General features: G+C 56.5%; 21 protein-coding genes and 1 long non-coding RNA gene across 28 annotated transcripts; 13 read left to right on the top strand and 9 right to left on the bottom strand.

The window, feature by feature from the left end:
- Positions 1-5065: 5065 nt before the first annotated feature.
- On the top strand, positions 5066-19023 carry LOC143692155 (uncharacterized). The gene is made up of 6 exons (XM_077171723.1): positions 5066-5196; positions 15313-15495; positions 16053-16265; positions 16698-16940; positions 17784-18023; positions 18459-19023. Exons 1-6 carry the CDS (start codon positions 5136-5138, stop codon positions 18464-18466), a joined length of 948 nt encoding a protein of 315 aa, XP_077027838.1. The 5' UTR covers positions 5066-5135; the 3' UTR covers positions 18467-19023.
- A 384-nt stretch (positions 19024-19407) lies between these two features.
- LOC143692271 (receptor-type tyrosine-protein phosphatase mu-like) lies at positions 19408-26662 on the bottom strand. The gene is made up of 11 exons (XM_077172197.1): positions 26654-26662; positions 25469-25626; positions 25255-25390; positions 23854-24003; positions 23584-23683; positions 22996-23075; positions 22447-22581; positions 21880-22005; positions 21157-21314; positions 20744-20879; positions 19408-20232 (listed from the first exon to the last, which is right to left on the bottom strand). Exons 1-11 carry the CDS (start codon positions 26660-26662, stop codon positions 20158-20160), a joined length of 1263 nt encoding a protein of 420 aa, XP_077028312.1. The 3' UTR covers positions 19408-20157.
- Positions 26663-27017: 355 nt separating this feature from the next.
- On the top strand, positions 27018-54943 carry LOC129132742 (receptor-type tyrosine-protein phosphatase T-like). The gene is made up of 31 exons (XM_054652154.2): positions 27018-27148; positions 34837-35019; positions 35577-35789; positions 36222-36464; positions 37308-37547; positions 39018-39257; positions 40728-40967; positions 41535-41825; positions 42211-42308; positions 42826-43021; positions 43154-43265; positions 43386-43620; positions 43854-43893; positions 44419-44524; positions 44693-44760; positions 45054-45196; positions 45336-45423; positions 45983-46053; positions 46449-46485; positions 47210-47307; positions 47489-47605; positions 48716-48873; positions 48952-49087; positions 50349-50498; positions 50669-50768; positions 51277-51356; positions 51771-51905; positions 52346-52471; positions 53037-53194; positions 53472-53607; positions 54119-54943. Exons 1-31 carry the CDS (start codon positions 27088-27090, stop codon positions 54191-54193), a joined length of 4374 nt encoding a protein of 1457 aa, XP_054508129.2. The 5' UTR covers positions 27018-27087; the 3' UTR covers positions 54194-54943.
- Positions 54944-55327: 384 nt separating this feature from the next.
- On the bottom strand, positions 55328-62699 carry LOC129133091 (uncharacterized). Its single transcript, XM_054652701.2, has 11 exons — positions 62533-62699; positions 60816-61058; positions 59800-60090; positions 59311-59408; positions 57791-57986; positions 57547-57658; positions 57192-57426; positions 56919-56958; positions 56535-56634; positions 56392-56438; positions 55328-55900 (listed from the first exon to the last, which is right to left on the bottom strand). The coding sequence occupies exons 1-10, from the start codon at positions 62639-62641 to the stop codon at positions 56396-56398; spliced, it is 1467 nt and encodes a 488-aa protein (XP_054508676.1). The 5' UTR covers positions 62642-62699; the 3' UTR covers positions 55328-55900; positions 56392-56395.
- A 2221-nt stretch (positions 62700-64920) lies between these two features.
- LOC143692154 (uncharacterized) lies at positions 64921-68734 on the bottom strand. The gene is made up of 8 exons (XM_077171722.1): positions 68485-68734; positions 67869-68159; positions 67521-67618; positions 67080-67272; positions 66360-66468; positions 65927-65973; positions 65444-65515; positions 64921-65305 (listed from the first exon to the last, which is right to left on the bottom strand). The coding sequence occupies exons 1-8, from the start codon at positions 68603-68605 to the stop codon at positions 65241-65243; spliced, it is 996 nt and encodes a 331-aa protein (XP_077027837.1). The 5' UTR covers positions 68606-68734; the 3' UTR covers positions 64921-65240.
- Positions 68735-86332: 17598 nt separating this feature from the next.
- Positions 86333-98711, top strand: TESK1 (testis associated actin remodelling kinase 1). Its single transcript, XM_054652383.2, has 10 exons — positions 86333-86813; positions 93574-93695; positions 93827-93875; positions 94099-94245; positions 94427-94509; positions 95201-95291; positions 95510-95593; positions 96049-96138; positions 96304-96454; positions 96693-98711. Exons 1-10 carry the CDS (start codon positions 86595-86597, stop codon positions 97730-97732), a joined length of 2076 nt encoding a protein of 691 aa, XP_054508358.2. The 5' UTR covers positions 86333-86594; the 3' UTR covers positions 97733-98711.
- A 277-nt stretch (positions 98712-98988) lies between these two features.
- On the bottom strand, positions 98989-103702 carry LOC129133055 (B-cell differentiation antigen CD72-like). The gene is made up of 8 exons (XM_054652652.2): positions 103551-103702; positions 103377-103466; positions 103087-103173; positions 102247-102561; positions 101859-102007; positions 101351-101502; positions 100284-100451; positions 98989-99942 (listed from the first exon to the last, which is right to left on the bottom strand). The coding sequence occupies exons 1-7, from the start codon at positions 103627-103629 to the stop codon at positions 100313-100315; spliced, it is 1011 nt and encodes a 336-aa protein (XP_054508627.1). The 5' UTR covers positions 103630-103702; the 3' UTR covers positions 98989-99942; positions 100284-100312.
- Positions 103703-105232: 1530 nt separating this feature from the next.
- Positions 105233-111515, top strand: LOC129132875 (B-cell differentiation antigen CD72-like). The gene is given in 7 exon segments (XM_054652367.2): positions 105233-105314; positions 105317-105487; positions 105639-105740; positions 106667-106981; positions 107117-107265; positions 107507-107601; positions 107922-111515. Coding segments are annotated over 7 exon segments (1062 nt in total). The 3' UTR covers positions 108070-111515.
- Positions 111516-112604: 1089 nt separating this feature from the next.
- LOC129133234 (killer cell lectin-like receptor subfamily G member 1) lies at positions 112605-115761 on the bottom strand. The gene is made up of 6 exons (XM_054652883.2): positions 115713-115761; positions 115149-115259; positions 114572-114655; positions 113807-113955; positions 113479-113582; positions 112605-112999 (listed from the first exon to the last, which is right to left on the bottom strand). Exons 1-6 carry the CDS (start codon positions 115759-115761, stop codon positions 112804-112806), a joined length of 693 nt encoding a protein of 230 aa, XP_054508858.2. The 3' UTR covers positions 112605-112803.
- Positions 115762-117368: 1607 nt separating this feature from the next.
- Positions 117369-120397, top strand: LOC129132744 (uncharacterized). Its single transcript, XM_077171711.1, has 8 exons — positions 117369-117846; positions 117984-118058; positions 118174-118251; positions 119207-119260; positions 119340-119375; positions 119463-119507; positions 119691-119834; positions 119921-120397. Exons 1-8 carry the CDS (start codon positions 117510-117512, stop codon positions 120256-120258), a joined length of 1107 nt encoding a protein of 368 aa, XP_077027826.1. The 5' UTR covers positions 117369-117509; the 3' UTR covers positions 120259-120397.
- An 11339-nt stretch (positions 120398-131736) lies between these two features.
- TMEM8B (transmembrane protein 8B) lies at positions 131737-141514 on the bottom strand. Of its 2 annotated transcripts, none has more exons than XM_054652399.2 (13): positions 141355-141514; positions 137896-138085; positions 136637-136844; positions 136367-136500; positions 135973-136232; positions 135367-135722; positions 134971-135067; positions 134646-134769; positions 133182-133324; positions 132820-132998; positions 132589-132735; positions 132398-132514; positions 131737-132236 (listed from the first exon to the last, which is right to left on the bottom strand). In XM_054652399.2, exons 1-13 carry the CDS (start codon positions 141443-141445, stop codon positions 131901-131903), a joined length of 2382 nt encoding a protein of 793 aa, XP_054508374.2. In that variant the 5' UTR covers positions 141446-141514; the 3' UTR covers positions 131737-131900. The 2 variants fall into 2 exon arrangements, with proteins under 2 accessions (XP_054508374.2, XP_077027466.1); XM_077171351.1 differs by lacking the exon at positions 141355-141514 and adding an exon at positions 141140-141259.
- An 85-nt stretch (positions 141515-141599) lies between these two features.
- On the top strand, positions 141600-148302 carry TAF1C (TATA-box binding protein associated factor, RNA polymerase I subunit C). The gene is made up of 14 exons (XM_054652120.2): positions 141600-144041; positions 144130-144223; positions 144363-144469; positions 144561-144656; positions 144739-144809; positions 144895-145142; positions 145217-145327; positions 145440-145563; positions 145673-145744; positions 145863-145998; positions 146092-146220; positions 146368-146542; positions 146676-146813; positions 147105-148302. Exons 1-14 carry the CDS (start codon positions 142572-142574, stop codon positions 148274-148276), a joined length of 4143 nt encoding a protein of 1380 aa, XP_054508095.2. The 5' UTR covers positions 141600-142571; the 3' UTR covers positions 148277-148302.
- A 223-nt stretch (positions 148303-148525) lies between these two features.
- Positions 148526-150142, top strand: HINT2 (histidine triad nucleotide binding protein 2). Its single transcript, XM_054652428.2, has 5 exons — positions 148526-148607; positions 149400-149558; positions 149645-149749; positions 149826-149898; positions 150002-150142. Exons 1-5 carry the CDS (start codon positions 148554-148556, stop codon positions 150091-150093), a joined length of 483 nt encoding a protein of 160 aa, XP_054508403.2. The 5' UTR covers positions 148526-148553; the 3' UTR covers positions 150094-150142.
- Positions 150143-153747: 3605 nt separating this feature from the next.
- On the top strand, positions 153748-156289 carry SPAG8 (sperm associated antigen 8). Of its 4 annotated transcripts, none has more exons than XM_077171483.1 (7): positions 153748-153846; positions 154265-154685; positions 155312-155474; positions 155564-155609; positions 155722-155836; positions 155952-156014; positions 156097-156289. In XM_077171483.1, the coding sequence occupies exons 1-7, from the start codon at positions 153818-153820 to the stop codon at positions 156244-156246; spliced, it is 987 nt and encodes a 328-aa protein (XP_077027598.1). In that variant the 5' UTR covers positions 153748-153817; the 3' UTR covers positions 156247-156289. The 4 variants fall into 4 exon arrangements, with proteins under 4 accessions (XP_077027598.1, XP_077027597.1, XP_077027599.1 ...); XM_077171482.1 differs by having other exon boundaries at positions 153756-153882; XM_077171484.1 differs by lacking the exon at positions 153748-153846 and adding an exon at positions 153847-153950.
- Positions 156290-156863: 574 nt separating this feature from the next.
- On the bottom strand, positions 156864-168391 carry NPR2 (natriuretic peptide receptor 2). The gene is made up of 22 exons (XM_054652107.2): positions 167604-168391; positions 162600-162799; positions 162402-162515; positions 161996-162131; positions 161810-161904; positions 161593-161725; positions 161392-161476; positions 161185-161305; positions 160593-160667; positions 160364-160441; positions 160136-160240; positions 159797-159868; positions 159560-159719; positions 159331-159486; positions 159083-159251; positions 158824-158970; positions 158530-158653; positions 158333-158401; positions 158070-158244; positions 157886-157984; positions 157704-157795; positions 156864-157535 (listed from the first exon to the last, which is right to left on the bottom strand). The coding sequence occupies exons 1-22, from the start codon at positions 168325-168327 to the stop codon at positions 157482-157484; spliced, it is 3183 nt and encodes a 1060-aa protein (XP_054508082.2). The 5' UTR covers positions 168328-168391; the 3' UTR covers positions 156864-157481.
- An 11040-nt stretch (positions 168392-179431) lies between these two features.
- Positions 179432-180941, top strand: MSMP (microseminoprotein, prostate associated). Its single transcript, XM_054652308.2, has 3 exons — positions 179432-179543; positions 180185-180293; positions 180694-180941. Exons 1-3 carry the CDS (start codon positions 179432-179434, stop codon positions 180881-180883), a joined length of 411 nt encoding a protein of 136 aa, XP_054508283.2. The 3' UTR covers positions 180884-180941.
- An 806-nt stretch (positions 180942-181747) lies between these two features.
- RGP1 (RGP1 partner of RAB6A GEF complex) lies at positions 181748-192914 on the bottom strand. 3 transcript variants are annotated; one of them, XM_054652307.2, is made up of 9 exons: positions 192521-192912; positions 191749-191888; positions 188307-188443; positions 187883-187966; positions 184234-184383; positions 184008-184154; positions 183505-183632; positions 183085-183262; positions 181748-182861 (listed from the first exon to the last, which is right to left on the bottom strand). In XM_054652307.2, the coding sequence occupies exons 2-9, from the start codon at positions 191862-191864 to the stop codon at positions 182638-182640; spliced, it is 1164 nt and encodes a 387-aa protein (XP_054508282.2). In that variant the 5' UTR covers positions 191865-191888; positions 192521-192912; the 3' UTR covers positions 181748-182637. The 3 variants fall into 3 exon arrangements, with proteins under 3 accessions (XP_054508282.2, XP_077028453.1, XP_077028452.1); XM_077172338.1 differs by lacking the exon at positions 184008-184154 and having other exon boundaries at positions 192521-192914; XM_077172337.1 differs by lacking the exon at positions 191749-191888 and having other exon boundaries at positions 192521-192914.
- Positions 192915-192965: 51 nt separating this feature from the next.
- GBA2 (glucosylceramidase beta 2) lies at positions 192966-208252 on the top strand. The gene is made up of 17 exons (XM_054652134.2): positions 192966-193186; positions 197040-197131; positions 197339-197454; positions 197559-197777; positions 198488-198727; positions 199072-199174; positions 200438-200591; positions 200873-200998; positions 201101-201285; positions 201625-201729; positions 202379-202486; positions 202957-203108; positions 203260-203366; positions 203510-203652; positions 203981-204096; positions 205901-206092; positions 206177-208252. The coding sequence occupies exons 1-17, from the start codon at positions 192996-192998 to the stop codon at positions 206402-206404; spliced, it is 2577 nt and encodes an 858-aa protein (XP_054508109.1). The 5' UTR covers positions 192966-192995; the 3' UTR covers positions 206405-208252.
- A 1982-nt stretch (positions 208253-210234) lies between these two features.
- Positions 210235-212519, top strand: LOC129132646 (avidin-related protein 7-like). Its single transcript, XM_054652023.2, has 4 exons — positions 210235-210500; positions 210596-210803; positions 211185-211305; positions 212336-212519. The coding sequence occupies exons 1-4, from the start codon at positions 210426-210428 to the stop codon at positions 212379-212381; spliced, it is 450 nt and encodes a 149-aa protein (XP_054507998.2). The 5' UTR covers positions 210235-210425; the 3' UTR covers positions 212382-212519.
- Positions 212520-213043: 524 nt separating this feature from the next.
- On the bottom strand, positions 213044-213845 carry LOC143692013 (uncharacterized). The gene is made up of 3 exons (XR_013179864.1): positions 213778-213845; positions 213491-213675; positions 213044-213151 (listed from the first exon to the last, which is right to left on the bottom strand). It is a non-coding gene; the product is annotated as an uncharacterized LOC143692013 (long non-coding RNA).
- An 11054-nt stretch (positions 213846-224899) lies between these two features.
- Positions 224900-226349, top strand: LOC129132645 (avidin-like). Its single transcript, XM_054652022.2, has 4 exons — positions 224900-225057; positions 225141-225354; positions 225760-225880; positions 226207-226349. Exons 1-4 carry the CDS (start codon positions 224986-224988, stop codon positions 226247-226249), a joined length of 450 nt encoding a protein of 149 aa, XP_054507997.1. The 5' UTR covers positions 224900-224985; the 3' UTR covers positions 226250-226349.
- A 5229-nt stretch (positions 226350-231578) lies between these two features.
- LOC129132948 (avidin-like) lies at positions 231579-234052 on the top strand. The gene is made up of 5 exons (XM_054652493.2): positions 231579-231975; positions 232861-232950; positions 233051-233264; positions 233659-233779; positions 233870-234052. Exons 1-5 carry the CDS (start codon positions 231901-231903, stop codon positions 233901-233903), a joined length of 534 nt encoding a protein of 177 aa, XP_054508468.1. The 5' UTR covers positions 231579-231900; the 3' UTR covers positions 233904-234052.
- The last annotated feature ends 4155 nt before the right edge of the window (positions 234053-238207 follow it).

Below are 238207 nucleotides of genomic sequence, written 5' to 3'. Positions count from 1 at the left end.
CTGCAAGGCTGAAAGTACACAGCAATGTGTGTGGGACATTGGGACAGTATGGGACAACACTGGAGCTGTGACCGGGTGGCCCTGCTGGTGGCCTGGTCCTGGAGGGTCACCTGTAGGATCCTGATGGGGACATGGGCCTATGAGCTCTGTCAGGGTCATGCTAAGCAGGAAGAAGACACAGTGGGTGTCCATAGATACTCATCATGGGTGCTCCTGCTCTCTGGGGACACTGCTGGTCCAGGCCCTCATATGTCTTGAGGCACAGAGCCAGGCCAGGGCAGCTCTGGACCAGCACCAAGATGCAGTTAGTCCTGCCAGTCTCATGACACCTGAGCAGCAGCAGTGTCCTCCTCCTCCTTGCAGGTATCAGTGAGCCGCTACTCAGCAAAGTTGCTCCTGTCTTCCTTTCAGATATCAAAGCACATCTCAGCAATGTGCTGGGCTCTGTGGATGAACCCTGGGAGCAGAGATTCATCATGTGGAAAGCAAAAAGGAGCCCAGTTTCATGGTACAGGAATCTGATCTGCATGCTACAGAAGCTGGGGGCATGACCTACCTCACTGTGGGACCCAGTGCTGGCAGGAGTAAAGCTGTGGGATGACAGCAGGGCTGAGGCAGATTTAGGGAGTCCAGATGGGAGCCCAGTTGTGCATGACAATCTAAGGGAGGACATGTGCCAGCTGAAGCGGGGGGGACCTACTGGTGTCAAGTGCTAGGGGTTCCTGACAGGTCCCCTTGGACCTTCTCTGCCCAGGTCATAAGGACCTGGCTCATCCTCAGGTCAAAGGCAGTGACCATAGACCCTGGGTGTCAGTGCTGAAGGAACTCTGGAATGCATGTGTCTGATGGAAAGGCCTGATACATACTGGAAGAGAGAAGGGAATGCCTTTCCTTCCTATGTCCTTCCTGGCAGCCAGATCCCATGCTCAGACTATAAGTGTGCAGAGGGCAGTGACACACACACACACACACACACACACAAAATATTAATAGAATCAAAGAATGGTTTGGGTTTGAAGGGACATTAAAGATCATCTAGTTCCACCCATGCTACTGTGGACAGGAATGCCACTCACCAGACCAAGTTGCTCTGAGGCCCATCCAGTCTAGCCCCATCCCTGAACATTTAAAATCCCACAAATTTCCATTCAGCAGCTGCACCATGATGGGCAGGGGCTGCCACACTGGGAATGGGCTTGCAGGTGACTCTGTCATATTTGTGGCCACTTGTTTGGGGTCATAATACAAAGTACAAGTTCGTATTAACCCCTGAGAGCTGTATGTGAGCTGAAAACAGCTGAACATCCAGCTTTTGGGTCAGCCCAACTGCAGCCTAGCCTGGGGTCAGGCCAGCTCCCTGCATTGCCTCTGTCCCAGCCCGAAATCCCAGGAGCCACTTCCCAGCTCCCTGGTCGGTGCGACCGGACTTGCAGCAGCAGGCCAGGATGGCTGAGGCCTTGTCCAGCCAGAGGAAGGACAGTGCTGCTTTTGCAGCCCCATCCCGGGGCTCAGCACTGAAATTGGCTCCTGCTGTACTGACTTCCTCCCCTGAGCCCTTCTATGACTCCCTCTCTGCCTCAGTGCCTCCAGCTGTACAGTGAAACCCACAAGGCCTCCTCTGAGTGAACCGCAGCGGCGCCATTGCCCATGAGCGGCCTTCATGGCCCAGGCCCTTTTCCCTGGCAGGGACGTTTATGGGGTGAGCGCCAGTCTGGCACCAGCAGCTCTACATCTTCCAGGGGAGGGCTGACAAACCAGATGCCACTCCTGGAGAGCCTCATGCAGGGGAGGATCATGTATGCGTGCAAGCTGACTTCCAGCTGCAGGCCGAGACCTTTCAGACACTGCTTTCTTCTCTGTAGTGACCAGTGACAGGGCCTGAGGGAACAGTCTGCGGTTGGGTCAGGGGAGATTTAGGTTCAGTTCCTTTTCATTAGGAAAAGGTTCTTCACCCAGAGGGTGGTTGGACACTGGAACAGGCTCCCCAGAGAAGTGAGCACACCACTGAACCTGACAGAGCTCAAGAAGTTTGGACAGTGCCCTCAGGCACATGTTCTGACTCTTGAAGAAGTTGTGTGCACAGCAAAAATTTGGCCCTGATAATCCATGTGGGTCCTTTCCAGCTCAGCTCATTCTGTGATTCAGTGATTCTCCAAGGCATGGCCAGTGATGGGGCCCCTGCTTCAGAGGAGAGATGCAGACCTCTTTGCACCATGGATACACCTTTGGGAACAGAAATGTGAAATGAAAAAAAGGAGCAAGGTGTAGTGCTACTGCTGGTGATCTTCAAGGCGTCTTATGACTGGTTTGTAACACCAGGCAGGGGCAAGCAAGGTGTCAGTGTGTGGCTTTCCACATAAACCACAAGGCTGAGATGAAGATGGGGAACTGAGCTCTGTGCAGGAAATATGGGCCAAACATGCTCCCGGGAAAGGGCTGCCTGCTTGCGACAGCCGGAACATGCTTTGTTTCTATGATACTGCATAATTACCAAAGACTGAAAAGTTCAGGCGTATCTTAATCAGCATCAAAAAGGGGAATTATGTGGAAATGAGAAAACAGATAAAGCAGCACGGTCACAGTGTCCAGCAATCTTGCAAAGAGTTAAGGCAGAGCTTTCAGAGCTCCTGGTATCAAAAGGTAAAGATGAAGCAGCAGGAATAATGACCAGGGCCAGAGGTTATTCAAAACAGACATGCTCCTTCAAAGAGAAGAAGTCATGTCTAGAAGACAAAAATAGTATCAGAGAGACAAAACGTAAATTCTCGATAAGGCAAACAAAAAAGTGAGCAAAGAACAGCCTGTAGAAGCAGCCAGCAGCCCTTTCTGCAAACACTTCAAGAACTCCAGATCTGCTACAGTGTCTGTAGGGTAGACAGGAGAGCGTGTCTTTGCAGCAGAGTGGTGTCCCTGGGGTGACACAATTGCTGCAAAAATGGCTCCAGAGCGCTGCAGGGTTGGTAGTGAAACAGGGCACACTCCTGGCAGCATGCCTGGACCCTGGCATTGCAGCAGGACACAGCTCCTTACCTACTCCTGCTGAGACCCAGCCTGCCCATCCTTCCAGCTGAGCCAGACCTGCTGGATGCAGGTGTCTGTGTGGCTTTCAGTTTGCCTGGTGTGACCAGAAGACGTTGGACCCCCCAGAGAAAGCAGAACTGATTTGCAACACCCGTCCATCCTCCCTGCCAGAGCCTGCGTGACACTCAAGGCTGAATTTTTATGATGTGGAGCAAGGGGAAGTGTGAAGAATTAGAAAGTTTCCTGACAACTTGCTTTGTCCGTGGCTTTTGAGGTTTCATGTGGGCCATGAAAGATTTTCAGAGACGCCAGATACTGGTAATCTAGAAGCTGAGAGCCATTGTTTTGCTGGGAATGTTGCAGAGTGGGACCAGGAATGTGATTTTCTTAGACTTTTTTAATTTATGGAATTCTTCTACTCCTTTTGCAAAGATCTTCCAAGCTGAAGAACCTATTCCTACTGACACCGTTTGCTTTTGTAGCTCTTTAATTTTTTTCTTGAAAGGCCCAGACGCACAAAGGGGCAGGGAGAGGTAACCTCTGAGTTGCTGCTGTTGCTAACGCAGAGCAGCAGTTGCTTCCCTCCACTCCCCAAACCTCCTAGCTACCTGAGACAGAGCACACCTACCTCCCAGGTACCTCCCAGGCTGTGCCCTGCTGCCATGCCAGGGTTCTGTCTGTGCACCTGCAACCCCAGGACACCTGTTCCAGGACAGATATGTTTGAGTACAGTGAACTCCCTATGGGTGAGCTTCATATTTGAGCAAAGGAAATAAAAAGGCAGGCTCATAGAGGTGGGGACTCCTGCCACTGCAAGCTCTGTTTGCAGGAAGAGGTGAAGCATAGACAAAGGAGACTGGTTTTCTGAGCCTTGGAGGGAATGTGGATGGGCAGTCTCCTGCTCTGTTCCTGAGACATAAAACACTGCAGGAGTATCTGCCCCCAGTCAGCTCGTACGTTGGCAGAAAAAGAAGAAAACAAGAATTCTACCATTATTTGCTCAGGGTTAGTTTTTGGGTGTGCCTGGGGGGAAGATATTTGGAGAGGGCCACCCTGCACTGGCCTGTTCAGTGCTGCTGAATAAAGGTGTTGCAGGGTGTGCAAATCAGCAGAAAGCAGAGCCTGATCCCCGGTGTGCGAACACATGTCCTTGCTGAGGAGCACAACAGAGGAGAACCATCACAGGGGAATGCAGCTTAGCTGTGAAGCCTCAGAGAAGACTTGAAGGCTTGTTTTTCTCCTGCTTCTGTGTTTCAGTTGGGATGCAGGCCAGGCACATCCAGCAAGGTGGCTGAGGAAACACAAATTCATCATCTCCTGCCCTGGACTTCCTCTGATGGTTGGGTCTGCTGCTGTGGCCAGTGCTATCAGCCTCCAGCTGCACAGACAGCCTCATCAGCAGCCCCTTTTCTGCCCTGCTGCCTGTGCTGGCCTCCTACCCTTCATGGTCCTTCCTGCTCCCATCAAGTTTTGACAACAAAATGTGCCACAGCAGTTGAGTTTGAGGCCTCCAGGGCTCATGTCCCCTTCTGCCCAAACATCTGCTCTCAGTCCAATCCTAAACAACAACCACTCCTACCAAAACCTTGGCTTTCCATCCATGTCACACACTGCCAGGTAATTAAGAGTATCTGTGCCCTTCAGATCTGTGCCCTTTTATCACAATCCTTATCACAGCAGTAAAAAGGTGAGGATTCTCCTGGTGTAGTCACTGCTTGAATATCTGGGTGAGTATGGAAGACACATCTTCCAGCTAAAACCCAGCCACGAACCAGAGCACCTCACAAGTCCTTCTGAAATCTGTACTGGGAGAGGAGGCAGCCTAGCTGCCCAGGGTCGTTAATAGCGGGTCCTGACAGAAGACCTAAAAACTGGGTTTTAGACAAGAAATTAGAGACAGCAAGATTGCAAAAGGGTCATGGAGCTGAAAGAGAAAGAAGGCAGCGCTATACTGGCAGAGTTTCCCTATCCAGTAAGGAAGCTTCTTGCACCATATGTGATTTCTCTGCGTGCCTGTTTCCTTTCCATGTTCGCACCACTCACAATCAGATGGGTGTGCAGTGAGGCAGCCAGGGTAGCTGAGACCTCAGTCCTGCCCTGGAGCATAGGCAAACATGGCCCTGCAATGGATGCTTCTCCTGCTCCTCACACCTCTGCTGGCAGCACAAAATCATGGTAAGCCCTATCCCAACAATTATGGAAAACCCCAGGGAAGAGGTAAGCAGTGCTCCCTCCTCTGCCCGCAAGAGAAGGTTTTACTGTGCTCCTTCTGCAGAGCCCCTGTGCAGCCTTATGGTGTGCAGGATACAGCAGCTGTATCAGGGCAGTCTGATGTCCACGCTGGGGCCCAAGTCCACCAGCTGGGTTGTGCTTAGGCAGAGCTCTGTTTGGGGATGGAGGGCAGCAAAGCCTGGGCTGCTGGGAAAGCCTCTATGTGTTCCTCCATGGAGCTGGAAATACAAGGTGTCCATCTGTCCTGGCACAGTGTCAGGGTGCCATGTCCTCACCACAGAGGAGATGGCTGCTGGTGCCCCACCAGGACCTGGGGAGCCATGAGCTGAGCCCCTGGGTGTCCAGGAGAGCCTGGGGACAGGACTTACCATATTCTGGAATTGCTTTCTAATGCACTTCCTTGGTGCTGGAAGGATCAGGGCACCCCCAGGGTTCTGCTGGGCTCTTCCTTCCCTGACTGCACACTTTGATGCCAGCAGAGTCACTGGGAATTTGCAGGCTCACATGTTGTCTGTGCTCCCAGGAGGCAGCACTGTCTGGCAATTGAGCTGTGGGTGCAGGAACTGTGACCTTGCATTGTTCGGTACCTGTCTTGGAGTATTTGTCTAAACTAATTTTCTTGGAGCTAGGTGATAAAAATCATTAAACTTGGAGCTAGATGATAAAAATCATTAAAGTAGCATCTAATCCTGTCATCCTGGTTTGCTGTGGGGTTGTATCTGGGTGGATGCAGGCTAGAGAAAACAGCTGATCTAGTGGCTGTGACAGAGTACAGGGAATGGGATCAGAAACTTTAATTGCTGATGTGAAGTGACATCAGGGGCTGTACTGTGTGAGAGGTGTCACAGGAGCCTGTTTCCAGGGAAAATGTGTCTGGTTGCAGAGAATGTAAGCACAGCACACTGTCACGCAAAAAACAAGGGCTAAACCTGCAACAGAGGATATGCTCCTGTCCAGTGTCTTGCCAGTGCCCAGATCCCTGCTGAAGCTGTTCTCCCAGGCCAGCATGTGCAACCATGGCTTTCCTGTTTGTTTTCAAGGTGCACACCAAGACCAGGATCTGTGTCGTGTACAGAGGGACGCAGCAGGGTCCTGTAGGCCTGCAGGCTCTTGTCACACTCTGCAGATCTCAGTCACCCAGCCTTCCCCAGAGGAGTCTGGCACTGCCTGTGACACAGATGATATTGCTGAGTTTGCACCTTGGTGCTTGTGAGAAGAGGAACCAAGACAAAAACATGTGCTGGCCACACCCAGCAGTGTGAGCAGCCCTGCCCGCATCCTCAGCACGTGGGCTCATCCCATCCTGGCACCTCTGCTGAGCTCCAATCTGAGGGATCAGGGGCCTCCTCTTGCAGAGGGACAGGGCAAGGAAAATGGCTCCAGTGAGGCAGGAGGGTCTGCTAGGGTGGAATGGACTGACAGTGGCAGTGGGGCAGGGTAAAGCCATTGGACAGAGAGAGGGAACAATTGGGTGGGATCCCTGAGCACATCCCCTGGCAGATGCAGGGTAAAACCTGTTGTGCATAGTGCCACAGAGAGCAGTGCAGGGAACAGCAGTGCAGCCACAGGCACACACAGGATGTGGTTTGCACGTGCGGTTGGCCCTGCTGCTCAGCTCCCCCTATCCTGGGGACACTGTGCACTGGGCAGGGTGCATTGTGTCATTGTCCTATTATCACCTTATTGTCTTGCTGTGCCGCTCTCACAGGGAGTTTTTCCTCCCTGAAATGCCATACCTGTACAAAACTCTCCTCCCCTTACAGCTCCAGGGCCCCTGGAAGGCAGGTGGGGAAGCTTCTAGGGCTCGTTTTCTGTGCATAGGGTCTGACATACAAGCTGGCTTGGATGCCTTTTTCATCAACCTTGCTTGACACTGTGTGTGATCTAGTGGCAGCTGACAAGAGGTTCTAACCAGGAGCACAGCTGCAATAACCAGGAGGTGGGAGGATGGTAGCTGAAAGTAAGCCATAGCCAATCTGAGAGGGTTTGTGCCAGCCGGATCCCAAACTGTGCCTAGAGTACATCCTATGGGGAACATGAGTGCTAAGAGGTACTGCAGTGAAGTGCCTGAGGCTTGGCACCTCAGGGGTGGTGAACTGTGTGCTCCAACATGCTTCCACTTCCCATCACCAGAGCACAGATTCAGGAAACACAAATTTTGCCTCCTGTTCTTAGACACGTGTCAGATGTCCTTTAGCATCTGGTGCACCAGTACAGGTTAAAGTGCCACCATTTCCCGGCTCTTCTCACAATGCCTTGTTCAGTGACTTGCTTTGCCATCCCCTTTCCCTGCCATGACTCCCAAGCAGAGCATCCCCAGGGTCTCTCTGCTCCATCCTTCTTACAGTCCTGCTCAGCAGCTTTGGTTGCTAGTCAGGAGCACAGAGATGCTCTCAGACCCGTGTTTGTGTTTGCAGTGCCTTGCAAAACAACTCTCCACTGGTGGAAAGAGGGATTGCTTTTCTTAGCTCCTCTCAGCAAGCACATGGCATCAAGCACAGCAAGACTGCAGTGCACTTTGCTGTCACCTCTCTCAGCTGCTGAGCTGCCCTGCCAAAAGGGGTGAACTTCGTCCTACTGCTTCTTAGATTTCACCTTGTCCTTTCTTCTTTGTGTGTGAGATAGTACAGTGTAAGAAAGGACACCTTCTGCTGTTAAGCAAAGGGCTGAACCCGGGAGCCTGACCTGAATTATCAGCAAAGCTGTTTCTCCTGACCCTCCCCTTCTGGCCCTTGCTGGGCCTTTGTTTAGCCTGCCAGGCTCATAACTCCTTGCAGCAGGGACAGGCAGTCCAGACATTTCTGGAAAAGGCTTTCTATATTCATGGGTAATAAACAATATCAGAGAGGAGAGTATTCATTTAATAGCTTCAACTAGGAAAAAAACCAAAACAGTAAATATCTGCCTTTGGAGGTAAATAGACCAACCTTTTGTTACCACTCCTGTCTCAGGCATTCAGCATTTTCCATTTCACAGTGAGCACACATTGCATGTTACAAAAGGTACCTATTTGGTCACATCTACTCTATATTTTCCTTGCTGAAATTTCATTTGACTCAGCCTCCTTCCTCTAGCTGGTGCATTCCCCTGTAGTGGTACTCTCCAGTCACTGGATTCTTTGAGTATTGGAATGAGCTGTGGGCTCTGCCTGCCATTTCTGATCTCTCCCACCCAGCCCTTGGGCTCTGCTCAGCATGGTCCATGTCCAGCTTGGATGTGGGTGCTGTTTCAGCCTCTGTCTGCCCCTGAGCACAACAGGGGCACATCTGGCAGGTCCAAGGGCACAGGGGAGCCTGGGAGGAATTTAAAAAGTGGGGCCAAATGATCACCTCCCTTCCCAAATTCAGAGAGATGCTGTAAGACCCATGTTTTGTTCTCAGTGTCTACAATACAACTCTCCAGTGCAACTGGAAAAACAGTGGTTTTCTCTGTGGAAACAGTGGTTGCTTTTCTTAGCTCCCCTCAGCAAGCACATGGCATCAAACTCAGCTCAGAGAGCTTGGGAAGGAAAGGATGAGTCACAGAGGATAGGAATCCCCCTGCTGCTTGCAAGGGGCCCTGTGGGCAGAGAAGAAGCAAGGAGGGAGCATGAGGGTTTTCCTGCAGGGCTGCTCTCCTGTGTAGTCTTTGTGTCTGAAGGGCAGACACACTGCTGGCACACTTGTGTGTAGTGGTGAGGCGAGGTGGTCAGTGCCACTACCTTCCCTGCAAGTGTCCTCGGAGGGAGAACATTTGGGCAGGCACAGGACATTCACACACTCAGCACTCAAGCACACCACAGCTAGCAGGCAGGTGAGATACAGGAGGATCTTCTGTATGGAGTTCCAGCAAGGGTTTATTAAGGTCTGGTGCTGAAGGAGTTCAGGGACAGAAGACAATGGACAGTAGAGGGTCCAGGGTATAAATATGCAAAAAGAGGGTGGAGCAAAGCATCAGGGCCAATCAACTGAGGACATAGGTGCAGTACAAAGGCCAGGAGCCAATAGGGAGTGCCGGGGTGGACAGGCAGCATTGCATTAACCAATGGGGAAACAGGGAGTGGATATTCTAGAAAAAGATCATATAGGCGTAAAAGGGGTAGGGACGGCCAACGGGCCAGTGGGGAATACAGAACTGGGGTAAATTAGCATAGTGCTGCAGAGCACCATGGGGGAAGCTTTCTGACCCCTAACCTATGGGGGATGCCTCCAGGGCATTGCCACTCGCCTTCTCCCAATGGGCTCACAGGCCTCCACAACTCCCCCTTCTTGTTCAATTAAAAAGGCTTCTCCCATGGACCTCTGCAGACACTTAATGAAACACAGGGACCTAACTAGCACAATGACAATCATAATTAAAACCCAAAACAGTCCCTTGACAAAGGATGAAACCCATCCTGTGAGTCCCATCTTTCAAAGAGTTCAGTAAGTTCATCAGCACTTTTCTCAGTCTTGATATTTTCTGTGAGCTCTTCCAGCCCCTGGATACTTGGATTGACCTTGAATGTGAGGATAAGTTAAAACAGCACATCCTGACGAAGCCTTGACAGCCATGTCCATGGGCCAGCAGTAGAAAATCTATGGCTGCTTAGGTATGTTGACAGTGCATTTTCTACGCTGTCCATGGACAGACACAAACTGTCGTGTTGGAGGGTTGCTGCCAGGGGGACCCAGATGTTTTGGGCTGACTGCGGGACAATCCACATGGTCACTGGTGGTAGGGTGAGGAACATCCAGAGTGTGGTGGTGAGTAGTTGGTAACTCATGGTCGTGTCCTAGGAAAGATGAGTTCTTCCTGGGAGTCTTAAAAGGAAACTTGTAACTGGGGAAATAAGTAACTTCATAACTTCTATTGTCTTCTTCCCACAACACTCCACCCTTTTTTCTGTTTTTATCTTAGAGGGATGTGAGGGAAGCAAAACCAATGTAACAACTTAGAGGATAGCATAAAATAGCGATATTATGAAAGAAAAGGAAGTTAAAAAGTAACAAGGTGTTAAGATGGGATATAACTTATCCCACATGAAAAATCCAGTAGGCAGTTTCATGGGCCAGGAGAGGCAGAGCTGATTTCGGAAGTTGGATCTGTGCAGCATGCGGTTCTTTTCTTTCTTCTCTTTCTCCTTCTCCAGGCTGTATGTGTATGGTCTGGATCTTCTTTTTCTGGGTCTTCAGGAGTTCTTCTGGGTGCTGTGTCTGGTGGCTCTAGATACAGCTTTATGTTTTGCCGGTGTCTTGGTTTGAAAAGACAGGTGGCTGCTAAGGAAGGCAGGAGCCTCTCCTAAAATGGAAAATGTGAACCCCCTCCCTCCAAATTGTTATAATTTTGAAATTAAAGGGCTCTGAGGCAAAGATATGGGAGCAGGAATAACAGTTCTTTATTAGGGAAGAAAATTTAAAAAATAAAATAAACAATGCAGTAATAAAAAACAACACTGACAGAGTCAGAATATGACCTGACACCCTCTGGGTCAGGATGTTGGTAGCAGTCCCATGAAATGGTGGCTGCAGTCCTCCTGGAGTGACAGATGTAGTTCTGCTGAAGCAGTGATCCTGTAGAAAGGGTGTAGTCTTCCTCTGAAGATCCAGTGGTGGTGTAGATGGACCTGGCCTTCCTCTGGGAAACCAGTGGGAAAGGGCTGCTCCTCTGGGAATCCAATGGAAAATGCTGCCTGTGGTCTTCCAAATCTCTGATTATACCCAGATAGGAATGCTTGGCTCCTCCTTCTGAGCTTCTCGCAATGGGATGATGTAATTTTTATCATTCATGCAGTGACACTCAATGGCCCATTAATAGAAGATATCTCCCTGGAGGGAGGATTGGTTGTGGAAGAGATAAAGAAAACTGCCTAATTAAAAGAAGATAACTGCTTCACAGCCAGGAATAGAATACACACCCATTTCCAACCTAAAATAGCCGAGGATCCACTTTGGGCCTGATCCTGTGGACACACAGGCATACCCTCTCCCCCAAGCTATTAATTGGAAAGGGCCCATTATCCATTTGGTTTTGGGGTCCTCGATTAGCACAGGCGGATTCTCTATGAGCTGAGCTCTGGTACTATTTGAGAAGCACCTGACAATGGGGGGATTTAGCCCTGCAAATGAATTATTAAGAAAATTGATAACATAAAGAGCCTCGCACAATCTTTCAATGCTTGATAAGGTTTCAACCTCCCCCATGCTGGTGATCAATGACCCGCTTGATGGCCCTCTCTACAATGGATTGTCCTGTTGGGGAGTGGGGTATGCCAGGGGTGTGCTTCACCCCTCACTGGCTAAAAACTGTTAGAATTTGTGGGAAGTATAAGCAGGACTGTTGTCAGTTTTTATTTTCCAGCCCAAGGTGGAAAATGCAAGGAGGAAGTGTTTGATGACATCTTTTAGCTTCTCTCCTGCATGAGCCAAGGTGAACACAGCCCCAGAGAATGTGTCAATGGACACATGAATGTAGTTGAGTCTCCCGAAGGGACCATAGTGGGTGACATCAGTCTGCCACAACTGCAGATTTCCAAGGCTGCAGGGGTTAACTCTGGCTCCCATAGAAGGCAGGTTAAAGTCTTGGCAACTGGGGCACAAGCCATCAATTGCCCTGGCTTGATCTTGTGAAATTTTAAACATTTGGGTAAGGGCTGGAACATTCTGATGAAAAAATTGATGGCTCAGCTTCTCTTGGTTGAATATATAAGGCAAAGTAGTTTGTACAACCATGGCCAGAGCATCAGCCCTCTGATTACCCTCAGCAATTGGTCCTGGGAGGCCAGTGTATGATCTCACATGCATAATATATTATGGTTGCTCTCAGTGGGAGAGTAGATAAACTAGTTTCAAGAGCAAATTGTGTAAATTTGGATTGCAGACCTCCTCTAACAATGAATGTTCAGCTCTCTCAGCTACCCCATCAACATAGGCTGAATCTGTGACCAGATTTAGAGGCTGCTTGAACTTCTCAAAGGCCCTGACAATGGCTGCTAATTCTGTAATCTGCGGGGATCCCTGAACAATTTGGACATCAGACTCCCACTCCTAAGTGTTTAGGTTCTTACAAGTCATAACTGACTTGTGGGATCTTCCTGAGCCATGAGTAAAAACTCTCAGTGCCTTCAGAGGAGTTCTACTTTTTAATGATTTTGAAACCAGATTAAAGGTTGAATTAAAAAGTTTGCATTTTGGGAAATGAGTTGAAATTTGACCTGGGTAGCTGTCAAGAGTGAACTGGAGGTTCTTGTTTGTCTGGAACAAAGTATCCAGATCTTTTAATGTCAATAGTAGGTATATGCATGTGAAATCGCACCTTGCCAAGGTCCGGAGGCATGCTCTGGCTTTTGTGATGAGCTGAGCCATCAGGTCTTGGGGTCTTGTAATGGTTTCAATTGGTTGGTGGGACTGGAACACGCACTCTACAATTAAAAGTTGGTCCTTCAAAGTGGGGTTGAAGGACCATTGGACCATTCTTCCATTGAAGAATTAATCCATGGAATTTGGGTGACTTACCCAAAACTGCAAAATAAAAAGGCAGGCTAGGGTCTGCATGGTGGGCCTGTCTCGTGGTCAGTGCTTTGGATCTCATTGGTCAATACCTTTTGGATTGCTACCTTGGCCTCTGGAGTGAGGGTGCACCGTGAGTTGAGGTCCTTGCAGCTTTGCAGAAGGTTGAAAAGCATTGCAAGGTCCTCTCTCGTAATCCCTAGCAGTGGACGGACCCAACTGATGCTCCTATGGAGCTGGTGAAGATCCCTCAGGGTCCTTGTGTCATCTTTGATGGTGAGCTGCTGGGGTACGATGGTCCGTTCGCTGATTTGGAGTCCAAGGTAGGTGCACAGGCAGGTGTGCTGAATCTTTTCTGTTGCAATTTCAAATCCTGCCTCCTTGATGGCATGGATGGTCCTTTTCAGCACAATGTCCAAATATGTGTCTGTCTGGGTAAAAATCAGAATGTTGTCCATTTAGTGGAGGACAATGGTGTCTGGAAACTTTGTTCTGAGAGGTGAGAGAATGTGGGTGACAAACCACTGGCACAAAGATGGAGAGCTCTTCATGCCTTGAGGGAGTACCCTCCCGTGGTATCTTTTCAGGGGGCTTGCCTATTCAAGGATGGGAATGAGAAGGCAAACCGTGGGGCACCTCTGGGATGGAGTGGAATGTTAAAAAAGCAGTCTTTAATGTCAGTGACTGCCAATGTTCTATCCCTGGGGAGCATTGAGGGTGAGGGCAGGCCAGGCTGCAGGGGACCCATATTTCAATGACCTCATTGATCTTTCTGAGGTCGTGCAGGAGCCACCTGTCCTTGCCAGGGTTTTTGATAACAAAGACAGGGATGTTCTAAGGGCTGTTGGTTGGTACGATGTGGCCTTTGGACAACTCCTCCTGCATAAGGGACTTGAATGCTTTCAGCTTTTCAGCTGGTAGGGGCCACTGGTGCTCCCACATGGGTTCATAGGTCTTCCAGGTGAGTGATGGAGTGGCACACTCCACAGTGGCCCCAATTAGAAATCCTGTGGTCTTGAAGGGGTCTCTCGCCTTGCCCCCCATTGAGATAATAGGTCCCTGTCCCATAAGGTAATGGGAGCCCTTACCATGAACGGTTCTACGGTGGCCACCCCACTCTCAGGTCCCGCATTTAGGATGGTCCTTTTGCTCCTCATGGAGGTGGCAGCTCTTCCAGTCCCAGAGATGACCCTATTCACAGGTACCAATTTCCAGTCCAGTAGCCACTGGGAGTGGGCGATGATGGTGACATCAGCTCCAGTGCCCACCATCCCTGGAAGGTAGCTCTTGTCTCCCTTATTGAATAGTTTTGAGTGTTGTGGGAGGTCTCACAGCTACCAGGAGGTGTAGAACAGTTACAAAAGGAAAAATGAGGAGGCTCCCTTGCACTGAAGTCCAGAGTGGGGCCATGTGGGAGAGGCCAGCCATGCTTGTGAGCATTCACAACCCACTCAGCTCCTAAGGCTGCCTCAACTGCAGAATTTCCATCCCCTCAAACTGCTTCTTGCTTCAGGCCATGCCTCACATGACTCTTTTCAAGCAACTTTGTTCACATTTCTATGGTACCTCTAGGATCAAAGAATAGCCATCAGTGAATAATCTTCCTAGGGGCACAATTCAGTGCCCTGAAATGCAAATTAAAATATGGGAAATGCTTTCATGAGTAGCTCTCACCTGACTGAAATACTTGATGCTCAGTTTGCCAGCCTGGGGCTATTTTTTTTCCACTTATTTGTCAGGGGTTTCATTCTGTCTGAGGAGGTGCAGCTGGTGTGGTCCCCTACTGCATGAGGTCTGCAGAGCACTCCTGCTTTCCTGGGAGTCCTGGTGCCACTTGGGTGTTGTAGGAAGCAGTGCAAACTCTCTGTGCCTGCCTGACTGCACCCTGGTAACACTGGACAAAGTTTGGACAGCTACAGCTAAATTTGTATGGTGGAGGAACACTCACAGAGAGTTACAGTTGTTCTGTGAAAAGTGGGGTCTGGTCAGAGGGTAGAGACCCAAATTCAAATCCATGCAGAGAGGCAGTAGCACTCCTGTCTAGAATTTAATGAAAATGAATATGAAGATTTCCTTCAATCAATTGCCCAAGCTACATGCTGCAAAACACAACCAAATGTGCAGCTGGTGATAGAGCAGAGGAAATAACAAGTGTAACATCCAGAAAGAAAGCAAAGTGGCAACTCTATTGGGATTTTGCTGCAAACAAATGTGCCTGTGGGTGTGACTAGATCGTGTCCAGCAGAATGACAGGAATGCCAATGAGTGGTGCCAGCAGAGTCTGGTGCACTCCCACAGCCCCTGGATTTGTGGGAGAGAGCAGCATCCCCCAGGCTGCTGGACCCCTCTGGCTGGGGTGTCTCCTCAGCAGCAAGTGGGCAGGATAACCCTGTGGATAACCCTCCTGCACTGCCCTGAGGGTGTGGGGAGGGATAAAGCATCTGGGGGATGGGGCTCATCCTGGGAGGTGCCATCTCTGCCACCCCTCTGAAGAGAGAGGGATTGGCACCCCTCTGCATGGAACTCCCTCATCCTCATGGATGCTGCTGCAGCCCAGTGACCTCAGGCTCTGACTCCTGGCCTTTGCACACAGGAAAATGCAAAATTCCCTCCAACTGGGATCCCAAACTGCGGTTTACTCCGAGCAAGAGCTACTATGCCTTGTACGAAGTGGTGCGGCTCAGCTGTGCTGGGAAGATTGTGCCGTCTGTCCCACAGATTGAGTGCATTTCCAGAGGGGCCCAGATCCTGTGGAATGAGATTCCCACCTGCAAGGGTAAGCACAGCCCTGCACCACCCTGACCCAGGGCCCTGAGCTGCTGGCAGACCCTCTGTGACCAGGTTGTGCAGATGACAGTGCAGGAATGGCAGACCCGGATGCCTTGGCTTTCCCCATGTCCTGGCACTGACAAGGCTCTTTTGGTCTCAGCACCTTGCTGTAGGCACCTGCAGGGCTCTGTGCTCCTGGGAGGAGTTCAAAGGCAGGAACAAAGCTCCCTGCACTGGGGGCTACTGTAAGCCCTGTGCCTTCCAACAATGAGTGCATGGTGGGAGGGGATGGAACTCTGTGTGAAGACTGGGAAGGAATTCAGTCCCTGCCCAGCTTTTCCCAAATGGAGCCTGAGTTGAGAAGCCTGCAAGACTGTAGCAGGCATGGATGGGATGGCTCTTGGGGCGGTCTGCTGCCACCAATAACTCTGTCCTAGGCTGCAAGAGAGGGATCAGCAGTTGAATGTGGTGACCAAAGGAGATGAGACCTGTCCAAATCAGAGCAAGAGATATCCCAGCAGACCATTTCCCATCCTGCTTACATGAGCTCCTTCTCCTCCCCAGTGGGATGCCAGCAGCCCCAGTGGGACTCACAGCTCCAGTTGAGGCCAAACAAGAGATTTTACACGGTCAGTGAAGAGGTGACACTGAGCTGCTTTGAGAATGACGCTCCTCCCGTCGCTAAGATCAGATGTACAAACAGGAAGAATCCTTGGGAGGTGTTGGACATTTCAGGAAAACGGCACAGGTTGGCTCAGACCCTGAGCTGCACCAAGGGTAAGTTGGGAAGCAGTAGTTCTCCCCTGCTACGTGCACTTCCCACTGTGGAGGGGACCTGGACATCCTGCTGTATCTGTGAGACACCTTGGGCACAGCTCAGAGTCAGGTCCCAGCTGGGAGCAGTCTCCAAGGTGGGGAGGGTTAGAAGCATTCAGTGTGGGACAGGTTTTCTCTATCTCTGCATCTCCCACTCTATTCCTGAGTTGTACGTCACGGGAAGTCAGAGGGGATCCGTCCCCTCTCTGTCCCAGTGTCCTGTATCACCTCCTTGCCCTGGCACATGCTCTTCTTCTGCTCTTGGGGGCCCTTGGCTTTCCTCATGGTGTGGAATGCAGACATTAAGCATAGTTCATGATGGAAAAGCCTTGGTCCCTCTCCTGCCGAAGCATTCCCTCGCTGAGAAGGACTCTCACACCTTCTCCCTGACAGCAAAATGCCCAAAACCTGAATGGGATGCAAGACTTCAGTTTTTGGAGAATGAAACTGAATACCCACAGAATAGAGAACTGACCCTGACCTGTCCCAAAGGCCTTGAGCCCTCCTTCCCCGAGGTCAAATGTACAAGAGCAATTCTGGAAGTGAATTCGGGAGAACCAGTCTATGTGGATGCCTGGTGGGGCAGGAACAGCACAGGTGCCTGGACACACATTGAGGGGGATGTCCTGTGTATGGGTAAGTGAGGCTGCAGCAGCTGCCCATGTCTCCCCTCTACCCTCACCCTCCCAGGGCTCTGTTGCCTGTGCAAACTGCTGAAGAGAACAACGCAGCCAGGAGACAACAGAGCAGGCAGAACCAGCTGGGCAAGCTGAAATCTCCTGCAGTGGTTCCTGAGCAGGCCAAGTCTGGGGCTCCCAGCCCAGTGCCCAGGCCAGGGGCAGGATCCAAGGCTGCCAGCCAGGTGCCCATGGAGGTTCCATTATCTTTGCTGTGCCTCCAGGTGCCACCCTGGAATGCACCCAAGGTCTGCTTGTTCTCCTGCTGGCACATGGATAAGGGACCTGGGGGACATCTCCTGCACCTGCAGGGGTTGGAGCAGAGGGGAATGAATGGAGCCCTGATGATGTAGGGCTTGGCACTGGGAAGGGAGGCTGTATGGGATGGACCTGGGGAGGAGCAATGCCACCCATCAGGGGAGGGAGAAGCAGAGCTGTCCCTGCCAGAGACACAGCTGTGCCCAGTGTGGGCATGGCAGTACATGGCAGTGCTCAGGAGAGAGGGAGAGACAGGACGGGAGTCTCCCTGTTTTGGGCTGTGGGATGTGGATAGGAGCATCCAGAGAGAGAAGTGGGTGGATAGAGGCAGACTGATCAAGCAGTGATTCTTCATACTTTACAAGCTCAAGGAAAGCCCCTTACCAACAAGTCTTGCCCTTAGGTCACACCCCAGCAGATGGATGTGTCACCTTCCCCCTCCCTACATTGTCTGGAGGGATGGCTGGTGATTTCTCTCCCACCACTCCCCCATACCCATTTCATCATCTCCTGCCCATCTAACACCCACTCTCACCTCTGACAGAAGCGTGCAAAAGGCCCCAGTGGGACTCCAGACTCAAGCTGACACCAGACCAGGAGAACTATGAGAAGGATGAGAAAGTGATGCTGAGCTGCCCTGAGGGTTTCCAGCCACCCTTCACTGAAATCCAATGTCAGACTCAACTCCAGTATGATTATGGGACACGTGTGTATGAAGAATTTTGGCATGGAAGAGACTCCAGAGGTGCCTGGGCCCCCATTCAATCCCGTGTGGAGTGCATTGGTAAGGGAGGGATCAGGAGCAGGACAATCCTTTGCAGTGGGAGATCCTGCAAACATCACTGAGGGGAAACAGCATGGGAAGGTCAGGGTTTTTCCTTGAGGACAGCACTGTGAGGATGGAGGCTGTGGAAGCAGCTCCTGCTTCCAGGCCAGGAGGAAATGTCTCCTCTTGTGCTCTCCCATGGCACCAAAGGATCACTGCAGCCACACAGCTCAGAGGGTTTGAGGCAGGCAGGATCCCTTTGCTGCTCCCTGGGAGCTGGGATGTAGCCCAGCTGGAGACACACCCTCCTGGCTTTCCTCTGTTCTCCCCAAGGTGTCCTGATGTTTGACTGAACAGGAGCGGTTGTGCCACTGGAGAAATTCACCCAATGGTTGACATTCAGTTTCCTGTGCTGTCTCTGATACTGGGTGCTCTTTTTCTCCACACGTAAAGGTGGCTAGGCTGGAGATCAGGCACTTCAGCCCCAGCCAGGACCATGGAGACATCCAGAGCAGTGGGGACATGGAGAAAATGGGAAGGATAACCCCAGCCCAGCGCTGATGGCTGCCAAGTCCCCTGGCTCTCCTGTGACTGTGACCAGCACGGGGCTCCCAGGAAATTCATCCAATTCAGCAGGGCAAGAGGAAAACAGAAGGCCCACGAGAGCTGAGCTTTTTCATTCCTCAACCCCTTCAACTCCCAGGGATTGCTTACTGCTTTTGCAAGGCCTTTGAATCGGTCTTTCTGTAATCCTTTTATTTAGGCTTTGCTTTCATTTTTGCACTCCTGGAAGCAGGACTTGTATGCCAGATTTCCCAGTCCCAGACACACAGGCCCAGGTTGATGGCATTCTCCTGCTGTCCTCTGGGTTCCCAACCCTTCTGCCCTCTCTGCTGGTATTCAGCCAAACCCAGGGCTTTGCTTGGCCTGGCTGGACTGCTTTGTGACTCTACCTGTTCTGTCTGGACAAGAAATAAAGGCTTATGGATTGGAGGGGCTGCCTGTCCCACACAGCTTCTGCCTGCTCCCCTCATTGCCCCTGTGGGGTGATATTCCCCTGCAGGGAGCTGACTGTGCCTTGTTGAGGGGAGCCACCAGCAGGGCTGCTGTGATCCTCTATTCCCCTGGTGCTGCCTGACAGCTTTTCTGACCTACTGAGCTGAGCTGGACAGCTCTAATGTGAATTTGGAGCACATGTGTGGTGGCAATCCATCAAGGGTGATGGCTCTCCACACACATTTTGGCCAAGAGTGTATTCTGTGCCCATGCTGTGGTATCTCTGTGCCTTCAGCTCCCTTGTTGCCCCTGTGCCAGGTCAAACCTGGAAGAAAAGCAAAGATCAGGGGTCACCACCACCATGGCCTTTATTGGTGAGACACAGGACACAAAGCCATGGGGTCACTCTTGCTTCTGAAGTCTCCTGCCTTTCTTTCTGTGGTGCTGCTTGAACCACATCCAGGATATTGACGTTGAGACACCAGAGCCTGGGATTGCCATGGTGCAGCCACAGGCTGATGGCAGAGCCTCTGTGGAGCTGGTAGGGCAGTGGCACTTGGAGCAGCACCAGGAAGATGCAGCCCCAGGAGGAGATTGTGTGGAGTTTGAAGGAGCAGTTCAGCCCTGCAGGACCATGGGTGTCCCACTCTTGGCTCTTGCTGACTTTGGGCTTCCTGCTTCTCCCACAGTTGGACAGATATTCTGTGCTCCTGAGCACCATGGATCTTAAAGTGGTTGGAGACTTCTCTGAGCAAACACAATGTGGGTGTTGGTGCTACCCCACTTTCCTTGGGGCTACCTGAGGGGACAAGGAACCTCAATGGGACAGCTGTTCTCCTCATCCTTGGCAAGGAAGCATAGGTGAAATCCTGGTGCCTCTGCTCTGGTCTTCATGCTCAGGCTGTGATTCCAGATAAGTTCCTGCACAAATGCTGGGCAGAGGGTCAGGTTCCCATTTCAACACCTGGCCAAAATTTGGAGACAGTCTAGCCTGTGTTCTCCAGCCACGGAGGACCCTTGGGGTGGTTTTTCAGGAGAGTGAAGCATCTTGAGGTCATGCACATCCCTTTTTTTCCCCTCTTGATTCCACTGTTACTGATGAAGGGCTGTTCCAGGGAGTCAAAGTCCCATGCAGAGACAGGCTGTGGTCATGCCCCTACTTGAAATTCCCATAGGTTTCAAATGAATTCAAATAACTGAGGGCTAGTTCATAGCAGAGCCCATACTGTTCCTGTGGATAAAAGGATGCACATGAGGCTCTGGTGGACCAACACCTGCAGTGGCATGTCAGCATTGGTCTCCAACAGCTTCCTGACAGAGAGCATGCCACACACAGGTGCAGTCCACCCTCCCCATCCCAGCTGGAGTCCGCCATCCCCAGCTGAGGAATCCAGGCATGTGCTCCGGGAGCTGGAAGGATGGGCTACACCAGCACTGGAGCCAGCTGGATTTGGCAGGAGAGCCAACATCCATGACACAAAGTGTTCAGCAGCCAGGTGGACCAGAAAGGGGCCACTCATCATGCAGGATGCTTTGGTGCCCGCTCAGTTCTGCAGAACCTGCCACTGAGCGAGTGGGTGTGTCCCAGCAGCAGCAACTGCTGGGAGCTCACAAAGATCTCATTGGCACCTGGCCTCAGGATGATCTGAGCACAGAGGGGCTGGGGCAGCTACTTGGACAATGCAAGATATGGCCCTTGTTGGGCTGCTGCCATCCCAGCTGGGTTGGAAGTCAGCACCTACCACGTTTTTAATGAACTGTCTGCGCCTCCTCTTCAGCATCCTCACAGCCTGGGACACATCCACCATGCCCTCACTTTGGATCTGCTCACACAGGAAACCAGCAGCACAGAAGATCCCACTCCGGCTGGCTCCATCCCTGTGGAGGAGGGCAAGGGGAGCTTCATTTGCTCTGGGATGGCAGGTGGCAGGGCTGAGCCTCAGAGGTGTCCCCCTAGACCCCCACACTCTCAGGATGATCTTGGCCACACATCCCCCACCCAACCAACCTCCAACAGGGGAGCCTTCCTCCCTCAACCGCGCTGAATTCATATGCACACATCCACCCGAGATGGAGCTGTCCCCAATGTCACTGACACAGCCTGAGCTGTGTCCAGCTCTGTGCCATGGCTGCTCCTCCAGGAGACATCACTCACCAGCAGGTGACAAGGATGTGTCCATCCTGGCTCTGCCGATGGTGTGTCTCCACCTTCCCTAGCAGGCTGATGATGGTGTCAGGGTGTGGCGGAAGGCGATGCTGCATGGGCCAGTCTGTCAGTTGATGCAACCGGATTTCCACTGCAGATTTCTTGGGCTAGTGGGGAAGAAAGACAGAGGGCTGGGCAGAGCAGAGACCTATTGGCTTCATGGAGGGAAGGGGAGGGACAGCACATGCCAGTCCTGCCTCAGCCACGCACACTGGATCAAGGGAGCAGCCCCACATTAGGAATGCCACTCCAGACATTGCTCTTCTCCAACAAGTGCTCTGAGAGCAACAGACAGAGCATAAGAGAAGAGCTGAGCTCCAGGTGCAGCTCAGACTGACACCGGTCCTGTGTCCAGCTGCCTGCAGCAGTTCCCCTTCCATGAACCACTGAGATGTACAAACTCCAACCACAGCTGCTGTCCTCCAGTTGGAGGGCACACAAAACCACCTCTGAATTCTACCTGTGCCTGCAGCCTCACTTCCTTGGGATTAACCTCTCTGCCAAGGCAAAAGACTCTGCTGTGGCCAGTGCCCTGCCAGGACCCCACCAGATCCCTGTGCCATCTCTGTCTGGGACTTTGAGCCCAAATTAAAGCCTCTTGACAGCTGCTCTTCCCAGCTCATGCAAAGATTCTTCTCAAAGGAGTTTGCCAGCTCTGAGCAAAGGGCCCACCTGCTGCCTGTTGCTGAGGACAAGTGTCCAGGTTGTGAAGCCAGCCCCAGGCTCCTCTGAGATCAGCTGCACGTGGAAGCGGCCATAGTCATCTTCGCCCTGGCTGGGCCAGAACTGCACGTACGTCTGGGGGAGGGCGAGAGGTGCCTGATCACACATGGCCCCGCCTGCAGGCAGGGCAGGGCTCGGCCCCGCACATGGGGGGGCTCACACCAGCCCCTCGCCCATAAGCCACATGCACATGGCTCTGCCAGCCACTTGCTGGGCACCAGCCCAGTGCTGCAGCCAGAGAATAACACTCCATCACACAGGACACCTGGGTAGGGCTCAACAAAACCCGAGGGATGCTCATTTGCAGCGACACCAAGGACAGCCCCCTGCTGTGGACCTGTGGAGCTGGGACTGTCCTCAGGGCTCTCCCAGGTGGAGCCCCCAGGCTTGCAGTGGGTCCTGCTGCAAGCTGGGCTCTCATGGTAAGATCCATGCAGGGCCAAAGGCAGAAACCACACTGCTCGGCCCCACAGGGAACCAGGAGAGGGGAGAGCTGACAGAGCTTGGGCTGCTGACCTTGTCCAGCTCCTGGAGTTCATTCAGCACAACTAGCGATGTGCAAGTGTAATCCCAGACCAGAGCCCAGAAATCCACCAGCGTGGTGGGGAAAGGCAGCTGCGTGATGATGATTCTCTCCTCCTCGGTGTACGTCTGCAAGACAGGACGATGTGTGTGGGGAGAGTGCCAGCATCCCCGAGAGCCCTTCCCACAGCGGCCACGGCTCCCTACCGCCCTGCTGAGATGGAGAAGGCCCAGGCAGCCCAGCCCTGCTCAGAGCTGCTCATGTTAGCGCCCCGCTGCCCTCTCAGCTCATCGCAGCCGGGCTCAGCTCGCAGCAGGCTGTGGCTGGCGCACGCCGCTGCGCTGCCCGCGCAGGCAGGGCTCCGCCGATCGCGGTCGCGGGGGCCATCTCCTGGCAGCAGGGCCAGCAGTCACCGTGCAGCAGCCCGAGGGCGGGGACACCTCCCCCGGGCTGGGGGCTCTACCCTGGCCTGGAGCTGGGCTGCGCAGGAGGGGCCCGGCTGCCCCGAGCAGCTCCCGCTCCCGCGGCGGCCGGAGCCTTACGCTGGCAAAGACGGCGTTGATGTAAGCTGGCGAGCCGTCTGCGTTCACCGAGGACATCAGGATGGGCCGGCAGGAGTCCGCTGCGGAGGCAAGGAGCAGAGAGGGGGAAATCATCGCTTGTTGCCTCCCTACGGAGAGGCAGGGGGCTTTCCCTGCAACAGGTACAGCCAACATAGCTCCCTGCACCATGGGTTGGACAGGATGGAACGGACAGGCACCACCACACCCACGGCTGTGACAGCTCAGGGCACCCTGATGGGGGGTGCCCAAAACCCTGTGGTTGGCTCCACAGCAGATCCACCCTCCTCACTGCTCCCTGATGTGCCTCATCTGAGCTTCTCCACTGGGAAAGTTTAGACCAGGGACATATTTATCCCAGGTGTACCCCCTGTACCTCCAACAGGCTCAGAAGGAATCAGCCTCATCTGCATTTATTATCTACTCACCAGAATACAACAACTGCACCCTGAGCCCAACCTGTCAGTGACATGTGCCGGGGAGGGAAGCAGCAGCAAAGCATCGTTGCCCCCATGCTGCTGTCAGGCTCTGGCTTTAGAGCAAGAGGCTGCCCAGCCCTGCCAGTGTTACCTGGCAAGATCCCTGGCTTGCGGTTCTTGGCTTGGTTTCTGGGCTTCTCTGCTTCTCTGCATGGCAGGAGCTGGAACAACTCAGAAAATCTCTGCAGGGCCTGTAGAGATGATTCACCCCAGTCAGTCCTGCCTGTCAGCAACTCACCTTCTTGGGCCACTGCAGAGAAATGATCCCCCATCTCCATCCCACTGCTGGGGAGGGGAGCAGGAGGGGGCTGGCATCACAGAGGAGCCCTCACAGCACCAGTGCACCGTCTCCTGGTGGTACCTTGAACTCCTTCTCCAGGGCGCTGTTGCAGCCTGAGGTCTCATCGTCTCGCAGGGAGTGCACGCGGCTGGCGATGCTCTCCACGGGCACCCCGGTGCTGCCGCAGAGCAAACCTTCCAGAAGCGCCTCGTACAGGAAGCTGTACTGCTCCTGCGGGAGGACACGGCTCAGCTGCACAGGCTGGAGCCAGTCCAGGAGGAACCCTGGAGCTCCAGATCACCAGCTGTCCTCAAACTGTGCCAGAAGTGAGCCAGGTTCATCCTTCACCTTCCTGCCACGCATCCCTGAGGCCAGACACTTCTCATTGCAGGCAGCCCTGCTTTGGGACACAGCCAGCAACTCCAGCAACCCAGACAAGATCATCTTCCTCAGGTTTAGTGCTCCCTCTCAGACCAGACCCCTGCTCTGGGGAAGGCAGCCTGGAAAACCTGCAGACTAGTTAGACCTTGTACAAGAGGCTGGTTGGTGCAGCCCAACCTGGTTTTTCTCTGAAGGAGCCCAGCACTAAGCAGATCATGGGGACATAGTCCCTAAGCCAGGACACTGCTGCCCAGGAGCTCCGGAAGGACAGACATCCTGAAAGCCAGAGGCACAGGTGGACTCTCGTTCATCATCCTTGCCTACAAGACAGCCCTTCTGTGGCAGGGTGACTGATACATACAAATGCTGCTGATACCTCAGAGAGTCTCGGGGAATGAAGATTCCAGCTGCTTTGGACACAGCATTGAAAAGATCCTTCAGTCTCCATCACCTGGTAGCCCTAGTCCCTGTGGCTAGATCAGGAACAGCATGGCTAATGTGGCTTTGCATGCCACATCTCTGGGAAGGGTGGTGTTGACAGCAAAGGGTTAAAAGCAGAAGAATGGCTTTCATTCAGAAGGAGCTTGCTGGATTGTCTCAAGCGGCCTTACAGCTGGGCATACCAAGGTCTGGAAAAGGACAGTGTGAGAAATCCTAGATATTGTCTATAAACAGTCTACTGCTGTTTATCCTCTCTCTGCTTTGGGGAGTAGAATCCATGTAGAGGGAACACTGGTGTTTACAGAGACCTGGAGCCCATTGCCATGAACGTGGTTGAGCTCCCTGTTTTGGGAGACATCAAAGACCAGAGATCACAAAGACACAGAGGAGATCACTGGTAAACTACACATGCACAGGCCTTTGTTAAATGGGTGAAAAGAGCAGCCCCACTGTCCCCCAGGATGGACTGGGCCTGATGGTGCCGGTGTTCCCACTTATGTGTTACCTCCTGGCATCCTCCAGCTAGCGAGGTAATGAAATAAATTTACTCTTGGCATTTCAGCCATGGTTTTGCGGTTGTTCTGGCCACTCGCCTGTGTCGACTCCCACAGGTGGGCATTGGATCTGCAGCCCGAGGCGTGGAGGGAGCAAATTCCTCACCTTGGTCTGCACCATGCTGACCCGCTGCTCCCGCAGCTGCTGCACACAGCGAAACACATCCACCTTGCCCTCAGCCTTGCCCATCTTCAAGAGGAAGTCCAGGGCGATGAAGGTGCCTGTGCGCCCGATGCCTGCGCTGGGGACACGGAGCAGCGCGGGTCAGCGCTGCCCCCGCTGGCCGTGCCCCAGCAGCCAGACAGCCCCAGCGCGGTACCTGCAGTGCACCAGCACGGGGCCTGCAGGCGCTTCCAGCACCCTCTTGTTCACCACCTCCACCAAGCACAGCAGCTGCGACGGGTTTCTGGGCACCCCGTGGTCCGGCCACAGCAGGTAGTGAAACTGCTCCACTGCTCTCGGCAGAGCACAGCCTGCCTGCAGAAAGGGAGACACAGCTGGCAACAGGCAGCTGCAAGCGACCAGGAAACTTGGGTCAAGTCATTGCCTGCCGACAAGGAGGCAGCAGTGGAGAAAACCGCTTGAGAGGGGCACCAGCACAGCTCCCTGCAGCAGCGCACCATAAGGCCTGCTCCACTGCAGCTCCTCGGACACTAAAGGGCACAGTCACCCATCCCACAGCCACGCAATTCATTTTGTCCTCTGCTTCACCGTGAGCAGTGAACGCAAAGCAGGAAAAGCAGCTCGTGCCCCAGAGGGGAATGATACAAATCACAGCTTAGAGTATTTCCACAGTCATCAAAAAGCCCTGGCTTGCCCAGAAAAGATCTACCCTAAGGCTGTTACTACACTGATGTGAATGTAGTCCCTTGTTACCAGCCATTGTGATTTTCCCTAAGCATCACTTTCACTTGGCATGAACTAATGCTACATCTTACCATCAGGTGCTCTTGGAGCTTTATGTTTCAGCTACATATCGCTCTGGGCAAGACAAGAAAGGACAGAAATATGCATCACTGCAATTCCTTCCTATTGTGCCTGTTTTCCCTCCTTGCAACTCCTTCAGTCTCTGCCCTTTATCTGAGGTGTAACTTCAGCACGAGCACACATCTTGGCAAATGACCTTTTGTAGGTTATCTTAAACCATAAACTATGTGTCCAGGTTTAGGGCTGTAAGTGACCAAGGAGCTTCAGTGTGGACCTTCTGCAGATTGATTCAGGTGTCACGCAGGCACCTGTCCCATCATCCTGCATGTGCAGAGAATCCATTCCATAGCCTTTATCTGCTTTTATACCCTTTGTAGTCACTTCACCCAAGCCCTCAAGAATCTACAATATCCCCATGTGCAACGTCAGTTCAGACTGCTCTGGGGTGACCACTGGAGCTGACTGACTGCCTTTGCCTGGCACAGAAACCTGGGACTCATAGCCTGGCATGGATTCCATTTATAGCAACCTGCTGACTATAAACTGCACCTTTTGTGCTGGAGACCAGGCTCCCCACAGGGTCCATGTCTGACAGCTCCCACCAGCTGCTGAAACCCAAACACATCCTGCATACCCACCTCAGCTCCGTGCCAGACTAAAACCCAGGCACGAACCTGAACACCTCACAAGTCCTACTAAAATCTGTACTGGGAGAGGAGGCAGCCCAGCTGTCATTAATAGCGGGTCCTGACAGAAGACCTAAAAACTGTGGTTTTAGATAAGAAATTAGAGACAGCAAGATTCCAAAAGGGTCATGGAGCTGAAAGAGAAAGAAGGCAGTGCTGACACTGGCAGAGTTTCCCTCTCCAATGAGGAAGCTTCTTGCACCATATGTGATTTCTCTGTGTGCCTGTTTCCTTTCCGTGTTTGCACCACTCACAATCAGATGGGTGTGCAGTGAGGCAGCCAGGGTAGCTGAGACCTCAGTCCTGCCCTGGAGCATAGGCAAACATGGCCCTGCAATGGATGCTTCTCCTGCTCCTCACACCTCTGCTGGCAGCACAAAATCATGGTAAGCCCTATCCCAACAATTATGGAAAACCCCAGGGAAGAGGTAAGCAGTGCTCCCTCCTCTGCCCGCAAGAGAAGGTTTTACTGTGCTCCTTCTGCAGAGCCCCTGTGCAGCCTTATGGTGTGCAGGATACAGCAGCTGTATCAGGGCAGTCTGATGTCCACGCTGGGGCCCAAGTCCACCAGCTGGGTTGTGTTTAGGCAGAGCTCTGTTTGGGGATGGAGGGCAGCAAAGCCTGGGCTGCTGGGAAAGCCTCTATGTGTTCCTCCATGGAGCTGGAAATACAAGGTGTCCATCTGTCCTGGCACAGTGTCAGGGTGCCATGTCCTCACCACAGAGGAGATGGCTGCTGGTGCCCCACCAGGACCTGGGGAGCCATGAGCTGAGCCCCTGGGTGTCCAGGAGAGCCTGGGGACAGGACTTATCATATTCTGGAATTGCTTTCTAATGCACTTCCTTGGTGCTGGAAGGATCAGGGCACCCCCAGGGTTCTGCTGGGATCTTCCTTCCCTGACTGCACACTTTGATGCCAGCAGAGTCACTGGGAATTTGCAGGCTCACATGTTGTCTGTGCTCCCAGGAGGCAGCACTGTCTGGCAATTGAGCTGTGGGTGCAGGAACTGTGACCTTGCATTGTTCTGTATCTGTCTTGGAGTATTTGTCTAAACTAATTTTCTTGGAGCTAGGTGATAAAAATCATTAAACTTGGAGCTAGGTGATAAAAATCATTAAAGTAGCATCTAATCCTGTCATCCTGGTTTGCTGGGGTGTTGTATCTGGGTGGATGCAGGCTAGAGAAAACAGCTGATCTAGTGGCTGTGACAGAGTACAGGGAATGGGATCAGAAACTTTAATTGCTGATGTGAAGTGACATCAGGGGCTGTACTATGTGAGAGGTGTCACAGGAGCCTGTTTCCAGGGAAAATGTGTCTGGTTGCAGAGAGTGTAAGCACAGCACACTGTCACGCAAAAAACAAGGGCTAAACCTGCAACAGAGGATATGCTCCTGTCCAGTGTCTTGCCAGTGCCCAGATCCCTGCTGAAGCTGTTCTCCCAGGCCAGCATGTGCAACCATGGCTTTCCTGTTTGTTTTCAAGGTGCACACCAAGACCAGGATCTGTGTCGTGTACAGAGGGACGCAGCAGGGTCCTGTAGGCCTGCAGGCTCTTGTCACACTCTGCAGATCTCAGTCACCCAGCCTTCCCCAGAGGAGTCTGGCACTGCCTGTGACACAGATGATATTGCTGAGTTTGCACCTTGGTGCTTGTGAGAAGAGGAACCAAGACAAAAACATGTGCTGGCCACACCCAGCAGTGTGAGCAGCCCTGCCCGCATCCCTCAGCACGTGGGCTCATCCCATCCTGGCACCTCTGCTGAGCTCCAACCTGAGGGATCAGGGGCCTCCTCTTGCAGAGGGACAGGGCAAGGAAAATGGCCCCAGTGAGGCAGGAGGGTCTGCTAGGGTGGAATGGGCTGACAGTGGCAGTGGGGCAGGGTAAAGCCGTTGGACAGAGAGAGGGAACAATTGGGTGGGATCCCTGAGCACATCCCCTGGCAGATGCAGGGTAAAACCTGTTGTGCATAGTGCCACAGAGAGCAGTGCAGGGAACAGCAGTGCAGCCACAGGCACACACAGGATGTGGTTTGCACGTGCGGTTGGCCCTGCTGCTCAGCTCCCCCTATCATGGGGACACTGTGCACTGGGCAGGGTGCATTGTGTCATTGTCCTATTATCACCTTATTGTCTTGCTGTGCCGCTCTCACAGGGAGTTTTTCCTCCCTGAAATGCCATACCTGTACAAAACTCTCCTCCCCTTACAGCTCCAGTGCCCCTGGAAGGCAGGTGGGGAAGCTTCTAGGGCTCGTTTTCTGTGCATAGGGTCTGGCATACAAGCTGGCTTGGATGCCTTTTTCATCAAACTTGCTTGACACTGTGTGTGATCTAGTGGCAGCTGACAAGAGGTTCTAACCAGGAGCACAGCTGCAATAACCAGGAGGTGGGAGGATGGTAGCTGAAAGTAAGCCATAGCCAATCTGAGAGGGTTTGTGCCAGCCGGATCCCAAACTGTGCCTAGAGTACATCCTATGGGGAACATGAGTGCTAAGAGGTACTGCAGTGAAGTGCCTGAGGCTTGGCACCTCAGGGGTGGTGAACTGTGTGCTCCAACATGCTTCCACTTCCCATCACCAGAGCACAGATTCAGGAAACACAAATTTTGCCTCCTGTTCTTAGACACGTGTCAGATGTCCTTTAGCATCTGGTGCACCAGTACAGGTTAAAGTGCCACCATTTCCCGGCTTTTCTCACAATGCCTTGTTCAGTGACTTGCTTTGCCATCCCCTTTCCCTGCCATGACTCCCAAGCAGAGCATCCCCAGGGTCTCTCTGCTCCATCATTCTTACAGTCCTGCTCAGCAGCTTTGGTTGCTAGTCAGGAGCACAGAGATGCTCTCAGACCCGTGTTTGTGTTTGCAGTGCCTTGCAAAACAACTCTCCACTGGTGGAAAGAGGGATTGCTTTTCTTAGCTCCTCTCAGCAAGCACATGGCATCAAGCACAGCAAGACTGCAGTGCACTTTGCTGTCACCTCTCTCAGCTGCTGAGCTGCCCTGCCAAAAGGGGTGAACTTCGTCCTACTGCTTCTTAGATTTCACCTTGTCCTTTCTTCTTTGTGTGTGAGATAGTACAGTGTAAGAAAGGACACTTTCTGCTGTTAAGCAAAGGGCTGAACCCGGGAGCCTGACCTGAATTATCAGCAAAGCTGTTTCTCCTGACCCTCCCCTTCTGGCCCTTGCTGGGCCTTTGTTTAGCCTGCCAGGCTCATAACTCCTTGCAGCAGGGACAGGCAGTCCAGACATTTCTGGAAAAGGCTTTCTGTATTCATGGGTAATAAACAATATCAGAGAGGAGAGTATTCATTTAATAGCTTCAACTAGGAAAAAAACCAAAACAGTAAATATCTGCCTTTGGAGGTAAATAGACCAACCTTTTGTTACCACTCCTGTCTCAGGCATTCAGCATTTTCCATTTCACAGTGAGCACACATTGCATGTTACAAAAGGTACCTATTTGGTCACATCTACTCTATATTTTCCTTGCTGAAATTTCATTTGACTCAGCCTCCTTCCTCTAGCTGGGGCAGAGAGCCTGTGGGCGGCTCTCTGCGTACCACTGTGCAGGGTAACAGTGTCTGAGAACTGTTCCATTACTCTCCCGGTTGCTGTTAACCCCTACAAGGTTGGAAGCTGAGAGTTTCTTTCCCCTTGCTGTCCAAGCAATCTCCTTTTTCCTTTAGTGTGTCGGCTCCACAAATACATCCAACTGCTTTGCACTAGTGGGGAGTTCCATCTCTCCAGTGGAGGTCCCTTGACAGCTTCCCATGGACACCTCCAAAGCACACAAGAAGCCACCCTGGGTTAAAGCACAGGCTCCTTTGCTCCAAGGTGTCCTTTTCCCACAGCAATTTCTATGGAATGACTTGGAAAGGGGAGTAAGGAGCGTGAGGACAAAGGTGTCCCTCCCAGCCTGTGCATCCTGACTGCACCCAGCAGCCATGGATTGGTTTCTCCCAATGAGCCTCAGGTGATAATCACATGCCTGACAGGCTTGGATTTATTGGAGATGTGAGGCCAAGCTGGATTGTAATCAACAATGTTCTTGAGACTAAAGCAGGCATGGACTGAAAGTGCCTTCTCTTCCCCATTCTGCAGGGAAGCAGAGCTTTCTAGGCCTTACCCTCAAACAATCATCAGAAATGCCACAAGAAGGGACTCTGAGCAGCTGTAGATGCCTGGATGCAGATGGTGTCAGTGCGGTGACAGGGGGTTCAGCTCCTCTGCAGCAGTAGGAATGTGGGCAAGAGGCAAGCCCTGGAGGGGCTGTCATGTTTGGGCACTGCACTGTATGCACAAGGTGAACAGGCTTTGGCAGTCCCTCAGGGTGCCCTGCTGGTGTACACTGCCCCTCTGCAAGGCAAGCAAGCATTTTTGCCATACCCATCCCTCTGTCAGACACTGTTAACTCCCAGGATAATTTCTGAGGCTGGTGCATTTCCCTGTAGTGGTACTCTCCAGTCACTGGATTCTTTGAGTATGGGAATGAGCTGTGGGCTCTGCCTGCCATTTCTGATCTCTCCCACCCAGCCCTTGGGCTCTGCTCAGCATGGTCCATGTCCAGCTTGGATGTGGGTGCTGTTTCAGCCTCTGTCTGCCCCTGAGCACAACAGGGCACATCTGGCAGGTCCAAGGGCACAGGGGAGCCTGGGAGGAATTTAAAAAGTGGGGCCAAATGATCACCTCCCTTCCCAAATTCAGAGAGATGCTGTAAGACCCATGTTTTGTTCTCAGTGTCTACAATACAACTCTCCAGTGCAACTGGAAAAACAGTGGTTTTCTCTGTGGAAACAGTGGTTGTTTTTCTTAGCTCCTCTCAGCAAGCATGTGGCATCAAACTCAGCTCAGAGAGCTTGGGAAGGAAAGGATGAGTCACAGAGGATAGGAATCCCCCTGGTGCTTGCAAGGGGCCCTGTGGGCAGAGAAGAAGGAAGGAAGAAGCACAAGGGTTTGCCTGCAGGGCTGCTCTCCTGTGTAGTCTTTGTGTCTGAAGGGCAGACACACTGCTGGCACACTTGTGGTCTTTGCAGAAGCACACATTTCACCTACCCATGCCTACCTTTGCCTGAGGCTGTGCTGGAATCCATGCAGTATCCCAGCAGTATCCCACATTCAGCTCAGCAGACACTGATAGGAACACTGAGGAAACCCTGGATCAAGTCTGCACATCTGTGAAGGCCTTTTTATCTGAAACAAAGACAACAGAGAAGAGGCTGATGTTCCTGCAAAGGACTAAGTCTAATAAGTGCCCAGATCTAAGAGAAATGGTTGGCTGGAGGCCTGGTGAAGGTGGACACCTTGTCAGAAATGTGTGGCTGTTATGCCAGCTCAGTTCATTCAATCCCTTCACACCCACTTCCAGGAGTCTTACACAGCACGTATTTTCTTGTGCCCATAATCAAGAAAAAGTAACCCGTGTTGCAGGGGACAAAAGAGGGGGCTGGCATAATGAAGACCATCCTGCTGTAGAAAAGATCAGGTTTGAGACCCTCTGAGGCACCTAAAGGTGCACTAATCCATGGGACCTGATCAGAGCATGTGTGGGTTCTGAGGGTGGAGGAGGTAGCAAAGACACTATCGATCATAGCTGAGAAATTGTCACCAGCAACTTCCAGTAAAGTTCCCACTGACTGTAAAAGGAGAAGCACAACCCCCTTTTTAGAAAGGGGAAATGAGGGAGACCCAGAGAACTACAGGCCAGTCAGTCTCCCTTTGGTGCCAGGCAAGATAACGGAGCAGTTCCTGCTGGAAATTATTCTGAGGCATATGGAAATTATTTGTGATGGCTTCAAAAAATCAAATAATTTCTGAGTAATTTGTTGCCCTTCTATGGAGGAGTGACAGCATTTGTGAATAAGGGAGGAGTGACCGACATCATCCACCTGGACTTGTGCAAGGCATTTGACACTGTCCTGTGTGACATCTTTGTCTCCAAACTGGGAACGTGTGTATCTGATGGATGACCACTCCAAGGGGGAGGAGTTAGCTGCAACACTCAGTGTTGCAGTCAGTATTTTGATGTCCACCGGCACAGGATGCCCAGTGAAGCTGTGCATGCCCCATCCCTGAAAGTGTTCCAGGCCAGACTGTGGATGGCTTTGGACAACCTAATGTAGTGGAAGATGTCCCTGTGCATGACAGGAGGGCAGGAACTAAGTGATCTTCCCTGGGAACCTTCCAGCCCAAGCCCTTCTTTGCTTTTATGAAAAACTGAATGAGTCCTAAGTGCCTGTAAACAATAATTAGCATAATGCTAAATATGCCTCATTTCAGTTGCACAGAAGTAGCACCTTTTAGTAAAACGAAAAGTTACAAACTTTAACAAAGACTAGCTCTCACTTTTGCTACAGTAAGTCTGCTTTATATTGCACCTCTAAAGCAGCAAACAAGAGGTGTGGCATTTTCACCTTACCCTCAGCCCCTGCAAGGAAGCCTGGCAAGTCTAGAGAGGTTCATTTGCAGTTATTTCAGCAGGAAGAGCGTTGCTCTATGAAAAGATTCAGGGAGAGCTGCAAGCAAGGCAGAGCTCTGTTGTGAAGCTGCAATCACCCTTGCCAGCAGAGCATCCCTGTTTGTGGAAAGACACTCTCCCAGATACCTCCAGAAATCTGCACCTGTGTCAGCAGAGTGCCTGCAAAGGAGAATTTCTCCTTTCCTCCTCGTTTCCTGCCCAGCAGCTTGCCATGTGTGGTGCTGCCAGTGGGTTTTGAGTGCTGTGGAGGTCTCACAGCTACCAGGAGGTGTAGAACAGTTACAAAAGGAAAAATGAGGAGGTGAGGCCCCCTTGCACTGAAGTCCAGAGTGGGGCCATGTGGGAGAGGCCAGCCATGCTCGTGAGCATTCACAACCCACTCAGCTCCTAAGGCTGCCTCAACTGCAGAATTTCCATCCCCTCAAACTGCTTCTTGCTTCAGGCCAAGCCTCACATGACTCTTTTCAAGCAACTTTGTTCACAATTCTGTGGTACCTCTAGGATCAAAGAATAGCCATCAGTGAATAATCTTCCTAGGGGCACAATTCAGTGCCCTGAAATGCAAATTAAAATATGGGAAATGCTTTCATGAGTAGCTCTCACCTGACTGAAATACTTGATGCTCAGTTTGCCAGCCTGGGGCTATTTTTTTTCCACTTATTTGTCAGGGGTTTCATTCTGTCTGAGGAGGTGCAGCTGGTGTGGTCCCCTACTGCATGAGGTCTGCAGAGCACTCCTGCTTTCCTGGGAGTCCTGGTGCCACTTGGGTGTTGTAGGAAGCAGTGCAAACTCTCTGTGCCTGCCTGACTGCACCCTGGTAACACTGGACAAAGTTTGGACAGCTACAGCTAAATTTGTATGGTGGAGGAACACTCACAGAGAGTTACAGTTGTTCTGTGAAAAGTGGGGTCTGGTCAGAGGGTAGAGACCCAAATTCAAATCCATGCAGAGAGGCAGTAGCACTCCTGTCTAGAATTTAATGAAAATGAATATGAAGATTTCCTTCAATCAATTGCCCAAGCTACATGCTGCAAAACACAACCAAATGTGCAGCTGGTGAAATACCAACCTGCTCTAAGCCCCTTCAGCCCACTCAGATGAGGGGGTGTCTCTTGGGTGAGGATGGCAGAGAAATGGGATGGGAGGTAGCTGCTGCTAGGAGCCAGCAGATAATTGTGAGAGGGATAGAGCAGAGGAAATAACAAGTGTAACATCCAGAAAGAAAGCAAAGTGGCAACTCTACTGGGATTTTGCTGCAAACAAGTGTCCCTGTGGGTGTGAGTAGATCGTGTCCAGCAGAACGACAGGAATGCCAATGAGTGGTGCCAGCAGAGTCTGGTGCACTCCCACAGCCCCTGGATTTGTGGGAGAGAGCAGCGTCCCCCAGGCTGCTGGACCCCTCTGGCTGGGGTGTCTCCTCAGCAGCAGGTGGGCAGGATAACCCTGTGGATAACCCTCCTGCACTGCCCTGAGGGTGTGGGGAGGGATAAAGCATCTCTCTGAAGAGAGAGGGATTGGCACCCCTCTGCATGGAACTCCCTCATCCTCATGGATGCTGCTGCAGCCCAGTGACCTCAGGCTCTGACTCCTGGCCTTTGCACACAGGAAAATGCAAAATTCCCTCCAACTGGGATCCCAAACTGCGGTTTACTCCGAGCAAGAGCTACTATGCCTTGTACGAAGTGGTGCGGCTCAGCTGTGCTGGGAAGATTGTGCCGTCTGTCCCACAGATTGAGTGCATTTCCAGAGGGGCCCAGATCCTGTGGAATGAGATTCCCACCTGCAAGGGTAAGCACAGCCCTGCACCACCCTGGCCCAGGGCCCTGAGCTGCTGGCAGACCCTCTGTGACCGGGTCGTGCAGATGACAGTGCAGGAATGGCAGACCCGGATGCCTTGGCTTTCCCCATGTCCTGGCACTGACAAGGCTCTTTTGGTCTCAGCACCTTGCTGTAGGCACCTGCAGGGCTCTGTGCTCCTGGGAGGAGTTCAAAGGCAGGAACAAAGCTCCCTGCACTGGGGGCTACTGTAAGCCCTGTGCCTTCCAACAATGAGTGCATGGTGGGAGGGGATGGAACTCTATGTGAAGACTGGGAAGGAATTCAGTCCCTGCCCAGCTTTTCCCAAATGGAGCCTGAGTTGAGAAGCCTGCAAGACTGTAGCAGGCATGGATGGGATGGCTCTTGGGGCGGTCTGCTGCCACCAATAACTCTGTCCTAGGCTGCAAGAGAGGGATCAGCAGTTGAATGTGGTGACCAAAGGAGATGAGACCTGTCCAAATCAGAGCAAGAGATATCCCAGCAGACCACTTCCCATCCTGCTTACATGAGCTCCTTCTCCTCCCCAGTGGGATGCCAGCAGCCCCAGTGGGACTCACAGCTCCAGTTGAGGCCAAACAAGAGATTTTACACGGTCAGTGAAGAGGTGACACTGAGCTGCTTTGAGGATGACGCTCCTCCCATTGCTAAGATCAGATGTACAAACAGGAAGAATCCTTGGGAGGTGTTGGACATTTCAGGAAAATGGCACAGGTTGGCTCAGACCCTGAGCTGCACCAAGGGTAAGTTGGGAAGCAGTAGGTCTCCCCTGCTACGTGCACTTCCCACTGTGGAGGGGACCTGGACATCCTGCTGTATCTGTGAGACACCTTGGGCACAGCTCAGAGTCAGGTCCCAGCTGGGAGCAGTCTCCAAGGTGGGGAGGGTTAGAAGCATTCAGTGTGGGACAGGTTTTCTCTATCCCTGCATCTCCCAGGCTATTCCTGAGTTGTACGTCACGGGAAGTCAGAGGGGATCCGTCCCCTCTCTGTCCCACTGTCCTGTATCACCTCCTTGCCCTGGCACATGCTCTTCTTCTGCTCTTGGGGGCCCTTGGCTTTCCTCATGGTGTGGAATGCAGACATTAAGCACAGTTCATGATGGAAAAGCCTTGGTCCCTCTCCTGCCGAAGCATTCCCTCGCTGAGAAGGACTCTCACACCTTCTCCCTGACAGCAAAATGCCCAAAACCTGAATGGGATGCAAGACTTCAGTTTTTGGAGAATGAAACTGAATACCCACAGAATAGAGAACTGACCCTGACCTGTCCCAAAGGCCTTGAGCCCTCCTTCCCCGAGGTCAAATGTACAAGAGCAATTCTGGAAGTGAATTCGGGAAAACCAGTCTATGTGGATGCCTGGTGGGGCAGGAACAGCACAGGTGCCTGGACACACATTGAGGGGGATGTCCTGTGTATGGGTAAGTGAGGCTGCAGCAGCTGCCCATGTCTCCCCTCTACCCTCACCCTCCCAGGGCTCTGTTGCCTGTGCAAACTGCTGAAGAGAACAACGCAGCCAGGAGACAACAGAGCAGGCAGAACCAGCTGGGCAAGCTGAAATCTCCTGCAGTGGTTCCTGAGCAGGCCAAGTCTGGGGCTCCCAGCCCAGTGCCCAGGCCAGGGGCAGGATCCAAGGCTGCCAGCCAGGTGCCCATGGAGGTTCCATTATCTTTGCTGTGCCTCCAGGTGCCACCCTGGAATGCACCCAAGGTCTGCTTGTTCTCCTGCTGGCACATGGATAAGGGACCTGGGGGACATCTCCTGCACCTGCAGGGGTTGGAGCAGAGGGGAATGAATGGAGCCCTGATGATGTAGGGCTTGGCACTGGGAAGGGAGGCTGTATGGGATGGACCTGGGGAGGAGCAATGCCACCCATCAGGGGAGGGAGAAGCAGAGCTGTCCCTGCCAGAGACACAGCCGTGCCCAGTGTGGGCATGGCAGTACATGGCAGTGCTCAGGAGAGAGGGAGAGACAGGATGGGAATCTCCCTGTTTTGGGCTGTGGGATGTGGATAGGAGCATCCAGAGAGAGAAGTGGGTGGATAGAGGCAGACTGATCAAGCAGTGATTCTTCATACTTTACAAGCTCAAGGAAAGCCCCTTACCAACAAGTCTTGCCCTTAGGTCACACCCCAGCATTTGGATGTGTCACCTTCCCCCTCCCTACATTGTCTGGAGGGATGGCTGGTGATTTCTCTCCCACCACTCCCCCATACCCATTTCATCATCTCCTGCCCATCTAACACCCACTTTCACCTCTGACAGAAGCGTGCAAAAGGCCCCAGTGGGACTCCAGACTCAAGCTGACACCAGACCAGGAGAACTATGAGAAGGATGAGAAAGTGATGCTGAGCTGCCCTGAGGGTTTCCAGCCACCCTTCACTGAAATCCAATGTCAGACTCAACTCCAGTATGATTATGGGACACATGTGTATGAAGAATTTTGGCATGGAAGAGACTCCAGAGGTGCCTGGGCCCCCATTCAGTCCCGTGTGGAGTGCATTGGTAAGGGAGGGATCAGGAGCAGGACAATCCTTTGCAGTGGGAGATCCTGCGAACATCACTGAGGGGAAACAGCATGGGAAGGTCAGGGTTTTTCCTTGGGGACAGCACTGTGAGGATGGAGGCTGTGGAAGCAGCTCCTGCTTCCAGGCCAGGAGGAAATATCTCCTCTTGTGCTCTCCCATGGCACCAAAGGATCACTGCAGCCACACAGCTCAGAGGGTTTGAGGCAGGCAGGATCCCTTTGCTGCTCCCTGGGAGCTGGGATGTAGCCCAGCTGGAGACACACCCTCCTGGCTTCCCTCTGTTCTCCCCAAGGTGTCCTGATGTTTGACTGAACAGGAGCGGTTGTGCCACTGGAGAAATTCACCCAATGGTTGACATTCAGTTTCCTAGAGCACCATGACCCCAAACTCCTCCTGCTCCCCTTTCAGAGGGCTGCAGTGATCACCTCCAGTCCCTCCTTTTCTCTCCAACCAGGCTTGGGTGGCAGGGGGACAAAGCTGCTGGTTGTGGTGCTCAGCTGGGCATCTCTGGTCTTCTGCCATCAGCGCTGTTTGAGAGCAAAGCCTCTGCACAAGGGGCTTGGCACAGCATTTACCTTTGTGCCAAAGTCGCTCTGCACCTTGTGAGATCCCACAGGTGCCCCTTTGGGAGAAGGCAGATTGTATTTTAAACGCCTTCAGGCCTCACAAACCTTCTTGCAGAGGCTTGAACAGGCAAGGGCTCCTTCCAGAAGCCAGCATCCTTCTCTGTAGGAATCATTGCCACAAAGCCTCCCCCTGCAGAAACTGCTGGCACCAGCTGCTCAGCTACTGCCCACTGAGCCTGGGGCATGGGGAATTTGGTGAGGAGGTGATGAGAAGAAGGAAGGGCTGTGTCAGGAGAAAGGGGCAGGGGCATTGTTAAAGCAGGAGATGTGAATGCAGAAGGCACTGCTCAGCCCTGTCCCCCTGCCCAGCAGTGTGGGGCAGGAGGAGAGCAGCCAAGGCACAGAGGGAGAACAGGGAGCCCCCGAGGGTTACAGGGGCGTGGCTGATGCCTGTGGGAGGGATGAGCCCTGGCTGAAGGGCCCTGCATGCCAGCAGGAGTGCTGCTGCCATGGCCCAGCAAGTGCCCCCTGGGCTGGCCTGGGTGACAGGCCTGGATGAGAGGCTGCAGGGAGTCCCCTGGTGCAGGGGGATTGTGCTGGGAATGTCCCTGCTCTGGGCTTTGGAGCAGGCAATATGGTGCCCATGGACACAAGTGGGAATGGGCCAGGTTCATGGATGAGTGATCCTTCACAATTTCCATGCATCAGGAAAGCCCCTTCCCAACAAGGCTTGCCCTCAGGTCACACCCCAGCATATGGATGTGTCACCTTCCCTCTCCCTACATTGTCTGGAGGGATGGCTGGTGATTTCTCTCCCACCACTCCCCCATACCCATTTCATCATCTCCTGCCCATCTAACACCCACTTTCACCTCTGACAGAAGCGTGCAAAAGGCCCCAGTGGGACTCCAGACTCAAGCTGACACCAGACCAGGAGAACTATGAGAAGGATGAGAAAGTGATGCTGAGCTGCCCTGAGGGTTTCCAGCCACCCTTCACTGAAATCCAATGTCAGACTCAACTCCAGTATGATTATGGGACACGTGTGTATGAAGAATTTTGGCATGGAAGAGACTCCAGAGGTGCCTGGGCCCCCATTCAGTCCCGTGTGGAGTGCATTGGTAAGGGAGGGATCAGGAGCAGGACAATCCTTTGCAGTGGGAGATCCTGCGAACATCACTGAGGGGAAACAGCATGGGAAGGTCAGGGTTTTTCCTTGGGGACAGCACTGTGAGGATGGAGGCTGTGGAAGCAGCTCCTGCTTCCAGGCCAGGAGGAAATGTCTCCTCTTGTGCTCTCCCATGGCACCAAAGGATCACTGCAGCCACACAGCTCAGAGGGTTTGAGGCAGGCAGGATCCCTTTGCTGCTCCCTGGGAGCTGGGATGTAGCCCAGCTGGAGACACACCCTCCTGGCTTCCCTCTGTTCTCCCCAAGGTGTCCTGATGTTTGACTGAACAGGAGCGGTTGTGCCACTGGAGAAATTCACCCAATGGTTGACATTCAGTTTCCTAGAGCACCATGACCCCAAACTCCTCCTGCTCCCCTTTCAGAGGGCTGCAGTGATCACCTCCAGTCCCTCCTTTTCTCTCCAACCAGGCTGGGGTGGCAGGGGGACAAAGCTGCTGGTTGTGGTGCTCAGCTGGGCATCTCTGGTCTTCTGCCATCAGCGCTGTTTGAGAGCAAAGCCTCTGCACAAGGGGCTTGGCACAGCATTTACCTTTGTGCCAAAGTTGCTCTGTACCTTTTGAGATCCCACAGGTGCCCCTTTGGGAGAAGGCAGATTGTATTTTAAACGCCTTCAAGCCTCACAAACCTTCTTGCAGAGGCTTGAACAGGCAAGGGCTCCTTCCAGAAGGCAGCATCCTTCTCTGTAGGAATCATTGCCACAAAGCCTCCCCCTGCAGAAACTGCTGGCACCAGCTGCTCAGCTACTGCCCACTGAGCCTGGGGCATGGGGAATTTGGTGAGGAGGTGATGAGAAGAAGGAAGGGCTGTGTCAGGAGAAAGGGGCAGGGGCATTGTTAAAGCAGGAGATGTGAGTGCAGAAGGCACTGCTCAGCCCTGTCCCCCTGCCCAGCAGTGTGGGGCAGGAGGAGAGCAGCCAAGGCACAGAGGGAGAACAGGGAGCCCCCGAGGGTTACAGGGGCGTGGCTGATGCCTGTGGGAGGGATGAGCCCTGGCTGAAGGGCCCTGCATGCCAGCAGGAGTGCTGCTGCCATGGCCCAGCAAGTGCCCCCTGGGCTGGCCTGGGTGACAGGCCTGGATGAGAGGCTGCAGGGAGTCCCCTGGTGCAGGGGGATTGTGCTGGGAATGTCCCTGCTCTGGGCTTTGGAGCAGGTAATATGGTGCCCATGGACACAAGTGGGAATGGGCCAGGTTCATGGATGAGTGATCCTTCACAATTTCCATGCATCAGGAAAGCCCCTTCCCAACAAGGCTTGCCCTCAGGTCACACCCCAGCAGATGGATGTGTCACCTTCCCTCTCCCTACTTTGTCTGGAGGGATGGCTGGTGATTTCTCTCCCACCACTCCCCCATACCCATTTCATCATCTCCTGCCCATCTAACACCCACTTTCACCTCTGACAGAAGCGTGCAAAAGGCCCCAGTGGGACTCCAGACTCAAGCTGACACCAGACCAGGAGAACTATGAGAAGGATGAGAAAGTGATGCTGAGCTGCCCTGAGGGTTTCCAGCCACCCTTCACTGAAATCCAATGTCAGACTCAACTCCAGTATGATTATGGGACACGTGTGTATGAAGAATTTTGGCATGGAAGAGACTCCAGAGGTGCCTGGGCCCCCATTCAATCCCGTGTGGAGTGCATTGGTAAGGGAGGGATCAGGAGCAGGACAATCCTTTGCAGTGGGAGATCCTGAGAACATCACTGAGGGGAAACAGCATGGGAAGGTCAGGGTTTTTCCTTGGGGACAGCACTGTGAGGATGGAGGCTGTGGAAGCAGCTCCTGCTTCCAGGCCAGGAGGAAATATCTCCTCTTGTGCTCTCCCATGGCACCAAAGGATCACTGCAGCCACACAGCTCAGAGGGTTTGAGGCAGGCAGGATCCCTTTGCTGCTCCCTGGGAGCTGGGATGTAGCCCAGCTGGAGACACACCCTCCTGGCTTCCCTCTGTTCTCCCCAAGGTGTCCTGATGTTTGACTGAACAGGAGCGGTTGTGCCACTGGAGAAATTCACCCAATGGTTGACATTCAGTTTCCTAGAGCACCATGACCCCAAACTCCTCCTGCTCCCCTTTCAGAGGGCTGCAGTGATCACCTCCAGTCCCTCCTTTTCTATCCCACCATGCAGGGTGATGAGCAAAGTTGTCTGACTTGCAGCATCCTTGCATGGTGGGAAGGGAATCAAGTGACCTTCTGGCAAACTTTCCTTCACAGAAGTGCTCCAGGTTGACAATGAGACCTTTGAGATTTCCAGCACCAGCATCAAACTGAAATGGACCTGCAGGTTCCCTGATGCCTGCCAGGGCATGAGGGCCATGTGCCAGCTGGGAGCACCTTCCTCCCCTCCCTGTGAGGCTGAGGAGGTGAATGCAGAGCAGACACTACATGGCCAGGAGGGAACATTCACCTGCTCCCCTTTGCAGCCCTTCACTGAATACAGTGTCACCATTGACTTGCCCCCCAACACAACCCTGTTCTCATGGTTGTTCACGACACAGGAAACAGGTAAGTGCACAGAAATACCAGAGACAAGGACAAAGACAGTCCAGAGCTGTGTCACAGGGAGGACAGATGTTCCCCTCACGCTCAGCCTGATCATTTGCTCCGTGCAGGGATGTGCCTGCCATCAGAGCTGCTTGGGTCCTGTGGAGAGCCCTGTGGGGAAGGGGCTGGGAGAGCCCTGAGCAGGGCACAGCCCGTTCTCATTGTCCCACCCCACCCCACACTGTTGCGCTTCCCACTGCTGCAGCACACGCAGCCTTTGCAGGGGACAAACCCCTCGTAGGGAGTCCCTTTGCAGCCTGTCCCTTGGCCAGGAGCTGCTGCAGCCTCCCGTGGCCTCAGCCCCTGCCCATGGCCCTGTGTGTGACCCCATGGTCTGTGCTTGCAGTGCCGGACAAACCGGAGCAGCTGTGGCTGGATCCCGACAGGGGCTCTCTCAGGTGGAGCGCGCTGCCCTCCTGCAACGGGGAGATCATCGGATACCAGGTACCCAGGGAGCAGGGCAGACCCTCACCTCCCGGCCTGGAGCTCTGTGCAGGCACACTGGCAAGTGTCGGCAAGGGACAGACCTGAAGAAATACGGGAGGATTGAGAAGCTCAGTGCTCCTTTTATGGAGCACCTCATCACAGTGCCTGTGATACTGTAAGGCCTGTCCTCAGGCTCAGTACAGCTATCTACAGCCCTTCAAGCTACAGCCTCCCTTCTCAGAGGGCCATCCCTGCGCTCACAGAGGTTGCTGCTCACACATCCTCAGTGTTGGCTTCAAATTCCTTCTCTCCTCTCCCTCTCCCTCTCCCTCTCCCTCTCTCGTCCTGTCCTGCCCTGTTTTGAGCTCCCCCCGTGGCGCTGAGGTTCCTGCCCGTTCCTGTCCAGAGCCTTGCCCAGGCACAGGGAAGGGCAGGCACAGGGAAGGGCAGGCTGGCAGGGACGTTGCCAGCTGCGGGCACCTTCCCAGCGGGCAGCCGGGAGCTGCTGCGTCCCAGCTGCGTCTCCTGTTCGCAGCTGAGCATCACAGCCAGGAACGCAGGGGACAGCAGCGTGCTGGAGACCGAGCGGCTGCGCCTCGATGGCTCGGTCACCGAGCACCGGCTGCCGGGCCACAGCCCTGGCAGCAGCTACGCCGTGATGATCCAGGGCCTGACGGCTGCTGGAGCCGGGGCTGCGCTGACGAGGGAGTTTCACAGCAACAGCAGCTCCGGTGAGCTCTGCTGTGGGGCCGGGCCGGGAGCCCGCGCACAGCCGAGCCCTGCTCGCCGGCCTGCGCTGCCCGAGGCCGTCGCTGCTGCTCGCCCGGCCCTGCCGATGCTCATTCCCCGCTGTTGCCCTGCAGACACCCCGCAGCCCCAGACCATCAGCTGCCGCGGCGCCCGCGACATCGCCCCCTCGCAAGGCACGGCCGTGCTCCCCCTGCGCCCCATCGCCCGCGGCTCTGAGGCTGCCAGGTGAGCGCAGCCCCGCGGGCTCCGCAGCCCCGCCGGGGCTCTCGCCACGCCGGCGCTGGCCTGCAGCCGCCTCCCTTCCCGTGGCCCCCGTGCCCTTTGCCACTGCCTTTGGGCCCGCAGGGAGCACCAGCTGATCGTGGCCGCCACGCACAACGCCTCGCTGATCGAGAGCATCTGCTCGGGCCAGGCACGGCTCTCCAATGCCAGCGCGTACCTGGCCGCTCTGCTCAACCTCAGCGCCGCCACGGACTTCGTGCTGGGCGACGGCAGCCGCGGGCAGGGCCTGCACAACGCTGCCCTCAGCCCGGGCCGGGACTACACGGCCCTGCTGCGCCTCGTCCGCCTCGGGCCGCAGGTACCATCGGGGGGCTCCTGCTCCCTGCGGCTGCTGCCGCCCGGGGCTGGGCCCCTCGCTGCCTCTGCGCTGCCTCTGAGCCCACGCTCCTGTGCCGTGCCTCGGCACCGTGCTGTCCCTGGGCTCCCGGGCCACGGCCGCCTCACTCGGTGGCCCTGCCTGGGCACCTTGGCCTCCAGCTAGGCCAGGGCTGCCACACTGGGCTGAGCTCTCCCTCCTGTCTCCTCCAACAGGCAGAGAAGTTCACCTGTGTCTGCTACAGCTTCTCTCTTGGTAAGTGTCTCCTTGCTCCTGGTGCCCAGGTCTCTCTCCTGCCTGCTCCCTTTTGCCAGCTTCCCTGGCAGCTTCCCTGGAAACAAGCTGGCCCAGGGCAGATGTAGTGGAATATTGCCATACTTTGGTCTTCATAGATGTTCTCTATATTTTGAGGCTATCTATGGTGGTTGGGGTTTGGACATCCTCAGGACTCTTGGATAGGTTGGGGCCCAGTGGCCACTGGCAATTGCACATCATCCCTGCCATCACCACAGGTTTAGTCTTAGTCCCAGTAATCCCCTGGTGTATTCGCAACCCCTCCTCCCTTGGCAGTGTCTGGGGCCTTCAGGGACACATGTTCCACAATGGAGGGTATCACACCAAGGAAGCACCTGCTTCTTCTGCCCCAGCTCAGTCTTTCTCTAATGCAAAGCCTTTGGTGGAAGACAAGGGAAGTTGCTTTTCTCTCCATGTCCCTATGGGATGTCCCAATGCTTGGTTCAGGCTGTGCAGGAGCCTGAGCCTGGGCTGTGCTGCTTGCAGGGCAGGAGCCATCGTCTCTGCTCTACAGCAAGCCCGTGGTTATGGCAGTAGCACTGATTGTTGCATTCCTGGCACTGGGGATTTTGCTGCTTTTTGTCGTCTTCAGGTCAGTATGTGGCTCACCTCTCCTGCCCTCTGTGAGGCATTCAGCAGCTTGCAGTGGCAGGGAGTGTCCAAGTGAAACCTGAGATGAGGCAGGGTGGTGAGATGGGCAACAGCTTCTGCTCTGTCTCTCTCTTCTGCTGGTCTGTGCACCTGCCTTGCTGTTTTTCAGGTTAAAGCGCAACAGTTCAAGAGGCTCGGAAAACAACAGCACTATACCCCTGAGAGGATGTCAAAAAGGTTCAGTATGAGCTAGGGCCCTGTGTGCCTTGTCTGGACAGGCTGTCTGTTAAAAGCACAGGCAGGATGATTGTAAATTCCACAAGTTCCTTGCAGGAACAAGGTGGTCAGAGCTAGCTGGCACAGGGAAAGGGACTACTCTTAGGAGAAGGGACCTGTGTGGGGAGGGACAGTCTAAGGTTTGGAGAAGTTCTGGCTGCCACAATGCCATCTCAGTCCCAGCTGCAGAGTTCCAGAACTGGCCAGTTTAGCACCAGTTCGATGCTGAAGTCCTGTCCTTATGGTCTCTGCAGATGTACGCAAGCCAAACACACAGATCCCGGTGGAGGAACTGCTGGAGGCGCTGAAGATGTTTAAGAGGGAAGAAATAGAGGCAGAACAGACAGATGATGAATCAGTCAACAGGCATGGTGCGGGGCTTCTTAGAGAATATCAGGTCTGGTTTAGCTTTGCTTTCCTACCTGGCTGCACTGCCCAGTCCTCAGCCCTTCTTCCCTGGATGTGTGATGCAGTTGGCCTTGGCCAGCCCCAGGATATATCCCAGTGCTGAGTGGGCTTGTTTTCTTCCTCTGCAGCAATTGTCCTCCACTTTGTTGCACCCCTGCAATGCTGGCAAGGAACTCTGTAATCAAAACAAGAACCGCTACAAGAGCATCATCCCATGTAAGCAGAGCTCTCCAGGGACTGGCTCAGGCTCTTGGAGCTGGCTGGGGTAGCACAGGATGCTGGGCTGGTGTAGGTGCCCCTCCAGCACTCCATGGCCACTGAAACCCAGAGACATTGCTGGCCCCACTCTTTTATATCCTGTTGGAGTGTCCTTGTTCTGCTCTTCAAATATTCCTGCAAACTTAATCAAACATCAGATTCCTGTTCCTGATGTAGTCAGTGCTGAACACTGTCATGTACCATCCAGAGGCAGGTATTTGTGGGAAAGTGGAAGGAGCGACCCAATTTCTTCCAAACTTTAAAGCTCCTCTGGGCCCCACATGATGTGTACATTTGGCCATTTCGTAATCTTCCTTAAAACTCCATTGCACTTCCTACTGTGCCATGTCACCCTTTGTCTCATCAGTTGTTCTTTAACCCTGAACATGTCCTGAGGCCTCAAGTGCTGCTAGGGAGACAACAGACAATCACAGACTTTAATAAATTACACCTTTCCCCCTTAATCAGTCTCTTTGTTGCTACCCTAAAGCATCAGCCTACCTCCCTTCTCTTTCAGATGATCACTGCCGTGTGGTGCTGCAGCCCTCTGACACCGGGAATGGCTACATCAATGCCAGCTATGTGGATGTAGGTAGTGAGGAATTGTTACCCTGGGAAGGGTAGAAAAGGTGGCTGGCAGGAGGACAGTCCTGCTCACACGGGGGGCCCTGAGGTCTGGCCCTTTTTGCCCTTAAGCTGGCAGGTCCTGGGATGTTGCTTGCCCTGAATCCTCTCCGACCTGCCAGGAGTACTCTGGGTTTGTGTGCAGTTCTCACCTCTAACAAAAAGGGACCCATGTGAGGGGACAGGAACTGAGATGCAGCCCCTGGGTACCCACTGTCTGTGCTGGCCAGGAAAGGTGCTGTGGGACACACTGTGCTGAGAGTTCTGGGCTTTGGTGCCTGGGGGATGGATCCTTTATTTCATTCCCTGTTAAACATTTAACTCATGTGATGAGAGCTGTTTGAATCTCTCCCCTGCAGACCTACCGAAATCCACGCTTCTTCATTGCAGCTCAAGGTAGGTGCTCCCAGCCTTCATCCTCAGGAGATGCCATTCACTACCCTGAGCAATCTGGGAAATGGGGAACTGGGATAGCAGCCAGGGAGCTGTGAATGGCTCACTCCAAGTCCCTGTATCTCTGAGGTTGTTCGGTTCTCCCTGAACAGTTGTTACAGGTGCTACAGGGCATGGAAGGTCTCAGTGGTAGCTTTGCAGCAGCTGGAACTAGTATCTGCACTGCCCACTATGAGGACATGGTCCTTCCACTCACAAGCCTAGTTTGTTCCCTTTGGCAGCTGGCATGACAGGGACAATCTTCCAAATGCCTGGCATGTCTGCAACCAGTGCACTCGGATTCAGTCTCTCCCCAGTAGTGCAAAGCCTGGATGGGTTTGTCAACTCTGTGCAGTGTGCAATGAGGAGGTCTTGGCTTCCTGCAGAGCTGCAGAAATGCTCCTTGGAAAATAGGGCCCCAAATGTGGGAGCAGCTGACAGTCATCTCAAGGGTCTGCAAGCAGGAGCCCCCAAAGCAGCAGTGAATACCTGACATGGGCTCATCTTCCCTCCCTTCTCCTTGTCCTAATTTCTAACATGGTGATGAAGCTGATGTGGCCAGCACCCCCTTCAGTTGCTGGTGTCCCCTGGCTGTAGCTCTGTGTCTAGGCAGAGGAAAGCCTGGGAATGTCCAAAAATGTGCCCATGGCTTGGACACTTGCATAGGGGTCTTCTCTTCCTTCCCAAGGCCCCTTGGCTGGGACAGTGGTGGATTTCTGGCACATGATCTGGCAGGAGAAGACCTCAGTCATTGTGATGCTGACGGGCTTAGTGGAACAGAACAAGGTAGAGAAAACCTCTCAGCCCATGAAACCTCTCAGCCTGGGCATTGCCAGAGCCCAGGCTTCCACACCTGCTGTGCTTGCTCCCAGTGCAGCTGTCAGCAGGGACAGGGAGCAGCACTGCACCCCTGCAGTGCTCTCCTTGTGAGGTTTCCTGTGCCCAGAGGTCTCACTGCTGTTGACAGATCAAGTGTGAGCAGTATTGGCCAGAGCAGGAGCAGGTCTACGGTGACATCACCGTGACACTCAACAACACCTGGACCACCACAGGCCTTGTCAAACGCATCTTCTGCCTGCAGAAGGTAAGCCTGCCATGGAGCTGAGGTGGGTATGCAGGATGTGTTTGGTTTTCAGCAGCTGGTGGGAGCTGTCAGACATGGACCCTGTGGGGAGCCTGGTCTCCAGCACAAAAGGTGCAGTTTATAGTCGGCAGGTTGCTATAAATGGAATCCATGCCAGGCTATGAGTCCCAGGTTTCTGTGCCAGGCAAAGGCAGTCAGTCAGCTCCAGTGGTCACCCCAGAGCAGTCTGAACTGACGTTGCACATGGGGATATTGTAGATTCTTGAGGGCTTGGGTGAAGTGACTACAAAGGGTATAAAAGCAGATAAAGGCTATGGAATGGATTCTCTGCACATGCAGGATGATGGGACAGGTGCCTGCGTGACACCTGAATCAATCTGCAGAAGGTCCACACTGAAGCTCCTTGGTCACTTACAGCCCTAAACCTGGACACATAGTTTATGGTTTAAGATAACCTACAAAAGGTCATTTGCCAAGATGTGTGCTCGTGCTGAAGCTACACCTCAGATAAAGGGCAGAGACTGAAGGAGTTGCAAGGAGGGAAAACAGGCACAATAGGAAGGAATTGCAGTGATGCATATTTCTGTCCTTTCTTGTCTTGCCCAGAGCGATATGTAGCTGAAACATAAAGCTCCAAGAGCACCTGATGGTAAGATGTAGCATTAGTTCATGCCAAGTGAAAGTGATGCTTAGGGAAAATCACAATGGCTGGTAACAAGGGACTACATTCACATCAGTGTAGTAACAGCCTTAGGGTAGATCTTTTCTGGGCAAGCCAGGGCTTTTTGATGACTGTGGAAATACTCTAAGCTGTGATTTGTATCATTCCCCTCTGGGGCACGAGCTGCTTTTCCTGCTTTGCGTTCACTGCTCACGGTGAAGCAGAGGACAAAATGAATTGCGTGGCTGTGGGATGGGTGACTGTGCCCTTTAGTGTCCGAGGAGCTGCAGTGGAGCAGGCCTTATGGTGCGCTGCTGCAGGGAGCTGTGCTGGTGCCCCTCTCAAGCGGTTTTCTCCACTGCTGCCTCCTTGTCGGCAGGCAATGACTTGACCCAAGTTTCCTGGTCGCTTGCAGCTGCCTGTTGCCAGCTGTGTCTCCCTTTCTGCAGGCAGGCTGTGCTCTGCCGAGAGCAGTGGAGCAGTTTCACTACCTGCTGTGGCCGGACCACGGGGTGCCCAGAAACCCGTCGCAGCTGCTGTGCTTGGTGGAGGTGGTGAACAAGAGGGTGCTGGAAGCGCCTGCAGGCCCCGTGCTGGTGCACTGCAGGTACCGCGCTGGGGCTGTCTGGCTGCTGGGGCACGGCCAGCGGGGGCAGCGCTGACCCGCGCTGCTCCGTGTCCCCAGCGCAGGCATCGGGCGCACAGGCACCTTCATCGCCCTGGACTTCCTCTTGAAGATGGGCAAGGCTGAGGGCAAGGTGGATGTGTTTCGCTGTGTGCAGCAGCTGCGGGAGCAGCGGGTCAGCATGGTGCAGACCAAGGTGAGGAATTTGCTCCCTCCACGCCTCGGGCTGCAGATCCAATGCCCACCTGTGGGAGTCGACACAGGCGAGTGGCCAGAACAACCGCAAAACCATGGCTGAAATGCCAAGAGTAAATTTATTTCATTACCTCGCTAGCTGGAGGATGCCAGGAGGTAACACATAAGTGGGAACACCGGCACCATCAGGCCCAGTCCATCCTGGGGGACAGTGGGGCTGCTCTTTTCACCCATTTAACAAAGGCCTGTGCATGTGTAGTTTACCAGCTGGGCTGTGATCTCCTCTGTGTCCTTGTGATCTCTGGTCTTTGATGTCTCCCAAAACAGGGAGCTCAACCACGTTCATGGCAATGGGCTCCAGGTCTCTGTAAACACCAGTGTTCCCTCTACATGGATTCTACTCCCCAAAGCAGAGAGAGGATAAACAGCAGTAGGCTGTTTATAGACAATATCTAGGATTTCTCACACTGTCCTTTTCCAGACCTTGGTATGCCCAGCTGTAAGGCCGCTTGAGACAATCCACCAAGCTCCTTCTGAATGAAAGCCATTCTTCTGCTTTTAACCCTTTGCTGTCAACACCACCCTTCCCAGAGATGTGGCATGCAAAGCCACATTAGCCATGCTGTTCCTGATCTAGCCAGAGGGACTACCAGGGCTACCAGGTGACAGAGACTGAAGGATCTTTTCAATGCTGTGTCCAAAGCAGCTGGAATCTTCATTCCCTGAGACTCTCTGAGGTATCAGCAGCATTTGTATGTATCAGTCACCCTGCCACAGAAGGGCTGTCTTGTAGGCAAGGATGATGAACAAGAGTCCACCTGTGCCTCTGGCTTTCAGGATGTCTGTCCTTCCGGAGCTCCTGGGCAGCAGTGTCCTGGCTTAGGGACTATGTCCCCATGATCTGCTTAGTGCTGGGCTCCTTCAGAGAAAACCAGGTTGGGCTGCACCAACCAGCCTCTTGTACAAGGTCTAACTAGTCTGCAGGTTTTCCAGGCTGCCTTCCCCAGAGCAGGGGTCTGGTCTGAGAGGGAGCACTAAACCTGAGGAAGATGATCTTGTCTGGGTTGCTGGAGTTGCTGGCTGTGTCCCAAAGCAGGGCTGCCTGCAATGAGAAGTGTCTGGCCTCAGGGATGCGCGGCAGGAAGGTGAAGGATGAACCTGGCTCACTTCTGGCACAGTTTGAGGACAGCTGGTGATCTGGAGCTCCAGGGTTCCTCCTGGACTGGCTCCAGCCTGTGCAGCTGAGCCGTGTCCTCCCGCAGGAGCAGTACAGCTTCCTGTACGAGGCGCTTCTGGAAGGTTTGCTCTGCGGCAGCACCGGGGTGCCCGTGGAGAGCATCGCCAGCCGCGTGCACTCCCTGCGAGACGATGAGACCTCAGGCTGCAACAGCGCCCTGGAGAAGGAGTTCAAGGTACCACCAGGAGACGGTGCACTGGTGCTGTGAGGGCTCCTCTGTGATGCCAGCCCCCTCCTGCTCCCCTCCCCAGCAGTGGGATGGAGATGGGGGATCATTTCTCTGCAGTGGCCCAAGAAGGTGAGTTGCTGACAGGCAGGACTGACTTGGGTGAATCATCTCTACAGGCCCTGCAGAGATTTTCTGAGTTGTTCCAGCTCCTGCCATGCAGAGAAGCAGAGAAGCCCAGAAACCAAGCCAAGAACCGCAAGCCAGGGATCTTGCCAGGTAACACTGGCAGGGCTGGGCAGCCTCTTGCTCTAAAGCCAGAGCCTGACAGCAGCATGGGGGCAACGATGCTTTGCTGCTGCTTCCCTCCCCGGCACATGTCACTGACAGGTTGGGCTCAGGGTGCAGTTGTTGTATTCTGGTGAGTAGATAATAAATGCAGATGAGGCTGATTCCTTCTGAGCCTGTTGGAGGTACAGGGGGTACACCTGGGATAAATGTGTCCCTGGTCTAAACTTTCCCAGTGGAGAAGCTCAGATGAGGCACATCAGGGAGCAGTGAGGAGGGTGGATCTGCTGTGCAGCCAACCACAGGGTTTTGGGCACCCCCCATCAGGGTGCCCTGAGCTGTCGCAGCCATGGGTGTGGTGGTGCCTGTCCGTTCCATCCTGTCCAACCCATGGTGCAGGGAGCTATGTTGGCTGTACCTGTTGCAGGGAAAGCCCCCTGCCTCTCCGTAGGGAGGCAACAAGCGATGATTTCCCCCTCTCTGCTCCTTGCCTCCGCAGCGGACTCCTGCCGGCCCATCCTGATGTCCTCGGTGAACGCAGACGGCTCGCCAGCTTACATCAACGCCGTCTTTGCCAGCGTAAGGCTCCGGCCGCCGCGGGAGCGGGAGCTGCTCGGGGCAGCCGGGCCCCTCCTGCGCAGCCCAGCTCCAGGCCAGGGTAGAGCCCCCAGCCCGGGGGAGGTGTCCCCGCCCTCGGGCTGCTGCACGGTGACTGCTGGCCCTGCTGCCAGGAGATGGCCCCCGCGACCGCGATCGGCGGAGCCCTGCCTGCGCGGGCAGCGCAGCGGCGTGCGCCAGCCACAGCCTGCTGCGAGCTGAGCCCGGCTGCGATGAGCTGAGAGGGCAGCGGGGCGCTAACATGAGCAGCTCTGAGCAGGGCTGGGCTGCCTGGGCCTTCTCCATCTCAGCAGGGCGGTAGGGAGCCGTGGCCGCTGTGGGAAGGGCTCTCGGGGATGCTGGCACTCTCCCCACACACATCGTCCTGTCTTGCAGACGTACACCGAGGAGGAGAGAATCATCATCACGCAGCTGCCTTTCCCCACCACGCTGGTGGATTTCTGGGCTCTGGTCTGGGATTACACTTGCACATCGCTAGTTGTGCTGAATGAACTCCAGGAGCTGGACAAGGTCAGCAGCCCAAGCTCTGACAGCTCTCCCCTCTCCTGGTTCCCTGTGGGGCCGAGCAGTGTGGTTTCTGCCTTTGGCCCTGCATGGATCTTACCATGAGAGCCCAGCTTGCAGCAGGACCCACTGCAAGCCTGGGGGCTCCACCTGGGAGAGCCCTGAGGACAGTCCCAGCTCCACAGCTCCACAGCAGGGGGCTGTCCTTGGTGTCGCTGCAAATGAGCATCCCTCGGGTTTTGTTGAGCCCTGCCCAGGTGTCCTGTGTGATGGAGTGTTATTCTCTGGCTGCGCACTGGGCTGCTGCCCAGCAAGTGGCTGGCAGAGCCATGTGCATGTGGCTTATGGGCGAGGGGCTGGTGTGAGCCCCCCCATGTGCGGGGCCGAGCCCTGCCCTGCCTGCAGGCGGGGCCATGTGTGATCAGGCACCTCTCGCCCTCCCCCAGACGTACGTGCAGTTCTGGCCCAGCCAGGGCGAAGATGACTATGGCCGCTTCCACGTGCAGCTGATCTCAGAGGAGCCTGGGGCTGGCTTCACAACCTGGACACTTGTCCTCAGCAACAGGCAGCAGGTGGGCCCTTTGCTCAGAGCTGGCAAACTCCTTTGAGAAGAGTCTTTGCATGAGCTGGGAAGAGCAGCTGTCAAGAGGCTTTAATTTGGGCTCAAAGTCCCAGACAGAGATGGCACAGGGATCTGGTGGGGTCCTGGCAGGGCACTGGCCACAGCAGAGTCTTTTGCCTTGGCAGAGAGGTTAATCCCAAGGAAGTGAGGCTGCAGGCACAGGTAGAATTCAGAGGTGGTTTTGTGTGCCCTCCAACTGGAGGACAGCAGCTGTGGTTGGAGTTTGTACATCTCAGTGGTTCATGGAAGGGGAACTGCTGCAGGCAGCTGGACACAGGACCGGTGTCAGTCTGAGCTGCACCTGGAGCTCAGCTCTTCTCTTATGCTCTGTCTGTTGCTCTCAGAGCACTTGTTGGAGAAGAGCAACGTCTGGAGTGGCATTCCCAATGTGGGGCTGCTCCCTTGATCCAGTGTGCGTGGCTGAGGCAGGACTGGCATGCGCTGTCCCTCCCCTTCCCTCCATGAAGCCAATAGGTCTCTGCTCTGCCCAGCCCTCTGTCTTTCTTCCCCACTAGCCCAAGAAATCTGCAGTGGAAATCCGGTTGCATCAACTGACAGACTGGCCCATGCAGCATCGCCTTCCGCCACACCCTGACACCATCATCAGCCTGCTAGGGAAGGTGGAGACACACCATCGGCAGAGCCAGGATGGACACATCCTTGTCACCTGCTGGTGAGTGATGTCTCCTGGAGGAGCAGCCATGGCACAGAGCTGGACACAGCTCAGGCTGTGTCAGTGACATTGGGGACAGCTCCATCTCGGGTGGATGTGTGCATATGAATTCAGCGCGGTTGAGGGAGGAAGGCTCCCCTGTTGGAGGTTGGTTGGGTGGGGGATGTGTGGCCAAGATCATCCTGAGAGTGTGGGGGTCTAGGGGGACACCTCTGAGTCTCAGCCCTGCCACCTGCCATCCCAGAGCAAATGAAGCTCCCCTTGCCCTCCTCCACAGGGATGGAGCCAGCCGGAGTGGGATCTTCTGTGCTGCTGGTTTCCTGTGTGAGCAGATCCAAAGTGAGGGCATGGTGGATGTGTCCCAGGCTGTGAGGATGCTGAAGAGGAGGCGCAGACAGTTCATTAAAAATGTGGTAGGTGCTGACTTCCAACCCAGCTGGGATGGCAGCAGGCCAACAAGAGCCATATTTTGCATTGTCCCAGTAGCTGCCCCAGCCCCTCTGTGCTCAGATCATCCTGAGGCCAGGTGCCAGTGAGATCTTTGTGAGCTCCCAGCAGTTGCTGCTGCTGGGACACACCCACTCGCTCAGTGGCAGGTTCTGCAGAACTGAGCGGGCACCAAAGCATCCTGCATGATGAGTGGCCCCTTACTGGTCCACCTGGCTGCTGAACACTTTGTGTCATGGATGTTGGCTCTCCTGCCAAATCCAGCTGGCTCCAGTGCTGGTGTAGCCCATCCTTCCAGCTCCCGGAGCACATGCCTGGATTCCTCAGCTGGGGATGGCGGACTCCAGCTGGGATGGGGAGGGTGGACTGCACCTGTGTGTGGCATGCTCTCTGTCAGGAAACTGTTGGAGACCAGTGCTGACATGCCACTGCAGGTGTTGGTCCACCAGAGCCTCATGTGCATCCTTTTATCCACAGGAACAGTATGGGCTCTGCTATGAACTAGCCCTCAGTTATTTGAATTCATTTGAAACCTATGGGAATTTCAAGTAGGGGCATGACCACAGCCTGTCTCTGGATGGGACTTTGACTCCCTGGAACAGCCCTTCATCAGTAACAGTGGAGGCAAGAGGGGGAAAAAAAGGGATGTGCATGACCTCAAGATGCTTCACTCTCCTGAAAAACCACCCCAAGGGTCCTCCGTGGCTGGAGAACACAGGCTAGACTGTCTCCAAATTTTGGCCAGGTGTTGAAATGGGAACCTGACCCTGCCCAGCATTTGTGCAGGAACTTATCTGGAATCACAGCCTGAGCATGAAGACCAGAGCAGAGGCACCAGGATTTCACCTATGCTTCCTTGCCAAGGATGAGGAGAACAGCTGTCCCATTGAGGTTCCTTGTCCCCTCAGGTAGCCCCAAGGAAAGTGGGGTAGCACCAACACCCACATTGTGTTTGCTCAGAGAAGTCTCCAACCGCTTTAAGATCCATGGTGCTCAGGAGCACAGAATATCTGTCCAACTGTGGGAGAAGCAGGAAGCCCAAAGTCAGCAAGAGCCAAGAGTGGGACAACCCATGGTCCTGCAGGGCTGAACTGCTCCTTCAAACTCCACACAACCTCCTCCTGGGGCTGCATCTTCCTGGTGCTGCTCCAAGTGCCACTGCCCTACCAGCTCCACAGAGGCTCTGCCATCAGCCTGTGGCTGCACCATGGCAATCCCAGGCTCTGGTGTCTCAACGTCAATATCCTGGATGTGGTTCAAGCAGCACCACAGAAAGAAAGGCAGGAGACTTCAGAAGCAAGAGTGACCCCATGGCTTTGTGTCCTGTGTCTCACCAATAAAGGCCATGGTGGTGGTGACCCCTGATCTTTGCTTTTCTTCCAGGTTTGACCTGGCACAGGGGCAACAAGGGAGCTGAAGGCACAGAGATACCACAGCATGGGCACAGAATACACTCTTGGCCAAAATGTGTGTGGAGAGCCATCACCCTTGATGGATTGCCACCACACATCTGCTCCAAATTCACATTAGAGCTGTCCAGCTCAGCTCAGTAGGTCAGAAAAGCTGTCAGGCAGCACCAGGGGAATAGAGGATCACAGCAGCCCTGCTGGTGGCTCCCCTCAACAAGGCACAGTCAGCTCCCTGCAGGGGAATATCACCCCACAGGGGCAATGAGGGGAGCAGGCAGAAGCTGTGTGGGACAGGCAGCCCCTCCAATCCATAAGCCTTTATTTCTTGTCCAGACAGAACAGGTAGAGTCACAAAGCAGTCCAGCCAGGCCAAGCAAAGCCCTGGGTTTGGCTGAATACCAGCAGAGAGGGCAGAAGGGTTGGGAACCCAGAGGACAGCAGGAGAATGCCATCAACCTGGGCCTGTGTGTCTGGGACTGGGAAATCTGGCATACAAGTCCTGCTTCCAGGAGTGCAAAAATGAAAGCAAAGCCTAAATAAAAGGATTACAGAAAGACCAATTCAAAGGCCTTGCAAAAGCAGTAAGCAATCCCTGGGAGTTGAAGGGGTTGAGGAATGAAAAAGCTCAGCTCTCGTGGGCCTTCTGTTTTCCTCTTGCCCTGCTGAATTGGATGAATTTCCTGGGAGCCCCGTGCTGGTCACAGTCACAGGAGAGCCAGGGGACTTGGCAGCCATCAGCGCTGGGCTGGGGTTATCCTTCCCATTTTCTCCACGTCCCCACTGCTCTGGATGTCTCCATGGTCCTGGCTGGGGCTGAAGTGCCTGATCTCCAGCCTAGCCACCTTTACCTCTGGAGAAAAAGAGCACCCAGTGTCAGAGACAGGCTGGAGCACACAGCAGTGCCTGCCACGGCCCAACTCTTCCATCCCAGCTATGCCCAACGAAAGGGCCCTGGAGCTGCTGTCAGTGCTGAGGTGAGAGCAGCAGCCCCTCAGCCTGGCTCTCCTGAGACCCCTCCCTGCAGATCCCCGGCAGGGATGGCACAGACATGGGTCACTCAAAGCCCTGAACCTTCGGGATGCTGTCTTTGCTCACCCTGTCCCTGCTGCAGGCACGGAGCATTGCCTGGGACCAGGCTCTGCCTCCATGTGGGGCTCAGTAGGCAGAACCATCGTGATCATCCCCAGCTAAGGCAAATCAGGAGATGTATCAGTGCAGTGTACAAACTGCTGCTTCTGCTGAAACTCAGGTTCTCCTGGGAGATTGCTGCTCTCATCCCATCTGCCCCACAGCCTGATAGTCCCCTCTGTGATGGTTGTCTGCAGAATTGCATTTTCCTACCTTTTTAATTATCCTTCTGAGTTTCGTTGGGGACGTACTTCCTTTTCCTAGAAAGGCAAAGGGGAGTATGAAACTGGCATTGTTTATGTACCTGCTGACCCTGTCCCCTTGGTACCTGCTGAACCTGTCCCCTCCCCACTCACCTAGAGTGCACAAGCCACAGGATAACTGCAGCCAAAAGGATGACTGCCAGCAGCACAACCAGTCCAGTCACAATCCAATGCCACTGGCCCCCAGTCTGCCCTGCAACAAACACAGAGGCAGGGGTGAGTGCCACAGCCCGGCCTCCTGCTGGCAATGGCCCCACGAATGGCAAAGGATATGTGCAAGTGTGTACGCCTGTGTCCTGGCTGAGGTTTCTTCTGGGAGAGAGGATCACCCCGTGTGTGGGGATCTTCCTCTCTTCCACGTGAGACCCAACAGCTCTTGTGTTGGGCCAGCTCATTTCCAGGGAAGCTGCCAGGGAAGCTGGCAAAAGGGAGCAGGCAGGAGAGAGACCTGGGCACCAGGAGCAAGGAGACACTTACCAAGAGAGAAGCTGTAGCAGACACAGGTGAACTTCTCTGCCTGTTGGAGGAGACAGGAGGGAGAGCTCAGCCCAGTGTGGCAGCCCTGGCCTAGCTGGAGGCCAAGGTGCCCAGGCAGGGCCACCGAGTGAGGCGGCCGTGGCCCGGGAGCCCAGGGACAGCACGGTGCCGAGGCACGGCACAGGAGCGTGGGCTCAGAGGCAGCGCAGAGGCAGCGAGGGGCCCAGCCCCGGGCGGCAGCAGCCGCAGGGAGCAGGAGCCCCCCGATGGTACCTGCGGCCCGAGGCGGACGAGGCGCAGCAGGGCCGTGTAGTCCCGGCCCGGGCTGAGGGCAGCGTTGTGCAGGCCCTGCCCGCGGCTGCCGTCGCCCAGCACGAAGTCCGTGGCGGCGCTGAGGTTGAGCAGAGCGGCCAGGTACGCGCTGGCATTGGAGAGCCGTGCCTGGCCCGAGCAGATGCTCTCGATCAGCGAGGCGTTGTGCGTGGCGGCCACGATCAGCTGGTGCTCCCTGCGGGCCCAAAGGCAGTGGCAAAGGGCACGGGGGCCACGGGAAGGGAGGCGGCTGCAGGCCAGCGCCGGCGTGGCGAGAGCCCCGGCGGGGCTGCGGAGCCCGCGGGGCTGCGCTCACCTGGCAGCCTCAGAGCCGCGGGCGATGGGGCGCAGGGGGAGCACGGCCGTGCCTTGCGAGGGGGCGATGTCGCGGGCGCCGCGGCAGCTGATGGTCTGGGGCTGCGGGGTGTCTGCAGGGCAACAGCGGGGAATGAGCATCGGCAGGGCCGGGCGAGCAGCAGCGACGGCCTCGGGCAGCGCAGGCCGGCGAGCAGGGCTCGGCTGTGCGCGGGCTCCCGGCCCGGCCCCACAGCAGAGCTCACCGGAGCTGCTGTTGCTGTGAAACTCCCTCGTCAGCGCAGCCCCGGCTCCAGCAGCCGTCAGGCCCTGGATCATCACGGCGTAGCTGCTGCCAGGGCTGTGGCCCGGCAGCCGGTGCTCGGTGACCGAGCCATCGAGGCGCAGCCGCTCGGTCTCCAGCACGCTGCTGTCCCCTGCGTTCCTGGCTGTGATGCTCAGCTGCGAACAGGAGACGCAGCTGGGACGCAGCAGCTCCCGGCTGCCCGCTGGGAAGGTGCCCGCAGCTGGCAACGTCCCTGCCAGCCTGCCCTTCCCTGTGCCTGCCCTTCCCTGTGCCTGGGCAAGGCTCTGGACAGGAACGGGCAGGAACCTCAGCGCCACGGGGGGAGCTCAAAACAGAGGAGAGGAGAGAAGGAATTTAGAGCCAACCCTGAGGATGTGTGAACAGCAAACTCTGTGAGCAAAGGGCTGGGCCTCTGAGAAGGGAAGAGGGAGGCTGCTCGTTTGAAAGGCGGTAGATATATGTACTTAGCCCAAGGATAGGTCACCCCAGGTGTGTTGCAACACCAGAGTCGCTGTGGCGACATTCTCCACCAGAGTTATCTGAGCTTCTCTTTTCTGTTGTGTAAAGCTGGACTCTGAAGGCTTTCTCTAAGAGAAAAGGAGAACGACTAAAATTTTCTTGAGTAATAGAGATGAAGGGTCCCCATTTGCCCATGCATCATTTGAATTTGTCATGAGATCCCTGTCCATTCTCACTTGCTGTCTTTATAGAAATATATTCTGGGTTTATGCAAAAGTGTAGACAAATTAAAGTGGAATAAAAGGATTCTTTCATGAACACTAGTGTCTGGGAGCAAGAAGCCAGCTAAACAGGCTCACAGGTTGTCAAGAGCTTGTCTGACAGTTTCTCCAGGACAGAACTAAGAAAAAGCTTGCAAGGTCCCTGTCATGCTATGGAGACCTCTGTCCTCAGAGAGGACCTAGAGCATTCTGAGAGCAATGTCACCACCACACACACACCCCCTCCCCCTATTGGAGAGCAGGGTTTTGCTGTGGAATGTGTCCCAAATCCAGAGACAGAGGAGATGCTTTTAGCCATGCATTGAGGAAAACTCAACAGAACAGTGCAGGTCTCTGGAGAAGGGGCTTTCAGGAGGGACTTTCAGAGGATTACTCAAACCACAAGTTTTTCTGTGGCAGGAATGAGAAACAAGTATGCAAGAGGAACAGGAAACCCTAGGATGCCACCCCAGAAGACGTCACCATGTGTTGCACACCAACGTCCAAAAGTTTGCCAAACCCAGAGCAGAGCAGACCCAGGAAGTAAGCCCAGAGGACATGGAGCACTCACACCTCTCTGGGAATCTCCACAGCATGAAGAATGTTGAGAATGACACAGAAAATGCTTGTCTTCATCAAGGCCAGATATTTACTGGCTGGGAACTCTGGATCATGCCAGCTGTCCCTTGCCAACACTTGCCAGTGTGCCTGCACAGAGCTCCAGGCCGGGAGGTGAGGGTCTGCCCTGCTCCCTGGGTACCTGGTATCCGATGATCTCCCCGTTGCAGGAGGGCAGCGCGCTCCACCTGAGAGAGCCCCTGTCGGGATCCAGCCACAGCTGCTCCGGTTTGTCCGGCACTGCAAGCACAGACCATGGGGTCACACACAGGGCCATGGGCAGGGGCTGAGGCCACGGGAGGCTGCAGCAGCTCCTGGCCAAGGGACAGGCTGCAAAGGGACTCCCTACGAGGGGTTTGTCCCCTGCAAAGGCTGCGTGTGCTGCAGCAGTGGGAAGCGCAACAGTGTGGGGTGGGGTGGGACAATGAGAACGGGCTGTGCCCTGCTCAGGGCTCTCCCAGCCCCTTCCCCACAGGGCTCTCCACAGGACCCAAGCAGCTCTGATGGCAGGCACATCCCTGCACGGAGCAAATGATCAGGCTGAGCTGAGGGGTGAGGGGAACATCTGTCCTCCCTGTGACACAGCTCTGGACTGTCTTTGTCCTTGTCTCTGGTATTTCTGTGCACTTACCTGTTTCCTGTGTCATGAACAACCATGAGAACAGGGTTGTGTTGGGGGGCAAGTCAATGGTGACACTGTATTCAGTGAAGGGCTGCAAAGCGGAGCAGGTGAATGTTCCCTCCTGGCCATGTAGTGTCTGCTCTGCATTCACCTCCTCAGCCTCACAGGGAGGGGAGGAAGGTGCTCCCAGCCGGCACATGGCCCTCATGCCCTGGCAGGCATCAGGGAACCTGCAGGTCCATTTCAGTTTGATGCTGGTGCTGGAAATCTCAAAGGTCTCATGGTCAACCTGGAGCACTTCTGTGAAGGAAAGTTTGCCAGAAGGTCACTTGATTCCCTTCCCACCCTAGCCATGCAAGGATGCTGCAAGTCAGACAACTTTGCTCATCACCCTGCATGGTTGGATAGAAAAGGAGAGACTGGAGGTGGTCACTGCAGCCCTCTGAAAGGGGAGCAGGAGGAGTTGAACAGGAATGAATGTGGGCGAATGACTGGACTGCTTCCACTCAAGCAATTTCCCCCATTCATTCAAAACTGAGGTTTCTCTGTGTCCCAGAATCTCTACAGTCCATCAGGAACAGCTCTGTTCTTCCTTGGAGGGAAGATGAATGCCCTAAGCTATGAGAAAAGAGTGCTAAGCCTGCACCCACCATGCTGCAGAACCTGGAGGGCCCCAGCCCACATGGAACAAGCTGTGGTACTCACAGCCACACTGGCAGTAAAGCTCTCTGATCCTGCTCCAACAGTGGTGCTATGTGCTGGCCACAAACTCCACCACAAATCCCTCTCCCATGCTTTTTTGCTTTGTGCACATCCTCTTGCCAGAAGCCCTCATGGAGACCCTTATCACCAACACCCCCAGTGGTGACTTTACACCTGCCATTTGACACCCCCCAGGCTGGACTTGACACCTGCCATTTCCCTGGGCAGCACAGAGTCCAAAACCTCCTGTACCCCACGCCCTGGTTTCCCTGCTCAGGAAGGGCAGAGCAAGGCAGCCAAGAAGGCTCCTGATCCCTCCTTACCAATGCACTCCACACTGGAGCGAATGCGGACCCAGGCACCTTGGGAGTTTCTTCCAGTCCAGAGCTCTCTGTATATAGGTTTCCCACCAGTGAAGGACTGGACTTCACTTGAACATTTGAGACGGGTGAAGGGTGGCTGGAAACCTTCAGGGCAGCTCAGCATCACTTCTTCATTCTTCTTATAATTCACCTGGTCTGGTGTCAGCTGGAGTCTGGAGTCCCACTGGGGCCTTTTGCACTCTTCTGTCAGAGGTGAAAGTGGGTGTTAGATGGGCAGGAGATGATGAAATGGGTATGAGGGAGTGGTGGGAGAGAAATCACCAGCCATCCCTCCAGACAATGTAGGGAGGGGGAAGGTGACACATCCATCTGCTGGGGTGTGACCTGAGGGCAAGCCTTGTTGGGAAAGGGCTTTCCTGATGCATGGAAATTGTGAAGGATCACTCATCCATGAACCTGGCCCATTCCCACTTGTGTCCATGGGCACCATATTGCCTGCTCCAAAGCCCAGAGCAGGGACATTCCCAGCACAATCCCCCTGCACCAGGGGACTCCCTGCAGCCTCTCATCCAGGCCTGTCACCCAGGCCAGCCCAGGGGGCACTTGCTGGGCCATGGCAGCAGCACTCCTGCTGGCATGCAGGGCCCTTCAGCCAGGGCTCATCCCTCCCACAGGCATCAGCCACGCCCCTGTAACCCTCGGGGGCTCCCTGTTCTCCCTCTGTGCCTTGGCTGCTCTCCTCCTGCCCCACACTGCTGGGCAGGGGGACAGGGCTGAGCAGTGCCTTCTGCATTCACATCTCCTGCTTTAACAATGCCCCTGCCCCTTTCTCCTGACACAGCCCTTCCTTCTTCTCATCACCTCCTCACCAAATTCCCCATGCTCCAGGCTCAGTGGGCAGTAGCTGAGCAGCTGGTGCCAGCAGTTTCTGCAGGGGGAGGCTTTGTGGCAATGATTCCTACAGAGAAGGATGCTGGCTTCTGGAAGGAGCCCTTGCCTGTTCAAGCCTCTGCAAGAAGGTTTGTGCTGCTTGAAGGCGTTTAAAATACAATCTGCCTTCTCCCAAAGGGGCATCTGTGGGATCTCACAAGGTGCAGAGCGACTTTGGCACAAAGGTAAATGCTGTGCCAAACCCCTTGTGCAGAGGCTTTGCTCTCAAACAGCGCTGATGGCAGAAGACCAGAGATGCCCAGCTGAGGACCACAACCAGCAGCTTTGTCCCCCTGGCACACAGCCACAACCCCCCCCCCATGCTCAGGCACCCAGCCACTGATCCTGCCCTGATCCATCTGTGTGGCAAAGCAGCAGCAAGCTCCCTCTTACACTGCCCTCAGCAGGCACAGTGTCCCTCAGGCACACCTGGGGATAGGATGTGTACAGAAAGTGACAGCTCCCTGAAGACCCTTCCCCTGATTCACAGTGCAGGAATTGATGCCCAATTCATGCCCACTCTCTCCAGGGAATGATTGGCAAACTGCTTTTCTGGAGGCCATGACCCTTCACTGTACATCCAACCCAGTCCTGTCTGTCCCACAGAATGCCAGTGTACACTGCATTGTAGCTCCTGTCCCTGGGGGGCAGACAGAGGCTGCTCCAGCTGACACAGCCCTCAGGGGTCCCTCTGGGCTCCAGCCCAGGGCTGCAGGCAGTGAAGATGAATATCCAACATAGAGGAGGAAAGGCAGCAGAAGCTTCCAAGAGCAAAACCACTTCTTACCTGTTCTCTGAGGCACTATCTGGATGTTGAAAAATTCTTCCTGGCCATGTGCTGACAGTAGAGATGCAAGGGCCAGGAGAAACCTCAGAGGCAGTGACTGCAGGGCCATCCTAGCATGAAGTCCTCAGGCAGGACTGTAATCTCAGCCCCACTTGGTGCCTCTGAGCCCAGCCATCCGTATCTGACTGCAGGGCTTGCAACCACAGGAAGGAAACAGACACATCTCCTCATGAGATTGAGGAGGCTTCCTCTTTGGGCAGAGATCCTCCCATCCCTGTCCACACTTCTGCCTTTTGATATCTTTTTGCCCCAGGAGCATCGAGGCTCTGGGACTCAACAGAAGGAACTTTGTCACAAGATCCCAGAGTTCACTCCCAAAACCCTCCTAGTTACCAGGGCATTCAAGTGTTACTCCTGTTACTGAGGTAATATCCAAGTGCTTCCTGACACTGCGTGGGTTTTAGAGTGGTGATGAGTCACTTCCCTTCAATGATCACAGGAGATGGAGGACCTTTGAGAAACTACATATAGACCTGGTCAGAAGCACAGATAGGAATGAGGACATGAACTGCAAGGAGTACTTCAATGCCTGAAACAGTCTATAGCTCTTCTGAAAGAAACACTCAACCCACACCCTCTCTCATCCTTCCCCGCTTCTCTATCCTCAGCTGCCTCCTCCTCCTGCTCCCTCTCCGCCTGGCAGCACTCTCCTCTGTCCCCAAGTGTGCAGGGCATGCTGCCCTACAATGCCAGCTGTGTGCTTGAGAAAACACTCACAGTACTAAACCATGCCTCTTGCTCATCAACAGCCACCGCTTTTCTCTTCCCCCAGAACCTCCCATCTACTTTGGATGCCTTGGATTTTAGAAGCCTGGGTGATCAGACATGGGGGGGGCTGCAGAGTCACAGAGACCATACTTGTCCCTCAGCTTTGCTTGTGGCACATGCACAGACACACTCCTGCCTGGGGTAAAGAGTGCCCTGCTCATGGCTCCCCTCAACAAGGTGCAGTTAGCTCAGGGAACAGCACCTCACAAGGGCAATGAGGTGACTAGGCAGGAGCTGGGGGCAGCAGGTGGTCCCTGGGGACAGCAGGTAGCCCTGTCCACACCACAACACTTTACTGACACTCTGGACAGAGCAAGTGGAGTCATGAGGCTGACAGCCCAGGGCATGACTAGGGATGGGGGGGATGGAGTGGGAAGCAGGGTAGCCAAGGAGGTTGCAACTGTTCTCCCCTATCCTGAGCCTGCTCATTCCCCTTTTTCAACCAGCAGCACCCACACAGAATTGAATTTCTCTTCTCCTCTCTGCCCAATACCCACAAAGAGTTGCTCCATCAGGCACACATGTCACACCAGCAACAGTTCACAGGAAGGAGATATTTTGGTCCCAGGGGCCAGCTAGAGGTACTGAGCTGATGGGCAGACAGCTCGTATGAAGAACTGTCAAAACATGCCTTTACCAGAACATACAAGTCATTCCAGGCTGAAAAGAAGCTGGAGAAGAGAGAGGTCAATTGCTCTATGTTTTGACAGCGTACTCCTCCACAAGGAGAGCCTTCAGGCTGCCCCTCAGCCTCCAGGCTGCACTGGGTATTGGCAGGTTTGACAGGGGAGAGAGATAACACTGAAGCAAAAAACCATGACAGCTCTGTCTTCAGGACTGTAAAAAGCACAACCAGAACCAGCTTGTCAAACCCAAGTCCAGGGACTTCAGGAGAGTCTCTGTGCCCAAGGGCAGGAGAAGGAGATGGAATCATCACAGGCAACACACAGAGCTGGAGAAAAGAGAGGTTGATTGCCCCATTTGCCACCAGTGCAGCCCTCACCAAGGAGAGCCTTTGGACTCAGCATCCAGGCTGCACTGGGCACTGGCACCCCACAGACAGTGCCTGTTGGAGGGGATGGGACAGCAGCAGCAGCAGCCAAGAGCCAGTAGACCCCAAAGGCTGCAAGACACAGATGTCCCAAGAGGGCTAGTGCCAGCTGCACCTCACAAAATGGGAGATGAGCACCAACAGCCACAGAGGAGGACACAGACCAACACAGAGGTCCAGCTATGCAAGTGGAGATAGTGTTACCTATAGAATGGGGAGAAGGGAAAGCAGTCACCCAAAGCATTGCACTGGGAACATGCAGCACCTCAGGTGTGCTTCCTTGGTGCTGCCAGGGGCTGGAAAAGCCTACTCCAAGCTCCTCCATGAAGATTCATGGGGTCAAGGCTTTCACATACAAAACAAGGAGGACCCATGACAAGGTGGGAGCTTTTGTGGGCCAGGCAGCCTCTGCAAACCAGAACAATTTATTGGTTTTTTCAGACACAGCAGCACAGTGGCCACGGCAGCACAGCTAGGCCAAACTCAAGCAGAGGACAGGGTCTAGATGGATACAGGGACACAGGTTGGAAAGAGGAGTTGTGAGCTCCTCCATTCTCAGGGAACATTTGCAGGCACCAAGATGCTGGGGACATGGCTATGCCAGAGCACTGGAGAACTACCAGGACATATCCTTGCTGTCACAAGGAGGTCAACCCATGCCTTAAGCTGCTCCTGTGGTGTGGCAGAGGATTCTGGAGCTTGATGAAGAAGAAAATTTTGGGGGAAAGCAATAACTCATGAGATAATTCATTGTCATGCTTCCGGTGGTGGAGGACCAAGCCTTGAGAAGGGAAGTGCCTCAGATGTCCACTCCAGCTGCTCTTCTTCCTCACTGCTGACTCTCGTGAACAGGCAGGGGCGGGGGAAATGGCTCTCCAGCCTGGTCACACTTACCTGAGGAGAACAAGAGAACCTAGGGCAGAGGCTGCTGCATGCCCTTGGCAACACAAGGAGCTCAGACACCATCAGAGCTGGCAGTCCCTGCTCTCTCTGGGCCATGTGGGGTCACATGCAGGACAACCCATTTCCTACCTGCATCCTTCTCAAGAAAAGTCTCGATCACGCAGTAATTATCCCCCTGTACATTCTCATAGGGCTGGAGCTCTAGGGGGGACAAGAGGACAGAAACAGCCTGAGGGACCTGGGGGCTGTGAGAGAAGGAGCAGGGCAGCCTCAGGCAGGCAGCATCACCAAGGGCAGCAGATCATCCTGGGATGCACACCATCAGGACAGCAGGGCTGGGAAGAGCTGCTGCCTACCCCAGAGAGAGTGAGAAGGAAGAGTGGTTCCCAACCCTCAGTGCCACCTCAGGGACACCCCAGCCAGGAGCCGCTGGAAGAGGCTACTGAGCAGGGTCTCAGCTGGGAATAGATGTGGGACACATTGGTGTGACAGGTCAGCCAAAGCCAGCTGGGCTGCCTGGAGCTACCTCAGAATGCCACTGGGCTCTCCTGAAATACACCTGCTCCCCTCGCAGCTCCAGCCCTACAGTCACCTCTCTGCTGGGGATCTTACCTGTGTACTGATCCTCCTCGGCTTTGCTGGGCAAGGCCTTCTTTTTTCTGGGAAGAAGAAGGGCAGTCCTGAGTCAGGGAGAGACTGACCTGGGCCAGACCCTGCTGAACCCAGCAGCAGTGGCACGGAGGGTTCTGCACACCCTCCCTCTGCCCTGGCAGTCATAGCCCACCTACATCCCAGGGGACAGCAGTGGTGCTGCACCAGCAATAAGGGGACATGGTCTCTCAGCACACATGGCCCCTTCCCAGCCCTGAAAACACTTAGAGTCCCCCCTAGGAGCCCTAGAGCAAATCTGTGTTAGGACCAGCCAGCTGCACCCTCTGTACCCAGAGAAGGGTGGGAACAGCAGGGGAACCTCTCTATCCCCACCCACCCCACAGCACAGCATGGCCTGAGACAGAACCGAGACTCCAGATCTCCTGCAACTCACCTGAACAGCACGAACCAGATGATCCCAGCAGACAAGGGGATCAACAGCAGCACCACCACCACCACAGTGACTGCTGACCCAGGCCAAGGGCCCATAGGCTGCCCTGAAACTGACACACAGAGAGCAGTGGGTGCCACAACCAGGGCCGTGCACCAGTAGTGGCCCCAGCCTTGCTGCTGGGTGTCTGCACATGTAGAACAGACCCTGCTGCCCTGGCTGCTGCAGGGACAGGCAGCAAGCCTTCCCCTGCCTGCACATCTGCTTGGGCAGGGCAGAGGGGGACTCGGGGGCACCAGGCCTTGTCCCATGGCCCCAGCAGGAGAGCCTGGCAGCCTGCTCTGCCATCCTGCACACAGCAGGAGGACACAGACCCAGGCTCAGCAGCCCTAGTGCTCTCTGACCTTGAGCCCACCTGTGCACCCAAATGCAGGGATGGGTGTCACCTTCTTCAGTGGAAGAGTAGAGGGGGCAGGTCTGGTATCAAAGGCACAAAGAGTGGCTGAAGTGGTGCAGGCCCTCTGCAGACCTGCCAGTGATGGCCCTCAAGGAAGGGCTCCCCCAGCTTCATGCCCACTGCTGAGCCAGTTGGTGCCCACACTCCCTGCCCCTGTCTGAGCTGGGACAGGGTGGGTGCACACACAGCTCTGGAAGCTGCTCCAGACTCAGCACTCACCCCCTGAGAGGCCACCCCAACCAGACATAGGGCAGAACAACCATTACCCAGGACGTAGGTTTGGAATTCCACTTGTGATGCAGGCCCAGCCCCAGCGACCGTCAGGCCCTGCACTGTCACCAGGTATTTGTTGCCAGCTGTCTGATGAGGTGGCACATACTCAGAGACAGACTGGTTCACCAACACCTGGCTGAATTCAACCAAGCTGCCGTCCTCTGCTCTCATGGTGGTGATGTTCAGCTGGAGGAAGGACAGGGAGCTGCTAGACAGTAGCACCAACATCCTGCTTCTGCACTGGGCAGCTCTGTGGAGAGGAGCTGCTGCTGCTGCTGGCTGGGCACAAGAGGGGAGCTGGCCCTACCAGGAACACCAGCAGGGTTTAGCCTGTGGGCCCTGGCAAAGGAGGGTTCCCAGCTCTCCTCAGGCTGCCTGCACAGAGCTCCAGGCAAGGTGAGGGGCACCAGGGGCACTCCATGGACTCCTGGTACCTGGTATCCAATTATCTTCCCTTTGCAGGAGGGCAGCGCCTTCCACGTGAGGGACCCCGTTTTGGAATCCACCTCCAGCTTCTCTGGCTTGTCTGGCACTGGAAGCACAGGAGAAGAGGATCATACCTGGATAGCAATTACTTGCCCCCCACAAAGGCTGCTTGTGCCTCTGCAGCCAAAATGGTGTGGTGAGGAGGGGGAAGGCCCTGCTGTAGGGCCCTGCACAGCACCTTCCCCAGATCCCCACAGGCTGCAAGCAGCTCTGATCCCAGGACCATCACAGCAGGGGGCAGATGCTCTGGTTGAGCTTCAGGGTGAAGGGCATCCTGACATTTCATGTAAACATACCCATTTCCTTTGTCGTGATGAGCCGTGTGTACAGGATTGTGCTAGGCAGCAGGAAGATGGTGACACTGTAGACAGTGAAGGGCTGCAGAGGGGAGCAGGTGAAAGTTCCCTCCCAGCCTTGCAGTATCTCCTCTACCTTCACCTCCTCAGCCTCACAGTTTGAGGAGGAATGCTGCTCCAGCTGGCACCTGGCCCGAATATTCTGGCACATACGAGGGAACCTGCAGGTCCAGTTCAGTTTGATGCTGGTGCTGGAAACCTCTAGGGTCTCAGGGACAACCTGGAGGACATCTGTGAACATTCCAAGAGGATCACTCCCTCCCTTCCCCTCCAAGCTTTGACATCAAACTCCATCAACGCCACCATTCCCTCACTAGCCTGTCCCCAGCACAGGGTAGGCAAGGGCATTCTGCCTTCTCCCAGACTACACAAGCCAGAGTTGCCAACAGCACAGACATAAACCTGGGATGCGTCCAGAATTTTCTCTGGATTTCTGTGCCATGCCCTGACCACCCCGAGCACAGGGCACTGACACTGTGCCACACGTGCAGAATTGCTCTCCATGCCTGGGGAGCACAGACTGAGAGCACTGGGAGTGTGTGGCTTGCTCACTTACCCACACAGGTCAAGTTCCCTTCCACAGGGTGCCAGATGTCTGTGCTATTCCTCACTATCCAGCGACTACAAGGAATCATGGAACCGTCCCTTGGCTTCAATGCCACACATTTGATCTCCATGGGTGGAGGCCAGTATCCCTCAGGACACCGTATCTTCACCACTTCATTTGGGTTGAAGATCCCCTGTTCTTGGTCAAAGATAATCCTGGAGTCCCACTGGGGCTTCTGGCATTTCTCTGCACCAACAGGATGGGAAGGTGTTAGCTGAGCAGTGTTGCTCTGCAGGGCATGGAGCAGGGCATCCTCTTCCCTGGCCCATCAGAGCAAGAGGTGAGCTCCAGGCCACTGCACAGAGCAGCCCTTCCACATCAATTCTTGGCAAGAGGATGAGGACAAGCAGGACTCCAAACTTCTCCCCCCAGGTCTCCCAGGCAGGGCTAGGAGGAGCTGGAGTCAGGGACTCAGGGGAAACCATGAGGGGTCTGTACTGTGCACAAAGCCTGCCCAGAGACTCTGGTGCTCTGTTTGTCCCTCAGGCAGGATGTCGACACCTTGATTCCTCCTGAGAAGGCATAAAGTCTGAGACCCAAAGCTGGCTCTGCAGTGACAGCATGCAGCAGGGACAGGGAGGGGGAACCAGCGCACAAAGAGGGGGACATGCCTTTACCCTTGTCCCCTGTGCCACAAACACCTGTCAGACCTACAGCACTGTTGCCCTGACTTTTCAGCACATGCTTTTGCCAGAAGCCCTTAGGGAGACCTGTGTCTCCCACACACCACCCAGCCCCCTGTGAGCACAGCCTGAAGCCCTGCATGGTCCCTGACCTCCTGTGCCTTGAGAAGTGCTGCTTACCACCAAAATGGCTACTTTGGTATCAAGATGGAAACCCTTGTACCAAAACTCCCTCCTGACAGGACCCTCAGGGACTAAAGCTAGCATCAGCCATCTCCCCACCAGGGCACCCCTGGACCCCAGGGCAGACATAGAGCAGACTCAGGAGCTGCTTCAACACTGTCTTCAGCAGCACCTGCCATTTCCCCAGGCAGCACAGAGCCAGAAGCTTCCTGTGCCCCCACAGGCTGTCTTCCCTGCTCAGGGAGGGCAGAGCAGGGCAGTCAGGAATGCTCCTGATGCCTCCTTACCAAGGCACTGTACCCTGAACCTGGGCTGAATGTTGATCACATTGCCTCTGCTGTCCTTTCCTGTCCAAGCTTCTCTGTGTATAGGTTTTCCATTGATAACAGACAGAACTTTTCCTGTACATTTGACACGGGTGAAGGGTGGCTGGAAACCCTTGGGACAGCTCAGAATCACTTCTTCATTCTTCCTGTAACTCTCCTGGTCTGGTGCCAGCCGGAGTCTGGAGTCCCAGTGGGGTTTTTGGCATGTTTCTGGCAGAGGTGAAAGTGCATGTTAGTTGGGCTGGGAGGTTTCAAGGAGGAGCAGGGTATGTGGTGGGGCCTCAGCAATCCCCAGCAGTCCCCCTAGCCAACGAAAGGAGAGGGAAGGTGGCACATCCATCTGCTATGATGGGACACCTTGGCAAGGCTGGTTGGGATGGGGCTTTCCTTGTGGGTGAGTGTCAGCTGGGGCTGGGGCCTGTCCAGGCAGGTGGTGGACAAGGATGTGCCAGAATTCACTAAGGGAATGGTCTCAGGTATCCAGTGCCTGAGATCCAAGCGGCCCTGATATGGCATCAGAATTGCATTCCTGGCCACAGTGATGGTGGAAGCTCAGAGATGGATGAACGGGGCAGAAATTGACCAAGAGTTTGGTAGGAAGCACTTCCTGACACCCTGCTTACCAATGCACACGATGTTCCCCTGAACGTGAATCCACACACCACTTTGGTTTCTCCCCAGCCACACGTCTTCCTTTAGAGATACAGAATAATTCAATGGCTGAACCCTGCTAGCACATTTGACATGGGTGTAGGACGGCTGGAAACCATTGTTGCAGCTCAGAGTCACTTCTTCATTCTCTGTGTAACTGTCACGGGCTGGTGCCAGCTGGAGTCTGGGGTCCCACCAAGCAGGCCTTTGGCATGTTTCTGTCAGAGGTAAAATTGGGTGAGGAGTACTTTTGGGAGGTTATGAGCGGAGGCTTGGGACAGGTCTCTCATGACTCTGACTATTCACCCCAACACATACGAGTGTCATGTGCCTAGGCACTCTCCAAGCACACAGGGCTCCTCATCACCCCATCCCCAGGACTCACAAGCCTCCCTTGGATTCTGGCCCCTCCATGGAGTGTTTGAGCCCCCATTTTCTTGTCTCCCTCATGTGCAGGTGAGCCATGCTGCAGTAACAGCCTCCCACACCAGAGACATCCCAAACCCTAGAGAAGCTTTCCAGGGGAAAAGCAGAACCCCCTGCAGCTATTCCTACTTCATGCTGAGGCAGGAGATGCTGGCTGGGAAGGATTCCTCTCCACAGGAGCACAGAGCCCTGCAGGTGCCTACAGCAAGGGGCTGAGACCAAAAGAGCCTTGTCAGTGCCAGGACATGGGGAAAGCCAAGGCATCCGGGTCTGCCATTCCTGCACTGTCATCTGCACGACCCGGTCACAGAGGGTCTGCCAGCAGCTCAGGGACCTGGGTCAGGGTGGTGCAGGGCTGTGCTTACCCTTGCAGGTGGGAATCTCATTCCACAGGATCTGGGCCCCTCTGGAAATGCACTCAATCTGTGGGACAGACGGCACAAACTCCCCAGCACAGCTGAGCCGCACCACTTCATACAAGGCATAGTAGCCCTTGCTCGGAGTAAACCGCAGTTTGGGATCCCAGTTGGAGGGAATTTTGCATTTTCCTGTGTGCAAAGGCCAGGAGTCAGAGCCTGAGGTCACTGGGCTGCAGCAGCATCCATGAGGATGAGGGAGTTCCATGCAGAGGGGTGCCAATCCCTCTCTCTTCAGAGGGGTGGCAGAGATGGCACCTCCCAGGATGAGCCCCATCCCCCAGATGCTTTATCCCTCCCCACACCCTCAGGGCAGTGCAGGAGGGTAATCCACAGGGTTATCCTGCCCACCTGCTGCTGAGGAGACACCCCAGCCAGAGGGGTCCAGCAGCCTGGGGGATGCCGCTCTCTCCCACAAATCCAGGGGCTGTGGGAGTGCACCAGGCCCAGGCAGTCTCTGCTGCCATTCCAGATTCCACAGCTTGGTCCCATGAAGTGACTGCCAGCAGCAATGGTGAGTAATAGGAGTGAAGTTTGCAGATAACAAGAGAAAGAACCAAGCAATTCTGCAGTGGGAGCAGTAACTACAGGAATGAGGCAGGCAGAAAATGAATCGTCTAAGTCCTTGAAAGAGCAAAAACAAAAAAAAAATAACACCCTTCTCATCCAGGATGTTTACCCATGAGCTAGAAAACACCCTGTTTTGACGAGTTTTGTCACATTATTCATCGCCCTAGCGATGAATCCTTGCTCTTAATTGTAGTAAAAATCCCACGTTCTCAGCTCATTTACCTCCTTCTCTCAAAAAGACCACCACTCTCCTAGCCTGTACCATGATTTCTTGGAACGCTGTGCTTTTACAGTGAAGAGGGGAAAGGATGAGTCATAGTAACGCAAGCAAGCAGTGACTTCAGTAAGATTGTGTCTCTGTCAGTATACCTGCTTTTGTCTGCCTCGGTGTGCTGGCTGTATGGATTTGCCACCTAGCACAAAGATTTGCCACCTAGCAAATCTTTTCTGTGCAGAACTGTAAATAAATCAAATCCCTTGACTCTGTGTGCTAATCAGCTTTTTCTGCACTGGGTGAAAGAAGCTTTCAACTAGAGTCTGCCCCTCAGACCACCGAAGTTCACGCCAGTGACCACAAAGCTCACACCCTGCTCAATGAGCTGAGCCTAGCCTCTGCACTTCACCCAAAATGAGTCTGCCTTGTCCTGCCCTGGCAGACATGTCGCCTAGACTTGCTCACCCAGTGCAAAACAAGTCCATGAGGAGGCAGTGGGCATGGAGCTGGCCTTCCCTAAAGGAGGATAAAACACCTCTCTTGAGCTACAGCTGCCCACTTCCCACCAGCACTCACCACTTCCCTTTTCTGGCAGCGGATCTCCACGCCATCATGGCAACACTCTTGCCAGCTCTCCACCCCAAAGGACAGTGGTCACCAGCCCCATCCCTTTAGACCACATAGCGCATACATGAAACTCCTTCCCCCTCAACAGTGTCTCTCCCAGTGCCCCTCAGAGCACACACCTCACTGAGAGAAAACTACCTGACAGACACAAAACCCTTGACTTGGTTCCAGCCTCGTCAGGCATCCCCCTCACACACCTTCCCCCCTCCTGCCATTAAACACCCTGAAGTAACACACACCCTGCCCGAGGGTGACATCCAGGATCCTTTTGGGTCAGTCTCAGACATGAGTACAGACTAGGAGAGAAAGGTTCCATCCTGCCCTGCTGAGAGCTGCCCACTTCTGGAAGGGCAGCATCCTTGAGCCACCAGTGATAGGCAGCATGACTCACAACCCATCTGATGATTTGGCTAGCCACTTCTGCTCCCATTTCCCTACAGAGAGCATACTCACAGCTCAGGTCCCCTAGCCATGCTGTGCCCCATGGGGACCTCAACAGGTACCAGCAAGCACAGGGCACTGCATATAATCACCACAGGAAAGCCCACATTCTTTGCAGGAAGAACCTAGCAGAGACCCAGGAGCTGCCCCTAACCCTGCTGGCATGTAGAAAGAGCAGAACAAGCCTCTTGATATGAACAATCCCATCAAACTACAGCTCCCTGCACCCCAGGGACTATGGGAGAGAGCAGGCATCCCAGCTAACAGAGCTCACAGGTCACACCTTTGATGAACACCATCATCACCTGTGACAGGGGTGCTGCTTGAGCTGCCCAGAAAGGCCATCACTGCTCTGATTGCTCTGGATTCATCTGTCTGCTGCACAACAAGATCCGGCCACCTCCTGCTCCCAGCAACACTACCCACTTCCTAGAGGGACACTGCCAGTCCCACGCTCATGGACGATTCCCAGCACATCGAGGCTTGGTGCCCTCCATCCCAAAGGGCATGTCCTCCCACAACATGAGGGATGCCTGAGTGTCTCAGGCATATGCAGACACCAGCTCCAACCCTCCCACAGCCTCAGCTATGGGCTGAGTAGGGTAAGGCCGTGTAGCAAATATGCAGGTAGAGGAGCAGCAAAACCATTTCCGTAAGAGAGAGGCACAATCCGCTCTTACCTGCTTCCTGACGTTCCCACGGAGTCACAGGGCCGTGGTGCATCTGTCCCCGTGCCAGCAGCAGAGGAGCAAGGGCCAGGAAGAATGTCAGGGCCAGCTCTGGCAGGGCCATGCTGGCATGAAGTCCCCGGGCAGGACTCGGCGAGGGCCACTCAGGAAAGGTGTCTGCGCAGTCCTGCGCAGGAGAGGCGCTCACACAGAAGTGAGACAGCCCCACAGGGGAGTCACATGTGGTGCAAGAGGCTTCCTCTTTGGAATGAGAGCGTCCCACCAGCCTCAGTGTTGATTCTCACACATCCTCCCACAGACAGTGGGTACAGGCTCCATGCAGTCTCCCAGGTGTCTTAGTCCAGCCTCTTTCCTGGCTACCTCAGGCTCCCATTCCCCTGCTCCAAAACAAGCACCTCCAAAACCTTCTCAGGTCTGTCTCTCTCCTTCCAGATCTAGTGGAGGATGTTGAGGAACACACCCCTGATTCATGTGCCCAATGCCACCCTAGGCCACATCATCACTTTCTCTTTCAAATCCTGGAATGATTTAAGTCAGAAAACACTTCTATGGTGATCAAGTCTAACCACTAAGCCAGCACAATAAGCCCACCACTAAAACATGTTCCTATGTTCCTACCATATCTACCTATCTTTTAAATACTTCCAAAAATCTCTCTTCCTATTACCTTGAACAGATCCAGCAGCAAAATTCTTGCTGTTGAATCCCATCAGTAGTGTTTCCAGGTCAGACAAGTTCCTGAACCTGGAAGTGTTCTCTTTTCCTTTCTTCTCCAAACCTTTCCTGCTCTGAGCTACTCTTTGTCAGTGCTTTTAGGATGGGAAGCACTCAACAAGGATAGTGTGGACGATGTGGGGATAAAAGGGTCTCCTTGGAGATGGATGGAGGTGTCTTGTTCCTTTTACTGTTGAGGTCAGGTAGGGTCCTTGGCTATGGGAAAGAATTCCCTAAATGTTCTTCATTTGGGGCACACTCACACTCCCCCAAGTCTCCTGTTCCTGCAGAGGTCACCACCAAGCTCTTCTCTGAGCCCCTTTTCAGCTCACAAACTCTTGCACAACTTCAAGCTTCCATGAGTCCTGACTCCCTGTGCTGTTGCAGCTCTCCTGGGCCATTCCTCTTTCAACTCTGTGCTTTACAGAGTCTCTCTCTCTCTCTGTGTTTTCCTAGATAGACAAGCACAATTGCCCTACAGTGCAACCCTCAGTGTTCCAGGAATGGGTGCTGTCACCCAGGGTGTTTTTCACCACTCAGCAGGAACTCATTGGCCGAGTTCCCTGGCAGATCCTTTCCCAGGAACCACCATCCTCAGGACAGTGCTTGGTATATCTATCTGCAATATCCCAGTAAGCCAGCAACACTGAGGGCTTTCTGTAAACTAGATGTCTCCTAAGATCCATTTGGGAACATCATTGCATCAAGTCCAGCTGTGTCATATGCAGCTGTTGTGAAGTCTTCCAGAAAGCTTTCAGCAGTACTGAAATACATCCTTCTTGTTTCCTTGGTAGATCCCTGTCCTTTGGGAACCAGGTTTTTCTTATTCCTGTGCAGGAGAATGGCCACAGCCAGCACTCACTGGTCTTGTCCTGATAAAATCGCAGAGTTAGACACCGACACTCTCACTGACTCTCTTTGGTATGTGAAGGAAGCAGAACCAATGGAATTAAACAACCAAGCTTCAAAAATTCACAAGTGGTACAACAGGCTTCCTATTACCCCAATGAAATTATTTCTTTTCCCCTGTCCTGAGGCCTGGAAATCTGTGTTTGGCCTGTCCCTCCTTAGAAATTTATCATTGTTTTGAGATTTGCTCTTTTCTTTGTGTATAGCATCCATTAGAAAAATGCTGAAGAAATTCTGATAGCCAACACACTCAGCCATATGCATTGAATTCAATATCATTGCAAATGTGATTGATGGGCTGTTTCATGAAGGTCCATTTGGTTGTCAAAGAACTACCAGGACTCAAACTTTCAGACTGAAGAGAGAAAAACCCAAATCACCTGAAATTTACAATCAGATTTACTTCAGATAGAGAAGAGCACTGGAGGCTCAAAACCATCCACAAAACCACAAAGAAAAGGAGAAGCAGCTGTGGCTTTTGAGAATCAGGCTTCGTGGAAGCACTGCTAACAGAGCCACCATGTTCCCCTATAGTAAAGTCTATTACTGTGTCAGAACTCACAAACAGCAGCACTATGTTAGGGTCTTACTGTCCTCCCGAGCTCACACCTGTCCCAAGGGAGCCCACTGTGGGTTGTACCTATAGATGGTGGTGCCAGATGATGGTCAGGCGATGGGCTGGGCTACAGCCAGGCTGGGATGTCAACCCAAAGCTGCTGGGTCAGGCTCAGGCCTGAGGAGGGTAGCCCAGTCAGATCCATCCATGGGAAAGCCAGGAAGGGCTCTGTTCCCTGCACAGCACAAGCACATGACCCTGTGTGACCTGGTCTGGGTCCCCACGTGGTGCTGGTCCCTCACCAGGACACAGAGTCTGCCTCAGTCAGGGCTGCAGCCTGTGCTGCTGGAACCTAGAGCATGTTCTGGCAGGGAGAACTGGAAAATGCCTACAGGATCCAGCCAGAACCCAGTACTGAACCCCACTGTGGATTCTTCCTCACCACTCCAGCAACTTTCCTGTAGGGGGACACAGTATGGGTAAATGAAGGTAATGTAGAATGTAATCTTATCCCCCAACAAGCTGCAGCTGAAACCAATTACTAAAGACTAGGAGCAGGCCAGATGATAACAGGCAACACCTGTGGCAAATAAGAACAAGAGGTATAAAAGAGTGGATTGGTGGGAACTGGAGTCAGATGGCTGCTACAAGGACCAAGAACAGTCAGCCCTTAGAGGAGCTGTCTGTGAGAAACATTGAGGAGGTATGAAACTCTGGTGCTATGGAATCCTTACACTATAATGATAATAGAACTGTTGTAATATATAAGACAACACTTTCCCAACCCCACCAGACCCAAACCTCCTTCACAGGGATCTTGCAGTGCTATCAAGACAATGGCCCATGTTCCATGCCACCCTGAAATTAGGAACTGTCCAGCCCCTTTCCCAAAATGAGGATAGAACACAGACATCTTAAACCCCTACAGCTCATCTGCAGAGCTGGGAGCAGAACCCCAGACCTATGGGAAGCAGGAGGGTAAGGGGAGCCCCAACAGTGCTGGGGGGCAGAGGGATCAGCCCTGATCCTGACAGGTGAGCCTGGTCATGGTCACTTATCATGGACTGCCTTGGACCCAGTAAAATATCTGGGAGGTCTGCAGGGAGCCTTGTTGGCCTCAGAGAGGGGTGGAACTGGGGCGCCTTTGTTGTCAGCCAGTTGGGGACAGTGGCAGGGGCAGGGATTCTCTCTTGTGAAACTGTTCATCCAAGGCTACAAAGGCCAGCACAAGGCTACCATCTCTGCTCCTATGGAGGCTGGAAGAGCTGCCAGGTCTGATCCAAGATAGGTGTGCTGAGAGCAGAGCTGTGACAGGGGAGAGCCCAGCATGTTGCAGGGTTCCCAGGAGGGCATTCCTGGGTGCTGGGCAGAGCAGGGATAGGCCCTGAGGGTTGGATAATCCCTTTGCTATGACTGCTACATCATCTCTTCTCGGGGAGGGAGCAGAACCTGCTGACTGCTTTCCACAGGGAGTATCTCCCCACCTTTCTGAGTCCACTTGTACATGCCTTCTCCCCACAAGCACACAGTCAAGCTAGGCAAGACTCTGCTTTGGCACTGCCACCCTGATTAAAATCCCTCTGGAAATCTGCAAGCCCACTGCCCAGGCCATCCAGGCCCTCCTGGTCTGGTGCTGCAGCCCACACCAACCCTAAATACACCCCAAATCCTCTTCATGCTCAGACTGCCAACATCTCCCATTTGGCTGTGCATTTGCTGACTGGCCAGAAAGGTATTTTTAGCACATAAAATTGGACATAAGCAGTTCACAGCTGGGAGCAGAGTGGAATAAGGCTGGGGGAGGTGGGGAGGGAATGGGGGGATGGGATGCTGCATTTTGGTTTGAGGACGATGCGCTCAGACATGAGGTGTCCCGCTCTGGCATCCAAGCAGTTCCACATCTGGCCCAGCCATTCCTGTTTCCATTCCCAGAGCCATCTCCAGCACATCCCACCCTGGTTCTTGGACAGGGAACGTGGCTAAGCCCAGGAGGCGGGAATTTTAAGATTTGGGGCAGTATCTCAGGTCAGACTAGCTACCCCCCAAACCCTGCTGCCTACAGACTCTCTGCACCAAGATCAGAGCTCCTGATCTGCTTTTTCTGCCCTCGTGCTTGATACACCCTTTATTCCCCCCATCTGCTCTCCATCATGGGTGGCATATTGTGTCAGTGGTCTCTCCAGCTGCCTGAGCAGCTCTCTGTCACCTTGACAAACCTCTCACCCTGCAGCTCCTTCGCCACTCAAGCCTCTCTGCATTGCTCCCTTTTAAATGTTACACCCCACTCCATGTGCTGACCCCAGCCATCACAGTTCTCTTTCCTGGAGAACTGATGGAGTATTTGGTGGAGCCTGGAGTCTCTCCTTCTATCCCATTAAACAAAAGGCTTGGACTTCCCCATTTTACAGTTCTTAGCCTGTACAGCTTCCAAGGAAAAGCAAATCCTGAGGAACCATATATGCCAACCAGGTATCTGAGAGATGTGACTGCAAAAGGAACCATACAAAAAGGGAAGAAAAAGTCAAACTGTGGTTTCTCCAGTGAAATGAAGCCACTGGTGTGGTGAAGGGGATAAGGTGGCCCACCTGGTGGTGTTATCTGGTATTCTATGGTCTTCACAGTCCCATCATCTTGCCAGGTGCTGCACCCATGGTGCACTGGAGGAGGCATCACTGCTGCCAGTGGGACCCTGAGCTGGCACAGCTCCTGCCTGACCTGTCCTGGGATTCCTGTCCATGTCCTGGCTTTGCAGGTGCCAGCCATAGAATGCTACACCTCCCCAAAGCAGCCTCCTTCACATATGGGATACTGGAATGCCAAGGTCTTGGCTGGGCCCCTGCTCCCTCCTTTCCTCCGAGTGTGGCCCTGCAGAAGCCCTGGGAGCCTGCTGTCTTCCCAGCACCCAGCCCCTGACCAAAGCTTGGCGTGGAATGATCCTCCACAGAGGCTGGGCAGGTGGGGAGAATAGGAGAGAAGAGGGCACTGTGTCCTGGTAAGTCAGTGTGAGTGGTGTGGGTGGCACAGTGCCCAGAGCTTGGAGAGCAGCTGCCCTTTGTTGTATAAATATGTGCATAAAGCCACGTGTGCTCCAGCCCAAGATCAGTCCAAGGTCAAGATACTGAGCAGACCTACAGCAGCATCACAGCAGACATGGGGGAAAAGGGAAGGTTCTGTCTTGTGCCACAACCTCCTGTGGGGAGCCCTATGGCCCTTCAGCCAGCAAAAACATGCATAACGCCTTTTATGATCCCTTTTTGTGAGAATCCAGGCTACAGGGCAGCCACAGAGATGCTCCTGAATGACCCATAAGGAAGGGCCTGCCATGCCTCGTGGTGTCACTTACATGTCAGGCGCTGGGCTGGTGGTGACACACTTGGCTCACCCACAGCCTGCAGCACCGGGTGTCTCTTGTAATTACCCCCAGAGACCAGTCAGTCCAGGGCTGGTGAAATCAGCCACTAGAGAACAAGGGCTCCGCAGGGTGGGGTGGCCAGCCACCCATGACACAGGTGGACAGAAATGAGGTCAGGGCAATCAGAGGCATTAATGGAACCAGGATCTAGCATGCAGGACACAGCAGATCAAAGCCCTGTGCCATTTGTCTCAGCTCTGCCTTGTGCTGGAGCCAGCACATATCCCACTTGCTGCTATTTGTCCTCTGCTTATTGTGCTAGTGACCTGGGACCATCAGCCTCCATTTGACACTAAGAGAGCCAAGCAGGACCCACCCTCTTTCTCCATTTTTGACCCACAGTGGAGTACAAGGCTGCTGTCTGTGGGTAGCCCCGTGCCCTTGCTCTCATGCTGTTGAGATGTCCCCACTTACAAAAACACACACCCCCTACCTTTGCCTTTGTCTTCATGGAAAATCCCAGTACACTTTGTCCGTGCCAGATCCATCTATATATGCTGGGGTGCAGGTTTTTCATCCCAGGCCCCATGGAGTGTGCAGATGCCCTTCCTCAGCAGCCAGGGTGCCTGGACTCATGCAAGAAGACAGGACACAAGGAAGGTTGGCAGGGCTGCTCACGGAGCTCGCTAAACATAATGAGATTTTCAACAGCTGGGGGAAGCAATAAAGAGCTGTGATTGAATTGGCTCCAAGTGGCAGCTTCCATGACAAACACAGCACAGCTGCCTTCCTCCCCCTCATTGGGAGGCCATGTTCCAGCCTCAGCCTGCCCTGTCTGGAAAGGGCACAAGGACATGGGAAAGGGCTAGGAAATGCCTGCAGTCACGGGGAGCTCCCAGTTTTCTAGTGTACAGGGAACTGATCCTTTGCTTTCCAGCTCCTCCAACACCTGGACACGTCATCACTGCCCACACGTGGCTTTGGCAATGGTGACCACCAGCAGAAGGGCTCCCATGGGCATCTAGAGCACAGCATGGTCTCTGCTCCCCTGCACCCAGGCACAGAGAGGGGAAGGCAACAGACACAGGAGGACAGGCACACAGATAAATTCTCTACCTGGAGGCAGCTGTGTCCATATTTTCTCTTGTGAATAATCTGAGCAGTGACCTCCCTTTAACCTGCCCTATTTAGCCCAAGCTGTAGCTGTGTCAGGAAACAAAAATCCATGGTGTGGATGATCACAGGACCATGGGCCAGCGGGGGAGTTACTCAGAGAGCTGTAGCCTGGCTGACCACTGGCTCAAGGGTGGGGAGCTCCGTGCAGCACCCACCTCTTGCTCAGGCATCAGGGAGAATAAGCAGGGCTTCACCATCTCTGCCTAGGGTCAGGAGAGCAGAAGGGACTCGGAGCATCTCTCTCACTCACTCCGATGGGGCTGGGGTGGGATGTGTCCTTCTCAAGCAGAAGCTCAGTGCTCAAGGGGGAATGGTTCTCCAGTGTTGCTTTCCCCCAGAAGGTCTTCTTTTTGTGAGTTCTGGATGGGAAAGGAGGCCAGGGGAAGCAGGAGGATGCTGGTTTGCTAGTGTCAGGATCTCTGGGGTGAATTGTGCATGTGGGTGTGTTCTGTAGGGTCTCTGGCAGGCACTGTGCTGAGCTATGCATGCCCTCACCAGACTCCCCCTACGCATTGCTGTGCTGCTTCTGAGCTCCTCCCTGCAGCAACATCAAGCCATACAGACCAAAGGGCAGTGATGAACCAGGGTGAAGGCTCTGGCTGCCCTGATGTCGCAGTTTAACCACAACTGGCAACTCAGTACCACACAGATCCTCACTCACTCATTTCTCCATGGGGAGAAAATTTGGCGGGGGGGGGGGAAATTGTGGGTAGAGATAAGAGCAATTTAATAATTTAAACAATATTGTTGTTGCTGTTGCTGCTGTTGTTGTTGTTATTAATAATAATAGAAATTAAAAATCATAATTTTCATTAAAAGGAGAAGAATAAAACCAGACTGAATTAAATGAGGCACAAAACACTTGCTCACCACCCACTTATTGGTACGCAGCAGTTATCAGCAACTCCTGGGAATGGTGTTCCATGGCATGGAATATCCCTTTGGGCAGTTTGGGTCAGCTCTCCTGGCCGTGCCCCCTCCTGCTTTCTTGTGCACCTGCTCCCTGCCAGAGCCTGGGAAACTGAGCAGTGCTTGAGCTAGGGTAAACACTGCTGAGCAACAGCTGGAACATCAGTGTGTTATCAGCATTATTCTCAACTGAATCCAAATCACAGCACTGAAACAGCTACTGGGGAGAAAATGAACTCTATCCCAGATGAAACCAGGACACGTGCTCTCCTGTAACTGGTGCTGTGGGTCACAGGCCAGCCCACTCTAGTATGGCCCTGCTTGTCCCAGCACTGCAGCCAGACCAGGTTCTTGGCATCTGTGCTCCTGCCTCACGTCTGGCAGAACCATAAGCCCTTCAGGTGTGCTGCAAAATCCCTGGGGAGTGTTACTAATTGCTTGGCAAGATGCAGGAGTTGAAGAAATGCTGACACAACCTTGTGAGATGAGCGTGGAGCTGTTGAGAGCCACATTTCCTAGGTCCAGGTCAAGAGGACAAGGAAAAGCCCTGTCATCCGCTGGGCAGTGTTGAAGGATGGGAGCATGGCCAGGTATTGTGGGATAAGGTGTTCAGGCTGGTTCAGGAGCAGGGTGGGTAATGCTGGAGATGGTTGCACTGTCCCTGCCTGGCAAGAAGTGACCGGCTCCTGGTGATCTGTGAAGGTCCCATCCCTGTAGTGCTGAATCACTGCAAGGATGTGGACTTGGAACTGTTGGAGCAAGTCAAGAAAAGGGCTTTGGAGCTAATAAGGGGACTAGAACATCTCCCCCATGAAGACAGGCTGAGAAAGCTGGGGATGCTCAAGGTTCAAGAGAAGGTTGTGTGGACACCTCAGAGCAACCTTCCAGTATCTTAAAGGGGGCTACAGGGAAATCAGAGAGGGACAGAGGGACTTCATCAGGAACTGTGAAGTGATAGACAAGGGGCAGTGCCTTCAAACTCAAAAAGAGTAAGTTTAGATTAGATATTAGGAAAACAATTTTCTCTGTGAGGGTGGTGAGGCACTGAAACAGGTTGCCCAGAGCTGTGGATGTTCCAACCCTGGCACTATTCAAGGCCAGGTTGGATGGAGCTTTGAACAACCCGGTTTAGTGCAAGGTGTTCCTGCCCATGGCAGGAACAAGATGATCTTTAAGGTCTTTTCCAATACAAACCATTCTGTGATTCTGTGCAGTTGTGCTCACGTGGCCGCACGTCACATCACCCTGGGTTACACGTGGTGCAGGCACAGCCAGAGCTGCCTGTCCCTCCTTTCAGAGGTGAGGGTTGGCTTTCTTTTATCAGTGCTCTCAGTGTTTTCAATTTCACTGCCCCCATGGGGCTTCCAGCAGACACGCACTCAGCTGGGTTCAGGCATCAGTGCCCCCCAGGCACAGGCACTGGTGTTTGCTTGAGGAGAAGCAGAGCAGGGAGCTGAAATCACTGTCCAGCACTAGGAGACAGGGATGGATGTGGATTCTGTCTCCATGGATGTCACAGCTCTGGCACTCAGACATGAGAAGCATCGACGAGATAACAGGAGGCAGCGAGCAAATGCTGCCAGGTGCTGTGCTGACTATGCTGGGAGAATATTAATGACACTACAAATATTTGCAGCCTTCATGCTGCACACAACCCCTCAATGGCTTTGCAGCTGAAGTGACAAGGAGGCAAAGGGGGCACAGCAATGTGCCTGCACAGCAGGGACCTTGCCAGTCCCTGCTGGCATCTGGAAGAGGGCTGCTGCAGCCTGCAGCCATGGTGCTGGGTGTGGAACATGCACGGCCCTGATGGGCTCAGCAGCACACAGGCACTGGGAAATGTAGTCCGGCTGCATCCACTGTCCCTGGGTGCCACTGGACACCACCAGGCTGGGGCTGAGACCTTCTCCCCTGTACCCTGGGCTCCTCAAACTGGCCAGGCTCCTTTCGCCCTGTGATGGCCCCTGCTGAGCCCTCAGCTCCTATTTCCCACAGGGCAGAAAGCATGAGATGTTTTTCAGGAAACAGCTGTCTCATAAACAGGGAGCTGGGGAACATAGAGGACCTGGGGGTGGAGATCTGCAGGGTGATGTGTGGTAGTGTGGGAAAAGAGCAGAGATCTCCTGGCACAGAAGGAAAGAGGAAACTTGGGACCGAGAGGCTGCACCCACATTCTGGAGACAAGCACCAAAGGGAGTAAGTTGAGTCAGCCAGTGCTCTTTGTCCTGCTCACCCCTGTGTCTGCACAGCCTCTCCAGGCTGGAAAACCCTCGTGCACTTTAGCCTTGTGCCTGCTCTGGCTGCACACCCCTGGCAGCAGCAGCCATTGATTTTCCAGAGCATTTGCAGAGAAGGAGTCTCAGGTAGGGATAGGCTCTTGCACATGGGTGCAGAGGAGGGGACTGCTCACATTCTGGCTCTGGGGCTCTGAGCAGGGCAAGGCTTTGGTCAGGGTGGATTACTGGTGGCTCAGGACCCCAGTGCCACACTGCTGTTGTGGAATAGAGGTGGGAGTGCAGCAAGGACCAGGTTTCCTGTGTGGAGAGCCCCTGCACAGAGCCTGGCCAGCCCACACCTGTAGTGTGCCCTGATCCTTACAGGATAACTCTGCACTTCTACAGCTCCAGCCTCCCTAAGCTGGTTGAAAGCTCCCACCCCTGCTCTGCCTGGGTGATGCACAATTCCCAGCAGGCAGGGTGAAGATGTTTACTAATCCCTGAGCCTTTTCTCTGCAGGAGAGGAGGGGTGTAGAGCCCAGAAAGAGAAGGGCAAGGAGGACAAAGCCCCCCTCCTCTCTCCCCTGCAGATCCACGTGAGCAGAGTACAGCCAGGGAGACCTCCTTCCTGCTTTTCCTCACCAGGGATTGAGGAGCTTAATTCAGGGTTTGCTGCAGGCTCAGCCCAGCCTGACTTTGCACCCAGCTGCTTAGTGTACTTGCCTGCACCATGGGAGGGATTTGGGGCACTGGAGACTTTTAGCCATGTCTCAGCTCAGCCCTGCTGTGCCAGGCAGGAGCAGAGCGTGATGGAAATAGCACAGTAGAGTTACCAGTGCTGATGAGAGAAGGGACTGCAAATCCTGCAGCAGCAATTTCCACAGTCAGAGCCATCTCCAGGGCTTTAATTTATCCATTACAACTTAATTGGATGTAAACCCAGTCACTTGTGAGCAGCAGGAACTCTGATCAGGCAGTGGTCCTGAGTTTCTGTCTTCAAGATGCCTCACCAGGCCTCCCCATCCCTGCTGTGGTGCCTTGACCATCAGGAATCTGCTACACTCAAGTGGAAGGGAGAGGCTCTCCTTGTTGCCCTAGGTGTGCTGTGCTCCTCTGAGCAGTGTCCCACACCACTAAGGAGCTGCTCATGGTTCATCAGCATGCTCACATTTCAGGTGCCAGGGCTGAGCCCGGGTGGGCACCCACTGCCACCCATCTGAGCACTTGGTGTCCACAGCTGGACACCAAGGCAGGAGGGCACAGACTGAAGCCTCCTGACCCCACAGGCAGATGCTGTTCTCTCTTCTCATCCACGGAGCTGCTCCTGTCATTTTGTCAGGCTGTTGTCAGCAGGACTGACATGTGAGGCTGAAGAAATGTAAGAATGTGGCCTATTGCACAGCACTCCACCCCATGGCTGCAAAAGCCTCCCTGGCACATGCTATCCAACACCCTGGCAGGCTGGAGTGGTACTGGTGAGGAAAAGGATGGCTCAGACCCCATGAGAGAGGGACTGGCTGAGCCCTATCCTCAGACTCTGCCTCCCGAGATGTAGGAAACTTGCCCTGCACAAACCCACTCCCTCTGCAGGCCTGGAAGAGCAGGAATACCATGAATTCCTAGGGGGAGGGCAGGGCACTGTTCCCATTATAAATAAATAGGAGGCTCAGTTCCCTGCTCTAGCCCACAGGGTTATTCTCCCTCCTGAGACAAGGAAGAAAACGCAGCTCATGCTCCAAGGTGTTTATGTTGTGCTTGATGGCACCTGGAGCCAAGCGGTGGCAGAAAAAATGCCACACCAAGAGATACTCCAAGTGGCTGCTTTTCCCAGCAGGAAAACCAGCTGGAGTGGTGCAGGGCATGTGCAGCCAGTCCTGCCACACAGGGGAAAAGCTGTTTGAGGGGACCTGCAGAGTCAGGGCTGTGGCAGGACCCAGAGAGGAGGCTGGGGCAGGGCTGGGCCAGCACAGGCAGGTGGATGCCAAGGAGAGCGTCAGCAAAATGTGTGGGACTGAGCAAGGGCAGATCCAGCTGCAGAAAGTCCCTGGGCAGGAAGGACAGGACGGATCAGCCTCAGAGCAGGCAAAAGGCCTGAGGTGGGGGAGCAGCAAGCAGAAGGAAACCAGGGAGAAGTGGAAGAGCTCAGGAAAACAAGGAAGGCAAAAGGGTGCCACAGGCACCGGGCATGCTGTCACTGAGAGGCTGCTCCTGCCTGCTCCTCCGGAGGACAGATCCACTGCCCCTGGGACACCACCCAGGCTGGGTGCATGGACAGAATCTGAGCCCCTGATCCAAGGGCAGAGATCCAAGCCTCTACCAAGGGGGCTCAAACTGCCAACAGCTACTTGTATGGGGGAACTGGTCCCACAACACTGTATAGGGTGGGGCTGGATATATGGGGAGATCTGATCAGATATCCATGCCTTTTGTCCGTCCATCAGGAACTGCGTGCTACAAAGACAAAGAGAGTCCCGTAGCTAAACGGGGAATCCCGGCAGGGCCCCGGGAAGAAAGGAAGTCCCGCACCTACAATGTGCATCCAGGTGGGACCCAGGGGAGGAAGACTCCCACGCCTCTAAGGCGCATCCAGGGGTTGAGAACAGTCAAAGCCCTGTATCCGTGGGGTGTGCCCAAGCTCTGCCCCGGGATCTCAGGGCCTCTGGCGCGTAGGGAGACGCCCTCTCGGCACCCACCGGAGCCCGGTGCGGTGGACGCGGACACCGCGGCGTGCGGGACCGGGCGGGCAGCGCGGGGCGGGGCAGGGCGGTGGCGGGGGGGCTCTCCCGCCGCGCTCGGCGGCGACGCCGGCGGGTCCCAAGGAGTTAAGGGCTGTCCCCGCCCCAGCCCCGCCCCGCCGGTGCCAGCGCTCGGGGCGGCGGAGGCGCAGCGCCGGGCCGCGGCAGGGGTCGGGGGGGCGCCGGCGCCGGGCCATGAGCGCGGAGCGCCCCGGAGCGCCGCCCGCCCCGCGCCGCCGCCGCCGCCGCCGCCGCCGCTAGCATCGCCCCGGGGGCCGGGAGAGCGGCGGCGCCCCGGCCGCGCGGCTGCCCCGGCGGGGATGTGAATGGCGCTGGGGGTGCTCGGCGGGACCGACATGGAGTGGGAGAAGCTGCCGCGACGGCCCGGGGAGGGCGAGGGGGAGGCGGCGGGGCCGTGGCCGGGCTGCGGGCGGCTGCGGCCCTCCTCGTACCGGGCGCTGCGCAGCGCCGTCTCCACCCTGGCGCGCATCGACGACTTCTACTGCGAGAAGATCGGGGCCGGCTTCTTCTCCGAGGTCTTCAAGGTGTGCGGGGCGGGAGCGGGGATGGCGGGCCGCGGGGCATCCCGCCGGGATCGGGCGTCCCCCGGGACCGCGGCAACAGCGCAGCCCCGGCCGCGCCCTCGGCTGGGGACCGCGATCCCCCGGCAGCCGGGCGAGGCTGGGGGCTGCTCCGGGCGGTGCCGTGCGGAGCGGACCTGGGCACGCCGCGCTCGCCCCGTCCCGGCCGGGGCGTTGTGCCTCCATCGCCCCGGGCAGGGGGAGGGGAGCGGCGGCTCTGTTTACAGCCGGGGAGGCTGAGCGCTCCGAGCGCCGCGCCGTGGGGTGCGCCGGGGGTCGGTGCCGGGCAGCCGAGCCCCGGGGACCCCCGGCTGTCACAAGGCTGGACAGCCGAGCCCGCCCGGGGTGTGCCGGTGGCAGGGAATCCAGGTAGCGTTCCTAGCCACTCCAAGGTGATGTCCGGCGTTGCCGGGCCTGCTGAGCAGGTGATGTGCAGGATTCCCCGCGGGACCCCCACGAAGGTGTTTGGCTGTGGGACAGGGGTGTGATGCCGTAGAAGAGCAGGGGGCTGACTCCTGGCTAAGCCCCCGGAGCTGCCTTTGTCCTCTATCCTCTCTGGGACTGTCAGGGTGGGGATGGCTGTGTGTGGCCCCTGCCCAGGATAGAAGTGTGTGAGTGCTGGTGGGGAGCTCGGGCAGTGAGGCAGAGGTGCATGGTGGCAGTATCCTGCCAGGCCAGTGCCCTGCTGCTGGGGACGAAGGGCTGTGCCTCGGTGTCACCACTACCTCTCCCGGCAGAGGGGAGGTGTGTGCATGTGTTGTTTTGAGCCTCGGCATCACTTAAGGTACCATATATACTTATATACCATAAGCCACGGGCTAGCACTGCCCTTAAGTGGTGATCTAGTAGCTTCATATCCCTCAAAGAGCATCTTAGGGCTGGGCACAATCCCCACTACCTGCCACCACAGTCACTGAGGTCACAGGCAGCTCAACCATCAGGACATTCACATCCTGGCAGTACCCTGGGGTCCCTCTCCAGCCCTGACACCATTCCCCACTCAGCAGAGGGACCCCAAGACCTGTTTCCTCTTCAGCCACCAAAGGGGTGTCCTGTGAGGGGCCATGGAGAATGTGCAGAGAGGTCCCTCTCCTCCATGCTTCCCTCTGGAGCTCCCAGTGGAACCATGACCTCCCTGCTGGCTGGGTTTCTGCTATTGATCTCTGGCTTGGAGTGCACAACAGCACCTTGGAGCAGAGGGAGGCATTTAATAATGTCAGGCGTGGATATGGCTCTTTAATAATGGATGCTCCCGTGTCTCAGCGAGGCCACAGTCTCTTCTTGCCTCGCTGTTTGTTTTCCCACTCTCTGCAGGAGCCACAAAATGCTCCTTCTCCCGTACACTCTTCAGGTTCTTGTAGGGCCACTGGCACGTAGGATTTGGGGGACTGGTGAAGGTTGAGGGGTGGGAAGGGATCAGGATCAGTAGTCGACATGTGTGCATGGTGGCAAGGAAGCAGGGATGGGAGGGGGCCAGATGGGGCTTTGTGCTCGTGCGGTGGATTGAGTCCAAGAGCTCAGCAGGATGGTGGGGTAAGCCCGGGATCTGAGCTGGGGTTTGGCCGCCAGAGCTCGCGAGGAGGATAGGGCTTGGCAGGGCAGCCCAGGACCCATTTTCCTCCCACCTCCCTTGCTCCTTCTGTAGCTTTCCAAGGCTGTGGGCACTTGAATCTGCCTGCTCTGTGTGGCTCCTGAGCCGTATGTCATTCCAGCCTTGGTGGGTGAGGGGGACAGGGAGGGGACCTTGACATCTCTGCCCCTGCACAGGTAGCTCGATCCTGGTGTGGAGCTGAGCCAGGGCCAGGCAGGGTGCTGACAAGCATCTGACTGTCTTCTCAGCATTAAAACCAAAGGGCTCAGTGTGTCCTAGCCCTGGTGTCCCAAGCTAGCCCCTCCAGTCAAGCACCTCTCTCAGAAAAGCTGTCCAGAGCAAACAGGAGACACCAGTGACAAGAAGCTGCTCTTTTTCATGGCACTTGTTCATAGCTGATTCCCCACTGTGCTGCAGAGCAGGGCTGTTTTCCCTCTGGAGCAGCTGTTTCTCATTGCCTTTCCCTGTGCAATTTCAGGGGCACTAGCCCCCCCATTTTCTCAGATACACAGACATTGCAGGAAGCCACCTCTCTATTTCCAATTGACTGAGCAGATTGAGCCAGGTCTGTTTGTGCCAGGCATTTTCTCCAGCCCTTAAACCATTGTTGCATCTCTTCCTTAAATCCCTGTCTTACTTTCCCATGTGCTGGCTGCAGCAGACACAGGGGCTGTGGGCAGCATCCTTGGGGCATTTTCCAGAGGCCTTCACTCATCTGAATCTCAGCCTCGTGCCCTGATGTTGCACATCCTCTTGGAAATGCCATCTCCCAGGGTGCAGCTCTATGATGTGCTCTGTCCAGCACCCCATTTCCATGTTGTGTGTGTGTTTGTGTGGTTTAGCAGCTTCCAGCATGGGCATAGCTCAGGAGAGGGTTTTGGCATCACTATCACTTGCCCGTCTCTCTGCTCACTTCCCCACCAACCTTTGGAGTTTTCTATTTATTTCCGATTTTCCGGTGCAACTAATGGAGCAAGTCCCTTCCTCTTATCTGCTGCCCTTCATCAGGAACCTTGCCTCGTTTTACAGAGCAGAATGAAGCAGCGTGACACTGATGGGGAAACTAAGGCAGGCAGGGAGGAAGTGAATTAGCCAAGGTCAGCCAGCCATGGCAAGGCTGGGAGCAGCCCTGGCCCCGCAGCTGCCGCTTGGGAGTCCTGGGCACAGGAAACGTGTTGTGCTGACCAGCTGGAGACCTGCCAGCCCCTCTCCTGCTCTATCACAGGGCATGCTCCAGGCTCGCCAGTCAGGCCAGGCAGTGATCTGCCACCACAGTGTAACACTGGCACTGCCCCGGCCCCTGCTGTGCCCACAGTGCCGCTCCTGGGAGAACAGGAGGTGGGGGTTGCTGGTGCTCAAACACCCTCCAGGAACAGGTGCTTTGTCTCATCCTCAAAGTCTGTCTTGACTGATTCTGCCTTTTCCATTTGATGAGCACGCTTTCCAGCCCCAGCCTGTTGTGTTACTGGGATTCCTGTGAGCTCAGATGCAGTTGTAGGTGGCTGTGGGTTACCTCATGTAGTGGCATTGCTACCTCCCTTGTCCCTCTCCTGTGTTCCCCACAGAACTCTCTGGGGTGACGGGTGCAGGATGGTGTCCCTGTGTGACTGTGCCCTGCCTGTGTGGGGCAGGGGAATAAGCAGAGGGTGGGGCAGTGTGCCAGGCTGTCCCCAGTGCAGGCTGCAGGGGGGGTGGCTGCTGAGACCTCCGGATGGGGAGATGTCAGGGAGCTTTGCCCCGTGTCTAGACGGGAGTGCCGGCTGTGGGGAGGGAGCAGGCCGTCTGCTTGCTCTGATTAGCATGCTCTTTAAATAAGACTCTAATTTCCGCTGTTAAAAGAGCTCAGATCCCTTGTGCCCAGGCTGGGGCTGCCGCCAGCCCGGCCCATCCCCCAGCCCTGTGTGCTGGCGGCAGATGGGATGGGGACCAACATGCCACGGCACCCTGGCTCACCCGCGGTACCCCCTGAATGGACCGGCCATGTGGGATGCCAGGGAGCATCGGTGAGGGGTGAGGGCTTGCCTGTTTCCTGCAGGGTGGGGGACAAGTGGCTTGCCCTCCCCCTGCAGCCCCACATGGCTGCCCGGCTTAGCTCAGCTCCAGGGAATGCGCTGGGATTCCTGGGCACCATGCCAGGGTGCATGAGAGAGGCAAGAGGGGACACCTTCCTGCCCGAGGAGGTTGTGCTGCCTGCTGCCTTCTCTGGATGTCAGTGAGGGAAGAAACCTCCTTAGTGGGGGGCTTCGAGCCCCCTGCAGCCGTGGCTGATGCCCTTTGCTGCTGGGTCTGTGTCAGGGGGTGGCCAGGGTGCTGGGCTGGTGCTGGCACCTGGACAGACTGGGTAAACTGGCCAGTGCCTGTGGGAGTCATGGAAAGGGAGCATAACTCCTTCCCTGCTGTCCCAGGTCTGGGCTGGCCTTGAGCTGTCCCAGGTGTGGGCTCGCCTTGCAGGGGAGTTGGCAGAACAGGGCCTCACAAGTGAGTTCATTGGACAGCCTCAAGGACATCATGCCCCATGGGGATGGAATCACAGAAAACAACGTTGGGGCAGGGCTGTACTGGGCAGGAGCTCCTGGGATCCCTGGGATAATTCCTGAAGAAGCAGCTTTCGCAAGACCTTCCCTCCCCCAGGCTGCCTCTCCTCCAATCTTAAGGTGTCCAACCCCGTGTGACTGCACTCAGCCCCCACTCAGCCTATTCCAATGGCAGGTGGCTTTTTAATGTGGAATTCAGCCACGGGCACCTGTCAACCGTGTGGGGCTGAGCTGGTGCCCACCAGATGCTGCTCCCTGATGCAGGGCTGCCACTGCTGGCAGGGAGCTGGCCAGCCCTGCGGCCGTGGCCACCAAGTGCCAGCCCTGTGCATGCCACACAGCATTCCTGGCGTGGGCGCGTGGCGCCGGAGCCGTGCCGCCTCCAGCCATCCCGGCGGGCATGAGCCTGCCTGCAACACTGAGCCCGGTCCTGCTGTCTGACAGCTGCTGGTGCCAGCCAAACTGACCCAGCCAGTCCTGCCAGCCCCACGTGGCGTGGGAAGGGAAGGAAGCACTGCCACCAGGAGAGCTGGGTCAGGAATGATAGCTTTTGCTGGGCAGCACCCTGTGCCAGACGCTGGGCAAGGCTGTGGATCCTGCTGGCCTTGACCAGGCTCTGCCTTCCTCAACCCCCGGCCCCATGGGGAGCTGGAGGGACCAAGGGAGACTGTGCCCACCCTGCTTTGGCCACCTCCTTAAAGCCTGCACTGAAGCCTGGCTGAGAGCCCAGTTTCTGTTTCTGGTGCTGCCCTCAGCTGCCCCACCGACAGGGATGGGGTGGAGGAAGGACAGCGATGGGTGAGATGGGGTGGGGTTGCCCCTTGCCCTTGGTCCATGTGTGACCAAGGAGTCCTAGGATGTCAGGATGGCGTTGGCAGCAGTTCCAGGTGCTGCTGGGCAGTGGTGTGGTGAGGAGGGTAGTGAGCACAGGGAGGACTTGGAGCCCCATTAGAGGGAGTGCTCTGGGTGCTCCCCACAGCAGGCACTGCAGTTTCACCCTGGGACAGGCTCTCCCTGAACCCAGGAGCTCAGTATGTCCAGTGCTCAGCAAGGAGGAGACATGGGGAAATCCACCCTCCCTTCTCCCTGCAGCATGGTGGGGTGCCAGGATAGGGGCCTGTGGTGGCAGGTGTCTGGGCTGTCCCCTTGCCACTTGTCAGGGTCCATTCTGAGCTCTGCTGTCACGTGGCCCCTGTTGGTGGGTCAGGAGGGCCAGCTGGCTGTCTGGGGCTGGCTGGAGGTGGCACAGGTGTAACTGGAGTGGGGTGCCCACAGGCAGGTGTCTGCTGAATTATTCAAAGCCTCTCCATGAGCTCAGTGAGCTGATGGTGGTACGGCACAGTTATTGCCTCTCACTTCCACTCTGACTGGGACTGGTTTGGCATCAGTGCACACAGACATGTAGAAGGACTTTCATAGAGCACTCATTTTCCCCAGGGCCTTTTGAAGGGATGTGCTGCTGCCCCGTCCCCTGTGTGTTTCCTGCTGGATAGATCCCCATCATGGCATGCATCCCAGGGAGCAGTGCCGGCCATGGGGTGAGAGGAGAGCCCTGGAGGGGCCAGCATGCCAGCCTCCCTCTGTTGTGGTGGGGACAAGGGCCAAGCTGTGAGCAGGACAGGGGTGCTGGACATCCTGCCTCCAGCCAACCCCCTGTGTTTTTCCTGGGAAGGCAATCCCTGACGTGAGGGGTGTTGTGGGGGTGTTGTGGGGCTGGCCAGGGGCTGGCACCAGCTCAGCAGCCTCAACCAGCATTGACTAAAAAGGAGAAGAGCAGGGAGCTGACGGCAGTGCTGAGGAATGCCTGCGCCTCCGTGCACAGCTCCGTGTGTGCTGGGGGGCAGCTGGGATCCACTGGGTTTTCCCCCCGGGCAGCTGCTGCTCCGAGGCGGGGGTGGCATCCCACCCCCAGCACCTGCTCAGGAGGGGACCCTCAACACTGGTTTGGTCCCCCCATAACAGTGTTAGGCCAGGGCATCCCATGCTCTTCCTTTGCCCTGCACATGCCAGGGAGCTGCAGATGGACGGGGTGTCCGTGCTTGGCCATGCTCCAGCTGCTGTTCTTGGCGGGGGACCAGGCCCCCAGATCGCATGACAGTGTCAGGCTGGGGCTGGCTAAATATACAGCTCATCCAGGCTCCATGGCCTGCCAGACTAGGGTCAAGCACTACAGCTGGCCACACCTAGAGCTGGTTCTGAGGGGCATTGTATCCCCTCCACCCCGTGCTGGTACGGTCTGGCTGGGTGGTGCTGACCCAAAACCAGTCGTCCCTGATGCTCCCCAATCGTGTACCTGCCTGTTCTTAGAGTGGAGCTGGGCTCACAGCTTATAGGAGCTGTTGTTGCCTCTCAGAGTTCAGGGCAGTGTGGCATGGTGGAGGGACCATAACAAGCAGAGTGCCCCAGGAAGGATGGGGCTGTGTGTCATCAGTCCTGGGAGTGCTTGGAGATGTGGGGAAAGTGCCCCCTAGCCCTGGTGGTCCCTGGGGTGCTGTGGGATGCTTAGCTCCCCTCTCTGGGCTGGGATGGGAGCCAGGTGAAGCCTGGTGTCCATGGGGGCTGCAGAGGTGGGACTCAGCCTTCCCTGCATCCCCTCCAGGTGCGGCACCGCCAGTCGGGGCAGATCATGGTGCTGAAGATGAACAAGCTGACCAGCAACCGGGGCAACATGCTGCGGGAGGTGCAGCTGATGAACCGCCTCTCGCACCCCAACATCCTCAGGTAGGACCTGCTTCCCCACTGCCAGCCCCCCCTTTTCCCAAGCCTGGGGGTTTGGAGCTACTGCTGCTGCTGGATAAGCTCCTGGGGCTGGGCCCTGCCACAGCCACCCTCAGATCCCCTCTGTCTCACAGGTTCATGGGGGTGTGTGTGCACCAGGGACAGCTGCATGCACTGACAGAGGTAAGAGTGTGGCAACAGCCGTGAGTCTCGGGGTTCCTGCAAGCCTGGGGAAGGGACAGTGACGCCTATGGGGACACATTCTTGGCCTGTGACATGTGCAGACAAGGCCTGCTGGGAGGCTGTGGTGTGGGTTGGTTGGAATATGCATTAGGAGGAGAGATGGGCATGCAGTGTTAGGGAGGGGAGGGATGCTGTGATGCAATGGCCTGGCTCTCTCCATCAGTACATCAACGGTGGGAACCTGGAGCAGCTGCTGGACAGCCCTGTGCCCCTCTCCTGGTCCATGCGTGTCAAGCTGGCCCTCGACATCGCCCATGGCCTACGCTACCTGCACTCCAAGGGCATTTTCCACCGTGACCTCACCTCCAAGGTACGGGATGTCCCAGGGCACCGCATTACCCCTGTTGTCCCATACCCGTGTTGCTGCCTTGCTGCCCCAGGTGTGGCAGGCTGTGGAGCAGGATGCTGTGCTGTGCTGGGGCATCCTGAAACCACTGGCCAGGGAGGTAGGGCTGGTGCACTTGGTGTGACAGGTCCTCCTGTGCCCACAGAACTGCCTGGTGCGCTGCGAGGCCAGTGGCTACACAGCTGTAGTGGGGGACTTCGGCTTGGCAGAAAAGATCCCCACCTACAGGTATGTGGGCAGCATCTGCCTGTCCATCCCCATCCCTGGAGCCCACTCAGAGCAGAAGCTGGAGAGGGATGAATGTTGGGGGTGCAGCTAAAAGGGTAGGAATGGTGTTGGCACAGGGTGTCCCCAAAGGGGACTCCATGACTCTCAGAAGGCTGATCTTTATTATACTACACTTATTAAGAAACCCATCACCCTTATCAGACAGTCATGATACAGGTGAACCCAATTGGTCCTTCAATCCAAACACCACCACCAGTGGTCAGTTAAGAAATCACCCTTTGGTAAACAGATCTCCATAACACATTCCACATGTTCACAACAACAGGTGCAGCAAGTGAAGATAAGAGTTGCTTAGCATTCCTTTCTCTGATCTTCTCACGGCCTTTCCCACGATAATGCCTGGAAAGTTGTGCATTGCTCTCTGTGGCCAGAGAGGTGCTGCCACAGGAGTGAGGGTGGTGAGATAGTCCCAGGACTATCTAGGGGTGACTTCAGGAGCAGTTTGGGAATGGCTAGGAGGGGATGGAGAAGAGGGTGGTGTGACTGGGGAGAGATGAGTTTGTAGAGTGCATGGAAGAGGCTTAGCCCAGGAGGGGAGATGGAGATGGTGATCTGGGCTGCTGCAGCAGGAGGGTGGGAGGTTGGCCATGTGGGGGACTGGGCAGCCTCTGATATTCCCCATGTCTCCTAGTGAGGGCAGCGAGAAGGAGCCACTGGCCGTGGTGGGCTCCCCGTACTGGATGGCACCCGAGGTGCTGCGTGGGGAGATCTACAACGAGAAGGTGAGGCTGCCCTGTGTGGGGCTTTACTCAGGCTTGTGCTGCCAGTGGCTTGCAGTCCTGGAGTGCATCCAGAGGGAAGGAATTGGGCATCCCTCTGGTGACAAGGTGCCAGAGCTCCAGTGTGGCTCTGCAGGGAGGAGAAGGGCTGTGGCCTTGCAGTGTGGTGAGCACATCAGCTCGGGGCTGCAGGGTGCCTGATGAGTCCCTGCTCTTTGCAGGCCGATGTGTTTGCATACGGCATCATCCTGTGTGAGACCATCGCTCGTGTGCCAGCTGACCCCGACTACCTGCCCCGCACTGAGGTGACTCTGGGATGGGAATGGGGATTGTGGGCAGCAGCACTGGGGCAGGGACCACTTCATCAAACGAGGGGCGGGGGGCGTTCTGTGTTGGGCAGAGCCCTATGTGCAGGACTGGTCCCACATCTCAGGGCCGGGGTACTGTGTTCCCCTTGCTGCCCAGGGAGGGATGGTCTCTGCTGGTAACCTCAGAACCCATAGTGAGCTTGGAAAGGAGAACAGGGCAGTTGCATTCAGGCAGAGGGCAGAAGTGGTATCTGTGTCATAATATCCCCCAACCTTAGCCCATCTTGGGGTGACATCAGAGTCCTCCCCTGCCGTGTCCCTGCTGGGGTGCTTCCAGGTCCACGGTCCTGTGTGACAGTGCAGGGGGTAGGGGGCCAGCCCATGTTGGGTCCTGTGGGCCTTGTGGTGCCCCAGGAGACCCAGCCTTATTCTTCTTCCTTTCCCTGGTGCAGGATTTTGGTCTGGACGTCACCACTTTCCGCACCATGGTGGGAATTGACTGCCCAGCGGCCTTCCTCCAGCTGGCTTTTCACTGCTGCAGTGTGAGACTCCCACCTCTGCTGACTGCCCTTCCCAGCCAGGGCAGGCAGGCAGGACAGGCTGCCTTGCCTGCTCACAGGGCGAGCGGGGAGCTGCCTCTGCTCTGCAGGGCTTCCTGGGGTGCTTGAGGAGGCACAGCCCTGACGGGGAATCTCTGCTGCCCACAGATGGAGCCCACCTCCCGCCCCTCATTCCTGGAAATCACGCAGTGCCTGGAGAGCATCCTGCAGCACCAGCTGGGCGCCGAGGGTGCCAGGACCACCCTGTTTGGCATCGGGGAGAGTCTGCCTGCATCTGGAGCTGCAGCCACACTCACTGGTATGTGGGCGTCTCAGGGACAGGCCATAGCTGGGTGTAAAGGTGAGGGAGTGTGGGGTTTCCCATCCCACCCCATCAGCTATAGGGGAGGAGACGGGTGTGTGAGGTCTGTGGGATAGAGCTGGTCCCTGTTCCTCCCTTGGGGTGCACCCCTACTTTGTTGGGTGCCTGACAGCCCATAGCAACCCACATGGGCAGCTGCTGGCTGCTGGTGACACTCTCCTGTGCCCATGCCCAGGGGTGACCAGGAGGTCAGCCAGCCACACCGAGCAGTCGCCCCTGTGTGAGCTGGGGACACAGCACCTGCAGCCAGACCAGCGCCTGTCCCGCAGCCAGTCTGACATGTTCCCTTCCAAGTCACCTGCCCTGCTGTGGCCGCTGGAGCCTTACAGCGGGGCCAGGTCCAAGGAGACGTCCCCCCGTGTCAACCCCTTCTCCCAGCGTGAGGACCTGAAGGGGGGGAAGATCAAGCTCTTTGACACGCCGAGCAAGTCGGTCATCTCGCTCACCTTCGACCTGCCGCCCCCTGCCCCGCTGCAGCTCAGCAACCCCGTGACGCCTGAGCCCGCCGTGGAGGTGCAGTGCGACTTCTCAGCACCCGCCACCAGCCCCCGCAAGTGCCACTCTCTGCCCTCCTCTCCCGAGCTGCCCCACCGGGGGGGCCTGGAGCTGGCTATGGGGTCCTCTCATCCCACTGACCCCCAGCCCCCTGCCCTTCTTCCTCCCCCAGCCTGGGGAGGAGCCCCCAGCCCCAGCTCCAAGGCAGAGGAGCAGATGGACTGCGGCCCAGACAGCTCTGAGCCGCCGCAGCCCACCCCGCTGCCCCTCAACAGCAACTTCATCCGCACCTCATCCTCGGGCACACGGGCCTGGCAGCCAGACGTGCGGGCCCCCAATGGGCTCCTCATCAACAACAACCACATGATGGTCAGCAAACCTCTGGCCTGGGGCAGCGGGCTGGAGCACGGCTTCTCTGAGCTCAGCATCTCCTGTGCAGCAGCGCTGGAGCGGACGGAGCGCTCGGCCATGCTGCCTGGGCACAGCTCTGGTGCCATGCTGGAGCAGGACGAAGTGCTGCCCTGCCCTGGCTGCTGCCTCAGTCCCTTCAGCTTCAGCTTTGCCTCCATCTGCCACCGGCCAGCGCCCAGCCCGCCCCGCTACCAGAACCTCAACTGCGAGGCCAAAAGCCTCATCTGCCATGATCGGGGCCAACACCAGAAAGCCCCGGGGCCAGTGCTGGCTGAGCCCAGCCTGAAGCTGCCGGAGGCACAGTCCTAGTGATGGGGACCCTGGGGAGTGGGGCTGAGTCCAGCTGCCCCTTGCACCCCTCTGCAGCCACAGCACTGGGCAGTGCAGGAGCCACAGTCTGGCACATCCCACGGTCTGTCATCACTCGGCACGTGGTGGTCACCAGTGGCTATGGTGCCAAGTGCTGTGGCTGCCGCGGCGCTGCCCAGGCACTCAGGCACCCACCCCACCAGGATCAGCCTTAGGGATCTGCAGGGAACCCTGGAGGTGGGCTGGGTCTCTGCTGGGGACCAAAGTGCAATAACACTGCTGCCCTGAGCACTGCCCCGAGCGGCAGGGCTGGTCCCCCGCGGGGGCCACGGGGCTCAAGCCCTGGATCCAGGACCCCCTTTCCCCAAGGGCTCACCCCTCTGCAGGCTCTTGCAGAGGGGTTTACAATGGGCTTGCTACCTTGGGAGAACTGGGAGTTCCCTGCACCCAGGCGGGTGAGAGGGACTGGGCGGGGGTAGAGAGGTCAGCGTGTGTATGTGTGTTTTTGGGGATCCTGGGGGGCTGGTGGGTGAACCCATGTATGTCCACAAGCGTGGGGAGCACAGCCAGTCCCTGACATGGGGAGAAGAGGGCAGGGGACCGTAGAGGGGCAATGCCTGTGGGCAGTGCACGGGGAGGATTGCCAGCACTGGGGTTGTCCCTGCCTGACCGATGCTGAGGGTTGGGTGCTGAGTCAGCACAGTGCCTCACATCTCCCTGGCACGCAGGTTTGGGAGCAGGATGCTGGCAGAGGGGCCAGGATGCCATCCTGGCATCATGGGGATGGGGCCAGTGGGCAGCACAGCTAGGCTGCCTGGCCCCCGGCAAGGGTGGGAGCCGGCTTTCCTCCCTCCTGCACAATGCACTGGTGAATGCAGAACTCTTTGTGTTTTTTATTATTATTAATAATAATTGCTAGTAATATATACCCAGCTTATTTAAAGTGTTCATTAAAAACTGAATGTCCCAGCAACTCTGACTGCTGGTTCTGTCTTTTGGATGCACATCAGATATGGGCTCAGAAGGTTGCATGGTCTTGCCTGGGCACTCTCCTGGAGGAGGGGAACTCCTCCAGGACTGCAAACCAGACTGGCTCAGCCCAAGATCTCACCTGCCCTAAAGCACCCATCTCGATTGAGATGCCTTCAGACAAATTCTCTTTCATTATTTAGGTTCTTTGAGTTCATGCCTTTGAATTCACAGTGTTTGCTGTGGTGTACAAGAAAACAAAGAGCAGACAAACCGGGTCTCTTTATTGCTATAAAGTGAGTTTAGCCAGCAGACAAGACAGACGAGTGACACATGACCCCTCCAAAAGGCCTGCCTTTAACACCCTTTTGCTCTTCATGCAAGCTTACTCACACAGCAGTTCATCAACTATATATGGCACACACAACCTTATCATAAACCGAGAGCATTTTCGCCTGGTTGAACATCACTTCCTCTGCTCTCACCTGGTCACAGTGTTACATCAGGGCTGCTTTGCTTAATCTTCACATGTGCACGTGTCTAGCAGCTATTTTAAGTCCTGATGAGTTGTCTTGCAAAGCGTCAGCCTGCTACAAGTGCCTGAGTTAACTTTTGCTTTTGAAAAGCACAATCACACCGTGGGACCCTAAAGGTCGTTGCTCTACTTTCTAATTAGCGCAAAAAAAATCCCCAAACGTCAGCACAGGCACAGGCCGGTTCAGGCTCAGCTTCCCTCCTTGGGTGCTGAGGCTTTGCCGAGGCCTCTGAGTGCTGGGTTGTCTGAAAGCCATGGCCAAGCTGCTCCTGCGATGGGGTCAGGCAGAAAATTCCTGCTGTGGGGAGGGGACTGTGTGGGGATGGGGCTGTGCTGTCCCCAGCTCCTGCTCCTGGCATGCCACAGCACCACAGTTCTCTCAGTGCTGGGGGTGTGGCATGGCTCCAGCACTGAGTACCAGAGCTTGATCCATTCTGCAGCCGGTTCCGAGCTCCCCACTGCCCACAGCCGTTGTGCTCAGGAGGACCCAAAGTGTCCCATGCAGGTGTGGGGTCGGCTGTGGAGCCTCTACCACTCAGCCAGAGCACACCAGCTGGAGGCATCCATGCTGCTGGGCATCACTGGGAAGGCTCTGGGTGGCCCAGGGGCAGTGGGCTGTGGGAGGGAAGGGGTTGGCTGTAATGGATGGGACATCCTGGGCAGGGACACAGCGAGGCTGGAGCAGAGGCGATGCAGGGTGGAGGTGCTGCAGGGGGAAGCAGAGGAGGGTGAGGGTGGAGGTGAAGGTTAGATGCTGCCCAGCCTCCAACACATGCAACGGGGCTGGGAAAGCACCTTGCCAAGGGTTTTCCCCCATCTTGCCCCCTTGCTGAGCCACAGCTTCAGCTCTTGAGCTACCTCAGACCCAGAACACCCACGGCAGCAAAGGGATGGAGGCAAGCTCCATGCAGCACAGGGAGGTGACTGCATTCCTCTCCCTTTCCATGGGAGAAGGGGTCAACATGCTGGAGGCAGAGCTGCAGGCTCCCTGCTTTCCTCCAGGCACACCCCACAGTGCCCGTGTGTCCCTGACTCAGCAGGACTCACCACAGCAGTGCTGGGGCCAGCAGCCATCATCACTTGAAAGGGAGGCTTGGCCCTGCTGCCTTCTCACAGATCCAGAGGTGCAGGTCACTGGGACCAGTGCACTGGGCAGGTTTGATGCTCCCATGGCTTATTATGGCACAGGTTCCATTCGATTTTGACTGCCACGGCCTGAATGGGGAAACAAACAACACATCAGGCACTGACATGTTCTTTCTACAAACCCTGCTGAGGCAGCTGCCACTGCTGACAACTGCCTTTTGTACACTGGCAGAGGAGAGGTTGGATGCTGCAGTCAAAGGGGGATCTCCCAGTCCTCCTCTACTGATTTCACAGGCTGAAGGCTCAGCTGATGCATCCCTGCACTTCCCCAGGCAGGCTGGGAAACACTGTAAAAGGTTAGCAGTGCCTGTGACACCCCTTTAGCCTGCCCCCTCTCAGCTTCGCTACTGGGGGTTGTTCATGCCTGCAGTGGGGAGAGCCAGGTCCTTCCTCAAGACACAAGGACAACCAGAGGAGCTGGCCTGAGCCTGGGTCTGCTCTGGGCACAGCTCCCATGGCGGGGCTGAGGATGGAGGGCCGGCTACCCAGAACCTGGCCAGACAGGCTTGTTCCTCCCCAGTGCTCTCAAACATTGCAAGAGGAAGCGGCAGCGAGCTGAGGAGGTGGTGCACGTGGCAGGGAGGAGCCCAGGATTCTCCACAGAAGGTCGTGATCTCCCTTTGATCTCCCTTTGGAGAGGAATCAAGAAGGTATGTGGGAGATAGACGTGGTGCTCTAACACCTTGCCTAGGCCCCAAATGAAATTTGGGGTTTCTTCTGTCCACACTTGCTGGCTCCTGCTTCTCTTGCCCTGCGTTTTACCCACCCCCAAGTCCTGGCTTTCCATTTGCGTGTCCTCTGAGCACCTCATCACGCCACTGCACCCATCTTCCCTCAGTCCCTGCTGCTCTGATACTCTTTGTTTCCCAGGGCCTGTGCCTGGAACTGGGTACTGGTGGGGTTTAAAACGCTTCCTAGAGCCATGCCAGTGGAGGGGAGTTTTGGGAAGAGGCAGTGCTGCCATGTACCTTTCATAAAGGGAGCCATCCACCCAGAACCAGGCCTTTGAGTCTCCCTCGCTGTCTGGGTCCTCTTCCTCCAGCCCGCCATAGTCATACCAGGGAAAACTGCCCTTCTGCAAGCCAATCCAGTATGGGACATCTGCATTCTTCAGGAAGGTCTGGAGAAGAAGAAAAAGTGCTTTTCCATGTTTTATTCCATGGCACCCATGCACTGTGGTACTATATACTTCACAGAAGGGTGATCGTCTTCCAATGAGTCCCTGGGGCTGGAAGTTCTCAAGCCCTGCTGCCCTGCTCCAGCTTGGGAAACATCCAGCGGTGCCAGAGCCCTTCTATCCCATGTCAACCAACAGCCATGTGCTCCAGAGAACAGCCTTGCACCCTCCAATGTTTTGGCAGGACAGGGGGCTCCCAGAACCACGCTATCTGGGGACTCCCAGAACCATGCTAGCCCATCTGGGGACCTCATGGCTGGACACACCCTCTGCTGCCCTCAGCTCCCCCAGCACCCTACCGGCACGGTCCAGCGACTCCAGGATTTGGTGACCAGGAGCTGAGAATATGTCTTCTCACACTCATCTCTGCTGTCTTCCCATGTCTTCTTCTCCGAGGAGATGAAGAGGCACTTGCCCCTGTACAGCAGCCAGCCCGAAGGGCAGCAATCTGTGGGTAGGGGCACAGCTGAGGGGCTTGCTCAGCCACAGATGCCCTAGGGGGTAACAAGGAACAGCCCCACACCTTCCCAGCAGACATCACAGGCTCAGTGTCTGCTCCAGCACTGCTTCAGCTCTTGGACCACTCTGTCCCCGCCATGTGGTCAAAAAAGCCAGCACTTGGCCCTTGGCACCTGCTGAGCAGTGCCAGTGCTGGAGCAGCCCCTCCCTGCTCCATCACCACCCTACCTATGGCTGTGCAGGAGCGCAGGAGGGCCACGGTGCTCTCGCTGTTGTTGAGCCTCCCCTGCACCTCCTGCATCTCCCTCTCTGTCCTGCCCAGCACCCCCGTGACGCGGCGCAGCTCCAGGCTCAGCCTGTCCAGCTCCAGCCGGCTGATGTTGCCCTCGTGCCACGCTCGCTGCAGCTCCTCTCTGGCCCACGCCAGCTCCAGCTGTGTCTGCTCCAGGCTCTGCTCCTGTGCCCTCAGCTCCTGTGACAGGCGGCCCTGCTCGGCCTTGTGCTCACGGGAGGAGTCCTGCAGGCTGCGGGTGACCTGCCAGTCTGGGGACAGGGGGGTGAGCTGGGACATGAGCATGGGACAGCTCGGATGTGGGACTGACCCTGCTTAAGGCAGGTGGGATGGGCAGGGCAAGGCAGGGGATTATCCACTTTGAATGGGAAAGGTGGGAGGGAAGGACGCAGCAGGGAAGTGTAGGGTTAAGGGTTGGGTAGGATCTGGCAGGGGAGAGCAGGATGAGGCAGGATGGGCATAGGAGCAGACACAGCAGATTAAGGGCAGGGAGGGTGCAGCAATATGAGGCTGGACAGTGCCAGGATGGAAAAGAAAAGGAGCAGAAACGGAAAGTAAGGTGAGGAAGCGGGATGATGGGAGGCAAGGGAGGTGCTTGGATGTGCGAGGGATATAGGCCAGCTCGTGGCAGACAGCACAGGGACTCAGCAGTGAGTGTGCATGAGCATGCCTCCATTCACCCACAGTGCCCACCCCAGCCAGATGCCCCCCAACCCAACCCAGAGAGTGAGATGCTCACACTCCCTGCCCCAGATGCTCACAGTCCCCCAACTCACAGCACGCCCCCAGGGCCACAGTGGCCACCAGCAGCAGGAAAGTTATCAGCAGTCCCACAGAGATGCACCACCGACGGGACCGGCACCCTGCACGACACAACAGACATCACCTGAAGAGCTGGAAAACCCCTGGCAGCCCCCAGACCTCCTTCCTGGATACAGGCAGGAGAGTGGTGGCATGACAGCACAGATGGCATGGTGTGGGTGATGGGAGTGGGAGGACCCCAAAACACCACCCACGACCAGCCCAGAACCACGCTGGGTCTGCTGGAATGCAGCTGGATGCTCACCTGGGCTGGGCTCTGCTCCATCCCCATCCTGCCCTGCCAGTTCTGGCTGGGCACTCTCGTAGGGGCTCTCTGTCTCATTCATGCCGAAGGCTGTGGGAGGAAGGCAGGGAGAGCAGCTGAGGCCGTGGGGTTGGGCACGGCAGGGACAGCGTGGCGGGGCCTGTGGGCTCTCACCTGCCTCCAGTGCCTGGCTGGCCGTGCTCCGGCCTCCCATCACTTTGGCAAACCTCAGGTCAGCATAAAGCTGGGCCATGTGGGGAGCACTGGGTGAACCCTGAGCCTCGCTGGCTCCCGCTCCACCCTGGGGATGCCTCTCTGAGATGTCCCCTTTGCTCCCGGTGACTGTGCAGTGTCTCAGAGGTGCAAAGGAGAAGTGCAGCCAGCATCTGCAGAAGCAGAAGTTTGCTCCGCACTGTAGCAGATGGGACTAGTGAGGCACGGCTGCGGGGACCAGCACCCTCTCATTGGTCCCAGAAACACCAGCCCGTCCCCTCCCACGCCCTAAAAGTGCTCATGGTCTCCCTAGGCACAGGGGCAGGGTGAGGGCAGCACAGCCAGGTGTCACAGCAGGGGCACAGCAAAGGATGGACCCAAATCTGTGCACTGTGGGGCAGAGCAGGGCAATCCTGAAAACAGGAGCAAACTGCCATGTGGACAGCTCCATGGAGTTGGAGGTCTTCACAGATAGAGATTTCCCCTCCCAGCCTCTGAGAATGGGAATTTCCCCATGATGTATTTTGTTCCACTAACTCTTATCCCCTCCCTGGTCCCTTCCAAAGAAGACCCCAGCTTTGGGATTGCTCCAAAATAGCCCCAGAGAGTAACAAAAATCAGTGATGTCCCCTTTGCCTTCCCTTCCCAAGACCACAATCCCAGCATTCACAACACCTTCTTGGTCCCTCCAAACACCTTCTTGGTCCCTCCAGGCCCCCAGTGTCTCAGAGGTCTCTACTGAACTGCATCTGGAGAAGGGCAGGTTTCAGAAGGCATGCCCCCAAACCCTCCCACTGCCTCCCACTGCATTCCACTGCCTCCCACTGCATTCCACTGCCTTGCCATTGCCTCCCACTGCCTTTCAGATGGCCAGATGGGCACATCTGAACAAACCAGCCCCTGGGACAGCACTGGAGGTGCGCAGTGGTGCTGGTGGAGCACAGTGTTACATAGCCAGTGTCCATCATCTCTGCAAGAGCAAGGGAAGTTCTTCCTCAGTGGCGAAAGGCAAAAAATCAAAGCCAGCTTCAAAGGGGACAGGAAGGAGGTTTAGAAAACTAAAAGTTGGGAAGCCTCTACTCAACCTCCTGGAAGAAAATGGAGCATGTTTGCCTAGGCATGCAGGGGCCCAGACCCAGGGAGGACATGCAGGGAAAGGCCAGTGGGATTTACTGGGCCACTGCTCAGTATGCCTTCTACTGCTTGGAAGCACCAGCCTGGGGATGAGGGGAGAGCAACAGGGCCATTTATCATGACCCTTTGGTGTCTGGGATGTGGTTTTCCACAGTGTATTTGGTGGCAGAGTGGAGAGATGTGGCCATGACGAGAGGAGAAGTGAAAGCTCATGCTGCAGTGTGGAAGTCTCTTTTAGGCATTAGGGCAGTGATGCTCAGATCCTGGAGCAGAGCACCAAGAAGAGGGAACCTCCATCCTGGATGGAGTCAGCAGCAGGGCTACGTGTTCCCAGCTGGAAGCCAGACCTGCTCTGCTCTGCCCCAGGAAATTTGATGAATTCTCTGTAGGCTGAGCCCTACAGCTGTGCCCCATGCTCCAGCCCCAGGCTGCACCACCCCAGTGCTGTCCCAGGGGACCCTGAGCCGTTTTGGGGGACGGAGGGGGAGCCAAATGGTGGTGCCTGGCCAATGGCAGGACGCCGCCACCCTGGCGGTACTTTCCCCTCCATCACTCCTTGCCACACTTCTGCTTCTGCAGAAACCAGCTGCGTTTTCATTTGAAGCGGAGCAGAGCCTGCAGGGCTGCCGGGGGCATGGCCCAGAGTGTGGTCTATGCTGACCTGAAGTTCGCGGCACGGCCCCTGTCCACTGCGCCCGACGACGATGACAGTCCCTACGAGAACGTGTCACCGCTGGGGCCAGTGACAGCAGGGCCCAGCCCAGGTGGGGACGGGAGCAGCCACGGGGATGCAGGGCACCAGGGGTGATGCCCAAGGGGTGATGATGCCCACGGGGTGATGATGCCCACAGGGTGATGATGCTCACGGGGTGATGATGCTCCCGGGGTGATGCCGCGGGTGCTCCTCTCTTGCAGGGCGCTGGACCCGGCCATGGCGCGTCCCCACAGCGCTGCTGGTAGCCAGCCTGCTCCTGCTGCTGCTGCTGCTGGTGGCCGTGGTGGCCCTGGGCGCTTGCCGTGAGTCGGTGGCTGCCGGGGGTGGGGGCGGCCGGGAGGGCACTGGGCTGGGTGAGGGACTGGCTGCGGGGGCTGCCAGGGAGGAGGCCTGGGCTGGGCTCCGGGGCTCCTGCATGGCCTCCACGAGCTGCCTCCACTGCCTTTCCCACTGCCTACTACTATCTCCCCTTGTCTCCCCTAGTCTTTTCCACTGCTTTTCCATTGCCTTCCCACTGCCTCCCACCCTTTCCTGTGGTCTTGCCCCTGTCTTCCCACTACCTGCCGATCCCTCCCACTGCCTCCCACGGTCTTCTCACTGCCCAGCCACTGCCTTCTCACTGCCTTCCGCTGCTTCCCAATCCCTCCCACTGCCTCCCACTCTCCATCGCTGCCTCCATTTCCTCCCACTGTCTTCCTGCTGCCTCCCATTGCCTCCTAATCCCTCTGACCACCTTCCCATCACTGCCTCCCATTGCCTCCCACTGACTTCCTACTATCTTACATTGCCCCACACTTCCTTCCACTTCCTCCCACTGCCTCATATTGCCTCCCCATTTTATTTCCACTGCCTCCTGCTGCCTTCCCATTGCTTCCCAATGCCTCCCTTTTCCTTCCCATTTTCTTTCCACTGCTTCCCATTGCCTCCCACTGCCCTCCAAACCCTCCTACTGCTTCCCATTGCCTCCCACTGCCTCCTATGCCTTCCCATTGCCTCCTACTGCCTTCCACAGATTTCTCATTGACTCTCCTTGTCTTCCCACTGTCACTCGCTGCCTTCCAATGTTTCCCCTCCACCTGCCACCACTGGGGCTTCCATTCCCTTCCCACTGGCACCCCCAGGACAATCTCCACCCACAGCCAGATACTCTCATCCCACTCTCCCTCGCCAGAGGCATGCCCCAGGCAGGGTCCCATGCTCATGTCCCAGCTCACCCCCCTGTCCCCAGACTGGCAGGTCACCCGCAGCCTGCAGGACTCCTCCCGTGAGCACAAGGCCGAGCAGGGCCGCCTGTCACAGGAGCTGAGGGCGCAGGAGCAGAGCCTGGAGCAGACACAGCTGGAGCTGGCGTGGGCCAGAGAGGAGCTGCAGCGAGCGTGGCACGAGGGCAACATCAGCCGGCTGGAGCTGAAAACCAGGAATGCCGATCTGGGTCATGCCCAGCAGAAGCTGGCTGTGTTGCAGGAGGAGCTGCGGCTGGTGCAGGGGAAGCTCAACACCAGCGAGAGGGCTGTGAGCAGCCTGCGTGCCTGCGTGAACACAGGTAGAGCGTGACGGGGTTGGGGCACAGGTGATGCTGCTGCCGCTGCTGTGAAGATGCGGGGGCTGAACTCAGCCAGGCTGAGCTCCCCAAGCATCCATAGAAGGATGAGCACCTGAGTTGTGCCCCTGCCCCCAGATTGCTGCCCCTGGGGCTGGGTACTCTTCAAGAGCAAGTGCCTCTACATCTCGGTGACAAACAAGACCTGGGAACAGAGCAACAAAGACTGTGAAGGGAAATATGCTCAGCTGCTGGTCCAAGATGAGTGGTCACCACTGACAGTGCCGGTACAGAGCAGGGGGGCTGTGGTACCCCAGGAGGGTGGTGATGGGCAGTGCCACACGGGGCTAGCTGCAGCAGTATCTGTGGAGGTGCCAGGGTGGCACCATGAGCCCCAGGGTGGCACCATGAGCCCCAGGTTCCCATCCTGGCAGTCTGATGGGAGAAGCACAGCCAGTCCTGGGGCTCCTGGGCACCTGGCAAGTGCTGGTCAAGAAGCAGGTGGCTGACAGCTTCTCTCCCCCCTAGTACTTTGTGCGTGCATCTAAGGCGTACTACTGGATTGGAGGAGAACCTCCTTATGCGGCAAGGAGACCTATGTGGACGGACAGAAAACGTTCCTTGTAAGTGCAAGAGTCCTTGGCACAAGCCCCTGCCTTTTTGCCATACTAGAAAGGTGCTGTTTTGTCCCTGTGACACCCCTCAATAGAAGGGTTGATGGACTCCCCTGAGCAGTGCCCCAAGAGAGGGGGGTGAGGATAGAGCCAAGCTCTGGGGTGCAGTGCCAAATATCCAAGTGGCAGAGAAGAAGAGCAGGAGGAGGAATGTGACACTTCCTCCTCCTGCTCTCTGTGCCAGGTGCCTTGCCTGCCCCAGCAGCACTGGGATCTCTGGGAGGTGGTGTCCATAGTGAGGAGGTTGTCACTGCTGCCCTCTTTCCTAGGAAACGCCATACTCCAGACTGCTGGTCACTAGTCGATGGGGAAATGTGGAATCAGCCATGCGACAAACACTACCCGTGGATCTGCGAGAAATCCCCAAATCTGAGCAGGGCACCTGAGACTCGTCCTCTTTTTCTGGCCAAGGACTGACTGCTGCCACCCCGGCTGCATCCCTGGACTCAGGAACAGGAGCCGGGTGTGCACCTTGGGATCCTGCCCCTGGTGCACGCTTTGCCTCAACTGCATTGCAAAACTGCTGGGGAAAAGTGTCTCTATTTTAAAGCAAGGATTATGAAAAACAGACCTTATTCCCCTCTCCCACACTCAAGCAAACACATATTATACAGCTTTGTACTGTGCCACTGCATGTCCCTGTGTGCCCTGGCCAATGCAGCTCCAGTGCAGAACCCAGCTCTCACCTTCTTTGTTACCCCAAGGCTGCCAGGGGTGCAGGATCTGCCATTTGCATATTTTTGGAGCTGGGAATGACACGCTGATGTCCTCAACCTGTACATTTCGGGGAGACCTGTGGATTTACAGCCTGTCCCTTTTCTCAGCATTGACAGCACTCATCCTGCCCTTTCTTCTGCCTTCATCACCTGCCCAGGGCTGGGTCCTGCCTGGAAAGGGTGCTGACAGTGAGACCATCAGCATGAGAAAATGCTAGAAAGCCAGAGACCATTTAGGAAGTGGGGGAGTGCTGGGGAGCTTTGAGAACGTGGTGGATGAATGAGGAAACTCTGAACCCACGGGAGGAAAATGAGGGCAATGAAGAGCCTGAAGACCATGGGAGGTGAATGTGTGAATCCTGAGATCATGGAAAGAAAGGGAGCGGCGTGGAACTGCAAATGAGGATGGTTCTGAGAAAATGGAGGTGCTGATAAGACAGTGGGAGAGAGGAAGGAGCACTAGGGAGACTTGGGAACATGGGGGAAAAGAGACACCCCTCCCACCAAGCGGGAAAGATCCCTAAGAATGTGGCTGGACCTTATCTACCAAAGGAGGGTGATGAGAGACCCCAGTCCAGGACCCAGGGTGACCCTCCCTGCCTCAGTCAGTGATTCTGCAGAGAGGGGAATGTGTTGGCAACCATTTTGCTAAGCTGGACCTGCAACAGCCAGCACAGCTTCACCACAAGTCCTGCCCAGCCAACCCAGTGCTCTTCTACAATGGAGTGATTGCACCAGTGAACAAGGGAAGGGCTGCACGTGTCACCTGTCAGACTTCTGTAAAGCCTCCAACACAGTCCTCCTCTAAATTGGAGATAAATGGATTCAATCAACGGGTGAACTGGTCAGTGGATAAGGTTGGACAGCTCCATCCAGAAGATAGTGCTCAGTGGCTCCGTGTCCTCATTGGACACTGGTGATGAGGTTGGTCCTCAGGGATTCACCCTGGGACCTATGTTATTCTGTACTTTTGTCAACAATGTGAACAGTGGGATCAAGTGCACCCTCACCAAGTTTGCAGATGACACCAAGCTGAGGTGGTCTGACACACCTGAAGGACAGGATGCCATCCAGAGGGACCAGGACAAGCTTGAGAAATGGACCCATGGGAACATCATAAGGTTTAACAAGGCCAAGTGCAGGTCCTGCCCCTGGGCTGGGACAAGCCCTGGTGCCAGCACAGGCTGGGCATGAACAGCCCCAGAGCAGCCCTGCCCAGAAGGGCTTGGGGGTGCTGTGGGTGAGAGGCTGCACATGGCCCAGCCATGGCACTCACAGCCCAGAGAGCCAAACGTGTCCTGGGCTGCATCCAGAGCCCCGTGGGCAGCAGGGCAGGGAGGGGATTCTGCCCCTCTGCTCTGCTCTGCTGAGACCCACTGGGAGCACTGCATCCAGCCCTGGGCTCCCAGCACAGGAGGGACAGGGACCTGCTGGAGAGAGCCCAGAGGAGCCACCAAGATGATCAGAGGGATGGAGCAGCTCTGCTGTGAGGAAAATTTGGATTGTTCAGCCTGGAGAAGAGAAGGCTTCAGGGAAAACTTACTGTGGCCTTCCACTACCAAAAATGGCTACAAGAAATCTGGAGAGGGACTTTACAGAAGGGCTTGTAGCAAAAGCACAAGAGGAAATGGCTTCAGACTGAGAGGGCAGCTCCTAGGAGAACTTCCATAGAAGGAGGCTGGTGGAGCCAGCCCAATGGCATGGCAAGGCTGGGACAGGATTGCAGGTCCCCTACAGTCTCAGCTATCATGAAAAGCAAAGACTTGCTGTGTCTGGCTTGTCCTGGAGAGTCCAGATGTCCTCCCTGCTCCCAAAGCCCTAAGCTCCAGCCCCCACTGCCCACAGTGTCGCAGTTGCCACTGCAAGGACACACTGCAGATCCCATCCATCCTTGCTTTCCCTAGGCTGAGTCAGCATGGCTGCTTACTTGCCCATCTTGAAATGTGGCTTCTCCTTTCTTCCCAGCTGCAGGATTTGCACTTTTACCCACTCCAGTATCAGCAGGCTCCCATCAAACCATTTCTCCAGGCCTCTCTGTACCCAGTCCTGCCCTCCAGTGTACACATTACTGGTGTGGTATTGCCCCCCAGCTGCCTGAGGCCAGCCCCTACCCACCATCCAGTGCACTGATGAAGGCTCCAAGGAGCACAAACCCCAGGATCAACCCTTCAGTGGCTGCATTCAGGGGAACAAGGGCGTTACTGACACCCACTGCAGCCCTCACATCACTCAGGTTTTCCACCCAAGCTCTCCTCCTCTACTCCTGACCTCATATATCCCCACTTTGCCAGTGAGGAAACCATGGGAAACCAAGTCCCAGACCTGAAAGGTTCATGATAAATGTCCCCCATTGCTCTCCCCTTAGGCACAGCCCATTGCTGCCACAGCAGGTCAGACAGGCACTGCCTGCCCTTGGTAAATCCTGCCTGGCTTTCCCCATCCGCACTGGATGGTCGCATGCCCAGGAGCTGTGCTGCATCATCTTCTTGGCATCAAGGCAGGGCAACAAAGCTCAGCTCAGGACAGGTGATGTAGGAATAAGAAAGGGCAAGACAGGAGCCAGCAGCAAATAGTGGCAGAGGCAAGGGGCAGCCAGGAAAACTAACAGAGTCCTCAAAGGGACTCAATGACAGCATCTTACCCACCTTCACCAAGCCTCCCCCAGTGGAAGGCAGCAGAGGTGGGCTGGAAGGCTGGTACAGATGTCCCATGTTGAGGAACACCTCTGCTCCAGGCAGCTGGGCTTGCAAGGCACAGTTAGAGATGCAGATGGAAAAGCAGATTGAGCTCAGGGTGGGAGCCCGAGGCAAGAGGCTGTGAGCTGCCAGCCTTGGGATAGCAAAGGGCAGGAAGATGAGCGGTGCCAGACAGATACACGGACACTGAGAGACACTGCAGGAGGCAGGAACTGCTGACATTTTGCATAATGAAGGAGAAGGATGATGAAAGCAAGGTGGATGGACACAGGGTGGGGGGCAGGAGAAGAGAGGAAGAGGAGCAAGGCTTGAGCACAAGCAAACATTGAGGGGATAAAAGCCCAGGTGTTCCTTTGTTGGGTATCCCTCAGAGGAACCTGAGAGGAACCTCAGAGGAACCATTTTGAGCTGTTTCTGTGTTACTGTGCTGTGAATAAATGGCTTTGTGGAATGAGACGTCTGAGACTCTTCCATGGGAAGCCTGTGACAAGCTGAGTGCCCATGGGCACCCCCCACGGTCCCACTGCCATCACCCAGTGCTGCCCCTGTGCTGGGGCATCCCTGTGGCAGTGAACACAGCCGAGTTCCACCCAGGCTGGCCACGGTCAGCACCAGCCCAGCAGCAGGATCTTGCAGTGAATGTCACCCTCACTGGGGTGTGCAGGGCACAGGGGGCAGCGAGCAGGGCCTCAGCAAACTGCAGGTCAGTGTGGGCCCCACTCTGCGCCATGCAGGCAGCTCAGCAGCAGCAGCAGTCCAGGAAGGAATCCACTTCTGTCCTTCTCCACTGTGGTCAGCGGGCAGAGTGTGGCTAAGACCATACTGCGTGGAGACACATCTTCATATGCACAAAAGCAGAAGTAGTTGCTTTATTTGCAAAAAGTCCTTTTTTTCCTGCATATGTTCTCATTTTAGGGCGTGGGGGGTGAATGGCCTCCCTCCTGCTCAGCATGCCCTGTGTTGTGAAGAGCCCAAGCCCCTGGGTACAGGGCTACCCTTCCCCATGCATCACCTTGCACCTCCCAGTGCTGCTCAGGCTGACAGGCTGCCCTGGCTGCGGGGTTTGGTCTTTAGCATGTGCTGGGAGGGAGTCCCAGTGAGGTCTGTGCCAGAGCTGCAGGCTGCTGGAAAAACCCAGAGGTTCATAGCAAAACCAGAACAGCCTCTGGGACCAAACAACGTCAAATCGAGCCCTAGCAGGCCTTTTAGGCCCTCACACATCACCCAAAGTGAGGATGTTTGCTGGAACCTCTTCAGACTGGGCAGGCACCAGCAAACAAGTGCTGCCCAGCCCAAGTCCTCCTTGGGATGCAGAGGCAAAGGGTCACCTCTCAGCAGCATGGCCCAGGAAGCAAAAGCCCCAGGAAACCAGCAGGATCAGAAAGCCCAGAGCCTTCATGGGACCTGTGCCAGCCTGCACAGGAGCTGCTGCTGAACGCTGCCTTTGGGCCATGGGGATGCTTGGATTCCTGCTGGCTCAATGCTGGCTCCTGGCCACAGGATGCAATTTCCCACTTGTGAGTGATGCCACCGAGTCTTAGAGCTGGAGGATGCACCTCCATCCTCCCACCCCCACACCCCAAAGCCAGCTGCAGTTATTGGCAGAGTTTATTGGCAAAGTGCAGAGTTCTGGGGGGTAAAGATGTCTGTGCCAGGAGGCAGCAGAGCCTGGGAATGCCCATGCCCTGGAGTCAGGCAGGGAACAGGGTGGTGGCACAGGCTGGGGGTCACCCTGGCCATCAGGGCCTCACACAGCTGTAGGTGGTGTTTCCCCAGAGGAAGGCAGGAGGCGAGGACTGGAGCCACTGCATGGTGGCTGCACTCTGCTTGCAGACCCATCTGAGGGCATCTGTGCACGCACCACCTAAAAGGCCCAAGCCTGACACCCTGCCACAGGCCTGGAAGGACCTGGTGTAGCGCTGCACTGGGAAGATCCTGCAGGGGAGAGAGTGGGCTGAGACAGGATGGGCAGGAAGAACCGAGGCTGTCCCATCAGCAGCTCCTGCAGCCAGGGACCAGCCATGGCACAGGGATGCTGTGGGAGCAAAGTTCACCCTCCCCATGGGGCACAGTCTCCCGCCAGCCTCTTCCCAATTAGGCCACATGCCCTGATGCCCCCAGCCCCATCAGTCACAAAGTACCCCCAGGTCAGGCCTAGCAGGGCTGAGCACTGACCAAACTGGGACTCTGCTCTTGCAGAATCCCCTGCAGTCCCTCACCCAGGCAGAGTGCGGGCACCAGGGTCAGGCCCCTGCTAAAAATGCCCCTTCCCTAAAATGCCCCAGTGCAATCCTGGGAAGAAAAGAGGTGGCCAAAATCTGGATCACATCCCTGCATGCCTGTCCCCAGCACCACCCCAAGCCCTGATGATGGGCCTTCAGCACACCCAGCTGGGAACAAGCTGATAGCCTCACCATTCCAGTGTGGTGCCATCCAGCCACTTCCAGTCAGACCTGAAGCCATCCTGCTTCAGCCCCACATGGAAGGCGTCCATGTTAGCTGTGCGCACCAGGAACGCCTAGCACAGGAGAGGACCCACATGAGCCCCTGGGGACACCCAGCCCAGCCACAGGTTAGTGATGGGGCTGTGCTGTGTGGGGATCGCCAGCTCCCTGCCTGGAGGCTGTCCAGGCTTTGGGCACACGGGCTGGGAAGCTGAGACAACGCTGTGCCTGCTGAGGGACCGTGAGGTGGCCACCAGGACAGCCCAGTGCTCACAGGGAGCTGGCAGGGTGCACTCACCAGGGTGCTGTTGGCTTGGATGGTGACCAGCTGTGCCCCTCTGGAGCAGCAGTCCTCTCTGCTCTGCTCCCAGCTCTTTCTGGCAGAGGAGAAGTAGTAGCACTGCCCTGCATCCCAGAGCCAGCCATCCGGGCAAAACTGGCACTGCCCTGCACACCAGAAACACCCAGGTGGGCTGGGGCAGATGGCCAGGGCTGCCCCCAGCCCCAGGGACCAGGAGAGCGACAGTGGGCAGTCAGGGCACCAACCAGCCCATCGTGTTTGTATGTCTGCCCCATGGACACCACTCTGCATTTGCCCTCATTTGTGAGCCCAGCTCCAACTTTCCAGCCCCAGAGCCCTGGGAAGAGGGGCTAGTTACAGGAACATGCTGGAATTGAGCAGGGGGCTGCAGGTTTGGGGAGGTGATACAAACACTGTTTACAAAGTGCTGGGGACTCAGATAAGGTTTCAGCTGCACCAGAAGCTGATGTCATCTTGCACAGGGATGCTGGTGGCATCCATCAACCTGGTGCTGGTGGTGTGCCCAGGTAACATTGAGCTGTCTGGGGTCATCTCTTCTAAAGGGGTCTGAGCAGTTCAGCCTGTTCAGCAGTGCTGGGGCAGCTCTCCACACCACAAGCTGGGGGACAGGCAGTGAAGGTGAAGGAATATGTTGGGAGAGAGCTCAGGGAAACATCCTCGAGTAGGGACAGATCCTGCTGCTTGAAAGCAGCAGTAAGGCCCTCTCCAAACCTTACCCAGGAGCCCACCAGGCTCTCTTACCTCCCAGTGTCTGTTTCCCATAGCTGGAGCTCTCCTCTATTCTCCAGAGACCGTCTGTGCAGCTTGTTTGTTGTTGCACTAAATCTGCAGCAGGAGAGCACAGCTGTGTCCTAGCAACTCCGGGCTCCTGCTCCCTGCAGCACCCAGTGTCCTCTCCCACAGGACAGCCTCTGGCTGTGGGTGAGGTGTCCCCTGCTTTAGCTACACCAAGCTAAGGTCCTTGCAGATTTTGCTGTGCCTGGGAGCCCTGCATGCAGCAGGCTTTTGGGGAAAGTGCTGCTGTCTTTCAGTATCGGTATCAGTGCCCTCCCTCCCACCCTTCATTGCCACCTGATGCAGTGGCTTTCCCCAAGCCCACGCTGTCGCCCCAGCTTCCTTTTCCAGACACGTAGGTGGTGTCTTGCCTCACCAGTTCTCCTGCTTGCCCAGAGCCCACAATGCCCTCAGCCCAAAGCAGAAGCACCCAGCTCCATGGGGAAGCAACAGCTCAGCCCATTAGAACACAAGGGCTGTGTTGCCAGCCCAGACCCCAGGGCCCTCTCTGCAGAGATCTGGGCACGGCATGGCTGGTACTTACAGTGGAAACTCAGGCTGACAAGGATGATCTGTGCCAGTAGGAGCGTCAGGGAGAGGAGACCCAGGCTGAGGGCTGCCCAGCACCAGGGCAGGCGCACTCGCTGCTGAGGGGCTGAGAAAAGGACTCAATGAAGACCAGGGTAGGGGGGAGGAGGCATAGTTTGGAGGGAGCAGTGAGGAGCCTTGAGCCAGGAAATGTCTGTGAATCCCAGGTGGGATGTCAGGAGGCACTGGGGGAGCCTGGGAAAAGTGGGGGAGAAGAGTCCATTTGCAGCAGCTTGATTGTCCTAGAAATTATCTCCCTGCACGCAACGCTTGGTGGGGAGAGCAGAGGGAAAGTGTCTGTGCTGGGGCATGGGGGTGCAGCGGGCATTCCCTGCCTTTGAGCCCCTCCTGCCCCCCACCCCGAGAGCAGGCACTCTGCAACAGCACTGGGGAGGAGCTGTTTGAGAGAGGACACCCAAAAAGAGGGAGTGGGGGGAGCAGGACTGGGAGGACATTTCTGGGGAAGGCAAGGGGCTGCAGGAGGGCAGGGAACCCACTGAGAGAGCTGGGGGCCCGTTACCTGGTGTGGGGGGAAAGCGCAGGTCGGCATACATGACACCCTCTTCCATCCCCTCAGTGCTCTCCTGCTCTGCAGCCCTCGGGGGCACTGACAGCCCTTTCCCAGCCCGGCCTGTCAGACGGCTGTGATGCAAAATGGAAAGTGTCACTTCCTGGTGGGGTCCCCAGAGGCACCACCTGGCCCAAAACCCGGGGGGCTCGTGGGGCTGCCAGGGACTGGGGGCGAGGGGCAGCCCTGTTGGGGCCAGCGTCCCGGAATCCCGGCAGGAGGGACCGCACACTCCTGGCTTGGGGGCAGCCAGCAGTGGGAATGGCTGCTGGCTCAAACATGCAGCCAGGGCCGGGCTAGGCAGACACATCAGGCATTTGTAAAGGACCTTAAAGTCATGTCCTTCCAAGCCCCCTACCAAGGACAGGGACACCCTCCACTAGACCAGGTGGTTCACAGCCCTTCCAACCTGACTTTGAACACTTCCAGGGATGGGCCATGAACAGCTTCCCTGGACAACCTGCGCCAGTGCCTCACCATCTTCATCATAATTTCTTCCTAAAACAGAAAAAGTCATATGGGAAGGAGCTGAGGTCACTTTATTCAAGCAAGGAGAAAAGGAGACAGGGGCGACCTCATCACAGTCTACAAGAGGAAGCAGAGGGGCAGACACTGATCTCTTCTCTCTGGTGACCAGTGACAGGTGACAGGAAGGGTTTAGGCTGAATATTAGGGAAAGATTTCTCACCCAGAGGGTGGCTGGGCACTGGAACAGGCTCCCAGGGAAGTGATCACAGCACCAAGCCTGACAGAGTTCAGGAAGTATTGGACAACGTTCTCAGGCACATGGGGGGATTGTTGGGGGTGTCCTGTGCAAGGAGTTGGACTTTGATGATTGCAGTGGGTCCCTTCCAACTCAAGAAATTCTGTGATGAATACCTATGCTAAACCTGCCCTCTGACAGGCTGAAGCCATTCCGCCTTCTCCTATCAAGACACACCCTTGCAAAAATTCCCCCTCCATCCCTCTTTAGTCCTTCTGGTACTGGAAAGCTGCTTAAGGTCTCCCCAGAACCTTCTCTTCTCCAGGTTGAACAAGCTTGGCTCTCTCGGTCTGATCTGCCCTAGGGACTGCAAGGGAAGACTGGGTGTCCTCGGGACACAGGACACATCCCCCTGCCCCTCTCTCCAAAGAGCAAGGCCACGGGGTGTTTGCTTACAAGCCCCTTTTTTTGCATGTGGCTGCAGCTGCATCTCAGCCCTGGAAAATGGGGGGGGTTGGGGTGCTCCTTCCCCCGCCTCAGCCTCCAGGGCTGCCGTGATGGCTCCCGGTGCCGTTCCCTCGTTCGGGGCAGCGGCAGAGTCCCCCCGCACCGCGGGAGCCGGCGGGCACACAAGGACCCGGCTCCGAGCTGCGGCTCTCGCTGCGGGAGGATATCCCGTCCAGGACTACGTTTCCCAGCGGCTCCTCCCGGGGCTGCACATGCTCCATGCGGCTCCCGGCGCCTCCCGGCAGCTCCCGGCGCGGCGCCCGGTGCGGCGCAAGGGCGGTCGGTGCCGCTCCCGGTGCCGCTCCCGGTGCCGCTCCCGGTGCCGCTCCCGGTGCCGCTCCCGGTGCCGCTCCCGGTGCGGCGCTGCCCGGCGCGGCTCCCGGGGCAGCCACCGGGGCGGCTCCCGGCCGTTCCCTGCGCAGCTCCCGGCGCGGTTCCCGGAGCGCCTCCCGGTGCCGCCCCCGGCGGGACATCCTCCCGGTGCGCCCCCGGGAGCGCACGGCCGAGCGATCCCGGGCACCCCGCCCCGGGCCGGCAGCATGCCCCGCGGGCGAGCCTGGACGCAGGCGGAGGTCAGCAGCCTGCTGTCGCTGGTGGGGGGCTCGGGGGAGGCCGCGCTGCTCATGGCCTCCACGTCGCGACCCAACGAGGCGCTGTGGCGGGAGATCTCCCGGGGGCTGGCGGCGGCCGGCTACGGGCGCAGCGTGGCCCAGTGCCGCTCCAAGTGGAAGGCGCTCAAGCAGGCTTTCCACTCGGAGCGGGAGACGCGCCGCAGGGCAGGACACCACTCGCCCCGGCTGCCGCCGCACTACCGAGCCATGAAGAGCATCTGGAAGGCGGCGGGGCGGCCCGTGTTTGGCGAACGGAGGATGCCAGGTGGGTGCCTGGTGGATGCCAGGTGGGTGCCGGGGGACGGGCGTGTGGGCTCAGCAGGGTGGCTGGAACGTGGGGTGCTGGTAGAGCGCCGGTGCTGCGTGGACACCCAGGGTCTGTTGATGGTCTTTTTCCCCTAGACGTGGCGAAGCTGCCCTCCAGAAGGCGCAGGTCAGCCCTTGCCACACGCTCTCCATCCTCACCAGAGCCACCAGGTACCCGTGGGCTCAGGCAGCTGGAGTGGGGCTTGTCCTGGCTGCGAGGTGGTGGGCACCCCTGTTCCCCCAGTTACTGAAGCTCTTTTCTGCACCCCTTCCCCTCCTCCTGCAGAGCACGGCGTTGGCGGGGACACCCCCAGCACGCTGCTGTCACCGATGCTGCAGCGTGCGAAGGACGAGCCAGAGAGTCGTAAGTACTGAGCTGCCCTGCTGTGCTGAGCTGCATGGCTCCAGCCGTGGCTCCAGCCAACCCCGTGCCAGCATGGTGGGAATGGGAGGCTAAGAGGATCAGGGGATCCATCACATGTCCCTCAGCAGGGATGGTCAACGATGGGTGTTTGGACTTCTGTCTCCGCAGACTTTGGCTCCAGACCAGCCCCAGAGCATGTGGGGATGGGGATGGCTGGGATAGGGCAGGAGGGAGCACCAGCCTGAGGGCATGGCAAGGCTGCTGGCTGCCCTAGGGCAGATCATGAGGCAAGAGATCTGGAAGGGGCAGTGGCCCTGATACTGCGCAGGGATCTCGTGGCTGGTGGCATTGCAGGGCATGTGACTCCCTTCCCTTCGGCAGTTCCTGGCTCCTCACTGCCCCGGTAACACCATAAAGCTTCAGATGAGTTTGGGCTGTGTGTGAGGGCCAGAGCTGCCTGCAGCTCCCCTGCCCTTCAGCTCCCGGTGCCACTCCCGGTGCATAACCTGCAGGCCCCTCACTGCTCACATTCCTGGGCATCTGGCCCTGAGGTGATGCCGGATACCTCTCTGAGTCTGGTTTGTGTGGGCGCCCCGGCCATCTTCCCACACTGGGTAACTACCTTCTGTCTCCCCAAATTCCCCCTGCAGTTTCAAGTGGATGTGGGATTCTCCTTCTCTTCCAGTCCTAGTGTGTTGTGTAGCGTTGCTGCGCGCTGCTCCGCCGCTGCTGCCTTCCAGCCCAGAGGTGGCTGCATTGCAGTGGTGGGTGAGTGACTCCTGCTTTTGTACCTAGCTCTGAAGTGCTTTGGGGCCCTGCAGGGCGCTCTGGAACTGTGGCTAGGGCATGTCAGGCTGAGGGGCTGGCCGGGGCAAGCCGGGCAGACCCCAGGCTGGTGGTGGTCCACCAGCAGGTCCCTTCAGAAGGCGTATCTCTCCTCTCTGCTTTCTCCCAGCAGCAGGTGGGGAACACATTGCTGGAGTGCCGCCCACACCCCCTGCCATGCCACGTAAGGCTTTCCTTGCCCTGCTCAGCCCAGTAAACCCCCTCAGCCCCACAAGCAGGGTCTGATATGGTTCTCATTGCAGACACCGGTTGCTGCTTCTCTCCCCTCTCCCTCCTGGGTGAGTACCATGCCCCAGCTACCATGCTTGTGTGCCCTGGCACAAGAGGTGGCTGCAGCTCACAGGCTGTGTCTGCTCTCCTTCCAGGCTGTCACACTGACCTGAAGCAGGAAGGAGCTGAGGGAAAGGCCAGTAAGTGTCTGCAGCTTTGAGTGAGTCCTCGTATTCCAGGGCACAGCTCCATCCTGTCCTGCCAGTGAGAAGGGCACGGGCTCCCAAAGGCAGTGCCTTCCCAGGGCTCTGTGTCATAGTCAGGCTAAATTTGGGTGTCTCCATCACTCTTGTTGTTTGCTCCATGCCAAGCTTTCATGACAGGTTTTCCTGGTGAGACATCCCTGGGGATGGGAAGAGGAAACCGAATGCTGCCACTGGCTGCTGCAGCAACAGGCTCCCACGGGACAGCAGCCATGAGTGAGCAGCCAGCAGCAGGTGAAGATGCATCAGACCCAAGCCTGCACGGTGGGTGCTCCCTGCAGCTCCACGGCAGCCTCACAGGGAGCTCTTGGAGCCGTGGTCAGGTGCCACTGACCCCTCTCTCACTGCAGGGTCTGGCGTGGCAGGCTTGCTCCAGAATGTCCAGCAACTGCTGGTGCAGATCCTGCAGACATCACGGCAGCAGCAGGCACTACTGGAGAGCCTGGCCAGCGACACCGTCTCCCACCTCCACCTCCTCTCCCACAGCCTCGTGCAGGTGGGCGAGACCCTGCACCAGCTCCTGCTCCGGCCACAGGCCCACCCTGGCCCCCTTGGCCACTATGTCCCCCACGTGCCCCTTTTTGAGGGTGGCTCCGGAGTGCCCTGCTCCCCCAGTGCTCCCCACACTTCCCCGGATCACAAAGAGGAGCCTCAGCTGTCCCCTGATGCCAGGTGCATCCCCCCCTGAGTGCCACCATCACTGACCCCAGGAGCAACAGCTTTGCTACAGAGCCATGGCACAGATCTTTATATCAGAGGTTCCAGATATTTTGAAAGTTTATACTAGAAAGACATTTAATAAAATTAAAAATAGCTTTTCTACCAGCGATGGCAAATGACCAATTCTTTCCCCTTTTCTGGGGAATGTTCCCCTTCTCACTTTCGAAATGAGCATGAGGGGAACTCAGCTATTTACAGACTCAGAGAAACTCCCAGCGCACACAGCACGGGGCAGATGTACTTTTTTTACCCTTTACAGCAGCACCTGGGGTGGGCATCGCACCTTCCTGGGAGATGTGCTGCTGTCTTTGGAGCAGAGCAGGGCTGCTGCCAGGAGTGGAGGCCAGGAAGCCCAGGCTGCATCCTTCTCCAGGGGAAGAGGCTGGGGTGGGTGATGCTGTGCTGGGGAAGCAGCGTGTGCAGCAGCCACGGTCCCTTAGTGTCCAGGTCCTTGGCAGGTTTTTTCCAGGGAACAGTCTGGGGCTTTCACAGCCTGGGCTTGCCACATGCTGTGGTGAGGCCCTCCTGCTCCAGGAGGGATCCTCCTGCTTCAGCACATGGATCATCATCAAGGTAACAGTAGCTGCAGACATACCATGGTGTGTGCCTGGAGAAGGGACCTCTGACTCACACCTGGACCCCCCACCTTCACCAGTTTGTGCACATCCTCCATGGGGATGGGGCAGTGTAATAAAGCCTCTGATCGGCCTTATCATAAAGCAGAGCAATAGGGCTCAGGAGCTCAGTCCCTGGGTAGGGACCAGGTGCCCAAAGCTGGCTCGCTCATGCCAAGGCCGCAGGGCTGCCATCTAGCAAGCATGGTGATTATCAGCTCTATAGTGATTAGCAAGCTCTCAGGATTTCAGCCCTGCTTGCTAGGTAGCGGTGCCCTGGGCTTGAGGCTGCAGCAGACGGAGAGAGAGGAGAAGGAGAAGGCGCAGGCTGTTCCACGGAGATGGCTTTATTTGGGGAGGTCCGTGAAGGGTCCCTGCTCTTCTTCTTCCAACTAATGGGGTACAGTATGCTTCCTTTATAGGGTTGGAAAGGATCCAAGCTTGACCAATGGTAAGGAGTTAACATGACATTGCCTTATAGGGTTACAGAGGTAGGTTAAGGGCTGAAGACAGGGAAACAGGAATTTTCTTCTGCTGTTTTAGCATTCCTATTGTTCATATTCTCCATGGTGCTTTTCCCAAACTTATGGGGTTTACTACAGCAGTGTGCTGTCTGCCTCCAGAATCTCTGCCACAACCAGGGAGAGGAAGTGTACATCATGATGTAGACATCATGAAAATGGTTGTGCCATGCCAGCTGCCACGTGCTGGAGGGCTGGCAGGTGGCCTGCCACTTCTCCCAGAAGAGGAGGGAGACCATGCAGAGGCCAGTCCATGCCAGATCAAGCCCAGGCAGGAAGGTGGGCAAGCAGTCCATGTTGAAGCAGTTGTCATCCCATCTTGAGGATGTATGGATGATGGATCTACTCATCATTTCCTGGATGCTGTGCATGACCTTCAGGGTGAGGTTGCAGTACATGTCCCTGTAACTCCCCAGCTAGGTGTCCCTGAACTCCTGCCCTTTCCACCCCACACCCTGGCCCATTGCCTGCCCCACCATCTTCCAGGAGCTTGCCAAGGCACCCCACATCTTCCAGGTTCACACACCAGCTGGCTGGAGCACCCCACATGTGGCCAAGCTGTGGAGAAGGACCAGGGGCACAGTCACAGGGTCTGACAGCAAAGTGGCAGGGGGACAGCAGGTGTCACAGCAGCAGTGAGCAACAACATCACAGCCCAGACATCATCTAGCAGGAGAGAAACATGGGCAGGTAGTGCTGGAAAGGCCCATGACCCCCCGGCACTGTGCCTCATCCCATACCAGCTGTGCACCCTGGGTGGGAGAGAAAGGCATGCCACAGAGGCAGAGAGGCCTCGTGATGCAGTGGGCAGGGAGCTGGGGTCTGTGGGGGCTGCTGGCAGCAGGGCCAGCCCTGGTGGGCACGATGCTCCCACCACTGCATACAAAACATCCTCTGTGCTCCCAAGCAGGAGCAGAAACCACCTGGCTGCTGGCCAGCAGCTCTGGCCCCAAGCCTCACAGTGATGGGGCGCTGCTTGCAAACATCTCTGCCCCAGATTTCTCTTCCTGGGACTTATCAGGGCAGGCAAAGAGAAGAGAAAGGTGGGATCTCCCTTCCTGAGCCCTGCTGCTTGCACTGGGGAAGTTGCTGTGGTTGTCCGTCCTCCACACTGACCTTGCTGTGCTCCCCATCATTCCAGTGGTTGTCCTGTCCTGCTCCCAGCCTGCCTGCTGTGATCCCCATCATTCCACTGGTCGTCCTGTCCTGCTCCCAGCCTGCCTGCTGTGATCCCCGTGATCCCACCACACTCCCCAACACCCTGGCCTGATCCCTGCCATTCTGCCATGCTCCTCACTTGAGTCTACACCTACACCCAGTCCTTCCAGGCCTGGGGCACCACAGCACCAATCCTTCAGCTCTGGGGTGCTGGGGCAGTGGGGTGGGCTGCTCACTCTGCATTCAGGAGGTGAAGAGAGTGAGGGGTGCTGGGGGTGCAGTGAAGGGTGCCGGGGGTTGCAGTGAGGTGCAGTGAGCGACCCTGGAGCTGCCGGGGCTGCAGTGGGGGGTGCCGGGGGTGGCAGTGAGCGGCACTGGAGGTGCCGGGGGTGCAGTGAGGGGTGCTGGGGGTGCAGTGAGGTGCAGTGAGCGGCCCTGGAGCTGCCGGGGCTGCAGTGGGGGGTGCCGGGGCCGCAGAGCGGCGCCAAGGGGACGCACAGCGGTGCGGGTCTCCGGGGCGCCGCTCCCCTCCTACCCGTGAGGGGCGTGGCCTGGCTGGAATGACAGCTCAGTGACCAATAGAAACTCAGAAATGAGAGGTGGGCGGGTCCGGTCGGGCACGCCACCCAATCGCAGAGGTTGTGCCGGGTAGAGGGCGGGGTGAGGGCGGGGCCCCGTGACGTCACAGGCGGGGCAGCCCCGGCGGGGCTCCCGCGGAGGGTCCGGAGGCCGGCCCGGCCCGGCGGGGCTGGGGCATCGCCGCCCCCGCGGTGTCCCCACGCCCAGGGGCTGCCCCGCCGCCACCCGCGGGCTGCCGGGCAGCGGGGCTGTCCTGCCGGGCCAGGCTGGGGCACTCGCACGGCTCCCTGTGCTCCAGCCTCTGCCTGCACACATCCCGTGCCCCCGGGGCTCGGGGCGGTGCCGGGGGGCGGTGGGGCAGGGCTGCACCCCAGTCTCTCCCCAGCGAGCCCCGAGTGCTGGGGTGCAGTGCAGGTTCCAGCAGGCGTATGGGGCTGGCACAAGGTGTGGAAGGGTCTGGGATAGACACAGCCCTCGCCTTTCCTGGGGGTCTCCATCACAAGCCCTGCTTGGTGAGAACCCCCCCTCCGGGCACATGCAATGTGTCTGCACTTGAGGGCTGGAGTGACAGCCAGGACAGCAGAGGGAAAAAAGGGTGGGCTTCTTCTGGGGCATGCCAGATCTTCACCAGGCTAGAAACACAAGTGAAAGCACCAGAGCATCTCAGCAGGATTTCAGTGTTGCTGTTTAGTGGCCATGGGGGATGCTGCTCTGGGCAGCCTGGGCATACAAGCCCTTCTGCCTGTGTCACACACAGCAGCTTGGACAGGGCAGCTGAAACAAAACAGCCAGGGCAGCTAGAATGGATCTCTGGGGTAGTGGAGGCTTGCAGGGAGGATTTTTCCTTGTTTTTAATGGAGGATTTTTCCTTGTTTTTAACCCATTCTGCAGCAAGTCAAAGCTGTACCACTCTCCTGATCCTCTCCCTCCTGCTTGGCCTGCCCCATGTCCAGAGCCTATGTTCGATGTCTGGAAGAATTGAAATAATAAAGCTGTGACCTGCCAGTGGCATCAAGCTCTTTGCCCCTGTGCCTCACTCCCAGCCAGCACGCTGTAACCTGGAGGTGATGCTCCGTGCCCTCTTGAGCCCAGCCCCATCTTACAAACCTGGGGTACAGCTAGCGTGACCCAAATGGCTGCTCTGAGAGCAGCGTTGGGCCGTGTCTGTAGTTGCCTGCTAACAGCTGAATGCTCAGTCCTGTGCCTTCCCCACTGCATCAGCCACTTCTCCTTCCTGTCCCAAAGAGTGCCCCAAGGCCTGGGATGACCTGGTGTGAGGTACACAGAACTCCTGGCCACAGCTCACCTGCAGCCCAGCTCCAATGGCCACCCTGATAAAGCCCCTGGCTACAGCAAAAGCACAAGGTATTGGCATTAGGAACAGGACAAAGCTCTGGAGCCTTGTGAAACCCTTCTCATCATCTCCCAATATTGAAGGAGAGGTGTAGCAAGGTGGGTGTGACTCCCCCCAGCACCCTGTGCACACACCACCCCTGCATCCTCACCTCAATCCTCTCTCCCAGGTGCCCGACCTGCTGCCAAGGAAGGGCCTGCAGCCACTCGGGGAGGGTGTCCAGAGGGATGGATGCCACTGGGTTCTCAGGCAACCCAGATGGCCTTTGGTCCCTTCTCTACTGCACTTTCTTTTAAAATCATGTTGTTTTTCAATGGAAATGGAATCACTTTCACCAGCAGATCTTAGTTCTTCATGTGTGGAGCAGAAGGCAGTGACAGAGTGTTTAGGCTCATGGATGTGACCTGAAGGTCTCACACACCACAAAACAGCACCCAGAGTCTCCCCCACCAAACAGCCATCCAGATGAGATGCAGCACAGCATGGATTAGGCAGAGGTATGATCCAAAATCCAGAACTTTAGTGAAGCAGGAGAGGGTGTCTAAGGACAAGGAGAGAAAGCTGCTTTGATGTGTATCAGGATGTTTATCTTGATATCAAAAGCCCTAGTTCTCTTTTTTAATGAAGTGGCTCCTCCCTTTGAAGTGGATCCTCCTGTGTTGTGCATGGCTGCAGCTCAGGGAGATCCTGCACAGACTTCACCCTCCTCAAATGTTAATTTTTCTCTTGTGATTTGCCTGAAAACTGTGAGACCAAAGTGAAAACTCAGGGATGAGAGCAGCCGAGCTGCCTTTGGACCTGCCAGACAGAGGAGGGGGTCAGACAGATTTTTGAAGGCAGGTTGAAGGCAGGGTGCAGGGAGATGCTGTGCCTGGGAGCGCTTGGCACCTCCCTGCAGCACCTACAGCCTCGGGGTGTACAAACGTTTATGAAGTCCCTTGAGAGGGGGTGGGTGTTGCTCCAGGTCCTCCCCCACCACAGGGAGGAAGCCTCCAGCTCAGATTATCCATCTTCCCAACAGGAGACGGCTTCATTAGTTAATTAGAACAACAATCCTCATGGGCTCATCTGGGATTTGTAGTTGTGCTGGCAGGAGATTTGCTGACTGCAGGCAAGCCCTGGGGCAAAGCTGCTCAGGAGGACTTGGCACACGGAGCCCTCAGGGACTTACCTCCCTCCCTTCCTGCTAAGCCAGGAGCCTCTGGATTGCACTTGTTCCAAGCCCATTTAATTTTAGCCAAAAACATTCCTCTTCAAAATGCAGAGCCTTGTGTTTTAGCTGTGGAGGTGATGAAGCATATTTATGTAAAGTAAGAATAATCTGTAATATTCCTCCCATTGTAGGCGCCTCTCTCAGTCCAACAGGAAGCTTCAATATGATTTCTTTAATGCGGGCTCCATTGAGAGTTCTGTTCACACATAACAACATATTGCCTAGCACTTGGGGCTCAAGGGAAATTTTAGTGGTAGTGTTTGAGTGGGGGGAAATGATTTTTAAGGGAAAACTTTAATCTGCAAGCCATAAAGGGAACAGTGGCTTTTCGTCTATGGACAGTGTTCTCAGCCTCTACTAACTTGATTTTATCTTCCTCTGCAGGCTTGCTTCTTAAGATAAATTTATCCAGGATTGCATTTGGTGTAACAGCTTGATTTCTGTTGGTGCAAGGCTGATTTCTCACAAGAGCAACTGCCTTAATTTCCTACCATTTGACAGCAAGTGCAGCTGCATTTTGTACTCGTAGACTTTGTCCTTGCAAGCCCAGCCCTTCCTCTGCTCACCAGCCTGGATGTGCCAAGGCTGCTCCTTCAGCATCACCCCTCTGTGGGCCATAGATGTCTGCTTCAGGGATAGAAACACTTGGCTTCCTTGTCCTAACAGAAAGAGCTGGCAGGACTCACAGATCCTACCCCAAGATTCATCCAAAGGGGTAAATCTAAGCTGCAGCACTCGGATGCACCCCGGACATCCCCAAACTCTCATTGCTATGGCAACAATTTAGCAAATTTAGCACCGCAAAATTATTTGCAATTTTAAACTGTTGCCAAGATCTTCCTCAAAGGCTCTCTGCGGGTTGTTTTGCTCTGGTTTTTCATGTAACCTTCCCCCCCTTTCATGTGCTCTTCATTTTGGCACAGCTCCCTTCCTTGAGGGATGACCTTTCCCACCCATTTACTCACTCTGCTCCTTGGCCATGCTGGCCTCGCAAATCTTGTTAAAGGACGTGTTCATTTACTGGAAGTCTCCAGCATGCGGATCTGAGCAGTTCTCATGCTGTCTGCAGGCAGTCTGCCCCCCTGGCTGCTCTATTAATTTCTCTTAGCAAGCTCCCTGATTTCTATGCAGTTCCCTTGATGAAGTTAAGCACGACTCAAGTGGTTTTTCCGCTCGACAGAGCAGGTCTTCAACAGCCCTCTTCTAAATTGCCAGGGATAAAGTCCCGAGTCCAGCTCCCCCGCAGGTTTCCTCACCAACCTCTCCAAGAAACTCAATTAGCAGCAGCTGAAAATTGTGATGCTTTGCATCACCAGCGTATTTTCCTGATTTCCCATGTCTCAGTGTCCCCCTTTCCTGTCTGCTGCTCCCTTCCAGCCATGTGACCATGGCAGCTGCTGTTTGTCCCTTGACACATTCCCCCTGCAATGCTCTGGTCCCTCTGGGTACAGCCAAGCCTTTTGTCCCTCATACCCACAGCCCCTGCACCCCTACCCTGATGCCAAACTGGGCATGCCCTGCCACTCTTGTGTTCCCTCACTCCCCCAGGTGTTGTGACATGATGTGCTGCTGGGACAATGCTGGCTCTCAGTGCCCCCTGACACCCCCTTGTCCCTGCTCTGGGCTGACTTTGCCATGCTCAGCTCTGTCTCAGTTCTGTGGGACAGGTATCCATGGCAGGGTGTTTCCCAGGAGCAGGGCCCTGGAGAGCTGCCCCACGGCACTGGAGCTGGGCTTTTTCCCGGTGTATCTCCCACTTGTGAGTGCCTGGCTCCCAGCTGATCCTCACCCAGCGTGCAGCAGACTGGGGGTGAAGCTCTGAGGGGTCCCTGATCCCCTCTCCGAAGGGTGGGGATGGCAGCAGGGAGGATGAGACCTGGAGCTAGGGCATGGGGGAGGAGGAGGGGTGAGCAAGCAGGCTGTGCATGGGCTCCCCCAGGGAAAACAGGGTCCCTTTGCATGCACAGAGCTGCTCCCTCGGGCTGGCCATGGCGCAGGCACTGCCTGCAGGGCTGAGGGACAGCCAGGGAGCGAGCAGGACAGGGCCAGTGCCTGTGAGCTGCACGGTGGTGCCAGCCGTGGGTGATGGATGGGGCTGTGTGGGGAGGGCAGTCAAGCCTTGCTACTCTGATGAGAAAATCATCGAGTGGCTGCAGGGTGCTTCAGGCAAGCTGCAAAAATAAGAGAGCAGCCAGGGCATTCTCTGAGCCCTTCATCATCCCCAGAGCAGCACAGTGACAGCCATGTCCAGCCAGGGAGCAAGCTCTGTCTGTATCCACCATGGGATTTACATTGACTGGGGTGGAAAGGCTTTGCCTCCCTGGGTCTGGCAGCACAGTGAGCAGGAGGGCTGAGGACTCCCAGGGCAGCTCCAGGGGCTCTGTGCCTCTTGACCCGGGGTTTCATGAGGATACAGGGAGAAAATGCTGAGGCGGGGACGGCAGGGTTACACGTCCCTCCCTAGACACCTGCCTGGGGACTCACCAACCCCCAGGTGACCGATCTGGTGACACCCCCAGCCACCCTTCCACCCACACCTCCCAGCCACGGCGGTTAGCGAGGGGCACAGCACCCCTGGGCACCCAGACAGACCCCAAAACCTTGGACCTCTCACCAGCCCCCTCCCGCTGCTTCCTGGCCAGGCACACGTGGGCAGGGAGAGGAGGAGGAGGAGGAGGGATGCCGGGTGCTGCCTGCGTGCGCGCAGTCTGCTGCAGGGCTCAATAATTCAGGCCTGACACATTAAAGTTGCATGGCATGCAATTGCCATCTGCAACGACAGACTGCGTCAGGGCTGCTGGGTGATGAGCGCGGGCAGGAGGCGCTGGGCGGGCAGCGGTGGGAGGGTCCGGCAGCCCCCGAGGAGGGCAGGGTGAGGGCAACAGGCGGAGCACCTCTTTAGCGGGGACTGGCGTGGGAGGAGGTTGTGGCATGAAGCACAACACCAGTGTTTGGGATGCACGTTTCCAAGAAACTTGTGTTGGAGCAGGGAGCGCTGGCCCGATGGCACTGACAGCCCAGGCAGGATGGAGCAGGGATGCGGCAATCAGGGTGATACTGCTCCCGGGGCTGCCGCCTTCTTGTGCACCCCCTGTGCCCACTGCATCCTACCCTGTCAGGACGGAGGCTGTAGAGACTTATGCTGCCCCACACACGAGTCAAAAACTCTACCCAGCTGCGTCTGCCCCTGACCTGGCATGGCTCGAAACCCCCCCCTCCCCATCCCTCTCCAGCACTGAGGAAGCAAAGCTCCTCATCGGCTGTTCCGGGAGTTGGTTGCCATGGGGATGTCAGATGTACCTGGCTGTTATAAGGGATACTGTTGCCATGGTTATGTGGTTGCTGTGCCTGGCAGAGGCAGGGATGGAACGTCGGGAAAGCTGTTTACACTGGGAGGGTGGGACTCACAGAGAGCCCAAGTCTCTGAGCAGGAGGAGAAGGGAGGAGAGTCCAGCCTTCAGCCCAAGTGCATCCTCAAGGGGCAGGGGCTGGAGGCCATGGGGAACTGTGACAGAAAAGCTCACTAGACCCACAGGCACGGACACACTGGTGCTCCTGACCTTGCAACAAAGGGGAGGTGACTGAGGGGAACTGGAGTCCCCCACGGTGTGTCCCGGGGAGAGGTGGGAGGCACACACACCCCTTGTGCTGGGTGTGCCACAGGAGAGACCTGCTTCTCCATGCTTGGTGCCTGGAGCAGGGAGCAAAAACCCTTCCTGTCCTGCAGGAAAAAAAAAAAACCCTTCCTGTCCTGTACTGTGTGTTCTGCACTTGCACCGAGCTGCACCCTGAGCTAGGCATGGGTTTCTGCCCACCCTGGGACTGGGAGATGAAGTGAGAATGGGGATTCCCAGCTCTCAGCAGGCAGCCCACGGGCCCCCAGGGACGAGCTGGGCTGGCAGAGAGTGCCTGGATTCCCTCCAGTGCTGCTTGGCTGAGCTCCCTCCTGGGCAGTGCGGTCAGATGCGTGGCCTGTCCTTGAGATGAAAAATGCAGTTGCTGGTTTAATTAAAAGGAGAGGGAGCTCTGAGCTGCACCAGCTGCCCAGAAAAGCGGAGTCTAGCAGAGCTGGTGTGTGGCTCCTCCAGGCTTCCCTGGGCAGCTCTCCTGGCTAAAACCCTTGCCCACCTCTTCCAGGACCCCTCAAGGGCCCAGTCCCATATGTGTCACCCCGTGGTGTCTGCTGTGAGGCAGGCCAGGGGCTGTGCAGCTGCTTGCACAGGCACTGCTCATCCCACCACTGGCTCTGTTATTGTAGAGTCTTCACAAATTTGACAAGCAGCGGGTTTGCACTTCAGCCCTGCAGCAGTGGGACAGGGGGTGAGGGATGGGTAAGGATGCTGCATGCAGCCCTGACACCTCTATGAAACTGGGATGAATTGGTGTAGGACAAGCTTGTGCCCAGTGGGCACTCCACTCGACCCTCTTGCTGATGTGAAAGCTAAAGCTGAGCTCCTCATCCTCTGGGGGCTGCTGCTACCAGTGGGGTGCAATTGGACTTAATTAACAAATTAATCCTTAATCTGTCACCTGGCCAGACAGGACATTCAGTATGGCAGAAAGAGGGCTGAGGATGAGCTCAGGGGGAAGGAAAATGGCAGATGCAGGTTCCCCAGTCCTTGTACAATGACTGGGACTCCTGCCCAGGCTGCCCAGCACACTTCCACACCAGGCTGGCTCCCCATGGGCATAGTCCCCACCAAGGCCCAGAGACAGAGGCAGCAAACCCCTGAACTCACCAGCACTGCCATGGTCCTCACCAGCTCATCCCTCCTCCTGCTCTGCCAATCCCATCCCCACAGTCCCCACAGTCCCCACAAACCCCCACAAACCCCCAAGCCCACCCTGCTCTGGCCAGCTGGGGCCCAGCTCCCAAGAAGCAGTTTTAATTAGATTGCAATCCTATTACATAGCTGCCTGCCTGCCTGCAGTTGCTAATCCTGTTAAGCATCCAGTAAATCTCCCTGTGCCGGGCTCTGTCCCCAGGGGTACAGGGAGGGGGGCTGCTGGCGGGTGGGCTCTGCTCAGCCAGGATGTGGCTGGTAGGATGCAGAGCTTTGCCTCAGGATTCCACCGTGAAGACCCCTGCAGGGCTGAGAAATTCTCAGGAGATTGGGGAAGTCCCCAGAGGGGTGAGAAGTTTCAGTGAATCTTTCCCTGTCCTCCCTGGACCCCTCTGAGCTGCTGTGTCAGTGAAACCCCCCTATCCTTGGGGTACACACACAGCCCGAGAGTGTGTCACCACACCATGGTCACCACTGGCTGCAGTGAGTGCTGAGCCCACAGGTTTGCCCGTGAGCCAGACAAGGAGCAGGGGCTGAGAAAGGGCTGTCCCAGCCGGGTCACAGTGTGCAGCCCATGCAGTGCCCTCCCACTGGAGCCCAGTGCCCTGCAGAGACAGCGCTGGGGGCAACAGCAGGGACACAGGGTCACTAGTCTGGGTGGCAGTGACATGTGGGGTGCTGAGGCAGGCTGTCCCAGGCAGTGGGTGACACCAATAGGCTGTGGGCTCCTAGGGACGTGGCCTTTGAAGGCAGAGGCCTCTCAGAGCTCTGCACTGCTGTGGCAGGCAGCAGCAGCACTCAGTGGCACCTACACCCCCTACAGCTATGGGCTCACCACGGTCCTGCAGGCTTGGAGAGGATCCTAGATGCCCTGGTACAGCATAGGTGCTCCCGGGTCAGACATGACAGCCATCTGTGAGAGCACAGTGCCCCAGCAAAGACATCCCAGCCTTGAAACCTGTCATGACAGGAGCCAAAACACTACGGTCTCTGCTCCCCACCTTCTGCCAGCCACTTTGCTCTGTTGGAGCTGCATCAGCTCTAGAGTAGCCACCACAAAGTGGCAGCTCTGACTGAGAGCCAGAGACTGTTGCCATTCCTCCGCTCCACACCAAACCACATCCCCTCAGCAACTCCATGGCCTGGCAAAGAGAGGAATGTGACCTAGCTCAGCCTTGAGACCCCACAGCTCTGCCCCAGACTGAGCCACAGCAACCCCTGGAGACAAGTTCAATCAGGCTGTAATTGGAAGAACAGGTTGGCACAGGTGGCTGTGTGCCTGTCCAGAGGAGTCCTGGCACCCCCAGAGAGGGGTGGCCAGCAAAGAGAGTGGGTGCCGAGCCCCACAGGACTGCTGTCCAGGACAGAGGAGTCTGAGCTGGTAGCATCAGCTGGTACAAATACTGTTGATGGAGGCCACAGCGGGGTCGACGAGGCCCAGCTCCTCCTGTTCGTTGACGCAGAGCTGGTACCCACACCCCTTGCGCCGGGGCAGCGGCCCCAGGCGCCGGCTGGGCTTGGCGCGGGGCGGCAGCAGGAAGCCGACGCTGCCGGCGATGAGCAGGTGCCAGATGCTGTGGATGTAGAAGTAGTTCTCCTCTGTCTCCACGAAGGCATAGAGCAGCACGGCCGCCGCCGCGATCAGCGCGCCCGGGCACAGGTAGAAAGCCCAGCGCTTCCAGGTGGGAGGGTAGCAGTGGCGGCGACGGATGGTGCGAGCCGTCTGTGGTGGGGAGAGGACAGGCTGGAACAGGGACACACAGCAGGGCCAGGCACGGCCTCTGTGCCATGGTGACACACCCCTCAAGAGCCAGGGAAGAGTGAGGGCAGCAGAGAGGAGATGCTGGCAGGGGCAGGATGGGGACATAAGGGACATCATCTTACCCAGGCGACGGCCATTATCCCCAAAGCGAAAAGGCTGGGCCCCAGAAGGTTCCAGAGCCCGTGACGGTCCATCTGCAGAGCCATGGACAGGAGCATGGCCCCCAGCAGGTAGAGCACCTGTGGAGCAGTGGGGCACCCATCAGGATAAATCTCTCCCATGCCTGCCCTGCATGCTCCCTCCCCACACTTGCCTGCTTGACTATGGGCTGGAGCCGGGCCATGGCGATGACAGTGACCCAGACAGACATGAGAGAGCCCAAGAAGTCACAAAACTGCAGCACATCATACTCCATGATGCAGAACACCACAATGCCCGGCTGGTCGCAGGCATGGTAAAACTGGGGTAGCAGGAAAAGGCTGTGAGAGCTGCCCTGCACAGCCCCAGCCCTTTGCTGCCCCTCAGCTGCCCCACACACACTCACAGTGGAGAAGAACATGGTGAAGATGTAGACAGCAGCTTCTAGGAGGTAGTGGCTGCGGACAGCAATAGCCACGGGAGGCACAAACATGACATTGCTGAGGCACAGCAGCAGCGTGGAGAGGAGCTGGAAGCCGTAGGAGAAAGCCTCAGCATTGTCTGTGCAGCCCCAGCCGTTCCAGCCTGTAACCAGGGAGAGCTGCCATCACCACTGCAGCACTCGCAGGGTCTGGGGGGTGAGCAGGGAACCCCCTTTCCAGCACCCTGCAGAGACCTGGCACGAAAGGACTACTGGGACACAAGTGGTATCCAAAGGGAAGGGAAGGGAAGGATGCAGGGTCCGTGGGTGCCGGGCTCAGCTCTCACCAGCCTTGCACTCGCAGGCAGCGTACAGGTAGTTGTTGGTGCGCAGCAGCTTGCACTGGCCGTAGATGCCGCAGTCGTTGATGCAGGGTGAGAGGTAGGCGCGCAGGTACACCTCAGCTGTCACGTTAGTGCACGGCTCAAACCTGCGGGGTGGGAGAAAGGGGTCAGCCCTCGTCCTGTGCCCTTGAAGAGCTCCTGCCTCTACCAGAGCCACCTGTCTCACCCAGACTTGGCAGGTGATGGGAGACCCAGGGACTGGGCAAGCTTGAGAATGAGATTCTTTGGTGCTGCACAGGTAGCTGAGAGCTGGTCCCCAAGGATCCTGTGTGCTTCAATTGTTTGTGCCAGCCTGAATGAGCAGGAGGAACGTGGCCATGCTTAAAGCCCCTCTGCCTTTAGCAGCACACTCAGCTGGTTCCCATTTCATTTGGCTTTTGCTGTGCAAACACTATGCCCTGCCTTGCAATGGCCATGTGTGAGCCCATCAGGGAAGGACTGACTGTGGCTGGCAACTCAGCGTGAACTAGAAACGCAGCAGAGGAGTCAGAGCAGGCACACCAACCCCACTGCCCTTGGCTGCCCCTGCAAAAGACTCTGGGCACTGCCAGCACTCCTTAGCTTCAGCACACCCCGAGCACAGACAGCCCCACAGGCTGACAGCACGTCCAGCTGCTGGGTGGGCACACACAGGCACCCCAACATGCGCAGGTATGCACACAGTGCCAGCTACATGTGGGTCTGCTGTCCACTGACTGTGTCCTCACACAATCTAATCTGCACATGTGTGTGTGCAGAACATACACAGCCCTGACTGCTTCAGCAAAGCCCTGACTGCTTGTGCAAACCAGAACATGCCCACAGAGCTGGCTGCACATATGCACCCAAACATGCATGCAGCACCATCCGCAGTCATGCATCCTTGCACGTACAGACACACACACACCAGCCTCATTCTTCCACAAGGCTCCAGGCAGACACAGAGACCAGGAACAGAGCCACAGCAGTCCCTGGAGATGCTGAGCAGAGCCCCAGCCTGACCAGAGATGGCCCCTCACTGGCAGAGCAGAGCCCTGTCCTCCCAGCGACAGCCCGCTCCCCTCCCAGGCACGGGTACAGATGGGCCGTGCCGCGGACGGGGGCGGAGAGAGAGGCGCTGACAGATGCCCGGCGTTCGCGGGCTGACAGGCACTTCCTAACTGCGAGACAGAGGGAAGAGCCGCGGGGACCCGCAGATGGCCAGGCAGATGCGAGCCGGAGCCATCCGTGCCCACGCAGCGCTCGCACGGTGACACGCGGTGACACGCAGTGACACGCGGTGACACACGGCCCGCAAAGCCACGTGCACCCAATGAGCAGAGACAGCAGCACAGGGCACAGGTGCACCCACAGACCCACGGCACGCACAGGTCACGGTGAGGACACCCCCCTCGGGGCACAGGGAGGGGATGTGCTGCTGGGGCTTACCCGTGCTCCGTGGCACAGAGCGAGCGCAGGCTCAGGTACCAGCTGCCGGTCTGTGGGTAGGGGATCCGCAGGCGGCTGAGGCTGGCTGTGGCATTAACGGAGAGCAGGAAGCCTGCCAGAGACTCTGTGGGTCAGAAGAGCTCTGGGTGAGCAGAGCAGCCCCCTGCCCTGGACAGAGCTGGAACAGGGACAGGGTACCCTGTGCCAGGCTCCAGGGCCACATGCCCCCGTGGTCTCTGCAGCCTCCCCCCAGCCAGCCTCATGCAAGACACAGGGGTGGTGACCCCATGGACATGGCAGGATGGACATGCACAGCCCAGCCTACCTGTCTCACAGGTGACCGAGGCATTGTCACCAGATGTCAGTGGGACTCCATGGTTCAGACACCCAAACACTGTCACATTCTCACCACACAGGGAGCTCTGATGGCAAAGGAGATGGCCTTAAACCAGTGCCAGGGGTGCCCCCTGCTCTGACAGCACTTGGATCACAGCACACCAACTAGCAGTGCCCTAACCCACTGCCCTTCACACAAGAGCACCCCAAACCTGGGCCTTGGAGCACCCTAATCCATTCTCCATCACCCAAAAACTTCACAACCACTGCCTGTGACCCCAAATCCTGTTCCCTGCCCTGCTGAAGCCTTGACATCACCCATCTCCCATCCTGCCCCCCACCCCAAGCCACCCTGCCCCCCCCAGGGTGTATGTGGCCACCTCACCACGTTGAGCCGCAGCTCCAGGTTGAGCACTCCACCACTGTCCAGCACTGGCAGGAGGTTGATGACGAAGACAGCAGGGCGGTCAGGTGGCACCGACACATTGGGCCCGAAGAAGATGTAGAAGTGAACAGAGAAGGTGTCCAGCTCGTTGCGCAGCGTGGGCCGGACGGGCCAGCACCGCTCTTCGGTGTGCAAGGTGACAGGGATGGGGAGCGGGTGCTTGGTGTCGTTGGGGCTGGTGGGTGGAGGGCTGTCCCCCAGCGCCAGCCCACCCGCCGAGCCGAAGGAGTGGGGCATGTTCATGGAGGCACTGGAGGGCAGGAAGGGAGGCCGGGCCAGGCTGGGTCGGGAACAGTCTGGAGGGACAGAGTCATCAGCCTGGGCACCACACAGCCCCAGCCCACTCTTCATTCCCACCTTTCCTTCTTGCCCGCCGTTCATCCCCATTTGCAACCCAGCCCCAACACCTCACAGCATTCCCATCCCAGCAGAGCTGAGTATAACCCTGTGCCCAGCTGCAGACAGATCCTGAGGGCATCCTTTAGCCCCCACACCAAAGCAGAGTAAAGACCATGCCTCCACCCACACCTCCACATGCACCCTCACCTGTGAGCTGCACGGTGACCTGGAAGGAGACAGTGCCCGGCACCCCAGGGTGTTTCTCCACCAGCACGTAGTACCAGTGCTGCCAGAAGGGCAGGTCCTGTGCCAGCTGGCAGGGAGTGTGTTCCCGGCAGTCCAGGGTTGTGGAGTTGTGCAAGGGAGGAGCCTTGGCCCGCACACGCAGCCAGAGTGGGCAGCCCTCGGCGCCACGGCACCGCAGCACCTCCACGAGCACTCGCGATGTGTAGCTGGGCACAAAGACCCTGTGGGACAGCAGTGCCAGGCTGTGCCCATCACTACGGACTAACAGGGCTGGGGAGGGAAGCCAGAGGGATGGGACACCCCCATCTCCCCACCCTGAGAATGCCCCCTCCGTGGGTGACCTTCTCACACTCACTTGTAGAGGCAGGAGCGGTTGTGGGGGGCCATGCTCTGCTCGGTGACATGACCGGGGTACAGCACAGCGATGTTCACCAGGCGCTGCACGATGAGCTGTGGCTGGAAGAGATACTGGCACTCCTCGTAGAGCCCCTGCAGCAGAGGAGAGTCAGCACAGGGCAAGGGGCACAGGGCACTGCCCCCACTTGGGACACCTGCCCTGGGCACTGCCAGCCCAGAGCAGTCAGACCCCAGCCCTGCCCCACCATGGTCCCTCCAGGCCCTTCACCTTAACAGAGATCTTGCCCTCATCCTTGGGCAGGTGGGCAGCCAGGAACCAGTCCCCGGGCAGTGGGCTGGTGACATTGAAGACGCCTGTGGTGCGGTTGGGCAGGGTCCAGGTGAGGGTCAGTGCGAAGGAGCCAGGGACAGCCGTGTCCCTGGGGAAGTGCGTGTGCAGTGGGTTAATGACAGATGGAGCCCCTGAGCGGAAATACCTGCAGGAGAGACAGCAGTCAGCAGGGTGTAGGCTGGGCAGTGTGTCCTACATGTGAGTGTCTTCCTCTGTGCTTGAAGACATCATGGAAGCTGGGACCTTTCTGGAGACTGAGCCTTCCTGAGTGGGTGTTCAAGCAAAACAGTTCATCTGTGAGATGCACAGAAGAGTGGAGCCTGCATTGGTCCTGGGAAGATGAATCATGGGGAGAGAGCGTACATGTTGTCTAGGTTTTGGCTGGGATAGGGTTCATTTTCTTCTGAGTGGCTGGTACAGTGCTGTGTTTTGGATTTAGTATGAGAACAATGTTGATAACACACTGACGTTTCAGTTGTTGCTCAGCAGCGCTTACCCTAAAGCCCTTTTCAGTGTTTCATGCTCTGCCAGAGAGCGGGTGCACAAGATGTTAGAAGGGAGCATGGCCTGGAGAGCTGACCCAAACTGACCAAAGTAATATTCCATACCATACAGAATACCATTCTGTTCCATATAGAGCCTCCTGGCCGGTGTATAAACTTGGGAGAGTTGGCATGGAGCCACCAATCACTGCTGGGGGACAGGTTGGGCATCAGTCAGCATGTGGTGAGCAATTGTGTGATGAATCACTCATCTTTCTTGGGTTTTACTTCTCTCTCTCCTTTTTGTTACTGTTGTTATTATTATTATTTTTGTAGCTGTTTTATAATTAGTGATATTGGCATATTTATTTTGATTAGTTAACTGTTTTTATCTCAACCCACGAGTTTTACTTTTTTTTCCATGATTCTCCTCCCCACCAGGGGAGCAGGGGGGATGAGCGAGCAGCTTCATGGTACTCAGTTGGCAACCTGGTCTAGTGGAACACGTCCCATGGTAGCAGGTTGGAACAAGATGATCTTTAATGTCCTTTCCAACCCAAAGGATTCTGTGGTTCTATGATTCTTTGACTCTATAGGTACACGTGCTTGTGCAAGCAAAGAAGCAGGCAAGAGCAGGCAAGCTGTGGGGCAAATCCAGGCAGGAGCAGCAGAGGAAGGCAGGAAGGATACAGGCAGGCTAGGCTGCTTACTCACACGGTGATGCTGCGGTCTGGACATTGATCCCCAAAGGTGCCACCTTGCTCCTTGAAGGTGATGAGGTTCCAAACAGCGATGACTGTGTCCTCAGGAATGTGGAAGTGGAAGAGCTCGATGCTGGCAAAGGAGCGGAAGGGGCTGAGCTTGCGTGGTGTGCGGGTGAAGTAGTCGGTCACAAAGAGCCCGTCTGCAAAGGAGACCCAGGCAGCTCTCAGTGGGGCAAAGGGCTGGGGAGGGGGTTGTGGAGCACCCCCCCAGAGCAGGCCAACCACCCAGGCTCTGATTATGTCACAAGCATCCAGCAGCCTGGAGGCAGGAGGGGCTGGGACAGTGCCATTTCAGCGAATGCCCAGGGCTGATGTCAGCTGTCCCCAGCTGTGTCACCCAGCCCTGGCACAGTCTGCATCATTCCTGGTTCAGCACAGCCTCAAGTCTGGTTCATCAAGCTGTGGGCACTGATTTGCAGTAGCCTGAGGATCCCATGGTCCTGGCTGCTCATGCTCTGCTTCCTGCATTTTACCTCTAATAGTAAAGGGATATTTTTCATGGCTTCAGCTATGCCCTAGCAGGTCAGCTCCCACAGGAACACACCTTCCCCCTCATCTGCCTGCTGGGGAGGCTCAGCACCGAGCCCATCATAAAGTGCAGACTTTCATCCTCGAGCTACAAGAAGAAGGAGCAGGCAGAGCACTTCCTGTGCTGCCTTCCAGCTCTCCCATGGTTTGTGGAGGAGGAACGGTGCACATATGTGTGCACATATGCACACGTGGGTGCAGTCTGCGTGCACGGCAGAGTGGAGGCGTGCAAGCCCACGCCCAAGGGGGTGTGTGCCTGTGCACAGCCCCATGTCTGAAAGATGCTTCCTGCAAGCCCACAGCACAGGTGGGGGCCACCTCCCCCTGACAAGCTGCCTGACAGGTCGATTTTCAGGAGCCCCATCAGCAGTGAGACAGCCACTTCTTTGTCACAAGAGAGAGCAGGACCAGAGACAGCAGCCATAACTTCACCTACCATTACCACACTATACCAGTGCCAGCCTGGAAGGCCCATCCATTTTTCTCTAGAGACACAGCAAGAATGAGATACCCCTCTTCACAAGCTGCTGGAAAGGGGGAGGCCAACAGAGGGTGGGCTGGGAGCAGGTCTGTGCCCAGGAGGACTTGTCCAGCACGAAGTGGGACAGCTGAGAAGAGGGTCTGCTTTGCACTACATGTTCTTGGCCGGGAGTGTGCGCATGTGCTTGTATGCACGTGTGTTTGTGCTGCGTGTGTGCAGCCCCAGCAGGCTGTACACTGACATGCATCTGCTCCCTTGTCTGGAACAAAGGCAGCTCCCCCTCCCCTTCACTCCCAGCCGGCACAAGCCAGGCATGAAGCACCTGTCTCCTCAATGCAAGAGCATTCGATCCCAATTTCTCCACCAGGAACCACCTGGTCACTCCACAGCCCCACGTGGGGACAGTGACCTGGCAGGGGACCCCAGGGAGGGTGTTGAACACAACTCCAGAAGGGGAATTGGGGGAAGGACCCAGAGCTATCCAGTCCCAGTGCAGCTCCTCCAAACTCTCTCACCCAGGGCAAGGTGAGGGAACTGGTTGAAGCAGAGGGTCAGTCTGAGGAGGCATGGCAGTGCAGCCAGACAGGGGAAAGGTGCTGGAGGATGGACTGCGATTACTATCCATGGAAGCGCAGTGGATGGAAGGAGAAAAGCCAAAGCCCCCCTGCTTCAGGCCGCCAGCGGCCAGAGCCGCAGGACACCAGCCCCGCGGCTACAGCCTCAGGTCGCGGCCGGCGGTCAGCACCGCGGACAGCTCCGCGGCCGGCGGTCAGCACCGCGCACAGCTCCCGCTGCCGCCCCACCGCGGCACCGGGCACCGGCAGCCCCGGCCAGCTTCCCTCCTTCCCGGGGGACGCCCCTCGAAGCCCCCAAGTATCCTTCCGCATCTCGGTCACTAAGCCAGCTCCCTGCCCCACAGCCTGCTCCTGGTCTCATATTGTCGTTGATGTATCCCCCGCACATCCTGACGCCCCGCTGGACACACACCCCCGTTTCTGCAGGCTGTCCATCTCCGCTGCCCCCTGCATGCACACAGCCTCCTGCCCTGCATCTGCAACCCCCCGAGCCCACTCACTGCCCACGCACACGCCTCCGTCCCAGGGTGTTCCACTGCCCGTGAACTGCCTGCGTCCTCCCCGCACGCACAACTCTGCACCCCACTGCTCATCTGTCTCCATGCCCCACTGCATGGGTACACCGTGCCCCATTGCATGCACATCCACACATCCCATTCCACAGACATCCAGTACCCTGTACACAGGCGTCCCTGTAGCCCATTATGCAAACAGCCCCCTGCACACGCATCTCTGCGTCCATTGCACCCACCTCATGTCCCATTGTAGGTGTACCCTGTGTCCCATGACACCCCACACCCAGGTGGGGACACCTCTGTACTCTGCGGCATATCTGCCCCACACCCCACTGCACGCTGGCCCCATCCCTTGTGCCACACTCACCGTGTCCCATCACATGTGCACCCCACATCCCAGGATGACATCCCCCCAAAACTGTGCCCTTGTGCTCCATTCTCACCCGCACCCTGCCCCACTGCATGCAAACCTCACATCCCATTGCTCTTGTAGCTCATCCCAAGCTACGCATTCCAAGTGCATCCCCTGACCCCCACCACATGGCGCCCCGCACCCGCCACCTGCACCCCTTCTCCTCACTGCATTCACCCACTCCCTGCCCCACTGCACGCACACCCCGCATCCCATTGTTCGTGCACTTCACACCCATCCCAAGCTCATCCCTCTGCCCCGTGACTCACACCTCCAACCCTCCTGCCCACCGCGCACACCCCCGTGCTCCATTACCACCTGGCCCCCGCCCCACTGCGTGCACCCCTCACATCCCATTGCTCTTCTGCCTCACGCCCACTACACGCTCATCCCGCTGCCCCACGGTGCGCTGTCCTGTGCTCCGCCGCACGGACCCCGCGCCCCGTGCCTGCATCCCCCTGCCCACCGCGCACATCCCGGCGCTCCAATCCCACCCCCGCACTGCGCGCACACCCCACATCCCACGGCTCCCGTACCTCACACCCATCCCAAGTTCATCCCCTGCGTCCCGCCGCACGCACCCCGTGCCCCACAGCTCCTGCCCAGCGCACACAGCCCCGCGTTCCGTCCGCAGCCGCCCCCCGCCCCACTGCGCGCACCCCCACACGCCACGGCTCCCGCACCTCGCACCCATCCCGAGCTCATCCCTCGCGTCCCGCCGCACGGAGCCCCGCTCTCCGCTCCGCCGCCTCTCCCACCCCCGGCACACGCGTCCCCCGCGGTACCGCCGAGCCCCCGCCGCGCCGGCACCCTCGACGTGCGCTCCCGCGCCCCGTCCCGCGCTCGCCCCGCCGCCCCACACCCGCGCCCCCCGCCCCGGTCTCCCGGCGGCGCTCACCGGCGGCGGGCGGCGGCAGGAGCAGGAGCGGCAGGAGCAGCAGCGGCAGCGGGAGGCGCTGCCCGCCGCCCCCGCCGCCCCGCCGGGCCATCGCCGCCGCCGCCGCCGCCGCGGCTGCCGTGGGGCGCGCGCCTCCGGCCGCCCCGCCGCGCACCGGCGGCCCTGACGTCACCCGCCCCCGCCCACCGGGACCGCCTCCCGCGCAGCCATTGGCCCCTTGGCACGTCAATCACCGGCGGCCGCGCCACGCCACGACCGCCCCGAGAGACAACTCCCCCCGCCACCGTTCCCCCCGGGATGGACCCGGCGCTGACCGGGGCACGGGGGGGACAGCGACACAGGCAGGAATGGAGATGGGAGGCTGCGGGAAAGGGACACCGGGCGGGAACCCGAGATATGGACCGGGAACTGGGGCACAGGGCTGGGGACAGGGACACGGCGCTAGGGACAGGGACATGGGGCTGGAACGGAGCCGGGAACGGGGGCACGGGGCACAGAGCCACCGTCTGGAGCAGGGACACGGGCTGAGACCGGGAACAAGGCGCTGAGGGCAGGAACATGGGGCTAGAAATGAAAAAAAAATGAAATATGGGTCGGTAATGGGGTCACAGGGCTGGGGGCAGGGACTTGTCTCTGGAACCGAGATATGGGCCAGGAATGCGGTCACAGGGCTTGGGACAGGGACATGGTGCTGGGAACAAGGATATAGGCTGGGAATAGAGATATGGGGCTGAGGGACAGGAACATGGGGCCGCAGACACTGACATAGATTGGGGGAGAGGGACATGGGGCTGGGACAGAAAAATGGCAGAGAACAGTGATGTGGATCTAGGGGATAGGGACATGGACCTGGGGACAGGAATATGCCCTGGGCACAGAAATATATAATGGAGAGGGACATGGAGCTGTTGGCATGCCCTGGAATTAGGGAAAGGGATGGGAGGCAATGAGGGCTACCTATGGAGCTGAAGGTGGTAAGGGCTACCTATCCCAGGTGGATTATGTAAGGGGGTCAGGTGGTTTTCTTACCAGTGGCTACCACCTTCTTAAAGCAAATTGTAACATATATCTTAGAGAGGAGGTGTCCTTCAGAGGGGGTCTGGGCACCGCCTGCAGGGATGAGGGCATCTTGACTGGAAACAATCTCATCACGCTTTCCCAAACTCCCCTGACATCATCCCCAGATTCCCCTGACATCACCATCCTCCTGGGCCATAATGGAGGCAGCAGGGAATGCTACTGCTCATGGGAATGCTCCTCTCCCATCCTGTGGTCCCCACAGGGCATCCTGGGAGCTGCAGCAGGAGCAGCCACCCCAGCCTGACTGCCCAGCAACCCTCCCCGGAGCACAGACCCTCTCCAGGCATGGCTGGGGGTTCCCTCCCCAGTGCAGACAGCATCGGCACAGCTCTGGGGCCAGTGGCCTCTGGCACAGGGATGTACAAGGACCATCAAGGGGAGAGCTGGTCATGCTCTCCTTGGAAAATGGACAGGGGTGCTTGTCCTCCTTCCAGATACTCTCCAAAAGCTCCAGGGTCCCATCAGAGCCCCATGGGACTAACCTGAACTCTGTGTGGGCTCCCATGGGGGCCCGGGGCCAGGTGGGTCCCTCAAGGGGAGGCAGCAATGACCCTGTGGGGAGGAAGGAGCACAGAGCCGGGGTGGGAGTGGGTTCACTGAGGCCAGGCAGGGGTGAGGAAGGGCAGGCTGGGATTGGGGACTGGCACACCCTCAGCCTTCCAGGAGCCGCACTTCAACTCCACAACCTCCAGATATTTGAGACTGTCCCATGGCCCCACACACCCTGCTGGAGTGTGGGGTGCCCCATGGCCACACAACCAGGCCCACTGAATACCAGGTGTGCCCTTAGCAGGACTCACAGGGGCTTTCACTGCCCTCGAGGGGAGCAGAGGGAAGGAAACAATGCCCGTCCTCCTGCCCGTGCCCCGGCGGGGTCCTGTCCTGATGATTCCCCAGTGCCGGTCCTGGTCCGGCCCTATCCCACTGTTCCCTGTGCCAAATTCTGTTCCAGTTCCAACACTTCCCCTGCCCATCCTGGTCCCGTTCCCATCAGGGTCCCACCGTTTTGCCTGCTTGTTCCCGTTCCCGTTCCCATTCCCATCCCATTCCTATCCCGGTCCCACTGTTCCCCTGCTCGTTCCCGTTCCCGTTCCCGTTCCCATCCCACTCCCGTTCCCGGTGCTGGTCCCATCCCGTTCCCGCTCCCGCTCCCGTTCCCGCTCCCGTTCCCGTTCCCGTTCCCCTTCCCCTTCCCCTTCCCCTTCCCCTTCCCCTTCCCCTTCCCCTTCCCCTTCCCCTTCCCCTTCCCCTTCCCCTTCCCATGCCGCTCCCGTCCCTCTCCCCGTGCCGGCCGTGCGTTTTTACCCTCCGGCCGCCAGGGGGAGGTAGCGGCCTGCGTGGCCGTGCCGCCGGCGGCGCTCCGTCCTGCGCTGTTCCCGGGCGCTGATTGGTGGCGGCAGCAGCAGCGCGGCGGTGACGCCATTCGCGGTGGCCGCTCCGTCTCCGCGTGCAGCACCGTGCCCGGTGCCGCGGCCATGGAGTTCCCGGCCGCGCTCTTTCCCTCATACTTCACCGCCGGCCCGCCGCGGGAAGAGGGTGGCCCCGCGCCAGTCGCCGGCTGGGGCGAGCACGGGCAGGTGCTGGAGGCTGGCCCCGGCCGCCGCCAGGTGAGACCCTGCCGCGGGACCGGGCCGGCCGAGGGAACGGGCAGGACGCTCAGGGGCCGCTCTGACTCTCCCCCTTCGCTCCCCACAGGCGCACCCGTCGTTCGTGCCCCGCCGTGGCGCGACGGGCGAAAGGTGGGAAGCCGCCGAGGCTGCGGCCGTGCCGGTGCTGCTGCCCAGCGCGGGTGAGAGCCGCGGGAGCGGGAGGGAGCTCGGGGCCTGGGGGGAACGTGCCTTCCGCCTCTATCGCTGCCGCTGCCCCGCGGTGCTGAGCGGCGTCCCTGTGCTCGTGTGATGCCGAGCGGCTCTGCCTTCTCCCCACAGGCTGCTGGATCCCCTCGCCTGCGCCTCAGGACATCCTGTACCGCAGCAGCCTGTGCAGGAAGCTCCGGGCAGGCAAGTCTGGAGCTACTCTGGACTTCGCCAAGCAGGTGGGATTTGAGGTGTTGCATCCTGGCATGGACCTGGGGGGCAGCGGGGGACCTTTGCATGCACTGACCCTTTCCCTTCCGTCCCGTACAGCTGGGCCATTTCTTTGTGGATCACCCAGAAGATGCTTTTGGCTCCCTGGGGCGTTTGCTACACAAGAACTTCTACCTGGGAAACGCCAAGCTGAAGGTCACTGTCTGTCCAGGGATTAACAGTGCTGTTCCCCACCCTTCCCTTTGCCAGTCTCAAACTCTGCCCCCTACTCCTGTAGAGACCAGCCCGGAACAGCACCATCCGGATGACGGCCCTGGTGGAGGACATCGACCGCCTGGAGGCCCGACGGTGAGTGTCCCTCTGTCCCCTGCCCTGCAGAGGTCTGGGGGGCTCCCGCTCTGTCCCCCCACCTGATGCTGTCCGTGCCCTGCAGTGGCTGCCCCCGGCAGCACTTGGCCTCCCGCCTGCGCTGGTTCTCCCACCTCTGTCGTGACTGGCTCTTCGAGGTGCCGCTGGGGCTGCTGGCAGACTGCCTGCACGAGGAGCTGGCACAGCAGTGGTCCAACCTGCTCTTTGATGACAGCCTCACTGGGGGGGCACTGGCCTGGTTGCCCCCTGAGGACGGGGAGACACCCGTGGGACGCCTGGTGCACCCCGGAGGACAGGCCATGAACCACCTCTGTATCCTTCCCCATGGGGTGTTTCTGGGGCGGGAAGTGGGGGTTGTGTTGCATTGTCCTTAGTCAGCACCTCAGATTTCCAGGATGTGGTGCTGGAGGAGCTGCCCCACGCCCGGGGCTCGCCAGCGGAGTTTGAGCTCAGCGGGCGCATCCGGCAAGTGGCTGCAGCCCGTGTGGATGGGCAAGGTGAGCCATGCCCAGGATCCACATCTCGAGGCAGACAGGATGGAGCGAGGAGGGGCAGCAGGGGCCCCCTGGGATGCTGCCAGATCACGTGCCACCTCCTTCCCTATGGCAGATTTTGTTGGGGTTCGCTCAGACTATCATTGTGGTGTTTGGAGGGTGCCAGGCAAGACAGGAGCAGCTCCCACCCCGCTGCAGGTGATCCGCACTGATGTGCCTGCCTCCTGCCTCACTGTCAGGTAGGTGTTGGAGGAAGGGGTTGTGCAAGGAGGGAGCTCTGTGGCGCAGCTCTGCTCTGTGTGGCAGGTTCTGTCGCCCCAGGATGATGCTGTGCCCCCTGTCTTGCAGCCCTCACCTTCCTGGGGAGCTGTCTGTCTGCACCCAGAGTGGGACCGTCTACCTCTGGAGCGTTGAGACTGGGTGAGAGAGGGCACTCAGGGCTGTCTAGAGACTCTCGCAGACAGTGGAGTCCCAGGGGATGGGAGGCCAAGTGACTGGGGCAGCCCTCCCCCATGCCAATACTGCTATCTCCCCACAGGCTGCAGCAGCTGCGCCATGACCCCCAGACCATGTTTTTTCGGGACCATTCACCCTGGCGGTGGAGTGACTTCACTGCCCACCCACGGGTGCTCAGCTGTGCTGACCGCACGGGCCTGCAGTGCCTGGATGCCCGGGTGAGCTTGGGAGGGTGGGCGTGGGGCTGGGGGAGGCAGGGAAGACGGTTCCACAGCCCAGAGTGCTGACTGTGCCCTGTTCCACTGCTGTAGGCCCCCAAGAGATGCCACTTCGACTTGTTCAAGGTGGGCGAGGAAGCTGGCTGCCAGCAGGGCGAGCGTGTGGTGCTGCCCATGTACCTGGGCAGAGCTCACCCCTCACAGTACCTTGTCACCACCCAGGTGAGTCCCACCACAGCTGGGAGCTGGGGAACACACGCTGCACAGTTGTGTCTCCCAGTGCCCACGGGGCATGAGGATGTTCCATCTGAGGGGAGCTGCCATGGTGCATTGGGGTGTGTCCTGTCTGAGCCAAGACTTCTGTCCTAGTTCTCCATGTATGTGCTGGATGAGCGGTTGCCACTGGTGCCTGTTCTGAAGTGGGCACACATGATGAAGGCACCTCCACTCTTTGCTCACCTGATGCCAGGGAAACCTGGGAGGAGCCACAAGATGCTGCTTGGTGCATCCCGCACGCAGGAGCTGCTGCTTGTGCAATACTGGGGTAAGAGATCAAGCTCCAGGGGTGCTACAAAGCCAGGGCTCCTCTGTGCCCACCTCCTAGCCTCTTTGCTGCTGGGATCAGCTGCTGCTCTGGCATCTGTGCTCACCAGACAGTTTTTGGGGTGTTTCCTCAGGGGGCAGCCAGTCGGCCTGTCAGCTGGCGGGGACTCCACAGAAGCTGCACAGCATCACAGAGTGCCTGCAGCACCTGCCCACCCAGCTCCCGCACCGCCACCACCTGCTCCAGCAGCGCCTCTCAGCCCCTGCAGCAGGTGAGTGTCCCACACCGGCCCAGGCTGCAGCTCCTGGTGGGGGAGAAGGTGGAACAGAGTGGAAGTGTAGCCTTTGTCATGGCCTGGCTGGTGGGTGGTTGAAAAAGCAAGAGCAAAGCCCTGAACAATGCTGCAGAAGTGATTAATGACATAGAAAAGGATGTACAGGGCAGGAGTCAGCAGTGAGGGTGCCTACTGAGGGGTGGAGGCAGTCCCCACTGCTGGCCAGGCCCCTGAAATATTCCTAGGACTGGAACTCTGGTGACAATGCCTTTCTGCCTCTTCCGACAGGGCTGGCTGCCACACTGCAGGAGGATGGACCACGCAAGTCCATGTTGATTTTCCAGCTCTCTGAGGCTGGGGATGTCTTCTGCCAGAGGCTGATCCACAAGGCAGCACAGCCCCCTGCACCCCCATCGAGGGATGAGGCCACAACAGCCCCTGGCTCTTCCCCCCTCTTCGAGGCTCCAGCCAGCAGCCCACATGGCTTGGGCAGTGAGGGAGAAGAGGAGGAAGAGCAAACATTCTACTTGCCCAACCTGGAGGTGATTATCCACGAGGAGGAGGAGGACGTGGGCACGCCAGCACCCCTGGACGAAGCTGAACTACTGCAGGAGACCTTTGCCAGCCCCCAGCCCTCGTCAGCAGTGCCCAGCCCAGCTGCAGCCCTGCAGTACCGCCGCTGGCTGAGGGCCCTTTCCAGGGCCTGGAGGGAGCCTCCCCAGCACACCTGGCCCCCCAGCCTCAGCCAGAGGCGCCTCTTCACCCGCAGAGATCTGGAGGGGCCAGCAGGCCCCAGCAGCTTGCAGAAGCAGATGCGCCAGCGGCTACGCCAAACCATGCAGGAAGGGGGCCGCATCCAGCGCTGGGAGCCTTTGGCCCTCCAGCCCGCTCCCCTGCCACAGACCCTGGAGCTGGCAGGGGGTCCGGACCCCCTGAGTAACCGTCTGACAGCGGCTTGGGCTGGGGACTGGGACCAGTGGTGGGAGGAGAGGACGAGCTTCAATGTGGCACAGAGACAGCGGGCACTGCGGGAGCGGCGGCGGCGGCAGAAGCGAGCCCAGGGCCACCGCAGCCTTTCGGCCAGCTTCACCTCCTCCCTCACCTACCAGTCTGAGCTGTCCGAGCTGAGTGATGTGGGCCCCTCACTGCTCTCCCCCGGCCGTCCACCCGTTCTCTCCCAGGAGAGCTCACCACCAGCAGGCAGCCCCCCAGTTCGCAGCCACCCACCCTCACCAGTGCCCGACGAAGCCCTGCTGTCTTCACAGAGCCTGCGCTGCCGCGGCATCCCCAAGGAGCGGCGGAAAACACTGCGGGACTACTTGTCCGTGTGGGCCGAGGGGCCCCCCGAGCCCCCAGAGCTCCCTGGCAGCCAGGCCAGCCAGCTGTGCTTCCCGTCTTCACAGAGCCAGCTGTCCTCCGCCTCGCAGCCCCGCCGCAAGCGCCCACGAATGGGCTTCTGAGTGCAAATAAACCTACTTGGCACAGCCTTCCTCTCGGGGTCCTCAATTGTTTGGTCAAGGCACCCACCCTTGGGAGGCACCCACGCTTAGGGGCAGGGGAGGTCGGGCCGGACGCCCGTGGTTGGGACTCCCCTCGGGGAGGGAGTGACCATCTTCCCCGGTCGAAAGGTTCCCTCCGGGACGCTCCAACGCGAAGGTTGCCCGCATGCCCGGGGTGGTGGCGCTTTAAGGGGGCGGGAGCGGGGCGGGTGCAGTGCCGGGGGCGGGAGCGGCGGCCATGGCGGCGGTGCTGGCGCGGGGACTGGTGCGGGGCGCGCTGCGCCCGGCGCAGGTGGGCGCGGGGGGACGCGGGGATGGGGGACCCGGGATAAGGGGGGCACACCGGGGTGTGCGGGGTAACAGGGGCAACAGAGCGGGTCCGCACCATGCTCGCCATTACTTACACCTTCGGGCAAAGTTCGCGGCGGGCATGAGCGCCGGCCCGCTCACCCCTAGGCCACGGCCCGGCGCCTCGGAGCAGCCGTGGATATCCACCCGTGGGTATCCACTCCCAGCCCAGCGTGCGCCTCCTTAGGCACAGCCGCACCCCCAGGGCACAGATCTCTGTCAGGCCCGTGGACAGCCGCCTGTTAGCCTAGTGAGCACAGCCCACTGTCCAGGCTGTGGACAGTCCCCGGTCACCCCTGTCAGCACAGCCTGCTACCAGCCCCCTGGGCATGTGCCTCTCTTACCCCTATCACTGTTACCCCCGTGTGTACCTCCCTGTTGCCCCATGTGGTACCCCCGTCACAGCCAAGCATCACTCCCGTGTGCACCCCCAGGACCCCTGTATGAATCCCACCACTTTCCACATGCATTCCGCATCACATCCACCATCACCCAATGCATTAGTCCGATCACCCCCACGTGTACCCTGCATCACCCCACATGCACTGCATGTCAGCCCCCTGTGCATCCCCCCATGTGTCCCCTGCCACCCCCACTTGCATCCCACCATTACACCCATGTGCTCCCCTCCATCACCTTGCACGCGTGTTCCCCCACGTGCCCCCACCCACCCCCACGGCGGTGTCCTTGTCCTTGTCCCCACGGGCACAGGCTGTAAGCCAGGTATGCCCTGCAGCTCCGGTGGTGCGTGTCAGCGCCCGGCAGACAGGACGGGGAGGTGGGCAAGGCACAGCAGGCAGCAGCGGCTGGCGAGGAGGCAGGAGGGCAGCCCACCATCTTCAGCAAGATCATCGACCGCACCATCCCTGCCACCATTCTCTATGAGGATGACAAGGTAGCTGGGACAGCAGGAGCTGTGTCCCCACCGAGGCAGGGGGGCAGAACCCACGGGTGTGGGGCTTACCCTGCTCCCCCTGGTAGTGCCTCGTTTTCCGTGATGTGGCCCCACAAGCACCCGTGCACTTCCTGGTGATCCCCAAGCGTCCCATCCCCCGGATCAGCCGCGTGGGTCCCCAGGACACTGAGGTGAGTCCAGAGAGGTCCCTGGGACATTGGTGGTGGGGGTCATACAGTGCTGACCTGCCACTCCCCCCTCCTTCAGCTGCTGGGTCACCTGATGGTGGTGGCAGCAAGCACGGCACAGGCAGAGGGGCTGGCTGATGGCTACCGCCTTGGTGAGTTGATATCCCCTATCATGCGTGGGGCAGGACCCTCACTGGTACTCCTGGGGGGCTGGGGACAAAGGGGATGGCCTGACCCTTGTACCTCTCCTGACAGTAATCAACGATGGGAAACATGGCGCACAGTCTGTCTACCACCTACACCTCCATGTGCTGGGGGGGCGGCAGATGGGCTGGCCCCCTGGCTAATGCCCACTACCCACTTGCTCTCTAATAAAACATCTTGGTGGCAACTTCAGTGGCTCTGTGTCGGGGTGGCTTTTTTGGGGGTAGAGGTGGCTGGCCTCCATTGTCACAGCCGTAGAGTTGATACCCTGCTTTTTGCAGAGGATCTGAGCTCCCCACATACCAACCCCACAGTTGAAGCAGAAGGGTTTTGTGGGGCTGCTCACAGGCAAAAGACTCACCTTGGTGCTGGGCTAGGGAAGCAGGCTGGGTGCCACAAGGTTGTCCCCAAGGTGGGGAACATCCTAGGGGTGTCAGTAGTGCGCCATGTCCAGGGCTGCCCAGCCAGCCCCATTGCCACCACGCAGCCCCAGCATCCCTGAATGCCCCTGCTCTGCCTCAGGTTGCCCCCCTGCCAGCCCCCCTGTGTTGCCCCAGAGCCCTGCACTGGACACTAATGTTTCCCTGCTTTTCAAAACCAGTTAATTGCACTAGATTGATCTAAATGCCCTCGGAGCAGGCTTGTTGACTGCATGTGTACTTCTTGTCCACCCCAGACGGGCCTCTCTGGGAGCTCCCAGGAGGATCATAACCCTGAGCAGAGCACAGGGCAGGACAGGCTGTGTGGTGGGTGGACCAGCTGCCCCCTCCATGTACACATATCCGTGTACTCTCCCACTATACTGCTTGTGTGTGCACTGCCAGGCAAAACCCAACTGCGCTGCTCACCCCAGAGCCCCCACCTACCCACCTCCGAGGGAAACTCACTGCATTGCTCACCCCAGACCCCCCCCAAGCACACTGAGGAAAACACATTGTACCCTTCGCTGCAGACCCCACAACCGTCAATCACCGATGGAAACTGCACACTCCAGAGCCCTCTGCACACAAAGCCCCGCCGCTCCGAGCACGCACAGCGCTGTTTACAGGCCTTGACCGGGGCTGGGCCCGCACGTGTCGGCGCCGGCCCCGTGAGGGGAGCACACGCGGGGCTCGGCGCATGCGGCCGCTGCTCCCTGCCGCGTGCCTCCTGCGCCCGCTGCTCCGTGGCCGCCTGCCGGGGCTATATTTAGTGGCAGGGGCCGGTGCTGGCGCGGTGCACGGCCCACCTGGCACCGCCGTCGGGACCGCCTGGGCCCCCGCCAGCCGCCGCGCAGGGGACCGCAGCCCGCCGGGGAGAATGGCGGCTCTGTTCATCCCCCGGCTCGGTGGCGCTGGCGGCGGGGGGCCCCCGGGAGCTGTGTGGGGCTGTGGCAGAGCCCAGTCACTTCGCACACATACACACCCAGTATAGTATGGGGAATGTTTTCGGGGTGTAAATGAGCCTTAAAATTGTTGATACTGCTGCTTCCTGCCTCTGAGGCTCAGCGCGGGCTGGGGCCGCTCTTGAACTAAGGACAGCCCTGAGTTCAGCCTCTGGGATATGCACCCCAAAGAAGGTTGGGTGTCCCTGGCGTGGTGGGGACGCTAAAGAGGCGCCAGGGATCCCCAGGACATCATCCCCCAGGGCTCACCCAGACTAGTCCCACAGGGAGTGCTGTATTGGGCACAGGGCACGGGCTGGCACGCGAGGTCAGGGCCAGTCGCCTGCCATCGTGTTTCTTCCTGTGCCAGGTTTATTTTGTCAGTCCCCGAGCAGCAGCAGGGCAGGACAGTGGGCACAGCCCCATGGGGCCGAGGCGGGGGGGGGGGGGGAACGGCGCCCAACGGCTGTTTTGGTTCCTCAGCCGGAGAGGATCACAAATGACGCAAGTTCCCAAAAGAGCCGGGCGGGGGGGCTGCGAGGGATGTGTCAGCCGGCGGCGAGAGGCAGCCAGATGTGCTCCAGCAGCTCCAGGGCTGCTGCCCCGAGCTGATGCTGCCAGAGCACAGCCCCACAGTGATGCCCCACAGACCACCCCAGGATGGTTTGCCCCACAGTGGGTGCGCACACCCGGGGTGATATTGCCAGGCTCCCTGTCCTACGGTGTACTTTGGTGCTGTTGGTGTCCCTTCAGTATCCCTCAGGCACCCCTGCTGCCTAGCCATGAGTAAGCCCACGGGTGTTTGGTGAGGAATCTGAGGATGCTCCTAGGAAGACCTCCAAGGGATACAAGCAGGAGCAGGATCCCCAGGCTGCCACCCCTTCAGCAAGAACTGGCGTAGGGGTGCACCTCAGGGTCCACCACAGGGCCCGTGGGCTGAGCATGGGGTCAAAACCAGCAGCATGGAACCCAGAACCCTCACAGTGAGCTGCCAGTCCTGGGGGCACCCTGGCACCACCTCTCACCAGGGGCAGCAGGGCTTATGTGGCCCCAGCATGGGGAAGCCATGAGATGAGCTTGGGACACATCTCCCATTTCTCCCTCCTCCCTGCAGCTGTGCAGCAGATGGGCTTGGAGGAGCCCCTGCTTGGCATGGGGCCGAGGGCCCACAGGGAGGAGCGGTCCCCAGTGGGGGCCCCCCCGGCCTGCCGAGGCCAGAAGGACCAAGCACATCCCCAGCCAGGAAAAACAGAGGCCCCAGCGCAGAGTGCACGGTGCCCCGTCGGCGCACACCGCAAAGCGCTGGAATAACAGCCCTCGCTCCCGAGCCCGCCGCCTGCTATCAAAGGGCCCTTCTTCTGCTTGGCCTCTGTGGGGATGGGGCCGGGGGCCCATCGAGGGCTGGTGGTGAGAGGAGGCTGCTTCTCCATGCCGGCGGGCAAAGCTGCACCCAGCCAGGCGCCGGGCACGTCCCACCCTATTACCCTAGGGCAGCTGGGGGTCCCTGGGGCAAGTGGGCATATTCCAGTGCCAGGCCCAAACAGTGTGGTGGTCACTTGGGTCAAGCCGTGGGGAGCAGTGTGTCCTCAGGAGCCCTGGGCATGTCCCTTCTGCTGCCCCAGTAGGGCTGTGCTGGCTCTGCCCAGGTACAGTGCATCCCCGAGAGACCCCACAACTAGCTCTGCCCTAAGTGCACTTGGGACAAGATGGCGTGGGGTACGTGGACTCCAGAGGTGGGTATAGCCTTGATCCTGTAGTGCAGTGTGGACACCTCTGTGTCCCTGCAGCCCCATGCACCCATCCCCTGACATTCCCATCTCTCTGCACTCCCGTGCCCTGCACCACCGTTCCTCCATGTCCCTGCTCCCCATGCCCACACAGCCCGTCCCCCCATGTCCCTGCATCCCGTGCCCCACACAGCCCCGTTCGCCCGTGTCCCTGCTCCCTGTGCCCCATGCAGCCCTGTCCCTCCGTGTCTCTGCACCCCGTGCCCCACACACAGCCCCGTTCCCCGTGCCCCACGCAGCCCCATCCCTCCGTGTCTCTGCACCCCGTGCCCCACGCAGCCCCATCCCTCCGTGTCTCTGCACCCCGTGCCCCACACAGCCCCGTGCCCTGTGTCTCTGCTCCCCGTGCCCCACATAGCCCTGTGCCCCACATAGCCCTGTGCCCCGTACCCCACACAGCCCCCTGCCCCACACAGCCCCCTGCCCCACACACCCCCCTGCCCCACACACCCCCCTGCCCCACACACCCCCGTCCGCCCTCACCGTCCCCTCACGCCGACCACGCCCCGCCCCGCCCACTCCTTCTAGACAACGCCCACGACCCGTTTAACTAAGCATCTTGCCCCGCCCAGTTTGGGGGACGGTCACGCCCCCTCCGTGTCTCTCCGCCAATGGGAAGCGCGCACGCGCGCGGCTGCCCCCCCGCCCCCCCCCGGGCGCGCGGCCGCCGGGCACCGTCTCCATGGCGAGAGGCGCGTCCCGCCGCGCGCACGCGCAATGGAGGGAGGAGGCGGCTGCGGCGGGGGGTGCGGCCCAGGCTGCGGGCAGCGAGAGCCCGCGGGGTAACCCCAGGGGGAGAGCCGGGGCAGGGCCTGTGGAGCGCTGGGGGCCAGGGGGGAATGACACGATGGTGGGTCCGAGCTGTGGGGAGGTCGCCAGCAAGAGGGGGCTGAGCCCAGGCAGGGGGGTGGGGAAGCGTGTTGGTGCTGGAGATCAAGGGGACAGAAGGGAATTACGGAGGGGGAGACCCCTCGAGATGACAGGCCCAGCAGCAGGTACCGCTTTTCTCCCCCAAAAGGAGAGGAATCCCTTGTCCCAGTGTGGGGGTGACACTGCAGAGGACCCAGGGTCAGGACGCGGCCTGTGCTGGTGGGGGCTGGGGACGCGGTTGGCAATGGCGGATGCGCCGCGCTGCCTTTCTTCAGGGTCTGTTCCCGTCTGCAGGGACGCTCTGAGGAGCCATGTGGGTCCCAGATGCCATGGGGAGAGGCCACCGGTCAGGGTCCAGGGTAATGAGCCCCTGCCCGAGGAGAGGCTCCCGTGCGGCGGGGAGACGCTTACAACCACCACCAAGAGGCTCCGGGAGATGTCAGAGATAGCCGAGCCGCCCCAGGAGATAGCAGACACAGATGAGCTGCCCACTGTGCCCCTACCAGTCGTGTCCAGCCGGGTGCCATCCCCAGAGATTAGGAAGAATCCCTCTGAGATCAAGCTGCCTCCCTGGCTTGGAAAGTGGGGGACCGGCTCTGAGGAGAAGTCTCCCACCACACTGCCGGCGCTGCCCCCCGCTCCTCCCACGCCAGCAGAGAAGCCCAGCCAGGCGGTGCCCCAGCGGAGCCGTGTGACCCATGGCTGGCAGAAGGAGGTAACTCCATAAGGGAAAATGCCCCTCAAAGTTGGCCCCATCGTGTCCCACATGCTGATATTATGAAGCTCCCTACTCCTGGGCAGACTCATCTCTTTAAATAGCCACCCGGACGACCTTGAGCCCAGCAGGATGGAAAAGGGATGAAACTCAATAGCACAAAAGGCACAGGCAGGCACATGGGGAGTAACAGTAAGGCAGGAGGGGAGCTGGGATCTCGCTGCTGGGAAGCAGGAGCTGTGTGTCACGGCTCATCACAGTTATGTGGGGATGCCTGCTTGGGCAAGCCAAGCTGGGGGGCACCTGATGGACCAAACTGGGGCACACCCTGGGGACTCCATGGGTTGTTCAAGTGCTGTAAGAACACTTGCTCAGGAGCAGTCTGGGCACCCAGGTGCTTGGGACTGCTACACAAGGCTGGCTGACCTCCACCAGACAGCACAGGTCAGCCCTGCCCAAGCTGTGTCCCTGCTCCAGCTTTCCCAGGCTTCTGGCCAGAAAGATGATAACACCTCTTTACAGCTTATGCCTCTAGGGCTATCAAAAGCCTAAAAGCCAGGAGCAGGCATGGGGAAGTGCAGTATGGGCTCCTGCCTCCTTCCACAGCCCCCACTGTCCATCCCTAGGTAGTCGTGGATCCCCTGGACTCTCGGCCAAGGAAGGATTTAGGCAGTGAGGACTTACAGCGTGGCTACGATGGACTGCCAATCCACCAGTTTCTCTCTTCACTCACTGACAGCTCCCCCCCAAAGGACTGCCCACCCCTCAGGGCTGTGCTGCTGGGGCAAGGTGAGGCTGGCCCCCACGAGCCATGTGCACCCCAAAAAGGCAGCAGGGGAATCTTAGCTGGGAGGCTGATGGCACCTTCCCCTCTGCAGGGCAGCGGAAGGCCGCACTGGCATCCATGCTCTACGAGAAATACAGGCAAGCCTACACTCCCTCATGAGACCCACCCTTGGGGCTGTGCCCCAGAGGAGGGGACCTGGGGAGGTGGGGATCCCAGAGCTGAGAGGTGTGGGGTCTGCTCTGACTGCAGCAAGGAGACGGAGGAGGAGATCCAACCCCGCCCGAAGCGCATGGAATCTATCTCCACCACACACCACGACTACCGGGCCATGGGTTTCCAGTCCACACCCCAGCCCATCACCCAGGTACAGGCAGTAGATATTATCCCCAGCAGCTTGCAGCAGCTGCCAGGGAGGCAGCAAGGCTCTTGTCCTGCTGAGCATGCCATCCCCTCCGGCTCACATTTTGCTTCCACTGCAGCGTCATGATTACTTAACAGAGCAGCCAACCAGCTTCTGGATGGAGCAAGCCCGTGGACTGCCGGTAAGGCCCCACCACCCTGTCCTGCCAGTACCCTGAGAGTCTCAGCTGCTGACAGAGATCTCTCCAATTCTCTCCTCTCCAGGGTGTCACTGCCCTCTTCGGCAGAAACATTCCCTTCAAGAGGAATGCAGACTTCTCCACTCCCATTACCATGTACTTAGGGCATCCTGAGCCCTTCAACCTCTGTAACCCCTATGACCCCCTGAGCAGACAGCTCCAGCCCCACAAGTAATAAAAAACAAGGGGACACAGGTGGTCCCAGCATCCTTGCCTACCCCAAGGCTGTCCTCAAGCTGGATGTTTGGAGGGGGAGCACTGCGTTCCTGGGATCTCAAATCCCGTGAGAGCATGAAGCAAAATGGAAAACCCTTCAGCCCTGTTGCAAGTCACTGTTGACCAAAAATACACTGTGGTCCCAAGATTTCCTCCTTAGGCATGGAGGCAGAGCCCCTGGGACACGTCCCCTCCCGGCGCAGGCAGTGGGTGACAGGCAGCCGTTGTTCCAGTCCCCAGGCACAGGTGTGTTCCAGTAAGAGGCGGCAGCGGGGCGGCCAGAGCATGAGCTCAGAGGAACGCACTGCAGCCCTCACGCCAAAGCAAACCCACGGCAGCCCTGCCTTCCCAGCACCGCCCAAGCCCTCAACAGCCGCTGCTGTGACGGCCCAGCACTGGCTCCCCATGCCCACACTCCTGCCCTGCACCGCAGACAGACCCCCTGGGATACGATCTCTTGGGACATTTCAGGCAGCTGTCTCCAGCCCAGGCTGAGTTCCATATTGGCGTTCCCCCGGCCTCCCTCCCCCTTGGCATGCTGGGGCAGAGTGAAGTAGAGGCCACAGGACAGATGGATCTGGGGAAGTTTGTATTTCAACAAAATAGTTGCAGTGAGTCCTATATTTACACCTGGAGGAGGGATGGGTATTTACATGACCCAGTGGGGTTATATACAGGGGAAGGGGAGACTGGGGAGGGGGGGAGCTGCGGCATTGAAGCCTGACCTGGCCAAGGAGTCAGTCTTGGCAGGAATCCCCATTTCCCCCCACCCCAGGGAGGGGTTGACATGGGCACAACTTCTGCTGGGGGCAAGGTACTGAAAAGAGACGGCAAAGTGCCCTGCGGGGCAGCCAGGCCCCGGAGAAGCTCAGAGCCAGCTGAGCCACAGGGGAGAGAGCAGGGGTGGCAGACCTCAGAGTTGCGGGGGAATACAAGGTCTCTTGGGCTGGATGAGGGCTGGTTACCCCACTCCAGCAGAGGCTGTGGGGAAGGTGGGCTTTGCTGGTGCTGATGGAGGGGAGCAGACGGTGCTGTGGCCGCTGCCCCACCTTGCCCAGGCCCTGCTGAAGCAGGGGGGCTGCAGAGTCAGATAGATGCAGTGATGGGGGGGTGCCGGTGCATCCTGGGGCACCGGAAAGCACTGGTGGCCCCATTGAGCTGGGGGCTCTGCCACAGCCACTGGGCTCAAATGAGTTAAGGGTCTTTCCTCTCACCCAGCAGCCAGTATGTCCGCATCTTTCCCTTGCCCTGGAGGCAGAGGTGAGCAGGTTAGACCCTGCCTGCCCCTGGAGCTGCTTCTTGGGTGTCATCCCCAGCACTGAGAGCAACAAGGGGTCCCATCCCCAACCCACCTCCCCATCACATTTCCCTGTGGTTGGAAGGGCTGGCACCCCAGCGGCATCACTGTGCCCTCACCTTCATTTCTACATCACCACGTAGCTCCAGCTCAAAGCAGCCGAACTCATCCAGGACTTCTTTGGTGGCAGATGAGACATGGATCTTCAGGGCTGAGAGCACAGAGGAGCAAGAGAGACATGGCTGGGTGCCACAGGAACAGGACACACCCCGTAGCTCTGGATTCAGCTGCCCTGGCTTACCTTGGCCGTTGGATTCCATGCGGGATGCGGTGTTCACCGTGTCCCCAAAGAGGCAGTACCGTGGCATCTTCAGACCCACCACCCCAGCACACACAGGACCTGCAGGCACAGAGGCACTCGGGGATGCTGCAGGGCGGGCAGGCGGGTGGGCAAGCACCCCCAGCTGGCCGGCACGGGGGCTCACCGGTGTGTATGCCGATGCGCAGGTGGAGCTGGTCGTTGGGACGGTGACGGATCTTGAAGGTTTTGACAGCCTCGAGCAGGGCCAGGGCCATACGGACAATCTCACGAGCATGCAGCTTCCCATTGCGCACCGGCAGCCCCGAGACTACCATGTAGGCATCCCCAATGGTCTCCACCTGTGGAAGCAGGAGGGGGAGGTACAACCTGGGCTCCTTGCTGCCTGCCTCACTCTGGGCGGCTGTGCTTGCTCACCCCACCACTCACCTTGTAGACGTCAAAATTGTCGATAATGGCATCAAAGCAAGTGTAGAGATCGTTCAGCAGCATCACGACCTGGATGGAACAAGGGTGTGTGTGCATCTGGGAGAGAACGTGTCCCCCAAGCCCCAGGGATGGCACTGCCAGGGTGTGAGACCTCCACCAGCCCCACAGAGGTGCTGCCCCCCAAGTCCTGCTCTCACCTGCATGGGAGTGCTCTCTGCCGAGAGCGCAGTGAAACCCACGATGTCACTGAAGTAGATGGTGACACTGTCGAAAGCCTCAGCCCGCACTGTCTCTCCACGCTTCAGCTGCTCTGCCACAGAACTGGCAAGGATAGTGGTGAGCTCCACCCCAAACCTGCTGTTCCCCCTGCAACCCTTGCCTCACACCAGCATGGAGAGCTGGCAAGGGACCCCATACTTGCACAGCAGCAGGTGCATGCGGAACTCATGCCAACCCTCAGACCCACACACCCCCTTGTGTCCCCCTCTCACTGGGGCAGAATCTGGTAGAGGAGGTTCTCTGCCTTGCGCTTCTCCTCCAGGTAGGCCTGTGTCCTCTCTTCCACCAGCTTCTCCAGGTTGTTGGCGTACTGCTCCATGCGTGACAGCAGGTTGTCCAGGATGCTGGTGCTTCCCTCCCTGGTGGGGTGCAGTCAGTTGGCACTGCAGGAAGAGGTGCCTCCCAACCACCACCCCCATGGCTGTCCCCACTTCCACCCAGGGCCACTGTCCCCACGTGCCAACCACCCACTTGTTGAATCTACGGATGAAGATCTTGATCTGACTGAAGTCAGGGCGCTCGGCTGGCTCCTGCGCCCAGCAGCGTTCCATCAGCACTGCCAGCTCCTCGCTGTGCACCCCGATGTCGATGGAGGGCCGGAAGAAGGGCTTCTGGCTGTTACGCACCTTTTGCACGATCTCTGCCGGGGTGCGGCCAACAGTGAGCACCACGCTTCCATGGTGGGGCAGGAGCTCCACACACGTACTCTCCATCCTCACCTTTAGGGCTCAGGTCCATGCCCTCGATGTAGAAGGGGCCGTTGCGCAGAGCAACCTCCTGCACGATGATGCCGAAGCTGTAGACATCAGCTTTCTGCATGCCAGGGGTGGGCAGGTGTCCCTTCTGCAGCAGCTCTGGGGCTGTCCACAGCTTCTCTGGTGGGACAAAGCAATGAAGCAGTGAGACAGGGCCACCCCATCCTCCTGGTCGTCCCAGGTAGGCACTCACTGGCATAGAGTGCATGTGTGTCCTCATTGTCGCTGGGCGAGCGGAAGCTGGCCAGGCCGTAGTCGGTGATCTTCAGCACGAAGCGGCTGTCCACCACGCAGTTGGATGACTTGAGGCTGCCGTGATGGCCAATGATGCTGTTGTGCAGGAAGGCCATTCCCTGGGACAGATGGACACAGTGAAGTTCATATCCCTCAGGCACCTCTCCCCATCCCCTCACACCCCTGAGCTGGATACCTTGACAATGTCATTGATGAGGGAGTAGCGGAACATCCAGTCCAGGTTGATGCTCTCATTCTCCAGGACGTCCTGCGGTAGCACATTGAGGGGACCCCACCAGGCACCCAGGTCATGGTGATGGCAGCCTCACCAAGTGCCCAGCTCGGGGGCCTGCAGCACCCACCCCCTCCCCTCCACTGGCCTCTGACACCTGTTTGGACAGCTCAGCTGTGAGCATTATTGGGAGGGCTCAGGTGGCCACCAGCATCCACAGCCCTGTCCACAACACCCAGCCCAGCTGGGTCACGAGAAATGAAACGTCTCAGTGTCACCTGCAGTGTCCCCAAGCCCCGCTACCTGCAAGCTGCCCCGCGGGCAATACTCGGTGATGATGCAGATGTTGGGGGGGTCGATGCACGCCCCAATAAACCGGGTCAGGTGGTTGAACTGAATGTCTCGCATCTGCAGGTGGAAGTGGACCCTTAATAGTCTTGATCTGTTTCTCCTGCTGCCTTCCCACACGCCCAGAACCAATCCCTGCACTCCCAGGCAGGTTGCCCACCCTAGCCCAGACGCCAAACCTACATGCTTTAGCTCGAAGAGCACCTGCCGCGTCAGTTCGATGCGCTTCTTGTTGATGTGCTTAATGGCCACAACATTGCCCTGGGGTGTTTGGGAAGGGGAAAAGGTCAATGTCCACTGGATGAATTTGCGAAGGGGAGGAAACTGCAGGATGGGGGTGCAGCCAGGTGGGAGCACAACAGAGCTGGGGCATTTCAAGGGGAGGGCTCAGCTCCCTGCCTGCTGCACTGACCTTGAAGTGGCCCGTGTTGGCGAAGATCTGGTACTTGCCATGGGTGGTCATCAGTGAGCCATAGCTGGAGCCACGCTGTGGGAAGGAGGGGATTAGGGAGAGGAACCCTGGGAAGGAGGGATGACCTGCACCAATGGAGCAGGGCAGGGACATCCAAGGTGTGTGGGGGATGGTGCAGGATGGGCTCTAAGGGTCAGGACAAGCTCTGCATGCTCTGTCAGAAAGGAGAAGACTCCAGGATGAGGCACTGGACAGAGTGTAGGACATGGACAAGATATGTCTGTAGGGGATGGACGGCAACATAGGGGCTTGATGAAGTACGGTGCTACATAGAGGATTCAGGGCTGTTTAGAGGAAGGATCTGCTGTGGCTCTGCAGAGGATGGAAAGTCATGCCAGGGATGGATGGAATAAGTTTCTATAGGGAATGGAGAGCTATATAAGGATGAAGGGTTGTATTGAGGAGAGATTCAGTGGGGCTATGGCTCTGTAGGAAACAGAGGGTCATGAAAGGGATCAACAGGGAGGGGTGTCACGCAGGGAGGGAGAGCAGCACAGGGGCAGGGTGGTGCCTCAGGGATGGCTCCTCTCACCAGGGACAAGGTGAGCCGGCTGCCTGCTGTCTTGTGGTACCGCTCAGGACTTCCAAACTGCAGCTCATCCCAGCGGATCCTCCAGAGCATGCTGGCAAGCTCCTTCTCCAGCATCAGCTTCCTGGGGGACACATTGGGGTCAGGCCCCCATCCCCTCTGCCCTGCCTGCCCACCTGCCCATCAGACAGAGGTTCCCCCAGTGCTGACCTGAAGATGAGGAAGCTGGAGATGCCAAACATGACAAAGGTGAGGCCAGTGCCCAAAGCCACGATGGCCAGCATAGAGAGGGGGGCTGCAGGCAGGAGAGTATATGTCAGGGTGGCCCAGCTGGATATGACAGCCAGACTGACATGCACCCGTATGGAAGCTTGCTGGGGTCCAAGGGATGTGGAGACCCAGGACACCCACTTTTATCACAGGAGGGGTCATCCACATCAAAGACACAGGGAGGGTTGTCCAAGGGGGGAGCCCCCTTCACCCAGGGGATGGGTCGTCCCAGCCAGTGGATTTGCTTCTCCACACCCGAGTAGTGTCCCACCACCTAAGGCAGGCAGAGAGAGATGAGGCCACCCCCAGACCCCACCATCCCATCCCCCAACCCCAGCCAGGGGGAACCTCCCCCCACCTCATACTGCCCGGTCTTGGGGTCACTCATGGCCCATAGGTTGAAGTCAGTGTCCCGGTCATTGTTGCTGTCCATGCTCACAAGCCCTGTTACGCCTGTGGGAAAATTAAGACACAGGTGGGATGGGGACTGAGCTCCACCGCCCCCACGGCACCCCCAGCCCCGCTGTCCGCATCCCAATGTTACCCTGGAACTTGCGGTCCCGCATCTTCTCGATGATGTGGGTGGCGTTTTTCTTGGAGCCGCCCTCACGCAGAGTCTCATTCAGCACCATGGCGTACAGCAGCATCCCATCATAGAAACACCCCGCCACCAGGTTCATCTGCCAGGGGGAATCTGAGCACACCCACAGCCACGCACGCAGGAGCATCCCAGAACCTTCACAGCAGCACCACGCACCCACCCACCGCCCCATCACCACTCTGGGGCCAACATGCACCCTGCAGGGATGGCAGTGCCTGTGGCTGTTCCCTCCAGGGATGATCCCTCTGGCACTGTCTGTGGCTGTGTCCCACCCTCTGCATCCTGGTGAGCTGCCTCAGACCCGTGTGAAGGGACCCCACCACCCCAGCATACTGGGGGACTCACTCACCAGGGAGTAGTTGAGCTGCACCCCAAATTTCTGCTTAGCTCGCAGGATGAGCTGGGTTTGGAAGTGCTGGTACTCAGGGTTTTGGGGCTCGTAGTACGTGATCACCAGCACCATCTGCAACCAAGCACAGCACCCTGGTTCACACACTGGAGCCAGGCTGGGGAGGTTTCTGTCCCCAGGCAGGTGGGCATAGCTCACCTGGAAAGCCTCACGCAGTCCTGAGTCCTGGCCAGGGCTCTCCTGCCAGGGCTTGAAGGGGTCACGGGCAGAGTCACCCCGCAGGCTCTCCCCAAACACATCCAGGTAGAAGAAGACGTAGTCGCCGTTGGTGAGGTTCTCCTGTTGCGCCAGCTGCATGATCTGCCGCAGCATCTCTGGCGGCCCACAGAGATACACCACTGCCAGAGAGAGACAGGGGCTTCAGCGGGGCAGGGACACCCCACTGCACCCCAGGCACACGGCCAGGGACGGGGCAGGTGGGGCAGAGCAGCACCGGGAGGCTGCGGGGCGATGGGGCAGGCAGATGGGGCAGGGCTTGGCTCACCCTCTCCCTGTGACCATGGCCAGACCCACAGCCCCTGCTGGCACTGACCCATTCCTGCCTTGTCAATCACCTCAGACTGAAGGGGTACAGGAGAACAGGGAAAAACTTGCTGGAAATCATGAGGTGGATGCCCCAGGCACAGACCCCACACACCCTGATCCAGCAAAAGCCAGCCAGAGGATGTCTCCCCCCTGCATCAGTTTCCGTGCTGCTCCATGCCAGCCCTAGCCACGGAATCAGGGGGGCTGGGAGAGGCACTGGAGCCGTGCACCGGAGGCCCCTGGGGAACCCACGCTGTGGAATGGGACAAACCCATGTTTGGGTTCGTGGCCGGCTGTCTGTGCGGCAGGAATGCGCAGGTTCCCAGATTCCAGCACCTTCGGCGGCCGCTAATTGGAAACAGAGCATCTCGCCGGTGTGACCCACACGGCAAGGGGGTGCCCGGGCCCCGTCAGGACGTCCCACCTGCCCCCAACCTCTGCTGGGGGCTCGACCAGCCCCCATGGGATGCCCACCCAAGGGCTGTGTGGGGCTGGCACGCCGCTGGCACAGGGCATCACAGGCTGCGGGGACGGGTGCCTGAAAGCGTCCGAACCCCCCGAGCAGGGGCCCTCCGTGCCCTTGCTGAGGATCCTCACACTGCCTCCTCCCTCCCCCCGGAAAACCAGGGCCCCCGCTCCAGCCAGTCTGGCTGGGAACCCGGGATTGAGCAACGGAGGAGGCGGCGGCAGCGGGTGCTGGAGGAATGTCACGCTTGGGCGCTGGCCCCGACACACAGCTCCTCTGCATGGGGCCCAGCGCCCCGGCTGGACCCGGGGAGAGGCGGCAATGGGGACAGCGAGGAAGGGCTGCACTCCAGGAAGGGGTCTCTGCTGCTGGAAGGCACCCAGCCACACAGGCACCCAGCCATGGGGGCAGCAGGGTTGGCAGCGTCACCCATGGGGGCAGTGAGGAAGCCCCCGGGTGGGAAAGAGACCCAGCACAGCCACCTTGGGCAAAGGGAATCCACAGCAATGTGGGGAGCTGCTCCTGGGCACGGGGGAGGGAGAAATCGCAGCACCGTGGGCTGTGTGTGAGCAACAGCCTGCTTCAGGGTTTGAAATGGTTCCCTCTGAATGCTGCAATACTTCAAATAAACACTCCTGGCTTCTCCACTTTGCTAGTCCTGCATCAAGAAACGTCCCCAGATTTCTCATCCAGGGTGGGCAGCTCAGCAGCTCCCCAACACGCAGAGCCTGAGGGTTCCCCCCAAGGACATAGACGGAATCCTCCCCATCCCACTGCAGGCACCAAGAAAAGGGAGCCACAGGGGCTAGGGAGCCTCAACAGCTGGTGGCAGATGGTGGGACACTGCAGGCAGCCAGCCCCTGAGGCGGCAGCAAAAGCCTGCCTGGTCAAAGGCCACCAAGCAAGGGGATGGACGGCGCCTAGATGGCTCCCTGGGGACAGGCTGCATGAGCTGTGCAGAAGGAAGGGTCAATGCTTGGGGCTCTCCCTGAGGCAGGCAGCTGCCTCCAGCTGGCAGCTTCCTGCATGGCCAGTGTGGCCTTAGGGGGCTCAGGCACCCCCAGGGGGCCGGCAAATGGCCAAAGGCAGCCTCAGCATCACCCAGGACAAGGGAATGAAGTTCTGCAAGGCTGGAGTGCATCCAGACCCCTGACTGATTTATTTAGGGGGCGTCTCTCCCATAGGTGGCAGAGTGCCAGGTCCCAGGGAAGGGGCAGGACCACGAGCATGCAGATGAGGTGGCAGAACATTGCTTGACCCCTGCATGATGGAAGATAACCCTTAAATGAGGGCAAATCCCAGATTCGGGCAGAAAATTCCAGCTTCAAGCAGTTTCACCAGCACAGGACACTGCAGTGCAGAGACCAGGGCCCTGGCCCAGGGGGAGTGTGGGGGTGAAGACCAAATGCACTCCCCTCCAGCAGCACCACCCAGCCATCTCCCCAGGCAGGGCACCTGGGCTTTTTGCAGGCAGATGCTCCGGTAATTCTCTCAACCACAGCTCTAATTATATCAGTGCTTTTGCAAATGGCAGGAGAGACGTGGGCCCCTGCACGTCTCCCAGGCACCGGTGAGAGGGGCAATCTCACCCCCCCTCGTGCCCGTTCATTAGACCTGTGACTGTCAAGACCAGCAGTGTTAGGGAAGCACAGAGGGCCAGGGAAGCGGCTTTCTCTAGGAAATGTTCACCAAACTCCTGCCCATGACTTAGGAGAAGGCAGGTGATGACAAGAGGGATGATACGTGGTGTTATTGCAGGTCATGGACGTGGATGCAGCTGAAGACCCTGCTTCTATCTCCCTACCATTCAATGCAGGAGTCCCAACCCCTGGGACAGCCCTGCAAGTCTCCATTCCCTGTCCCACACACCTGGCCTAGGATGGGACCTATAACCATCTCTGCAGCCCTGAGCATCCACTTCTGTGCGGCCAAGCACTCAGCCCCACACCCTGGCACCGCCTCTGAGCTGTGGCCAGAGAGGCCCAGACCCTCTCAACATCCCTGCTCATGGCAGGGGAATGGAATGAATGATCTTTAAGGTCCCTTTCAATCCAAGCCTTTCCATGGTCCTGTGATACTATGACCCCAGCTTAGAAAGCCCTCAGGTCCCTGCCCATGCCTGGCCCTCTCCCCCAGCAGCCACAACCCCCTGCCTGCACCAGAGGGATTGATTTCCACTGGAGTGATTTATGGCACCAAGATGGAAACATTGATGGGAATCACTGATTTCAGCCCTTCTCCCTGCAGAGTCCTTTGCCCTCATCCCGTAATAAGCTCCAAACCCCATGGCTGGTGATGGCACAGGCAAGAGCTCCCATCCCAGTGGGGCAGCCATGGGATGCTCACTTCATGGACTCAGCCTCACTGGCCTCAATCCTGACTGGAATCCAGTCCAGCACCCCAAAGCACCTCCCCCTGCAGTCTGGTCCGGCCCAGCCTTGGACACAAGTCCTGCTGGCCCATCTGGCTCCACTTATCCGGGCTAGATGTCCTTCCTAATGACACAGCATCTCAGAATCCATTAAGAAGCACTGCGGAGTGGCTGACTCCAGGATTGATACACCCTGCTCATCAATAATGAAAGAGCATCAGGCTGCCCTTGCTCTCCAGCTGCCTCTGTAAGCCCCTCCATTTCCTCCCGCTCCCAATATAGCTGCTCTCCTGGGGCACTTGCAAGGCACCAAATTGATTTATCCCTCCATCAGCAGGGTGGGGCAATCTCAGCCCCATCCTGGGGGTGCAGCAGGGACAAGGCACAGCCCGGGGTGCCCAGGTGCCACTCTGGGGGCTCTGCCTGAGCACGGCACAGCCACCTAGGTATGTTGGCACCATGGTTCTCTGGGTATGTAACCAGAGCTGATGCTATCCTCCAGAGAGCCACATCCCCTCCATCACCTTCAGCCTCCAAGGACATGCCTGGGTCACCCTGATCCTGCTGACACAGAGGGTGGGGTGCTCCCACAGGCTGCCCCCACAGCACATGTCCCAAGAGCTGGGGGTGTGCCCCAGCTATTGCTGGCAAAGGTTGACTGGAGTGGGGCCTGGGAGGGACACACTGTGCCCCCTCCATCCTGGCTGAGGTTCTGTCTTGTCCCCTGTGAACTCACCTCCTGTGCAGGTCCTGCTGCTCCTCCAGCCCCACTGTGACAAGATGCGCTCACTCCTCACTGCACCCCACACAAAGCCCATTTTGCCCACCCCTCCCTGTGCCCCACATGGGTCCCACTGTGCCTCCAGCCCCTCCTTGTGCCCCACATGGGTCCCACTGTGCCTCCAGCCCCTCCCTGTGCCCCACATGGGTCCCAGTGTGCCTCCAGCCCCTCCTTGTGCCCCACATGGGTCCCACTGTGCCTTCAGCCCCTTGCCATGCCCTACCACAGGTGTCACTCTGTCCACTCCCTACTGCACCCCATGTAAGTCTCACCAGATCCGTGTTCCCTTGCCATGCCTCACACAGGCGCCATTTTGCTCTCGACCCCTCTCAAGTCCCACTGTGTCCTCAGACCCTCATGGTGCCCCACAAAGGTGCCACTGCCAGCTTGGACTGTTGCTGCACCCCACACGATCACACTCTGTTCCCATCCCCTTGCTGCCCCCTACATGTATCTCACTGCCCGCTCTGGCACTTGCTGTGCCCTGTGTGGAAATCCATTGCCCCCCCAATCCTTTGGTGTGCCCCAAACAGGTCCCACTGCCATCCCTGGTCCCTTTTTGTGCCACACATGCATCCCACCATATTCCCAGCCCTTTGCTGTGTCCTGCAGCGGTCCCGCTGTATCCCCAACCCCTCTCTGTGCCCCAAATGTGTCCTGCTGCTCCCTTAACCCCTTGCTGTACCCTACATGTCATCCACGGTACCCCAGTGCCCTCCTGCATCCCATCCTTCCCCCTGCTGAGCCCCAGACGGGTCCAATGCCCCGCACAGTTCCCCCCACAGATCCCATCTCACCCTCAGCCCCTCGCTGTGCCCCGCGGAGCATTTTGCCTCCCCCCCTCCAAGCCCTGCGCAGATCTCCCGAGGGGAGCCCCCTCCGCTCTCCCTTCCTCCTCCCACTCCCACACCGCCGCCCCCGCTCCGCGGGCGCTCGGCCCGATCCCGCCCGTGGTCACGGTGTCCCCCCCCGCACCCCACGCCGCGCCACCCCACGCACCGCGCCCGTTGGCTTTGATGAAGTGGACGGCGGTGTCGGGGCCTCCCTCCTCGGGGGAGTAGATGTGGACGGTGACGGTGAGGTTGTTGCCATCCTGCAGCTCCTGGTAGACACCCTCGACGGTGAAGTAGTAGGGTCGGTCGTCGGTCTTGCGGTCCACGTAGAGGAGCACGGCGCGGGCGCTCCAGTTGAAGTGCGCGTGGAGGTGGGAGACGAAGGCGCCCAGTTTCGGTGCCGAGGGCCCGGTGCGCACCGTCGTGCTGTAGTGCTCCCGTTTGCGGCTGAAACCCGCGGCCACCGCCCCGCCGGTGATGAGGGGCAGCCGCCAGTGAGAGGCGAAGCGCCCCACGGACGCGGCGGGGTACACGCAGCCCGGCCCGAACAGCACGTCGGGGTCGTGGTAGAGCTTCAGGTCCACGGCGTTGAGCGGTGCCACGTACTCGGAGCAGGCGCCCTCCAGCTCCGAGCTCATGAACTCGACGCGCACCGAGAAGGGCCGCGGCAGCAGCGGCGGCTCGCCCCGCTCCAGCGCTTCCAGCGCCAGGCTGAGCGCCGGACCCACGCGCGGCCAAGCCCACGCGTAGCTCACGTTGCGCTCCGGCAGCACCACCGCCACCGTCAAGTTGGCGGGCGCCCCGTCGGGAGTCGCCGCCCGCCGCCCCGCGCCCGTCGGTACCGGCAGCAGCGGCAGCAGCAGCGCCAGCAGCGGCAGCGGCGGAGCCATGGGCCGCGCTGGCTCCTCCGCCGCGGCCGCCGCCCGCCGCTCCGGCGCCCCCGCCGCGCCCCCGCCCCGCCGACCGCCACCGACCGCCCTCCCCCGGGGGGGCGGCGCCGCCGGTCCCCGCCCGGCCGGACGGGCACGGGGATGGGCGGCACCGCGACGGGGCGGGGGGCGGTGTCCCCGGAGAGGGGGGGCCAGGGGTGGGGCTAGCGGGGAGCGGGGCGCTGGTCGGGGTGGTGGGGGGATGGCGGGGCGTTCGGCGTCTCTGCCTTCCAGGCTGGTGAAGTGCTACGCGATCCTCGGGGTGGGGGGTTCAGAGAGCGCGGTGCCCAGGTCCGGCGGCCCCTGGAAGGCAGGGACTGAGAGATGGGGGGCCCGTGTTTTAGGGGGTCCGGGAGGGGAGGTAGGGAGGGGCATCCGCGCTCGGGGTGTCCCCAGTGGGTGGAGGAGCGAGGGAGGTGTGCTTTGGTTCTGGTGAGGCGCAGTGAGGGGGAATCGGACAAGAGGGCATCGGTTTGGGGCAGGGGACTGGGGTGCTCGGCTTCTGGTGGAGGGGTTGGGGATGGGCTTGGGGGTCCCATCGGGGGATTAAGGGAGGGAAGTCCCCAGAGCCGGCGGCTCCCAGTGGGCAAGGATTGAAGAGGGGGTACGTGGGATCTAGGGTCGGTGAGGGGAATTTGGCAGGGAGAATTAGGGTTTGGAGTGTCCCCACTGGGTGCGGGGCTGAGAAAGAGGTACCTGGGTTCGGGGAGCTGCAGTGAGAGAGAGCATCCTAGTTCTAGGGTACCCCAATGACTACAGACCGGGGAGGGGATGTCTCAGGCTGGGGGTCCCCAGGGTTTGTGGAAGTCAGTGGAGTGCAGGGGATGTGCATGATGGGGCAAAGGGGTACCCTGGGGAGGGGTGCAAGGATGTGAAGGGATACACGGCTGTGGGGTACAGCCAGCTGGAAGGGGAGGGAATATCCTGGGTGTGAGAGTCCTCACAAGGGATTTTTGGGAGGTCTTAAGCTGTCGGGTAAAGGAGGAATCAGTCTGAGGAGGAGTTGCCCGGGGTCTGGCTGCCTTCCTTGTGGAGGCGTCCAGTGCTTTGGCCGTGGGTGTCTCCCGTGGGGGAAGGGTAGGAGGTTGGAGATGTCCTCGGGGATTTGGGATGCAGGGAGGCACCTGGGGAGTTGGACCCTGAGAGCTGGGATGCCCTGGGGAACCAGCCGTCCCCGAGACCCGGTGTGTTTGCTCATCAGTGGAGGGTGCCCTGGAACCCGTGCCACAGGGACCTGGCCGACAGGAGCCCTGGCGGGGCAGCGGGAGCTGAGGGCAGGGGATGGCAGGGGGCTGGATGCCACGAGCATGTCACCACACCTGTCACTGCAGCTTTTGGGGCTTCAGCCCCTCTGCCATGGGACACAGGCCTGTGGGGTGGTGGGTAGGAGGGTGGACGCATACGAGTGGAGCACAGGGGAGCGCTCGGGGTGCAATGAGCCTTGCACAAGCCCCCGCGGCGCCCTGGGGCTGGGATAACGCGGGCAGAGCGGGGCTGCCGGACCTCCCGGGGATTTGGGAAGGACCTAAGGGGATGTCATGGGCTGCCATGGGGGGCCGCCAAGCCAAGGGGGACACAGAGGTGTCGTGCGTTTGTTTGCAGGGCGCTTCGGTGGGGCAAGTGGGGCTCGGCGGAGGCAGCATGCCTGCGGTGCATTCCTGGCATTCCCAGCCTGCTGCCTGCTCCCGTCGGGCGGGGGTGGGGGGCGATAGAGACTGGAGGGGGGTGTTGGGGGTGGTGCCAGCCCCTTCCCCACGGCTCAGAGCTGTGTGGGGCGGGATGCTTGTGTGTGGGAGCACGGGGGAGCGCACTGGGTGCACGGTGGCCCCGCAGATCTTGCCGGTGCCATTGGCCTTTCAGGGTCCTGTGTGGTTCAGACGCTGAGGGATGCTGCGCCGAGCGGCGGGCAGGTTGTCGCTGTCCCCTCCGGGATTTTGGGGCAGGCCACCAGAGCAGAGCAGCACCGCGGGCATGGCACCACAGCGTGCCCTGGCATGGGTGCTTTCACCTCTGGGGTTGCCGGGAATCACGGTCCCTCTTGCTGTCCCTACCCTTCACACTGCAGGTGTCGCCACCAGCAGAGATGTTCGTGGGGTCACGGAGCTCGGCTCCTCCGGCTCGGCACAACCCGAGAAGAAGAGATTGCATTGCCGGCTATAAATATCTCGGTCCGGTGTGGTACGGAGCTGGCAGGGGAGCCTGAGCCGAAGGACAGTGAAATCCAACCGACAGCGCTTACATCCACAAAGGAGAGGCTGGAAAGATCTGGAAGAGCTCCCCCATGGAGTGTGGGGCTGGACATGGTGCTGGGGTGGTGCTGGTCTCATGGAGAGCACAGGGTCAGCGAAATCACCCCTGCTCACGGGGCACAGATGGTGGCACAATTTGTACCCTGCTGGTGCCCCCAGAGCAGCCTGTGGCTCCTGTCCTGAGGCTCCGGTGGCACAGGCCGCGGGCGGAGGGGACACAGAGGGGCTGACAACAGACTGAGTGGGAAAAGCCTCCGCAGCGAGCGCTCCGGGAGGTGGGGCTGCTCCCGCAGGACCTGTGGCAGGCGGGATGCCGCCAGCGGAGGAACGACTCTGGTAAAACAAAATAGAGATATGGGGGAGAAAAGCAGAGCGGGTGGAGGGAACCAGGGAGAAGCCGGTGGGAATTCGCTTATGGAGGGGTGGGATGCGGGGAATGCGGGTGCGGCGGGACCCCGGGTGTGCGCGTGTGAGCCACCAGAGGGGGCCCGGCCACCGCCGCGGGGACAGCGCGGGGACAGCGCGGGGACAACGCACCGACACCGCGCCTGCACCGCACGCACCCCATAGACACACCGTACACACCCCATACACACCCCATACACACACCATACACACACCATACACGTAATATACACACACCATACACACACCATACACACCCCTTACACACACCATACACACCCCATACACATCCCATACACACACCATACACGTAATATACACACAACATACACACACCATACACACCCCATACACACACCATACACACACCATACACGTAATATACACACACCATACACACCCCTTACACACACCATACACACCCCTTACACACACCATACACACCCCATACACATCCCATACACACACCATACACACCCCATACACACACCATACACACACAGCATATACACCCCATACACACACCATACACAACCTACACAACCCATACACACCCCATACACACCCCATACACAACCTATACACACACCATACACACACCATACACACCCCAAGCACACACCATACACACCTCATACACATCCCATACACACACCATACACACACCATACACACACCATACACACACCATACCCATAGACTTACCATACCTTAGGTTTTTTTCTAGCTCCATTGCCCATTCCCTGTCCCATGGTCTCACACTAAGTTTTACTGGCATCCCACACCTTGGGATGATAATTTTCCCTTGCTCTGGGCTGCTCCCAGCACCCTGCTCCTGGTGCCTGCAGTGGTGCATGGCTATCTGTGGTGGTCCATGGTGCCCCACTGTGGTGATGCATCCCCCCTTTTCCAGGCTGCACTGAGATCTGAGAAATGCTCCTTAGGCCTGAGCCTTAAAAACAGCACCTGGACTCAGCTCTTCTTCAGCTTATCAGAAATACTCCCTGTTAATAGTTCCTGCTTCCAGGAACTGCTGCTGTCTCACAGAGCTCCTGGGTTTTTCATGAACAGTGCTGGCAACTGTTTTTCTTCTTCCCTGAAGGGCAGAACATGGCTGTTCTCAGATATCCAAAGAAAGTGTGGGCTGAAACTGTGGCAAGGATGAAACTTTGTTCCATCTACTCTCTTGCCGCGGGTAAACAGTGGTCCAAAATGAGACCCCCTGAGCTGCCCTGGACTGCAGCAGGCTGTGGCCAGCACTTCCCTCCGAGTGGAGCCTCCCAGAGCCAGCAAACTCAAGCCTGCTGCACTTGAGGATCACCCAACGACGATGGATCCTGGGCTGATACCCTCGCTCCATGAGGCTCAGCCCTTTGCCTGTTGAGGGGATGCAAAGACACCCAAAGTGAGCATTTCACTGCCCTCTGAGGGGAATTTTTCACAGGTACTTTGCTTGCACTGTCTTTCTGTCTGTGTGCATGCCCCTGTGCACAGGCTGTAGCAAATCTGGGAGAAATGCTGCTCTCTTGGGTGTTTAAGTACCTCAGATCTAAGTAACGTAGGCCTGTAAGCAAGGTTAAGTCATAAGTTATAAGCTAAGTTAAAGGCTGCTAAAGTGTTCTTTTGCTAAGTTGTTAACTTTAAGTTACATAGGTTAGATGCTGTTAAGTGTTAAGTTACAAGTTAAGTAGTGTTAAGCGTGAGTGCTGCTAAGCTTTTAGGACATATTCCTTTTTATCCTTGCCCTCACTGGACTTTTGTCACACACACACACACACCCCCACACACACACCCCTAGATGGCTCTTGGTTCATGCCTTTTTTGATTGCCTGGATTTTGTTTGTTGTTCCTTTTCTTCTCCTCAATGTGCTGTAACTGTGTAGTAAGTGAATCTTGCCAATGAACATTGTTGCGCTGCCACTTAATATTAAATTTGGTTTTTGCTGATACCATTGTCAGTGATTTTTGAAGTGATCTCAAACAGTTGTTGAGTAGTGACACACATGCTGGTCCTAGGACTGCTCCAGATCATGATGGGCACTGAGGGCACAGCTATACTTGTCTGCCCTGGGGGGCTCACACCCCTGAGATTCCAGTCTTCTTTTCCATGTTCCCCTGGCAAGCATAACCAAGCCCCTGGTCCCCAGAGATGACAATTGTTTTTCCACCTCCTGGCGTGCAGCAGCACAAGGCCATGGGCCTTGCCAAGCTCCTTCACCTCCATGCTGAAAGTGGAGCCAGAAACCTGCCAGCCTCAGGAGGTGGCTGTAAAGAGCGTGGCAGGCACCACGAGTGAGTGCCTGCAGCACGGTCCTCACTGCCAGGGCCAGGAGGAGCCGTGCAGACACTGCTGTGCCAGGGCACAAACAGCACTGGGTCACAGCGAGGGCTGGCATGGATGGCATGGATGGCAGCAGCCCCTTCCTGCTGGAGGCTGCATGGAAAGAGGGCAGGGATGGAGAAGGCACCACTGGGGACTCACATTTCTACTCGAGTGTGGGTCAGGCTTCTGCTGGGGTGTCTATTGCCAGTGCTCACGTTGCCACCATCCCAAATGGGAGGGTAACACCTTCAGAAGGTCAGAGAGGCTTTGACCAGGTGGGCACAGAGCACCCAGGACTGGTGCAGATATATGGGGTGACCTTTCCACATATGATCTTCCTGTGCTTCTCCTGTCCAGGGAGTCTGAAGGGCTCCTTGTTCGGATTTGAAGTTTGTGTGCCAGTAATGGAAAAAAAAGAGCAAAGGCAAATATTTTAAAGGGAAAATTGTGGATGAATGTGGCAGCTATGTCACCTCCCTGGTTTAGGACAAGGGGTGTCTGTGAAGGAAGCCCCTGGAAACCACACCTCTCTGTGCCCCAGACCCATAGTAGGACCCTAGGAGTGTCCTTTCAGGGCACTAGGACAGGAAGTGTCATCTATTAACCCCTTCAGGTGGGTGCTGCCTGTGCAAGCCAGAAACAGCTCCTACAGTGCTTTCCCCTCCAACTTCTCTGGGATCCCCAGGCTGAGTATGTGAGTCTCAATCCTATGCCTATGTAATCTCTTCCACCATGAAGCCACCAGCCATTCATGGCTTTTCCTGCAGAGTGTCCCTAGGGTATCACCCCAGCATGGCCCTGCTGGTGCCAGTGCACTGTGCAGGGCGATCCCTCTTTCAGATTACCACAGTGAGCCAGAGATCTGCAGGATCCACCCGGGACACAGAAAGCCTCAGGGTCTCTTAGGGCTCTCCCTGTCCCTGAATCCCAATGAAGCAATATGCTCAGGACCAGGTTGGGAGTCTCCTGTGGATCCTCATCATGTTCCAGGCCATTTATATGCTGAGGTCAGTGCTGGTGGCATGACACTGCCACAGCAAAGTCTCCTCCAAAATGAGGGGCTTGGACCATTGACCTCCCCGGCAAGTCCTCAGGCCAACAAGTGCCTGGCATTTTTTGGCTGGTGTGGTTTCTGCGTGGCCTAGGAATGATCTCCTACGGTTATTTCTGACTCACAGGACAGGAAACATTTCGGGGTTTAAGCCAAGCTGAATAATACGCTCATTTCCTTGTGCCGACTACAAAGCACCTGCTCCAGGGGATTTATGGAGTGCCGGCCTCTCGCAGGCACTGTGCGGCTGCCTGCCCGGATGTTTTTATTTTCCTCGTATGGCCAGCAAGTGCCAAGGCCTGTTTTCCTAAACACCCCGTGACCTCCTGGCACGTTTCTTTGAGGGGAGCCCAGGCAGAGCCATGGGCTGCAGCACACCCGTGCTGGGATACCCAGGGTGCTGGAGGGCCAGGGTGGGTGCCAGCACCCTGCCAGGGCTGAGGGCAGCAGGAATGCGGGGCCAACCCACTGACACCAAAACCTGGCCTGGTGCAGAGCAGCCACAGCTATGATAAATGACCTGGGAAAGTCCCAAGGGAATGGAACATGGGCATGAGCAATGAGCAAGGGAGGATGAGACCATGTGAGAGAGGGCAGGAGAGCACGAGAGCCGCAGTGAGCCCCAGCGTGGGACAGTCCAGGACACAGAGCCCAGACCACGACTGGGGACATGCAGACACCATCCCACAGCAGGTCCTGTCCCATGGCAGGGAACACACACCCCCTCCAGCCAGGGTTGCAGAGCCCCTGTGAAATGCTGTGCCTAGCCTCTAGGGTCAGAACACCTCTTCCTGCAAGGAGGGTTAGGGTGCTGAGGCTAGGGACATCCATGGAAGACACAAGGCATGCCAGCATGCCTTGCAGCCCATGCTTCTCCACCTGCATCCAGCTTCATCCACCAGGCAGACAGTCTGCAGAGTAAGGTGACAGCAATTTTTTCTCACATCTCCTCTATTTTGTCCCCTTTTTGGAGCAACAGTCCCATTGCTGGTGGGGCAGTACTCCAGCCTCTGTGAGCTGTCCCATCTGGCTTGCCAGCTGTGGGATGAAGGATGCTGTGAGCCAGTTGTCATTCCCTGTCTAGCCCTTTGTCTTCCCTTCCCAGCTCCTGACTGCCTATCTCTTCCTCACCCCTCTGCTCACCCATCCCCAGGCTCTGGCCATGCCAGTGAGCAGTGAGCATTCAAGAATGGTCATCACTCAGATCCAGCATCTACCTGCACCTGCCCTGGTGCCCTGGGTACTCTGGTGCTTGAAACATCCTCAAGGTGCTGGGCAAGGAAAGGTGCCCACGCCCCCTGAAGATCTGCTTTAGGGTCCACAGCAGCACCAATGCAGTTTGGTCCAATGATAAACTGGGGATGTGGATTTTTTGTTTGTTTGGGGTTTTTTTGTTGGTTTTTTGGGTTTGTTTTGTTTTTTGGGTTTTGGTTTGGTTTTTTTTGGGGTTTTTTTTTTTTTTTTGTTTTTTTGTTTTTTTTTTTTTTGTTCAGAGAGAAAATAAAATAGCTTTGGGGACCAGGAGCCAAGCTCCCCAGTGCCTAAAACAGCAATCACAGCACTTCCTTGGATTTATGGTGTTTGCTTTCACAATGCCAGCCGGGATCCTGTTTGCTTCCTGCTCTGCAGCTGCAGCTCCAGCTGAAGGCTCAGGAGATTCAGGTTTTATAACCCTCCTGGATTCTGCTGATGGCAACCGGTCCAGCATCAATTATTACCCCCTGAGCCTCTTGTGGTGATGGGGTGGGCTGTTGTCACCTCATCCCAGCACCACTGGCTTGAGTGCTCATCCTTCCCCATCCATGGGGTCCCATTCTTGGCACTGGGCATTCTGTCGCTCGGCAGAGGCATTGCTGGGAGAGGACGCCAGCAAAGCTGTGTCCCTAGTGGGGTGCAGCACCCAGCTTTTCTCAGACACAGCTACAATCTGAGACCCAGGCCAGGCAGGAGAGCTGGGTCCTGCTGGGAGGATGCTGAGACACGGATGTGACCTTCTGCGGGATCCTGGGATACTCAAAGGTGGTGACTGCTCCTCACTGGCCCACTCGTAGACAGGCAGTGATCCCTTCTGTTGGGCTCTGCCTGGTAAATCAAAGGGACTGAACTTCTAGAGAGGCACTTCTTCCAGCCCCTTTATCTTCTCTGTGGTTCTTCCCTGGGTCTCAGCTGTTCCCCAAGATGTGAGACCAAAAGCAGCTGCTTTCTTTCAGTCTCTGCAGCAAAGCCTCCTCCAGGCTGGCACAGCAGGAGAAGGTGTCAGCTCCTCCTGCCACAGTACCCTCAAGAGCCCAGGCAGAAGCTCTGAAACACCAAGCCCAATTGCAATTATTGCTTTCCAAATTACGAGCTCCCTCCTGTACAACCTGGACCAAAATGCTCTGGATCACCCATGGGGTTGTGTGTGCTGGGGACAGATGGGTGCCCAGGAATGCAGAAGTGGGGGAAGGAAAGTGGTCAGGAGGGGGAATAGCAGGATCAACAGGCTATGGGGGACCACCAGCCCCTTTCTTTATGCACAGACACAGTGTGGATGGTGCTCTACTGCCCTGCTCCCTCTGCAGTGTGCCAAGAGATGTCCTGACACTTCTCTATTTCTCTGCATTTTCCCAGAAAAGCACTTTGATAGAAAACCCAATGGCCATGAACGGACTCGTAGCTTTAACTCTCTATTTAATGAACTGTAATGGCTACAGAAATCCTGCGAATGCCTCTCCATGTCCCTGATGGAGCAGGGGCAATGCCCTTCCCCAAGAGATGCTGTTTCCCCTTTGAGCACTCTTCTGGAAGCCTGTCCAAATCCTGTGGGCCTCTGAGTGAAACCCACCACTTCTTTTTTGTAACATTTGCTGTTCTTGTTGATGAAACAATGATGGATTATTTCATTGCAGTTACTAGCGTGCCAGACTTCTTTTTCCAAACACACAATAGGAATATTAATTAACTGCTCTGACGACGAACACTTTTATCCTCCTTATATAGTAACAACTCTGCACCAAAGGGCAAGTTCCATTTGTCACTGATACACTCCACCATCCTGGCTCATGGCCCAGCGGTCAGCAGGGCATGCCCAGCATTTCTCTGATTTGTTATCAGCCTTTCCTAACAGATCCCACACTCACTGCCACCCAGCCACCCCACCGAGAGACACAGCATCACCCATGGCACTACAACAGGGCTGGGGCAATTCTCTAGGGGGAAGAAGGGATGCAAAGCTTCTCCCTCAGCAGTGAGAGCACAAGCTGCAGGAGATGGATGCAATGGGATTGTAAAGGGGCCCAGAGCACCAAAGGGAAGGGACTATGCCTTCAAATCCGAAGGTGGTGAATCCAAAGCGGATAAAGCGGATAAAAGAAAGCATTTTTCTTTCTCACTCTGTGCTTAATTAGACTGCCACAGGAAAATGCTTAGGCCAAAATCTAGCAAGATTCAATGAGGGATTGGGCACTTATAGGGATAAGAAAAATATCCAGCTATAATAGTGAATGCCAATACAAATTCTGGAAGGGATATTAAGCCTCACGCATCAAGGTGTAAATTTATCCCAAACTCTCAGGAACAGGGAGCTTAATGCAGGGGCAGATGACCCACATATGCCACTGCTGCTGATGCTGCCTCACTGCCAGCATGGCCCTGTGCTGGCTGAGCCCCTGGCTGGACCATCCCCAGAGCCCTGTTTCCTGCTGCTGGCAGCACCTCTGACAAGGGCTGCGAATTTCTTTTGGCAAGTCAGCCCTTTGCTGGTAGCTCTCCGGGGCCATGTGGCTCCCAGGGCTCTGACCTCCTCCCTCTTGCACTTCAGCTCACTTTGCCAGCTGATAACAGCCTTATCACTTCTACACAGAGGCATCCCCTCTGGGTGAGGGTCTCTGAGGTCCACAGGCACAACCCTGGGTGATGTGGCATGTTCCCACAGGTCCTTGCTTCCAGCCAAGTCCCTCATTTACCTCTCAGGTTACCTGATACCCAAAAGCACTTCTGCCTCCTAATTTTATCTCTCCTGTTTCCTGCTTCTGTTGGGGCCAGTCTGCAGCCCCTGGAAGAGGATGCTCAGCCCCAGCACCTTGTGGGTACTCCAGGTGCACAGGCACAGTCCCCTTTCATGGGCACTGCTCAGATGAGGCCCGGTTCTGCATCAGTTGTAGCTGCTGTAATGTCTGCTCTGGTCACAGCACCAAATATGTCAGAGTTCAGTTAAGTGTTTGAACAACACTCTCAGACACATTCTAGGATTCTTGGGTTGTCCTGCACAGGGCCAGGAGTTGGACATGGTGATCCTGATGGGCCTCTTCTGACTCAGCATATTCTATGACTCTATGATTCTATGATTCTGTGATTCTATGATTCTGTGATCCTGTGATTTTAAACCTGCTGTCCCCATCCCCAGCCCATGCATGGCTATGAACCTGGCACAGCTGCAGCCCAGGCTGGGGTGAAAGCTCCATGATGTGGTACTCAGGAGTGGGTGCAAGCACCTCCATCCCCAAGTGAGGATGGTGCCCTTTGCATCCCACACTGTTAGCAGAATGCTTGTGCTGCTCTGGTCACTGTGAGATGGGATGCTCCCAAAACCTTGGCTTGCTCTGAAGGAGCAGTGACGACTCAGCATGACCAGAGGGGAGCCTGGAGCTCTTCTGGTCAGGAGCCAGGGTCTCCCGTGCTTGCTGCTTACGTGCTCACCACACTGCAGAGGGCAACGCTGCTGGGGACCTTTGGATCTCCCTTTGCTGTGGAGCCTTGCACCCACAGGGGCTTCCAACTGGAGAAATTTCTGGAGGGCATGAATCAGCTTTTCACAGCTTGTTAAAAATCTTGATCCTACCTCTTGTTTTCATGCCTTTCAAATCAGGAAATGAGTTTTACAACTTTTCCAGTGGGGCACAGCTGGTGGCCAGCGTCGTAAAGCTGAACTTTATAAATATCTCTCATTGGGATCAGGGGAAGAGAGCATTAAAAAGGCAGAGAGGGAGAAAGAGAAAGAGAAGGCAAAGGAGCAAAGGCAATAGAGAAGCAAAGCGAACAAGTCCAGCTCAACCATCTATGGCCATGCAAGCACAGAAGATGAGATGTGCTTGGGGCAGGCTTTGCCTGCTTCTTTCCCTCCTCCTCCATCTGCCGGGCTCCCAGGCCAAATGCTACTTCCAGGCTAAAGGTAAGTGGGTAGGTGAGATGGGAAGCGGCTGATGGGAAGAGGAGGCCTCAGCTTTCCCAGCATGGCAGGGCTCTTCCCTATGCCTGAGAAGTATGGAAGGGACTGTGCTGAGCTAGGAATGGGATCATGGGCCAGTGGTGAGTGGAAGGAGCAGTCTATAAACCACAGAACAGCTCCCCAGGGCTTTGGCTGAGAAACAGCTTTGTGGGCCATGAAGGCTCCTGGTAGGTGCCTGGCTGGGGCTGAATGTGTGGGACTAGCAGCAAAGGGATGAGGGCAGCTCATCATCCCTCTGTTGTCTCCTCCCAGGGCTCCAGAAATGCCCAGACCCTGAGGGGTGTTGGATTTGTCCTCTCCAGGGAAGCAAGAGCCACTTGCTTCTTGCTCTAGACTGTGGGGTAGTGGTGAGAGCCACAAGGCAGGGCCGGGAGAGGATGGATGGGTATATCACCCATAAGAGATGACAGGGCATTCCATACCTGCAGGATGGTGGATAGACCACCATCTATCTTCCATAGCACAAGGTGGGTGAGAGGTTCATGGTACTTCTGTCCCTGTCCAGGGCACAGGGGTGTCCAGGAGGCTTCCACTCGCCCTCAGCACAGGCCCATGTGTTCTCATGACCACTGTTTCCTTTGCAGCTCCCTGTGAGTACGAAGGGAAACAGTTCTCCATTGGGGAATCGTGGCTGAGCACCAACTGTCTGCTCTGCACCTGCCTGCACCCCATTGGCGTGGGCTGCTGTGAGACGTGAGTGAGGGGCTGGGCTGGGCGGGCTGTCACCTCCCACCACAGCACCCTGTCCCTGCAGCAGCAGGTGTCTGGTGGCTGCTAATGCAGCTGATGGCTGCAAATGCAGCTGGTATCAGAGCCTTGGGAGGGCTGCGAGCCCGAGGTCCCGGTGAACAAGAGGCAGAGGTGGGCAGGACCCCACCAGGGCATTGAGGGAGGTGGGGTGAGTTGGGGCAGTTGGAAAGGATGTTTTGGCACAGCAAGATGCCCAGATGGGCCAGGAGCCGTGTCCCAGCCTGCCTGAGCTGGTCTGGAAGACACCCTGTGCAGGGGGCTGGCAACAGGAAGCCACCCAGCGCAGTTAGCAGTCCCCTGGCACTAATCAGGGGTCCTGACGGCACCGTGTCCTCTCCCACAGCACCCAGCACCCGATCGACTTCCCTGACTGGTGCGAGGCCCACTACGACTCACAGACCTGCCAGATCTCGGTAGTGCAGAAAGCCAACCCCAGCCTGCCGTGCGTGAAGAGCGTGGAGCACGAGTGGGGCTCGGCCAGCACCCCCGAGCCGCTGGTGAACAAGGTGCTGGGTGCGGGGCTCAGCAGATAGAGTCTCGGCAGCGCCCCGCATTCCTCAGCGCCGCCCTCCCCTCCAGAGCACACCGCCCGCATGCTCGACCTGCCCCACCCACCCTGTAGAGGCATCACCGCCCGCACCTCCGAAGGAAACCACTATCCACACACCATGGTACCAAGCCTTGCTTCTGCCTTCAGCTTCCTGAACCAGGGCGTCGTCCCTGTGAGGTGTTCTGCACACCGTGGAAATGCAGATTCTACAGGATCTCCTCCAGGTGGGCAGAAAACCTTCAGTGACTAAAATAAGGCTACAGGACTAAATCAGCCCGCTCCATGGCAGTCCTGCATTCCCATACCCAGCCCCAAGCAAAGCAGCTCCCTACTCCCTCCCAGACCTGCACTCCTCTGCACAGCAGCTGTGGGCAGCTCCCTGGGGTCACCACGGCACCTCGTGCAGGATCCCCACACCCTGTCCAGCCCCTTCTCTGCTCCTGGAGTGCAAGGGGCACAACCCACCTCTGGAACCACTAATGCCCCTGCTCCAAAAGCTCCTGGGGTCCCTGGCACTGTAGGCCAGCCCTGGGCAACACTGCAACAGAGCCAGCCCAGGGTGGGTGGCAGAACAGGGTGTCCCCAGGGGAGAGCCCCATCCCCACTGGCAGGGGAGCAGGGTGGGGAGGGTTCAGGAGAAGCAGAAGCAATCCAAGTGCCAGGGTGGAGGCAGCCACCCTGGCAGCTGCCCCAGCTGGTGCCATGCCTGTGTTGTGCAGAGCCTTGTGTAGATGTTTCTGTTCTTGCAATAAAGGTACTGAACAAAGAGGTCTCCAGCCTGTGATTGCTGTAGAAGGTGGGATGTTCAGCACCGGGAACAATGTAGGAATAAGGCTCTTGGGAAAGCTGAGTTTTGCACATTCAGATATTTATTACATTTCCATGCAAAGAGGAAAGTTCATTGGAAAGTTCAGTAAAAATGGGGAGCTGGCTGTTGAGCAGGGAGATCTCTGTGCCAGCTCTTGGATGCACAGCATGCTTTCCTTACAGCACCCCAAGGATCCAAAGACCAGCAGGATGCTGGAGCGCACACCAGTAGCCCAGGCAGACAACAGCCCAGGGACTCAGTGCTGCCCAGTTTTGAATAATCACAATTGTACTGACCAGCACAGGCATGCACACGCCTGCTCACCAGCACACGCCAGGAGCACAGGGCTGGCCTGCCACCACCTGCCTCCTCCAGGTGGGGGTGGCTGGAGCACTGGATTCCATGTGTAGGACAATTCTCCAAGAGGCAGGACACATGCCAGGGCAGAAGAGAAGGGTCTCACCCAGCCCAGGTGGCCACTGTGCTTCACCTGGATGCCAGATCTCTGCTTGTAGGGTCTCTGTAAGGGCACAGCCTTCACCCAAGTGTGGTATGAAGCTTCACTGGAAGAGCTCCCCTCTCCCCTCCCTGGGATGGGCCTTTCCTTCTTGGAAGCCCCATACGAGACCAAGGCACATCAGCGGTTCCCTGGGAAGACAAATTTCTTTTTGCTGAGTGCTGGGACTTGCACCTTCACCCAGGCAGGAAGGGTCCAGCTCCAGCTGGGGGCTGCAGCACAAGACACTGCATCAAGCAGCATTTTTCCAACCATGGACAGGACAGACATGTCTGGTGCCCACCTGGACATCACAGATGGATCCAAGGGAACACTGGGATGCGTGCAGCACAGCACACTGGTGACAGCCCTGCCTGCCATTCCCACTGGTGGCATGCGCTTGCAGCTCTGCCAGCCAACAACCTCTCCTAAGTCAGATGGTGATGGAGTTAGTGCTGGAGAACTGAGATACGTAGGAAGCCAGGATGGGGTTGGTAGGAAGAACTTTGATGGGCAAGTCCCAGCTGAAGGTGTCCACTTCCATCTGCTCCACCCCAGTCCAGGTGACAGCCTCCGATTGGCTCCCACGAACCAAGCAAGTCCCCGCTGACTCCCCAGAAGTCACAAACTCAAAGTGTAGCCTCCACTTCAGGGACACTGTGGGCAAGAGGGCAGTCAGCACATAACACCCACAAGTGCCAGGGACAGCAACTGTCTCAGCACAGTCTGCCCTGGCAAAGGGGACAGCAAATGACCCCACTCACACAGGCCAGCTCCCTCCCAAGGGACACAGCTCTGCTGAGCAAGGCCAGGGCTGGGGACATAGCAGTCCTCCTGTAGAGACAAGCAGGGGTGTGTCCCTTCCCTGGTGGGTACTAACCGATGTTGGTGGTGAATCCTGGGGTTGAGCTGAGGGGGATGGGCAGGCTGAAGCTGCTCTGCGCTGTGTGCAGGCAGGACTCCTGATGGCGGGCGTGCACGGTGAAGGAGACAGGCTGCCCCCGCCGGCGCTGGAACTCCTCCTGGATGCTCTCCTCTGTCTGCAGGCTCACTGAGAACTGCAGGGCAATTGGAAGGGTGCTTGCTCTCACAACCTCATACACACCTCATGCAAAGCCTTGGGGGGGTCCATTTTCCAAATGGAGCTTGGGGTTGGACCACTGTCCTCCTCAGACTACAAGGAGACGCCAGCTGGGTCCCACCAGAAACCCTCACAGCCCAGTGCCACCCCAAACCCTTCTCCACATCCCTCACCCTTAAACCCCTGCCTCTCCCCAGTAATCCCGGACACAGCAATGACCTGTAGACATGGAATATCTCCTTCTGAGAAGTTGAAGGTCCCAATGACATCCTCTCCAATCTTATACACAGTCTTAAAGATGCAGAACGTCCCCACCTTCCCACGAGTGTTGCTGATGTTATACAGGTCTGTGGAGGAAGAAGAGGGAAAAGGGTTGTGGCAGCACAAGGCTCTGCTCTGTGCAGTGCCCCGGGTTAATGACATGACCTCATGCCTCCTGTTCAGGTCCCTAGAGTGGTATACCCTTTGGGAAATTTCTGCAGTGAGCACGGGCAAACCCCACACTGGCTGCCATGTGCCATGGGCAGAGGGTCTCTCGGTCTGAAGTAGGAACAGCCTGAGACTGGCTAGGAGGCTCTCACCCAAGCAGGCCCTGATAGAGCCGCTACACAGCTATAGTTGGAACTTTGTCAGTGAGAAATATTTTGCAGCTGGCCCTGAGATGTTCTCCTTGACCAGCCTCTTAGGAAGGACAGCAGGTTTGAGCAGGGAGTATGACCTACGCAGGCTGCGTCGGGAGGTGGCCACCATGAGCAGCTCTGTCGCTAGGTCTGCCAGGCGAGAGTCTTTCTTCAAGCCCTCCTCCTCCTCCAGGAAGGGGTTTGAGGGTGCAACAGCCTCATCCTGTGGGAACTGGTAATCCTTGAGCCCTGGGAAGGAGGTGAGAGCATCAGCAGGGCAGGGTGCAGCCCGGGCTGCCTGTGCAGGGAGGGCAGTGCGTGGCCTTACCGTGCAGCACAAGGACGCGGAAGGGCACGCGCAGGAGCTTGATGGGGGAGTTGACGCGCTGGCAGCCGATGGTCAGCTTGTACACGTACTTCACCGACTGCCCCCGGAACGAGGGCGGGCCATCCACAGGCAGGGTCTCACAGTATGAATCTGCAATGAGGGCAGAAAATTTGCTTTCCAAAGCCAGAAGGAAGATCCTGCAGCTGTTGTGTGCAGGCTCCCTGCACCAAGTGTTATGAGCAGCAGTGCTGAGCTAGAGACAGAGCCTGGTGCTTTCTGCTGTCTCCTCTTTCCTCCAGCAGCCAAGCACAACCCAGCTCCCCTGCACCAGGCACACTGCTCCCCACATCACATGCACCATCATCCAGATACTGCTTCCAGTACATACAACCACACACACAAACTTTGTCTCCAAAGAATGTGAAAGACGTAAAATCCAGGAATACAACCACGAGAGCTAAACTTACTCATCATGAGTTCAACCCAAATTTGCCTCTGTGCACTCCAGCTCTCTCACAGCACAGCCTCCTCCAGGTCCTGTCCCATGCAGGTATTGATCAGCACTTCATGCCTCTTTTGCTTTACACAAACCCTCAAACTATGCAACAAATAAGTTTCCTCCTGTGTTTTTCTTTGAAGGACTGCAGCTAAATGATCAACGAACAATTCCTGAAACCTTCACATCAACCTGTGGTTTGTCCCCCTTGACAAGCTGATGACTTAGATCACAAAGTCTCTGACTTTGAGGGCTCTGGGTACTTTCACCACATTCAGCCCTCCTAGAGCTCCTTGGCCACCACACAAACCCCAATGCCTCTTGACACAGTGTGAACACTTCTGAAGCTTTCCCAAACCACATGCTGTAAAACAAGAAAGACACAAACAGTGAACTGTGGAAAGTCTCCACCCCTCTGGCTTGCCCACCGTAATGCAGATACGCCCTGCCAGAGGAAGGGCAGCATCCTGCTCTGAAACCACAGATCCTTCCCATGTCTGGCACACACTGAATGTTGAGGCTTAGATTAAAAGTTAGGGTTACATTTTAAATATAACTTCTGGATTTCAAATAACAGGACTGGAAGGAAGAAAAAAGACTGTGCTAGTGTGTAGTGGCGACAGGATGTCACACCTTAAAACACAAGTCTCTCTTTCTGGACAAGGGTGCAGATAAAACAGAGAACTACCCTGCCAGGGAGGAAAATCAGACATTTCCAAGGAAAGAAGCAGACTTCTGTAACCCCCATACCTCAACAAGAGGGCTCACAAAGACCTTCCTGCACAGTGAGGATAATCTGAGCAGAGACCACCACAGTCAGAGAAGGATGGACAGTTTGCTACCTGGCTCAGGAATGTCAAGACTCAGGAAGTCCCAGCTTCCGTGCATATCCCAGAAGGAAGCACATTCCTGCACTACAAATGCCTTCCTTACCCACCTGCTGCGCCCTCTGGCTGGCCTTCTGGCCTGTGTCCAGGCTGCTTCCATTTCCTCCCCTCTCTGTGATCTACCAAATTTTTAAAGGTATTACAAAACCAGAGTGGAGGCAAAACAGCCACAGAAATTATTTGAGGACTTGAGAAAAAGCTTCATGGTGACAAACTTAAAGAGTTCAGCCTGGGCCACGTGTCAAAGGGCTGGGATATGAGTCAACCTCAACATATAGGCACCATAAAAGAGTAAGGTATTGGGGAATAAGTTGGTCAGCAAATGAAAACAAGTCCTTTTATCAAGAGACTGTCTGACACAACCTCAGCTGTATGTGCCAGCTCTGGCTGCAGTTTAATAACACGGTACATTGCTGAAGCAGAATTAAGATTTCTTGGGTTTTCTGGTTTGGTTTTTTTTCCCCTTCCCAAACTGCGTAGCAAAACTCAAAACTTCTGAAAAACAGGAAATGAAGAATTAAGACACACACCCACACAGCCTTAGCTCTCCCTCCATGGAGCTGGCAGGAGACCCCAGGAATGGTCTGCAAGTGTGCCAGCTGCAGTCTCACGTGACAGCAGCAGCACCACAGGCTGATGGGCTCGGTGTTGAACAGCCTGGCAGGAACGAGACCAGGGCTGTGATACAGCCTGGGACTTCAGTGCTAAAAAAGCAGCGCCACATGCAGCCACATCACATGTGATACATGAAACAGACAGGTGAATCACACAGCAAAGGGGAAAGGCTGGACTGTGCAGCCAAGGAACCTCAAAGAATAGGAGAGTTTGTGTCCTTCCAGAGGAGCTGTGTCCAAGCACCAGGCAGATGCAGGCTGCTTGTGCCAGTGCCACCCAGAGGCAAGAGGGCACACACACATCACGACATCATTGGAAAGGGTAGAAAATCCCTAGCTTGGCTGGGGGTTGAACAGCTTCTGTCTGTTAAGCCAGTGCACAGTCAATCCCTCAATCCATCCCAGCCACCTGGAACTTGGGCTGTCGTCACTGATCTGTTATCCCAGAAACTGCCCAACCTGCCTAAAGTGTGCCAGGAAAAGGGACTTCCCTCTGCTCCCAGGGAATGGATGCTCCAGCCCCAAAACTGCAAGCAGCAAGGAACACAGAAGAATCCAGGTGAGCCTCAGGCCAGATAAGGTGTCCGCCTCCTCCTCCTTCCTGCTGGCATGGCACCACCTTTCCCCAACATGCTGCAGTACAACAATAAGTGAATAACTAAACGTCTTCAGACAACAGGCTTTGCAGTTTAGGGGCACAGCCCCACGATGGCACTGCCCCACCCCACTAACCACTAAGGCAAGCCAGCCTGGTTTCACCAGGTCCACCTTTCCCTCCAGTCAGGCCCCTCCAAAGCCAGAAAGGCAGGAGACACAGCTTCAAAACCAGCATGTCTCAACCCTGCGGCTGCTTGGTCTCACTTGCAGGTTCACCTCCAGCTCTGCAGAGCTCAGTGATCCAGCAGAGCCCACCCCAGCACAGGCACTGTCTGTCCTCTCCCTGTGCTCTGCAGTGTGAGAGGTCTCCATCAACCGTTCCCAGCAGACCCTGGGAAAATAGCAAAGCTCTCCATGCACAGCCTGAGAGGCCTAACATCATTGCTGCTAATCACAGGCCACTGGAATGCAAAGGAGATCTGACATGACCTGAACAGGCTGGGTCACACAGCCACCAACCAAGAGAGAGCAGCACATACTCAGCTCTTTCCACAGCTAGCTACTCAAACATGGAGAGCTCTGAGCAGAGAAGATGAGGAGTGCTCACTTTCACAGCAGGAAAACTAGAAGACTCTTATTTCCAGGACAGCCACAACCTGAAGAGGAAGCACAACCCTTTGGAGGACACCAGCCTAAATTCCAAGAATACACCAGTGTGACTGAAGAAATAAAGGCAAGGAAATGCAAGTGTGTGTAGCCATTCCTCCTGCTGCAACTAGGTATTTCAAAAGTTTAATGCCTTGCAGCTACACAGTGGACCTGCAGCAAAGGCCCCAGGCCAGGGGACACACTGCAGTACACAGCCCTAGCACAGCAGAGAACAGACTCTGGATGATGCTGCAGCTCCTCAGCACTCATGCTCCAACCAAAGCACCCCACGTTTTGTGAGCACCAGGACCTCACACTTGCAGCACTCAGGTGTGCAAAGCCAGTTTTGAAAGCAGAGCTCCCCAGAGATGAGCTCTGTGAGCAGGGGAAGAGGAGACAGGACTCACAGGACTTGGACTCCCCAGGATCCAGTCGCAAGTCACAGAAGAGGATCTTCGGTGGTGTGGACAGGATGCACTGACCCCGCTCTCCTGGAAGAGAATAAGAAACACATGAATGCTGCACAGCCTCAGGCTGTGTCCAGGTCAGTCAAGCTTTATCCCCATGAAGAGGAACAGGGAGAAGAGAGCCAGAGAGGAAGCATCTCTTGCTCTGGTCATATTATGAGACGTTGCCACTGCAGCTGGACAAACAACTGTCACTGTGATTTCAGTATTAACAATGTCCCATAACATCTATCACCAAGAAAGCAACACAACTTTGTACTCCTGATGCATGCTGCATCAAGACACACACATAGTGGTCTGCTTGATTCCTGCTCACTGTGCTCTCACTGTCCCTACCCGGGTGACAGGCAGGAGTGGCACTCACCTCTGTTGGGGACAAAGACAGTCTCATTCTCTGCCTGCACATCATGCTTGCTGCCATCAGAGGGAGGGAGTGCCACCCGGTTCTCGCTGGCGTGAAACTGGCAGTGGATCTGGGCGCTGGCCCATGCCAGCATCTCACTGAAAGCAAAGAGCAACACTCATATCTCTGCTTTAAACCTCAGTTACAGCAGGCAGGAACTGGGAGAAGAGCATCTCTGTCAGCTCAGCTCCATGCAGGACTGCTTGTCTGGAAGGAAGAAGGTGTTGCTTCACTGTCACTGAAGCTACTCTCACAGTCCCCTTCCAAACAAGCCTTGGAAGTAAGCTCAAGCTGGGAAGCTGACTCAAAGCCACTTCCACCCCAGCTGCTGACAACAGCTTCACCCAAAGCCTGGCTCTGCAGCCCAAGGACTCTTTTTAAGCAGCAATAATTGCAGTCTGAGCCACAACACCATCAGCACACCACTGACATGGCATGATAAAACATATCTGCTCCAAGAAACGTGCTGTACACTCATGGCAGAGGACAACAGGCAGCAGAGGTCAGGAGCCCCTGTCCCCTTCTATGAGGACCAGAGACCAGGGGGCTTGTGCAAAACTTCACGGGGATCTTTTCACCCAACATGCTGAGATCAACTGTTTCAAGATCCAGTCCAAAGCCTTACTCATTTGTTCATCTTTTGCATCTCCCACAGATTAGAACTGGCCACTCATGCACTCTTGGGAGGACACCTCAAGCTGCTGCACGTGGACCCTGGCACAGGACTCTCAGCCATGAGGAGTTAAATCCCAAGCCACAAATCCCTCTGTGCTCTTGCACAGATCAGCACTCTGGTGACAACACAATCATTAGGGAAGTGGGTAAATTCTAAAGCAACAACTTCATGCAGCCTGGGCTCAGATGTCCCTGCCCACAGCACAGAGATGCCCCAAGCCCAACACTCCTCAGAGCAGGTAGGCACAGACATGCTCTCTCTGGTCCCACAGCACCATCCCCAACAAGAACATCAGCTGCTGTTTGTGCCAGACCAAAGGAGGATGCTCCTGGGTCTTTCATTAGGACCTACTCACACCTCCTTATGCAAGGACTTTGCTGACGGCAATAGGGGAGGCAAAGCTGTCATTTTGACCCCCCTCAGTACAGCCCCAGCAATTAATGTAGGGCCACGCATCCAGCACAAAAAACAGTCTCATGTTTTGGACTCTGCTGTGACATCAGCCATTCCATAGGGCACTTCCCATGGTACTAGTGACACCTTTCAGTTTCCAAATCACTCCTCTATTTATTTTTTCAATAGTGGTCTCTATAGTTTAGCCAGTGAATAGTTCCTCTGGTGTTTTCTAACATCACAATCTGATTAGTAAGCACCAACAACAGAGCTCTAGGCGGCACAGGGATTTTTTGTGGCACACGAATGTCCCTCCATGTGACACATCAGAGCAGTTAAAGGTCTAGATGAACTAGGGAAAAAGGTGTGCTGTATTTGTGTCAGCTGACTAATGATGTGCCATTTGATCTCTTGTATGTGCTGGCTGCCCTTACCCAAGCACACCTCAGTTACTGTACCTAGTTGCTTTGAGCCCTACAGCTGTAGTTCTGCATTTTCAAAAGTACCAGCATGTCTTTTTCTGGTAACAACTGACATAGGGCTGCCATATGTTTTTTTCTTGTAAAGTACCTGTTGTTTGGAAGCAGAGAACTGCTCTTGCTTGAGGCAATGTTTGCTAATTTTATATAAGCTTAGAGCTTAGCTTGATTACAATACCTTCAAACACCATATTTTGAGTATTTTTTCTTTCTATTTCAGTATAGTTTTACAACATGCCACTGGATTGTTTTCATTTTTTCTAGCCAGATGTCCCAATAAAATTTGCATGTCCCTTCCTGCCAGCAGAGCTGGCTTGCTCAGCTAGTGCTTGTTCAGCAGTGGAGGATCCTGCACTGGTGCTGAGGTCACTTCCTTACAGTCTCACCTTCCCCAACAACTCCTGCAGCCTACACGGGACACACTCCATGCAACCTCTGGGTAGAAGAGATTTGTTTCTTGTACTCCACGTCAAATTAATTAAATTTATTTCCTGCCCCTGTTTTCAATAGGAGGCCTTGCTGTCCCTCCACCTGTCAGCCCCAAAACCTCCCAGGCTCTGACAGGTCTCTCTGCCTGTTGCTTTGATCTGGCTTCTGCCTTTACACAACCCACAGCTTCATTTTCCAAACCACCAATCTATTTGCTGCTGCCACTCGTTTGACTTAGCCAGGTCTTGCCCCATTGATCACCTGGGGCTTTTTTATTATTTTAAAAACTTTTCTTTTTCAAGAGGCAGTCTTCTACAGATCACAACACATCTGAAGTTTTAAATGAAGCTCTCATGAGTACACTGAAACCCCCCCCAAACCATGCCACCTGGTACCCTTGCAGTCCCACATGTTTCAGAAGCAGACAAAACACAGGACATCTTGTCATCACAGAGGACAGAACTCTAGCAAGCTGGATGATTCTGCCACAGCTGAATTTGAAACCTGATCTCAGCAGCCAAAAGGAAACAGGAAGAAAAGATGGAAAGTTAAGGAAGGCAATAAATACAGAAGCCCTCTGCTGCTGAGACTGCAGGCACTGTGAGTGGGCCCAGCAAAACAATCACATGTGAACATCATCCTGGTGATGAAAACATGCTGAACCTGACAGGGCTGGAAGCAGGCACTTCCCAGGAAGGACTCAAGATGAGAAAGCACTCTCCACTCCCTAAGGAATCAGACAAGGCCGCACACTCAGCGGACACGAAGGCTTTGGGTGATTACTGGTGACACAGAGTCACCCCCTGTGAGCCAATATGGGAAGCTCCCATCTTCTCACATTTCCTCAGCACTGAGAAGGGGAGATGCAGTGCTCAAGGGCTGGACCACTGCAGAAAATGTGGCTGCAGAAGGTGCCCCTTTCAGACCCGACCCTTTGTCTGCCACCTCTGGAGGCAGGGATCACATTGATCTGTCCAGCACTGCTGGATAAAAGAGAACTCCTTCTACAAATGCAGGAAATAATGACACTGCCTGGATGCTGCTGTGTGGGACTGTCACCCTGGTGTGACCAGATAGCCCACTTTGACAGCCAGTTTGGCTTCATTTTCTGCCAGTCACTGTCACTGAGGGTTCACCTGAGCAACAGAGAATCTCTAACTGCATACCTCCTTCCTTGTCTACTTCTTGGGGGCACAAAACCAGCATAATCACCTCAGCTTCGCCCCCAAAATTGAGAGATGATGCAAGGCTTCCTTAAGGGAGTGCCTTGAGTAGGGAAATCACAAGGGGCTGAGCTGGCACCATTGCCCTACAATGCAGCCATGACTACTACTCCAGAGAGGAGAGGGGGCTGTTCCCTCTGGAGGGACCCAAGCAGCTCCAACACTTGAAGGCTCTGTGCATGCACTGGCACAGGCTCCTGTACCTGCTGGCAGAGGTGGACAAGGCCGACAATGGGTTGGTGAAGGTGATCACACACTCCAGCACCTCCCCTGCCAGGAACACGGGCCCACGGCCCAGCTTGGCCACCACTTCAATCATGGCTTGGACAGTCCTGCTGCACACCTGCCAAAAAAAGCCAACATTGGGCACGTTATCACAGAATCATAGATTCAAGGAATTACCAAATGGTTTGGGGTGGAAGAGTCCTTAAAGACCATCTTGTTCCAGCTCCCCTGCCATGGGCAGAGACACCTCCCACCACTCCCACCAGAACAGACTGCTCAAGACCCCATCCTGCCTGGCATTATTTCGAGGGATAAAACAACCACAGTTTGTCTGGGCAACCTGTGCCAGTGCCTCACCACCGTCACAGAAAAGAATTTCTTAATATTTAATCTAAATATTTAATCTATTTTCAGTTTAAAGCCATTCCCCCTTATGCCGTCACAGAAACACAGAGAGAGGGCTGGGCCATGTAACTGAGGGGGAATGGGCACACAGACACACACACACACACACACAGGAGGTGTGGGGGGAAACACGCACAGCCCCGTCTTTACAAACACACACATCTTCCTCCCAGGCCCACACAGGCAAGGAAGTGCGGTCAGGGCACACCGCGACGGTGAGAAGGACAGCACTGACACCCCAGCCCTGCAGTCCCGAACGTAAACCCATACACGGACAGCTCTACCCGAGGGATCAGGGACACAGTGCCGCAACCTTTCCGCAGCTCCCGCCTCGGGCCCACTCACCACCTGCACAGGCCGCGCTCGCCGTCCGCCACCACTGCAGGCCCGGCTCCCCCCCGCCGCTCGGCGGGGATCGGCAGCGCTCGGGCAGAGTTCGGCAGCGCTCGGGCAGAGTTCGGCAAGACTCGAGTCTAGTTCGGCAAGGCTCGGGCTTAGTTCGGCAAAGCTCGGGCCTAGTTCGGCAAGGCTCGGGCAGCGCTCGGGAACACTCGGCAACACTCGGTCACAACTCGGGCACCCTCGGTCGGCTCACGGGCAGCTCCCGGACTACGCTCGGCAATTCTCGCACGCCCCTCAGCAGCGCTCGCTCAGCGCTCGGCTACTCTCGGAATCTGCTCGGCGGCGCTCGGCCGCGCTCGGCCGGGCAGCCCCGGGGACCGGCGGCGGGGCGGGTCCGTGCTTCCGCCGTGCCCCGGGGGCGCGGGCGGGGCGGGGCGGGGCGGTGAAGAAGAGGGCGCGCGCGGGGCGGGGGGCGGCGATGGCGGCGGCGGAGGAGACGGTGGAGTGGCCGCTGATGCGGCGCTACGAGGGGGCAGCGCAGGGCCGCGGCGTGGCGGCGGACGGCTGGCGCGTCTGCCTGGCACACAGCTTCGAGGAGCTGCGGCAGCCCTACGGCGCCGGGGACGTGCCGCTCCGCGATGTCCTGCGGCACGTCGGCCTCGCCTTGCGGTACGGCGGGGGATGGAGGGGGCCGGGAAGGCACCGGGACGAGGGAGGGCGTCCCGCGGGGGACGCGGCGTTGCGCTGGAGCCGCTCGGTGCCGCGGGGGCCTCGCCCCGGGGAGGCACCGGAGATGTCCCGGTGTACGGAGAGGCAGAGTCCGGCGGATCACGGAAGGCCCCGGGCTTGCGGGAGCCGCCCTCCTCCTGCCCGGAGGCGCCGGCAGTCTCCAGCCTTCCTGGCGCCGGCACCGGGAGCAATTGGTGCTGAAGGGGCAGCACCCGGCGCTTGGGCTCCTCAGCACGGGGGAGTTGGGAGGATTGGGGGCATCGCTTGGGGATGGGGACCCCCGTTTCCCACCCCTGGGGCTCATCGCTGCCGCATCCTCCCCGGCACAGTCCCCAGTGCTGGCAGCTGGAGGTTAAACCGGGGCCAGCTGGGAGGGGTTTGGAACGCTGTGTGCCGTGGCAGGTTCGGGAGCGGGGCACCTCTCTGGGCTTTGCGTCGGGGTGAGCTGGAGGTAACGACGGGGAGCACGCCTGTAAAGCCAGAGTGTCGTTTTAGCCTTTAACGCCGGAGTCTGGGTGCTGGCAGTGTTTGTGCCCCCGCCAGGCTGTACGCGGAGACCTGCCACGGCATCGCTTATTTCCTTGTGCTGGATTTATGACTCCTGCCTCCATTTTCTGCTGGTGTCCTTGGAGGCTGCCACTTGCCAAGCTGGTTCCTGCAAAGCTGGATGAAAGGGCAGATTCTGGATCGCTTCGGGGTGCATGGCATGCTGGTCTGACCTGAGACGCCCCGGTGCGAGCCTGGGCACCGGGAAGGGAGAGCATGGGTCATGCACCGGAGATAAATAAAGGCTGCTGGAAAAGCTGCTGCAGCAGGTTGGGATGAGCTGAGCATGTGGGAAAGCGTGAAGTTCTGGTGGGGTGAGCAGGGAGGAGAGGTGATCCTGGCCTTGTTCTCATTGAAGTCTGGAAGAGCCTTGTATCAGTCCTAGGAAAAGGTCTTTGAAAGCAGGAAGCTTGAAGTCAAACTACTGCCTCTTCTCCTGTTCAAGTTCAGGAAGTAATTTGGTTGTTTTCTCAAAGTACATTTGCCATGGCAAGAGCTTCCTTGCGAGGAGATTCCAGCCTCAAGAGCAGAGGAGACAACGTGCTAGGGTCATGAGAAATACCCGCGTGGTTTTGATTTAAACCCCAAGGCCAACATTGTTGGCTGAAAGGGCAGCCCATTCAGGGATGCGAGGATATATGGAAGGCTGCATGCTCCAGGCATCGGTGGGCATCTCAGCAGCTGCCAGCCTGGGGCAGCCAGCTCATGGAAACCTGGGTGCTGGTGCTGCAAGAGACACCTGGAGTTCATTTCTGTGTCATGGTGCAGGGATCTGTGAAGCCCTGCAGATTGGCCTGCCCTTTCCTGAGTGACCCCTGTGCCAGGGATGTTCTCAAAACTTGGCATGGCTTGGTGCATCAAGTGCAAAGTCACCTGGTGCAGGTGCTTGTAGCCACTGAGAGCACCTTGGGGTCACTGCTTGGGCTCGGGAGGTCCAGAGGAGCTCAGCAGAGGAGCCACAACATCCTGGGTTGACATTGTTGCGTTGAATTAAACATGATGAAGGTGCCCTCTTCTGCAGCACCAGTGCTAGGTGCAGGTGATGTGGCTGGGGGTGTTGACAGCTCTGGTGCAGGATTTTTTTGTTAATCAGGGTAACTGTGGGGGACATGTGTGTCTGGAAAGAAAGGGCTGCGCAGAGTGCTCAGCTGGGGCTGGCAAGGCAGGAGAAGAGGTGCAGGTAAGTTTCTGCAGAGGTGGCTCATGTGTCCTGAGAGGGGTCATGCCATGAATCAGGATCAGCTGAGTAATGTTCAGCTAGGTTTTAACTCCACTGCCAATTTGAAGGAGAAGAAAATGCCCTCCAGCCGTGGCAGGGCTTTTGGTGCTACAGAATGCAAAGTCTTTCTCCTTGTTATTCTTCAGCCCTGGCAGAGCTGTTAATAGCCAGCAATTGGGCATTGACCACTGGGCTTCTCCTCCTGGCTTGCATGATTTTGGGAGAAGCTGGCAGGAGAAGAGTTTGCATATTGAGATGGTAAAATGACTTTGGCAGTGGCAATAAATCCCAAAGTCATTCTACTGTGTTCTCCTGTAAAAACTGCTTCCTGAAACCCATCTCCTGCCTCCTTTCCAAGAAGTGAGGATGCCCTGCTAGGCTGTGCTGCAGCCACTCTGCCTGGGCACCTTATTTCCTGTTGCCAGAAGCCTGCTGGGGAAGCAGCTGGGTTGGTTCCCTGACGCTGGGTTGAAAAAGAATAATAATCATTTCCTTGAGAGAGAGAGAGAGAGCACTGCCAAAACCTCGCCTTGGCGGGGTAAGGCTGGGACTGTCCTGTCTGGAGAAGAGCAGTTGCAGCAGATACAGCTGGAAGATAGTGGCAGGCTCTGGTTCAGGGCAGTCAAGCAGGACAGGCTGGTTCTCATAATGCCCTGAACCCCTGTAAGCAAAACATCCACAGACAGTCAAACACAAAGCTGGGTCTGTAGGAGTGGAAAGCAGGCTGCAGTTAGGTTCTGTGCGATTGCAGCACAGAAAGTCTCACCCTGAGAGGGATTTGGGGACCTTAGATGTTGGTGAATAAAGGTGAATGCCCAATGAGCAGCCAAAAAGTCAACTGTGGGTTGTTTCAGTATGGGAAGAGTAGTAGTAGAGGTGTCATGGGAGAGCCTCTCCCCCTTGCTCCTGGGTGTGCATGTCCCCAGGGAATTATTGCTTGTTGCCCATCACCTGTGCTCTTCATCCTGCGCAACCAGGGCCAGGACAGGCTGAGTGCTCCTGGCTGGGCTGGTTTTCTGCTCAGCAATATGGAATGGATGTCTGCAGATAGCTCAGGGACACTGCTCACTGTGGGGGCTCCTGTGTCCCCCCTGCCCACCTGGCCCAGCTGCCAGCTGGGTCCTACCTGACTGCTTGCTGGGCAAGGTTCAGCAGCTTCTGGTCCGGTAGCTGGTTTCCATGTGCTAATTGTGTCTGTATAGGAGGCTTAACTTGGGGCAGTTTATTAGCCAAAGCCAGTACTTTACAAGCATTGACTCGGAGCCCAGCCCTGCTCCTCTTGCCTGCAGTGGTGCTGGCACACCCAGCTGCAGGTGTGCCCCTGTTTGGGTGTCTTGATTCCCAGACCTCTGGGTGAGAAATTATCTGATGGGCAGTGCTGGTCTCTGCAGTTGGTGTGTGGATGGAGGCAAGTCCCCAGGATCCTGCCAGCTGCAGATAGCAACCATCACCACTTCCAGGGCAGGGCTGCCCCGTGCCCTCTGCCCCTGATGAAGTGGTAGTGTGTGGCAATGGGGAAGTGGAGGTGGAACAGCAAGGCTCGTGTCCCTGGGGCAGTGTGTGTCTCCTCTGGGCTTGCACCTCTGCTTGCAGGCCTTCCTTAGCAGGACACTGTGTACCAGGCATGTGGGTGGTGGTGGCCCTTGTGTGCATTCCCACTTCTCCATGAACGTCTAGGAAAGCCTGTGCTAAATGAGCTGGGAGTCCTGCTCTTGAGTTGCCCTTGCAGTCATTCCTGAGCTGCCTGAACTCTGCCTGCTTGTGCTTGCTGAGTGATGCATGCTCCAGATGGGTATGGTTGAGCTTTCCCTCCTTTTAGAGGTGTACAAGAGGAACCCGTGCCCCATGCCCATGGCACAAGGAGGGATGGAGCCTTATCCCTCCTTGTGCCATGGGCATGGGGCACGGGTTCCTCTTGTACACCTCTAAAAGGAGGGAAAGCTCAACCTGTGCTCATCCTGCCCGGTGACAATGAAAGGATGGTGTTGCCTGCTCCTCACTTCTTCAATACTTCTCTTTCCCTCACAGGTACTTCAGGTGGTGGGTCAAGAAGACCCAGATAGAGAAGAAAAAGGCCTTCATTGACCTCTTGTGTGCGGTTCCTCTGCAGCAGATCTATGGTCAGCCTCCATCCACTCTGGGCACTGGGGTGGGCAGGGGTTCACACGGGGCTGTCGGGGTGCTAGATGGAACGAGTGAGTCAAGGAGCTTTTGTGATTTGGGCGATATTGAGTGACTCTGCCTTGCAGAGATGCAGGGGGAGAGTTCTTGAGCCAGGTGCCACCTGGGGGAGGAATGGGGTTGTTAACTCTTGGTGTCTTTGCCAGGGTGCCCGCTGGGCGGGATCGGGGGAGGCACCATCACCCGCGGCTGGCGGGGAGAGTTCTGCCGCTGGCAGCTGAACCCTGGCCTTTACCACTATGAAACGGTCATCGCCAACCAGGTAGGGTCTGTGAGGGGAGTGACAGTCACTGCAGCAGCCTGGGCGGTTGGGACATCTGCCACAGGGCTCCTCTCATGCCCTGAACATGCTCCTCTCCTCCACAGTTCACAGTGTGCCTGCGGTGCAAGGGGCAGACCATTTACCAGCAGGTCTTGTCCGTGGAGAGACCCAGCAGCCTGCAGGGCTGGAACTGGGGCTACTGCGGCCACTACGCCTTTTACCATGCCCTGTACCCCCGTGCCTGGCTGGTCTACGAGCTGCCGGGGCAGCAGGTGGTGCTCACCTGCCGGCAGGTCTCGCCTGTCATCCCCCATGACTATAAGGTAAGGCAGTGATGGCACCCCCGAGGGCAGAGCTGCTTGTTAGCGCCTTTCCCAGCATTTCCATGCTCCAGAGGGCAGAGCTGCTTCTTAGTGCCTTTTCCAGCGTTTCCCCGCTCCCGAGGGCAGAGATGCTTGTTAGCGCTTTTCCCAGCGTTTCCCCACTCCCAAGGGCAGAGCTCCTCGCTCGCAGTTCCCAGCGTTTCCCCACGGCCGCTCTCAGCAGCGCTGCGGGCGGGGGCAGCCCCGCAGCCGTGCCGGAGCTCGGCACTGCAGCAAGGGATGGCTCAGCGCTGCCCGTGCCGGCTGCCAGCCCCAGGCGAGGGTGGCAGCTGTGCTGGGACACGTCTGACCTTCCTCTTACCCCGGCATTGCAGCAGCCCGTGAGCCTGTATCAGCCTGCCCAGCAGGTGAGTGATGAGACGCCCTTTAGGCTGAGCCCTAAAGGCCTCTTTCTGTCCCTCTGCTGCCCGGCGTGCTGCTTGCCAGCCCAGGGCTGCTCCTCTTTGGAATTTTGTCTTGCCTGCCTCCCAAATTCCTCTGCTCCTGCTGCTGCTCCTCAGCTTGGCAAGAGACTCCAAGTCCAAGTTATCATTGCCGGTGCTCTTGCTGCCGCTGCATCCTGCGCGGTGTCCCGTGCAGGGGGGAAAGGATGCTGGGGCAGCTGCCTGTGGAGCAGCAGCCCTGGAGGCAGCATTGTGCATCTCCGCCAGGACTCCAGCTTGCCAGTGGGAGTGTTCATCTGGGAGGTGGAGAACGGGAGGGATGAGGACGTGGAGGTGTCCATCATGTTCAGCCTGCAGAACGGCCCGGGAGCGGCGGAGGCCGGGAGCGGCGGGCACTGGAACGAGCCCTTCACCTTCCACAAGGATGGCCAGCGGGTTGCTGGGGTCCTGCTGCACCACTGCCCGCCCGTGAACCCCTTCACCCTGGCCATCTCTGCCCGGGAGAAGGTAAAGGGCTGGCCCTGCTGCTGGGGCTCCTGCCGGGGAGGTTGTGCAGCCCTGCTGCATGTGGGGCAGCTGCCTGCAGGCAGCTGGCAAAGGATGGCCGTGCAAGGCCTTGGGGTTAGCAGCGTTCCTCAGCGCTTGCCTGACACCAGGAGAGGGGACACGACGTTCCTGAGGGCACCCTCTTTGGGGATGGTGTCAGGAGAGCGGCTGAGGCAACGAGTTGAGAGTTGCTGGGCAGCCCATGAGAAGCGAGTGTCACGTCCTGCTGGTGGTACTGGGGAGGGGAGAGCATGAATCTTCTCCTCCAAAGGAGCAGCCCCTGATGATGCTCTTCCCTTGTTCAGGCTGGCACGGGAGTCACCCATGTGACGGCATTCAATCCCACGGGATTGGGTAGAGAGGTGTGGCAGGACCTCCTGCAGGATGGCAGGCTGGATTCACCCCCTGGTGAGTGCCTCCATCCTCCGTGGGACGGGTGCAGGGGAGCAGGGCAAGTGGGTGGCCGTGCTGCTTCTGGGCACCCAAGCCAGGGCAGAGCTCTTTCCTCCAGCCTCCTTGGCTGTTCAAAATCTCCCCAGGATGCTGTGGCTTGTTCCCCACTTTAGGCTGTATCCAAACTTCCTACTGCTTGTTCTTGCTGTGGTTCTCCAAAAGCTGTTCATACCACTTTGGGGCTGTTCTTGGATATTGGTTACACGCACCAATATCTCATTATTCTGTGTGTGGTTGCACACTGAATTGAGATTTCTGCTAGGAAGCCAGCGTGCTGCCCAGCCCCTTTCCCATAGCTCCTGTTTCCAGATAAAATGAGCTGTGTCCTGTCGGAATTGTTACCACCAGTTTTAAGAGTGCTTGGGGTTTAGTACTGCCATCACTGTCTGTCCTCTTCCTACTGTAACAGTTCTCTGAACGTCTCTTCTGATCATTCTGCATCCATCCTCAGGTCTCTGCTCACTCCCTTGGGAGGAGCCTTGAAGCAGGGTGGCATCTCCAGCCTTTGGTACTCACCTCCTATTGCCATAAAAGGTGACCATTTCCCTAATGTCTGTCAGTTTTTAAGCAAGGATGATGCTGACAAACTAGTGATGCTGGGTCTTTGCAAGATTTCTTGAGGCTTAAATTACATAAATGAAGTTTTTACTATATAAATTTTTCCAGAAAAATAAGCTTCCTGTCTAGATGCACTCAGAGCTCTCCAGGCTATTGGGATGTGGTTTTTCTTCATGCATGCCAGACATTATCATAGTCTGGATCTGTGCTTATGTTGCTCTAATGAGTTTACCTTGTACACATGTCAGAACCAGCATATAATTATCCAGCCACCTAAGGGCTTTTCTTAAATATCAGAGTGTCTCAAACGCCCTGCGGAAAACTGGAAACGATGACTATCCCTAGAAAGTCACAGTGTCTCTGACTGCAGTGCAGATACAGAGTCATGGGATACTCTGTAGCTTCCATTCATGCCTGGTGGCTTTTCCTGCCTGATCTGTTCCTGTTCTTGGATGACTGAATCCTTTTAACCACTCCTCCCATGGAAGGTTTTTTTCCCCTGCGGTGACATCATCCCTCAAAACCCTGGGCTGTACCTTCCAGGTTGTACAGGAGCTTTGGTATGCCCACTCTCATCTCCCTCAAGGTGTGTGTGAACTTCAGTTACCCTCTCTTTGGTCTTCCTTGGTTGCTTAAGAATATCTTAATTTTTCCTGGCAGGCAAAAGCAGGCCGACAGAGAAGGGGGAGGTGACAGCAGCAGCAGTGTGTGCCAGCTGTAGGGTGCCTGCCCATGGGCACAAAACGCTGGAGTTTGCCCTGGCTTGGGACATGCCCTGTGTTCACTTTGGCTCCAAGGAGAAGCTGCACCTCAGGTAGGTGGATTCTCTCCACTGGTGTTTGGCTCATGCCCCCAGAGCCCTGTTTTCCCTCCTCCCTGACTTGTGTACTATGAGGGGACCTTTTGCCACCCACTCGTGGTGGCTGTGGCCCCGCCACCTCAGGGAGAGGACCCTGTGTCCAGCCCCTGCTCCCCAATGCCCCTGCAGTAGCAGCTGAGTTCTGCTGTTCTCTGCAGTCCAGTGTCCCTCTGTGGTGTCTGTGGGGGTTTCCCAGGTGGAGCCCATGGGGTGCTGACCAAACCCTTCCTTGGCAGGCGGTACACACGGTTTTTTGGCAGCAACGGCGATGCTGCTCCTGCCCTGTCCCACTACGCCCTGACACACTACGAGGAGTGGGAGAGGAAGATCGAAGCGTGGCAGAATCCCATCCTGGAGAACAGGTAGGGCAGATGGGAGCACCTTCCCAGTGGCCTCCTGGGCTTGGCTGCCACAGGTTCATCACCTCCTCAGCCTCCGAGGCTGAGCTTCCCTCTTTCCCGCAGCCAGCTGCCTTCCTGGTACAAGTCAGCCCTGTTCAATGAGCTCTACTTCCTGACGGATGGAGGGACCATCTGGATGGAGGTGCCCCCTGATTGCCGTGCCGAGGAGCTGCAGGGGCCGGCGGGGGCGGGGCTCTCCCACCTCCTCCCTGTCCTGCGGGAGTACGGAAGGTTTGCTTATTTGGAAGGTAACTCACAAGGATGGGAGGCACTCTCCAGCCTCAAGCCCTCCTCCCATAACTGTAGCCATGTGTTTTGAACTCGCGATGGGGGTGTTTTTCACACTCCAGTGGGTAGGGGGCAGTGCTACTCCCAGGAAAAGCCCTTGCAGCCCTGAAGGATAGGGCATGGAGTGTTCTGCACATGCCTGGTGCTCTGGGTAGAGAATGAAACCCTCTTGGAACGGGAGCCCCTGTCCGTGCTGGGAAAGATGCCCCTGTCCAGGGCCCTGTGGAGGGAGGAGCTTTGCCCCTTGTCCCCTGCCCATGGCAGTCTCCTTTGCCTCACCACCTGCCCTGTCCTGCCAGGCCAGGAGTACCGGATGTACAACACCTACGATGTCCATTTCTATGCCTCCTTCGCTCTCATCATGCTGTGGCCCAAGCTGCAGATCAGCCTGCAGTATGACATTGGTGAGTGTTCCCAGAGCCCTGCCTTGCTGCCTGCTCAGGGCTTCACCTGGGGAGGAGACAGAGCCTTGGGCACAGCTGCTGCTGCTGCTGCAGAGATGTGTGCCTTGGAGCCAGCAGCCCCCTCCAGCCGCTCTGCTGTGCCCAGCGCTTGCAGCCCTGGAATGTTGCTGCCCCAGCAGCTCTGTGCCCAGCACTGGGGGCACCTTCTTGCCATGCTGGGGGTGCCCAGCTGGCTCTGCCTGCCCTGGGGGAGCCCCTGGTTTTGGATCAGCTCTGTCCTTGCCCCTTGCAGAGGAGACATGGAGCTGTTTGCAGACTCCCAGTGCTCTGGCTGTGTTTGGTGGCTGCTTGGCGGTGGCCTGAGTAGGGGTGTGGAGCACAGCCCTTTGCTGGGCTCTGGTAGGGCTGAGCCCACTGGGTACCCTTCCCAGCCCTCCCTTAAGGGGGTCGTGACAGTTTCATATCCCCTGCTGAGTGCAGGATGGAGAGCAGCCTGTCCCCTCAGCCCTTTGCAGAGGGCTGTGATCTTGGAGCTCCAAAGGGCAGCCTGATGTGCTGGTGCTGGTGGCTGTGCCTGTGCTTATGCTTCCACCTTTCTGCAGCTGTTTCTGCTCTCATTCTTACTTGTCCTGCTTTGTGTCCTCTGCAGCTGTCACTGTGGTCAACGAGGATGTCCAGCCCCGGCAGTACCTGATGTGTGGTCAGACAGCCCAGGTGAAAATGAAGAATGTGGTGCCACACGACATTGGGGACCCAGGTGAGGGGTCTGTGGGGGAGCAGAGGGGATGCTAAGCTGTTGGAAATGGGTATGGTGCATGAAATACACTGTTTATTGTTGTCAAGCATTGGAACTGGCTGCCTGGGAAGTTGTGGTGCCACCATCTGTGGTGTATTTAAAAGCGTAGATGTGGCACTTAGGGATGTGGTTCAGTGGTGGACTTAGCAGTCCCGAGAGGTCTTTTCCAACTTAAATGATTGTGTGATTCTATATTTTCTGGGAATGGAAAGCTGGATGATGTGGGGTGGTGATGAAGACTGTGCTGCATGAATCTTTTACAAGGGAGACAGAGAGAAGTAGCAGGAAGGCTGTTCTCGCTAGATATGGCACAGGGTACAACAAATATTTCAGTGCTGTTTGATCACAGCACCCTCGGGTCCTCGCTCCTGGGTAGGAAGAGAGATGTTTGTTGCTTGCTGCCCTGCTGCATCTGCTCTGTCCTGGTTTAGGTGATGAGCCATGGCAGCGTGTCAATGCCTACCTGATGCACGACACTGCTGACTGGAAGGACCTCAACCTCAAGTTTGTGCTGCAGGTGTACCGTGACTACTACCTGACCCATGACTCCCTGTACCTGCGGGACATGTGGCCAGTGTGCCAGGTACTGGGAGGTCAGGCTGTGGGCCGTCACCCTTCCCCACTTCCCACTTCAGGAGCCAAGCAGCTTCCTGAGAGGATGGATGCTCCCAAGCAGAGTGTGAGGAGCTTCCAGGATGCGAGGACTGTGTGACCATGTCCTGCCTCTCCCACAGGCTGTGATGGAGTCGGAGCTGAAGTTTGACACAGATAACGATGGGCTCATTGAAAACGGCGGCTTTGCTGACCAGACGTACGACGCGTGGGTGGTGCACGGAGCCAGGTGAGCAAGAGAGGCACATGGGGGTTGGAGAGGGGGTCTGTGGGGAGGGGACATAGCTCAGAGCTGGGCCCTTGTATCCCATTTGTCACTGAACCCTTGAGGTGTCCCACATTGCTGATGCTCCTCTCGTTTGGCTCCGGCAGTGCCTACTGTGGCGGACTGTGGCTGGCTGCAGTCTGCATGATGTGCAAGATGGCAGAGGTGCTTGGGGATACTGAGATCCAGCAGAAATACCTGGGCATCCTGAACAAGGGCAAGGAGGCGTTTGAGAGGATGCTCTGGAATGGTGGGTGCTCAGCAGTGGGGAACCACGCTCAGCTGGCCATGTGTCCCTTGGGAGGGAGTGGCTCCTCCCTGGATCATGGAGCCTTGTGGGGAATGGGGGAAGGAAGGGGCGATACTGTCCCTGCGAGCTGGGGGGAAGGAAGGGAGATGCTGCCCCTCCAAATGGAGGGGAAGGAGCAGGTGTCTAGGAAGGGATAGGTGTGGGAAAGGGAGAAGAGTCTTGTGGAAAAAGCAGCTGTGCTCCTGCCACACAGGGAGGTGTGTAGGGACAGCTCACATGAGCCAGTATCTTAATCTACTGTTTTTAAGCTGTTTCCTGCCTTTTCTAGGAAAATACTACAACTATGATAGCAGTGGAAGTGACACGTCCATCAGCATCATGTCAGACCAGTGTGCTGGGCAGTGGTTTCTTGGAGCTTGTGGTCTGGACCAAGGGGAGTTTGAGGTAAGAGAAGGGGCAGCCTGGTGTGGTTGTGGCGAGATGGGACCTGTGGCATGAGGGAAGCAGCAGCAGGGCTGGCACATGCTGGGGGTTACACTTTAGGGCTAGTGTGGCAGGCACCTGCCTGCTCTCACACTGCACACCATAGTGGAGACTGTTGGATGGGTACAGTGGAATCCATCTTAGACCAGAACCCTCTCAGAGAGAGGCCATGCAAGCAGGGATGTGTAACTGCAGCTAGCTTTGGCCCCAGTGGGGTTTGCTGTGGGCAAGGTGCTATTTGTTTAAAAACGGTAGAAAAAAGTATATGAAACTTTCCACATTATTTGCTGCCCTGAAAAGTCCAAAATTAATATCAGAGGGATCCATGGCTTATTCCAAGTCCTGAAGGCTTGGAATAAGTTGCTCTTCAGTTGCAAGAGAAGAATTGGCTGCAGCCTCCTCATGTCTGCTGGGATGCTCAGAGCAGCCACTGAGCCACAGCTCAGAGCTGCAACACCCTAAAGAGAGAGGGGCAGTGCAGAACCCTTGGGTTATTTATACCCCATGGCTGCTGTCACATCAAAGCTTTCTGGTGGCCATGGGCAGCAGGCCAAGGCCTCAGCTGAGTGAAGGGAGGAGTGGCTTTGTCTTTGGGAGGGTAACAAACCACTTCACTGTGCGTTGGGAAATCAGAGGGGAGCTTCAGGTGACTTTAGCTGCTCATTCCCTCCTGTGTTTAACCCAGTGTGGGGCTGGGGCTGTGCCTGGGGCTCCAGGTAGGGTCTGGCCCAGCCCTCCTGCAGTAAATCCCTCCTGCAGCTCCTTTTGGGGAGGAAACAGTAGATTTGGTGCAGTCCAGAATGTGGCCTGCCTCTCCCCAGCCTCAGCGTGGTGCTGCTGAAGGTGGTGCTTGCCCCTGCTCTCTGGTGAGCTCTGAGCTGACTGCAGGTGGGACTGCTGAATTCCTCTGTTACTAGGACATTTCATTGATTTTTTTCCATGTATTTTGCTCCATTGCCTGGCTGGCATCACTCCTGTCTGTGAGCTCATTGACGTGGCCTTGGTGTGTGGCCTTGTGTGCACAAGTCAGCAGTGAACAAGTCAGAAATGAGATGTAAGAACCGTCTGGGATCCAGTCTTGAAGAGAGTGTGCCCAAAAGCTTCTGCCAGAGAAGGGCACCTCAGCCCTTCACTGATTCCCACAGCATCCCCTGGGCTTATCTCCAGAGCCACAGTGGGGAAAAATATCTGCAGAGATGCTCGGCTTGAGCATAGAGAGAAGGGATTTGCTGCTTTTGCTTCAGACTGCCCAGCCTTCCCTGGCAAGGTTGTGTCTGGTGTCATCCCAGCCTCTGCTTCCCCTGGCTCTGGTGTCACCAGACTGACAATAAGTGTCTGGCATGTCCCTGGGCTGTGCTGATGAGCCCCATGGCTCTTGTCTCTCTTGCAAGTGACAGCCATAAAGTAGATGAGGATGGTGTGGTTGGTGAGGCCCCCAGAGCAAACCCACAAGCGATGGGGAAGGGGCTTGGCCAGTGATTGTGGGTGAGAAGCTGTTTCTGGAGATCAGCTAGTTAGATGAACTGTCAACATCCTCTTGAGCAACGTGGAATGTGGTTCAGCATGTCTCTAAAGTATTTTAGGGGCTTTTTAAACCTTTTGGGGAAAGAGATGTTTCACTTCCTCCTGTTATTTTTTGAGGTGGGCATTTGTGTCTGTTGACCCAGCGAGCTGTGTTGCCCTTTTCCTCACGGAAAATTCAATCCTGCTCCAGCCCCAGCCTGAGGGGTCCACGTGAGCACCCAGCCCGCCTCTGTCCACCCAGGTTTTCCCCAAGAGCCACGTCCTCAGCGCACTCAAGACCATCTTCGAGAAGAACGTGCTGGGCTTTGCGGGCGGCACCATGGGCGCCGTGAACGGCATGAGGCCCGACGGCGTGCCCGACACCTCCAGCGTGCAGTCCAACGAGGTCTGGGTCGGCGTGGTCTACTCCCTGGCTGCCACCATGATCCAGGAGGTGAGCGGGGAGGATGCTGCTGCTGCTGTGCTCACCAGGGTGTGCTCTGTGGGCGTGCTGATGGTGCTGTTCCCTCTCGTGCAGGGCATGGTGGAGGAAGGCTTCCGTACGGCGGAGGGCTGCTACCGGACCGTGTGGGAGCGGCTGGGCATGGCCTTCCAGACGCCGGAGGCCTACCGGGAGAAGAAGGTGTACCGCTCGCTGGCCTACATGCGGCCCCTCAGCATCTGGAGCATGCAGCTGGCCCTGGAGCGCCGGGCTGGCCGGGCACAGGCACTGGCACAGCTCGCCCAGGGCCACAGCCACCCTTGAGCCTCGTGGCACTGGGCAGGGCACCACGGGCTGGGGGGTGCAGATGGCAGGCAGGGACCCTCCCCTCCCTCTCTGTGCTAGTACTCACATTGCTGTTTTCCTTCCCTACCTCCACTACGTGCCCTTGACCTCAGAGGGCTTCCAGCTGCTGGTGCTGAGCACAAGGGGGGACCAGAGGTGTGGGGGATATCTCCTCAGAGTGTGGTGGCTTAAGGAGTTGTGTGTGGCTGCTGGAGCCTGTGCCTCCCCTTCCCTATCGCTCAGGGCTCTGACAGCCTGCAGGCTCCCCAGCCATCCCAAACTGCAGCTGATACCTTGCCCAGAGGCACAGGAGACCTCTCTCCTGCAGGCATTGGGCTGGGTGAGGTGGGCAGCTGTCCTGCAGGGAAAGAAAAGGGTGTGGGTGAATGTGTGTGTGAGATATTGGAGTGGTGCACTCAGGCACACGGATGCTGTAGTTGTCCTGGGGTGACACTGCACATTGTGACTGGCTCTGCCCCAGCAGGGCCTGTGGCAGATACAATCCCCAGGGGAGACCCGGCTCCCTGGACAGTGACAATCTGAGCCCAAGAAGCAGGTCCTGGTCTGGTACCATGGCCCCCTCCCTGCTGGTGCCGGGGGCAGGCAGTGGAGCACATGAAAGGGGATAAATCACTTCAGTTCTTAATAAATCTATCCAGCTGTCTACTCTTGTTCTTCTTTGGTGTCTTCTTTGGCACAGGATCAAACAAGAAGAGGGAACTCTTGCAATTCCCCTTTATCTTCCTGGACTAGGCTGGAGGGCTAGGGGGCAGGGAGGGGACAAGTCCCAGTGCTGTCTGGCTCTTGTAGAGCATTGCTGAAGGGAGCAGGGATGTGCACTTTACCCACTTCTCCAGATGCAATAGCAGCAGGTAAGACCTGCTTCTTGCTTGGCTCCTGGCTCTGCCCTGCCTTGCCAGCAGCAGAGGAGAGAGCATTCCTCCTGGGAAGGCCTCTGTGGGCAGCAACTGAGCCACAGGGCTGCAGGCCCTTGATTACATCGAGTCCCTTCTGCCCAGGGCTGGGCACCCTTCTCCTTCTTTCTCTGCCACTGCAGCATTTGAAGGCTGTGCAATCCTGGTGTGGGAGGGATAGAAAGGAGGGAGCTCTTGTTGTGCCCACAGAAACACAGATCTCCTGGACAGATAGGCACTGCATCCCTAGGACAGAGAGAGGGACACCCCAGTCCCCTTTCTGTATCAGGATGCTGTGCCTGCAGTGGGGGCGAAATAACTTGAACAATTCCCTATTTGCAAATATTTGCAATCCACTATTTGCAGGGGGGAATGGAGAAAGGGGTGTCATGCTGCTTTTAGTAATGAACAATGCTGAAATGAGTCTGACTCATCAGTCCCTGAAGTTCAACATCCTGAACAGCGATGTGTAGGTGTGATAGAACTGGCAAACAACCAAGAAAGGAAACCGGCAAGTGATACTATTGATAATGTATCTAAAGATGCTGAACTGCCACAGCTGACATCCTGATGATAGCCAAGTCACATTATGCTGTAAAAGCTTGCCCCCATTTCTAAGGTCAAGTCTTCTAAAACCCTCCTTCCCAGAGTGTGTGTGGAGATTCCTCCCTTGCATGGGGATACCCCCTTCTTGAGGCTGAACCAGAGTGATTTGCCCACAATTACTGGTATGGGAAACTTCAGGGTCTACTTTGTAATTGTTCTTGCTAGCTAGCTTTAATATAATGAATACTGCTTCAAAATATTGCATCGTACTATAGAAATTGTTATAGCTTCTAATCTGTAGTAAATAATTCTTATAAAGATATTTTTGTCTAATTATCATAATAAATTATTTGTTTTTATATAAATATATCTGATTTGCCATCCTCAGTGCTGTGGTACTGTTGTATAAAATTTCTGTTGCACCTGTATAATCCTTTAGACATAATCCATTGACAAAATCTGGGGCTAAGTTGGATCCAGCTCTGCCCAAACTCTTCAGTAGGCAGGATTCTAGAATGCAAGAGAGTGCTTTCTGAGCCTTGTGATTCAGCAGGAGGGCTTATTTAATAAACAATGTCTGAAGCTCCCACTCTGCCTGTGGCACTGTCCCAGACAGACGCCCCCACAATCCCATGTCCCGCATCCCCTCCATCTCCCCAGGCAGGGGCAGATGTGTGGGCCAGTTCTGTGCCCACAGCCAGGGCTCCTCTGGGTGCACAAGGGACTGGAGTGCCAGCCAGGGGACTCCCAGCATGGGCAGGGGGTGCTCTCACTGCTGTACCTGGGAGCTGCCACTGCACAGTGGAGCCGAAGCTGGGTTAGCTCTTGGCTGCTGGGCTCCTTGCAGGGGTGACAGCAGGGTCTGCTTGTTGGTGGCTGCTGCTGCGCTGTGCCAGGAGCCCAAGGAGGTCCCAGCTGTGTTCAGGGCCAAAAGGGTCATGTAAGAGCCCAGCTCGTTTCTCCACAGGCCCTGCAGGTGACCCTGGGGCTTGTGTGGGTGGCTCAGTCAGTGCCCAGGCTCAGTCCCACGTTCAGCCTGGCTGAGCAGGGGATGTGTGCCCCATGGCACAGCCCCTCGCCCTGGCAGCTGTGACCAGCTCATGGGCATCAGTCAGGAGAGCAACCCTCAGTCTCTGGGCAGGGCAGCAGAGCTGGAGGTACCCTGTGGCAGGCGGAGGTGACCCACAGCAGCCCCAGGGAAGCACAGCCAGAGCTGGCAGCCTCCTTGGTCATGGACACTGCGCTGTGGCCCAGCATGGTACAGGACAGGACACCCAGAACCTGCAGCCCCTCAGGCAAAACCTTTGTGTGCTGTGGTGGCAGAGCATGGCACAGAGAAAACACACACCACGGGGATGGCACAGCCAGGGCATGCAGCCCCTTGTCCCCCACCCTGCACCCGGGACAGCACAGCACGGCTCAGCACAGCACAGCACAGCACGGCTCAGCACAGCACAGCACAGCACGGCTCAGCACGGCCAGACTGCCCCAGGGCTGCTCTCACCTCCCCAGATGCAGCACCACGGGCCATGAGCAGGGCCAGGGCGAGCAGCAGCAGCAGCCCTGGGTGCCCATGGTGCTGGTGGCCATGTGTGGTGTCAGACTCTGCTCCTTTTATATCAGAGGGGGCTGAGCCTCCTGCCAAGGGACACCCGTGAGATAGGAGAGCCCCAATCCCTCTGGACAGTGATGGAGTCTGGGGGGGACACTGAGTGAGCTGGCAGGGAGCACAGCGAGGGCAGCAGGTGAGAAGAGCATTAAAGATACCCCAGGCAGGGTGTGGGAGCTTTGAGGACACCACAGGAAACACGTTGGATCTCTGGGACACCACAAGAAAGGGTGGAGGAGTTCTGGGGACACCACAAGAAGGGCTATTATCTCTTTCTGGCCATGGCAGGACTTCTTTAGTGCCAAAGTGCATCCTTAATACTCAACAGCTATCAGGGCTGGCAGATATGAAGTAGCCTCTCTCCTCTCCGTCTCCTCTCCTCTCCTCTCCTCTCCTCTCCTCTCCTCTCCTCTCCTCTCCTCTCCTCTCCTCTCCTCTCCAGCAGATCATTATGCTGCCCCAGTGCTGCCATTGGTGACAAATGCCCTTTTTTTGCTCCCAGGGGAGAATTTTTGGGCAGAGGAATAATGTTACATGGCGAGAGCAAGCTCCCATATGTGCCCCCCCTGCACCTGCTGGTATCTTCCCATGTCAGAGCCCACAGCAAATGGAGAGGGACAAAGATGCAAAGAAGCTCTCCGTTGGGGTCACTGAAGGAGGCTGGAGGGGTACTGTGGCACCACAATACTGGAGCATCTCACCTGGGCTGTCCACCTGCATTTATCTTGGAACAAAGGCATTCTGGGAAGATCAGCTGTCACGAGTCCCTCTGATAGCTGATAAAACTGGGGACACCCAGATTGCACAATGTCCTGGCCAGAGCTGCCACGCACCCATCTGGCACCAATAAAAAGGAGAGGGAGCAGGAGCATCAGCAGAGACCTGCAAGGAGCACATCCCCAGGTCCATCAGCTGTCTGCCTGCTGCAGAGATGGTGCAAGCAACTCCCTTGCTCCTCGTGCTCTTCCTGGCCCTGGGGGCTCAGGGCCTCCAAGCTACAGAGCAGGTACCATCAGGGGTGGGATGCACAGGGTGGGGTGGGCAGGGGGCTGTGGCTGCAGGCTGTGCTGTGCCACAAGCGCTGAGTTCTTTCCTCTCCAGTGTAAGCTAACTGGACACTGGCAGAATGACCTGGGCTCCAACATGACCATTTATGAAGTAAAGGAAAATGGTGACTTCACTGGCAAGTACCTCACAGCTGTGGCAGTCTCCCCATTAAAGATTGTGGAATCACCTCTGCTGGGGTCCCAGCAGCTCCAATATCTGAGCCAGCCCACCTTTGGTTTCACTGTCCACTGGAACTTTTCAGGTAATCAGCCTTTTCTTAGCATCCTTGTTTTGTCCCCAGACCTCCCTTCTGCCCTCCCTGCAGTGCCCTTGCTGATTCCCTGCCTTCCCCTGCACTATCCCCACTGCTCTCCCTCCCTGGAGCTCCCCCATCCCTGTCCCTGGAGCTCCTCGGTTGCTGTCAGCTGCCAGTCCCAGGCTGCAGGAGAGGCAGCAGGGGCTGGGGCCTGCACTGCCTGCCCATGTCCGTGTGACACGCCAGCCCTGAGCCCTCCTGCTGCTTTCCCCATCCCCGCTGTCCCCAGAGGCCGGGGACAGCAGGGCTCTACTGTCCCCTGTGCTGGGGCAGCCACTGACCTGCCACCTCCGCCACGCTCCCCTCCTCTCCTGTCTTGTCCCACAGACTCCATCAGTGTTTTCACCGGCCAGTGCTTTGTGGATAAGGACGGAAAGGAGGTTTTGAAGACCATGTGGCTGCTGAGGTTACACTCAGAAAAACTTGCAGACGACTGGAAAGCCACCTTGTGAGCTCTCTGTCCCCACCCTGCGCACGTCCCCTGTGCACTCCCGAGGGGTTGGGGCTGTCACAAATGAGTGTTTTAGGTCACTTAGGAGTCACTCTCACAGGCGTTGGCAAAAGGAGGTTTAGTATCTGCTTGCAAAAACAGGACTTAGCAAAGTTCCATGGCAAGGTTCACTTGATTGCTTTGGGCAGGGGTAAAACATAGGAATGAAAAAAATGGGTTAGAATCAATCTAGAATGATTTACATGGAAGCTGGAGATAGACAAGGAGAAGTGAGAATATTAAAATGAATCACAAAGTTCAGGAAGGTGCCCATTGCTTTCTAAACTACGGATGGATCCCTGCTGGGGCTGGTTCCACTCTCAGTCTCAGACCTGCTCAATGGTTTCTGTCTACAGGGCGTGGCAGCACTTAACCATTGACTAATTTAACATTTATAAGGTGATTTGGGAGGGTTTACCGCAATTAGAGCAGAGATTTAATTATAGATCCAGGCCGGCAATGAGGGGCCTCACTTAGGAATACTGTGGTAAAGTCATGGGATGATTGAACTAAGTCATCAGCCAGTCTTCATCCTGGATGTAGTTTGAGAGGATAATTACAGGAATTTTTCACAGTTCCAGTAATGATAACATTGTTCCACTTGGGCTGTGATTCAGGCAAGTGATTCCCCAAGGCTTTTGGAGTATTGGTTTCCTTGATAAGGCAACAGAAGGACTTGGTGTGCAAAGTTTCTGTGAGAAGCTCAAGGGAAGCTTCACCACCTGAGAGGCATTTCCAAAGCCAAAGGCCTAAGAAAGAATCCTGAATGGCCCCAGGGTGGGGATGAAGGGTGGTGCTCCCAGCCTGTGGTGCTCAGCATTTGGCAGAGCTGCTGCCAGTGTGAAAGTGAGGGAGGACAGGGTGCTTGTGTGTAGCTTCCCTGGGCGTCCTGACAAGGCGCAAATGTTTTGGGAGAATACAGGCCTGAGTGGGCACTGGGCCACTCTCATGTCCCACCCTGACATTTCCTCTGCTGGTGTCCCCTCAGGGTTGGCTACAACATATTCTGGAGGAAGAAGGAGCTCATGGATTGAGGGCTGGTAGCATTGGAACTCCCAGAAAAGAGGCAATACCAAGTTGTAGCCCTTCCTCCTGCTTCAGCATCTCCTTCAGCACCTGCTTCAGCACCTTCAGCAACTTTATTCTCCCAATAAAGCTTTTCTGCAAACACACACTGTCTCCTCTCTTTCACAGATCAGTGTCCCTGTTCCCTTTCCTCAGTAGTGGCCTCGCTTGCCACTGAAGGCCATTGTGTGACCCCAGCTGTGACCCTCCCTGGCTTGGGCTCTTCTTTGTCAGACCACCCATCACATGGAGCTCCTTGGGACCCCAGCTGCTGCAGGCCAGCAGGGCCCTGCTCAGCCTGGAGCGATGGCCTGTGGCCCATCTCCCACTGGGAGTCTGCAAACAGCTCCATGCAAGAGGCAGGGACAGAGCTGGGAAAACCAGGGGCTCCCCCAGGGAAGGCAGAGCCAGCTGGGCACCCCCAGCATGGCAAGAAGGTGCCCCCAGTGCTGGGCACAGAGCTGCTGGGGCAGCAACATTCCAGGGCTGCAAGCGCTGGGCACAGCAGAGCGGCCGGAGGGGGCTGCTGGCTCCAAGGCACGCATCTCTGCAGCAGCAGCAGTGCCCAAGGCTCTGTCTCCTCCCCAGGTGAAGCCCTGAGCAGGCAGCAAGGCAGGGCTCTGGGAACACTCACCAATGTCATACTGCAGGCTGATCTGCAGCTTGGGCCACAGCATGATGAGAGCGAAGGAGGCGTAGAAATGGACATCGTAGGTGTTGTACATCCGGTACTCCTGGCCTGGCAGGACAGGGCAGGTGGTGAGGCAAAGGAGACTGCCATGGGCAGGGGACAAGGGGCAAAGCTCCTCCCTCCACAGGGCCCTGGACAGGGGCATCTTTCCCAGCACGGACAGGGGCTCCCGTTCCAAGAGGGTTTCATTCTCTACCCAGAGCACCAGGCATGTGCAGAACACTCCATGCCCTATCCTTCAGGGCTGCAAGGGCTTTTCCTGGGAGTAGCACTGCCCCCTACCCACTGGAGTGTGAAAAACACCCCCATGGCGAGTTCAAAACACATGGCTGCAGTTATGGGAGGAGGGCTTGAGGCTGGAGAGTGCTTCCCATCCTTGTGAGTTACCTTCCAAATAAGCAAACCTTCCGTACTCCCGCAGGACAGGGAGGAGGTGGGAGAGCCCCGCCCCCGCCGGCCCCTGCAGCTCCTCGGCACGGCAATCAGGGGGCACCTCCATCCAGATGGTCCCTCCATCCGTCAGGAAGTAGAGCTCATTGAACAGGGCTGACTTGTACCAGGAAGGCAGCTGGCTGCGGGAAAGAGGGAAGCTCAGCCTCGGAGGCTGAGGTGGTGATGAACCTGTGGCAGCCAAGCCCAGGAGGCCACTGGGAAGGTGCTCCCATCTGCCCTACCTGTTCTCCAGGATGGGATCCTGCCACGCTTCGATCTTCCTCTCCCACTCCTCGTAGTGTGTCAGGGCATCCCTAATTGTTAAAAATAGCCCCAAAGTGGCATGAACAGCTTTTGGAGAACCACAGCAAGGACAAGCAATAGGAAGTCTGGATACAGCCTAAAGTGGGGAACAAGCCACAACATCCTGGGGAGATTTTGAACAGCCAAGGAGGCTGGAGGAAAGAGCTCTGCCCTGCTTGGGTGCCCAGAAGCAGCACGGCCACCCACTTGCCCTGCTCCCCTGCACCCGTCCCACGGAGGATGGAGGCACTCACCAGGGGGTGAATCCAGCCTGCCATCCTGCAGGAGGTCCTGCCACACCTCTCTACCCAATCCCGTGGGATTGAATGCCGTCACATGGGTGACTCCCGTGCCAGCCTGAACAAGGGAAGAGCATCATCAGGGGCTGCTCCTTTGGAGGAGAAGATTCATGCTCTCCCCTCCCCAGTACCACCAGCAGGACGTGACACTCGCTTCTCATGGGCTGCCCAGCAACTCTCAACTCGTTGCCTCAGCCGCTCTCCTGACACCATCCCCAAAGAGGGTGCCCTCAGGGAAGTCATGTCCCCTCTCCTGGTGTCAGGCAAGCGCTGAGGAATGCTGCTAACCCCAAGGCCTTGCACCGCCATCCTTTGCCAGCTGCCTGCAGGCAGCTGCCCCACATGCAGCAGGGCTGCACAACCTCCCCGGCAGGAGCCCCAGCAGCAGGGCCAGCCCTTTACCTTCTCCTGGGCAGAGATGGCCAGGGTGAAGGGGTTCACGGGCGGGCAGTGGTGCAGCAGGACCCCAGCAACCCGCTGGCCATCCTTGTGGAAGGTGAAGGGCTCGTTCCAGTGCCCGCCGCTCCCGGCCTCCGCCGCTCCCGGGCCGTTCTGCAGGCTGAACATGATGGACACCTCCACGTCCTCATCCCTCCCGTTCTCCACCTCCCAGATGAACACTCCCACTGGCAAGCTGGAGTCCTGGAGGAGATGCACAATGCTGCCTCCAGGGCTGCTGCTCCACAGGCAGCTGCCCCAGCATCCTTTCCCCCCTGCACGGGACACCGCGCAGGATGCAGCGGCAGCAAGAGCACCGGCAATGATAACTTGGACTTGGAGTCTCTTGCCAAGCTGAGGAGCAGCAGCAGGAGCAGAGGAATTTGGGAGGCAGGCAAGACAAAATTCCAAAGAGGAGCAGCCCTGGGCTGGCAAGCAGCACGCGGGCAGCAGAGGGACAGAAGGAGGCCTTTAGGGCTCAGCCTAAAGGGCGTCTCATCACTCACCTGCTGGGCAGGCTGATACAGGCTCACGGGCTGCTGCAATGCCGGGGTAAGAGGAAGGTCAGACGTGTCCCAGCACAGCTGCCACCCTCGCCTGGGGCTGGCAGCCGGCACGGGCAGCGCTGAGCCATCCCTTGCTGCAGTGCCGAGCTCCGGCACGGCTGCGGGGCTGCCCCCGCCCGCAGCGCTGCTGAGAGCGGCCGTGGGGAAACGCTGGGAAAGCGGCGAGCAAGGAGCTCTGCCCTCGGGAGCGGGGAAACGCTGGGAACTGCGAGCAAGGAGCTCTGCCCTCGGGAGCGGGGAAACACTGGGAAAGCGGCAGCTAACAAGGAGCTCTGCCCTCGGGAGCGGGGAAATGCTGGAAAATTCGCTAACAAGCATCTCTGCCCTCGGGGGTGCCGTCACCGCCTTACCTTATAGTCATTTCCGCAAATATGGAAATGAATATTATATGTGTTGTGTTAGAAAGTAATGCTGTATTAATTCTCTTAAGTAGTGTGTTAAATATAGTTTTGGGTTATAAAAAATGTTAAAATAGAAACTATGCTATGTAGGATACTTTTTTTAAAGAAAGAACTTGCAGCAAAATAGCAGCTTCAGGACACCTAAATCTTTCAGAGAAAAAGAATTTATGGCCCTCTCATCAGAAGAAACGAACTTCTTCCCACCTCAAAGGTACTGTTAGGACTCAGAGGAAGAAGTTGAAGATGACCAGACAGAATCCTGTATTTGAATGGAATTTATGCATCATGTGAAATAAACAGGGCAAGAGACTTTTCCCTTTCTAATGCCTTTGTTAAAAGTGACCAGCTCAAGGTTGGGAAGCTTGACAAGTCTGTGGTTAGCTGTCACCACTCCCAAGATGAGTTGGAGAAAAAGGAATGCACAGCTTTGTCCTTTAGGAACCCAAGCTAAAGAACCTGTTCTCAGGAGAGCAGTGGACATAGGCCTAGGTTTCCCTACATATTGAGTGGCTCACCGGCTTGTGGCCCTGGTTCCAGATGATGTCTCTGCTCAGGGTGAGGGGCAACAAAGGTTCTCAGCATCTCTGCAGGCTCAGCACTCTGTTCCTCACATCCATATGTCACTCTAATCTCTTAATTCTGTATTGGCTCATTGTTTTTGGGGTCTTTTTGGTAACTTTGATGTTCCTTCCCATGGCATGCTGGTCTCGAAGCTGTTTTGTATCTTCTCTGATGCCCCCCCCATGAACCCTCCACCCACTGTCTGGGGAGAAGAGCCATTAACTTAGCCCCAGGAGAGCCTTACTGATACAAAAGGAGCAATTAGCTAAAACAACCAGTGATTACAATAACAGGTAGAACTCCACCTTGGCAACAACTAGTCCAACTGGTTTTGCAGCTCTTTTTCTTCCCAAAAAATGTGGCAGATTTTTTGTTTATAACATCATGTATGAAGTGTATGAATATGTAACAAGCTATTGTTTTTAAGGGTTAATCCTCTGTTAACAGGGGTCCTTTTTCAGATTTGTGCTGCCCAGAAGAAGGTGCCTGGATCTTGGGTCGGCTGTTGATGTTCTCTGCCCCAAGATGTGCAGGATGTCTCTGCTTCAGCCCACGTACCTGAAGAACAAGTCTGGACTCTTCGCTTTTCCGTCCTGAGGTTGTTTATTAATCCTTATCTATAAAATTTTCTTTCTGCCCAGCTGAGGTCTCCTCAGCAGGGCAGCCATGAGCACTCTGACCGCCCCCGAGGCGGTGTTGTCTTTTTATACTACAAACTACGTATAACATATTTACACTTAATTCCCAATACCTATCACCTGTGTTAGACAGTGCACCTCTACTCCAAACCAATCCCAAAGTGCCAACATCACTGCAGAAAATGGAGAACAAGAAGAAGAAGAAGAAAGGCTGGACACGCCCTGATTCCTCCATCTTGTCCCCATAACCCCCATACCAAAAATCCTAAAATCTACATTTTCACCCTGTGAATACTTTATTATTATACTGTTCAAACCTGTGTGACTTTCACGTCCTCATACAAAGCTGGCAATTCGCTGCAAGGGTCAAAATCAAATCTCCAGGTGTTCTGGGCAGCATGCCAGGGTCTCTGAGCCCCCTGACGGGGTTCTTGGCAACTCTAGATATCCAAAGGGATGTGCTGAGTTCCCACACCCGGACATCCATAACTTTTTGTCTCTATTGTCTCATATTGTCCTAATTCAAATTGTCCAAATTATTATTACTCTAATTGTATTACTATTTTTATAACCATTTTATTACTATTAAACTTTAAAAATTTTAAAAACAAGTGATTGGCGTTTTTCAGAGATTGCTTTAACTTTACACGTGTTATTTGCTGTCTTAAAAAGGCCTATATGAGTAGGTAAGGCAGCTAAGACTGGTTCAGTGACTTCATGGCTGTTGCTCTTCAGTTGCAAGAGAAGAATTGGCTGCAGCCTCCTCATGTCTGCTGGGCTGCTGAGAGCAGCCACTGGTGCTGCAACACCCTAAAGAGAGAGGGGCAGTGCAGAACCCTTGGGTTATTTATACCCCATGGGCTGCTGTCACAGCAAAGCTTTCTGAAGCAAAGCTTCAGCAAAGCTTTCCAAGGCCTCAGCTGAGTGAAGGGAGGAGTGGCTTTGTCTTTGGGAGGGTGACAAACCACTTCACTGTGCGTTGGGAAATCAGAGGGGAGCTTCAGGTGACTTTGGCTGCTCATTCCCTCCTGTGTTTAACCCACTGTTCCAGATTGCAAGGCAAGATGTATTCTATTACCCTCTGTATGGCAGCTGCCTTTTGTCAAGTGGGCAGTTTGCCTCATCTCTCTCTGAGTGATCACAATCACTCCTCACATCTGCTGATAGGGATTGTGGGAAGGGACAATCAGCAGAAGGGACATCTGCTGATAACAGCTACTGAATGTCACTGCATGACTGATAAGAGCTAGAGCATCCCTTTGTGAGAGGCTCCACCCAGAGGGAGGAGCCAAGCATTGCTACCCAGGTATAATCTGGAGATTCTGGAATACCAGCACAGCTTCTCCATTAGATTTCCCAGAGGATCAGCAGCTGCCTCTTCTTCCACTGGATCGTCACAGGAAAACTACACCCTTTCCAACAGGATCCCTGCTCCAGCAGAACCACACCTGACACTGCAGGAGGGCTGCAGCCACTTTTCCAATTCGACTGCTACCAACACCCTGACCCACAAAGTGTTAGGTTGTGTTCTGACCCTGTCAGTATTGTTTTAGTTTACTGCATTGTTTGTTTTATCATTTTAGTTTTTTTCCCTATTAAAGAACTGTTATTTCCTGCTCCCATAATTTTTGTTGCCTGAGAGCCCCTTAATTTAAAATTTATGGCAATTTGGGGGGGGGGGGGTGGTTCATTTTCTCCATTTCAGTATTTCCAAACCAAGACACCCAGTGTGGGGCTGGGGCTGTGCCTGGGGCTCCAGGTAGGGTCTGGCCCAGCCCTCCTGCAGTAAATCCCTCCTGCAGCTCCTTTTGGGGAGGAAACAGTAGATTTGGTGCAGTCCAGAATGTGGCCTGCCTCTCCCCAGCCTCAGCGTGGTGCTGCTGAAGGTGGCACTTGACCCTGCTCTCTGGTGAGCTCTGAGCTGACTGCAGGTGGGACTGCTGAATTCCTCTGTTACTAGGACATTTCATTGATTTTTTTTCCATGTATTTTGCTCCATTGCCTGGCTGGCATCACTCCTGTCTGTGAGCTCATTGACGTGGCCTTGGTGTGTGGCCTTGTGTGCACAAGTCAGCAGTGAACAAGTCAGAAATGAGATGTAAGACCTGCCTGTGATCCAGTCTTGAAGAGAGTGTGCCCAAAAGCTTCTGCCAGAGAAGGGCACCCCAGCCCTTCACTGATTCCCACAGCATCCCCTGGGCTTATCTCCAGAGCCACAGTGGGGAAAAATGTCTGCAGGGATGCTTGGCTTGAGCATAGAGAGAAGGGATTTGCTGCTTTTGCTTTGGACTGCCCAGCCTTCCCTGGCAAGGTTGTGTCTGGTGTCATCCCAGCCTCTGCTTCCCCTGGCTCTGGTGTCACCAGACTGACAATAAGTGTCTGGCATGTCCCTGGGCTGTGCTGATGAGCCCCATGGCTCTTGTCTCTCTTGCCATTTGATGCTGTGGTTACTCCACGACTTCTGCAGTGACATTTCCTGTCTTTATTGGCAGTAACAAAATTGTTGCAAATGCTGTATTTATTTTCAGCTGTGTGCAAGGGATTTTAATCTCATTGTACTCCTCACTGTGCCACTGCTCTGCTGCTTTTTGCTGAGCTGACAGGTTGTTTCCATGCTCAGGAGCCAGATGGTTGGTTTTGTTTTCTTTTTGTTTGCAGCTTTCTTTTTGTTTACCTTGTGTTTCTTTGTTCTCTTTTTCTGTTTTGACAACAGCTTGCTCAGTCTATTCTGGTAAATATTTTTAATTCTTTTCCCAGTTTTTGGATGATTTTTTTTCCTTATAGACAGAGAGAATTTTTTACTTTTTCCTGATAATCTCCTGAAAAAAGTGCTTATCCAGCAAGCACAGCTGACCTTTCAGAAGTCTTTAAGTTTCCCTTGAGAGAAAAGTTTCAGGTACCTGCAACCAGACACAGAAAACCACCAGGGGTCATGTGTACCTCAGTCTGACTTCTTCATCCCCAGGCTGCCTCTTCTCTCCCTCCAAGCTGCCCACTCTCAGTCACAACCCTTTGCATCACGATCTGATTGCGAAACTGAAAGGATTAGAGTACTTTTGGAACTCACTCAGACTAAGTTGTTTTTGTTTTTTCCTTGACCTGGAACTGAATTTTTCTTGTAATTCCTTTCCCCGAAATTCCCAGAAGTTACACAAAAACCTGAACATTATCCACAACATGGACTTTGCAGCCGCAAGGGCAATTCTGGTGTTGCCAGACTGGCTTGGCCATCACTTTTGCTTTTGGCAGAAAAAACGCCTCCAGCCTCGCTAGTCCTGGACAGTCCTTTGTCCACCTTTAACCAGTATCCCACCTTTTGGAGGCATTGTGATGCTCCCCATAGCTGGTGCAGAGGCTGAGAGAACAGTGCAGTGAAGGAGAAAGTGCAGTCCCCAAACAGTCCTTATCCTAAGGAACAAGCACTGATAACCAAAAACTTGTTGAGGGTGGTCTGGTTGGCCAGGTCCCCAAAGGAAAATTTCCAAAGTTGGGAGAGCTTTAACCGGGGACTGTGGGGGAGAAGCTGTTTTTGGAGATGCCCTAGCTGGGTGAGCTGCCAGCCTCCCCAGGAGGAAGGTGGAATGTAGTTCAACATCATTCTACCAAGCAGAATTTTTCAAAAGCTTTTTGGAGAAAGTTTTTCTTCCACTTCCTCTTGTAATTTTCCTGAGGTGCTATTTAGGGACAACTGACCTGGCAAGCAGTGTTGCCTTTTTCCTCATGGAAAATTTATTCCTGCTCTGGACCGAGCACGAGGGGTCCACATGAGCACCAAGCCCAAAGCCCCCATCTCTGTGCACTCGGGGCTCTGACAGCCTGCAGGCTTCCCAGCCATCCCAAACTGCAGCTGGTACCTTGCCCAGAGGCACAGGAGACCTCTCTCCTGCAGGCATTGGGCTGGGTGAGGTGGGCAGCTGTCCTGCAGGGGAAGAAAAGGGTGTGGGTGAATGTGTGTGTGCGATATTGGAGTGGTGCACTCAGGCACACGGATGCTGTAGTTGTCCTGGGGTGACACTGTACATTGTGACTGGCTCTGCCCCAGCAGGGCCTGTGGCAGATACAATCCCCAGGGGAGACCCGGCTCCCTGGACAGTGACAATCTGAGCCCAAGAAGCAGGTCCTGGTCTGGTACCATGGCCCCCTCCCTGCTGGTGCCGGGGGCAGGCAGTGGAGCACATGAAAGGGGATAAATCACTTCAGTTCTTAATAAATCTATCCAGCTGTCTACTCTTGTTCTTCTTTGGTGAATTCTTTGGCACAGGATCAAACAGGAAGAGGGAGCTCTTGCAATTCCCCTTTATTTTCCTGGACTAGGGCTAGGGAGGCAGGAAGGGAACAGTCCCAGTGGTGTCTGGGTGGACAAGCTGGCTCTTGTGGAGCCTTGCTGAAGGGAGCAGGGATGTGCCTCCTTATCCACTTCTCCACACGTAATGGCACAAAAGACCTGATCCTTGCTTTCTTTTCTGCTGCCTGCAAGACAAGGTAAGGCCAGGAGCCAGAAAATACCTCTGTGGGGAGCAGCTGAGCTGGTTAACCAAACCCTGTGCCCTTCTGCCCAGGGCTGGGCACCTTGCTTCCTTTTCCTCCTTTCTGTGCCAGCTCAGCCTTTGAAGGTTGCACCAACCTGGTTAGGGAGGCATGGGGATTAGGGAGGTCTGCTGCCCTTCCTGTTGTGTTCCCAGACATTGCTGGGAATGGTGAGTTTTGATGGATGCCTTGGTCACTGCTGAGTCATAGCCACTGCTCCAGCCTTCCTAAACAGTGGGACATGGGTCCTGCATGTGCAGGGCCAGCATGGCCCCTTTTTGTGGCACCAGGGAGCTGTGGCATGGGCACCAGCTGGGGCAGCACCTTTCCCTCCCCAGGCAGAGCAGGACAGAGCTCAGAGTGCTGGGTACTCCCCTATACCAGGGGTAAGTCGCCAACAGTACCCACAGAGACAGCACAGCCAGAGCTGGAAATTCCCATGGTCACAGACACTGCCTCATGGGATGGCACTGGAACAGGGTGGGATGGAGTGGGATGGCACTGGGTGGCATTGCAGGGCACAACAAGAGCAGACAGCATGGCACAGCACAGCCAGGGCTGCAGCCCCTCACCCTGCACCTGGGACAGCACAGCACGGCTCAGCATGGCACGGCCAGGTTCTGCCCCAGGGCTGCCCTCACCTCCCTGGATGCAGCATCACAGGGCCAGGGCGAGCAGCAGCAGCAGCAGCCTGGGGTCCCCATGGCAGTGGTGGCTGTGCCTGGTGCCTGGGCTCTGCCTGTGCTGCTGCCCCACGCCCACTCGGCCCCTTTTTTATAGCAGAGGGGCTGAGCCTCCCACCAAGGGACACCCATGGGGTAGGACAGCCCTGTCCTCTCTGGGGATGCACAGGGGACCTGTGCAAGGCAGGGACAGGGAGCTCACCTGATCTCAGAGCTGGACAGAAAAAGAGCATGAAGGACATCACAGTGGAGCTCTGTGAACACCACTGGTAGGGCAGGGCATCTCTGAGGACATCACAGTGAAGGGCAGGAGGGCCCTGAGGACACCACAGGGAAGACTATCAGCTCTTTCTGTCTTCAGAGCTTAGTGTTCCCTAAGTCCCTAGCAGCCTTTAGGGCTGGGGTGGGAAGCAGCCTGTCCTACTTGCTGTGAGCATTCTTCCCCCACTTTTCTGCCTTGGGAGCTGCTGCAGGCAGGCGATCGCTGTGGTGGCCCAGAGCTGTCACTGGGTGACAAATGGCCTTTTCTTCACTTCCCAGGGGAGTGTTCCTGCAACCACATAGGCAGACAAGTAACAATACCCAGGAAGGACAGGTTGTCCTGGCTGCAGCACCCCCAGAGCAGCTGGTGTCATCCTCACATGGGAAAGCCCACAGACAATGGAAAGGGATGGAGATGCAGTCCCTTAGGGTCACCGTGGCAAGGTTGGTTGGACAGGGTGCCAGCACAACAGTGAGGAGCACCTGGGGTTCCCACCTCCATTTGTATCCTGTTGGCAGCTTCCAACAATAGCAGTGATGTCCTGATCCAGCTGGCAAGGAACAGGAGCAGGCACTGGAGACAGCACAGCTTCTGGCTGGACTGGTATTGCTTTGATGCATCAATACTGTTCCTTAACCCCAGGCAACGTGCCTTCCAAAGGTTGGGGTTCAGTCTGTATAAAGGGATATTTCTGATTTCTCTTTCACTCTGGGCTGTATCACCTCAATTAGTTTTGTATCTGATAGGCTCAGCTTTTGTCAGCTTCTGCATGGATGGAGCTGAGGCCTGAGAGGACAGTCCCTGGTCACAGACATTTTGCCTACTCCACTGTTTTTCAAGGCTGACTCAACCCCAGTTTGAGCAGCCAGTTAAATCGTTCATTAACCGTTTCTTATTATTATCCACCAGCACTTATTTTTCACAACGCCCTGAACGTACATGGGTTTTAAACCACAGCCCTGATGACTTTTAACTTCTTCAGTGCTTCCTGCTTTGGCTTTCTTCCCTGCCTGCCAGTTGCCCTCACTTCCTGCTGTGCCAGAGCTCAGGCATGGCATTGCAGAACTTAATCCTTCTGGTGATTGCCAGCTCCAAGCCACTTTACTCTCTGATCTTTGGAGGGTGCAAACCCCATGGAGACACCTCAGCACTCAGCTGGGGTCACTCAAGAAATCTGCCTGCTTGAGCACTGAGCTGCCCCCTGACCCTGAGAGATGAGCTAAAGGGATTGTTAAGTACCGGAAAAATAAAGATTATGTGAACAAATAAACAATATTGTCTGTGTGATGCTAAAATAAACCTACACCTGTGAAGGAGCTGTGGGCTGCCATCAGCAGCACGGAGACTTTGTGTTGTCCATCCACAGGGTTCCTGCAGGAGCCCCCTGGACCATGGTGATGGAGAGGGGGTGATGGAGAAGGGGTGATGGAGAAGGGACGATGTCTGTCCCTCCTGGCCCCCACAGCCTTCCCAGACTGACCTTACTCGTTGTCCCAAACACTGGCAATGCTCTGGGCAGCACCTGCTTGCCAAAAAACTGTCAGAGCAAATGGCAGCTATGTGGGAAAACACACCTTGTTATGCAATTGATTTCTGCGACAGAAAACACTGGGGCAGGAATGGGCAGCAGCCAGCCAGCTCTCTCACCAGGGATTTCTTCCAGGCAGAGTGCAAGAGGGCTGTAGGGCTCCTGTAGGGAGGAGAGGGGGCTGTGGAGATGCCAGCAGCAGAAATATGATGCTCTCCAGCTGGGATAGCAATGAATTTTGCTGTCAGAGAGAAACCAGGGCTCAAATGTGAAATTTAAGAGTAAGCAAAAACTGAGAAAAATAAAAATAAATATTCTTTATTTTTGAGACATTGCAAAGAACTGCCTTGTCTCCAGTTTACAAAAAGTATTATTTTCTGGTGAGTAGGCTCCATCAGTTTTTGCTATGATGACTTGGGGAATGAAAACATGTATTTTAGGAAACTGCCTTAAAAACCATTTAGAAATGGGTGAGAAACTCTGGGCTGAATCCATTCACTTCAGCTTCCTTAGCCAGCAACAAGTACAACATAAGGGGAATGATGAAAATTTGTTCTTACAGTTGTCTAAGAATCCTTGTGTAAATACAACTTCTGTCACTATTAAGATCCAATGTCCCAGATATTCAATGAATGTTGGCTTCTCATTAAGTAAATAATTCCCTTCCAACACAAACCAGTTTGTGAAAACAACAGCTTAACATGCACATCAGACCTTCCTAGACTCATCACTCTGGGGGTGGGGGAGATGGGAAATCTGAGTCCCAAAAGAATCTGGGTGGTGGGTGAGTGCACATGGGCATGCCTGGTGAGGAAGAGCAGGGTGAGCTGTGCACTGCAGCCAGTCCTGAGGTCACCAGGCTTAAGGAAAATCAAACCCTGGGTACAGAACTGATGTGGCAAATGAGTGACACAATGGACAACAGCTCCAGAGAGGGGTTTTCCCCACCAACCAGTTCCCAGCACTCACTGATCGGCAGAAGCCAGGGCCTCCCTGCAAGGTGTCAGGGGAGCAGGAATGGACATTTTCAGTACTTCAGCTCTCATTTCTGGGAATGTTTGCTGCAATTACCTCCTCTTATGGCTGGGAACCACAGATTAGGAAACACCCAGATTGCACAATGCCTTGGCCAGAGGTGCCACCCACAGACCTGGCACCAATAAAAAGGAGAGGGAGCAGGAGCATCAGCAGAGACCTGCAAGGAGCACATCCCCAGGTCCATCAGCTGTCTGCCTGCTGCAGAGATGGTGCAAGCAACTCCCTTGCTCCTCGTGCTCTTCCTGGCCCTGGGGGCTCAGGGCCTCGCTGTGAAAAAGGTACAGTGAGGGTGGGATGCACAGGGTGGGGTGGGCAGGGGGCTGTGGCTGCAGGCACCAGTGCTGAATTCCCTGCTCTCCAGTGCTCCCTGACCGGGCGCTGGGTCAATGACCTGGGCTCCAACATGACCATCTTGACGGTGAATGCAAATGGTGCCTTTGCTGGCTCCTACCACACGGCTGTGACAGCCACCTCCAACGAGATCAAGGTGTCACCACTGCAGGGATCCATGCAGAAGAGCCCTAACCAGAAGGGCCAGCCCACCTTTGGATTCACCGTCAACTGGAGCTTTTCAGGTACTTTTTTCCCAGCCTCCTTATGGTATCCTGGACCTCCCCTGCCCTCCCTCTTCTGCTCTTGAAGTTTTTCTGCCCTCCCTGCAGTGCCCTTGCTGATTCCCTGCCTTCCCCTGCACTATCCCCACTGCTGTCCCTCCCTGGAGCTCCCCCATCCCTGTCCCTGGAGCTCCTCGGTTGCTGTCAGCTGCCAGTCCCAGGCTGCAGGAGAGGCAGCAGGGGCTGGAGCCTGGACTGCCTGCCCATGTCCGTGTGACACGCCAGCCCTGAGCCCTCCTGCTGCTTTCCCCATCCCGCTGTCCCCAGAGGCCGGGGACAGCAGGGCTCTACTGTCCCCTGTGCTGGGGCAGCCACTGACCTGCCACCTCTGCCACGCTCCCCTCCTCTCCTGTCTTGTCCCCACAGACTCCATCACTGTTTTCACGGGCCAGTGCTTTGTGGATGAGGATGGAAAGGAGGTTTTGAAGACCATGTGGCTGCTGAGGTCACGTGTGGAGAACATGAAAAATGACTGGAAAGCCACCAGGTGAGCCCCCTGTCCCTGCCCTGCACATGTCCCCTGTGCACCCCCGGGTTTGGGCTGTCACAAGGGAGTGCTCTAGGTTGCTTGCAGAGCCACTCTCACAGGTGTTGGCAAAAGCAGGTTTACTATCTGTTTTAAAAGCACAGCTTAACAAATCTTGATGGCAAGATTCACTTGGTTGCTTTGTGCATGGGTAAAACACAGTAAGGAAAAATGCCACCTCCTGGGGTCCTGCCAAGGTGCAGATGTGGTGTGGTTACACAGGGCTGGGTGTGTGTTTGGACACTGTCACATCCCTCCCTCACATCTCCCCCTCTGTGTCCCCACAGGGTGGGCACCAACATCTTCACCCGCCTGCAGTCACAGGAGTGAGGGGGCAGCGGGGGCTGCCCAGGCTGGCAGCAGTGCCAGGGGTGTGCCCCTGCTCCTGCAGCACCACCTGCTTCTCCCAATAAAGTTTTGCTGCAAAACACCCACAGTCTCCTGTCATGCTGTTGCAAAATGTGGGATAAGTAAAATATTTCTTTAAAAGGTTTGTTCTTTGGTGTTTGAGGTTTTTTATGCTTTCAAGGGTAATCGACAAGAAAGGACATTTAGCCTGTGAAACAGAGAGCAGCAAACAAGCTCTAAGCTATGTGAAGGTGTTAGAAAGAGATCTTACTTGGTAGAATTGCCTTGTTAAGGTTTAGATCTTGATGGGCTTTAATGATCTCAGACCTGGGTGCAGGTTACAAAACTTGGGATGAACAATATACAACTGGTAATGGACACAAAGAGTGCAGAATCTACAAGACTCTTGGCAGAACCCCCAAAATAAAAAACTAATAAAGACCACTGGATCAGGAAAAACTCAGTGCTGAAGCAGCTCTGACTGGGTAGAAAGTAAATTCTGGCAGGGGTAGATCATGGCTTATGGCCCACTGAGTCAAGGAACGCACCAACCCAAGAGAAGAGAAAGGCTGAGCTTACAAAATAATTAGCATCAGATGCAGGAGACTTCTTAACCAATAGGAGAGAGAGTAGTAGTTAATAAGAGAACTAAATAACTTGTTGCCAATGAACATTAATGCCTTTGTTTGCCAGATGTGTAAATAGCAAAATATTTTGATAGTTGGTGTGCTTGATATTTGGAATAACACTGAGTACTCGGGCTTGTGGAACTAAAACAAAAAATCAATGTCTCTCTTGGGTGTGTGCCTTGTTATGCACCAGGTAACAAATGCAATTTTTCTGGACAACTCCATCATGGCTCAGCACACACACTCCCAACACCCTCCATGGAGCCTTACTGTCCCTTCTGTCCCCACACCCGAGGCCTCATGTGTATCCCCTGCTGTGACCCTCCATGGCACAGAGCCCTCCTTTGCAGCCTGCCCACCCCGCCATGGCCCTTGGGGCCCCCCTGCCCCAGCCCAGGGGATCAGGAGCCTGTTCAGCTTGGAGCAGTGCCCGGCTGCCCATGTGCCACGGGTGTCCTTTGGCAGGAGCCCTTTGGTTTCAGCAGCCGCTGCCCAGCCACAGCCCCCTCTGCCGTAAAAGGGCACCACCCATGGCCACCTGCACCATGGGCACCCAGGGCTGCTGCTGCTGCTCGCCCTGGCCCTGCTCATGGCCCGTGGTGCTGCATCCAGGGAGGTGAGAGCAGCCCTGGGGCAGTCTGGCCGTGCTGAGCCGTGCTGAGCTGTGCTGTGCTGCGCTGTGCTGTGCTGTGCTGTGCTGTACTGTGCTGAGCTGTGCTGTGCTGTGCTGTGCTGTGCTGTGCTGTGCTGTCCCGGGTGCTGGGTGGGGGACGAGGGGCTGCATGCCCTGGCTGTGCCATCCATGGATGTGGCACACATCCATGTGCCATCCCTGTGGTGCACTGGGAATGACCAGAGGGCTGCCTGCTCCTGCTGTGCTTTCTGGCGCCATGCCATGCCCTGCCGTGCTGTGCCACTCTGTGCTGTGCCACAGACTGCTCTGCCATGCTGTGCCACCCTTGGGGCACAGTGTGCAGGGCTGACTGGGTTGCATGTTTCTCCCATGCCATGCTGTGCTGTCCTGTGACACCCCAGCACTCAGTGTTTCTCTCCCCCCGCTGTGTCTGGCTGTGCCATGCCACACCACAGCGCAGTGTCCATGACCAAGGAGGCTGCCAGCTCTGGCTGTGCTGTGCTTGGGGGTACCGTGGTCTCCTGTCCCTGCTATAGGGGGGTACCCAGTACCTCCAGCCCTGCCCTGCCCTGCCCAGGGAGGGAGAGGTGCTGTCCCAGCTGGTGCCCATGTGCTGGTCTCAGCTGTCACACAGAGGGGCCATGCCATGCGACACACGTGTCACTGCTGGTGTGGGAAGGAGGAACTGTGGCTCAGCACTGCCCAAGCCACCCACACAACCCCCAGTCCCCAGTGTGACCTGCAGGGGCAGTGGAGAAATGAGCTGGGCTCCAATATGACCATCTTGGCCATGAACAGAGCTGGGACCTTCTTGGGCTCCTGCCACACTGCAGTGGCAGCCACTAACAAGCAGATCCTGGTGTCAGCCTTGCGAGGGGTCCAGCAGCATCCCAGTGCCAAGAGACAGCCCACCTTTGGATCCACTGTGCAGTGGCAGCTCTCAGCTACAGCAGTGACACTGACCCTCTGCCCATGCTGGGAGTGGGGACCCCCCCGTCTGGTGCCCAAATCCCCTGTGGCACCCAGAGGAGCCCTGGCTGTGGGCACAGATTGGCCACATGCACACATTCCTGCCTTGGGAAGTGGTGGTGGGAGAGCTTGTCTGTAGGGGGTTTCAGGGCTGTCTGGAAGAGGTGATGGGAGTGTCCATCTGTCTGTCCAGTGGCAGGGCTGATGCCCAGCTCTCTCCAGTGATGTGGAAGCAGTCCACCTGGCCAGTGTGGCAGGGAAGTCCATCTCTCTGTCCAGGGCATGTTTGTCTGTCTGTCTGCCAGGAGTAGGTGGCCCAGGCTTCCCTGTCTTGAGGTGCAGGCTCTGACCCTGCTCTGCCTCTCTCAAACCTCGCCAGACTCCAGCACTGCCTCTGCGGGCTTCATGGATCACCAAGGGAAGGAGACACTGGAGAGCACGTGGCTCTGCAGGAAGAGATCCTGTGACACAGGGACACCTGGAAAGCCACAAGGTTTGGCTCTGTCCCTGCCATCTCACCCCACGGCCCTCCCTCCCACCCTGCTGACACAGCTTCCCTGCAGACTCAGCACTTCCATCTTCACCCACATCAACTGATGGGAACAGGGACCAGTGCTGCCTGCACCCTGCTGTCCTTCTGCATCCCCAGGTCTCCCCCCTGTCCCAGTCCCAAGCTGGGCTCTTAGCAGGGAACACACCCTCACTTTGCCCTGCTTCTTCCCAGTGCCTCCCAGCCGCCTGTTGGTGGGGCTCCCCGTTCCCACACTTGCTGCCCTCCCTCATGGAGCCAGATAAACCTTTCCCCACAGAGCAGAGAGCGTGTCCCTCGTGTCCCTGGCGTACAAGCAGCCCTGTGTGGGTGGCCATGGGGAGAGCAGGGTTCTGGCAGGGGGACAACAGGGAAGTGTTTTGGAAGGCATGGGATAGATGGGGCTGGGGGACAGTAATTCTGCTTCCTGACCATGGTTTCAGGCCTCAGCAGGGGCCTTCTTGCCTGTGCACCCATTTGGGACATTCACAGGGCTGGGTGGCTCCAGGGAGCGCCCCCAGTGTGGGGCAGCAGGACACCCCACAGCTGAGGGTAGGAGTGAAAGCCACATGCAGGCAAGCCAGCACTCTCCCCTGGCCTCATCTGCTGTCTCTGCACCCCTCTCTGCCCCATCCTCCCATCAAACTCCAATTCCAGCCACTGCTCTGCTTGGGAGTCTCGGTGCTGCATGCACATATGGGGGACATCTGGGTGCCAGCCCTCACAGAGGGAAATCCAGGGTGTTGGGGCGGTCCAAAATCCAGGCAGGATGCTGGGGGGATCGGGAGAGAGGCCTGGGACTCCAGGGGGAGCTGCAGGGCCGGGCGGGTGGCTGCAGCCAGGTACTGCAGGTGTGCCTGTTGTATGAATGTGGGCATAATGTACTTCCCACTGACTGGCTGCCACCTGATCAGCTGGGAGTGGAACAGGATACGGATCCTTTCTGGTGTTCATGTTCACAGGATGTTATCTGAACATTAAACTTTTTATCAGCTCCTTAGGAAAGGAAACAAATCAAACAAGGGCTGATGCCCTATGCACCGGTCTGACACCACAATTCACTAATCCATCATTTCAGCAGCTCATGAAGTTTCCAGCTCATTAGTTACATAATCCACGATGCACAGCTCCTAACTGCTGCTCCTGAGCACCACGGGGAGAAGCTGTGTGGGCAGGGAGGGGTGCAAAGGGTGTGAGGAACAATGCTGCCTGGCAGCTGCAGAGCTGCTGGGGCAAGAGACTGATGGAAGGGGCAGAAAGCACACGGTGCCCTGAGAAAGTGTACGTGCCTGTCTGCCCTCCTCTTCCTCTCACAGTGTGCCTGTCCTTCCCCAGCCTCCCTCAGCCTTTGCTCTTTTCCCTCAGTCCCTGCTGGGTTCTGGGGCTGCACACAGAGCACACAGACCTGAGGCTCTGCAGGGTAAGCTTGTACTGACTGACCACTGGTTGATGTGCCTGGTGGTTCAGCTTCTGGTTAAAAGTCACCGTGCATCCTCATCCTCACCCCTGTGCCCTCATCCTCATGCCTGCATTCTGCACAGAGCCCTCAGTTCATCCCCACTGATCCTTGGCACTGCCCTGGTTGTGCTGGGATCGTTCTCCTGCTTCCCCTCCCCAAACACCCACTGTGGCTGTCACCAGCACCATAAGCACCCAAAGACTTCTCTGAGTGGTCTGTGAGGTTAAAGCCTTGGGACCCCAGTGTGAGTGTGGGATGAGGCTGGGAGCCCTGCATAGAGAAGCACAACGCCACTGACAACCATGTTGGCCCAGGACACAAGATTTAATTTAATTTAATTTAATTTCTGTCATTTCATTACCTCAACAACTGCAAATTCCCTGGCTCCTGGTTCCTCCCGAGAAGGCACCCAGTGGGACAGAGAATGATTGTGCTTGCTTAATAAGAAAACTGAAAGTAAAACTGTAGAGCTTTAGGAGAAATCAGCACTGGGGGCGCCACCCCCTCTGTGTCACAATCTGTGTTCATCAGCTGTATCTCACATCCTGTCCCTGACCTTGGTGTGATCCTGTTCTTTTATTGACATTTCATTTTCCTTTTTCTCTTGCCTGGTACATGCAAACTGGGCTGCTCACCTCCAGCCTCAATGCCCTACTCAGAGGTTTTCTACTGCTGCTGGGGCCAGTTTGTTTCATTCACCTCCCAGTTCCCTGGACCCACTGCAGATCACCTGCTGTCCCTGCACACATGCCTTGCCCAGTCCTCATGAATCTCTGTCCTTCTGTCCATCACCTGCGATGACCTGAGGGTGCTTTGGGACACAAGAACTCCAGCAGGGCAGGATGGAAACTTAGACCCAGCCCTCAACCAGCAGACATGGAGCTAAAGACCCCCCGGCTGGGTGATGTCAGTGGGCAGACCCACACAACCCCTCCTGCATCCCTGTTCTGCCCATACCCATTCCTGTGTCCATCCCTGTTCCAGTCCGGCTGCCTATCTCCATCCCTGCCTCTAATCCCTGCCCCGTCCCCATCCCTCCCACCCTTGTTCCCCTCCCCATCCCTGCCCCTGTTCCCGTCCCCATGTGCACATCCACGTGCACATCCCCATCCCTCATCCTTGCCCCCCTTCCCACCCCAGTTCCCGTTCCCATCCCACCACAACCTCTTCCTGTCTTCATCCCCAGCCCTGTGCCCATCCCTGTCCTTGCTCCTGTCCTTGTCCCCACAACTTTTGCCCTCCCTGTCTCCTTTCCCTTCCTTGTGCCCCAGTATCGGTTCCTCCTTCAGGTACCACCCAGGGCTTTCTCGGAAAGCAGCGGCGGAGCCGAATATAAATAAGTCTGTGACTCACGAGCACGGCGCGGTTCCCTGCCGCCGCTGCATCCCGAGCTGCATCCCGAGCTGCATCCCGATGAGCCGCCGCGTCCTCTCCGCTCTCGCCCTGCCCGCAGGGGTGTCCGTGGCCGCGGCTGCGGCGGGCTTCCAGGTGGGGGCTCCTGCTGGGAGCCAGCGTGGGAAACTCGGCTCCGGGGAAGTCTGGGTGGGAGCACACCTGGGGATCCCGGTGTTCGGGGAGGGACACGAGTGGGACACTCGCCGGAGAGGTGGAACATGATATGGGAGCTGCAGCGCTTGCTCGGGGTGGGACACGCGTGGAAGAGCCATCTGCGGGGGGAATACTCGGCAACAGGAGGATCCCCTGCTCCAGCGGGTACCCAGACGGGAAACGCTCCCGAGGGAGATGAGGGAAGTGATGCTCCAGGGTAGTCCGTGTGCCCGGGAGGGATGTGCATGGAGATTCCTTCCCTGTTGCAGGAGCCATGGATATGGAAATCCCCCACTTCTCTCCCAGGGACTTGGAGGGGAATTGGGGCAGGGGAAGCACGGGGACCCTGCCCCCGGAGGTGACTTGCCCCTGTCTCGGACGGTGCAGGGCAGCAGAGAGCAGGCAGGGCTTACAGCTGCAGGTGGGATGTGCAGGGCTCTGCCTGAGATGGAGCCCACTGTGGACCTGAGGGCTATGCCCACCCCAGAGAGCTTCCCTGCCCTGCTACACGTGTGCTGAGCACAGGACAGGTACCCACAAACACGGGCAGACGTGCCTGGACTCACACAGCTCACCTGCCAGGGCTACAGCAGGGGTCCCACCCATGTTCCTGCCTGCCCAAGGCTTCCACCTTTTACTTTTCTTCTTCACCTCTCCCCTTTGCTTGGCTTACCCCAGCTTTTGGCCCTCTTGATGTAGCTGAGATAGCAGCAACTTTACAAATCAAGTATTTTAAAAACGAATGCTCGAGCACTCTCAGGACTCCAGAAACACTCTGCTGTGCCACCATCCACAGCCTGACCTGTGCTTGTGTTCTTTTCCAAGATCCTCTGCCAGGGAATTGAGCACCCTGGGGACAAAAAGGCCAGCAAGGAGGAAAAGGCGACCATGGGGAAGAGCAGAAGGCATATCAAGGTGGGTGCCAGCACCCGTGGGCATCAGGGGGTGTGGGCAGGGGCTCAGCCTGTATGGGTGTGTACAGGCAGCCCCCAGGGACACGTCTGCTTGTCCCCAGCCGTGCAACCTGACTGGCTGGTGGGAGAATGACCTGGGCTCCAAGATGCAAGTGTTCAAGGTTGGCAAGGATGGAACCTTCTCTGGCGAGTACCACACCGCTGTGTCAAGCGCCGAGAAACCCATCCAGCCATCCCCACTGACTGGCTCCCAGCACCTGGATGAGGATGGACAGTGCACCTTTGGCTTCACTGTCAACTGGAAGAAGTTCTCAGGTCTGTGGTTGCGTGATGGATGTTGTTGGATGGAGTGGTTGGGTGGATGGAGGGATGGATGGAGATGCACACCAGGAGCAAGGATGGGGGTGGGCACAGACAGGCAGTTCCCAGTGCTCATCCCAATTCCTCTGTTCTCTCTGCTGTCCCCTGTCTCTCCTTCCCTGACCTCTCCCCACTGTGGGTGGTGTCTGCAGACAGCAGTACACCTCCCAAAACAAGGTCTGGGTGAGGCAGCACCAAGGGTTGCTTTGACAACACCTCTGCCACACACCATTTCCCTGCAAATATCGGGATCCACTCAGGCTCCATGAGCACTAAACTCACTGATGCCTGTGAAGCTCCAAAACCAGCTGGGGTCCTGTTGGGATGCTGACAGCCACCACTGCTTTAGACTCCACAGCTGTCTTTGTGGGCCAGTGCTTCAACGGGGACGATGGGAAGGAGGTCCTGCACACCTCCTGGCTGCTGCGGGAGAAAGTCGACTCGGAGCCGGATGACTGGAAAGCCACCAGGTGAGCCAAGGAACCCCCAGTCCATGTGGGATCCCTGGGATCCCTGCCCTGCTGCTGGCTGGGCACCAATGAGAGTCTGCTTCCCCACAGGACTGGGCACAACACCTTCACTCGAACGGGCTGAAAGAGGGAGCAGCATCTCATCCTGGCCACACCTGGGAGACTGGAGCCTCCTCAGCAGGATCAGTGTGTACCAGCATGCCGTGATGTTTCCAGCTGTGGAGGATGATATCCCAAAAAAACAAGAAATAAAATTAAAGATGTTTAAGTACAGCCTTGTGCAGTCTGTGAATATGTCCTGGAAAAGCTGGGCTAAAACACAGTGGAAGGTGGATGTGGGATGAAACTCTCATTCTCTTATCCTGGGAAGAGACTGGCCCCAAGAAAGCCCCTTTTCCAGCCCAAACAGGATGGTGCATCTCCAAAGTAATCCTCTGACACTAACTGTGACCAGCACTCACTCTTTCCTGCTGAAAGCCTGGTGAGTGTGATGGGAGGGTAAGCTGGGCAGCTCTTCTGCATCCCAAAAACCTGGCTGGGAGGCCTCTGGCTCTGACACAGCCCCTAAGCAGGCAGGTGAGGGGTCTTGGCTGCATCCACCCTCCTGAAAAGTGCCAAGGACTGCTCTGTACCAGCCACACAGGCCCAGTAGCTGCAGTACACCCAGCCTAAAACTCTTTCTGGGAAATGTGATTTACTGAAAAGCTAATGGCCAGCAAATACAGCCTCTCAAATCTGTGCCCAATGGACTGTGTGACTGACCAAAACAGGAAGCGCCTGTGCTGCCTTAGGCACCCCTCTGAGCCAAAGAAAATGATTTCCAGGAAATCAGCTCTTGGTCTGAATATGAAACTAAGTCCTTGTGTCTTTGATTCTCAAAATAACTTGAGACAGTGCTGCATGCCCTGGGCTGGCATATTGCCTGGGATTTGATGAATTTAAAAGTAGGACTGGGCTGCTGGGGCTGCCACCCCCTCTGCTCCCCTGGCTTTTCTGCCACAAGTGCTGTGGGTGGGACAGCTTTGCTAACAGCATCTGTGGCTTTAGCAAGTTTGGCTGCTCTCTGTTTTCAGCTGCCTTGTTGCAAACTCACATGTGGTTTGCTTCTCACCTCTCTCTCCCTGGGGCTCATCTTCCGCTTCTAGAGCAGTGCTGCGGTTCCCTTCTCCATGCCTTGCTGGCATTTCTCCAGCTTTTTCCGTTCCCTTACAGCATTTCTGACCAGAATGTCTTTACACCAGCCCTCTGCTATGCATTTGTGTATCTGCACAGCTTTTTCCCTGCTTTTAGAGGCGTCTGAGAAGCGGGAAAGTGGGAGGCAGAGGCACCACAGGACTCTGCTCTCACCCAAAGCGTGACCAGCTCAGCAGTGAGGTGCCTGCTAAGCCTCCAGCCTCACTGCATGCATCCTCCTGTCCTCATTATTGCCTTCATGCCAGCATTTGCCCAAGGCAGGGCTCTCCCGAGGCTGTGCAGCACTGCCAGAGTGCTTCAGCAAGGCAGCACTGCTGACCACAGCTGGAGCATCCTGCAAACCCCAGCAGGCAGCCACAGTGCTGTGAGGAACACAGCGGGCATGAGCTGGCACAGCTATTTCCAAGGCCAGTCCCTACATCAGGGCACCCAGCCTGGCTGCAACGCATCCCTGGCACACCTCGGGTTTGGGGTGACAGCTGATTGGACCTGGGGGTGCCTGGGAGTGGCTAAGGATGGGGATGTTTCTCCGTGGACATTTGGCACCCCTCAGCACTGAGTTTTGTTCAGCTGCAAACCTGCTCACAGTGTTGATCTGCAAACCCAGCACCGTTCATTTCCTTCTAGCACGGCCTCATCAGCAAGGCAAATGTGAGCAGGGCTTCCCCTTCAGCCCCACTGCAGGAAAACCTGCTGTTTCTGCTGCATGGCAAGCCTTGATCAGGGTCATTCACACATTGTGGGTGCCCCCAGGGGCAGGGGGACCCGGTGGAGGCAGCCAAATCACATGGGCATGGCTGTGTGGCACAGCTGTTCACACACATAGTGTATCAGTTGAAAAAAAACCCTAAAAACAAACTTATTACGATCTTGGCATGGTGTGATGCTTGCATAAGGATCAAATCCCTTCAAGCCCTGAAGTCACTGTTAGAATGGAGAAGGAGCCTCAACTGCAGGGGTCCCCCAGCACCGACATGTGTTAACCACAGTGGGAAACTGTCCTGCGCAACCGTTTCTGCGGTGACTGCTCCTGTCGGCCGTTTACAAACGTCTGAGCGCTGAAATTCTTGGTGCCCAACATCTCCCAGGGCAGCTGTTGACCCACCTAAGCAGAAGGATGCAGGGAATTCCCAGGTTCTTCAAGGGACTGCATGGTTGGTGGGTTTGGATGTACCAGAACCTGGTACCCTCCACTCTGCATCAATGACAAAGGAGTAAATCTGATTTTCAAGCCATAACTTCACTGATGAGTGGAGACACATAGCTCCCATCTCCTCCACCACTTCTACATGGTCCTCTGGTCAGGACTACACATTGCTCTCTGCTCTTCTGCCTCCCTCCATGGCCCTGTTCCAGCTGTAGCCTTGCCAGCCACAGACACCCATCCTGAGAGAATGGAAGAGTTCCTTAGTTATGTTCTCAGCCCTTCCTGGATCTGGTTTGGAACCAGGGCACCCTCCCAGGTGTGTTTTGCCTCCCCATCCTATAGATGAGCTCATCAAATGTGTCAGTATAACCCTTTGTGTGGATGAGGAGCCTGCAGCTCGTCCAGCTTGCCCTACACGGCTCAGAGGGTCACTCACTCCTGCCACCCTGCCCCACCCAGGCTGTGCTGTGGCACCCGGGCTGAGTCTCCTCCACCGCACGGCACCCTGACCAGGCAGTGACTGACCTCAGCTCCAATGTAACTGTGAAAAACGCCAGTCACTTGTTTTTAAAATTTTAAAACTTTAATAGTAATAAAATGATTATAAAAATAGTAATACGATTAGAGTAATAATGATTTGGACAGTTTGAATTAGGACAATATGAGACAATAGAGACAAAGAGTTACGGATGTCTGGGTACCTTTTTCTGGGCGGCACAAGCCCAAAAAAGGACACCTGGTAACAAAGGATAAACCCTTAAAACAATAGCCTGTTGCATAGTCATATACTTCACACATGATGCATAAATTCCATTCAAATACAGGATTCTGTCTGGTCATCGTCAACTTCTTCCTCTGAATCCTAGCAGCACCTTCAAGGCAGGAAGAAGTTCGTTTCTTCTGATGAGAGGGCCATAAATTCTTTTTCTCTGAAAAATTTAGGTGTCCTGTGGCTGCTATTTTGCTGCAAGTCCTTTCTTTAAAAAAAGTATCCTACATAGCATAGTTTCTATTTTAACATTTTGTTATAACTTAAAACTATATTTAACACACTACTTAAGAGAATTAATACAGCATTACTTTCTAACACAACACATATAATATTCATTTCCATATTTGCAAAAAGCCAATCATAAAATACGCATTTTTCTCATAACCACCTTGGCTGTGAGCAGAAAAGGCAACCTCACTGGCTGCTGCCACCCAGCATGAACGAGGCCTGGGTGTCACCGCTGCAGGTGACACGCTCAATGAACCAGAAGAACCAGCCCACCTCCAGCTGTCAACTGGAGCTTTTCGGGAGCTTCTCCTTTCCCAGCCTCCCTCTTGTACACTCAGAGCTCCTCTAGTGTCCTCTGGATGACCTTGGACTATACCTGCCCTTCCTGCAGGGATGTCCAGCTCAGCTGGGCTCATGCCACCATGCTCTGCATATCCCATGCCTGTTCAAGGTCCCACAGGACAGGAGGCTGGGGAGGGAAACATCACCCACCAACAAGGAGCCTTTCCCACTGGCAAACTGGGTGCCCAAGAGGGACAGCCCCATCCCATCCCATCCCAGACTCCATCACCGCCTCCATGGGCCAAAGCTTCACAGATGAGGAGAGAAAGGAAATACTGAAGGACCACATGGATTATGCAAGATGAGGCTGACCTGCTCGAGGATGACTGCAAAGCTAGTGGGTGGGCTGCAGGGCACTTGTCCATCCTTGCTTTGTGCTGGTGCTGCCCCTGTGGGTGTTGCATGGAGCCCACAGGGGAGTGCCAAGTCCTGGGTGCGGGGCAGCAAGCAAGGGAGAGCAGTGTCAAGACCCCAAGTGCTTTTGCAGCAACTCCCCAGGATGGGAGTTGAACACAGTCCTATGATTTTTTCATTAAAAGCAAAGTGCGATTTGAACATGGGATCCTGCTCCCCGAGGAAGAGGAGAGTGGGTTTCCTTGTCTTCAGGCCCAGGATCGATGAGAAGGATTGTCAAAGCAGATCTCACCCCTTGTGCTTGAGCAGGGGCCAGAGAGGCACCACATGATCCGGACGCAGCCAGATGCCACTCCTATCTTCCATGTATGCAGTGACACGTTCACCTGGT

The sequence above is a fragment of the Agelaius phoeniceus genome, chromosome Z (genome assembly GCF_051311805.1).
Source record: "Agelaius phoeniceus isolate bAgePho1 chromosome Z, bAgePho1.hap1, whole genome shotgun sequence".
Lineage (NCBI taxonomy): Eukaryota > Metazoa > Chordata > Aves > Passeriformes > Icteridae > Agelaius > Agelaius phoeniceus.
This window is presented reverse-complemented; position numbering and strand designations above follow the sequence as displayed.

What these genes read in the sequence shown, in the direction of transcription:
- GBA2 (XM_054652134.2), top strand. Translation starts at nt 192,996, where the DNA reads ATGGCGGCGGCGGAGGAGACGGTGGAGTGGCCGCTGATGCGGCGCTAC. An exon ending in AAGGTTTGCTTATTTGGAAG is followed by an intron (nt 201,286 to 201,624) that starts GTAACTCACAAG and finishes CTGTCCTGCCAG; the next exon opens with GCCAGGAGTACCGGATGTAC. An exon ending in ACACGACATTGGGGACCCAG is followed by an intron (nt 202,487 to 202,956) that starts GTGAGGGGTCTG and finishes GTCCTGGTTTAG; the next exon opens with GTGATGAGCCATGGCAGCGT.
- MSMP (XM_054652308.2), top strand. Translation starts at nt 179,432, where the DNA reads ATGGCCATGCAAGCACAGAAGATGAGATGTGCTTGGGGCAGGCTTTGC. An exon ending in ATGCTACTTCCAGGCTAAAG is followed by an intron (nt 179,544 to 180,184) that starts GTAAGTGGGTAG and finishes TTTCCTTTGCAG; the next exon opens with CTCCCTGTGAGTACGAAGGG. An exon ending in GGCGTGGGCTGCTGTGAGAC is followed by an intron (nt 180,294 to 180,693) that starts GTGAGTGAGGGG and finishes CCTCTCCCACAG; the next exon opens with CACCCAGCACCCGATCGACT.
- LOC129132744 (XM_077171711.1), top strand. Translation starts at nt 117,510, where the DNA reads ATGCCCCGCGGGCGAGCCTGGACGCAGGCGGAGGTCAGCAGCCTGCTG. An exon ending in ATCCTCACCAGAGCCACCAG is followed by an intron (nt 118,059 to 118,173) that starts GTACCCGTGGGC and finishes CTCCTCCTGCAG; the next exon opens with AGCACGGCGTTGGCGGGGAC. An exon ending in ATCAGACCCAAGCCTGCACG is followed by an intron (nt 119,835 to 119,920) that starts GTGGGTGCTCCC and finishes CTCTCACTGCAG; the next exon opens with GGTCTGGCGTGGCAGGCTTG.
- TESK1 (XM_054652383.2), top strand. Translation starts at nt 86,595, where the DNA reads ATGGCGCTGGGGGTGCTCGGCGGGACCGACATGGAGTGGGAGAAGCTG. An exon ending in TCGCACCCCAACATCCTCAG is followed by an intron (nt 93,696 to 93,826) that starts GTAGGACCTGCT and finishes TCTGTCTCACAG; the next exon opens with GTTCATGGGGGTGTGTGTGC. An exon ending in ACCGTGACCTCACCTCCAAG is followed by an intron (nt 94,246 to 94,426) that starts GTACGGGATGTC and finishes CTGTGCCCACAG; the next exon opens with AACTGCCTGGTGCGCTGCGA.
- LOC129132646 (XM_054652023.2), top strand. Translation starts at nt 210,426, where the DNA reads ATGGTGCAAGCAACTCCCTTGCTCCTCGTGCTCTTCCTGGCCCTGGGG. An exon ending in GCCTCCAAGCTACAGAGCAG is followed by an intron (nt 210,501 to 210,595) that starts GTACCATCAGGG and finishes TTTCCTCTCCAG; the next exon opens with TGTAAGCTAACTGGACACTG. An exon ending in GACGACTGGAAAGCCACCTT is followed by an intron (nt 211,306 to 212,335) that starts GTGAGCTCTCTG and finishes GTGTCCCCTCAG; the next exon opens with GGTTGGCTACAACATATTCT.
- LOC129133055 (XM_054652652.2), bottom strand. Translation starts at nt 103,629, where the DNA reads ATGGCCCAGCTTTATGCTGACCTGAGGTTTGCCAAAGTGATGGGAGGC. An exon ending in GCGCTCCTGCACAGCCATAG is followed by an intron (nt 102,008 to 102,246) that starts GTAGGGTGGTGA and finishes CCCTACCCACAG; the next exon opens with ATTGCTGCCCTTCGGGCTGG. An exon ending in GATGGCTCCCTTTATGAAAG is followed by an intron (nt 100,452 to 101,350) that starts GTACATGGCAGC and finishes TTCCCCATTCAG; the next exon opens with GCCGTGGCAGTCAAAATCGA.
- LOC143692155 (XM_077171723.1), top strand. Translation starts at nt 5,136, where the DNA reads ATGGCCCTGCAATGGATGCTTCTCCTGCTCCTCACACCTCTGCTGGCA. An exon ending in TGAGATTCCCACCTGCAAGG is followed by an intron (nt 15,496 to 16,052) that starts GTAAGCACAGCC and finishes TCTCCTCCCCAG; the next exon opens with TGGGATGCCAGCAGCCCCAG. An exon ending in GACCCTGAGCTGCACCAAGG is followed by an intron (nt 16,266 to 16,697) that starts GTAAGTTGGGAA and finishes TCTCCCTGACAG; the next exon opens with CAAAATGCCCAAAACCTGAA.
- SPAG8 (XM_054652156.2), top strand. Translation starts at nt 154,077, where the DNA reads ATGACAGGCCCAGCAGCAGGTACCGCTTTTCTCCCCCAAAAGGAGAGG. An exon ending in ATGCTCTACGAGAAATACAG is followed by an intron (nt 155,610 to 155,721) that starts GCAAGCCTACAC and finishes CTCTGACTGCAG; the next exon opens with CAAGGAGACGGAGGAGGAGA. An exon ending in CACCCCAGCCCATCACCCAG is followed by an intron (nt 155,837 to 155,951) that starts GTACAGGCAGTA and finishes CTTCCACTGCAG; the next exon opens with CGTCATGATTACTTAACAGA.
- TMEM8B (XM_054652399.2), bottom strand. Translation starts at nt 141,445, where the DNA reads ATGGCCCGGCGGGGCGGCGGGGGCGGCGGGCAGCGCCTCCCGCTGCCG. An exon ending in CCTGCCGCCGCCCGCCGCCG is followed by an intron (nt 138,086 to 141,354) that starts GTGAGCGCCGCC and finishes TCTCCTTTGCAG; the next exon opens with ACGGGCTCTTTGTGACCGAC. An exon ending in CTCTGTGCCACGGAGCACGG is followed by an intron (nt 133,325 to 134,645) that starts GTAAGCCCCAGC and finishes CCCACCCCGCAG; the next exon opens with GTTTGAGCCGTGCACTAACG.
- LOC143692271 (XM_077172197.1), bottom strand. An exon ending in CAAGCCAGGGATCTTGCCAG is followed by an intron (nt 23,076 to 23,583) that starts GTAACACTGGCA and finishes TTGCCTCCGCAG; the next exon opens with CGGACTCCTGCCGGCCCATC. An exon ending in GACAGTTCATTAAAAACGTG is followed by an intron (nt 20,233 to 20,743) that starts GTAGGTGCTGAC and finishes TTTTATCCACAG; the next exon opens with GAACAGTATGGGCTCTGCTA.
- LOC143692154 (XM_077171722.1), bottom strand. Translation starts at nt 68,605, where the DNA reads ATGGAGATCAAATGTGTGGCATTGAAGCCAAGGGACGGTTCCATGATT. An exon ending in AGGGAACTTGACCTGTGTGG is followed by an intron (nt 68,160 to 68,484) that starts GTAAGTGAGCAA and finishes GAATGTTCACAG; the next exon opens with ATGTCCTCCAGGTTGTCCCT. An exon ending in TTTTCTTGAGAAGGATGCAG is followed by an intron (nt 65,306 to 65,443) that starts GTAGGAAATGGG and finishes TGTTCTCCTCAG; the next exon opens with GTAAGTGTGACCAGGCTGGA.
- NPR2 (XM_054652107.2), bottom strand. Translation starts at nt 168,327, where the DNA reads ATGGCTCCGCCGCTGCCGCTGCTGGCGCTGCTGCTGCCGCTGCTGCCG. An exon ending in TGACCCCTCCTGTGATAAAA is followed by an intron (nt 161,477 to 161,592) that starts GTGGGTGTCCTG and finishes TCCTGCCTGCAG; the next exon opens with CCCCCCTCTCTATGCTGGCC. An exon ending in CACACATGCACTCTATGCCA is followed by an intron (nt 159,487 to 159,559) that starts GTGAGTGCCTAC and finishes TTGTCCCACCAG; the next exon opens with AGAAGCTGTGGACAGCCCCA.
- LOC129133091 (XM_054652701.2), bottom strand. Translation starts at nt 62,641, where the DNA reads ATGGCCCTGCAGTCACTGCCTCTGAGGTTTCTCCTGGCCCTTGCATCT. An exon ending in CTGCTACAGCTTCTCTCTTG is followed by an intron (nt 56,635 to 56,918) that starts GTAAGTGTCTCC and finishes TGTTTGTTGCAG; the next exon opens with GGCAGACTGGGGGCCAGTGG. An exon ending in CTGTGGCTTGTGCACTCTAG is followed by an intron (nt 56,439 to 56,534) that starts GTGAGTGGGGAG and finishes TTGCCTTTCTAG; the next exon opens with GAAAAGGAAGTACGTCCCCA.
- TAF1C (XM_054652120.2), top strand. Translation starts at nt 142,572, where the DNA reads ATGGAGGCAGCAGGGAATGCTACTGCTCATGGGAATGCTCCTCTCCCA. An exon ending in CTCTGGACTTCGCCAAGCAG is followed by an intron (nt 144,470 to 144,560) that starts GTGGGATTTGAG and finishes CGTCCCGTACAG; the next exon opens with CTGGGCCATTTCTTTGTGGA. An exon ending in CCTCTCAGCCCCTGCAGCAG is followed by an intron (nt 146,814 to 147,104) that starts GTGAGTGTCCCA and finishes CTCTTCCGACAG; the next exon opens with GGCTGGCTGCCACACTGCAG.
- LOC129132645 (XM_054652022.2), top strand. Translation starts at nt 224,986, where the DNA reads ATGGTGCAAGCAACTCCCTTGCTCCTCGTGCTCTTCCTGGCCCTGGGG. An exon ending in AGGGCCTCGCTGTGAAAAAG is followed by an intron (nt 225,058 to 225,140) that starts GTACAGTGAGGG and finishes CCTGCTCTCCAG; the next exon opens with TGCTCCCTGACCGGGCGCTG. An exon ending in CGTCAACTGGAGCTTTTCAG is followed by an intron (nt 225,355 to 225,759) that starts GTACTTTTTTCC and finishes TTGTCCCCACAG; the next exon opens with ACTCCATCACTGTTTTCACG.
- HINT2 (XM_054652428.2), top strand. Translation starts at nt 148,554, where the DNA reads ATGGCGGCGGTGCTGGCGCGGGGACTGGTGCGGGGCGCGCTGCGCCCG. An exon ending in TTCTCTATGAGGATGACAAG is followed by an intron (nt 149,559 to 149,644) that starts GTAGCTGGGACA and finishes TCCCCCTGGTAG; the next exon opens with TGCCTCGTTTTCCGTGATGT. An exon ending in GGCTGATGGCTACCGCCTTG is followed by an intron (nt 149,899 to 150,001) that starts GTGAGTTGATAT and finishes CTCTCCTGACAG; the next exon opens with TAATCAACGATGGGAAACAT.
- RGP1 (XM_054652307.2), bottom strand. Translation starts at nt 191,864, where the DNA reads ATGATTGAAGTGGTGGCCAAGCTGGGCCGTGGGCCCGTGTTCCTGGCA. An exon ending in TGTCTTTGTCCCCAACAGAG is followed by an intron (nt 187,967 to 188,306) that starts GTGAGTGCCACT and finishes ATTCTCTTCCAG; the next exon opens with GAGAGCGGGGTCAGTGCATC. An exon ending in AGGATTCACCACCAACATCG is followed by an intron (nt 182,862 to 183,084) that starts GTTAGTACCCAC and finishes TCTTGCCCACAG; the next exon opens with TGTCCCTGAAGTGGAGGCTA.
- LOC129133234 (XM_054652883.2), bottom strand. Translation starts at nt 115,761, where the DNA reads ATGGAAGAGGGTGTCATGTATGCCGACCTGCGCTTTCCCCCCACACCA. An exon ending in GCGCTTTCCCCCCACACCAG is followed by an intron (nt 115,260 to 115,712) that starts GTAACGGGCCCC and finishes TCCTTTTCTCAG; the next exon opens with CCCCTCAGCAGCGAGTGCGC. An exon ending in TGGGAAACAGACACTGGGAG is followed by an intron (nt 113,956 to 114,571) that starts GTAAGAGAGCCT and finishes TCTGGTGTGCAG; the next exon opens with GGCAGTGCCAGTTTTGCCCG.
- LOC129132948 (XM_054652493.2), top strand. Translation starts at nt 231,901, where the DNA reads ATGAGCCGCCGCGTCCTCTCCGCTCTCGCCCTGCCCGCAGGGGTGTCC. An exon ending in AGAGCAGAAGGCATATCAAG is followed by an intron (nt 232,951 to 233,050) that starts GTGGGTGCCAGC and finishes GCTTGTCCCCAG; the next exon opens with CCGTGCAACCTGACTGGCTG. An exon ending in CAACTGGAAGAAGTTCTCAG is followed by an intron (nt 233,265 to 233,658) that starts GTCTGTGGTTGC and finishes CCACTGCTTTAG; the next exon opens with ACTCCACAGCTGTCTTTGTG.
- LOC129132742 (XM_054652154.2), top strand. Translation starts at nt 27,088, where the DNA reads ATGGCCCTGCAATGGATGCTTCTCCTGCTCCTCACACCTCTGCTGGCA. An exon ending in CTGCTACAGCTTCTCTCTTG is followed by an intron (nt 43,894 to 44,418) that starts GTAAGTGTCTCC and finishes TGCTGCTTGCAG; the next exon opens with GGCAGGAGCCATCGTCTCTG. An exon ending in TCCTCAGCAACAGGCAGCAG is followed by an intron (nt 52,472 to 53,036) that starts GTGGGCCCTTTG and finishes CTTCCCCACTAG; the next exon opens with CCCAAGAAATCTGCAGTGGA.